This window comes from Lissotriton vulgaris, chromosome 5 (genome assembly GCF_964263255.1).
Source record: "Lissotriton vulgaris chromosome 5, aLisVul1.2, whole genome shotgun sequence".
NCBI lineage: Eukaryota > Metazoa > Chordata > Amphibia > Caudata > Salamandridae > Lissotriton > Lissotriton vulgaris.
In genome coordinates, this window is record NC_141693.1 from 1,167,571,321 (window position 1) to 1,167,844,725 (window position 273,405).

At 46.5% G+C, this 273,405-nt stretch overlaps 1 protein-coding gene across 2 annotated transcripts; it reads left to right on the top strand.

Moving 5' to 3' along the window:
- Positions 1-66,252: 66,252 nt before the first annotated feature.
- On the top strand, positions 66,253-201,927 carry DENND10 (DENN domain containing 10). Of its 2 annotated transcripts, none has more exons than XM_086922926.1 (9): positions 66,253-66,649; positions 121,942-122,138; positions 134,874-134,953; positions 135,106-135,254; positions 135,473-135,584; positions 136,064-136,164; positions 148,572-148,679; positions 185,990-186,084; positions 201,511-201,927. In XM_086922926.1, the coding sequence occupies exons 1-9, from the start codon at positions 66,601-66,603 to the stop codon at positions 201,685-201,687; spliced, it is 1,068 nt and encodes a 355-aa protein (XP_086779052.1). In that variant the 5' UTR covers positions 66,253-66,600; the 3' UTR covers positions 201,688-201,927. The 2 variants fall into 2 exon arrangements, with proteins under 2 accessions (XP_086779052.1, XP_086779053.1); XM_086922927.1 differs by having other exon boundaries at positions 66,308-66,493.
- The last annotated feature ends 71,478 nt before the right edge of the window (positions 201,928-273,405 follow it).

The following is a 273,405-nucleotide window of genomic DNA, read 5'->3' on the forward strand; positions in this document are numbered from 1 at the left end:
CCTGACCAGATCCTACCCAATGTACTTTGTCCAGTGCGGTCGGCAGACAACTCCGAAAGCCTGTGCCAGATGGCCCGCGTCCCCTTCAAGTGGGGAGGGGTGTCCGGCATGCTAAAAGTAACTGTCCGCGACGATGCCCCGGTGGACTGCCTTCTGGGGAACGACCTCGAGAGCTCCCCCTGGGCAGCCGTTGAGCGGAGGGAGCACCTGGGGATGCTTGGTCTCCCTGAATGGGTCTGTGTAACGACCCGATCCATGGCAGCCCGCGCCACCTCCAGCCCGGAGGAACAGGAGTGGCCCGAACCTCCTCCGCCGATCGTCACAGAAGAAGCCACCCCTGAGCCTGGTCCTCCGCGGGCCGGCCACGAAGAACCAGATCAACTCCAAGACCTCCCGGAGCTGGCCCAGTGGCACCAAGAAGGTGGCCCCACTCAGGAACAGTTCCGCCAGGAACAAAGAGCGTGTCCCTCCCTCGAGGGACTCCGACAACAAGCCATAGCCCAGAGCGCAGGGGATGCCTCGGGGGCCCACTGGATTTACTGGGACAACGAGCTGCTCTACAGTGAGCAAAAGATTGCCGAGCTGGGAGCCAGCCGGGTGCTGGTGGTCCCCCTCCGATTCAGAGACTTCCTATTGAACTTGGCCCACGCTGTGCCTCTTGCCGGGCACCTGGGGCAGGACAAGACGTACAGCCGCCTGGTGACCCACTTCTATTGGCCGAAGATGCGGAACGATGTAGCAAACCATTGCCGGGCCTGCCCCACCTGCCAGGCCAGCGGGAAAAGCGTCCAAAAACTGAAAGTCCCCCTGCAACCCTTTCCCATCATCACCACTCCCTTTGAGCGGGTGGGAATAGACATTGTGGGACCCCTGGAGCCCCGGACAGCACAGGGACACCGGTTCATCCTTGTCCTGGTGGACCATGCCACCCGCTATCCCAAGGCCATACCTCTCCGGACCGTGACGGCGCCCGTGGTGGGCCGAGCCTTGATGGGGATCTTCTCGCGGGTGGGCTTCCCCCGAGAAGTTGTCAGTGACAGGGGTACGAACTTTATCTCCAGGTACATGAAGTCCCTATGGCAACAGTGCGGGGTCACCTACAAATTCACGACCCCCTATCACCCGCAAGGGAACGGACTAGTGGAACGATTTAACCGCACCCTCAAGGGGATGATCATGGGCCTGGAAGAACCCCTACGTCGCCAATGGGACGTGCTGCTCCCGTGCCTCCTGTTCGCTTACCGGGAGGTCCCCCAGAAATCCCTGGGCTTCAGTCCGTTCGAACTCTTGTATGGACACCCCGTCCGGGGCCCCCTCAGCCTGGTCAAAGAAGGGTGGGAGGTGGCCCCTCAGAAGACTCCCCCTGATGTATACAAGTACCTCCTGACCCTCCGTAACCAGACCCGGCGGTTCAGGGAACTTGCCAAGGCCAACCTCGAAGCCAGCCAAGAAGACATGAAGCGCTGGTATGATCAAAATGCCTCATCCATCGAGTTCGAGCCGGGACAACAGGTCTGGGTGATGTCCCCGGTTCAACCTTGCGCCCTCCAGGACAAATGGACGGGACCCTTCAAAGTGGTGGAGCGCAAGGGCCCCGTCACCTACCTGGTAGACATGGAGTCACCCCGAAACCCCCTACGTGTCCTCCACGCCAACAGACTCAAGCCCCACTTTGTGCGCTCTGAACTTAGCCTCCTGATGGCTACCGACAGTGGGGAGGAAGAAGACTCCGAGCCCCTCCCCGATCTCCTGAAAACACTCGAGAAAGACGGCTCCGTGGAGGGAGTCCTCCTCTCCGATGCCCTGTCCCCAGCACAACGCCAAGACTGCCAAGAACTGCTAATACAATTTGCCGACATATTCTCCCTCATCCCTGGGGTCACCCCCTGGTGCCTCCACGACGTTGACACCGGGGATAGCCCCCCTATCCGACACAGGTCGTACAGGGTGCCTGATCGAGTACGCGCCTGCATCCAGTCGGAAGTCTCCAAGATGCTAGCTCTGGGAGTGATCGAGCCGTCCGACAGCCCCTGGGCCAGCCCGGTCGTGCTGGTCCCCAAGGCCGCCGCCCCGGGCGTCGCCCCCGAGCTCAGGTTCTGTATAGACTATCGGGGTCTGAACGCCGTCACCAGGACCGACGCTCATCCTATTCCACGGGCAGATGAACTGATTGACCGCATGGGGGCCGCCCGCTACCTGAGCATCTTCGATTTGACAGCGGGCTATTGGCAGATCGGCCTCACCCCAGGTGCCCAGGAACGATCCGCCTTCTCTACCACGGATGGCCACTACCACTTCAAGGTGATGCCATTCGGAATGAAAAACGCACCCGCCACCTTCCAGCGACTCGTGAACAAGGTGCTGGCGGGGCTCGAGGAGTTCAGCGCCGCCTATCTGGACGATATTGCTGTGTACAGCCGCCACTGGCCAGAACACCTCCGCCACCTCCGGGAGGTCCTGAACGCCCTCCGGCAGGCCGGGCTAACCATCAAGGCCAGCAAGTGCCAGATCGGCCAAGGGTCCGTGACCTACCTGGGACACCAAGTGGGAACTGGCCTGGTGGCCCCCCTCCAGCTCAAGATTGCCGCCATCCAGGCCTGGGAGCCCCCGGTCACCCAGACAGAGGTCCGAGCCTTCCTGGGGCTCACCGGGTACTACCGGCGCTTCGTAAAAGACTATGGCAGCATTGTGGGGCCCCTCACAGAACTCACATCCAAAAAGAACCCCAAGAAAGTCAACTGGACTCCTGAATGTCAGGCGGCCTTTGAGAACTTGAAGTCCGCCATGTGCACCGCCCCCGTGCTCCAGGCCCCCGACTACAGCCGGGAATTCATTGTACAGACGGACGCCTCAGATCATGGCGTGGGGGCCGTCCTCTCCCAACTCAATACCGAGGGAGTCGATCAGCCAGTGGCCTTCATCAGCCGACGCCTGCTGGCCCGAGAACAGCGCTGGAGCACCATCGAGCGGGAGGCCTTCGCCGTAGTGTGGGCCCTCAAGAAGCTCCGGCCCTATCTCTTCGGTGCCCACTTCCGGGTACAAACAGATCACCGACCCCTGCAGTGGCTGATGCAGATGCGGGGAGAAAACCCGAAGCTGTTGCGTTGGTCCATCTCCCTGCAGGGGATGTATTTCACTGTGGAGCATCGCCCCGGCCAAGACCACGCCAACGCAGACGGCCTGTCCCGCTTCTTCCGCCTCGGCGAGGAGAGTACCCAAGAGGATGGGTGACTCTCCCTGCCTTCAGCTGGGGGGGACGCATGTTGGACAGGCCTCGTGGCCGACCCGTCCCCTCCCCGCATGGCGGGTCATGGACCCCTGCTCCTCCTGTTCCCCGGACAAGAACCACCCCTGCAACCCGCCGGGGCAACCCCCAGCCCTTCCCCGACGGAACCCTGGCTCCTGAACACCACCGCATCGGCTGGCCCGGGTCCCTTCCAGAACCCCGGTCTCCGGCCCAGCCGCCATTTTGGACACTACACGACCAGGCCTCGTGGCCTCGGGTCGACCTCGGCCTCGGGCCCAGCCAGGCCCCGACATCGAGGTACCACCATCCACCCAGGGGGTGAAGAGACCACTTGGCAGGTCAATGGGAGAAGGAGTGTCGATGGCTCCCCTTCGCCAGGTGTCGATCGCCCCCAGCCTCCCCGGGCGCTGGCTCCACCCCCCTGCTGGGTGTCTGGACTCCCTCATCCCGGACCTCCCGACCTCCAAGTGCGAGGGTCCGGACATCAAAGGGCGCCAGACCTATAACTGGGGCAGCTCCAGAGCAGGAAGGCAGTTGTATCCTGGAGTCGAGAGACACCGAGACAAACTCATCCTTGGAGGCCTGCTGGCGCTGCCGCGGCCCACCCTCGTCGTGAATCATCTGCAAGGCCTGCTGGCGCTGCCGCGGCCCTCCTCGTTGTGAACCATCTTCAAGGCCTGCTGGCGCTGCCGCGGCCCTCCTCGTCGTGAACCATTCTTCAAGGCCTGCTGGCGCTGCCGCAGCCCTCCTCGTCGTGAATCATCTTCAAAGCCTACTGGCGCTGCCGCGGCCTTCCTCGTCGTGAACCATCTTCGAAGCTTGCTGGCGCTGCCGCAGCCCTCCTCATCGTGAACCTTCTGCAAGGCCTGCTGGCGCTGCCGCGGCCCGTCCTTGCGAACCCTCCAGCTCGAGGATTGTGAGCTCCACCTTCTGCTGCTTCGGTATCAGACCGGTATTCAGACTGTGCCGCTACCCTTTTCCCCAAAGAGACTAGAATTGACGGGATCCCCGTATCCTGGTCCTACTGTACCGCTCATCACCTTGCCTAAAGATATATATAAAAGTGTGCAGAACTTATCCTTGTGTGGTGTCTATCTGTGGGGGGGAAGTTTCTTGTCTGTATGATTACCGGAGAGGGCCCTCGCCGGAGGCCTCTCCCCCTGTACTCGCCCGACCCTCCGGGTCTCCTTCTAACAAGCCTCCACCAGATAACCAGGGGCCAAAATATGTCAATATCAAGGCAAATGATCAAGAACTATTAAGAAATTCCATCACTCAGGCCCCAGGAAATAGGGGGCAGTCACATAAGCCAAAGAGAGTGGTAAAGAGGACTTGTAAGAGGGATAGAGCTACCAATGATACTCCGGCAAAACAAGGCCTCGTTACGATTAAGTTGATGAAGGAAACAATGCGAGAAATGGTGGAGGATATTTTTACATCAAGATTGGAGAAAGCATTAACCAGTATAGCCAAAGGCATTATAGACACTATGAACATTTGTGTTGCAGGCTTACTGAAAAAATGTGAGCGGTTAAATTCCATCTTAGCTGCGTATGACAGTGCTCCAGATCTGAAGCATTCCCCTCAGTTGGTAAACCCTAAAAATTGTTTGGGTAACTTAGCTAAGGAGGACAATGGAAGTTTGCTCCCAGACTCTCCAATGGAAATTAAACGTGCACCTGAGCCCACTAGCCTTAAAGATCTACATAAGCATAGTGGGGTGAAGTTGGCTCAAGGGTGCTTTGATGGAAATAATGAGCCACAAAATCTCCCTGTTTATGTAGGGGTGATTAAGAACTCTAGGGAACCAACAAATGGGTCTAACACAGTTATCCAATCCTTTATGAATCTCCCTCCTGAGACGGCCCAATTGGTCGCGATACTCGTAGGGGTTTCCCATTTGAAGTCAAGAGAAGTAGAAACAACAGAATCCCTAATTGCAATCACTAAAAACTGGTGTGATAATAACTGTTCTGGAGATCAGGAAATATCCTCCAGTATTATCATGGCCAGACGGGTTGGTTGGCTAGGTAATACACGGAAAAATTTAAATGGGGACTGCATCATTGTTAATTTTAATAAACCCGATGTTGCAGACCGTTTGTTTTGGGATGCCTCAGGTATAAAAAGTGGGGATGACGACATCAGGGCTCTCCCGTTGGGGTATTTTTATCCACCCTTTAGAAACTCGATCATAGATAAAAGAGCCCCTCATTACAGATGGCTAGGAGTCTAACTCAGACCCCTTTTGGCCCCTCCAATTCCAATGCTCCAGATTGTCAAAATGGTTGGAGTAAACCTAGACCAGGGGCAGTAGCTAAAGCAACTAGTATTGAGACAATTGAAAGAAAGGAGGTATTACCGTTGTCCAATAGGTTCTCCTCCCTTTCACAGCTAGAGGAGATCGATTGACTGAAGTCTCCTGCTGCCAAGCTCCGACATGTGGTCAGGGATACCCCTAATGTTGTTTTTAAAGGGGGACAGGGTCTGCTAGGCTATTAAGATGGAACATTGCTGGGTTACGCACAAAAAGGGATGACCAGATATGGTTAAAAGTAATAAAGGAAAATGATATCATTGCCCTGCAAGAGACCTGAGATAGGGAGTGTAATTTTTGGGTTGACGGGTATGAATTGTTTTTTATGCCTGCACGTATATCTGTGTCAGGTAGAGACAGAGGAGGCCTTATGTTCCTCTTCTCAGTAAAAGTTAAAGGCTCAGTACAGTTGTTAGAGTCACCCTCGCCTAGCTGCTTAATAGCAGAACTCACTGCTCCAAATAGCCCTAAAATATTGTTAATCAATTTTTATAATTCTAGGGAATGTGAGTATAATAATGAGCACCTTTGCAAACTGATGAAATTTTTAGATCTATATAAGGAACAGCAATCCACTTATATTTATACCATCCTAATGGGAGATTTTAATATACATCTGTGTAAGTCAAATTGTTCTATTTCTAAAATTCATGGCCACGCCTATTCATCCCTCCAACACTTTGAACACACCGCCAGGGGGGAAGCCTTGGAAGAACTTCTTCTAAATGCTGACATTTATGAGCCGTTTTTTTTTTTACAATAATGAGAGGGTTGCTACGTTTAAGGCAAGGGAAAGAGAGACAATAATTGATTATGTCTTTATTTCTTCAGCACTTTTAGGCCATGTACTTTTTTATAATGCTTTGTGTTCAACCTTCAGTGATCATAACCCGGTTCTATTAGAACTGAATAAAGGTTTTGCCTTTTTAGATGCTCCAGACATTAAAGAAGGCCTCAATAGTGTGAAAATAAAGGAGCAAGGAAGGAGGCTAAAGTAATCCCCGAGCACTTTTATGAAAATTTATGTTTAGAGGTGGGTGATGACATAGAAAATTGTGTTAACCCCTCTACTACAGGGGATTCAGTTATTATAGCCTTTGAAACAATCTGCACACAGGTGGCTATAGACCTCACAATTACAGGCAGGCCTAAGCCAAGAGAAGGTACAAGATGGTTCGACTCCAAATGTGCTAGAGCTCACAAAGACCTATTAAAGGCACTAAAAAATAAACCCAGGGCTAGAGCTCTTATAGTTAGGCTTAGGAAAGAATATAAGTCAGCGGTGCAGACCCGCAAAAATGAAATAAAAAGAGAGGCATGGGAAGCTTTGATGACCATTGAAGTTCTAAGGGACAGCTCAAAGTTCTGGTCCATTGTTAATTCCCCACTGTTCTCGGGTGATGAGAACTGTGTATTAGAAGTAAATATCCCAGAAGATGATTGGCTGACTCACTTTGAAAAAACTTATGGGAGTAATGAGGTGTCTGAACCCTTCCTGGTCCCTCATAGTAGTATCTCCCTGCCCCCTCTGGTATTTACTGAGGAGGATGTGGAGTTGGCAATAGTTGATACGGCCAGTAATAAGGCTTCAGGCCCTGATGGGGTCCCTGCGGACCTATATAAAAGTAATCCTACATTGTGGGCAAAAATGTTGACAAATGTTTTTAATTCAACAGCGGTCGAGGGGTTTCCTGTCTCCTGGTCGCGTTCTATTATTATTCCTGTGTTCAAAAAAGGGCAAAGAGGGGACCCTAGGTGCTATAAGCACATATCGCTAATACATTCCTCTGTCAAAATCGTAGGTAAAGTAATCCTAGCTAAGATCTCGGATTGGGTTGCAGAAAAGGAGATATTGACGAATGTGCAATACGGATTTAGATCAGGAAGAAGCACTGTGGACCAGTGTCTTAATTTACAGCTGCTAATAAATAAATACACTGTAGCAACTAAAGGGTCAATCTACCTTGGTTTTATGGATCTATCCACAGCCTTTGACCTGGTGAACAGGTCAAGGCTGTGGAATATCTTGCTTGATTTGGGTATTGATCCTTGTTTGGTTTATTATCTGGCTGACCTGCACAGGGAGTTGTAAGCATCTATTAGGATGACGCAGGAGGGTAATTGTATGAGAAGGTTTAAATCTGGAAGAGGGGTCCGCCAAGGGTGTATCCTGGCCCCTCTGCTTTTTACCCTATATGTAAATTCTATAGACAAAACCCTGGCTATAGCTACCCCGGACATCCCGCGTATAGGAAATATCTCCATCCCAGTACTCCTATACGCGGAGGATGCAGTGTTACTGGCACGCACCCCCCTTAGGACTCCAAAAACTATTGAACTCGTTCGGGGAATTTATGAATTCTCTGGACTTGGTGGTGAACAACGATAAGTCATGTTATGTCCTTGGGTCTGCACAAGAATAATATGAGATCTTTTTACTGTAATGGGGAAGAGGTCACAAGAGTGAAGGTATTCACATATTTGGGGGTCCTGTTTGATGATAAAGGTTCCTGGGCTCCCCAATCCACGGCAAAAGTAAATGCCGTAAGGAGATCTTCGTCAGCCTTACTTAGTTTTGCTCAGCGTTTAGGTGGTAAACCATGTGAAGCTATTCTTTCTATCTATAAGGCTAAATGCCTGGCAATTGCGACATATGGTGCTGCAATCTGGGGTCATAAACAAATGGATTGTATTCAGAAGCCAGAAAACTAATTTTTTCATTCACTCCTATCCCTTCCCCAAATCCTCTGCAACTTTTGCAATTCATCAGGAGCTAGGGATAGGATATGTTTCTGATTTAATGAGTATGTCCCCCCTACTCTGTTGGATCAAAACATGGCTGAATCCAGAGCTATCACTTAATCATAAGATTTTGAAGGATTGTGTGAGTCTAGAGAGAGCTAATGAGATAGAGTGGCTGTCCTATATTAAAACAATGTTTACGATACTGGGATGACCTGAGATCTTTTTTGTACCGGGGGAATAGTAAAAGCAGATGTAAAATGGGTTAAAACCAACTTCCTGAATTTTAGAGAACAGGAACGTGAGGCAGTGGAATTTAAAAAGCCTCTGGTTAGGGCACACTATTTGTTAGTAACAACTTTAAATATTCAGCCCTACCTAAAGATTTTCCCAAAACAATTCCATCGTTGGTTATTAACAAAATTTCGTTTTAACCAGATCCATCTTATTTTGGGAGATTATGTAGAGTGGTGCAAACCAGAGAACGCTGCTCTCTGTACCTGTGATTGTTATTCAATTCAGGATAATGTGCATTTTACTTTTTTTGGTACATTGTATGCAGATATCAGAAAGAAGTACATAATCTCACTGTTAAAAGATAAAAGTTTTTTTCAGGCTAAACTGGCCTTACTGTATCTACAATTACTAGATAACCCTCGGAACATCTTTTTTATTGCAAATTTTTTAGTATCTGCCACTCAGATCAAAAAAACTAAGAAACACAGGAATGATATAATTAGGAATTTTATTGGTTTTGTATTAAATTAAAATGAATTTGTCTCCCTTTGAGAAATTTGTATTGTATATAGAAGTTTTAAAAAATTTGTATTCATGGATGTGTTTTAAAGTATACTTTTATGATTTTTATTAATCGAATAAAGCGGTATTGACTGACTGACTGAACTAGCTATCAATTAAGTAACTATCCCACCTGATGTGGGCCGTGCTTAGAGGTGGCAGAATTGTAGTACTCAGCACTGTACCAAAGCATTTTATTGTCAGACAAGGAACCTAATTAAAACTTGCATGTATGTGTGGAAGGTGATGTGCTCACTGCCAAACTGTAATATAATGTTGGCCTTGGAGTAATGTTTGTAATTTCAGGCATATTTTGTTTGCTATAGCATGCAGTAGGGGTACATGAGATGCACACAGAATCATTCCATGATCTGCAGCAGTACATTTGATTTGAGGAAAATGGCAAACTGATATGTAGACACAAAACAAGCATTTATTAAAATTGAAAAGCTGGTATTTCTGCACAAATTAAAAAAACATGCTCATCTATCAGGCCAATTAATTGTGCTGTTCTAAAATTAAAAGCTTGTGTTAAACAGCAGAATTCATGTATTCTTTTAGACAGCCGCGGTGCGTCCATTGGGGCGTAGGGGCGTAGCCCCACTAGCCCATGGTCCTGCGGCTGCCGCGGCTGCAAGGAAAATAATTTGTCACACACTGTCTTTAAAAATAATTATCGGATCATCCGAGTGCCTTCCCGGAATCCGGGCAGCACCCAACTTATCCGGGAGTCGGGGAGTGCGCTGCACGCAGGGGGGCTAGACTGCTGCGCAGCTTGAGTTGATGAGAGTCCACGCACTCACTCAGCTCAGCTGCAGCAGCAGAGACAGGTACCTAGTAGCGCGCAAGTGAAGCTTGGGGCTGAAAGTAGCCCGAGCATGCGCATTATTTGAGTTTCCCTGATAGCGATTGACCAGGGGGGTACTGGTTTAAGCGGCCGGTAGCCCCCGGCGTTAGAAAGGGTGACAGGGCGAGCACTCAGTGTGCCCCCCACCCCAATCCTGACCTGATTGGCCGGTCACCGCGCAGCAGGGCAGGACAATCCATTATTTGATGCCGCGCGTGGGTGGCTCAGCCGCACTGCATAATGGCCAATCACTGTGTCTGACTTCATGTAGTCATGCAGTGATTGGCCATTTCACGGCGTGCTGCGCTGCTGACGTTGTGGATCCGGTTCTATACTCTCTCTCTGGGGCCCTGAGACTGGGACTCGCATCGTGGTGTGTGCGCATCAGCCAGCCTGTGCTCTCGACCCGCCGTCATCACCAGACTACTTCAGTTCAGCACTAGTCTCTTTTTTTAGTGAGTATCAGTTAGTTCTTACATAGTGTACCACCTCAGTAGTTGATATAGTTATAAGTAATTTATTGTTGAGGCGGATTGTAAAGTGCAGAAAAGAGTCATAAAATAATGGATGGAATGACAGACATTATGTGAGGAAAATACAGTTATGGGCCTACATGCTTAGGAGACGGAAACTCTATTACGCGCGTATGACTCTTTGTACTCCATCAAAATAAATCCATTGAGGATTCCAAAGCCTGAATATGGTTTTCCCGACTTTACATAACCAATATAAATCCTCATTGATTACTTTTGCATACGTCGATCCTCTTCCAGAAATGTGGCCTCTATTCCCAGGCGCCGGCCCGGCGGCCAGGGAAATGTTCGCTCAACACATGACGCAAAGCAGTATTTTATAGTATGTAATGCATTATTTCTGTGTGCACTGGGGAATGTATCCGGACACATGACCGCTTTGAGCCTGTCTTCAGTCCACCTCTCGGCGCCCTCACACCTCGCTTTCTGCATCTTCCAGTGCCGGTCCCCCACAACCTCTCGTTTCATGCTCCTACCTTGTACAAACACTCTGTGGGGTCCACCTCACCACCACCCGACTCGTGTGGGGCTCTTGAACTGTTTTTACTTTCAGACACGGGTGCCTTGCAGGTTCTAAACGTGTGCACACACATCAAACACACAGGCACACACCACAAAAGTCAGTGCACATTTGCACACATGAACAGTGTTCAAGGATATAAATGCTGCCTGGGCACGCACACACAGGCTTCTTAACACAAAAAGTGCTTCACTTTCTTACTACCGACACCCTCACTGTAGATTCCACTTCTGACACTGTGTGAAGGCAGCTTTACGGATCTGCCCTGACAGAGTGCTCAAGCCAATCGAACAATAATTATAGCGTTCGCTATCCCTAGATATTGCATTCAGGAGATCTTATTTGTGCTCGGCTTTGATGCCTAGAGCCGCAGGTGAAGGGCGAAGGAGCGGTCAGAGCACCCGAGAAAAGGCAATTGATTCAAGGCGCCGATTGGGGAAAAGAGTGCAATCTAATCTAGAACGACGACGCTGGGCCTTGTGCAGCCAGAGGCCTAGGCTGTTTGAGGAGCCAGATGACGCTGCACCTCCTTGAAACCAAATCCCACACCCCTCCATCATGACACCTTCTAGTCCCTGCCGCCAGATGACCGCAGAGTATGCGAGAATCCACTGAAGTATTTCCAGAGGTTTTCATGATGTTTAACTAATTAACTCCCTGCTAAACTAATTACCAAAGTGTCATTTTTGTATGTGCTCACTTTCGTAAATGCACGTGCTTCATGGGTAACCAGCAGGGGGTGGCACACGTGGTACCGCATTGTGCTTAAACTGAGTCCCAGTCTTCTGAGGCCAGCCGGCCAGGTCTGCGCAGTGGATAAACCCCCAAAAACACTTTTGTGAAAAGGAAAGAGAACGCAGACCTCAGCGTGTCTGACTCATCCTTTCCCTTTGCATTCTGGGACCCGTAGTCATGTATGTATGAAGCTCAAACATGGTAACCAGCACCAGAAAGCAAATGTTAAACGGAAGGCTGGATAAACTGCGGTCTGTGTTTCTACATGGCGGTATAGGTGGGGGTGCAGATGTAGGGTGGCCGAGAGAGGCACAGTTATGTCCTGGCACAGTTATGATTATCGCTCCGTGTGCCTCTTGCATAGGACAATCTCTCAAAAGTCAGGCAGGTAAGTTAAGAGGCTGCCAGGAAAAGCAGCATCGTAAAATACAATTGTGTCTACCTTTGGGGTGAGGAGGGAGTTGTTCGGATTGGGCTAAGTGTCAGAGTGCCTAATAGTAGCCTAGATGGGTCGCTGTAAATTGGATTTTCCCAAGCTCAAACTGGGTGCCCTTTATTATCGCTCAGCAGAACTGCAGAACTGCTTTGCGATGCAGAGCTGTGAACGTCGAGAATGTTTTCACATGTGAACATGCAAGGCATGCAGATTGTTTATTCCCGGATAATAGTCCATTCAGATAGATGAAGTTTTGCGTGATGCCGGAAAACATATAATTACAGCGCAAATATTTATTCTGGCTGACGATGGTGAATGTTTTCATCAAGCATAGTGGTTTTCATAACTGTGCCATTGAATGTCTTGCCTGGTTTCATCGGATTTCTGTTTTTCACGTTCCTGACAATGTTGGGCCACATTACCCCGGCATGGATTTTAAGCTTTATTCTAATGTTTATTCTAATGTTTATTTAGGCAATAATGGTAAGGTAACGAAACTGGTGCTCATGTAAAGTGCTCTGATACCCGATGTCTTGGGTCTACTTTGCTATGTAAAACAAAAAATAGAAACATCAGTTGTTGGCCTATAGTAGATGTGTTGGCAGTCTGCCAGACTATGTTTGTGGTCCCAGTAGTGAAATAGCAGCAGGCGGCAGCGCAGAAGGTTAATGTGCCTGCTGCAAAGAACATATACCTGATGCAGATCACAAAATGCATATGATGTAATAGGTCAGTGAGTCACTGCTTTTGTCAGAGAGATCCTTTTGTTACTTGAAGTTTCTAAGTTAAAATCCTAACATACAACAGCGAGCTATTAACTGTCATCTAAGAGCTGCATGCAAACTGCAAGGAAAGAATTGGAGCGTTATGTTGTTTTCTAGTGTTTGTTCTATTTGGGAACTAAACAGATTTTACTGATCAAATGGCATATTAAGTACATTTAGTTTCACCTAAACACTATAAACTGTGTGGAAAGACATGCGTGATGAAGTCACATGCGTTCTAATGGAAACGTGGTAAAGGTAATGCGTGGTTCCCAGTGCTTTGTGAAGGCTGTTTCCCCACTGCTGTGCAACTTCTTCTACTCTTAGAGCTGAGATTTTCATGAAAGTCTTATAGTCTGAATTTAGCAGTTTAATTGGACGGAATGTATGAAGCTCTGTGGTTATACTGAATAAGCAGCTTCCTATGTTATGCATCTATTAATGTAATAACTGCACTTTCACAATTGCTTTATTAACCTTCCTGCTTTCTCAAATTTGCTTGGAAATGCACCATTTTTCTTCTCTTTTTTCAAAATTTTCTCGGGGGAGAACCTCCCCGAAACCCCCTTATGGGTTTCGGGCTAGCTCGCTGCGCTCCCTCGCTATGGTGCAGTATGCAAATTAATTTACGCCTCACCACTTTCAAATGTCACCAGCCGCCCCTGCTTTTAGATTGAAAAGCTGATGTTTGGGCAGAAACCTAATATGTTTACACAAATATAAATGAAATGAATAATTGTGTAATAATGACTACTTATGCCTGTAGTTCTTCCCTCTGGCCTTACAATGAGAGATTTGTGTCTTTTTTGTTTTTTTGTGCTCTGTACTTTCATAGCATTTTTTCAGTCAAAAGAAATGACTAAGAGTCTCTCTAAAAAGGGCAGGTTGGCAAAATGTCAAGTAATACAAATGGAGAAGCAATGAGAGATGCTAAGACAATGATGGGTTATGTGTAAGTCAACTTCCAGGCTGCCTTTAGTACATATAGCACCTTAGACTTTATTAGAGAGCTGCTCCGTGAAGAATTTTACTACTTTGCTACCATTTTGTGTAAATGCTTTGAGGCTAGTGAACACTGACCACCATTAGGTGAGTCAGTCTTGGTTTATTTATTTATAAAGTTTTATATAGCACGAACTAGAACCGAGAGGGTATCAAAGCGCTTTACATTTAGGATCGTTGTGTTAAGAGTTACATCAGATACAAGAGCATAGTAAGATACAGTACACATAAACAATGAATCACAAATTCGTAAGAGGGAGGGGAGGAAGGAGCAATAGCGGGGAGACTAGGAGGAACTGTGTCCAATGTCCGGCTGGGTAGGTGACGTCAAGGGGGAAACCAGGGCCAATCTCCTCATAAGCTGTCTAGCAGCTCCACCGGGTATCAGCCATGTTGCTCAGGTCTCAGCATTCAGGAAAACCAGATTTTAGTGTATTTGATTTGAGAAGGTTAGATAGCGCTGGCTAGACCCAGAGGTATCAGAGCGCAAACCCAGAGGATAGTTGCATTACAAGGTATATCTAAAAAGGTTTATATAGTGCTGGCTAGACCCGGAGGTATCCGAGCACTATACAAAAGGAACATTGCGATTACAAATTACATCAGTTACGTAGTAAGGTACAGTCAATAAACAACAAGGATGAGAGAATTTGTAGGAAAGTAGGGGAGGAAGGAGCCATAACAGGTAGACGAGGAAGAACTGTGTCCGATATCCGGCTGGGTAGGTGAAGGTCAAGGGGGAAACCAGGGCCAATCTCCTCATTAGCTGTCTAGCAGCTCCACCGGGCATCAGCCATGTTGCTCATATCACACCATATAAGTGTTGGAATATTTAAGTAATCCACTTTTAGAACCAATTGTATTTTTGGAAGTTTATGTTAGATTAGTTCTATAAAAAACCTATTTGGCCTAATATTTTCAAAATGTTCTAAAAGGGGGAACATCATTTTATCCTCTAGGGGAAGACAGGCTTACACGCTTTGTCAAATTTCCGGACAGTATTTACTTCCAAGTACTTTCAAAGATCACAAGCCCCCACTGTTTGTAGGTGACCTCTCAGATACCCTGGAAAAAATTGAATTCACTTGCTCAGCTGAATCTCATGAGAGGATGTTATTAAATTCATGTCCGCCAAGGTCACCCTTTAACCAGGAAAAGAAATGACAAGACAGAAGGTGGAGGCTAAACGGTAACGCAAGTGGCTGTCCAGGCATGGCCCTGTCTGTCTCTGCAACTGTGGATTATTTGATCATTCACGACCAGAAGAGCCACTCTTGCTCTCGCTGGCACAGCAATGTGGGGTACATGCATATATAGTTTACTGCTGTTTCCACCACGACATATGTCATACTGGGGCATCATGAGTTTCTGATCTGCCTTTGTTGCCTCCTGCAGAGTGTTCTACAGTGCAGGATAGTGGTGTAGCACCTAATGATATAAGCTGTCAGCTGCACAGTTGTAGCTAGTACCATTGCCTCTTGACCTGATCTAGAAGCTTGTTTGTGCTTGTGTCTTCCACACACAGAACCACTAGTTTCACCTGCACTTGGTACCTGGAGCTGCCAGCGACCAGCATCCTTGACCAGTATCTCTGCACTCTGCAACACTATTGCGGCAAATCTAGTCCACTAGTCACAGGCCTACTTGACCCGCCTGTCAGCTGTCCTTTCAAACAGCATGAAAGGAAATACCGAAGGGCCTGCAGTCAGGATGCTCATGGACCCTGACCTCCCTCCACAGCAGTGGGCTGCTCACTCCCAAGGCTTGCCATCCCTGCTTTCAGCAGAATGAGTGTATCTGAGACTGGAGCTGAAATGACCAGTACAACTGGACTGAAGTGTGGATCACCACGTAGTACATGATCCAGTAACTGCTGTCCACAGCCAGGCCAGTTGAAGCTGGAATTAAATGCCCATGAAGTAATGCCTGACTGTTTACTACCACTTTTGATATAATTGTGATTCTTTGAGTATGACTATGTTGGTTTTATCTCTTACCCCATACCTCTCCTGAAGCGTCATTTGATATACCGTAGTAGTAAGCATTGTAGATGAGCCCGTTAACATGTTTTGCCAAAATGATATATGTATATTTATAGTCTGGTTTGACAGTGCAGCTGTCGCCTGATAATAATCAGATAATCACGAAGAGAGGGGCTTTGGCTCTGACCACAAGTTGTGAGGGAAGAGTACATATTTTCATTGAGCAGCCCTTGTGGGCTTCCACAACAAAATACTTCCCCTCCACACAACTGTGATCATTTCGTTTATTTATCTAGCCAAATGAGCTTGAACTTTAAGGGTTCACACCAGTAGTGGCCGGCATGGCTTGAGGGCGGTGGGGGCGAAGGGGGGGGGGGCGCATGCGAAGGAGGGGTCATAATAAAAAAACAAAAATTAAACATACCTTTCAACCGGGTCACGCATTTTCACTGCTCCTGCTCTACTGCCTCCTTCAGAGACAGGAAGCTGGCAGCCAGGCTCCCTCTCCTAATCCAATTACAATGCTGGATGCAGCATTGCGATTGGTCTGGAGTGCTGTGACACAGCGCTCAGCCAGGGTCTAGAGGGGTGTGCATATTCTCCATCCAGGCTGCAATGCAGTCTGCATGAGAAGGGCCAAGTGTGCTTGACTGATTTGGGAGCCCGAGAGGGCTGGCCAAACAGTCTTTGCAAACTCAGGAGTGGGAAAACCACTCCTCGCCTGGCCTGCTCAGAGAGCAGAGCAGCCCGCATGCCCGCAGAGATTCTAGTACTGCAAGCAAGCAGTGGGGCAACGCTTCTACGCCGTAGCGGAGGAGCCGCTCCTGGTTCACACATGACATTGTAATGCTATCAGATAATTTGTAGTGCTTTTCTCTGACAGCAGCACAGATGGAAGCTGAACAGTTATTAACCTACATAGATTTTTATTTCTATCCATTTGAATGCCTCTGGTTTTCATTGGTACAAGATGGAGAAGACAGCTATCTTTACGAACCATGCTTCCTCCAGTTTCTATTGTCATGCACATGGACGTGTCATACTGGGTCAGTTTTTATCTGAATTTTGTTTCAATTTTTTCAGATTTGCTTGGCTTTATATTGCAAAGGGCAGACTCATTGTTATATTTGTCTACTGCCTGATAGCACTTCATGTTTTCCTGTTCACCTCTTTGCCTTACTCCACCATGCCAGATGGTGGCACAAATGGTTGCACACCTGGGGAACCTGGTACTGTTCCCGTTGTGGTCCTACTTTTTTTGTTTCAGAATCATGCTCTTTTCGAATCTTTGCTCGCACACACCAAAGATGCTTTACACTAATTTGGTTTTCTTACATTGCTGGGCAGTCTACATTGGATTTTTTCTTCTGACACCATATTCAGTCTTTTATATATGTGCCGCTTTTTCCATGAATCCATTTTTTGTTTGTCTTTATTAGCTTATCAAGGCTACAAACATGTAGCTTGCCCAACTGTGGGCTTGTTCGATTGGAGTGTTTGTATGTTGAGGAACAGCACTTGATTTGCTTTTACACTGCACAGTCTCTTGTATACCGGTTATACTTTAGGGGGAGTTTTCATTACTTTTTTTTAATTTCTCCCTTTTAGAGATGGACTTATATTGTTTATTTAAATTTTTGTCGACTTGGTTTCTTTTGTCCATTTTACTAGGGATAGGGAAGCACTATGGTTGATAGGACTATATCGTATTTCACTGTGACTGTGTGTCTTCGGTATTACTTTAGGTATCTTGTTTTTTTCTGATACAACTCACCATAAAATCATACTAAGATTTACATCTCTTTTCATCGCCCTTTGGTACTTGTAGCTCTGTCCAACAGCAATGCGCTCAAATGGCAAACAGACAAATGCATGTAATGGAGGTCAGTTACTTATTTTCTGTATTGTGTTTACGGATGTTCCTGTGGTGTTTCATGTTTCATACACACATATACTTTCCATTTATTTCACAATTCTTATTATTATGTTTGATCTTGAATCAGAGTCTTATCTATTTTTGAGTTTACTTTGGTTTTGTGGCATTGACAGGAGTAGAGTATATTGTGTTGAAGGACTGGGTTCTTTAGGACCCAGCGGTGCCAGGGCACAACACCTGAAACCTTCGTGGGTAACCTGCTCCGGCGTACGAATGACAGAGACACGGGACACTTCCTTCGGCGTCAAAGATTCAAGGTTTATTTGCTGCAGGGAACACAGATATCACAGGAAGTACATCGAGTGTAGTTCGGGGAGACTGCTTCAAATTGGTTCTGTGGATCACTCCTTTTATACAGTTTTTACCCATAAGACAACATGGCACACAAAAGTTTACAACCTGGTTCCCACCATTATCCCCCAAAGGGGTCGCTTTGGTCACTTTGATACACATGAGGTCCGGAACATAAGTGCGGAAACATTTGGCGGTTCCCAACTGTAAAAACCCATCTTCCCAACATTAGTACATTCCAATCGGCAGTAAAACAGATCGAAATAGGAACAAAGACAGGTGCAGAGGAAGACGGAGACAGTGGGGAGATCGGAAAGGGTGTAAAAGGGGAGGTATCAGGGAAACACGAGATACAGGCATCAAAGGGACGTGCCTAATGAGATGCACGGCTGAGACAATAAGTCCATGCAGCAAGATGAGCCTCGGGCGGCACCATCTGCTTTACAGTAGCATCCCCCTCATCATAAAGACACTTACAAAGGATATGTGTCGTCCGCAAATATCTTGGGAGTCCCAGGGTCGCGAAGCGGACATCGTCCGTTCGCTGGCTACTTGAGGGCAAGAGACAAAATGGATGCCGTATCTAAGATGGAACCCGTGGGTACAGATGAAAAACCCACATAACAAACGAACGGTTTAAGTTAGCACAGCGAAACTGCGCACACTTACTAAACTCATCATTTGCGATTCATAGATACCAGACTCGACCATATTCGTGCGAGTCGAAAACACCACTTACAATTGTCACGGAACCTCAGACGCTCCTTTTGCCCTCATGTAGGCAAGCACTAGTCGGAATCATATTCGATATTCATCAGACCATCGAGATGTTGCTGTAGCATAGCTCTGTCCAACCGAGTCCCCTTGGTAACAGGTGGCTGTCTCATACACGTTGTAGCACAGAGGCCACATAAGGCAGGACCGCACTGCACACAAAGGCAACACGTGAACAGGAACACCACAACGACTCCGATGATCATCAGAATCTTCCAACCCCAAGTCGACATCAGGCCCCAAAGCCATCCAAGTAACGTCCAATCCCCTACATCCACGTGTATGGATTCGGAGATCTTATGTAACCTCGAGATGGCTTGATAGACAGTCGGAGCGTTATCCGGAATGAAAATGCAGCAGCTCGAATGGATCACCTTACATACCCCACCTCGATCTGCTAGGATGACATCTAAAACCATACGGTTTTGTAACGTCATAAGTCTCTCCGCCTGAAGTTCAGTGGTGATATTACCAAGGGCACTGGCAGTAGGCGTGGGCGGAAAATCCGTTCCGCTCGCGGATTTTGCGGATTTTCGGGAAATCCGCAATCCGCGAGATTTGCGAATTTCCCGCAAAATCCGCAAATCCGCGAGCAGCGGATTTTGCTCGCACTGCTCGCACTGTTAGCGTGAGTTCGCGCCCCGCGAATAAGTGCGAAATTGCAGAAATACGATCTTGGCAAAACTGAAAGTAACTACTTACCAGGTTCAAAAGTTCAGGCACATCATTAGTAGCCATTTCCTGTAGGGCTTCCTGAGGGGCCCCTCCAGAGTTCAGTTGCCAGTTGAAACTATTATGTGACCCTGCTCTGAACCTCAGAATAGTTACACATATGCCACAAAGGTCCTGAATTACAGCTAAGGGAGACAAGCAGGAGCCAGGCTGGAAGTTAAAATCCATTAATCAGCCCCTAATTCATTATTGTCAGTTGGGGCAGGGCAGGTGTTGTAACTAATTTTGCAACAATGAAAGCACTTAGCAAGTGCAAAAGATCACTAATCAGGGCGCACTAAGGAAGCAGGTGCCAGCTAAAAAAATATTCTGTGACACATTAATCAGCCCCAAATTAATTCAGGTCACTTGAGGCAGGGAAGGTGTGCTTTGCTTTGCCGAAAATAATGTACACTGGACAACCAGAGGGTGTAGTGATGAAACAGAGGGTGGCATGGGTGGGCCAGAGGGTGGCATGAGTAGTCAGAGAGTGGCAGTGGTGACAGAGAGTGGCAGTGATGAAGAAGAGTGTCCCAAACAGGCTGGACACGTAGAAACAACAAGTTCGCAAAACTTGCGACCCGACAGGTAAGTTCGCAAATTGCGAAATTGTAAAAACCCTCGCGAACTGGCAGAAACACGGGCGAACACAAAAAAAAAAAAATCCGCAAATTCGCGGGAATTCGCGGATTTTGCGGATTGCGAATCCGCAAATCCGCAAAATTCGCGGATTGCCAATCCGCAAAATCCGCTCATGCTTAACTGGCAGTAATATTAGCTGTCGATTCTACCACTCGAGTCAACTGTCTCAGGTTCCTACTATTAACCATAGGTCCCCAAAACGGGAGGAAACCCTTGAAAAAGTCTCCTGCCTCTTGACCGGCAGTATCCTCTTCGCTAATTACGCCTCGCACAACTCTAGTCTTATGATAATCGGCATCTACAGTAAACGTCGGAGGCAACAGATTTGCAATGAAGCATGAGCCCATGAAGTCAGCGGGCAACCATGCGTATGCACGATCATAGCAGATAAAGTACGTACCCTTGGCAGCCAGAAACACAGGGGACGAGAACATTGGCAGAATGTAATTTTCAGTGCAAGCACTTGCTCCAAGTCGGGCTTGCGATCTTCGGCCACGACCCATAAGACAAAAATTACCAGTGTGGGGTACGACCCATATTGGAGGCGAGCTTTTAAGCTGCTTTTCGCTAGTGAACGCACTATATTCACCTCTACTTAGGACCCTATAGGCTTGTACCTCTTCTTCGGGAATAAGCGAGGGATCATAGATATCGCTATCTAAATCCTCTATTGCTATTGACAAAGGTTTTTGATACGAGGTAGGACCAGAGTAGGGAGAACGTGGTTCTCGAATGGGGTGGAAACCCAGTGCGCTTCGAAACATTGTCTGAAATGCTCGAGCGGACCCTTGGGAACTATACGGTAACACCAGATATGGAATTCCCTTATCCGTAGTATGTGGCATCAACCCACACACCCAGCAATTAGTAGTGTTAACCACTAACTGATGCTGATGAAGGAGCTGAATAAAGGAATTGTTGCGGAATTCTACACGTCTAGCCTGTTCATGTTCCGGTAACATATGAAAGGAATGAGGAGAAACAGTAGAGGTAAGGTTAGGGTCAGAAGTAGTAGTAGGTGTAGCGGAAGGTAAGAAGTAAGACATCATGTAATACACCCCACCCGCCAACAATGCAGAAGCAGTCAAAAACAAAACGAACAGTTGGAATATAAAACATTTGGTACGACTGAGTTGTTGCAGCTTAAATCTATGAGCTTGTGCTCCTTCCAAATCGTTCAGCTTCGAGAATGCCATTCCCTACGACCGTCCGCAACGTTTCTTGACGCACTTCGTTCTGTGTAGCAATAGTCAATCCCTAGGAGTTCCCAGGAACCGACGGCCTTTAACCTAGCGTCAAGACCTACTATCCAGAAGGAAGTACGCGCGCGGCCCTACGGCCTTCAATGCACAATATGTATATATATATATTTATTTTATTTTATTTTAAAAATTTATAAAGCGCGGCGTATACCCGTGGGTGTCTTGGCGCTATAAATTTGCTGAAAATCCCAGAAAAAGGTGGTATCTTCCTTCAAACGTATTGTTTCTGAGCGGATTATTGATCAAATAACCAAGTTTTTACCAGTTTTCTAAACTGAAGTAACGATGGTGCCAGTTTTATTTCCTTTGGGAGCATGTTCCAGATTTTAGCTGCAGCATTGGTAAAACTTCTGTCGCCCCATGTCACCGTCCTGGTGCGAGGCACTACCAGTAGGTGACTATGTTCGGAGCGTAAGGATCTTTTTGGTGAATAGTATTGAAGTTTTCGTTTGAGAAAGGCTGGTCCAAGACCCTTGAGAGCTTTGTAGGTGAGACACAGGGTCTTGAATCTGATGCGATTTCTCACTGTTAGCCAGTGGAGATTTCTAATCGCATGCCTGGTGGACTGAAACTTAGGAATGCCAGCTAGTAGCCTTGCAGCCGCATTTTGTATAAGCTGGAGTTTGGCCACCACCCTTGCCTGGGCGTTTACAAACAGTCCGTTACAGTAGTCGAGTGAAGAGAGTACTAAGGAGCTCACCACTGTTTTCCTAGCACTCTCCGGAAGATAGGGCAGGATTTTTTTAATTATCTTAAGCTTGTGGAAAGCAGACGACGCAACCTGGTTGGCATGGTTGGAAAAATTAAGATTGTCGTCAAATATAATGCCTAAGTTCCTGACCTTTTTTACTGGTTCTGGAGGGGCTCCGAGGGGTGTCGGCCACCAAAGAGTGGACCACTGTGGTGATAAATTTCCAAAGATCACTACCTCGGTTTTCTCCGAGTTGAGGCGCAGGCAGTTTTCCGACATCCATTCCTTGATGGCAAACATGCCTTCTTGGAATCTGGCGGCAACCTCCTCACCGTTGTTCTTAATAGCGATCACCAGTTGGGTGTCGTCGGCGTAGGAGGTAAGGCTCATCCGGTGGTTCTTAATCACCCTTGCTAAGTCCGACACATAGATGTTAAAAAGTGTCGGACTTAGGGATGAGCCTTGCGGGACGCCACATGGGAGGGCGAGCTGAGGGGATTGAAATGCGCCCAATGTTACTGCCTGTGTTCTATTGGACAGGAATGATGCCAGAAGCTCTTTGGCCTTTGAGCAAATGCCCATCTCCTCGACACGGTCAATCAGAACGGTATGATTGACCGTGTCGAAGGCCGCCGAGAGATCCAGTAGGACCAGTATAGCTGTCCCTCCTTGGTCCCTAATGGCTCTGATATCATCGGCGGCCTTAATGAGGGCAGTCTCCGTCCCATGAAGTTTCCGGAATCCAAACTGCGATTCGTCCAGGAGACTGTTTTGCTCAATATATTCGGCTAGTTGAACATTCATTGCTCTTTCCACAATTTTAGCCAAGTAGGGTAGGCTAGCAATGGGTCTGTAGTTTTTGAGAATTGTTTTATCAAGACCAGTTTTTTTCAGTAAGGGTTTCAGCAAAGTGTTTTTTAACTTATCCGGAAAGATCCCTGATTGGAACATGGCGTTACAGATGGGGGTTATGACTTTGCTCACCACATCAGTTACTGGAATAAAAATTTTTTATGCAAAAACAAAGTCTCTCAGCTGAGGAAACAAAAAGTATAAGGAATGAAGCTTAATATATATATACAGGAATAATTACAGTAATACAAATGTTCAAAACTGATCACGGAAAACGGGATAATGCAGTTGTCAAGTCTTTAGTGCGAGATCGGAAAAAGTATCGAGTTTTCCCAGGACGTGTCTGCTCGTCGAACAAAGGATCTGTTGAAGAGGCAGCGTCCTGTTGATCAGCTGAATGTTCTGGTCTTGAGTCTTTCGATGATAATTGTTCAACAGTGTCTTTCTGCTGCGCTGAGGTTTCTCCAACAGGCTGCGCGTCGCTAAAAGGCACAAACGCTGGCAATGCTTCGGTTTCAGTTGATGCAATGCCTTTCCTTACCCACGGGTCTGCCGGCAAAGGGATGGGGACTCGCTTGGTATGGGTGGCATGCACCCAATTCTTGCGTCCCTCGAGACGAACGGCAGTCCTCGTGGCCAGGAGCACCTGGTAGGGTCCAGTAAACCTCGGGTCCAGGTTATTTTTGCGTGAAAAATTTCTCGTCACCACCCAGTCTCTGGGCTGGAGCTGGTGGCCTGGACCCTCCGTCTGCGTCGGCAATGCTTCGTAAACCTGTTGGTGAATTAACCTCAGTTTAGCAGTCAAGTCATGTAGGTAATCGATCAACATTGGGTACTCAAGATCAGAGAACATTCCTGGCCTAGGAACCCCCCACACATTCGCCGGACGGCCGAACACTATCTCATAGGGACTAAGCCCTACTCGGGAGTGTACAGTCGCCCTAGTTGACAGTATTGCTAAAGGTAAAGCGTCAGGCCACGAAAGACCAGTCGTAGCCTGAATCTTCGCTAGCTTTAGTTTAAGGGTGCCGTTGTACCCTTCAACCAAACCAGCTGACTGGGGATGATTGGCGCTGTGGAATTTCTGATTAATTCCAAGGCCCTTACACACACTCCTCATCACACTACCCACAAACTCACTTCCGTTATCTGACCACACGACTCTAGGCATTCCATACCGAGGAAAATATTCCTTCAGTAGGATTTTTGCAGTAGACAAAGCAGTATTGTCCTTGAGAGGATAGGCCTCGATCCATCTGGAGAATGCGCAAACCACAACTAAAACGTATTTCAGGTTATTGCATCGCTCCATATGGATAAAGTCCAATTGAATCACCTCAAAGGGATATGAAGGAGGAGCAAAACTGCCAGGAGGAGTCGGGGTTCCTTTGCCAGGATTGTACATCATGCACACCATACAATTTTTCACCAGACGTTCAGCACATTTCGTGATACCATCATTCTTCCATACAGGAGACAATAATTTACAAATACCTTTCGCGCTAATATGTGCTAATCCATGCGCCATTGTCACAACGGCCAGCACATACGCATCCGGTAACATCCATCTTTTCTGATCAGACAAATCAATCCAACAACCATTCGCATCCAACTTTCCCGTGCTTTCTTTCCACTTCACCTTTTCAGTCTCGGTGGCCTCATTCTGAATTTCTTTCACACTCTCAATAGTGTCCTCACACATACTCGATTCTGTAGGCCACCTAACCGAACTCGTCACATACATTCGAGTGCTAAGGTTCCGGGCAGTCTCCTTAGCAATCTCGTCTGCAAACGCATTACCACGACCAACATCATCCGTCACCTTACGATGCGCACTACATTTAACAATCGCTACTTGCTTAGGCAACGTCAGTGCATCCAAAAGATCATTCACAAGCTGTCCATGCTGAATCTTCGTACCATGCGACGTTAAGAAACCTCTCTCTCTCCACAATCGTCCAAAACTGTGTGCGACGCCAAATGCAGCTTGGGCAGAATTCTGATTTAATCTTGCAGTCTCAACAACAGTATTCAACGTTACAACAGCATAAGCAGTAGTCACATCGCCATTCGGCAACTTAAAACATGACCCATCCACATACAATGTACCATCCGGATCTTCCAATGGGGTGCTTTTAAGGTCCACTCGACCTTTTGTTTCTTCTTCGGTCCTCAAGTAGCAATCATGTTCTGCTACTTCATCTGACTCTGTGCTAATTGGTAACAAAGTTGCCGGGTTCAGAACATTACAACGTTTTATCTGAATGTGGCTTGCCAACAGCGTCAACTCGTACCCAGACAACCTCGCACTCGTCAAGTGCTGAGTTTTCGTTCGATTCAAAAGAGTATCGACTGCATGCGGAACCATCACCGTAAGCATATTATCCATGACCAATCCTGCTGATTGTCGGATGGAGACCGCAGCTGCCGCAGTTGCTCTCAAACAACTCGGCAATGCTCTAGCTACTGGGTCCAAGGTCGAGGAAAAATATGCACATGGACGTTGCTTACCACCAAAAGGTTGCGTTAAGACACTCAAAGCACAACCTTCTCTCTCGTGAACATATAATGTAAACGGCTTGCTATAGTCAGGAGTACCTAACACAGGAGCCGAACACAATGAATCACGTAGTTCAGAAAAACTTTTCTGACATTCTTCCGTCCATGGCAAAGGAGTCGAAACATCCTTGCACGTAAGAGCCACTAATGGTTTCGCCAGCAACGAAAAATTCGGAATCCATTGCCTGCAGTACGATGTAATACCTAGAAAGGCACGTACATCTCTTTGGGTTGTTGGTACAGCCATTCGTGCAATCGCTGCAATTCTCTCTGGGGTCAACCTCCTTCCCTCCTTTGACAATAAGTGACCTAGATAGGTTACTTCTTGACAACAATATTGGAGTTTAGTAGGTGACACCTTGTGATTTAACTCACAGAGATGTTGCAGCAACGACACTGTAGCAATTTTGCAAATGTCCTGAGTATCAGCAGCCACCAATAAGTCGTCGACGTATTGGATTAAGGCCGCACCAGCCGGCAACCTAAACGCATCCAGTTGACCCTTCAAGGCTTGACTGTAAATTGATGGACTCTCACAGTAGCCCTGAGGAGCGCGTTTGAACCGGAAGCTGCGTCCACCTAGAGAGAAACCGAAAAGGTCCCTGCTCTCCTCGGCAATCGGGATGCTAAAGAACGCATTCTTTAAGTCAATCACCGAAAACCACGATGCAGAAGCTGGAATCAGAGTCAGTAGCGCCGTGATGTCAGGCACAACAGGGAATTGAGGAACCACAATTTTATTCACCTCCCGTAAATCGATAACAAAGCGATAAACAGGCGGTTTGGAAGGATCCGTACGTTTAAGAATGGGCAGCACAGGGCTGTTGCACACGTTTCCCCGAGTCTCTTCAATAACATCTTTCTCGATCAGATCATAAATGATCGCTAACAATGCTCGTTCACCATCAAGGGAGATACGATATTGGGGAATACGTGGCAAACGCACATTAGATTTCAACTGAACAACATAAGGGGAGATATCAAGTAAGCCCACATCATTCGGACCCGTTGCCCACAAAGACGCAGGAAGAGAACTCAATTCCGGTGGGAGCTTGTCGAGAGACAAGTACATGGGAGAGACAACCCTCTCTCCAAACGTAAGCTGTACTCCCGCAGGAGAACAATACAAAGTCGCATACAAACGTTTAAGCAAATCCAGGCCCAAAAGATTTTCGCCACAACCAGTAGTCAAAATTAACGGAGCCTGAAGCTCACGTGGCCCAATTGTAAGGGGCAAAGGGCGCAAAACCGGATTGCTAACGGGGGCGCCAGAGAATCCAACGGAAACATTTGTTAAGCCAGACAAAGGTGCGCCAGGGAGTTTCGAATGCTTGATGGAACTTTTCGCTGCACCAGTGTCCAACAGAAAAGGCTCAACGACGCCCGATGTAGCAACTGCGACGTAAGGCCCTCTCTGATCAACCGGAACTGATACCACTCCCTCTCCTTGTCTTTGGCTGTCCTAGTAATTACTGTCGTCAGTTCCCTGATCGACGTAATAATCATCTACATTGTACTGCGCAGATCGTCCTTGCGACGATCCACGTTGATCGAAACAATTATCGGAATTTGATGAGTTATCTGAGCGATCGTTCTGAGCACCACGACCTCTACCACGTGATGCCTGCTGCGAACCACCACGACCACCTCTCGATGAGTTACCACTGTTACGCTCATTTAGGACAGGACAATTGAATTTAATATGACCCTCTTGTCTGCAATAAGCACATTGATTGTACCCCAATGAAGATCTTTGGGAAGAGGAGTCATTACGATTTTGAGATCTATTCGATTGCGACTGCGATCTATTTTGTTGCGAATTACTCTGATTTGAACGCGGAGGATACGCTTGCTGGAGCAACACTTTAGTCTTAAGCTCTTTCGTCTTTTTATCAGCCCGGTCGTTCTCTTCTTTCTCTCTGTTCTCATAATATTGTGCTGTAGCCAATATCTGAGCTGAGGTAGAAACGGCCCATGCACTTTCGGAATTCTTTAATTTATTGCCCAAATCGGGCAATAAGTTCGAAACAAATTTATCCACAAACAACCGTTGACCACCCTCAGTACTCATATCCTGACCACTATGATCGATGAATGCCTCCTCGAACCTCGTAAAGAAGTCAGAAACACTCTCGTCCTTCTTTTGCTTACAAGCTGACAATTTGTCCCAATTTACCCTCATAGCTGGCATAAGAGTTTTCATTAGCGTTATAATTCTTTGAGGAAGGGCAGTAATCAACTGCTCGGGTTTAGCACCACCAACTTGTCGCGCATCTGCCGCTACAATGGCAGCCCAAGCACCACCTAATTCGTTTGCGTGATTTTCCTGACGAATCTTAGCCCATACCGGTTGCGGTACGACATTGCCGAACAACATATCGATATCGGCTAGATTCATTACCGTAGCATCTACGAGCTGCGATAATTCTTTGTAATATCCTGCAGGATTCTTGCGAGGGTCAGGCAAAGATTGCTTCACCTGTAACACTTCCGATCTTTTCCATGGGAGATGTATCCATACTCTCTGGAAAAACGGCGGGACCGGAGGGTTACCTCCAGGGTTACCTGGCATCCAAACTGGCGGAACTTCACGCATAGGAAATTGACCAGACTCATCTGTCTGCCTTTCGACATCCTCAACAAACAAGGCTTGAGGTATTGGAGTGGGACGAAAAGATAGCAACCGTTCAACAGCACGTCGAACATTGGTGTCCACTATCAGTCCAGTTGAGAACTGAAGCTGTAGATCAGACAACGCGGTCAGCACCTCGTCAGGCGCATCGGCCGATATCTGATCACGAAGAACCTTACACATTTCCTCGAACACGAATCTTTGGGTTGGTATATTGAACTGACAAAATGTGTCGAGTACAACACGCAGTGGGTTTCTAAGGGGGTGCGTCATCCAACCCATCGCCATATTATATAGCGAAGCACGTTCCCTATTACCAGGAAGCTGACTACGTCTCTGAGGACCATCTAAACCAGCGGACCCAAGAACAGGTCCGAGCGAATGAAAGAAGCTAGCCGCAAGAGGAGAATTACGACTGCGAGTAGAGGGAGAAGCATAGGACACAGGACTGACAAGTGAAGGAGTAGAAACAGTAGCAACAGCAGGAGTTAGTAAAACAGGAGCAGCAGCGTGAGCAGGAGTATGTGGAAGCGGAGGAGCAGTAGGAATAGAAACAGACGAAGGAGCAGGAATAGTCGGAAGAACGGGTGCAGGTTGAGGAACAGGCAAAGGAAGAATAGGTGCAGGAACAGGTACAGGGGGAATCACAGGGGCTGTGGTACCCTGTACGTATGGAGGTGGCGACTTCATAAGATAGGACATTAAAGGATCCTCAACTGACTCATCCTTCGTTTCCGACTCCGTAGGCAAAGTAGGATAACATTTATCTATCGTCATACGCTGTAATCTGTCAAACACTTCCTTTTCCCTAACTTCCTTATCATGCTGGAACTGCTCTGCTTTCCTTACAATGGTACCAGCGCTATCTCGCTGATTTCGTTTAGTCTGCCTGATTTCTTTCTGTCGGGCTTCTTTGCGCCACAACCGAAAGGCATCAAACATGGCCGGCCTTGACTTTTTCGCGAACAATTTAACCTCTAAATTATCTAAGATCGGGGCCTCGAAGCTACCATGTGGTGGCCAGCGAAGGTCACCATCCTTCTTTGTATATTTGATCCAGTATTCATTAAAAGTAATCGGGCCTAGCCCATGTTTTCTATACAGTTCATACGTGGGAGTTCCAACCGGAGGTATCGGACACGAGTCCTCCAGTCGGGAATCCGTACCACAAGGCCTGAAACAACTAAACAAAGTACTGCGACCAGGCATCTTGCACACTAGCCGAGTTTCACAAACTTCAAGGGTTACGGGATTTACCAAGTCCCAGCAAAGAACAAAACCCTCGGTTTTTGGCGGCTGCAGTCGTCAAACAACACAACAAAGTACGCTAGCAAAGTGTCACCGACAAAAACACTCACACAGCGTTAACAACAAAAACACTCGCTAAAGTGTCAACAACCAAGAATTCTGGGAGCGACCCACGAATACTTAACTCAAAGATCAATGGCGTCACCAGGAAGGCCCGTCAATCGTCTCGCTCTACCAAGGTCTACGCCAGGCGCCAAAACAGGTCTACAGTCAGGGCAGCAGTCCGTCGCAGCCGTCAGGAGGCGGGAATCTTCGCGGGAAAAGTCTTCGGGCCACTTATTTCGACAACAGGATCGATGAAGCGGAGTGCACCTTCCCTCGGAGATTTCACACGAAGTTCCTCACGATCGTCGGGCTTGGACCGGTACCACTGATGCAGCCCCACATTGGGCGCCAACTGAAGGACTGGGTTCTTTAGGACCCAGCGGTGCCAGGGCACAACACCTGAAACCTTCGTGGGTAACCTGCTCCGGCGTACGAATGACAGAGACACGGGACACTTCCTTCGGCGTCAAAGATTCAAGGTTTATTTGCTGCAGGGAACACAGATATCACAGGAAGTACATCGAGTGTAGTTCGGGGAGACTGCTTCAAATTGGTTCTGTGGATCACTCCTTTTATACAGTTTTTACCCATAAGACAACATGGCACACAAAAGTTTACAACCTGGTTCCCACCATTATCCCCCAAAGGGGTCGCTTTGGTCACTTTGATACACATGAGGTCCGGAACATAAGTGCGGAAACATTTGGCGGTTCCCAACTGTAAAAACCCATCTTCCCAACATTAGTACATTCCAATCGGCAGTAAAACAGATCGAAATAGGAACAAAGACAGGTGCAGAGGAAGACGGAGACAGTGGGGAGATCGGAAAGGGTGTAAAAGGGGAGGTATCAGGGAAACACGAGATACAGGCATCAAAGGGACGTGCCTAATGAGATGCACGGCTGAGACAATAAGTCCATGCAGCAAGATGAGCCTCGGGCGGCACCATCTGCTTTACAGTAGCATCCCCCTCATCATAAAGACACTTACAAAGGATATGTGTCGTCCGCAAATATCTTGGGAGTCCCAGGGTCGCGAAGCGGACATCGTCCGTTTGCTGGCTACTTGAGGGCAAGAGACAAAATGGATGCCGTATCTAAGATGGAACCCGTGGGTACAGATGAAAAACCCACATAACAAACGAACGGTTTAAGTTAGCACAGCGAAACTGCGCACACTTACTAAACTCATCATTTGCGGTTCATAGATACCAGACTCGACCATATTCGTGCGAGTCGAAAACACCACTTACAATTGTCACGGAACCTCAGTGTTGTTGTTTATTATTGGACAGATTCACCACAATTGTATATTTTACATATGTTGCAGCCTTGAAAAAGTCTTGATAGACAAAACATGTGTTGGGTGCCAGATGTGTTTTTCAGAGTGTCGGCAACAGCCACAGCAAAAAAGATAAAAGGAACAAAATGACAAATGGATGGACTGCCTCTTTGATAATGCTTTGTCAACAAATTACAGTACTTGAGTATGCTCCAGTGTTAAATATTATTTATGTGTCTGGATTGTATTTGTTCAATCTGATCTACAGCTTAATGGTGGCAGGGTGTGCCACACTGTTTAAGCACCTTTAAATAGTTTCATATGTTTGGACAATCCATTTGTTTGGGACAGAAATACCCATACTGGTAGTGGATGTGCGATCACCCGACACCACAGCTACTATTTAAAAAAAGTTATCCCTGTGGGGTTGAGCATTATTTACTGGGAAACTTTGCAAACTCTTGTTAGCTTCCTCCTACTCTGCCACTCTGTTGTTAAATGTACAGTACCCAGACTTGGCCTACTGTTTTCTTTTTGTGTTGTTTTTAAAGAATACATAAATGTGCCGGAGCAGAGCTGTACTTTGTGGATGCGCAAAAGGTATCCCTTAGTGAATTCCTTAATACATAACTTAACAAACTCAAAATAATAAAATCATTCGAATAGGCAAAAGGACTGGACTGGATACCTATTTTTCCCATGTGGACCACTATTCTTCGTTCTTTAAATCATTAGGATATTACTGGTGTTTGTATTACAGCAACCACAGAAGAATAAAATGTGCCTGTAGACTTTATGCATCAATATCTGACTTTTGAATTCCTCGGTTACAGATGTAAACCTAAAATACTGTATCTCAGTGTAAGTTTTATTATCTAAATATATATTTACAACTTATATTAGATTTATAATAATAACTTCTTTTTGAGACCGTCGCTTGTATGATTGGTGTAATATGTGTACTGGCCTCACATGTAAGGCTATGTAACCTAAGCAGTAGCTCTGTTGTATGGTAGTTTGGGGCTATAAATTATGTAGGTCTGCAAAATATACAGCTCTGCTTTACAAGGCTGTAACATGTGTAACTCTGCTTTCTATAGCTTGAGATTGTGAGCTTTGTGTAGTAGATTCGTGAGAGGCAGGTGGAAAAACAAAAGTAAGTTGAAAACAGAAAAAGGAAAATGCTATAACAATGAATATGCCCTTTGAATTTGCGGTTTCTAAAATGCATCTACCCCTTACAGGGCCCTGGACATTTGATATGTAAACTGGATATAGAAATGCATGATTTTCCCTCCATTTTCTCCTTGTTTTTGGTGGAGGTAAACTAGAAACACCGAGGTGGTAGGCCAGACTTGCTAGGCACACCATGAACTCGCATATTTCATGAGTGCTGCGTCAGAACCTATGACTTTGAAATCAATATACTTGTAAAACATTTATTAAATGTATTATTTCGTCATGTCAGGTATATTTACCCTCTGACCCCCTAAAGTACTTACTCCAAACATGACCTAGGAAGGTTTTTTTTTAATTGCTATCCAGTTTTCGTTTGTTAATGTTCTGATAATTCTACTTCGAAATGTGTAATTGGCACCAATTTCCTCAAACTGTCCTTTAGGAGAGAATTACCAAATCCTCTATAAAACTGTAAATAAATTGGGGCTTATTTTGGCTAACGTATTTCCACTTGTTCCATGAGCATAATTTCTATCTCTGTGGTATGGATGTTTTTGACCTATGTTCAGTTGTGGCTTTAAAACAGGGGTCTCCAAACCGGTCCTGGAGGGCCGGATCCATGCCAGATTTTTAAAATTACTACATGTATCTCAATGGGGATATCCCAAAAATCTGGCATGGATCCGGCCCTCCAGACCGGTTTGGAGATCCCTGCTTTAAAAGGACCCATTTGTCACCCTTTTTCACTTCTGAGAAGGAACAACAGCATGAAAACATTTTGTGATTTAAAATATCACTGTCAATACAGCACCAGTTTCAAATGCTAGCTCTTCCAGCCTGCCTCTCCTCTCCTCATACACTTCTTTATCTTTGCTGGGGGCCGTGCCCACCAAAATAAATATTGCTGGCTACGGCCCTGACAGTACTCAGGCTTGATAGCTCTGGATTAAATCTGGAGAGGGCCCCTCTGTGTACCTTGCGGGGGGCCCCTTCAACTTTCGCTACGCCTGACGTAACAGAGGGAGGGTGCTGCTTTGCCTTTGCTGCACTGCTATACAGATAAGTTGTGTTCTGTACTGTAGCGCTAGGGTGTTATTAGGCACTTTTTCTTGTTATTTTGATTTCGTGGTAGTTAGTTCAGGAATTTTACACACTTATCCTTGACTTTTGATGAGTTTGTTCCGTTTGCTCCTTCTAAACTTGACTCGAGCTCTTTCCATGGATTGCGATTAGTAGCTTGTATTGGTATTTTGCTCCTTTAAGATGGCTTTCTGAGATCTGGATGTGAATATCAAGTACGCCGAAATTGATAGGGACAGCATCTTAAAGGAGATTGATCAAATAATTGCCGTGTTGGAAGCAAGTGATCAGAAGGACTTGGTTTTTGAGGGCCATGCTGACATAGCAGTCAAACTAAAACAGCATGAAGATACTTTTAAACCCGTAAAGCCTTCAAATTTGCTCAGGACCGAGATGACTATGCATCGGGATGGGTATTCACCTTTTCCCGTAAATTCGACAATGTGAAAAGGAAAGCCCTAACCAGCCAAGTGCCACCAAAACAAACATCTAATATGGAAGGCCAAACCGTCATAAATGAAGATTCCGAAACCAATTCTTTAACTAGCCGTGATTTAGATGATTACAGAATTATGACCCCTGGCAATCAATCACGAGTGGAGATCAATTATACTCCGGGGGAGGAGTTACATTTTTGTAACAATGGACAGGCGCGCCACGTTACGCCCATGCAACCCTCAAAATGTGACAGCAGCAGGAGCCAACGCTGGAGGGAGAGGCGCCGGCAGCGGAGTAAACACATCAAAGAAGGGAAGAGGAGCAAGGAGGTGGAGATGATAAACTTACAGGATGACAACACCATTATCAATATAACTGACATTACACTAACCAAAGTGGAACTTCAATTGCTAACCCTAGGCCTGTCCTTTTGCCCAGAATCTAAGTTTTCATACAAACAATTGCAGATTGATATTTACAAATTCATCTGAAAAATAAAACTCAAGATATTCTTCCAACTAAACAAATCAATAAAAGTGCCTATGAATCAAGGCACCAGCATGGGCAATTTACAAGTCAGTGATTTAACGACCATACAGGTGTTACAATCTTTAGCAAATGAGGATTCGCAAAATGAGGGTGTTTGCACAGAAAATGTGCCTATTGAGGGGATCAATATAGGAGTAGCGGCTGCCAGTCCATTTCGTCCATCCTCATACTTTTACCCTCTAATACCTAAGGACTCTGTTGATGTGTTTAATGAAATGGTGATTGAAGATTTAAAACAACTTAATTCTTCTGTGAACTTCCAGCGTCAGCTGCAGAATTATCACTTGAAGAACTATTGGGCTTTGGTGAAAAAAATTGCGAGACAAAAACAATGAGGTTATTGTGAGTATTACTGATAGGGGTGGTAATATTGTGTTATGGCCGAAGACTGACTAGCTAGCTGAAGCCCAACACCACCTGCCTGACTCGAGTTGTTATTCTACAGTCAGTAGTCAACATTTGAACCAGGTTAACTGTTTTTAAACATCTCCATCAATGGAAGAGACAGGCTCACCTATCTAAGAATGAATTTCTCTTCTTGAAGAATGACTTTCCCATGACTCCAATCTTGTACTTTATTCCTAAAGTGCATAAGGGGACATGTCCTGTCCCTGGCAGACCCATTATATCTGCTAGGAACCGATAGTTAGAAGCAGTGTCCAAATGCGTTGACTTTTCCTTACAGCCACACATGACTAGCTTGCCCTCCTTCATCAAGGGCACAGGAGATTTCCTGAAAAAAATTGATGAGGTTGAGTCGTAGCCGAACCATTTGTTAATAGCTATGGATATAGTCTCGCTATATACAAGCATTCATCACATCCATGGTTTAGAAGCAGTCAAGTATTTTCTCAATAATCAAGATATTTTTCTTTATGATCACAATTGCATGCTGCTCAAAATGATTGACCTATGCCTCAATAATAATCTGTTCCTGTTCCTGTTTAACAAAACTCTATATAAACAGTTGAGAGGGGTTGCAATGGGGGCGTGCTTTTCTCCCACCTACGCCTGTTTATTGGTGGGGTGGTGGGAGGAGCATGTTCTTAAGATGACACACAAGGACATCTGGGACACCGATATAAAATACTATTGTAGATACATAGATGATGTATTTATTGTATGGGAAGGTACTGAGCAAGCAGTTTTACAATTTGTAACATCCATTAATGAGGATCTTTTGAATCTTCATTTCACAGCCACTATAAATGAACAGAGGGTTGACTTCCTAGATGTGGAGATATACATTTTTGACAACCATATTCAAACAAAATTGCATAGGAAAAGTACAGCGGGTAACTCCACGTTACATGCAACCAGCTCGCATCCCCCTCATCTCATTCGCAGTATACCCGATGGCGAATTTCTTAGCCTATGCCGCATCTATTATTGGCCTTTGATAAGGCCGATTCCCTATCACGTGAGTACTATTTCAAGACAAAAAGAGAACGTAACTCAGAATTGATGGTTCAGTCTTCACTTGCTGAATAGAACAGTGACATACAATCTGCTAGATTTATTACTACGTATAGTAAACAGGAATATCAAATTTGAATTAAATTTTTTTTTACAACTATTGGCCTATTGTGCTCACTGATCTAACATTAAAATTACTGTTGCCTACTCTCCCTGCTATTATTTTCAGGAGAGCGCCCTCAATGAGGGATGCCCTGGTGCAATCACGCCCCCAATTGACCTCTAAATCCACTTGGCTTTCCGAAACAGGCTTTATCAATTGTTCATCCTGCCGGTCATGTAAGTTTGGGGTCAATATGTCTGAATATCTAACAGCTCTCAGTGACATTCCAATACAGATAAAAGAACATTATACATGTCGCACTGAATATGCTGCATATTTGCTTAAATGTACATGTCATCTTAAGTACATAGGCAGTACCAAGCTACCAGTGTTCAACAGAATACTGCAGCACTTGCTAGCAATAATGAACTCTGACCCTAACTATCCGGTTGCTCAGCATTTCAAAGCCATTCATCAGAGACAAAGTCAGTGACCTGAAATATTCAGTGATTGGGGCTGTTCCCCCTTCAATACGAGGGGGCAACAGAGAAAGGAAGCTGTGACAGAGTCTGCATTTATTTTGACACAACACTAAGATGCCCAACGGGCTTAATACCAGTGAGGATTTACACAATTATTTATAGTAACATCTAACTACACTGTTCCTCCATGCACATTTGGCCATTCGAGCTGCCAATGTGCCCAGACTCACTGTCTCTTACGCTGTTCCTCATAGATGTTCCATCCTAAAATTTACATTCTTCGAATAGAAATTGTATTTATGAATTTGTACTGTATTTATACGTACTGTATCCAAAAGGCACCGTCACTTTATAATTATTAGGTATTAGCACTTTAATATTGACCTTTGTTTAGGTTTTTTAGGACTGCTAGCGCCTTTTTTCAGAGCCCCCACAGCTCAATATTTACTAGTGTTCACTAGGGTGTTTTTTTTTGCTTTATGTGCACTTTGCACATGCTTGTAGTATGAAGCATTTGCCTATTTGTACTTCATATTTATAATGTTTGATGTGATTTAGATTTGAGCCATTCTACGCCTGTGATGTAATTTGGGATGTATTTCTACATTAGAAAGACAACTTAATTTGATATTTACTTGTGTTATGAGACTGATATATTTTTTGCACATAAGCAATTTTGGGCACTTGCCGTAATTTTGAGCACACAGGTGTGCTTAGATTGTTGTTGTTTTCAGTGCAATCCAAATTTCATCAATTTTGTTATTTTGCACATGTGGTAGTTAGTGATTCGTTTTTTGTCTTAATATAATATTTATTGATATTTATCCATCCAAGATTTTATCCATGGTGGCTATTAATTTTGTATTGTTTTTAGATTATATATTGAAGTACTTTATGAACTGTGTTGCACTATTAGAACAGTTGGTTTCATTTGCACACGTTCTGTATGGGAGTATGTCTTGTATAGCTATTGCACTGACCTTTGACCAAGCCTACTCTGTTATTGGCTGCACTGAGTATTTGTCGAGTGAGTCGTCACCAGCGCGTCGGGTGATCAAGATCACTGTGGCAATCGAAATGTGTCTGGGGCGGACACTCGTCTGTTTCACATTGGAAGATCTGAATAAAGAATGGATTCTTGAACCTTCGCTTCAGTGAATTATTGGAATACTAAGTTGGTCCGTTCTCTGGCCATTTATCATGGTGCTTGCATATAAGGGGGGAGTTACGTTAACCACAATACAATCTCCGCGCTTGTCTTTACTTGTGGCTTTTCTCACCCAATGCACTCTTCTAGCCATGATAACATGGGGGGCAAAAGATCGACCATAATTTATTAGTGATTTGTCCAGCCAGTGTGTTACCTTGTGTATTAAATCTATTGTTGTCTCGTTGAAATTCTCCTGCAGAGAAGGAACACCTACTAGGACAGTCATTAGAGGGGCTGATTCGGGGGACAAATGTGGAACATCAGTTCTCTGTCCCAGCGGGCTAATAGGGTTAGAGGGTTTTGGGCCACTAGGCTCAATCCTGTGGGTCATCCGAGTTTCCTTTGACACAGCCCCTAGTGATTTGTGCAGGGCTACTTCTCGGGTAACTCCTTCAGCCCTATTGTTTTTAGAATGACCCTTCTTCCCTGTAGGACAGTCCTATCTAGGGTTTGTATACTAGGCCTGATAACTGACTGCTGGGTCGTCCCGTGTGCTGTATGCATGCTTTTAGTAGTTGACATTCCCATACTATGTGAGTGTCTTTTAGCGTCACGACCCTCCGACGCCAAAGGACCCTTTGACCCCACCAGTTCTGCCCCCATACTATCCATTGTATGGTTATTAAAGCACTCATTTGACTGACACAGTAAGAGTTCTAGCTTATCCAACCTTGTAATATTGGGAGATAAGTGTGTCTTTAAAATGTCTTCTATTTTTATTGAAAGACTGTTTATGATTTGGCTCAAGCCCTCATTAACTTTATCAGGGATGGTGGATTCTGCTTGTTTTTAGGTCTCGACTGGCGTACACCGCAGTATTGTCGCGCAGCTCGAGAAATTTTGTTTTCCAATACTGGGGTTGAACCCGCCTCTCTCTTCCATTGGCTAGCTCCATAAATGGAGGCTAGCCATTGGAAGAGAAATGTGGCAATCATTCTGGGAGCAGATTCGTGGGCGTTTCTGTGTTTTTTTTAAGCCCCGTAACCTTTGTTTTGTCATTCAGAGGTGGGCCATTGTGGGTGTTTCCTTTTTTTTTTTCCAGGGCTGTTTTTCCGTCAGTCTGTGCCAGCTCCGCTGCTTGCTCGCAGCCTCCTCCCTGTGCTCCCACGGGTGCTTCTTATTACGCAAAATGTTGTAATTTCTGATATTGATCCGTTTCCATGCACTTTATTTGCTCGGTTTTACTGGCGAGAAAGTATCATACATTTTGGTCCTTGAATGTCACTCCTCATAAGTAGACTGCCAGAATGGAAATGTCACACGCAAGCAATCTGAAAACTTGGCAACTAAGCAAAATAGACTAAAACGATGTTTCTTAATGTGTGGGTTGAGGGACTTGGTTGTAATGTACTTCTCATACGTAAAATAGTCACTCGTGACAAATAGTCCACTGTATGTAGAATTATTTTTTGGCCGATAACAATGACGTAGAACCAGGCAAAAAAAAAGTGTTATTCGAGTTTTAACTTGAGAGTAAGTCGGTGAGGTCAGCGCTGTATTTAAACTCATACTGCGATAAATTGGACCACTAGAACCGTTCGAAGATGGCGCTGCTTGCTCTGCTTCTCTACGAACGCCGGTAAAAAGACCCATTTCAAGAGGGACGTTTCTCAGACGAACGGACGCAAATCCCTGCTCAGGCATCGGCCCGCCCCCTTCAGCTAGTAGATCTGCTGATTGGTATATGGCCGGCTTTCCTGATGCATGGCGATCTATTATTCGTCACAATTCTTGGAGTTCAATGTGACGTTTCTTCCAATTGGTGGAATCGGCTTGTGAAACGAACACGGACGGTTTCGGTTGGCGGAGCTGCGCCCGAGTCGACTACAGCTAGTATCTGCTGCAGGGAAGCGTTCGTGGCAAATTGCCCGCCGTGGCGGCACAGAAACTGGAAGTTAGCAGGTCAAGACCGGAAGTATGGTTAACGATGGGCACCTGGGGTGCTAAAAGTGGCCAGTGAGGACGTAAAAAAGTTGGATTGGGGACCTTTTATGGTGCAAGTGCCTTTAGAGAATGATCTCTCAGCAGTTGGTACACGAGTCAGTCAGCGCAGGACGAGAATATCGGGTCCTTCATGGAAAAGGGAATAAGCTACCTTCCAAAGCGAGAGGGAGGGCTGGCTAACGGAGGCACCAGAAAGAGTTCACATGCACTGAGCGCAGTATGTGGCGTAGGTTGTAGTCCAATTGAGTAACTCCTGCACCTAAGGGTCGGGCGAGCGGTTAATACGGGCACGTACTGAAGGGACTCGAGCATATCTGGCAAGTAGACCCATGTCCTGTCTAACACGTTTCACAGTATTGGCTTTTCGCTCCTCTGCATACTGGCACACCAGACAGTGGTTTATAGTGCTACGAGTGAGTCCCAGAAAAAACAGTACGTGGGAAACGAACAGAGCTGCGAAATTCTCTAGGTTCATGCATGGGTTGCCTTCATTACACGAACTTTAACACTTTTATAACATTGCATGTTTAAAGCATGCCTTACGTGTAATACGAAGTACGTAAATATGTATGTCAAGTGCATGTCCCACTATACACTGTCACACACATGGCTACTACGCCTTGTATATAATGCTGCAACATTATTCCCGTATTTAAATTTCATTATTTGTGTATATACCTTTAGTCACGTTTGTAAAAACACACACTGAGAGTGGTTACTACACACAAACTCGCACACAAATATAGGCAGCTGTGGGTTACTCTAGGTATAACATGCAGCATGTCTTTACAAAAGTATCTGTTTGCGATATTTCATGAAAGTGCACATTATACATCTGATATATGTATGTGATATCAAGCTACTACCTGCACAAACTCATATCTATACTACTATTATAAAGAGAGAACAGAAACCTTTTGGCAAGGTAAACTCGGGAACCACAGCACCAATCCACACACCCAATACATTGTTGTAATCCTCAGGGTGTGTAGATGGACATAGGCTGCATAAAATTAAAAAAAACGTAAATTAAAAAATTAAACTTTAAAAACAAAGTAGTCCCCTAAAAGTAGCGCCGGCCGCGACGTAGCACTGGCCGCGACCTAGCGATGACCGCAACATGCGTGATGACGACAGGCGGGGAGGAGCGGTGACGAGCAGCGTGGAGTTGCGGTGAAGTCCGGAGGGAAGAGCGGCGGCTCAGGTAAGGCAAAGGCAGAGGCAGGAGGCGGGAGGCGGGAGGCGGCCGGGAGGCGTTCTGGGCAATGTCGGATGGTTGGGGTAAGGCAAAGGCAAAGGCGAGGCGGGAGGCAGGCGGGAGGCGGGCGGGAGGTGGGAGGCGGTCTGGGCAATGTTGGAGCGGGCGGGGTAAGGCAAAAGCATAGGCGAGGCGGGAGGCAGGTGGGGGGCGGGAGGCGGGAGGCGGTCTGGGCAATGTCGGGGCGGGCGACGCTGCCACAATCCGGAAATGCTGCCCCCAGCCCCCTTCTGCCCCAGGCAACGCTGGGGCGGGCTGCTAGTTGCTATATAAAATATAAAAAATATTGCAAGTACGAGTAAGCACATGAACACGTGCATGTTTCGAATGCATGTGTGTTGAGAGGTGGCAGTAGTAGGATAGATAGTGTGTCTGTGGCTGTGTGTGTGTATGTGACTGTGTGTGTGGCTCTGTGTGTGGCTCTGTAGGTATGTATGTGTGTGGGACTCTGTGTGGGTTTGTGTGTTTGTGTGTGGCATTTGCGAGAGATTAAGCTATTGGCATTGTAAATGACAATGGCATTTATTTATCTGTTTTCAAAACCAACACATAAATAAAAATGTTGTCATTTACAATGCCAATAGCTCTAACTTTTTCAAAGGCGAGACTGTTGCATTGTAAATGCTTGTTTTGACTGCTGTGCCGTTCTCTTGCCTCCACTTCAGCCTATTTTCTTCTTTACTGGGGGTTCTAGCATAGATACACCTTCTCCTTGGTTGCCCTTGTTTTCATCTAACAGATCGGAGACAACTAACAGAGAAGGCACCGACTCGCTTTGCACTGTATGGACTAGGGTAGATGGTACCGTGCTCGGGGTGGATTTTTCAATTCCAAAGAAAGTCTTTTTTCGGTCAGGGCGATTTCATTTGACAAGACATTTACTGCCCTAGCCAAAAAAGAGTCAAGGGTTGTCACCACCGCCCCCCCCTCCCCCTGGCCCTGGCATAGACTGCTTTCTCTTGCTCATGTCTTTGCGATCAGCCGGCAAGCAATGGCTCAATACAAATGTGCTACAAACAATGATTCCCTTGAAGTTTAAATGCTGAATTTGGAGCAAAGTTCCAGGCTGTCTGTGGAAGCCTTCTATAGGTGTCTGGTGCTATAGGCCCATAGGAATTGATGAGAATTGCATGCACAATTTGCGAGTAATCCATAGGTACTCGCAAATTGCGCAAGCAATTTCAAGGGTGCAAGGGTTCCAAGAGGATACCCTTTTGCACCCCTGAAATTTCCCATTTTCCACACGTTGCGCACACACATGCCCCAAGGGCATGTGTGTGTGTGTAAAATGTGACTTTGAAAAATGCACTTTAGTGCATTTTTCAAAGCAATCACAAATTACCATCAACTTTAGTTTGATGGTAATATGCGATTCCTAATAGCGAAATCGCAATAATTTTTTGCTTAAAGCATTGCATTTAAGAAATCGCAATTTGCGATCCCTTAAATGCAATCGCAATTTAAGTAATCGCAATTTGTGTGAATCCTTAAATTGTGATTTTTGCATTTGGGATGATGCATCCCAAATGCAAGACTACTAGTCGCAAAGGGGCAGATTTGCGACCAGTTTTTAATTTGATGCATGGGGCCCGTAGTTCCTTAAAATGATATTTATTGAACTTGTATCTTGGTGCTGTCTAGAGACATATTGCCACATACCTTGAGGTTTAACACCATCCCTGATCCTGCCTAGGTGCTTCATCATGCGAGATAGCATCAACAACAGCCAGGGCACAAGTCGAGGGTACACGCGGGTAGACGGCGTCCACCCACTATTTTCACATGGTGGACACGTCCACCATGCCAAGAAGTTGGACCCCACTGAAAAATATGCTGAATGCGTCCCGGTGTAGTTTGCAAACACCAGGTCACAATAAGCAGCGCCTGAACATTGTTGTCTGCTTTCGATCGCAACAACGTGCAGGCGGGGAGGGGGCTTTAATTAGTTCAGACTCCTGCTGGGACCATAACAAAGGTGGAACCTGAGGGGTCAACAGGCCTCCATTTGTTGGAGTTTCCTGGCTGAGAAAAGTCAGGAGCCTCACACCTTGAAGCAAAAGCAGCAGAGGGGAAACAAAGGCTCACATCTTGTTAGCACTTCACACGTACTTAGGAGAGTCAGCTTTTCACTTTGTTCAGGCTTTGTTTAGGAGATATGCATGCACTGTAAGAATGTCAGATGTGTTGGGCTTTCCCAGTATTTACGCAAAATAAATAGCATTTAAATAATGCTTACTACCCCTGAGGAGGCATTGTAATAATTTAAATATCACTATTTTTTCTTGTAAAACACTATGGGTAGAAGAAGTTTACACTGAAAAAAGGCAACGTTGTTTAATGTGTAGCTTAAAAAAGTGTGAATCTTCTGCCTAAATCAGGAGGGTTCCCTGTATACTCAATATTTTCTTTAATGTAGTCATGATAGACATGTTAAATATATATGTGAGGGCTTAAGATCTGATGTCACTTTTTATGATGCCATTTCCTGTGATGTCACATGCTGTAATGCCACGCGCTGAGATGTCACATACCGGAATGTCACATGCCGTGATGTCACAGGTAGTGATGTCACTTGCATACTGATTAACTAGATTGGTCCCCCCACTTTTGTTTTTTAGGTCTCACCTAGGCAGTGCTTGCGCTGTCTCTTCGAGACATCCTGTATTCAGCATAAGTGGATAAAGCTCCGCCTACGTCCCGCCCATCGTCTCGCCTAGGCAGCGATTGCGCTGTCTCTTCGAGATATGCTGTATTCAGGATATGTGCAAAAAGCTACGCCAACTACCCACCCATCTTTTTCATTGGCTCCTGTCCCTGTTCTTTGTAAATGGTGGCTTTTTATTGGTCAGTAGGCTTTGAAGTCCCTCCTTAGTACCTCCCTGTCTATTTTTGTATCCCCTCATGAGGACACTCCCTATTACATGTGTTGTTACGCACTATGTTTTAATTACAACCTCAAGGCACTATTTTCTTTTTCAAACAGTACACTCACTTAGTCCTAAACAAGGTTGGTAGTGGTTACTTTACTCACTAGCACATCTTTCATTTATATTAGACCTTCTATAAATTTCCCTTCATCAGCTCCACATGGAGTACAACCTAATCCAGAATTAATGTAATAATTATTTTGTCACATTTCAAAGCAACTAATTGTGTGTGTGTGTCTTGTAAAGCGCACTGCTACCTGGAGGCATCCTGGCGCTATAGACCGCTGGGGAACCCGTCCTGGCTTTCCCTGTGAGATGTTCCCTCCTGGGTATCTACAAGGTGAAACCAGGCATCTACAAGGTGAAACCAGGCAATTGTATATATTGAATGTACTGTGGTACTGTCTTGCATGCAATGCATTATGGGTAGGGTGGATTTACCATATCTTCAAAGTTTATGATGCTCACTAGGGACACCTAGGCACACCTTACGGTACTGCACATACACATTGCACATTTATATTAGACCTTCTATATATTTCCCTTCATCCGCTCCATATGTCCCTTATACGATCATTTGGGCTCCAGCTGACCTCCTATGCCGACGACACACAAATAGTGTTGTCAATACAGAAGGGCAAAGGGGCTGAGACAGGTCGGGTATGTCATGACAGCATGCAAGCCATCGCAAGCTGGATGTCAGAAAACTGCCTCAAGCTAAATGCAGGGAAAACTAAGGTGATCATCTTTGGCAATTCCTCAAATCTTTGATCATCCGCCTGAAATCATGGGCCCGGCCCCAGTGCCTAAGGTTAAGGTGAAGAACTTGGGGGTGATTGTGGATTCGATACTTTCCTTTGGGGATCAGATTAGCCGAGTCGCTTCCTCTTGTTTCCATCTTCTCAGGATTTTGAGGAAAATTACATTTCTCCGTCCTGAAGACTGCCTCAGAACAGTAGTCACAGCTCTCATTTTATCCCGACTTGATTACTGCAACGGCCTTTATCTTAACATCCCAAAAAGACACCTTAATCGACTTCAGGTCGTGCAAAACGCAGTAGCCAGGGTCATCTTATGGCACCCCAAGGTTTGTTTCGGTGAAGAAGGGACTTCGAAGCCTCCACTGGCTTCCGGTGAAACAACACGTGGAATTTAAGGCCCTAAAAGGAGCTAGTCCTGCTTACATGAGACAACATCTCCAGTGGTTTGTTCCCGGCAGAGCATTGCGCTCGGCCGATGCAAAACAAATAAAAATTCCATGGGTTAAAACAGCCAATTGAGGGGGCAGAAGTTTTTTCTAATGCGCCGCAAAGGTTTGGAACGGCCTTCCCCTCCACCTCAGAAGTGCAACCGAGCTCCTTCCTTTTAGAAGGGAGCTGAACACCTAGATTTTCTCCTGAAATAGTCCTTCCTGTCCAGTAACCAAGTAGGCATCTCCCAGTTCCAGGACACCTCAGGGTAGCAGTGCGCTTTACAAGCTTTATTAACATAACATAACATAACACATAGAGTACAACTTAATTGGAATTAATATAATAATTGTTTTGACACATTTCAAAGCTATTAATTATATATATGGCATAGCTATTCGAATGTACTCATGGTACTGACTTGCATGCATTGCATTATGAGAGTACCATATGTGACCAAACGTTTGATGCTCACTAGGGACCTCTAGGCGAAGCTTGCAGTACTGCACCTACACGTCAATCAGGTGGTATTAAGCGCAATACTCACCCGTGAGGTCCTCAAGGCGCTGGGGGAACGCAGTTCCGTTCGGTCGAAAAGCCAGGTCTTGAGGGTCTTCCTAAAGGTGTCCAGGGAGGGGGCGTGTCTGATGTCGATAGAGAGTTCATCCAGGTCTTGGCTGCGATGTGGGAGAAAGCTCTTCCCCCTGTTCTGGCTCTGCGGATGTGCGGGGTTTCGGCAAGGACGAGGTTGATGGAGCAGAGGTTTCTTTTGGGTACGTGGAAGGCAATTCTCTCGTTGAGGTATTGAGGTCCTGTGTTGTGATAGCATTTGTAGGTGTGGGTGAGTATCTTCAAAGTGACTCTCTTCTCAAGGGGGAGCCAGTGGAGGTTCTGTAGGTGTTGGGTGATGTGCTAGTGTCTTTGGATGCCGAGGACAAGCCTGGCTACGGTGTTCTGTATCGTCTGGACGCAGAGTAGGGACTTGTTGATGCTGGCCTAGAGGGCGTTTCCGTAGTCCAGTGTTCTGTTTATGAGTGCATGGGTGAGTGTCTTCCTTGACTCTGGGGGGATCCATTTAAAGGTCTTTCGGATGATGCAGGGGTGTTGAAGCAGCTGGATGCAACAGCATTAACCTGCTGGTTCATGGAGAGGGAGGAGTTGAGTACAATGTTAAGGTTTCTGGCGTGGTCCGTGAGGGTTGGAGGGCTTCCGAGTGCGCTGGGCCACCAGGTATTGTTCCATGTTGATGGGTGGTTCCGAGTATGAGGACTTTTGTTTTCTCAGAGTTGAGCTTCAGGTAGCTCTTGCTCATCCATGCTGTGACGTCCTACATTCCTTTCTGGAAGTTGATTCTGGTGGTGGTGGGGTCATTGGTGAGGGAGAGGATGAGCTGGGTGTCGTCGGCGTAGGATACTGTGCTGAGGCTGCGCTGTCTGACAATGGTGGCGAGGGGGTTATGTAGATGTTGAAGAGGGTTGGGCTGGGTGACGATTCCTGGGGTACTCCGCGTTTGGTTTCCATGGGTTCGGAGAGGAAGGGAGGCAGTCTGATTCTTTGGCTTCTGCTGGTAAGGAACAAGCGGAACCAGTCAAGGGCAGTTCCTTGTATGCCAGCGTTGTGTCGTCTGGAGCGAGTGTGCGGTGGTAGAGAGTGTTGAATGCGACTGACAGGTCGAGTAGTATCAGGGATGCGGTGTGGCCTTGGTCGAGGAGCGTGCAGATGTGATCTGTGCCGGCGAGTAGGGATGTCTCTGTGCTGTGGTTGCTGCAGAATCCAGATTGGGAGGGGTCGAGGATGGAGTTGTCTGCGATGAACTTTGTTAGCTGTGCGTTGACGGTCTTCTCAGTGACTTTTGCCGTGAAGGGGAGGAGAGAGATGGGCAGTAGTTCTCGAGGTATGTGGGGTCTGCTGAGGGTTTCTTCAGCACGGTGTGACTTCTGTGCATTTCCAGTCGTCAAGAAGGAGCCGGTCCTGAAGGTGGCTGTAGGCGGTCCGAGTGTCCAACGCAACAGAGAAGAGAAAACAAGAGAAAAAAGGAACGGGTCGTCTTTAGACTCTTTCCAAAGTACCTTTTATTTCAGGTCTTAGGTCTATTTTCTTTATAGAGAAGTTTCTATTAGTCAAGGTTATAGAAATGAAAACAAAAAAAAACAGCTGATGAGGAAGGTAGGGTGTCGGCGTCAGGGCAGAGCGTCTACTTCTTTTTTCTACTAGGTCTTTGGACTTGCTGCTCTGTTTTTTACTTCTCCTCGTCAGGCTCCAAGGAAGGCAGAGAGCAAAAAAATGAAAGGGACCGGGGTTAATCACACCTGTCTTTTTAGCAGCCACAGTGTGCTACCATCACCAAACGTGTGAAAGGGAAAAAGGCTAAAGAGTAAGGGGAAGGGTGTGCAAGGGAGGGAGGCCGGCAATATCAGTGCTACCCCTTACCACCCCACCAACCCAACCAGAATGCGCCCCTTAATGGCACTTGCCTTGGGCCACGACCCGTCAACAAGGCCGTGGCGTCCGGACCAAGGGCGTCCTCTCCCCTCCTTGAGCCGCCGGGTATGTGCGCCGTATACACTCTTGGGTGGGTCTCCTTCGCACTCTTCTCCCTCTGGGACGTCCGCTTGGCTCTTCCGGCAGCTTCTCTTCGGGAGTCGGTCCGTCCTGTGGCTTGCCTCCGCTGGCCTCCTTCGACAGCTGGTCTCTGCCTTCCTGATCGATGGGCTCCTTGTCTCCCGCTGAACTCCAGGTCACGGCGTTCTGACTGTGCCACCCCTCCTTCGTTGGTGGTGAGTTTTTATCGTCCCTCCTCTGTTTCTGGGCTCCAACGTCCCCACACAGAACTAGACCGCTGGCGGCTTCCGGTCTGGTCTGGGAGTCCTCGCCCGTTGTTCTCCACTTCCGGTTGTCGGCTTTGGTGGTTTCCCGATCCTCCTCACAGATCTCCCCCCATAGGAATGGGCGATGGGGCCATTCAGAGGATGGGTACTGAGACAAATAGTCCGCACTTTTCTGCTTCACACCAGGTACATGCAATGTCTGAAATGAGAAAGGTTGCAGGGCGAGGAACCACCTTAAAATGCAAGCATTGGTGTCTTTGTTTTTAGCAAGCCAGGTCAGAGGTGCATGGTCAGTAAGGACAAAGAACTGCCTACCCAACAGATAGTATTGCAGGGATTCTATGGCCCATTTGATTGCTGGGCATTCTTTTTCAACTATCGAGAAATTAGATTCCCTCAGGAGTAGCTTTCGGCTGATGAACAACAGAGGTTTGAGCTCATCAGAATGGTCAGATTGGAACAAGACGGCCCCTAACCCATGGCCCGATGCATCCGTCTGAAGCACAAAAGAACGTTGGAAATCAGGACACCTTACTACTGGAGCGGTACACATAGCATGTTTGAGGGATTGGAAACTGTTCTCTTGGACTGCATACCATGTACGTAAGCGTGTGGGACTGGCCTTGGACAGAAGATCAGTAAGGGGACTAGCGATGGCAGAGAAATTGGGTATAAATCGCCTATAGTACCCTATAAAGCCTAAAAAGGAGCGAACTTCTTTTTTTGTGGTCGGCCTAGGAATGGACTGTATGGCCTCTACTTTGTTTATTTGTGGTTTTAGGTGTCCTTCACTAATGGTGTAGCACAAATACTGTATTTCATTCGTGCCTAAAAGTGATTTCTTTGGGTTGATGGTAATGGAAGCGCCCTGTATTTCAGAAAAGATTGCTTTCAGGTGTTCTAACTGTTCCTCCCAGGTTTGACTAAAGACCACGATATCATCAAGATAAGCTGCCGCGTATGCTTGATGAGGTTTTAGGAGGTGGTCCATTAACCTTTGAAAGGTTGGTGGTGCCCCATGCAACCCAAAGGGAAGCACTCGGAATTGATACAGGCCTGAAGGGGTAGCAAATGCTGTCTTTTCCTTGAAATTGGGGGCTAGCGGGATCTGCCAATACCCTTTCGTTAAGTGAAGGGTTGACATGTAACGAGCTTTTCCAAGGTGTTCTACCATCTCATCAATTCTAGGCATTGGGTATGTGTCGAATTTAGTGATGGCATTTACTTGCCTGAAGTCAATGCAGAAGCGTATGCTGCCGTCCGGTTTAGGCACTAATACCACTGGAGAGCACCAGTTACTTTGGGATGGTTCTATAATTTCTGCTTGTAGCATTTCGGACACTTCTTTTTCTACAGCCTCTCGACGCGCCTCCGGGATCCTGTAGGGTTTTTGTTTTACAGTGTCAGGGACCAGGGATATTATCCTATGCTGGACTAAGGAGGTTAGTCCTGGGCGGGTAGAGAATAGACCAGGAAAGGTTGTTAGCAAGACCTCAATCTGGGTTTTCTGAGTACCCGTCAACACTTCTGCGGTAGGTACAGGCTGGTCAGAGGGCTCCTGAACTGGTGAGGGGGGTATGTCTATTGATGGGGAGGAACAGACCAATAAGGCTGTGCTTGTCACCCCTGGGGAGGGTGGGGTTTCTACCCATTTTTTTTAACAGGATGACCTGGTATATTTGTTTACCTGTAGCACGATGGGGTAAAAATACACTATAAGTGACTGGTGTTACCTTTTTCTCTATGGTATATGGTCCTTGCCACTTTATCAATAGTTTATCCTCTGTGGAGGGAAGCAATATAAGGACCTTATCTCCTGGTTGGAACTCCCTGAGTTTGCTGTTACGGTCATAGTACCTCTTTTGTGTTTCTTGTGCTTCCCGCATATTATCGTGTACCAATCCCCAGAGCTTTGTCAGAGAGGTCTTAAGGTCTGTGGCATATCTCAACAAGGGCTTCCCTTCCTCATCTTCCTGTTCCCACTGTTCAACCACCATGTCTAACAGGGTTCTTGGCTTCCTTCCAAACAGTAATTCGAAGGGAGAAAATCCTGTGGACCTTTGTTCATGGGTTCGTAAGGCAAAAAGGACCAGGGGTAGCTTTTGGTCCCAGTCCCTCCCGGTCTCTGAGACCGCCCTGCGGAGCAGATTTTTGATTGTTTTGTTATATCGGTTCACAAGACCGTCCGTCTGTGGATGATAGACTGATGTTCGGATTCTATGAATCCCTTGAATGCTACAGATTTGACCCATCATTCGAGAGACGAAAGGGGTCCCCTGGTCTGTTAGTATATCAGAGGGGAAGCCTACTCTAGAGAAGAGGGTGATCATTGCTTGAGCTACAGCCGAGGAGGTCATGCTTGACAACGGGAAGGCTTCTGGATACCAACTAGCGTAATCAATTATGACCAATATATAGCAATGACCTCTAGCTGAGGGTGTCAGGGGTCCTACGAGGTCCATTCCGATCCTTTTAAAAGGGACGTCAATTATGGGTAGGGTTTACAGGGGGGCTTTTTGGACTCCTCCTGGACATGTGTACTGGCACCTCACACAAGCTGCGCAATGTTTGGCTACGTCTTTATACACTCCGGGCCAGTAAAATCGTTCTAGCAGGTATTTGAGGGTATTCTCCTTCCCATAATGTCCCTCCCCTATGTTATTATGAGCTAGCAAAAGGACATGCTCATGAAAAAGGGATGGCACCACAAGCTGAGTTTTAATATGGGAGTCTTTCCTTTCTGCTCTATATAACAACCCCTTCTTCATAATGAAATAAGGTCCTACCTGCTCTGGTGGTTGCACGTGGACCTGTTCCCAGGCATGTGTAAGTGACTCATCCTCTTGTTGGGCGGTTCTGAAGCTTCAGTACCCTGTTCCGTCGGTGTCTGAAAGGGAAAAAGGAAGAGCGGTACGAGGTACCTGAGAATGGAGGAAGTCTTTCTTTTCTATACGTCTTTCTCTCCTACTTTTCGTGGCTATGGGGTCTGAGTGTGCTAGATCTATGGAAGAAAATGAGTTGTCCTGAAGCCATGACTGTGTGTTTCCTCTTTTTCCCTCCAGATAAGTCTCAAACTTCGGGTGGTCAGTCCCTATTATGACCGCCTCTGGTAGGGAGGGGATTACACCCACCTTCTTAAGGTGGGGGTCGTTATCTACTTCCAGTAGTACCAGTGCTACGGGATAGGATTTTGTATCCCCATGAACACATGTTACCCTTACTTGCTCCGTGCTCTGATGTTGAGGAACAACGAGGAGGGACCTGCCTACCACTGTAACATGTAAGCAAGAACAATTCCCAACAGGTTTTATTCGGAGACAGTTTTAGTAGTGTATGCAATATGCATTACTGGAAAGGAAAGAACCAAGGAGTCAATAAATTTTCAACAGAAGTGGTATTGTTTACCAAGAAGCAACAGGAAAGTCTCACATGACAATACAGTTAAGACAGCACTGTACAGAGTGGATCATGTGACAACCCAGTGACACTTGGTGCAAGGTGCTATATACAGTTGGTGATAGTGAATGTGCAAGTGCTAAAAAACAGCAGCGTGGACGGCGCAAGAAACAAATTATTAACATCAAGTAATGGCTTCTTAAAACAAGTTGTAATTATTTAGAATACAATTATTTGAGTAGAAGCACAAAACGTGGTTTGTGTCGTGTCATTCAAGCTGTACAGTCGACGGCGTTTCGATCCCCTTTAACTCGGGATCGTCATCAGGACAGGGTTGTCGATGGGAACAGTGCTGTGGGCAAGAAGGGGCAGATTGAGCGGGAGGACCTGGTTCGAAACGGGGGGAGGGAGGGAAAGGGCGGAGGGGGGGGAGTGAGGCAGGTGGGTTGGTGTTTGGGTTACCTGCAGGTTAGTGAGAGTCATGGTGTGTATGAGGTGCAATGGCAGTGGTGGCCGGACCGGGAGTAGTCAAGTGTAATTAGGGGGTGACTAAATTGTGGTACAGGTATTAGAAGGGCGGAGAAGGTTTTAAGGGCTATCTTACATGTGATCAAGTGCTATAGTGTGTAAATTGGGTAACTGCGGTGAAACAGGTGATAGAAGGTGACGGGTGTTAAGATAGGAAAACACTTACAATAATACCCAGGAAATTGTGTCTGGGTATAGGAAGTCCAGGTGGTCGCTCAAAGTCAAGGACTGTGGGGAGGCAAGAATATGCAATGGTCAATTACCCATAAGGAGGAATAGATACAGACCTAGTTATTTGGATCGGTCAAATTACCTGATCGAAGAATTATCGGATCAGCGGCGGGACTTGCTATGCCTGAGGGGAAAAGGAAGTGGGAATAAGTATGCGCCGATAGCGGCAGTAGACGAGAAAGAGTCTACAGTAGGACCGCTACGGTCGTTGGGTACAGGGTCTTACCTGATTTAAGCAGGGCGGCAGACGGCAGAAAGGGCTCATCTGGCGGTTCGGCTTCCAGGCAGTGAATGCTGCAGCTACCGGTGTCTGGGAGACGCCGGTAACTAAATCAGGAAGTGAAGGGCTGGGGGCGGTAACCCGGGAACGCGCGAGGCCGGGAGGGGGGCGTGTCACAACGTTGTCTAGGAAACGTAGTGAAGCGGGAAGCGGTCGGTTAGAGGAAAGCCCTGACTGGTCTAGAGCTAAGGGGGCGTGTCGCAGCATTACCAGGGTTGCACTGACAAGCCGGAAGGCGAGAGGAAAGTATAGCGGGACAGATCACATAGGGCTGACACATTTGAGGGGCGTGTCAGGTGGACGTAAGCTGGGATTACGGGGGAGGCGGGGTAGTTCATGCCATGATCGGCATTACAAACACAAAGTTAAATGTACATGGTTACATTACATTTTGGTATGACAAATCACGCCAAGGAAAACACAGTATCCTATTGGGGGTTACATGTGATCATTTGTGGTTTAAAACCGGATGATTAAGTACAAATCACTGGACTAGAGAAACGGGGCAGAACAGGTTCGCAGTGTAACAATTAATGGATTATAAGAGTATTTTATCCTAACATGGAGATCAGATACAATTCATAGATTATAAGAGTATTTCATTATAACATGGAGGTCAGATACAATTCATGGGGCTACAAGGTATAAAACCGGCCGGTTAAATACAAGGCAGTCCCATACACAATACACAGTTAGGGCGATGATGTGCTGAGAAAGAATTGGAGAGTACAAAGCAGGGGGCTGTTTAGAGTGGTGTTGTGCTTAGATTGAGATAGTGTTTGTCCACTCATCAAGAGTATTTAGCCCATGGTTGACAGAGTCAACTCGTGCAATCCATTTCCATTCTGCTCTATTGAGTAGAGTTGACATGTTCCCCCCTCTGATGGGTAATGTCGGTCTGGCCAATGTAGATAAGATCACATGGACAACGGATAGCGTAGATGACATTTTGGGTCTTGCAGTTAGAATGGTGGGATAGCTGGTGGGTATGGCCATTGTAGACGAACTCATTGGCCAGACCACCCAAATGGTCAAACAACGGATAATACAACATAAGAGCAGAATTAACTGCAAAGTACTCACTGCTCCACTTGTCACTCATTTTCTGGAAAAATCACACACGGACATGGATTTGAGATGGATGGTTATTGAAAAACCGACATTACCCATCAGAGGGGGGAACAATGAAATACTCTTATAATCTATGAATTGTATCTGATCTCCATGTTAGGATAAAATACTCTTATAATCCATTAATTGTTACACTGCGAACCTGTTCTGCCCCGTTTCTCTAGTCCAGTGATTTGTACTTAATCATCCGGTTTTAAACCACAAATGATCACATGTAACCCCCAATAGGATACTGTGTTTTCCTTGGCGTGATTTGTCATACCAAAATGTAATGTAACCATGTACATTTAACTTTGTGTTTGTAATGCCGATCATGGCATGAACTACCCCGCCTCCCCCGTAATCCCAGCTTACGTCCACCTGACACGCCCTTCAAATGTGTCAGCCCTATGTGATCTGTCCCGCTATACTTTCCTCTCGCCTTCCGGCTTGTCAGTGCAACCCTGGTAATGCTGCGACACGCCCCCTTAGCTCTAGACCAGTCAGGGCTTTCCTCTAACCGACCGCTTCCCGCTTCACTACGTTTCCTAGACAACGTTGTGACACGCCCCCCTCCCGGCCTCGCGCGTTCCCGGGTTACCGCCCCCAGCCCTTCACTTCCTGATTTAGTTACCGGCGTCTCCCAGACACCGGTAGCTGCAGCATTCACTGCCTGGAAGCCGAACCGCCAGATGAGCCCTTTCTGCCGTCTGCCGCCCTGCTTAAGTCAGGTAAGACCCTGTACCCAACGACCGTAGCGGTCCTACTGTAGACTCTTTCTCGTCTACTGCCGCTATCGGCGCATACTTTTTCCCACTTCCTTTTCCCCTCAGGCATAGCAAGTCCTGATCCGATAATTCTTCGATCAGGTAATTTGACCGATCCAAATAACTAGGTCTGTATCTATTCCTCCTTATGGGTAATTGACCATTGCATATTCTTGCCTCCCCACAGTCCTTGACTTTGAGCGACCACCTGGACTTCTTATACCCAGACACAATTTCCTGGGTATTATTGTAAGTGTTTTCCTATCTTAACACCTGTCACCTTCTATCACCTGTTTCACCGCAGTTACCCAATTTACACACTATAGCACTTGATCACATGTAAGATAGCCCTTAAAACCTTCTCCGCCCTTCTAATACCTGTACCACAATTTAGTCACCCCCTAATTACACTTGACTACTCCCGGTCCGGCCACCACTGCCATTGCACCTCATACACACCATGACTCTCACTAACCTGCAGGTAACCCAAACACCAACCCACCTGCCTCACTCCCCCCCCTCCGCCCTTTCCCTCCCTCCCCCCGTTTCGAACCAGGTCCTCCCGCTCAATCTGCCCCTTCTTGCCCACAGCACTGTTCCCATCGACAACCCTGTCCTGATGACGATCCCGAGTTAAAGGGGATCGAAACGCCGTCGACTGTACAGCTTGAATGACACGACGCAAACCACGTTTTGTGCTTCTACTCAAATAATTGTATTCTAAATAATTACAACTTGTTTTAAGAAGCCATTACTTGATGTTAATAATTTGTTTCTTGCGCCGTCCACGCTGCTGTTTTTTAGCACTTGCACATTCACTATCACCAACTGTATATAGCACCTTGCACCAAGTGTCACTGGGTTGTCACATGATCCACTCTGTACAGTGCTGTCTTAACTGTATTGTCATGTGAGACTTTCCTGTTGCTTCTTGGTAAACAATACCACTTCTGTTGAAAATTTATTGACTCCTTGGTTCTTTCCTTTCCAGTAATGCATATTGCATACACTACTAAAACTGTCTCCGAATAAAACCTGTTGGGAATTGTTCTTGCTTACACGATATCTCCCATCCCAACGAGGTCTATGGGTTTTCTCCTGTTGTTCTTACACATACCACTGTAACATGGCACCCAGTGTCGAGTAAGGCCTGTCTTTTTCTCCCATTCAGGAACACCTCTGTTTTATATCGCTGGAGGCCTTCTTTGGTTAAGAAAATCCTACCTCTGGAATATCCTACCTCCATGGGTTCTATGGGTGGGTGTTTAAGAGGACATTGTCTGGTTATGTGGCCCCACTCTGCACAATTAAAACATTGTGGAACCTGTCCGTTGGTGCTAGAGGGGGTCAGGGCGGGTTTTGGGACAGGTCGAGATGGAAACATAGGTTTTGCATCGGGTTTTGCAGGGAACCTGGGGTTGGAATAAGAAGGTGTTCTTGGTGGTGGAAGGGAGAGCTGGGGCCTTGGGTTGCCTGCTATAAAATCGGGGGACCTATGGAAGGCACATGCGATGTCTACTGCGGATGAGGAGTTCAGGTTTGGATGCTGCTTCACCCATGACCGGGTAGAGGGTGGTAATGCTTCTACAAATTGCTCCAAATAGACCTTTTCAACCACTTCTCCCATAGTAGATATGTGGGGAGTCAGCCATCTAGTTCCCATTTCCCGTATTCTATAATACAATGCACGAGGATTGTCCCCAGTAGACCATTTTTCCTTTCTAAACTTAACATGATAGTGTTCCTGGTCGAATCCTAGTCTCTCTAGTATTGCCTTTTTCAAATCGTCATAAGCGGTAGCTCCAGTCGGGTTAGCGGCTTGGTAGGCTGCTTGTAGTTCTCCTGAAAGAAGCGGGGTGATGTATTGGCCCCATCTCTCTCGGTGCCAGGCCGCTGTGGATGCCACTCGTCCAAAGTAAAAAAATAAATAATCAGGGTCTTCCCCTTCCTGATATTCCTGTAATACTGCTCCAGGAACATTCGGGTGAACTCGGGCATTAACTATTGCATCTGTGAGCCTCAAAATAGCTGTGTTCTGGACCTGCTGATTGGTTGTAGCTATGGTGGCCTGATCCTTCAGAGCGCCCTGCAAGGCTTCCCTTTCTACTCGGGCTTACTAAAATTGCTGCTCCAGCACCAACTGCAGATGCCTTTGTCCCTCGGCCAACTGCGTGACCATATCGGTCAGAGGTAAGGGTTGTGTCATGGTTAGACAAGTAAATAGGGAGAAAAAAAAGAGATCCCACTTCTGACACCACTTTTGTAGGCGGTCCGAGTGTCCAACGCAACAGAGAAGAGAAAACAAGAGAAAAAAGGAACTGGGTCGTCTTTAGACTCTTTCCAAAGTACTTTTTATTTCAGGTCTTAGGTCTATTTTCTTTATAGAGAAGTTTCTCTTAGTCAAGGTTATAGAAATGAAAACCCAAAAAAAACACAATAAAAAATAAAACAGTTGATGAGGAAGGTCGGGGGTCGGCGTCAGGGCAGAGCGTCTACTCCTTTTTCCTACTTGGTCTTTGGACTTGCTGCTCTTTTTTTAACTTCTCCTCGTCAGGCTCCAAGGAAGGCAGAGAGCAAAAAAATGAAAGGGACCGGGGTTAATCACACCTGTCTTTTTAGCGGCCACAGTGTGCTACCATCACCAAACGTGTGAAAGGGAAAAAGGCTAAAGAGTAAGGGGAAGGGTGTGAAGGGAAGGAGGCCGGCAATATCATTGCTACCCCTTATCACCCCACCAATCCCACCAGAATGCGCTCCTTAATGGCACTTGCCTTGGGCAACGACCCGTCAACAGGGCCGTGGCGTCCGGACCCAGGGCGTCCTCTCCCCTCCTTGGGCCGCCGGGTATGTGCGCCGTATACACTCTTGGGTGGGTCTCCTTCACCCTCCTCTTCCTCTGGGACTCGTCTCCGCTTGGCTCTTCCGGCAGCTTCTCTTCGGGGGTCGGTCCGTCCTGTGGCTTGCCTCCGCTGGGCTCCTTCGACAGCTGGTCTCCGCTTTCCTGATCAATGGGGTCCTTGTCTCCCGCTGAACTCCAGGTCACGACGTTCTGACTGTGCCGCCCCTCCTTCGTTGGTGGTGAGTTTTTATCGTCCCTTCTCTCTTTCTCGGCTTCAACATCCCCACACAGAACTAGAAAGCTGGCGGCTTCCGATCTGGTCTGGGAGTCCTCGCCCGTTGTTCTCCACTTCCGGTTGTCGGCTTCGGTGGTTTCCCAGTCCTCCTCACAGTGGCATTGATGGTGTGTCGTAATTCTGGTGCGAAGGCGGTGGAGGCTCTGTGGTAGATGTGAGGTGGACAGGGGTCCGTGGGGGCCCCCGAGTGGATGCTTTTCATGGTTGTGGCGATCTCTTTGGTCGTGACCGGTGTCCTGGAGGAGATAGTGGGCTGGCAGGTGTTGCTGGAGGGAGCGGTGGTTGTGGGTCAGGTTTTGATTGTTGACGTTGTCATAGAGGTTCTTGATTTTCAGATGGAAATACGTTCCGAGTTTGAAGCAGAGGTCCTGGGAGGGGGTGATGTCTATGGTTTCGCTGGTAGGTTTGGTTCATTACTGGATGACCCTGAAGAGCTCTTTGGAGTTGCTGGTGTTGGCAAGGATTTTGTTGTGAATTAAGCTTCTGTTGGTGGTTCCGATGTGTTGGTGGTATTCCGTCATGGCGTTTTTGTAGGTGGTGTGGTTTTCGTGCGTCTTGTTGTTTCGCCAGTTCTTCTCAAGGCGTCTGCAGGTGCGTCTGGCTTCTTGGAGGTCGGTGGTGAACCAGGTGGCTTTCCTGTGGCGTTGTCTGTCGGAGTTGCGTAGCGGGCGAGCTTGTCTGCGCAGCTGGAGATCCAAGTGTGAAGTCCCCTTGCTGCGAGGTTGGCGTTGGTTATGGCAGTGGGGGTATCGCGGTTGAGGGTGGAGTTAGCTGCTCCTTTGTGACTTTGCTCCAGTTTCTTTGCGGGCGTGGGGCTGGTCTGGGCTTCTTTGGTTTGTTAACAAAGAAGTGTACACAGTGGTGGTCAGTCCATGGGTGTTGCGTAGTGTGGCAGAAGTGGGTTCTGTTTCCCCCTGTGAAGATGGGGTTGTGGGTGTGTCCTGCCTTGTGGGTGGACGTGGTGACGAGTTGTTTCAGTCCGATGTTGGCGAAGTTGTCAAGAGGTGTGGTGGAGTTGTGGTCGCTGGGGTTCTCGAGGTGGAAGCTCACGTCTCCGATGAGTATGTAGTCCATGGAGGCAATAGCATGGGGTGCGATGAGATCGGTAATGGTGGAGGCGAAGGGGGAGTGGGAGCCAGGTGGTCTGTAGGCAAGGGTGCCACGGAGTGTGGCGCTGGGGCTGGTCTGGACCTGGAAGTGAAGGTGTTCGGCGGTGGAGAGGTGGAGGGAGTTTTTGTGTGCAATGTCTAGTCCTCCTCCCTTCTATAAATTTCCCTTCATCAGCTCCACATAGAGTACAACCTAATCGGAATTAAAATAATAATTGTTTTGCCACATTTCAAAGCTATTAATTGTATATATGGACATAGCTCTTTGAATGTACTTGTGGTACTGTCTTGCATGCAATGCATTATGGGAGTACCATAGGTGACCAAACGTTAGTGATGCTGACTTCATAAGATCCGTCCAGTGACGCGTAGTCACGCAGGAGGCTGTGGATCATCTTACGGCACACCAGGATCGATGTTTCCTTCTTCACTACTACCAGGTGGTTTCTGAAAAACAGGAGAACATCTTTTAAACAGCACAGGAGCCTCCAGCAGCCCTGGAGGTCACCTAGTGCATGTGTCCCAGGGAACTAACCATACATCACAGAGTCCACAGTGATGCATGAATTAGGTATCCATGCCCTAAGCTCCGTGCCTAGTGCCTTCAGCAGGTCCTGTGCGTATGCAGGGAAAGGCTTTAGGGCAGTGGGACTGGTGCGGGCGCACTGGGCGCCTGACCTGTGGAGGGGGCACTGACCTGGGGGTGTGGGAACTGTGTTAAGCAATGCTTTATGATTGGAGAGATGAAGGGCATTTTTGCCCGGTGGTAGTGAGAGAATCCAAGAAGGTGGTCGGGAGGTGCGCTAAAAGTGATTTTCGCACAGGGCGCCACCAGCGCTAAAGTCGGCCCTGTGCGTACGTTCACTTCCAGAAGAGATGGTATGTTGTCTCGTCCACAGTGCACCCTCTTGGGTAGGACCTCTATCGGTTGAGTCCTCTTGCATGCATGAAGGCCCTCATGGGTAGTCCTCCTTGGATGGCCAACCAGGCGAAGTCTTTGTGCTGGTTCGTGGATGCGACGTTTCCCCACACGTGGTCCGCTGTGGCAGAGGGGATGGTGCCGATCGGTTTGCTGATGTGCTTTGCTCGTTTCTGGTATTGGACAAGCTTCGGGGTCCATGTGGCCGAGGCAGCAGCCTCCAACCCGAATTTTTCTCCACTTCTTTGTAAAACCACTGGATCTCCAAGTTGTACGGGACGTCGCTCATCCACTCTGCCCATCCGAGGTACCTACACGTTGGCAACAGGAAGAAGCGTGCCATCAGAAAGCTGACATGGAACTTATCTTCTGTCCTCAGGGCATTCCTCACGCAGTGGCACACGAAGATTCCCCTCAGGATGGGGCGATGTCTGGCACTCCCTTGCCTCCCTTGGCGTGAGTCTTGAATATCACCGCCCTCTTCACTGTGTCCATCTTCGAGCTCCAGATAAGGTAGATAATTCTTGTGATGGCCTTGGCCGTTCGGGTCTGCACAGGCCACACTTGAGCGACGTACTGGAGCACTGGCAGGATCTCGTTCTGCAGGACCAAAGACTTCCCTTCGATCTTCAGCTTCGGGAGGGTCCAGAGCCTCAGCTTCCATCTTGTCTTCGCCAGTCTCTCTTCACATGTCTTCTCCGCTGAACCAGACTCCAAGGATCTTCAGGAAGTCCTGCTTTATGGAGAACGGCAGAGGGTCTTGGGTGGGGGTTGAGTGTCCGAAGTGTAGGGTTTCTGACTAGGAGCAGCTTGAGGTACTGGCAGTCCTTGTGGCTTGCTCACTAGGGACCTCTAGGAGCAGTTTGTGGTACTGCACCTACCACATCTCACATTTATATTAGACATTCTTCTATAAATTTCCCTTCATCAGCTCCACTTAGAGTACAACCTAACCTAATCCAGAATTAATATCATTCTTTTGTCACATTTCAAAGCTACTAATTGTATATATGGACATAGCTATTTGAATGTACTCGTGGTACTATCTTGCATGCAATTCATTATGAGTAGGGTGGATTTACCATATCTTCAAAGTTTATGATGCTCAAAAGGGACCTCTAGGAGTAGCTTGCGGTGCTGCACCTAGACATGCAATCCTGGTGCCTTACTCACTAGGGACCTCTAGGAACAGCTTGCGATACTGCACCTAGACATGCAGTGCTGGGGCCTTGCTCACTAGGGGCAGCTTGTGGTACTGCACTGAGACGTACAATGCTGGTTCCTGGCTCACTATGCAATCATGTCCAATGCACTAGGTCTCGCATTACTGAAAGTATGAGTGTGGAGTCTGCGAGAAGTAGACCAGGACTAGGTATAAATGAGCTATTGGCGTTGTATTATTATTTGCAACAGCAATACCTCAAACTATCAGTAATGCGATACTGCATTGCAAATGTTTGTTAGGACTTGTGCCCTGACAACAGCATTTTACCTGTGCTGAAAAGTACAGGTGCTCTCCCTTTAAACTAAAAGAAGTGCAGGTAACTTCGTACCTCACGATACCTACCCAGTTAAAGCACTAGCTGTATCCACGTATTTACACCATTAATACAGATCTAGACAAATGTTGCGATATAATATTTGATTGCGGTATTATCGTGAATGGTTTCTGCCTTCGAAGGATAGCGTGTAGTTACACAATCTTAGTTATGGCACAAATGTTACTGAGTTTCATAAAACTCTAAATAGGGGTAATGCAGTACAGTAAGATTATTATTGCACCAGTGTTACCATAAGTGAGTCTGTGTGTAGACATTGCCCACGTGTCCCGCAGCAATGATGAAAATGTGTCAGTAAACCATGTAAGATACCACGAAATGCTATATAAATGACCGCCTAGCTCCTGAATTATTTAATTAACCAAGGGGCTCGGTCACTCACTTTTCAATTAACTCTGTGGGAAAAAGGAAATCTCTCACTTTTCCTGTGTAAACACGATTTTAATTTAAATAGAGGGGTTTAGTGCAACCCGCCTCGAAATGAGTTTCTAAAACTTTTTGGCTATGTTGTTTCAATCTCGCGATTTTTTCGTAAAAACGCTGAGTTTCTCATTTTGAATTCCTAATAATAAGTATTGTGAAACAAAATGTGCATGTTTGTGTTTGTCTACTTGAATTGCTTAACTAAGCGCCACTTCGCAGTTAAGAGGAAAGCATGCATCGCGAAAATAACAGTTTTGTGCATGTTTGCATACATTCTATTAATAGTAGTTTTTTAGGTTTCGACCTGGCGAGGGCACGCAGTGCCCCTCCCAGATCGAAAACTTTTGTCAACAGTATGGATGTTCGGACCGCCTCTGTTTCCCATTGGCTAGCTCCATAAATGGAGGCTAGCCATTGGGAGACAGAGGCTGTCAATCACGCTTTCTCGGGAAAACGCGATTCGGGGGCGTTTCTGGGTCTTTTTTTAAGCCCCGCCCCTTTTGCCGTGTGTCCCGGGCCGCGCTGTGATTGGCTGCAGGCCCGGGACACCCCCGTGACGTCATTTCCCGGGCCGCGCTGTGATTGGCTGCCGGCCCGGGACACCCCCATGACGTCAGCCAATCACAGCTCGGCCCGGGACCTGACTTGTTTTTTGTTGCCTTATGTCCGTGTGTGTCTGTTCCCGCCCCCCCCCCCCCACTCCGCTGTCGAGTTCTGGCGGCAGCTCAGACACCCTGTGTTTCCGTGGGGGTTGCTTTTGGCTAGGCATAGCGCACTTGGTGTAGCGTTGTTGTAGAGGCGATTCCACACGTTCTCAGTCGTGTGGTAATTGTCCCAGGTTGGAAGGCCACAAATTGCGGCGAATGTTTTCCCCGAGGCAAACCGGCAGCACTCCCAGTGCAGTGGATTGAGATGGTGGGGAGCTTTGGTGTAGTGGGGGTGGGGGGGGTTCTATGCCCAGGAGTGCAGTTGTGGATCCGTGGGTGGTCACTTGCGTATTGCGGCGAATTTCCAGGCGTGTTGTCTGTGTGTCTTGCGGACACCTGCAGAGGGTGTGCGTGTGGAGGGTGGGCCATTGCATATGGAGCTGTGTGCAGGTGCGGGAGAGCTGGACTGTAGGGGTTGCTTTCTCACGTGTGTTGGTTCCGTGCACGTCGTCAAGTACAAAGTCGTACTTGGGTTGCACAGAGCGTGGGTGCACATTCGTGGTTGAAACACACGGGCTGTTGACGGTCCGGAATTGTGGAGGTACGCACGTTCTAGGTGTGTTCTATTTGTGTGTGCATAAGTGCGTTCTTGGTGCTTTACATCAGCATGCCACAGCGGCCTCCATGGTAAGGGCCTGCAGTCAACGATCTGCCGTGTCAGTCCGGGCGTGTCAGCACTTCTCTAGTTTTAAATTAGGATTACATTTTACATCAACCGATCACACAGAATGACGGCACTCATAAGAAGCGAAATAAACCCATCATGCCTGTTAAGCACATTGCTTTGCTGCATTACAATACTGCTGCCTCAAAAACCGGGTCATGAGCTAAATTTCCCGGAGTCAGCCAGGACAGCTGACGAAAACCGAGACTGCCCCGGGAAACCCGGTCACCCTAGCTTTAAAGGTATGTTTCCTCCGCAAGGTTATTGTTAGAAGCTGTAAAGAAAGAGGGCATGTGTTATTTATAATTCAGACTAACCCTTGCGCTGCATTCGTCCGATTCCCACTCGTCTACACAGCAAAGGAAATCTAAAAAATGTGCTCGAGAGAAAGAGTGGCAGAAAAAGGGACGTGTGGTAACCACACACACAAATTAAGCCAGGCACAGAATAAAAATCATGTCTCCAACGGTCGGTGCATCCAGTTCACATGACAGTAAAACGTGCACAGGTTTCTCGGTGAGAGATGAAAGCAAATAAGTGAAGCTAAACGCCAACACCATAACCTTCTCCCTATACAGGTTCTCGAGGTGAGTGGTAGGTCTGCTAGGAAAAATAGGAGTATTCGTAATCAGGCACAGAGTAAAATTCTTCAATAGAACTTTCTCTGGTGCTCCATTACAGTATTTTTCAGAGGGTCCGTTGGACATTACTACTTGTTTTACTTCATTATCAGTGGCATTGGACTACAAGTCCCAGTTTGCTCCGAGGCGGCAAAAACGTCACTATTGGTGACGTCCTGCGCAAGAGGTGGCGGGAGCGGTGGGGGAGGCTGGTGTTGGTGCTGTCTATAGATAGTCAGAAGCAGCGGAGGGAGACGGGCAGCGGCAGTGGAGAGAGCGCAAGCAGGGGTGGTCCTGGGCCTGTGACAGCAGCGGGGGCAGCGGGTCACGGGGTGGTTTCAAAGAACGCGGATGGCGCTGGGCATCTCTGTGGGTGCTGCTTTTAACTATTGTCGCTCCAGACACCGCCAGGGTTCTGTATATTACTAAGGACACAAGTCATCGCCGGGTGGCTCTAGCACCATTAGAGACCCGTGGCCCCTGACACTCTTAATAGCCCGGGTACTACAGGATCTTCTGTCACTACTGATGCATCAATATTTGGCACCAATGCTGTGACCCATGTAATTTTTCTAGGAGCATCTTGTTTAATTCCGGGTCCCTTTATTTTGTTGTAGGATTTTCCCAAAGGCATCTTGTTTAGCCCTATTTCGAATTGCATCCCTCATTGCTTCCATTCTAGTTTCTTTCCCCGGAGCCCTTATTAGAATTTTTGTAGTGGCTCTTGTTCATTTTTTTGGAGGTGGCACTTGTTCCAGTGCCAGATTTACGGGGCACCTACTTACGTTTAAGGGCCCCACTCGTATTTCTTCGGCCTAGAGGCCATTCCTCCTTGTAGAACACTTAGGGGGACCTGAGACGCCGGAGGAGGAGCCTCCTCTTCAGGGAACATGTGACCAGGAACAGCAGGAAGATGAAGGGTGCCATGTCTTTGCCAAGCCCAGGCAAGAGACGGATGGGCACTGATGTCGTCAAACTGTATCCTTCCACAACAGCAAAGCAGCTCAGCTGTTCCATTGGGGCCGGGTTACTCTCTGTTGCTCTTGTCAACCAAACCAGAAGGGATAAGTGGGGTAATGATGGGTCTTCTAGCCTCTTCCGCATGCATACACTACAAACTTACTACTCTGGTTCACCAGTACCCCCTGTGAACCATTAGAACTGCCCCTTAATGGAGTGGCTCTCTTTTCTTTATAAATGTACGAAAATGTAATCATTGATACTTCTTACATATATTTGTCAGTATATGGAGTAGAGGCTTCAGCTGGATATGTTGTCTTTGACTTTTGTTGGGGTGCCCTCTTTTTTTGCACTGGGAAATTGTGGTTCTCCATAGCTGTCAGTCTCTGCTGTTGCCACTCAGCGATGGCTTTAAAGTCAATTGATTGCGCCCCCCACTCACCCCCACCACACCTTTCCACAGTAACGTTATTGTTTTGGGACCCATACATCTACTTTCTGATGATACAAGACTATGTTTATGAGCTGTAGTAATCTGTTGACATATATTACAGTGTCTTATGTTGCCCACAAGTGTGTTGGAATTGAGGTCGTGGACATCCCTCTCTGTTCCAAGCACCATGCAAGTAGTATCCTAGAAAGGAAGAATGTTCCTTCCGTAACGAAAAGGGGCCATTTGTGTATCCTCAGCCTTCCTAGTGTTCAGCTTTGCATGTTTTGTCTGTTCTGATTCACCCTGAAAATCGAGAAGATTATCTTTTTCATTGTCATAGATCCAGTATAAATACACAATACAAATTTAGGTGAGCGGGTACTTTCAGCTATGCCCCTCCCCCAACGGCGTCATTGTGAAACGGCTCTGCGTCTAACGCTCCTGGTCCAAGTGGTTATTTACATTATGTAAAGACCGTACCTGCACAGAAGGGGGGGAGAGGAATGGGAGGGGGGTTAACGTGGGAAGATAAATATTGCAATATACGCAACTGGTTTGTGTCTTGATAAATCCTCTAGTTTATAATGTAAACAATTACATTTCATGTCTTGTCACTCAACATGAAGAAGAAATTGAGCGATTTGAAATTCAGTCGAAAGAGTTGAATGTATGCGATATTCCATTGCTTTGCAGCAAGGAAAATACACCGTTCCACCACCCCCACCCTTTTCAAAAACGTAAACCGTGACATCCCTCGGGATTGTTTGATTGATAGAATGGGAAAGGGGTGAAATGAATTGATTTTTCAATTAAAAATCAATACCTTCAAGAACAAACCTGGTTCATGCTTTCCTATCAGCAATTGCTTCCCTCTCGGTGCCCCTGAAGAGATCTGTGGGCATTGCATCCCCCCTTACATCCGCAAGGGTTGGACTCGGCAGCCGTGAGCGGACATATTATTCCGCTTTAATAATTAAAGGAGGAACTCTACTTCTTTCCACAAAATCAGACAACAGTGAGCAGGGAACCCAGCTGTCAGGCGAAGGAGACATGGGAAGGTGTTATTTACCAGTGAGCCAAGCCACACCCTATCCAAAGGAGCCGCAACACTCCCCAGTCTTTCTTTCTTTCTTTTTTCTTACACTCTCTACTACTCACTCTCTACTACACTCCACTCTCTACTACTCACTCTTTACTACTCTCTACTACTCACGCTCTACTACACTCTACTCACTCTCTACTACTCTACTTTCTACTACTCTCTACTACTCACTCTCTACTACTCACTCTACTACACTCTAGTACTCATTCTCTACTTTACTCTCTACTACACTCTCTACTACTCACTCTATTACTCTGCACTCTACTCTCTACCTCTCTACGCGCACACAGGCACATATATATATATATATATATGCATTTATATATATATATATATATGCATATATTTATATATATATATACACATCTGCATATCTATACAAGTACAAAAATAAATGCATGCATACATATATATGTGTGTGTATATATATATATACATGCATAAATGCATGCATACATATACATATATGCATACATATGCATGTTATGTACATGAAAGTTTGAAAAACACTAATAAAAGCAAAGCTAAAAAGCCACCTAATTACAAACAGAATTGCTTTAACTTAAACGAGGGCGAAACCTATTGCATTTTAAATGCTTGTTTTTAAAGGTATTTATTTATTCATTTATTTATTCAACGTTTTATATAGCGCGAACAAGATCTTTGCAGATATCAGAGCGCTTTACAGAAACAAGGTATGCCAATCACGATTACAAATTACACCGAATTGTGCACTCTAGCGTTAACTTTTAACGTAATCATTTACAAGATTTTACAGGGGTTGGCAGTGGCGCGCACCAGTCACGTTTTATCCAGTATTCTGTAGCTTGTGTCTTCGTAATTTCCTGTGCCTCATCAATTAGGCAAGTGCATCTTTGCAGAAGCTGGTGTGATCGGGGCCGAAGGGTAGACGCCTCCCCATGCACATGCAACTCGGTCATGTGCCTGTTCCGGGTCCAGCAGCCGCTCGCAGGGCAGAGAGGCAGCCTCGGCCGGTGCATCCAGCTCGGATCCAGGTCTTGAGAGCGCTGCTGTGAGCGGTAGGGAAGGGGCGGAGCGGTGTGCGTGTGGGAGGTGGCAGGGGAAGGCGGGAGCAGGAAACACCGAGGCTTCTCGAGGAGCAGCAGGCCTCGGGCTGTGCCGGACCATGGCTGCGGTCGCTGATACACAGCTGATGCGGACCGTTGGGCTTATCGGTAAGGACACTTTGCGGCCGCTCCCTGAGCAGATAGTTCCCTGGTGAACTTTGTGTCTCGGCATGTGTGCGTGTTCTTTGGAAACACTGTCTGCATTTTGATAGCATTGTTTATGGTGACACTCTTGTGTTCTCGTGAAATTGATGTTCTTACTGTCCAACTCACAGTGCCCCATTGGGTGTCGCCCCTCATTTTCTCTGAGCAGAATTGTCACAGTGGAGCATTTTGTCACTAGAGGTAGACGTTTAGTTTATCTGCCTTCACATTAGCATACATGGCAATATTTTGAAACGAGAAAGAGTGAGTTTTTGGAAGAAAAAATGAAGGAACTTACGTAAAAGCAAATGCAGTTTCGGGCGAGAGACTGGTAAAATACATCCATTTTTAGCTTAAAAATATCACGAGTCTCTCACCTCAATCGTATGCATTTGGGAATTCCTGGAGAGAGATGTGGGGACAAATGTTTTCCCTGTTAACTTGCATTGGAATGGAGGATGACTAAGCTGGCAGAAAGCTACAATAGCATACATGTTACCTTTAAAAAATCGGAAATCTCTCGCCTAAATAGCGACTGGTGGCATGTATGCATTTGCGACTAATCACATTTAGGTACCCAGCCTGTATTGTATTCCCATTAACATAGTGTTTCTTACCCCTGACGAGGTGATGAAACGTATTTGCAGATGAGTGCCACGCCACACTACTCTGTGCTTTGGTAGGTGAACGGTGGCCTTTCTTGAGGAATATGTGGTCGTTGTTTTGATCTTGTGAGGAGAACTTGAATTATACTCTTTTTGTGTTTTGTTGCTGCACTAATGCACGAATTTGAAGAGAAAAGGAGACTGGACACTTAATGCTAAATGATAGTGTATTGATACATAGAAAATGTGATACATCTAAAGAGTATTGACTGGTTTTGAAATGTTGACCCATCTTAAATATTCCTCTAGAAAATATTGGACAGTATGGCCATTTTGAATGGTCAGGGAAATTGGTCATGTTTTAATTAAAATTGAATGTGCATTTAGAGCCTGGAAGAGCTGCAACATTAGTAGAGTCATTGGCGGCATCTAGCATGATTAGGACATCTGTGTTCTTTATCTGTACTGTAGATCTCTTCATTGCTTCATAGTAGTCATTTTGACTCCTATGCTATTTGTGGCTCAACCCAGTAACCTTCAGGGATTTACATCTCGATTTAGAAATTAACAGGTAGAAAGGGAACAGCATAACTTGCTATGCAAACATGGCTACACTGTTTTGCTCATTTGTACCTGTTAGGATGGCCACCTCACTTAATGTCAACATTGACACTCTTTCAGTGTCTGAGCTTTCAAACTGCAATTCATTTTTATCAAGTGAGTTAGTTTAATTACTTCTTAGGTTAGGGAAGTAACACTTAAACATCCAAAATGCATTACTTTGTTATACAAAAGCCTAGCCACATTGTGATGAAATGCATGTACCACCAGCCTTTTGCACATTCAATGCAAGGAAGCCCAGTTTGTCGGTCCAACTGATGTCTGATCCCGGGCTGTTGTTTTCCCACTTTCCTTTCCTGAGCAGGACTCAGCTCAGTTTTCTATTCCTTGTCAGTCATTCTCTTTAACTTGAATGCTTGCCCTAAGAGCTACTCCTTGTACCCAGTATCTTGTCAGTGTGCTTCAGTACTGTGTTTTCGCTTTCCATGAGGGCATGATTACCATCAAAATTCCTATAGTTGCTCTACGGCTGATTCGGGTATATTGCCCTCCATCTTTTATCGAATCCCAAGGCTTTTATTCAACTCAGTAAGTCATTTGCAAAGCCCATGATGCTTACTTTGATAACCTGATGACAATAGGATTATGATATCTAAGGTCAGGGTGTCGGATATTCAATTATCACCCACAATAATTAATAAATGACTGCTGCACCGAAATGTCTTGTCATCCCCCCACACTCTAACCCCACTCTGTTTCACCACAGGGGACTAATTCTGATATTTGTTCAAGGATTAGCCCAGAGAAGTAGAAAAGGTTTAATAAAGTGATCTGTCGAACCTCAAGTAATTTCCAACACCTGTTATCATCTTTTGCTTTGTTGTTTGCTCAGCTTCATGAGGATATGGAATCCTAGTTGATTTATGAGGAAAACTTCCAGAGGGCCTTATGCTGCTGTGCCTGGCTCATTTAGAAGAGTCATATACGGAGTAGATGAGGCTGCGTGATGATGTTTGGAATGTGTAAAACGGGTTGATGGTCACTTTCACCATGAGGAATTAAATGAGGGCATGGGCTCCTCTACGTGTCCTACATCTGCAGCCATCATCACAGCTGGCAACAGAAAAGCCACAAATTCTCCCTCTGCCCCTATCTCAGCTGTCTCTGCCACAAATACTACTGCCACCACTGTTAGCGAGGTGTTATTGTAGCAGGACAGCATCCTACCCATTATCCAGCTGTTGGATAATGAGGATGTCCTGGAATCTTCTGGCAAATCAGAGCCTGAGAATCCTGCATCACCAGTGACCCAGGTGAACACAACCGCTGCTGCACCTGTTGTATTAAGTGCATCATAGTGTAGTGAAGGATCATGTTATCTGAGGTGACTCCGGAGCTGACGCAGCAGAAGATCTTCTTGGAGGCATGGCAGGTGTCTTTCGTTCAGATGTACCATGAGGCGATAAGCTTACTGTCTGTTCTGACTGGTGTGGGACATCCTGAGGGAGGAGTCCATATTGGCACAGCAGTACAGGGTTTTGGATTGGCCATCCACCAATCAATTTTTTTTGTCAAATCTGTTTATTGGCATTTGTACTTTTGAGCAGTACAAGAAGTGCAGCATTTTATACATCACATCTGATTAGTTATGTCAAGCATTTGTCCGTAGGCAGAATATCATGTCATTTAGGCGCTGCAACGGTTCATATAAGTGTCACAAGGTTTAGAATATGCGCCTGGATGTGTCCACAACCCAGGGGAGTCCATTTATTTATTTATTTATTTATTTATTTATTTATTGGTACTTGTAAAGCGCAACATATACCCTGAGGTGTCTTGGCGCTGAATAACTTGCCGGCTGGGTGAGACTGCCTTGCTCTAATGATAATTCTATACCTGGGATACCTGGGATATATCCCAGCCCTGTGTACAGAGATGATATTTATATACAACTGTAGAAGATCAAATCAAAACAAACAAACAGCGGCATGAGCACAGTTATACATTGCGTGCTGGCCCCCCACAACTCCCCCCGCGCGCACGCGCCTCCAATCTCAGCTGTTCCTGCATTATAGAACTGCGTCGCACCGAACAAAAGACGCAATATCAAGTCAGGCGTACTGCCCGCGGTGCACCCCAATCACCCAGTGTGCCTATCTAATCCGCTGCTACCTCTTCGCTCGCAGATCTTTCTACTGGTTGTAGGGCTTTAAGCATGTGCTCCCAGCGCTCTGCAGAAGGTTCCCTGCGGAGCCCCACCGTTTCCTCCCTTCGTCTGGCAGTCCATTTCGCCCGGGCCCATGCTTGGAGGGACAGGGTCCACGCCTGCACGTTGGGTGGGTCACACGCCTTCCACCTCTTCGTGAGGAGACGTGTTGCCACTACCATCCCCAGATCCAGGAAGCGGGACGACACCTTATCTTTGGGCTGTCTCCTGAAATGATGTAAAAGGAATTCAGGATTCAGGTCAGTTACAGGGGATGGTGCGCCCGGTACAGTGCCTAAGTAGCTCGCTAATGTCCCTCCAGTAAGTGCTTAGCCCTGGGCAGTTCCATAGGAGATGGAGAAGGTCTGTATCCGTCTCATCGCATCTGGGGCAGGACCCGTCGGATCTGAGGAAGTATTTGTTTATAAGGTCAGGAGTGAGATAGGCCCTCTGAACAATATAGAGTTGGATCAAGATCACCGCCGAGCAGCTCACCACCTCCCTCAGCCAGAACCCTCCCACCAGCACAACGGACCCCAACGAAGCTGCCAGAAACTTCACACAGTGGCTGACCGCCTGCGCCGACGACCTCGCACCACTAAAGAACCCTCCCAACAGGCCCGGCAGCAAGAAAGCCCCCTGGTTCACCGACGAACTCAAGGACTCCAAGAAGAACCGCCGCACCCTCAAGAAAGCCTGGCGCCACGACCAGACTTCAGACAACATGACCGCCCTCAAGCACGCCACCCGCAAGCACCACCAGCTGATCCGCACCACCAAGAAGACAGCATTCAAAGAACGACTGGACAACAACGCCCATGACAGCAAGGAACTCTTCAGCATCGTCAAAGAGCTCTCCAACCCCAGCGCCGGAAACAACGACATCACCCCCTCACAAGACCTCTGCGACTCTCTCGCCTCGTTCTTCCACCGCAAGATCACCGACATACACAACAGCTTCGGCGCACCAACCATGCACCCACCCGCCGAACCAACACCCCCTACCACCACCCTCTGCAACTGGACCCCGGTCAGCACCGAAGACACCACCCGCACGATGAACACCATCCACTCTGGATCACCAACCGACCCGTGCCCCCACCACGTCTTCAACAAGGCCGACTCCATCATCGCACCCCATCTGTGGGACATCATCAACACCGCCTTCCACGCCGCCACCTTCCCGGAGAGCTGGAAGCACGCCGAGCTCAGCGCACTCCTGAAGAAACCAACAGCGGACCCCACCGACCTCAAGAACTTCCGCCCCATCTCGCTCCTTCCTTTTCTTGCCAAAGTCATCGAGAAGACCGTCAACAGACAGCTCGCCGCCTTCCTCGAGACAAATGGATCCCTTGACCCCTCGCAGTCTGGTTTCCGAGCCAACCACAGCACCGAGACCGCCCTGATCGCAGCCACTGATGACATCAGATCCCTGCTCGACAAGAGACCTGCACTGGCTCCCCGTCAGCAAGAGGATCACGTTCAGGCTCCTCACCCACGCACACAAGGCTCTCCACGACCTGGGCCCCAATTACCTCAACAACCGCCTGACTTTCTACACGCCCACCCTCCATCTACAATCGACCAGCGTCGCCCTCGTCGCCGTACCACGCACCCGCAGAACCACCGCCGGAGGAAGATCCTTCTCCTACCTGGCAGCCAAGACATGGAACTCCCTCCCCATCCACTTTCGGCTGACCCAGGACCATCTTTCCTTCAGGAAGCACCTCAAGACCTGGCTATTTGTGCAGTATCGTTCCCCCCCTCCCCCAGCGCCTTGAGACCCTCCGGGTGAGTAGCGCGCTATACAAATGTCATGATTGAATGATTGATTGATTGATTTGGCGAAAGCGCATGTTTCTGGGGATGGGCACTGGGCTTTTAAGGATTTTCTCCCATTCTTTATCGGCGAGTACCCGCCCTAGGTCCCGCTCCCATTTGCCTCGTAGTGGGGCTAAATCCAGCTCCGTGTGGGTCCGCAAGGACGCGGCAAACCATCTAATCAGGTGCCTGCCCCTACCCATGACATGGAGGTATTGCATGGTCAGGTGTTGCTTAGGCTCCGCCGTGACATCCCCCCCCCCACCTAGCCGTCATGTTTGCTATAAGGGAGCGATGCAGTAGGAACCCCCCAGGAGGAAGCCCATCTTCAGTAACCAGTGACTCATATGGTATCCGTGTTCCATCCCTGTGTAAGTCACCCAGCGTCTGGATATCCGCCTCATGCCATTGCTCCAACATGTGGCGCATGAGAACCCCCTCACCTCCCGGCGAGCCCTCTATAGGCACCGCAGGTGCGTAGGGGAGTACTTTTCGCGTGAGAAACAGCGCTCTACGGAAGCATTTATATGCCACCGCCAGCAGCAACGGGGCGTGTCGCGCCATATCAGTTAGTGGATGCAAAAGCGTGATGACCTGCTCCAGAGTGTATGGCGGCTCACCCGTGGCAGTGTCCTCTCTTCCCCCTGTCTGCTAACCAGCGGGCAATCCATTGGAGCTGCGCAGATAGATAATGATTCTCAAAACAGGGAGCAGCTAGTCCACCTCTGTCTGCAGGAACAGTTTCCCAAGCACCAGCCGGTGCCGGGACGTGCCCCAAATGACGTCGCGCAGGACCCTGTTAAGCGTCGAGAAAAAGGAAGCCGGTATAAATAAGGGTAGATTAGCAAAGTAGTACAGAAGGCGGGCGAGCATGACCATTTTGGCAAGGGCCACCCTGCCTGTGGGTGTCAGCGGGAGTGTGGACCAGAAGCAGACCTGGGACCTGAGCGCTGCCACTGCTCGCCTTAGGTTCCCATCGAATAGGTCGGCTGGCGGACGATAAATCTGGATCCCCAGGTACTTAAAGGTGTCTGCTTTCCATTGGACTCTTGTGCCATGAAGGTGGTAGTCTGGATCGTCTACCTCGCTGCTAAATGCATAGAGGCAGGACTTGCCTGCGTTCACCTGCAGCCCCGAGACAGCAGCAAAGCCACTCAGTAAGCGGGCCTGCTGTTCCGATATGTGTCCCACATCCCTTATGAATACCAACAGATCATCAGCATATAGTGATACCTGATGGGTGGCATCGCCTAGAGGGATGCCATCTCCCAGGGTCTGTCTCATGCAGCAGCTAGGAATTCCATGGCCAATGCGAAGAGCAGTGGGGACAGAGGGCACCCCTGTCGAGTGCCCCTGCCCACCGCCACTGCCTCCGAGACATATGGCCCCAGTATCACGCGGACCACTGGGTTTCGATATAAAAGGTCAACCATCCGCAGGAAGTCCACGTCCAGCTCATATCTCTCCAGCACCGATGACAGGTAACCCCACTCCAGACAGTCAAAGGCCTTTTCCAAGTTTAACACCAGGCACCCTGCTCTAGGCCATTTCCTCGTCGCCTCAGCCGCCACCCTAAAATATCTCCTGAGGTTCAGGGATGTGGACCGCGCTAGCACAAAACCATTTTGATCTGAGTGAATTAAGTGGGGGACCACTGGCGCCAGGCGCTCTGCGAGTATTTTGGCAAAGACTTTGTAGTCAAAGTTAAGCATTGCCAGTGGGCGGTAGGAGCCCAGGGCCGTAGGGTCTCAATCTGGTTTGGGCAGTGATACCAGGAATGCCTCTCGCATAAACGGTGGGAACGAACCTGCGTCTATCGCTGCATTGTACAGCTGAAGGAGGCGGGCGCTAGAATTTCCCTGTTTGCTTTATAGTATTTAGCTGGCCGGCCATCAGGCCCAGGAGTTTTCCCGGTCACCAGTGCCTGAATCGCGTCTCCCACTTCCTCTAGGGCAAGAGGGGCATTAAGCGCATCTTTATGTTCTTCAGAGGCTGTGGGCAGTGTAACCGAGCCCAGGAACTCGATTAGCACATGTCTAGGGCCAGTGCCTCGGGCCGTGTACAGCTGCCGGTAGTGGTCAGTCAGCGCCCGATGTATTTCACGCTGTGTGTAGACCATCTCCCCTCCCCCTGCGCGAATGGCACCTTTCGGGGCGTCGCGGGCTGCCTTTTGTACCAACCAGGCCAGCAGTCGACCAGCTCTATCTGCCTTGGCATGGGTCCTGGCCGTGTGTGCTGCATAATTGAGGTATCTCAGCTTTTCCATAAGAACACATGCTCACCATGTAGGTCGCTTAACTTGGTCGAGTGTCTGCCAGACCCCTCGCCTTCCCTCTCATAGGTCAGGAGCTCAGACTCCAGTCGTGTCAGGGAAGCAGACACTGTTTAGCGGATGTTCCATGCGACCCCCCATGAAATGCCCACGAATAGCCGCTTTATGTGCATCCCATTCCACCATGGGATCACCCGCCGTCTCTGCATTTTCCTCTCTAAGATGGCTGTGCCCAGCAAAGAGCGGAACTCAGCGTCTTCAAGCGCGGCTGGCTGCAGCCGCCACGTGGGCACTGGAGGCCGGTCCGCCTCCCAGCTAATTTGGGGAAATCAGTGTGCCGCTTTTGGAACGTATAAACAATAACTAACTAACTAACAGAGTTGGCGAGTTCCCAATGGGGCATAAGTCCAAACCAAAAGTGGAACTACCACTTAGTAATGTGTTGTCTCAGCGCAATGGATATGCGGTGGAGCGGGCAGCCAACAATCAAGCTAAGGTACACCCCTACCTAAGGCCCTTAGACATCTGAGAGGTGCTTGAGGAATGCTAAGATGGAAAGCGCGCAGAGCCAGTGCATGCGCCGGGCACCCAATGCCGCTCAACTGCGAGTCTAGAAGAGCTCCTACATTTTCTAAGCGGTACATGCCCTGAAGGTAGCGCCAGCACAGGTGGCTAAAGACGAATTCTGGCAGCGCGCTTTGCAATAGTTTTATAAAGGATATAAGAAACAGAGCATTTAGAAAACAGGAACTTCAGTCTGGCCACCATAGTTCATTATCCAGTCACATAATGTGGTGAGCTGTCTGGGGTGTCACCACGGGCAGGCCCACGTCCTCCGACAGCACATTGGACGAGGAGGACGAATCACTCACGTCCAGGTCGCTCTGCGGTCGGGAGTCCGAGCAGGCAGCATTGTTCACCACTCCCAATGTCGCAAGTGCTTCCTGCCGCTCCTGTCGCATCTTCTCCGGGCTAGGCGCGACCTGACCCAGGCCTGCGCCTTTGTAGCCCCCCCCCCTCTTTCTCCGCCTCGAGCGCGGCTCTTGCCAACTGCCCTCTTCCGGACCTGTGGGTCTCGTTCCCGACCACTGCCCTGTCTCTTCCAGCCAGTCCCAGACGTCGACGGGGCCTCAAAGAAGTGTGTACCCTCCTTGGTGACTATCCGGAGGCGAGAGGGAATAGCAGGGAGTAAGGCAGCTCCAGTTCTCGCGACTGTCTCTTAACGGCCATGTATGTGCTTCTCCTTCTCTGCACCGTTGCCATGTAGTCTGGTAAAAACATCACTCGGCTATTTCCCACTTTGAGGTCACCCAGCTTCCTGGTTTCGCGGAGAACCACATTTCTGTCGCAGTAGTTGAGGAGTTTGAAAAGAAACGGGCGGGGCCGAGCCCCAGGTCGCTGAGCCTGCGCAGGCACTCTGTGTGCTCTTTCCACCACAAAGTACTGGGACAGCGTCCCAGGTGGCAAGAGTGTCTGCAACCAGGTCTCCGTGTACGTCCCCTCTTCTCCCTCCGGCAGCCCAACCACCCGGACGTTATTGCGCCGAGAGCGTCCTTCCGCGTCCTCTGCACAGGCCTCCAGTGCGTGAACCCTGTAGATTAGTCTTGTAGTGCTGATGCATGGCTTTGCACCACAGGTTGCAGTTCTTGGACCGACTGGCGCTGTGTGGCGACTGAGTCAGACAGTTTACGATGGTCCGCGTGTAGTAGCGTGAAGTCGGAGGTGACTTTGTCTATCCGGGCCTCTAAGGGCGTTTTGGTTTGCTCCAGAGTGGTTCCGATGGGCTCCACTGTCGCCAGAACTACTATGGGCTCCATGTCTTCCCGTCTGCTTTCATGTGTGGGGCCCAGGTCGCCCGCTGCCTGCTGCTTCGGTTGGGATTTGTCCCTGAGTCTGCCCATCGCCAACTGCTGTGCTGTTGGCATCAACACGCAGTGTCGGATTGCCAGTGCTTAGTGGAAGGGGCACCTCACCAAAACAATTACCGCTGCGGCAGTTCCAGGAGGGAGCCAACTGAGGAGGCGGATTGCCACTGCCAGGAGTCTTGCCAAGAGTCCCAGGGGTGGGTCGCCGCCCGGCTCCAAGTTCCTTATGCGCGTGCCCCCCGAGGGTGAGCAGCCCCCGTTGGTGACCCACAACTAAGGCTACAACAGCTTCAGTAGCGCAGAGGAATGGGTACAGTGCACCCAGCACAACCTCAAATTCCCGGCGTCTGGGCGCGGTGTCTGAGTTGCCCCGAGGGCAGGGCCCGCCCTTTATGGCAAAGTCCAAGATGGTGCCTGGTGTAAAATGGCGCCCAGGCCCAGGCGTGCCTGGCCCCCACCAGACCGCGTGCTCCAATAAGGCTTGCCGCTGTGCCCCGATGCCGCCGCCACTACGCCAATTTCAGCAGTCTCCTCCAGCGCCCTGTGTCCTCCGTTGACACTCCCGGCTTGATGCAGTGGCACGCCGTTCCAGTGTCCAGAAGCCCCGTCTGCTTTATCTAGATCTAGTGCATGACTGTCCCCAACCTCTTGCGCGGCCCTCCCTCAGGGATCCGTTTAGCGCTGGCAGCACCCTCGGGGCAGCCCCCACAGCCAAAGTCCAGCGCTCTGTGCCCGGCGCCCGGGCCGCCACCCAGTGAGCCCGGGCTGGGAGCAGGATGTTTCCGCTCAATGTTCAGTGTCTCTGTGATCAGCCTCCTGTAACGCGTCGCAGGAGGTCCCAGTGCGCCGCCGATTCCTGCCCGGGCATGCAGCAGGCCCCCCCCCCTCTCAGGTCAGCCCCCAACCTCGCTCCTCACCGCATTTAGATAGTGGCGCAAATCACTTCTCGTACTCCGGCCTTGCAGCGCCCTCAGCGAGTTAGTAGCCCGGGAGGTGCCGGAGGATTTAGCTACACAGCATCTCAAGGCCACGAGGTTCTCCGCGACAGGCCTCAGTGTCCCACGGCCGGGGTCCCAGGCGAGTTTTGCGCCTTTGCCTGTCGGGTGGCGTTGCCACAGTTCCGTCGCTGTTTCTTCGCCGCCGCTGCCTCAATTCGGGATTCACTGCATCACGATGGCTCCTCAGTGCTTCCCCTCACCGGCTCCCCTCAGCGTGGGCACAGGGAAGCACCTCAGTAGGATAAATTCAAGAGATTAAGGGCCCCGTGGACGGAGCTCTAACAAATCGCATCCGCCATGTTTGCTGACTGGCCACGCCCCCCTGGATTGGCCATCCGCCGATCCATAAAAAGCAATTGCTGTGCTATAGGTCTCCCTTTTGTGAAAGTTAGAGCTATTGGCGTTGTAAATGATAATTTTGGTTTTGAATTTCTTTTTTGTTTGCAGTGGTGGAGTAGAATTTCTCATTTGCCTGCTCAGGCAGAAGATTTTAAAAAAATTCAAACTGTGAACAGAGACTGCCGTATTACATTTTCTAAATGCCACCACAATGTCAAAAACCCATATGTGAGAGTCTAACCTAGAGAGACCCTGGAAGAAAGAAAAATCATCTCCATGGCTTTGTAAGGGGTGGGCATATGTCATGCATGGTAAAATCTGGTAACATTGCAATTAAGTATTTGACTTGATAAAATACTCCTTATAAAGAAGCTGTTGGATAAATTATAAGTGTGCACAGCTCAAGTCGTGAAAGCAGTCAAACGTACCTTAGTGACCAGAATCGGTCATGTGGGGTAACATCTTAGGAAGTCTTTCAGAGGCTAATAGAAGGGATTACTTCCAAAATCAAAAAATGTTAGAAAAGTTGAGTTGGGCGAGCCGTGCATTAGAAAACAAATGTGTGCAGCCGCCATGTTAAAGATGAAGCGTGGTGTGCCGCACTGCAAACATAAAATATACACACGGAATTTGGTCTGCACCCTTCAAGAGTTCTATACATTGTTTAAACAGTCTTGTAGAATACAAAGTATTTAATTGTTTTCCCAAAGAAACAGCAAACAGAGGCTCTTCGCTTCGATTCAATTCTTTATTCAGTTTTCTTTTTATAAAAGGCAGAAAGCCAGATAGCCAACACGTTTTGTCAGTTACCGGACTTCTTCAGAGCTGATTAAACAGCATCACAGTCATGGTTCTAGTACATATTCATGCCGATGATTATTTATTAATATGCATCGGGGTTGCTGATGTTTCGGTGGGTAGTTGGAAAAAGCAGCCAGGGAATGGTTAGTAGGTGTTAGTGAGTCAGTTTTGGTTTAGGATAGAACAACGAAGAGATGCGCTGTTTGGGGCTGGTATAGGTGGTTGAGCTGCTAATGGAACAGAGTTTGTTGGGTAAAAGAATCACCTCTAAAAATAACATTTTCAAACGACACACTTGTATGCTATGTGTTATTTATAAATAATTTTGTATTTTGCGTTAGAAGTAATTGTCAGTGATGTTTCTGATGCCTTTGGCCTCGGCATGCTGTCGATGTCGGACCAGTCTCACATCTGTTTTCTCATCATTATTACTTGTATTTTTTGTCTGTCCCCCTTGGGCATTGGCAGATGTCACCTCACCTAAGTGTTGTGCAGCATGAAACACATTAGCACAGTGACAAACAACTTATTAGGTATCCACATGTGTGCTCCACCCTTGCAGTGCAAACACCAGAATTGTGCAGAGAATAATTTAAAAGTATGCTTAGTTGGTGTCTGTACCTTACTGTATGCTTGCTCTTGTGAATCCTTTGGTTATAGCTGAGGAGCAATGAGCTATAACATGGGGAATATCCAGAGTTGCCTACAGTGAATGCGTGGATGCTGACAATACACATCAGCATGGCCATACCTCGATTACTTACCGGTAATTGCATTACTCTGAGTCCTTCTCTCGCCGTGATGAATCATTAAATGAGGCACTTGTGCCTTCCTTTCACAACCTCCTCAAGCTATAAAAGTCCCCTACCCCTCCTTACTTCCTTATCAAGCCCATTCTATCATACAACTGGACTGGCCGACAGGGGCTGATTCATCACAAGGAGAGAAGGACTTAGAGTAATGCAATTACCGGTAAGTAATCAAAGCATTACCTCCTTGTACCTCTTGCTGTGATGAATAACTAGATGTACCTAAGCCACAAACCTGACCAGAACAACTGTAATGCACATGTAGATAAAAAACTTTAATCGGACAGAAACTTAGATGCCAATACTTTAGAACACATATGCCAATACTTTAGAACCCAAAGATCAGGCATCTGTGGACACTGCACCACCCGATAGTGGGTAACAAAAGTAGACAGAACTGCCAAAGTTGCAGCCTGACAGATCTCTTACAAAGAGGCCGCCTGAACTTCAGCCAAAGAGTTGGGCATTGCCTCTAGTTGACCTCCCCTGGATCCCTAGAGGAGACGTCAAAACAAACTGCTTGAATGACAAAAGAATCACAGATCTGATTCACCTGCTCAAGGTCTGTGTAGAAGGGTTGTCACCCTTACAAGTGGGACCAAAATTGACAAACAAGGCGTATGAAACCGGGAACTCCTTCACCCTCTCCAGGTAGATCAAATCTGCCCTCCGAACATCAAGGGAATGAAGCGCCACCTTCTCAGGAGACTTAGGGTCCAGACAGAACTAGAAGAATCTCCTCCTGTTGAAGATGAAAACTAGATTTAAATTTTGGGACAAACCCAGGACCCAAACGTGGAACAATCCGCTCATCAATCACCCAAACAAATGGAGGGAGACAAGATGGGGAACCCAACTCCCCCAGGCGGCTAGCTTTTAAGAGTCGAAAGACACATTTCCACAGAGGACAGAAGTTCAAACTGGGGATATTTAAGGACCTGAAGAACCAACTGCAAGTCCCAAGAGGGACATGCTAGCAGCGGGATAGGATATGAATTTGAGAATCCCTTAACAATTCTGGAGACTAGCTCCTGATCATCGGCCAGACCACCAGGAGACGACTGAAAAGCCTTAATGGCTGCCCACTGAACCGTAAGAGTGACCGAACTGAGGCCCAAATAAAACCTAACCTGAAAAAACTTGAGGATGTGAGGAAGAGTCACAGAAAGGGATAGCAGTGGATTCCTAGAACACCACTGTTGAAAAGACTTCCAGTGCCTTGCATATGAGGATTTGGTGGAAAATCTCCTGCAAGCCTTTACAGAAGAAGAAATTGAGTTAGAAAGACCCAGAAAAATCAACCCCTCCCTCCCATTCAACCTCCAAGCAGTCAGCTTAATTTTTGCTAGAGACTTGACCTGGAGAACAGGAAAACTCGGAGGGGAAGGAACCAAGGAAAGTCTTCACTCCTGATTCTCCTTCACAAGAGGAAACCAGGTAGAGTGGGGCCACGCCAAAATCACAATAATGACCTGACCCCTCTCCCTTCAAACCAGAATCAGAAACTTCCAGATTAAAGGAAATAGAGGGAAAGCAAATATCAGGCCAGACGGACAAGGACATGTCGGGGCATCGACTTGGCTAACTCCTCCGACCCAGCAAAAAACTGGGGAAGATGGGCATTGCAAACACTTCTAAACACCTTTTAAATTTAGCCGTAATTGCCACCACAAGTACGCGCAGAAGGACCAGCACCCGGTTTGCAACCTCTGTCTGCCAATCGACCACGAAAGCAAGGATTGCAACGCCTGCTCTGCATTTACCCCGAAGACCCTCAGAGTAAGGGAAAGACAGAGGAGAGTCCACTACAACATGCAAGGCCAAGGTTAACCTCCGTCGCTCCGGGACTTGGGTCTCTCCAGTGGAGAAGAGGACAACATCCCCGAGGGACCAGAGGACTACATGGTCGCAGAGACCGATACGAAGTCGACAAAGGAGGTAAGAGAGACGTCAACCCCTAAAACCCCGACAGACTCTCAAAAATCAGTCTAAGTCCTCAAAAGGAGCACTGGCGCCGAAACATTCGATGGCCGCAGCTGCATCCAAGGACAAACAGCCCAGCGGATCCTTCGAAAAGGACTCCCAGTCGGCGAAAACCCTAAAAGAAACCTAGGTCGTCGAAGCACGTCCCCAAAAAGGAACGCTAAAGAAAAAAGACACGAAGACAACTTCGACATCGAAGAGACATGCCGAAACCCTTGAGGCCGAACAGGCCGCCGAAATGGAGAGGAAGAAGAGAAGGCTCGAGGCCGAAATGGACAGTATCCTCCAGAGAAAGAAGGATTTCGAAGAACGGATGAAAAGATGCACCATCCCTTTGAAGCCCACGACGATTGTCTAAGTCGAGGACGAAGAGGAGTTCGACGCCGAAGACCCGCTGAAAACTCCAGAGCCTGCAGATCAGCAGGGAGAAGAGGGCTTATATTATGATGAGGGAGAAGGCGAGGAAGACCAACAAACAACCTTGGGGTTGGCATCCTCGGTGGTGCAGGACCTGGATTGGCAGGACCTCAATGCCGAAAGCCCGGAAGAGGCCGTAGAAACATATCATTCGAGGACTTCGCCGCCAGATGACATTGGCATCTACAATATGGTCATCAAGAATGCAGCTGCAGCATATGGGGTGAAACTAGAGGAAGAGAAACCAACACCCTGCTTTCCCCTAGAGACCCTGCTCCCCACTCAAACTAGGAGCCAATTCCTGCCCATGCTCTCAAGTGTCCTGGACCAGGGCAGGCAAGCATTTAAGGAGCCATCAACCTGCAGATCTGTCACACCTTATACCGAGAAGAAATATAAACATTCCTCTAAGGACCCGCCCTACAGCCAGGGATCCATCATGGCTGACTCCATCATTGCCTATTAGATTCCCAACGTTAGACTAATGTTCTGATTTGTTACCGTTGCCTCAAATTGTAAAGCGCTCTGATATCCTTCGGGATCAAGTTTGCGCTATATAAAACTTTATAAATAAAAATAAATAAATAAACAGATGCACCCGTTGGCGTCCCCACATCTGACATACCCAGGCAAACACCTGGGTAGAAAGACACAATTACTGAGAGGATGGAATCTCCCTGCTCAGGCGATTGACCCGAGAATTCAGGACTCCCTAAATGTAAACAGCCTGGAGAGAATTCACATGAGACTGAGCCCATAAAAAAAGTGAATCCACAATTTTGACAATGACAGGGTTTTCGTCCCAACCCTGATAATTGACATTGGACTTGGCAGTGGTATTGTCTGTATAACTGACAATGTCCTTGTCCAGAATCAGGTGAGAAAATTGCAGGAAGACTAGATGCACCATCTCCAGTTCCTCCAATTGGAGAATCGCCAACTCTGACTGACATCTTATAAACCCTTGACCTGAAAGGCACATTCCCTCAACTACTTTGGTTGGCATCCGTTGTGATGACCTCCTGAGCCGGAGCAGTTAAAGCAACACCCCATAAGATGTTGAAGGGAATAAGCCACCACTCCAGTTCCTGCTGGATTACCATCATTACCGGAAGACCAGAAATATCCTACACATTGGGAACCCACTGAGCCAGAATGAATCTCGTGAGGATATTGAGGTGCCGTCTGGCACAAGGATCTAAAAACACAGTGGCAGCCAGATCACCCTCCTCATCCAGAGCCAAAATGCTTGAAAAGGAGCTGGGAACAGATCCTGTAAATGAGTGAATCTTGACCAATCTTGAGTCCGGCAGAGTGACTATGCCCAGATTCGTCCAGAACCAGGCCCCTATATGCAATATTGTGCTTGAGACAGCTAAGAATTCTTCGCATTCGCCAAAAACCAATTAAAAGACTGAAGATCCAGTACAGTTACCACATGAGAAGAGGCCAGGAGAAGAGATTCCCCCCTTGACCAGGCAGTTGTTGATGTAAAGAAAGATGGAAATCCCCTGCAGGTGGTAAACAGCCATCAAAGGAGCCAACACCTTTTGTAAAGACACGTAGGGATGACTTCAGCCTGAAGGGCAGCACCTGAAACTGAAAAGCGCTGTCCCCAAAGAAACCTTTGATAACTCTGGTTGATAGGGACATGCAGGTAGGCATCCGGTCGATGGTTGCCATAAAATCTCTTGGGGGAAATCAGATGAATGAGCTGCTGCAGTGACAACATCTTGAAAGGTATAGTAGCCACCAATTGACTGAGGCATTTCAGGTCCAACATTGGCCAAATGTGTCCCCCAACACCCTATGGACTAGGAACAGTATAGAATACACCCCCCTGACTGACTTGATCTAGAGGCACTGGGATGGTTGCGTCCTTTATCAGCAGAGCAGTGACTTTTGCCAAAAGGGCTTTCCTCTTTAAGGAATTCCTTGAACAGGCATAGGGATGCACCCTGTATCTGGAGGAAGAGAGACAACGTCTATACGATAAATGATCTTCAGAACCCAATTTTCTATTATGGAGAGAGCCATCACTGAAAGAAAACCTCCCATCTTTCAGCCCATAGGAACCTGGATCCGAAGAACCTCCATATTTAGGAAAATCACTCATCTACATGTAATCAAGTTAAGTAATTTTATGGTGGATTTTTACTCCGTCAGTGCGTTTAACGTTTTACAGCAGGAGTAGGAATGAGGGCTCTTGTATATTTTGTGTATGCTCTCTGCTGACATTAAAGCATTCCACATCAGAACCAATCCCATCTGAAATATTCCCATTCATACCACCTCTCAGTCCGTCTGCCCTTCTATAGGCCATTTCAAGATCAGACCAGTTTGCCCATATTAATCCCCAGACAGTTAACTTCATACCTTGATCATCCATCAGTTAGACAATTCACACCCTGACTACCAACAAACACTACATTCACAATATACCCCCTACCATGACTAGGTCTCCTTCAGATCTTTCCCTAGCTAGGTCATTGATATCCATTCCATTGCTGTAAAATGTGAGCCAGATATGAAGCGGACCACTACTTAAATGTACTCCTCTTTTAAATTTGCCTGTTGAACTCCACTTGTGTCCTTTATCGCAGAGCTGCAACGAAAACACTGTATTGAAATAGAATTGTAATGGATACTGCTCGCTGTAGACCTTTCTCGAGTCAGATAAACCAACCAAGATCTATCCCAGTCAGATAAATCGCCTCTTAGATTTCCCTCCAGACAGTCTAGTCCTCCAGGCCACCCCCACCGAATTTTTTCCCTATGTAGATCACTCTCCTCCCAAATCATGTTTAGCATTTTATACTGCTACCACCTCTCCCCTTCCAAATCATTAGAATCCACTAGTCTGTGAAATTCCACTCTCACCATCCCCCCCGGGTTTGGCCATTTAACCTATGCCATTGCCCACTCAATCGCCCCACTCAACTGACATTTCTACAATGAGATCACTTTCTAGTCAAACCAATCCCTTCTAGAATATGGATCTTGGGCCAACGTTGAGGGTTAGAAAGATAGCACCAGGTATCTATCTATTTGGCGGGGTATGCATTGGGGCAGTAGTCTTTCTGTGTGAGAGGCCTGGTTTTTTTTCTTGATTTCCAGAAATGTTTGGCCAGATGCTAAAATATGCGTGCTTTAAAAAGTTAATTTGGTAAGCCATGATGTGTAGATCATTGAGTTGGATGGCAAGGGATCCCTTGAATTGAGAAGGGCAGTGATCATTCAACTTAAGTGGACAATTGAGATGTAGAAAAGACACATGTCATTCATGTGCCATGGGAAAGCAAGATATACAGTTAGGCTAACACGAAAGGGATTTATTTCTTTCGAATTCAATGGACAAATATTATGACACGCTGTACCTAGATGCATAAGACTTGCAAGTCATTGCACCCAATGGATTAGAGAGGTGTATAGTTTAAACAAGAACAAAAGGAGTACATCATTCAAATGTGAGGACCAAGTAAGTCAAAAGTACTTGGAAATCAATCCATCACATTTAAAAGTCAGTATCTTGGGCCCTAAAACAGAGAAAATATCCCACAAATCACTAATGATAGGAAGCAAGACAACAACAATCAATTTAAAAAATCTTGGCTTGACTTTGTCCAACTAGCTTTAATGGAAAAACCATCTGGACGCAAATCTATCAAAGGCATATGGAAAAGCAAAAGGCATCATAAGGGTCACCAAAAGACAACATTGTGGAAGCAAAAACCCTGAAAGTCTTACAAGCCAAAGTAGGAGGCATCCTATGTTATGGTACTAAGATCTGGTGTTTCTTGGTCGACTTGTCAGTCCGATGATGATTTGAAAGAAGCAACCGCCTGCAGTCACATGAGAAACAGACCTACGATAGACATCCTTCGAAAACAGGGCTGTAAGCACTCCACTTCATTACTCCATCTTCAAAAGGAAGTTCAATACAGACAGCTACATAAGGCAGTGGTAGGCCTGGACATGGAACACTTGTTGAACCTATAAGGCAGTACTAACCTTGGGGGGGAAAAAGATTGTTGCTGAAACAACACTTCCCTAAAAGTAGAAGTCTGAGAAACCAAACTCCTGATTCAGCCAAACAATGCTTTTCTTTGATGTAAGTATTCAGGCTCTGCACACGGAGTGGGCCAGACACCTCCGTTTGAATTTCATCCTGTTGCAGAAAATACTGATTACGATTTTTCAATCGTCTCTGCTACTCAAGTATATTGTGGAGAGGAAATATCCAATCTGTCGCCAGCACATCCTTACCGTGGTTACCACCAGTAATCACTAACAACTGTGATCTTCTTTTTTCTTTAATACGAAATCAGCAGTGATCTACCTTCTGCCTGAGGGCATTGAAGAAGTCACCCTACTCACAAGCCCCTTCCTAAATGAAGCATGATGTTGCATGTGAAAAAGCTGAAACCAGCACAAAGCCTAAATAGACTCATTAGCACCAGCTTTGCTTCCTTTTGCAATTGTAACACGCCTCTTTATAAGTGGCGAACGTGCCAGAGGATCGTCGTCTAACTCACCAGCACAGTGTCTAACATACATACTACACAACACATAGGTATCCTAAACCTATGCCGTATAGGCCTGGTGTTGAGTGTTAATAGATGATATGGTCAGACTCATAATTTGTGAAATTAACCCTCACCCACTCTATAAGTGACACGCTTCACTATTGGGTCTCGTCATAGGAAAAAAGTTAACTAATCTCCCCAAACCTCATAAAATCATCACTGTATTACTCATCCTATTCTTCTTCTAAAATATCCTCTTCTTCCACTCTGACTTATCCCAAACCTTTATTACTACTATGAACTCCAAAACAACTTTTTCAAAACTCTTTCCTCCCCTATCAGTCCTTTATCCTATTCAACTAACTAACTACATCACATGTCTACTACTCCCACCACTTCATTACCAATTTATATTTCCCCCAACTATTCCACCGCAAATCCACCTCTGGGTTCCGGATTAGAGTGCTACTCACCGAGAAGCGCTTCACCGCCTCATCAGGGGTACTAAGCACTAAATAAATACAATTGCAATCCTGGTGTACTAAATACCAGGATGGGCTCGACTTCACTGGAGAGAGCACATAGATATTTCTTTTTGTAGTGGGATATGAATTAAAATACCTAATGGCTACCCTCATTAATGACCCCCATCAGTGTTTGGTATGTCATTTTCCTAACAGTCTGTCTCAATAGGATAAATGCAAATTCATAACATGCTGATCCGTAACAGTATATACAAGTTCTCATAGAAGTATGGGGGGAGGCGTAATTACAGCAGGCAGTGGCACTTCATAGGTTGGTTACAGCACAGCACCCTTGATTACTGATTGACTACAGGAGTATGCCCCCCAATCCTGTCCTGATGAAAGCTTTGGACCCTTAGTGGCCTTGAATTAGGCAGCTGAAACATGTTGACGCACAGGTTGCGTGGATAATTACGTCCGGAAGCATCCATTATATCTTAATTTTAACCTTACTAGTGGCACCCAAAATAAAGGTTTACTGGGGTAGCATCTAGGTTCTAGATCCCACTACAAATAAATATTTCAGTGCTCCCTCCATTGAGATCATGCACATCCTGGTAATTAATATGTTAGGATAAGATCCGATTATGAAGTATGGCACTAATACAGTGGGCCAGGGTCCTTTTTACACAAAGTGTGGGTTTAACCATGTCCTCTATCAACACTCCACACCAGGTCTCTAGAGCATAGGTCTGAGATACTTTTGGGTTGTGAAAGTTATCTGGGAGGCTATCTCAGTCCTCTCGCTCCCCACCCCTCCAGGTGATTTATATAACTTGTGTACTATCCAGCTAACCAAGCTCATCAACCTTACAAATGAACTAAAAATGACCAACTTTCTCTAGACCGAGAATGGCTCATATTTATGCTCTAGTCACCTCTCCTATGAATTACGTAGTTATTTTTTTAGCTGCCCCACTCCACCCCCCAATATCTGAAACGAATCCCCATTTCTTATCACTGACACATTAGCTAGAACCTCCCACTAAGGACTTCAGTTTTTAGACTCATTGCATTATGATACTTTATGGTCTATAATTACCCTTCCTTTTAATGATTGTCTGTTAAAGGCTGGAAGCCGATCTTCAACTTGATTGACCAAGCAAGATAAACACTTTCCCTAAATGTAGTGGACATGCAAGATGTGCTGTTGCATTTATCGACTAAACCGGAAACATAATCAATTCAAATAGGTCACATGTTATTCAAAAAGCATTTGTCACACTGGTCTGCCAAATGCAAGGGACTTACTAGGGTCAGGCAGTAGAGTGGAGTAGGCTGCAGGAAGTGTACATAGCACAGGCAGTGGATTTTGCATTGAACAATCATGCAGCGGTAGATCTGCCCTAGCTGTAGCTTGAGTGTGGTGTGCTGGAGATCTGATAGTAGAGGGAGAATAGTAGGCACCTTATCGTATAAGAGGGTTCATGAAAGACCTCTGCTCTTGTTTGAAGCTGGGGAATAAGGAATGGAATATGGATTGTGGCTCCTGGTCTTTCAAGATCTTGACAGAAGCAAATAGAAATTTGGATCACGCACTGCTATGGCCTCTCGGGTCAGTAGGTGTTCCAACAGGTTTCCCTATCTCTCCACAAGCAAGCTAGCCACATGTCAAAAGACTTATTTCTTCTTGATATTCCTTCACCCCTTTCTCTCCTGCCTTTCCTTTCTTTCACCCTTTTTTCTTGTTTTCAGCAAACTACGTCATGTGGGGTTAGCTAAATACATATGCCCAAGTACCTCAAATCGCTATTGTACAAACTTCGAGTGGCTAACCCTGTAACAGAAATGCAAATGTCTTTGCTTATAAAAATCTAATAAAATACTTTGAAGAAAAAAATATACAGTTGCCCCTTTGCTCCAAAGCCTGGGTGAGGATAACCTGAGTACAGGCCTCATAAAGGTTTAGCAGCACAAGAAAATGTCTTTCTAATGACAGCCACACACTTGAGCATTGGATAGTGGGCTTGGGCAAGAGAGGATCTGGAGGCACTTATTGCTTCCAGACCCATCACTGATCATTCCCACTGGTCACTCACCAATAGAGGATGTGGTAAGATGTCTTCACCATCTGGCTCTCCTGATATGGGGCGCCCACCTCTCCTTCCCCTATAGTAATTACACATCATTGGTAGGACACTAACAGTTACCACTTCCCAATTAATATGTATTGCATACAGTTCTCAATAGGCACAAAACATGTTTCCCACTTGGGTACCAGCCGTTTTTCTAGTCTGGATGGAAAGTTTCATGCTGGCTAGGCTCATTCATAAGTTGCTGGTGTCACTGGTGGTGAGAAACCTGCTCCTCATTGGTGTTCCATCGAAGTATGGAAGCTTTGTGCACCCTGCTCCTTCTCATGCTCTCCGATGCTCTGAATTCTTTCTTGTGTGAGGGAGGAGGTTTCTGTGTTGCACGACTCCTGGCACTTTACCTTGAATTTTCCATCGAGAACAGCAAATATTCTTAGGGCTGGCGTCTGGGGGGGGGGCTGTCCTTCCTGAGGGCTGGAACCGGTATCGGTTATTTAAATTCAGAGTCACACCTTCTAGCTCTCCATTGGGTGGCTAATCTGGGAACGAATTATTGGATGAAAAAATGTGCCAGATGCTGGCAGCCTCTCTTCTCACCCCCCCCCCCGCCCTTGCACCCCCCCCCCCCTTGCACCCAGCCACATACCTAAGGACGGACAGGCTGACTTTGGCAGGGGAGGAGCAAGATAAGTGAGTCCTATGTCTTGGGTTCCCTGATAAGGCCCACCTACTGTTCCTCAGTGAATTATCTGATAGGGGATGCATGGCTTTCAGATTTGCATTGCCATTGCCTTATAATCGCACATTATTTCTAAGGGCATTATCCCAGCTTACAGCTAGCATATACAGTTCCCAGTTTACAGTAAGTGCTCCTTTCCGCTTTGCAAAAACTGCCTTTTTCTAGTAGGAAAACAAGTACCTCTTTTCATTAAGCATGCAATTGTAGGTTCCCATTAAACATGCTCATCAAGGTACCGTAATTGCCAAGCAGGCAACGATGAGTATTCCCTGGTGTGCAGTGAGAGGAAGTGGCGGGAGGCCTAGTCCAGCATCCTGGCGTGAGCCCAGGGAGTGTAATGGTTGGAAGCACTTAAATTCTGTTCACCTGCTGCTCCCATCTGAACTTCATGGTTCATCCTACAGCTCTTCTCATTCCAGTCACACATCTGTGCATCAACAGGAGGACTTGCTGAGATACTACTGGCACCAACCACGTTCTGTATATTGCACTTTACTTGCAAGGCATCTCATGATGTCTGCCACAAGGTTCTCCAAGCTAATTGCTTTTCTTGGGACATTTGATGGGCTCTCGAGCTATTGGTTTGTGGATACTATTGTGTACCACTTTTACCTGAATGTCACCAATATTATTGTCCTTTATTTGAAGGATTACGTTATTACCTTGCGTAACTTGACTCTCAAGTGATAACTGAAGTAGAGCAACTTGTGTGTACTCTAGGAGGTGGTATGGCTTAGGAACAGAGATAAAGCATTTTATAGTGAATAACATGCATGAAACTCACTGAGTGTCCACCTGGGCTACCGGAGAAGAGTGCCTCGTTTTATCTATGTACAAGTCAAAAAGACAGTTAAAGTGACTACTCACATAAAAAACCAGAAGGTGCTTGCACATTGAGGCCCAGATACCACTCGGATGTTTACAGCATTTACGTCTTTAATATTGGCACTTTACTCCGTGTTAACCTCTGGGGCTGCAGTAGGACAGAGTTTGTAAGGCATCAGGTTCTCTATTTTATCAAAAATATCTGTCGAAGAGAGGTGGCAGACAAATACAATATAGCAAATTAGCATGTGGTACAACTGGTCCTGTGTGGATGGTTTCTAGCTGTCAGCACAACACTAGAAAGCTTAGTGGGCTGAATAGCAGCAGCTGAGCTTCTTGACAAATTGGAAATTCGATTCACCCAGCTGTGACATGGCTCTTGGGCATAGGGTCAGTGAGTTGGGTGAAGTAGGCTGCAAAAAGTGTACATAGCAAAGGTTGTTGGGTTATGTATTGGACAATGATTTAGAGGTAGATTTAATTAAGAATCAAAAGGCAAAAACTGTTTTGAAGACTCCTATCTGAAGACCCCTGCCTGACCCAGGGCTCATGTTAGTAAAGTAGCTGCAACCGACATGCATAAAACATGCTCTAAAGCAGTTATTTTTTCGGTTTGACAGAAGTTTAGTGCCCACCAGAAGCAGTAGTGTATTTTCACAGCCACTTCAGTAAACTCATCCCATCTAACCATCTACATAAAACAAACACAGACCTAGATTCCACAACATCCTCACTACATGCATCATATCATCTCAAGCACACCCACATGAATTTTATGAACCTCTCTTGTGCCTTTGACTTGGTAGATAGGGGAAACTATGGAAAGTGATGGAGAATGCAGGAGTGGAATCTCTTTTTTTTAAATCTTATAAGGCGCCTGCTCTGGGGTACGACAACTAATGTTCACTACTCACAGCGCGGAGAGCATACCTGTCCCACAATGGTGACAAGAGGCGTATGGTATGTTGCCTTTTAGCCCCATTTTTGTTTTTATTTAAAATGAATGCCTTGGTTACAGCCCTGGGCTCTTGTATTAATGAGAGTCCTAGAATCGTCTCTAATCCTGTCCCAGTTTTACTTTATGTGAATGGCGTGGTTTTAAAGCAGCAAATGATTTACCAAAGCTTTTAAATGGTTTAAATACTTTTAAAACTAATTTAAATCTTTAAGTGAGTCATCAAAAATATTTCATTTTAACTAGTGGTTCTAAAAATTCATAAATCAAAAAGCTTTTTCATAGAGGAAACTCCAATTGCCAAAATCCCCCACTTTAACTACTTAGATATATTATGTAAAGCTGATTTGACCTGGGTTAGACTAATAAATCAAAGAAATCAGATAATGGGGATAGTTTGCAACTCTATTTTTAAATTCACAATGAAACTAGGCCACAAACCTATAATGGAGAAGATTCAAATTTATAAGAGTAAAGGCTTTGCTGTAAGAACCTGTGGAGCAGGTGTGTGTGATTATAAATCTCAGGAGAGACTTCAGGAAACGGAGAAACATTTCTCTGTAGGCTCTTATCTATCCCCACATCTACCTCTAGCTCCATTTTGCACTTTGAACTAATTGTCCTAGTTCTTGGAAGATGTTATTAAAATGGCTCCCCTCTTATTGCGGGTTAAAATATGGAGCACCCCCTGAAGCTGGCTTTTGTAGGTGTGCGTTGAAAGAGTGTTTACATTGAAGTAACAGTAGCTCCATCCCTTGGCTGGCCTATGTTATGAATACTCTTTCAAACTCCTTATTAAGAACACCTTTTGATACTCCAGACCGTTTTGGACCAAAAACAAAAGCCTTAATAAATGGAAAATGAATCTGGTATAGAAAGTCAGCTTGAATGGTGAGAACTTTAGATATGGTTCAGTATTGAATTGAATATCAATCTCTACCAATTCTTGAATGGAGCCCTATTTAAAATGGGTAGTAAATCTAGAACCTAGATGTAACCTAACAAGGTTAAGATTAAACACAATCCATTTTCTAGTCACTTTTCCTTGCCCTGGATCTTGGGTTGCATCTTTACCCTGCTGTCCATGTAATGCTTCTTCCTTTTAGGGCTCGGGCCTACGTCACACTGCATCAGCAGTGTGGGCGGAGCCCAAAAGTCCTGTAGTTGGCGTTTCCGAACAGCTACCTAAAAATTCCTGGGTGCTCGTGATTTTTAGTCCTTTATTTTTGCCAGCTACATTTCATTTGGCTTTCTGGTGCGTGTCTTTTTGGAAGAGAGTACGCAATAGGCCATCGGCTGTAGAGTTGCTCTGCTTCCTGCATATTCCGTGCGGACACGAGCAGCAGAAGGCCATATTTCATCAATTACCAGCTGTCAGGGGCCGCGGTAAGGCAGATGCTCGGCGCGCATTCACCACTTTCCAGTTACTTTTTTTTTCAGCTGTGTGTGCGCGCATGCTGGCTCCCTGCCAAAGCTTGTTTACAATTTGATCGCTTTCGCGGTCGGTTGAAGTGCCGCTTGTTTAATGTGCGGCGATCCCGAGATCCCCCGAGAGGCTGCTGATTGGATTGAGGTTGGAACTGTAAAAGCAACTAGTAACAAATACTGAGCGTCATTTGTAAAGGGTGTTTTAAAGAGTTTTAAAACAAACACTTCTGTTCCGGCCCCGGCTTTCTGTGGCACTAGCTTAAAAGTGCATACCTTCCCACGGTTTACAAGCCAGGATCGGTTTTTTCTCTCCTTTTAGTTTTATGGAAGCCCCTTGTGAATGTTATATCTCAGAGAGTGTTCTTTGTGAGGTATGGGTCGGAGTCGCCTTTCACTGCCTGCCACTGACAGATCCAGCGCACGTCTCCTCAGCCAGCACTTGAACTTTATGGGTTTCCTAATCCCCGCTCCCGCCCTGCTTTCAAGGAGGGAGTTTGCTTCCAGGGAGATGGATGCGCACTGTCCGCACAACAGAGGCTTGTGTGAGCATCGGGCCGCTCCATGCCGCCACTTCACTTTTTCAGCATATCTGCGTTCACCGCTGCAAGGCTGCGCGCTTCTCCTAACAACAAAATAGGAAGGCCCTCATTTAATTTGGACTAAAAAGGGCGCGAAGCAGATAAAATATCTGGTGATTAGGAAACCGGGCATTCTGTTCTTTCAACACAACTGACAACATATTGGGTGTGTAATCGGGGCCACTGGAATTATGCGTTTTTGCAACAGCAACGTTTTCCGCATAATTATAGATTTGCACTGCAGCATTTTTCATATAATGCATTGTGTGATGGTGCATAATTTGCCCATTTTAACAAAAAATCGTTTAAAATTGAAACGGATCAAAAGTTAACAAAAACACGCAACCCGTGTTGCCTCGCAGTGAAAGGCCCTTTCCAATAGCTGACTGTTTCTGTTGCTTTTTATGTAGTTGTGTGTTAAACGGGTACTAGTGGGGTGAAACCTTTGCCCAGGCAGTCTTAACCTGTGTGGCAATATGACAAAATAAGGAAATAATACTATCAATTAATGTGATTGTTTATGCTGCATAATTGGTTTTTTCTTGTCACTTAATTTGGTCATCATCTGCAGCATAATTCTAATGCTCCTGGGTACATGTATTATTTGTGAGGCGTACCTGCTAATTTTGCAAATATTTTTACGTGTAAAAGGAAAAGTCAAGGCCTCGGGACAGAAGGTATTGTGCTTCAGGCTCATCACTTCCTGGCAAACCATTAAGCGGACAAGACCAAGAAGAGGAGGTCGGGCTTAGAGCCCAACTCTGTAAGAGTATACCCTCTTACAACAACAAAAAGCAGAGGCAACCTAGATTCTGAAGCTGCAGTCCATATCCTGGACTGGCTTTAAAACCCCAGAATCACGTTAGCAGTGTGAAGCCTCTCCACATGAACTGGGAACCCGCTTTCTATAGGGGTGATGCATGTTCTTCACTGGGAGACACCGTGTGAACAGAGCAGATATCATGTGACACCCGCGGGCACTGTGTGAGTTGGCAGGACTGCTAATGAATACTTCTAATCACAGATTCTTCACCTTCTTTATCTCCCCAAGCACCAGACTGGATCTGGAAACTCTTGCAATAGTTCCTATGTGCCAACACGTGACATCATCGATCTCCATTGTGATTTATCCCGTCTCAGGATATCATGACTGATGACTCGAAGATGCATAAAGTGTTACTCCTGCGCACTGATGTCAGTTCCTCTATTTTCATGTCCAAAGACGTGGATATGGAGCTTCGCTTCTACTTATTTCAGTTCTTCAACAAATTCTCAAATCCTTATCTTTGGCAATGTGCAAGACCGCCGCACCTGAAGATGACAAGTTTCAAGCCATGTGATGGGTTTCTGAAGCAGAGGTATAGATTGCATTGGTGCAGCAGCTGCTTTGGCACAGTGGCCTATTGAACCCTGGTGATTGCTGTATTATAGAATCCAAAGAGCAGCCATGTGCACCCATTTCCTTCTTTGTGCTAGTTTTTAGGTCGAGCCTGGAGAAAGCATGCAAAGCATGCTGGAGTCCAGCTCGACAACTATAGCCGCCTGTCTCCTGGGAATCTGAGACAGGGGTCGGGCACGAGCGCGACCTCACCTCATGGGCGCGCACGCCCAACCCGGCGCCATGGCCATCCCCCGCCTCAGATTCCCCGCAAAACAAAAAAATAACGCACACGCACACACACCACACACCACACCCCCCCGCCCCCCCCCCCCACCTGGCCTGAGGTTCTTATGGTGTGTGAGCCTACCCCTAACTTCACCGCCATGTGAGAGTGCATCAACATTGCCATTAGAAGCACCGCCAGCAGCCCGGGAACCTAGTTGTCTGCTCCACCTACGTCACCTCCGTGCCGCGCTGTGGTTGGCTCAAAGTTTCAGCCATTCCCGCCGCGTCATCAGAGGGCTGCGCCGGGATTGGCTGCAGCTCTCGCACTCAGCCTCCCTCATTCGTTCTACGTGCTCTCTTTTCTTCTCTTGTGTCCTGTAGTGAACATTTATTACCCCTTGCATTTTTATTTGCTCACAATTGTCCTTTTTGCCTCCTGTCTCTTAACCTTTCCTTTTATAGTTCGGTCACTTATAATTTCTTCCCATGTATCTTCCTGTTCCCCTTGTGACGCGCTCTGACGCCTTCGGGTGAAGTCTGCGCTGTTTAACGGTGCGAGGGACCACTGCACAATACTGCCGAAAGTCCCAAACAGGGCGCAAGTGTTGCAGGCACTGGGCAGACCACCATGCAGGGCACAAAACACTCCCCCTCCTCCCCTTGTATTGCCCCCTGCCGCCTCTCCTCCCACCGCCCCTATGCTGTCCCAACCCAAATTTCCGAGCCATCCCAGCTCCAAATGCCGCCCTCCTCCACATAAAGTGATGACACCAAACGTCGACCCAAACCATCCATGAAACCTGGGCACCCCCATTCTCAGGGTGAAGCAACCCCCCCAATTATCCAACCCGCACCCTCTAAGCAACTCTCCTTTGTTTCCCTGCAGCGCAATCCAGGACGATATACTTATTGTGCTTTGTATTGGCACTAGAGGCCTTCTTACTTAGTTTACCATTTCTGACTTTTCCCTGCCTTTCCTTCTCGTTGACTTCGCTGGCGCTCTCCGCACAGAAGGCCTTTCCTAAACAAAAAACAGCACGGGCCAGCCGGGATGGCCTGAGCGCGGACGAGGTAGGTAGCAGAGGACCTACCTCACTTTCGGCTAATTTAGCTGGAATACGCACCAAAGGCCTCCTATTAGCATGGCACACTCCGAGCTGTACAGAGGCCTTTGGAGTACTGTGTCGGGGAGGGCATATGACGAGCCCCCCCCGCCGTCACCCCCATCCCTCGGTGCCGTTGGCCTTAATTTCTGATGTGACGATGTGAAACTCGAGCAATTTACCCACCACCTCTTATTTCCTAGAATTGTTTTCTCGCTGCCTATTAAACCTCAATCTTTATGTAACGCATGTAATCCTTAGTCCTCATGTTCGGGTAAAGTTTGCGCTATATAAAGTCGCATCACATAAATACATTATGGCCCAGCAGTTCTGTCCATTGTCCAGTTAATTAACCTCCGCAAGCACAGGAAGGGGGGGGCGGGGGCAGCTCCCTGTTGGCGACCCACCATGCTCTCGTCCCAGCCCCTCCTCCTGTTGACCCTGCATTCCTCGCATCCCCCCACCTTGCACCTATACCGCCCCAAACACAAACCACCACAGGCCCCTGATTGATCCCACCATCCCGTGCCAGCAAACCAAGGACCCCCAGCAGTCCCCCCATCCTCAGGCCCCTTGTGCCGTTGCTGCTCCGCTAATCTGGCGGGAATTGACTAACACACTTCTTCTCCTTTCGCCACAGCCCTGCTCAGTCTTTGCTAGGCCCCCCATTCTTTTAACCTTTTGCCAGCAATACCCACTCAGCGCGCTTCCCGTTCTTCACCTGTTCCTTTGCCCCATCAGCGAGCAGGACCTATGCTAATGTCCCGAAGCTGATTCCCCCCATCTCCCTGCGCATCACTCTTCGCACACTCTGCCTCCGCAACCCCCTTCCCCTGCAAAACGAAGGTAAATTTGAAAGATGGAGCCACCAATAGCGTATTTCAAAAACAATAGTGTTAACCCTTGTGGAGCAAAAAGTTTCATTGTCTCGGCGTACCATAAGAGGACTTCTTATTCTATTTGCAATACCAGCCATCCCGGCAACCTCCTTCACCCGCTACCTGCCGCAGCTCCCTGCCTCCCCCAGATCCCACCCCTCCAACCAAATTGGTGCCCGCCTCATTCGGTCACTCTTTATTAGGAAACTTTTGTCACGCAGAGTGAGAGGGGCTGCAGAGTGAGAGGGGCTGCAGAGTGAGGGGGGCTGCGGAGTGAGGGGGGCTGCGGAGTGAGGGGGGCTGCGGAGTGAGGGGGGCTGCAGAGTGAGGGGGGCTGCAGAGTGAGGGGGGCTGCAGAGTGAGGGGGGCTGCAGAGTGAGGGGGGCTGCAGAGTGAGGGGGACAGTATGAGTAACGGCAGAGTGAGACGGACAGTATGAGTAACGGCAGAGTGAGACGGACTGCAGAGTGAGCGTGCAGGGTGAGCAGTGTGTGAGTTTGTAGGGGCAGTGTGTGTGTGTGTGTGTGTGTGTGTGTGTGTGTAGGGTACAAAAACTCGAACTAAGTCCAACACACACACACATAACACTACACACAAGACCACACCACACACACGCCACCACACACTCACCACCACACACTCACCACCGCACACTCACCACCGCACACTACCCACCGCACACTACCCACCGCACACTCACCACCACACATGCAACCACACACACACACCACCAGCCGTCAGTGCATGCTTTCACCGGGCACAAACACCACCAGCCGTCAGTGCACGCTGTCACCGGGCACAAACACCACCAGCTGTCAGTGCTGGCTTCCACCAGGCACACACCAACAGACATCGGTGCACGCTTTCACCAAACACACACACCACCAGCCATCCGTGCACGCTTTCACCAGGCACACACACCAGCAGCCGTCTGTGCACGCTTTTACCAGGCACACACACCACCAGCCGTCAGTGCACGCTTCCACCAGGCACCCACACCTCCAGCCGGCAGTGCACGCTTCCACCAGGCACACACACCACCAGACATCAGTGCACAATTTCTACAGGCACACACCAGCCATCAGTGCACACATCAATTGTTAACGCATCCACAATTAACTATTGTAACAATTGTACTATGGGGCACTTTACTTTCAAACATATTCATCTAAAGTGCAGCATGCCACCATTGCTACAATTCCAATCCAACCCACATAATTCCACTACACATCGCATGCATACACTCCATAACACATGGCTAAAAGACATTGCCATTTACAATGCCATCAGCTCGAACTCAAATAAATCCGAGACCTATTGCATTTCCAATGCTTGTTTCTTTTGTTTTAAGCAGTCCATAAAGAGGAAATGGTTTCCGAGTGGTCTGTGTTGTAATTTACTTCTGCTTGTTTGAGAATACTACAGTTGATGTCAGTGGCGTAACGAACCTTGAGGGGCCCCCCTGCAGGGTATGTCCAATCCAATCCAATCCAAAAATTCTTTATTTCGGCCATATAGACCATAAAAGATGCAGTGCAAGACATTACATACATTAAAAAACATTTTTTTTAAATACATTGATTAAAATTCACTCTCCCAGCGAGGAATTATAATAACACTAGAAAGTTCAGGGGGCTTCAGAGGATTTTTTCTTTCTAATCAACCATATAGCCATAAGAAATTTGGAAACAGCGAACACAATGCGGCCCAGGGTGCTGGTTTTCAGGATCCTGTATGCCTGTGCATACTCTCTGAACCCTAGGTTCTTACATAGCGGCGCTATCCAATGTTTCCTGGGCCTTTGATATACGGGGCACACAAACAAGATATGGAGGTCGTCTTCCAGATGGCTGTTACAGCAGGGACAAGTTTTATCGCCCCCATTGGTCCACTTGCAGGTGTATGAGTTAATGGGGAGTGTGCCAAGCCTCCATTGAACAAATAGTTTCCTCGCCAGGATGGGGAAAATAAAATCCATAAAAGGTTCGAAGACATATGAATTTTTGGATTCTAAAAATCGCAAAGTTAGGGTGCCGCTGTTTTGAGCGTCCATCAAGTGTGCAAGGGACCTGTCTTTGTAGATTTGTGACAGGGCTTTGCGCGAGATTGTTTGACAGCCTCGCGCAGGGTCCTCCCAGAGGTCGCGGAGATTCATGGCAGACAGTTCGTTTTTCACAAAGGCAAGCCAGGGGATTTTGCCACTACAGTTCAAGCTCATGACGTGGGTAAGATCCTCCCTATAGTGGTGAAGTTCATTCGTAGACCAGAGCCTGTGCCAGAACTTCACTGGCTTTGACACAAGCTCCTCTGCAATAGGGGGGAGACCCATGTCCATTCTCAGAGGCTGAAGTGGCGTAGCACGTGGGAGAGCTAATAGGCGCCTTAAAAAGCTATTTTCAACTGTTGATAAGTCCTTCACCGCTTTATGCCGCCATAACTCACTGCCATACATGGCCGCTGCCTTGGCCTGGGTCCTGTAAGTTTCAAGGGCCGGACTTATGGGCTTGAAGGAGGAAGTATTGGCCACCTTCAGGATTGCGCCCGACAGTTGGGACAGTTTGACCCTAGATCGTACTATCTGGCGGTCCCATGATAAATTTTCCTGCAATGTTACCCCCAGATATATGAAAGTAGACACCCTCTCAAGGCTGGCAGTCCCCAGGGTGGGATTGGGCCTAGTTTTAGTTGGAGGATTAAAGATCATAAACTTGGTCTTCTCTGTATTCACCTCCAACCCGTGGGTATGTGAAGGGGCCCCCTCCGGACTCAATCTAGAGCTCCCCGGCAGAAGTGCGGTGCTGACGGGGCCCCCTGGAGGGTGAGGGCTCCCCCGCACTGCGGGGGCTACAGGGGCCTGTGGTACGCCCCCGGTTGATGTTATGATATGATATAGAATGTTTGTATGTGAATGTAACTGGGGATTCAGATGGAGATTGCTGACCCAGATGGATGTTTCAACTGTTGATGCTGTGTTATTGATCCTGAATAAACTCCATTGAGTTTCTACATAATTTGGAGTATTCATCTTTATTACACTGGAGACTAGGAAAGAGGTGTGGCCCCGCGGCTAGGGCGACTGACTCCGGAATCTGGGGATCACGGTACGATCCCCGGCACCGGCGGCAGATCAGCCCAGCACCATGTGACTCTGGGCAATAGCTTGCTTAATCTTCCTGACGACCCCCAGCGCCTAGAGACCCTTACGGGTGAGTGTGCGCTTTACAAATGTGGATTATTAGGATGGGATGAGGTAGTTGGTCTTGATAGCGTGGTTTTGAGTCCACCTGATATCAACTCTGTTAGCTATGGTGGTGCAAAAATTCATATTTTTGGGTATATTGAAGGGTATATTAGATTCAAAGACAGGGAAACAGTTGGAAAGATATACGTGGCTGAGAGAGGTGATAATTTGTTACGATGGAGGCAGCAAAGGGATATGGGAATCATGTTGAATCCCAATGCCAAAGATCCCAAAGATCAGGTTATGTTGGTGAACGGTGAGAAAGATAAGAATATGTTGGGAGATCAAAGTCACAAGCATTTTAACAAATTCCCAGAAGTTTTCACCGACAACTTGGGTTGTCTCAGAGGATTTGAACACCGTATAATTTTAAAGAAAAATGCGGTACTATCAGTACACAAGGTGAGGAAGGTACCCAACATGATGATGGGACCACTCAAGATTGAGCTGGAAAGGTTGCTGAAGTTGGGAATCATTAGGGAAATAGAGGCGTCTGAGTGGTTGGCTCCGATTGTTTTGGCTCCGAAGGACGGTGGGGCCAACGTCAGGATGTGTGTGTATTCGAGAACTTTAAATGAATGGATTTGGGTTGATCGCCAACCTTTACCTAATATTTCAGAGTCACTTAGTACTCTCAAGGGTGCCCGTGTCTTTAGTGTACTGGACCTGTCGTCTGTGTACCACCACGTCCCTTTACACAAAGAGTCAAGACATCTTACCTCTTTCGTAACACCTATGAGGGCATACTGTTTTTTGGGAATGCCTTTTGGATTGACGTTAGCAGCAGCATGCTTCCAGAGGCTGATGAAGAAGGTCTTAGAAGGTGTGAATAATATAATGTTTTTTCAAGATGATATTCTGATTTATGGTGAGGACAATAAGAAACACAGAGAAACTTTAATTAAAGTTCTGGGAAGGTTGAAGAGTAATGGGATAACTGTAAAGAAAGAAAAATGTCCCATTGGGGTTGAAAATGTGTCATATCTAGGTCATGTGATCTCTGGAGAAGGGATACAACCGAAATTAGAACTTGCTCATAGTGTGTTGAATCCTCCCAAACCAATTGACAAGGACCAAGTGAGGTCATTCCTTGGCCTTGCTGAGTTTTATTCAAAGTTTGTGTGTGGTTTTGTAAGTGTGACTGAGCCAATTAGAGCTTTATTAAACAAGCATTTACAATGCAATGGTCTTGTCTTTGTTAAAGTTAGAGCTATCGGCATTGCTCATGACATTTTTGTTTTTAAAACATATAAATAAATGGCATTGTCATTTACAATGCCAATAGCTCAATCTCTCGCAAATGCGAGACCTACTGCATTTGCACCCACACACAGAGCCACACGCACCCCCACACAGACACACAGAGCTACACACACAGAGCCACACACACACACAGAGCCACACACACACACACACACAGAGCCACACACACACACACACACAGAGCCACACACACACACAGAGCCACACACACACACAGAGCCACACACACACAGAGCCACACACACACACAGAGCCACACACACACACACACACACACACACACAGAGCCACACACACATACAGAGCCACACACACACACACACAGAGCCACACACACACACACAGAGCCACACACACACACACACAGAGCCACACACACACACAGAGCCACACACACACAGACCCACACACACACACACACAGACCCACACACACACACACAGAGCCACACACACAGAGCCACACACACACACAGAGCCACACACACACACAGAGCCACACACACACACAGCCACACACACACAGAGCCACACACACACAGAGCCACACACACACACACACAGAGCCACACACACACACACACAGAGCCACACACACACACAGAGCCACACACACACAGAGCCACACACACACACAGAGCCACACACACAGAGCCACACACACACACACACACAGAGCCACACACACACACACACAGAGCCACACACACACACACACACACAGAGCCACACACACACACACACAGAGCCACACACACACACACACACAGAGCCACACACACACACACAGAGCCACACACACACAGAGCCACACACACACAGAGCCACACACACACAGAGCCACACACACAGACAGACCAATAAAAACACAGACAGAGCCACACACACACACAGAGCCACACACACACAGAGCCCCCCCACACACACATAGCCCCCTACACACACACACAGAGCCCCCTACACACACACAGAGCCCCCTACACACACACAGAGCTCCCTACACACACAGAGCCCCACACACACACAGAGCCCCACACACACACAGAGCCCCACACACACACAGAGCCCCACACACACACAGAGCCCCACACACACACAGAGCCCCACACACACACAGAGCCCCACACACACACAGAGCCCCACATACACAGAGCCCCACACACACAGAGCCCCCCCCCACACACACACACACAGAGCCCCCCCCACACACAGAGCCCTACACACACAGAGAGCCCCCCACACACAGAGAGCCCCCCACACACAGAGAGCCCCCCACACACACAGAGCCCCCCACACACACAGAGCCCCCCCACACACACAGAGCCCCCCCACACACACAGAGCCCCCCCACACACACAGAGCCCCCCCACACACACAGAACCCCCCACACACAGAGCCCCCCACACACACACACACACACACACAGAGCCCCACACACACACACAGACAGAGCCCCCCACACACAGAGCCCCCCACACACACACAGAGCCCCCCACACACAGACAGAGCCCCCCACACACACACAGAGCCCCCCACACACAGACAGAGCCCCCCACACACAGACAGAGCCCCCCACACACAGACAGAGCCCCCACACACAAAAGCCCCACACACACAGACAGAGCCCCCACACACAGACAGAGCCCCCCACACACAGACACACACACACACATCCAGACACACACACACACAGACACACACAGACACACACACACACAGACACACACAGACACACACATACACAGACACACACAGACACACACATACACAGACACACATACTCATACACAGACATACACAGACACACATACACAGACACACATACACAGACACACATACACAGACACACATACACAGACACACATACACAGACACACACATACACAGACACACACATACACAGACACACACATACACAGACACACACATACACAGACACAGACACACACATACACAGACACACACATACACAGACACAGACACACACATACACAGACACACACATACACAGACACACACATACACAGACACACCTACACAGACACACAGATACACAGACACACAGATACACAGACACACACATACACAGACACACACATACACAGACACACACATACACAGACACACACATACACAGACACACACATACACATACACAGACACACACACACACACACACACAGAGACACACACACACACACAGACACACACACACACACAGACACACACACACACACACACAGACACACACACACAGACACACACACCGCATACCAAGCACAACTCTATAGGAACTGTTGTGAAGTCCTTCACTAAATTAATCAACACAGAAACGCAACGTAACACACTCTTTCTCTCTATAACTTAAAGCCAGAGAACAATTCTTGACAGAACATTCTGAATCTTATTCAATATAAATTCAACACGTCATTAAGGCACGCCCACCTAAGCAACCGCTGTGGAGGCAAGTGACTCACAAACACGAACAGCTCATTAGGCACAACTCCACACACATCCATCTCAAAGACACAGAACCAACCAAACACACACAGACACACACACACACACACACACACGTGTAACACACACACACACACACACACGTGTAACACACCTCATCCATCGCACGCAGACACCGGCAGTGCATCTAGAGTACCACCACCTGCCAGGGACGGACATCTCACCGGTGTGGGGTGTGTCTACACAACCAGCAACGCCCAGGGCCACACCTTCCCAACACCAACATCACACACTGCAGCTCCGTGAACAAGCCACTGGTGCGAAACAGAGAGCCACACCAGAAGCACCACGCCTAACACCAGCCAGGCCTAGTGCAAGGGAACAGTAACCAGACGGATGCACAGCACAAAACCTTCCAGGGTAAAGCGCCTGGAGCCCCTACTCTCAGACTGCGCGCTGTAGGAATGCCAAAAACGAAACACAACATAGCAACACGTACTATGTAACATAAGTAAACAAGAGATAAAACATGACTGGGTGTAGCATACAACACAACTGAAGACAGCGCTTAAGAGAGTGATATTCAGAACAAGTCATAAGACACAGCTCCTGGTATTCAGCACACGTCATGAGACACAGCTCACCGACGGGGGGGGCGTTGTGGGGGGCTTGCACTCACCTCAAGCACCATCTCCATCAGCTGAAAGCGCTTGTGCGAAAGCCTGTCGGGCCCCACGGGCTGGTGGTAGTAGACGCACAGCACCTCATAGCGCTTCAAGCTGCGCAAGGTCAGCTCCATCACCCGGTCCCTGCCATCGTAGGTCGGAAAGTCCAGACCCTCGCCTGTCCGACAGAGCACGGGCAGGAGGAGCAGTGCCATCAGGAGGCGCCCCGGGCACAGCATGGCACCCACTGTAGGGACCCACACTCAAGGAGCGGGCACTCAAGGGGCAGAAACTCAGAGTAGGCACTCGGGGGGGACAGGCACTCGGGGGGGGGACAGGCACTCGGGGGGGACAGGCAGGCACTCGGGGAGTGGACAGACTGGCACTCGGGGAGTGGACAGACTGGCACTCGGGGAGTGGACAGACTGGCACTCGGGGAGTGGACAGACTGGCACTCGGGGAGTGGACAGACTGGCACTCGGGGAGTGGACAGACTGGCACTCGGGGAGTGGACAGACTGGCACTCGGGGAGTGGACAGACTGGCACTCAGGGAGTGGACAGACAGGGGACAGGCACCCAGGGAGTGGACAGACAGGGGACAGGCACCCAGGGAGTGGACAGACAGACGCTCAAGGTGTGGACAGACAGGCACTCAGGGAGTGGACACGCAGGGGACAGGCACCCAGGGAGTGGACAGACAGACGCTCAAGGTGTGGACACACAGGGGCAGACATTCAGAGAGTAGACACTCAAGGGACAGGCAGTCGGGGAGTGGGCACTCGGGGGACAGGCGCTCTGCTAACACTCAGTGGGCAGATACTCAAAGGAGTCGAAGGTGACAGCCTCGCCTGGCGTCCAGGGACTGACAGTCAAGGGCGGGCAGAGAGTGCCCTCTCTTATAGCATCACTGACGGGCATGTGAGTAACTGACACTCAGGAGCTCAGACACTGACAATCAAGAGACTGACCCTCAGGGTACAGGCACTCAGGGCAGATAATCAAGTGACCAACTCTCAGGGGTCTGATGGCTAGAGACTGACACTCGGGGAACAGGCACTCAGGGATTGGACACTTAGGGGGAAGACACTCGGGGCAGACACTCAGGGTGCTGGCACTCATGGGGCAGACACTCGACAGACACTCAGGGGGCTACTAATTCTCAGCACACAGACACTCAAGGGGAAGTAAAGGGTGCAGGAGACACACTCGGGTGGCTTCAGGAGACAGACACTCACTGTAGTAAAAGGCACACACTTAGCTACACGTGACAGGCACTCACTGAGCTGTAGTAACAGGTGCAAACTTAGCTACATGTTACAAACATTCAGTGATCTGTAGTAACAGGCACTCACTGAGGTGCAGGAAACACCCCCTTTTTGTCATGTGACATGCACTCACTGAGCTGTATGAGACACACTCACTGAGGTGCAGGAAACACACCCACACGAAGTCATGTGACAGGCGCTCAGTGCACTGCACGAACAGGTACAGAAGTGCATGTGACAGGCACTCAATGCTCTGCAGGAACATGCACACAGGTGCATGTGACAGGCACTCAATGCACTGCAGGAACAGGCACACAGGTGCATGTGACAGGCTCACTCCCTGCCTCCTGGGTACAGTCACTCACCAAGAACGTTATTCCTATAGGCCTACAGATAAAGATTGAACCAGCGATCTTTGTGGAAGTCCCCAAATTTAGGGAAGGGTTGAGTCATATATCCAATAACTGCTCTCGCCACTGGATGGTGCTTGGGATAGAGACAGCTGCCCAACAGATCCAGATACTGACCAGTGAAATTAAGTCACTTAGAGCTGAGATTGCTGCGGATGCCAACCTAGCAGGCGCTAAAGAAACCCTCAAAAACTTGGAAGCCACCCTCAAAGACTTCGACCTTACTACTCAAAATCGGAAACTAGAAAAACTTGCGAGAGATATCAGACTTTATGACAAAAAGAAAACTTATCCATATCTCCAAGAAGATTATTATAAACAAGATCAACAAGGCAGATTCACTAACAGAGGTAGAGGAAATTTTCGGGGCAGAAGAAACTATAGTACCTTCTCGGACTCCTCCTACAGCTCCGAAGGCGAACAGGAATTTGCCGGCCCAAGTCGCCCATACAACTACCCGGACTACGGTTATCAGTCACCCCAATACGTACCTTTTTTAGGACCACGACCCGCACCATGGCGCCCCCCGAGAGGGAACTACTCCAACAGAGGCCAAACACGGGGACAGAACCAGAACAACACCAACTGGGACACCGGACGTGGCCAAGCACCCAAACAGGTTCACTTCCAACAGGAACAACATGGGGAACGAACCACACGGAACAAGACCTACCGTTGGTAAGGGATACACCTACCACCAATCCTATTCTCAATATCTCGCTGTACACATTAAATGAACATGAAGTACGTGCACTAAGTAGAGGACTATCATATGTCCCGACCAGTACACCAGACCCCTTCACAGTCCGTACGGAACTGTTTAAATTCTTCAGAAAGGTCAGACTTAAATATTTCTTTAGGAATACGGGACCGTATAAGAATCCTTCACATACCGGCTTGAGGATCCCATCTACCTTTGTGCCCCCATCGTGCACAATGACTAGTAAAATCTTAGCATATGAGGCAGTTGTATGGAGAGACGTCAACTCAACTCTACTCAATCGTACCTACACCAAATATAACACCAGCAGAATTGAAAAAAAACGCCCTTCAATCACTGGCGAACAACACGGAGGTTGTGATCAAACCTGCCGATAAGGGTGGAGCAATTGTTATCCAAGACGTCAAGAAGTACGAGTCTGAAATCCAACGACAATTAACAGATGGGATCAGCTATCAGAAATTGCGTTCTGACCCCTCACACGCAATAGCCCGCGAGATCTTGGAAATAACCCAATTAGGATTTGACCAAGGTTTTCTCTCCAAAACCGAATTTGAATTTCTCAATCAGCAACATCCTCGTCTGGCAACTATTTACACACTGCCCAAAATCCATAAGGACATGACTGACCCACCTGGACGTCCAATTGTTTCAGGATGCGGTTCTATATTAGAACCACTCGGACGATATATTGACTTTTTTCTAAAACCTCTGGCAAAGTCCACACAAACATACTTGAGGGATACTCTCCAAACCATCAATCTGGTTGAAAATTCACCATTCAATCCATCAACTCAACTGCTGGCCACCTGTGATGTGGTATCCCTGTATACTTGCATCCCGCAAGAAGAAGCACTAGCAGTCATCACCAGGTACCTGGACTCAAGACCAGCACCCATGCAAGTCCCAACGGAATTTATTACAGCATTACTTCGAATTGCTATGACTAAAAATTTCTTCATATTTAACAATGAATTTTTCCTACAAACCAAAGGGGTGGCAATGGGGGCTCCTTTTGCCCCGGATGTAGCCATCCTGTACATAGCTGCCTTCGAAGACAACAACATACTGAATATTCGGAACCCCTTTCAAGATCATCTCAATATGTGGGTCCGCTACATAGATGACATCCTAATAATCTGGAACGGCGATCTGACCACATTCACAGAGTTTCATGGCTGGTTAAACCTACAATCGCCTCATCTAAAATTTACAATTCAATCGGATAATCATCATATTGACTTCCTTGATATTACCATCTATCACCAGCAAGGCCAACTCCTAACCACTCTCTACAGAAAACCGTCCGAGAGGAATTCCCTACTGCAGTACAGCAGTCACCATCCCCGGGCATTGAAGGATAATCTGCCCTTTGGACAGTTCCTGCGAATTCGTAGGAATTGTTCCACTAAGGAGCATTACTTTCAACAATCGGAAGGTCTATCGGACCGCCTGAAAGCACGTGGATATCCCAAGAGACTGGTCACTAAGGCCCGAAAAAGAGCCTGGTTTTACCCCAGAGAAGAACTTCTGAAAGGAAAGGATCCTACTAATAATTCAATGGATCGCATTGTATGCGTCACCACCTTCTCCACTAAGAGTAATCAAATCAAGAAAATTATTAATCGCCATTGGCAACTGGTCGCAGATGACATTGAACAACCTGACATACCTCTCCATGCTTTTAAAAAATCAAAAAGTGTCAAAGAATATGTTGTAAGGTCTCTCCTCCCTATCAAGACGGAACCTACTGTGAGGACGCTCTGGAATCTCCAACCAGTGATAGGCCACTTTAAATGCGGCCAATGCAAAGCATGCAGCAGCACAATGCAAACCAAAGAGTTCCAACACGAACAGAAAAAGATCCAACTAAAAGCTCTAACGAACTGCAACACCTCAATGGTGATATATGTCATTGTTTGCCCATGCAACCTTATCTATATCGGCCAAACTCAACAGAAGATTAAACAGCGTATCTTACAACATATGAGCAGAATAAGATGTGAAGTGGCAGGGGCCCCCCTTGTTGACCACTTTAGATCAACTGCACACTCACCGGAGAGCCTCAAATGGGTTGTGATTGAGAAAGCCAACTTGGGCCCCAGGGGTGGCAATATTTCAACCATATTGAATGTCAGAGAACTCAAGTGGATGTTCTTCTTTAACTCCATCCAGTCGGGTTTAAACGAACATGACAGCTCTTTTTCCCAGCTTGCTACCCTACCTTGAATGCTGTTGATCAATCTCTGAATCTCTACTTTACTGTATTCAAGGTTCGTTTGTTAGCTATATAGCCCTAGCTAGACTGATACTGCCTTTACCATCATGCGATAGGTACGCAGTTGTACTCAGCAATTCTCGTGTATATATATGCACGGTTGGATCTTTGATGTATATGACTGTAATTCACCTGCTTTATATACTACATTTTCTTGTTCATATAATTTTATTGCCAGTACTCCTGTGTGATATATCTCTTAATTTGTACACGTTGTTATAGTATGATGACTCTTGGTCAATTGATACTGCTTTAACCATCATGCGATAGGTTCGCAGTTAAATTGCTCCTATCTACGCCTAGCGTACTATTGCTTAGTACTCATTGGTGACTGAGTCAATCCGCTAAAACGTATGCCTTACTGACCCAATTCGTGAATTATGAATATTCACACTTATTATGTTAAGTACCTAGGTATGATCACACCTCAAGCCGTGAATTGTAATATGGCCGTAATTCCTCGTCACGAGGTTGTTCCACCTTTGATATTCTCCAAGCCCTATTTCAATAATGGTGTTGGTCCGTTTTCATAGTTTAAGTACTTCTGCATCACCGATCTCGGATCAACTAATCGGATGCACAGCATACGTTACCCAGACAACGAGTAATTTCCTGAGTCTTTTCTTACTTACCACTACCTCGTGACCTCCTGTTGCCATAACAACCGCGACAACAGGAAGTCCGGCGTTCTCCTCGAGGAAGCCGAGAGAGACGCCGAATCTACACTGAGCCGCAGTAAACCGGTAAGCCTGGCCGCCCCGCACTTCGGCTCCTGATACTATCAGTGCATTTTAACCCTACCACTAGTTAACAATGACGCCCTTCTCGTGTCCCCTTCCTACTAGGATACGGATCCCGATTAAAACAGACGTTTTCCTTTCCTGCACTGGGGACAAGACGCACCTTACTAAATAATCGGTAAGCCCTACCCACCATCGCTATCTCGTAATTCTACCTTAGGTATCTGTAATTTGGCCAAATCCACCCTAATAATGTTCCCTTTACTCGTATACGCAGAGTGGTCCCCCCCAGTCCAGCACCCGGATCGTTTCGCCATATCCCTTTGGGATATTGGACTTTACTTTTCAAGTAAGTCAAGAATTCTCTTGTCCCTTAATTCTTGATATGAGCAAGCATATAGTTTAACATAGTTTTGATAGGCATCATATTGATTTTTCTCCCAGGATTGAACATTCCATAGTCTCTGAAATGAGTACTTACCAACACTGATACAATCAGGTATGTTTTAATAAGTCGTGGTATACCCTTATACTATTTGTGATTTGGTCAGTCTTAAGAACGACACACTGACTGATTATATTTATTTAATTCAGGTTGTCCGCCCCCTACCCTTATCTCGTCCTGATGAAGACCCACTTGCAAGGACTTTACTAATTCCTGCTCTACCTGGGTCGAAACGTCGACTTCCTCACCTCGACACACAGCCCTCGTCTACCCATAATTCTTCCATTGTATGGACAATGGGGCATGTGTACTTTGAACTTTGAGTTGATTTATGTTCTTCCTACTGTCTTTTTTGACATTTGAATTCATATATATGTTTGAATAATACGTGTTTTTATTGTCACTATCCCTCCCTACACCACCCTCACGACTGCACGTCCCCCTTACCCCCAGGGGCACTGTTACAACTGTAATTTGTGTTATTGATTACTTTCCGCTATAATGTGAATTAAACATTATAGTTGCATTTTTCGTTTCATTTAGTATATTTAAATTGTTTTTACTAAAACGCCTCCCTCACTGGGACCCCTCTTTCTTAACACTCACCAAGCTGCAGCAGTCCCTCACTGTCTCTGACACTCATGGGACAAATCCGACAAAGGGAGTGACGGCTACCCTGCATGTCTCTGCGCTCCTGGCTGTGAGGGGGGCCAAGCACAAGAATAGGCCGAGCCCAGCCAGGCCCCCATACCGTACATAGCCCCCGGCCACACGCATGGCCCGCCCCGGTCCAAGGACTCTCCATTTTTAGGTAGCAGCAGTTGTTTACAGGCTAAAAATACCAGAAGGGGGAAAGAATGGGCAGATGTGCGTGGGCGCTAATGGGGGGGGGTGCGAGAGGAGAGGGGAGGTGGGCTGTAGGACCTCACACTTTGTAAACCCCGCCGGGAGACGTGTCACTGCGGAGGGTAATAGGGGCTCCGTCTCACTCAATACAGGCCTTGGTGAGACACCCCAGGACTGACAGACAGACAGTCGAATACAGCCAAGGAACCGGGCGCCAGCGGTGCCTGGGACCGCAGGCGAGCACCGGGCGCGAGACAGGCCTCAGCCCGCCCCCCACCCGCATGCGAGACCAGCAGAACGGGCCTCCCGGCCCAGTAAACAGGGCCCCGGCGCCTGGACCCGCAGTTGCGGTGGTGATTCCCTGCAGTCCCGGGCTGCGGTGGTGAAAACGGGGCAGATGAGGGGTAATCACCCTCCGAATTGAAAAAAAACAGGGTGGGCACCCGTTTAGGAATTAAAAATATAACGCGACCCGGGCAATAAATAAAAACAATCACATACGCGGTGGACCACGCCATGAACACCACCATGTTTCTCCGAGGTGAAGCAGAAATGGATCGGAGAACGCCCTGTTATTTTCAGACTGGGGGGGCGTGTTTTTCTTTCTCTCCTCTTCCCATTGGCTGGAATGTAAACAACGGACGTGTTTTGACTTGTTGTTTACATTCCAGCCAATGGGAAGAGGAGAGAGAGAAACTAAAAAACACACCCCTCAATCTGAAAAAGACGGGGCTGAAATGGAAAGACAAACCTCTTCTCCAATGGCTGGCCAGCATTTAGGAGGCTAGCCAATGGAGTAGAGGGGCGGGTTTAAACATCGCTACTAGAAAACATAAAATCTCGCCAGCGCAGCCTATGCTAGCCGAGACCTTTTTCTTGGTCGGAAAATTGTCAGGAAGCTTTTGATGTTATTAAAGGTGCAGTTGGTAATATGCCCACTTTAGGACATTTCGATTCTATCCTGAAGACAGTGTTAACCACTGATGCAAGTCTTACGGGACTGGGAGCTGGTCTTTCTCAGTTTGTAAATGGTGAAGAGAGAAAATTTGCTTTGCGAGCACTAAGAGAAGCAGAGAAGAATTATTCTTGAGTGGAAAGATAATCTTTAGCTGTGTTTTGGGCAATACGGCATTTTAGATTATATTTGTGGGGGATTCCTTTTCTTGTGAGGTCAGACCATCGCCCTTTGGTCCAGATTTTTTCTTGGAGACACAGTGATCTTATTACCCCCAGGATTAAGCGGTGGAGTGAAAGCTTATAGGAGTATAATTTCAGGGTGCAATACTTATCTGGTTCCAACAATAGGTCTGCGGACTGTCTTTCTTGTCTGCCTGTAGGTGAGGGACTGATTACGAATGAAGAGGAGGGTGTATACTGTGTTGGGGAGTCTAGGGTCTACTGGGTGACTGAATCATCTTTGTCAAAAGACGAATGGTTTGATGGTGTGAATAAAGATGATATTCTGATGATGATAAAATCCTCGATTAGCCAAGGTTGGCCTGAGTACAGGGAACTTGAAAACATATTAGACTGTAAGGAATGAATTGTCATTTACTTGTGGGAATCTATTGAGAGGTTACAGAGTGATTCCTCCTATTAAATTCAGGAATAGAATTATTAATACTGCCCATGAAGGTCATCTTGGGAGGAGTCTCACTAAGCGTCGTGTGAGAGAAAGATATTGGTGGCCTGGCATGGACCGCATGGTTGAAGAGAGTGAAAGATTGCTCAATTTGTGCTGAGAGTGATATATCTCATGCCATTAGCCATGCACCTTTGTCTCCAGTAGAAGTACCAGATCAGGTGTGGTCTAAATTGGGGCTTGATATTATGGGACCTTTTGAGTTGTTGCCTTCTTATGAGTGTTCTGTTCTTCTACTGGTTGATTATACTACAAAGTGGGTAGTTACTAAAGGTGTTCCTTCTGTTAACACGAGGATTGTTGTAGATTTTCTCAAAAATATGTTTGTTTCTGAAGTAGTGGCTACATTTCTAGTGACTGATAATGGGTTGCAATTTGCATCTCAAGAAATTAGTGATTTTCTCAAAGATAACAATATTATTCACCAGAAAACTGCTTTATACACACCACAGGCCTAACTGGTCTAACCGAGGGAATGAATAGACTTGCCAAAGATTGTGCACAACGTGCTCTTAACACAAGATCTTCTTTTACCAGTATGTTGAGAGATACGTGGTGGGCACACCATACTACTCCTAATGCCATTACACAAAGATCTCCTTTTGAAGCCTTAAGAGGTAGAAAAGCTGTTTCAAAATTGAATCCAAGTTGGTTGCATGGTCATGGGTTGTCTTTGAAGGAGCGGCGTTCCAGAATAGCGGATTATCAACATAAGTACAAAGTTGGGTATGATTCCAAAATGTATGTGAGAAGTAAGAAGTGGAATGTTGGAGACAAGGTTTTGGTAAAAAATCCAAGACCTACATTAAAAGGGATGATCACTTTTATTGGTCCTTTCACAATAGTGTCTATCAAGAAAAATGTGGTAAAAGTCAATAATGGGTGCACATGGAGCATGTCAAGGTTGGTGAAATGTATGAAGCAACATAAGGATGACTTGGAGGGTACGAGACAAGGTACATCACCAGTTGAGACTTATCCAACTGTGGATCCCTCCAGGATCCCTCTAAGACTTTCTCAAAGGTCTAGGAGTGTGCCATTGAGATTTAGAGATTATGATTTAAGTTAATGTTTTTTGTTTTGTTCTTTTAGTAAATTTTTATTTTATCCCTAGAAAGGGAGATGTGTTGCAATTTACTTTTGCTTTTTTGAGAATACTACAGTTGATGTTATGACATCAAAGAATGTTTGTATGTAAATGTAACTGGGGATTCAGAGGGAGATTGCTGACCCAGGTGGATATTTCAACTGTTGATGATGTGTTATTGATCCTAAATAAACTCCCTTGAGTTTCTACATCATTTTTAGTATTCATCTTTATTACAGTCTCCCTTGTGTACTTCTCTCCTCCTTCACTTCGTGGTGCTTTCTATCACTCCAGTGCTTCTCCCTGCCTCCCTCCATGTTGCCTTCACCTGTGAGCCTCTCCCTAATGCTTCTCTCCACACGGGCCGTCCTTCTATCTCCCTGTTTGTTGCTTCCCCTGACCTATGCACCCACCATTATTTTCCCTAACCCCTGTGTTGGGTCTGCATCCCCCTCCCTCCTGCTTTAGCATCCCCAGGCACCCAACCCCGTTTTGCTTCTGCTCTTTAACCCCTTCCATGCTGGTGACGAACCCCAGCCGTCACGCTCTGCGGCGCTCGTGTGCTGATGACGGCTGGGGTTCGTCACGGCCCCGCCCTGTTCTTTTGTTTACCGCACAGCGGCGGAAACGGCCCAGCATGGAAGGGGTTAAAAGAAAAACAACACTTAAGCACGTTTTTATTTGCCTTTTAGTTACCTATCCACCTCGAACCTGTAAGTAAAACGAAGAACAAAAACAGAGACTGCGTCATTACGCTAATAGCGGAGTCAAAAGTTGTATTTATTTATTTTGTTAACTTGAGCCTGCAGCACAGCACCAGGATGCTGTACAGCGTGGCTAAAAATCATTGGCAAGTTAATCTCAAAGGTCGAAACCTTTTGGATTTATCAATGCTTGTCATTCACAGTTTTAGTAGTATGTCACTTTTGTTTAATTTTGATATCCTGTCTCATTCTTTAGCGGTCATCTTTTTTGTAATTATGGTTCTTCTTTATTGTTTTCAACTGATATCTAGCTTTGACCATCATTGATATTGTTGACACTTTTTTCCTGTCATTTGACTTCTTTCACTATAGGTGAGAAATTGTGCTTATGCAACAAATTAATTCCTCATTGTTGCAAAGTCTGGACATTGTGCAAGCACAACCCCTGAAATACCACTATTGCTAAATCTGTGAACTGTGCTACACAGAGAAAAGATTGCACATATGCTCTATTTTTAAAAATGTTGTTTTATTACAAGATTCTGGCAGACAGCTAAGCTTTTCAGGCCAACCGAAGAAATTTTAGCAAGAATTATTACAGTGCATAACTTCTACACCAACACCAAATTCCTTGCCTACAAAGGTAATCTACACATAAAGGCATGTTAACTATAGCTGCTTCAACGCGCTGGAATTCCCAAACCGTGCGGGCGAATTCCACCTGTGCCCGGAACAGACGGCCCCCGGCCGTCCTCCGCACCCGCCCACCGTGACGTCTCTGACGCATGGAGGAGGTTAACATATGTGTTACATACTAAATAAATCAGGCCTACTGATTTTTACATAATTTTTCATAATAAACAGATCAGACCTATTGCATTTGAAATAAATACCTCTTCCTAGTGAACCTATTAGGCCTATAGGTGTTACCGTTGTCTTATTACCGTAACTAATTTAGGCCCTCCATATTGAGTTTAAGCTTTTCCACGAGGCAACCAGTCATAAATTACAGAAGTATCTAAAATTACAGTTGACAAAGCAAAATAATATCTCCCCAAAGAGGGTCTAACAAGGATTCTATACCTATGGTTTCTCGGAGTGGGTAACACCAAAACTGATGCCTACTTTGGTAATCTGTGAGATTTCATGCAACAAATTGCCTATCTGTAGGATTTAATGCAGAGTAATAACAATCGACTCTTGAATACCAATAAATAAATTACTTTAACCTTTTTTTTCTGAATACATATGTCTGGCCTACTGCCTCAATCATCACTTTTTAGGTCGAGCCTGGGCAGTGCATGCGCTGCTCTGTGCAGTATGCTGTATTCCGGTATGGACTTAAATCTCTGCCCACTCTCCGCCCATATTTTTCATTGGCTTGTGTCATTGTCCTTTGTAAACTGTGGCTTTTAATTGGTTAATAGGCTTTATAGTCCCTCCTTACTACCTCCTTGTCTCATCTTGTAACCTACCATAAGGACTGGCCCTCTTACATGTGTTGTTACTTGGTAGGCTTTAATTGCAGCCTCCAAGCACTATTGTTGCAGGCGGGACAAGCTCTCGCCTAATGCTTTATTTTTATTTTTTATAGCACTACACGCCATAGTGGCGGCCGCACCTTTGGTTTATTTGCGGCACTGAACGCGGCCGCTTGTGTTTTTATTTTTTTTACTATTCACTTTTTGTAGTTGTTTACAAGCACCCAGTGTTGCGCTTTCACGGTAATAAAGGCCACTCCCCTTTCATTTGATGCGGCTTGTCTAAAGAAAGGGGCATGGCCTCGTTTAACGTGAAAGCGGCAATGGCGCGCATGTAAACGAAAAATATTTCCAATGCAATTAGGTCTCGCATTTCCCAAAAATTTAAGCTATTGTCGTTTACAATGCCAATAGCTCAAACTCTCGTAAATGAGATACCTATTGCATTGCAAATGCTAGTTATAAAAACAATCATGCCTAGAAACATTATTATTGGCTTGTCCCTGTTAGAAAGTGGGTTATTAGTAGGAGCAAATGTATATCTACCCTTGGCAATAAGGCCACTACCACAATATAAGGCTAAGTACAGGTTTTAGAAAATGATTCTCATGCTCAACCCTTGGTAGCTTGGCTGTGAGCAAGCAGGCTTAACTTAAAAGACAGGTATGTAAAGCATTTAAAAATACATTCAGTAAATAATTAGGACACAACACACAATAAAAATCCAACACCAATTTATAAAAATAGGTAAGGTAAGGTAAAGATTTATTGCACAGTTAATAAAAACTCACTATTATTAAAACAAGCAAATTTATAAGACAATCTCTAACTAAAGTGTTTGTAATTAAAATAACGGGTGAGTTCTCCTTGATAGTTAATAAAACACATTTTGGTATGTTGCTGTCCATTGGGGCGACTGGATGCTAACAGTTTTTTGTTTTAAGCAGTGCTTCCAGTTGGCCCGGCAGCTGATTCTTTTAGTCTATTAGCCACAATGTCAAAGAATGTTGTTGTTCTACAGTTTAACTGGGTTTCACCAGGGTTAAAGCAGAGCATCACAGCCTGCCTGCAGCTAGTTATTCCCTTCTGAATCCATAGGGGCCGAAGCAGGTAGCGTCTTATGTCCAGAAGTTTTGTGCAGATGCAGATTATGTGCGTCAAGTCCTCTTTTCCAGTAGAGCAGAGTCTGCAGCAGTTTGCTGTGTTTTCTCTTTTCCAGGGTGCTAAGTGAGGCATTATCGGTATATTGCCAAGACGCATATTGAGGAACTTATTTTTTGTTGTCTGTGTAAGACCCGTTGTTAAATACGGTTGTGGCTTGAGAGCTGTGTAGCCTTCCAGTACCACCGATCCATGTGCTCTCTTAGCAAGAGTTGCTTTGTCCTCGATAGATGAGACCATCTTGGTGACCTTCGATACCATTTTTTTTAAAAGTCTTGGGATCAGTTGCTGACTCCCATAAGTTTGTTAGTCCTAGGGTCTCCAATGATTCCATTAGATATTTTCTTGCTGGTGAATTTTCTCTAAGGGATAGTTCAGTCCACAGGTGGGTGTTTAGGGATCCATACTCTGCGTCTCTGATTTTCCGCCAGCTTTTAATGTGTGCGCCTCTTCTCTCCACCGTTTGTTTCTGCAGCCCAAATTCAAGGCGGATTTGGGCAGGCGAGGTGTAAGTGGGCAGATGGAATATTGCCCTGTTGGCTCGACTGATGGTGTTGTCTAATGTCGTTGCGTCTTTACCACGCATGGGTTCGCTGCCGTAGGTGAGCATTGGCTGTAGACGAGCTCTTATTACCTGTAGGAGGGGACCCAGTGTCCGGTCAGGAAGAGCCTTCTGCAACGCTTTATCGACAGATGGAATGTCGTGCCCTTCCGCCGGATAGCCTCTAGTTGTTGTTTAAATGAGCCATTGCTATCTAGTATGACGCCTAAGTATTTGTAGGAGGTTACCGCTCTAACCTCTGTCCATTCAATAGCCATGTAAAGTTCAGTTTTCTGTGGTGGTTAATTATCATGATTTTTGTTTTGTTTAAGTTAATTGTCAGTGAGTTATTTTTGGAAAACGTATTAGTTTTGTCCAGCAGGTGTTGAAGGCCTATAGGGGACCGGCTAATGAGAACTAAATCGTCTGCATAAAGAAGATTGGACAATGTGGTGTTGCCCAGCCGTGGACCGTGAGATTTAACTGCATCTAGCTCTCCGGGGAGATCTGCAAGGAAGAGGTAGAACAACATTCGGGCTAGAACGCAGCCTTGTTTCAGTCCTTTGCTGGTCCCAATTTCTCTTGAAAGGTGCGTCCCAGGTCCCAGTTTTATCTTGACCAAGGTGTTACTATATAGCAGTATTAACTGCTGTAGGACTGGACCTGGGATACCCCAAACGCTCAGTTTCTACCAGAGTTTGTGACAATTTACGTGATCGAATGCAGCGCTATAATCGATGAAACACAGACACAGAGAAGTCTTGCTGACTTTTGCCGCGTCTGCCAGGAGGGTTAGCGCCATGATGTTCGTCGTAGTGCCCTGACCACTGCGAAATCCAGTTTGGGTTGCTGGGATGATGTTCTTTGCGGTTGCCCAAGCTGTCAGATCTTCTAGGATGAGGCCCTCGTAGTACTTTGCCTCTGTATCCATCAGAGCTATGAGGCGATAGCTGCTTGGGTCGTTCCTGGGACCCTTTTTGTAAATCGGACTTATTATCGAGCCTCTCCAGGATGTTGGTGTTGTTATTATTTCCCTTATTTTGAGAGAGACCGGTGCCAAGGTGCTGCTCCAGTACCCAGCGTCATTTTTGTACAGTATTGGCGGGATCCCATTTGGGCCAGGGGCCCCCTCGAGTTTGCCTTTTAGGATTTTTTTTCTTGATCCTATCTGCTATTTCTAGGTGTGGGTTAATCTCTGTGTCTGCCGTTAAGTTGGTGGTTGATTTTAAGTCTGTGCACGCGTTTGAGTTGTGGGGCGGAGAAGATTTCCTTTTGTTGGCTGAGGTCTCGTCCTTTCCGGGTGTACTGAGATGTTTGAGGTTCTGGTCAGCGTCGGCTGACCAGTCTCCCCCTCTGGGGCTATTTGTTTTTGAGTCAGCTGTGTTAAAGTGTGCAAATAGGTAATTAGCCCAGTCAGATTCAGATATGTTAGAGTCAATGCCCTTGTGGCCTGGCTGTTGAAGGGAGTGGATTATTTTCCAGAAGCTGGAGCTATTCTTCTGTTTTGAGCTATGGACGATTTTTATCCATTGATCTTCACGTTGTTGTCTTTTTTAATTCCCAGATCATCTTTTTTAGTTGTCTTTTTAGAGTCCGAAGCTCCTTTTGAGTACCTTCGTTGTTGGGCTCATTTCGGAGCTGTTTCAATGTCTTTTTTATTTCGCGTTTTATGCTTTTTATCTCAGGTGTTGTACTTTTTCCATGTGAAGACCAAATGGTGGTCCCTTTTGTGGGTTTTCAGCTCAGTAGCATGTTTGGCTCCCAGTTCTGTTGTAAAGCCTTCCCAGGCGTCTAGCGGATTTCTGTTTGAGCAGGATGCCCGTTGCATGATTGTTTTTATAAAAATAGGAAATATTTGTATCTTTAAAATGACACAGAAACGAAAAAAAACTATGTAGGGAACAGGAATTATGATTTTTTTAAAGATTCAGCTGTATATAGCACACAGAAACTTATATCGCTTATTGGTACATGTGTTCGCGCTAGACTGGGTCAAAGCAAAGTTCCAGGCCGGCCGCAATGAGCCTTGCGTGTCTACCCTTTGCGATAGGTATTGGTAAAAGTTTTTACTTTCTGCCTTAGAAACTTTCCTGTAGCTTTTCTTCCCGGGGTCCTTCGAAGCTCTGAGCCAGTCCGGTTTCGATGAGGGTTTGGGACGAGCTGCCGATCAAATATATGGAAGTCCGACCTCTGTAGCTTTCCATCAGGACCAGGGTCCAGGCCAGCTCCTAGTTGAAGGTGGGCAGCTTCGCTCTCCCGGATGGTCCCGGGCACTTTTTCTACATTTGGACTTAGAAACTTTTACGTAGCTTTTTCTTCAGGGGTCTCTTGCTGCTTTTTACCAGGCCTACTTCGGTGAAGGCTCGCCTGCTTGGGGTTCTGCCTACTCCCGGTCAAACTCTGGAAGCCGGACCTCTGGAGCTTTTCAGTGGGACGAACCTGGACGGCAGGCCGGCTCGCGGTTGAGAGTCGCCGGCTTGGCTGGCACGGTCAAATCGGTCTACTTATGGAGCTTTTTTCCAAAGTTGCTCCAAACCTTTTTTCCCGAAGCTTCCCCAAAGTGTCCTAAACTTACTCCAAGGGTCTGGAATATCCAAGATAGCTGTTGAAAATTTGGGACTTCAGTTCCCACAATTCACTTGGACAGAACCCTTACAAATTCACAGGTAGTTCTCCAGGCTGGGGATTTCTTGGTGGTGATGCTCCAGGTGAGCTCTGTATACCTGTAGTTTTCAGGGAGTACACTCTTTAGTCCTTTTGAAGCAAGGATGTCCACAGGGCTGTAGTTCCAGATTGTGCAACAGGTGCAATTTTGAGAGTAAAGGGCCTGGTTGGTGCAAATCAAGCTCCTCATCCTTCTCTCAAGTTTTCAAGCAGCAGATCTGAGAGGCTCTGTCCCTCTCAGATACTTATTCCAAGTTCTCTGGGTCAAGCAGGAGGTCACTCATGTCCAGTGAAGTGGTTCAACACCCCAGGGTATGACCACATCCTCCAAAGTGTGGCATTATTTTCTCCAAGAGAGCACTATTTTTCCAAAATTCATCATGGCTGATTTTCCAGCAGAGGGAGCAGAACTAACTAAACCAGCCTACAGGAAGGCTTCATCTGCATAGGGCCACTCCCCTTACATCTGGGAATTCACAGAGAGTGAAATCTGGAGGGACTGGAGGACAACAGGAGGTTGCAATAAGATCTAGGTTCTGCCTTGTCCAGTTACATGCAGTACTATGCCGAAGATGGGCAGGGCAACATGTGTCTCAGGAACTGGGGTCAAGAGGGCACGTTTTTCCACATGCTGTGGAGCTGCCCAATAAACCAACACTATAGTGAGTACGTTGTCGCTTGCCTCATCAATGTGTGTGGGAGGCAGCATGGAGGCCTCCGCAAAGTGGTGTCTCTTGAATGTCTGGGAAGTGACTGATCTTACTTGTATGGACCCGATCTGGATGACATTGGGGGTGATGGTGGCCAAACGCAATATTGCGCGTATGCGGAGGGCAGAACTAACACCACAACTGAGTGAGTGGAAGCGGGACATGGATTGGTGCATGCTGGTGGAAAGAGTGGTTAATGAAAGCAGAGGCTGTCACCAAAAAATGGGCCAAGATATGGGGGAAATTGAATGATCATCGAGGCCGGTTATGTGTCCCTATACACAGTTCTGGTTTTGATCCTGTAGCTATGGAGCGCCCAGACCCTAATGATGTCCTGTGAATTGATAGAGGGTGGGCAGGGGGAACAGGGGATTTGAGCGGCTTATGGGGGTTCGAATTTACCAGATTGTCTTGGTGCTGCATTGTATAATGCTTGCTGTCGCGGTTACATTGTTTGCTTTACTTGCAATAAATAGATCTTTTAAAAAGAAAATTGCATTTAGGGAATTCAGTTTCGGTAATTCCAGTCAAGAGACTCTGGAGAGCACCTATTTGGCTGTTTAATTATTTGCTATCATGAACTTGATGTGTATTTGTATTTTATCTCCGCCATATACTTACTTATACATACTTTTTTGCTGTGCGTTCATGTATGGTACACTTATTGTTTTCCTAAAATTATATGTAATCTTTGCTTTGTTAAGAAGTATTATTTGAATATCATTTTCTTAGTAGTTTCTTTTTTCCATTGAGTGTAATGTATTGTATCCAATTAGCCACCACATGGAAACAAACCATTGTGTCTGAGGGAAGTACTTCACAGCATCCCTCTTTAATACTAATGTTGCTCTCTCCAGTGCCTAGCAGGGGAATGTGTGGTAAAGGCTCGTGTCTGAACCCACTGGTGATAGCCAACAGATGTATTGCAATGCTTCGTGTACACGCACCCTGGTAGACTTAGAAAGAGTTGTTGAAATGTCTCATGTCTGTGTGTCCTGGTAGAGGTCAATAGAAGTGTTCTAAGGCTCACTGACTTACATCCCTCACTTTTCTATTCTAGAAAAAGACACAAACGGAGACATACTGTGGGTCTGGTGCTATCCCTCCATATCAGCCGAGATCCGGGGTCTCCTGCTACGGAAGTGCTGCCTAGCACACGAGAACAAAGGCCTGCACCCCTTCCTCTTCGGCCAGTTCAAGAGAACCTGGTTCTACATCGCTTGCATGCACGTGCCAGACCCTGCAGCACTGTCGAAGGCAAGAGGCAATCTATTGATATTTGCAGGATTTAGGAGGCTAAGTCTTTGGGGAACGTTGGAGTCGAGATCTAGCGGAAAAAAACAAAATGTTGCAATATTTGTTCAGTGTGTCAGTTGTGCTGGAGAATGGGAGTTGCACTTGCAGCCAGTAGCAATGTATTCTTTTTATTTTCTTGAAATGCATCCTAAGCGCAATTAAACACTTGGTGAACAACCAGTTTATAAATAATATTAACGAAACAAAAAAAGAAATAGCGAGATCAAAGAATTAAATGCAACATTTCCCAAGTTTGTTAAAGCCAATAGACCTGGCTTTAAAAAAAAAAAATCAAAATGCTTTCTCATGGGTTGGCATTTTTTGTGCGTGATTGTGTTGAGTGGATGAATACGAATGAGTCATGGGGGGTAAATAACTCGATGAATGAGTTTGAGTTAATATACAAATTGGTGAGTGGATGAATGGGTGAGTAAAAAGATGGCTGAATGTACTGATGACTGGATGGATGGATGAATGGATGGATGAATTGATAAGACAAGTAATTGCATTGAGGCTGCAATCATGTTACTGGAGAGAGGCTATACTTTACTTGAGAGACTATACTCTCCTCATAGTGATTAAGACTTGCATAGTCAGCCATCCCTTTCTAGAGGCATTCTTTTGTGATGTGTCTGTCTCTCGTTCATGCTGATTCACGCCTGGCATAAACCAGTGGCATTGAAAGCCCTCAGTTAATGAAGTCCTAAAACCTGAGACAAGAACCCCTGCATGGTCTTGGACACTGCATTTTTTTTTAAACCGGTTTTATTTGCCATGGTTCACATAAACTGCATAGCTCCGCATCCCGGATACTACTGCACACATCAATTATGCAAAAAGATTAACATTGACATTTCTGAAAATGAATGAACCATGTTAGAACACCCCCCCCCCTCCCCCTTGATTGCGCTCATGTCACCAGAGAAAAGTACAATACCTCAGGAGCAAAACAACAAGCCCATCAGCCACCCAACACAGTCCGGAATTCACACACCCATCAATCCGGAAAGCGAACATCCCACTCGTAGGCGGATCTAAATCTAGTCCCCGGTAGTCTACCCACCTTTTCCAAATTCTATAGTGCTTGCGGGGGCACCCCTGGCAATGAAGACCGGCTTCTGGAGCCCCATACAAAAATCCATCCTTTTTCTCCAGGCAGCCAGTGACTGGGCCCGGGGCGCCTTCCAAGCCCTGGCAATATCCTTTTTTGCCAACATGAGACCTAGTAACAAGAGGTGATGCTTATATCTATTGCCCCCAACTCCCTCCAGAACATGCAGCAGGGCTAGGCGCGGCGGATAGGGAAGCTCCAAGCCCAATACCTCAGACATGCAGGAGAACACCCCCCTCCAAAAGCAAGACAGTGAGAGCAACTCCAGACTGTGTGCAAAAGTGCACCCTCCTCCCGCCGACAGCGGAGACACACTCTGGTGATCCAATCATTCCTGCCCTCCACAACCGTAATCTAGTGAAATACACCCTGTCCAGATATTTGAATTGTATCAACCGCAGGCACGTGGCTATTGCCGCCCGCGGGCTCGCTGAAGCCTCTGCCAGTCCTCCTCCTCCAGTTCACCTACATCCTCCTCCCATGCTGTCTTTAGCCTCTGCAGATTCGTGGAGCAGTAAATTACCAAAGTCTGGTGTATGCGAGAGATCTTGCGGTCCGGTAGTTCCCCCATAAAGATCTTCGCTTCTATGGGGCTAAAATCAGGGAGAGAATCCAGACCCTCCAGATTCGTTGCCAGAGCATGTCGGAACTGCAAGTATCGGAAGAACTGGGAACGCGGCATCCCATATTCGTCCTGCAACTCCTGGAACGATTTAAGTTTCAGGTCTGTCATAACGTCCCCCAGGGGCGAAATACCTATAGAGTCCCATCCCCCGGAAGCCCTGCAAGGCTGCCAACTGAGGCAAACGCCCGTTGCCTCAAAGAGGCGTCTCCCGGGTCAAGACATGCCACCACCCCATCCTGCCCTGGACCTGCCTCCAGATATGGAACACCACTCCCGTGGCCGGGGGCAGAAGCTTCCGAAGCGGTGCCGAATATAATAGCATGTGCCAAGAGTTGGTAACCATAAGCTGCCGCTCAACCGCGTAGGCTGGGTCCCCCCTGTCCCCGTACCACCACTCATTGAGGACCAACAGATGTGCAGCTTGATAATAGGAGAGAACATCCGAGGTAGCAAGACCACTGGTGTAAGTAGATAAAAAACAGGTACGTAGGGCCACCCTAACCGCGCCCCCTTCCTACCAGAACCCTCCCAGTGCTGAGTTCACTTGCCAGAAATATCAAGGTGAAATCTGGTAGGGATGGTTCTGTAATTGATATAGGAGATGAGGTGTACACTGCATTTCTAGTACTGTTTCTGTTTATTGTGCCCTGCTAAAGACAGGAGTAAATAGACAAAGTATATGCAGCGGAAACAGTTTATTGCCACATGCTTAGAGAAGAGGTACCACATTTCGGCCTAAGTTCAAAATATGCTACCAAAGAAACTCTGCCCAAGCAGAAGAATCCTTATAATACAGGCATATGGGAGAAACTTCAATTAACAACGTATGGCTAGAGAGGACCTGCACTTTGATTGCGCCCCTCACATCATTGACTCCGCAAAAATCCCTGGGAGTCACCTTTGACAAACACTTAAATATGCAGGAACAAATCTACAATACTACCAAAGGAGCCAACTTTCAGCTGAGTATCTTAAGGAAACGTAAACCCTTCCTTCCACAGATTGATCTAAAAATGGCGGTCCAAGCCCTAGTACTATCAAGACTGGACTACGGAAGCACCAATCTTTGCGGTCAACCAAAATACAAACTTGCACCGCTCAGGGCATCGCTTAACGCCGCGGCCAGGCTGGTCTCCGGAATAAGAAGAAATAACCACATCACTCCAGCCCTGAAGGCTTTGAACTGGCTACCATACGAATCGAGAATACAACTAAAGATCGCCTGCATGACAAATAAAGCCTTACATAGCAACACCCCCAGCTACTTAGCACAAAAGCTAGAGCGGCCGGGAGGTGGTAGACATCTGCGAAGCGCAAGTTCACTATTACTAAAACCTCAATCCTTCCTCAAAAAGAGAACTGGGTGAAGAGCCTTCTCCGGTATCGCACCGAAGATCTGGAACAACCTTCCCCCAGACTTACGCAGAATCCCTTCTTTTACCACCTTTAAAAAGGAAACGAAAATCTTTCTCACGAAGAAATTATCATCTTAAACCTTTAACTCCTAGAAGCCTACTTACCACTGCTTTTAATCAAACAGCAATGTTTATCTCATTTGTATTATATGCGATTCCCGATCGTATGTATAACTTGTGATAATTATGTACTGTAAAGCGCTCTGATATCCCTGTGGGTCATGTCCGCGCTATATAAAACTTTATAAATAAATAAATAAACCCCTTAACATTTGCCTTTTTTTTTCTCGCTTGAAACTGCTTTTTCATGCACATCTTTTTATGATCTGTGTATGTCTATGGCAAGAAAATCATTTCAAAGGCGTGTGGACTTGTAAAACTTGAGACACTAATCAGTGCATGTTCACCGTGATCAGTGCCTTTGTCCTGTTCTTGGTCTTTAACTCCTGGCAAGAATCGATAACAGTGGTAACTTTTCACAGGTAAACTCCTACATCATATCCACCAATAAAAGACATTAGCACTAGAAAAGGCCTTATGCACTGGACATTTGCACTTGTGACCATTATCAGATCCTTTCAATCTATATTGTAGAATGTCCTTTTTCGAGTTATCCTTCTGTGATCATTCTCTGACTCCTGTTTGTTTATGCACTCCTGCAATCATCTTTTAGTGATCAGTGTGAGCCTCCTCTTTATAGTCATTTAATTCTGGCGTGAATCTATTATCACCAATGGATTCTCTAAGGAGACCTTGGGATTTGAAGAAACTCTGAGCATTCCCAGATTCTTTCAACAAAGATGCTGTTACATTGATAAACATTACTAATATGTCAAGCCCAGCAATGCAAGAACTCCATGAGAGGTGCAGTCATACACCAAAGAAACAACAGCATAAGGTGAGCGAGAATTAGTCTTCTGGGTTGGATCCAAGCCCACTCTGTTATTTTAAAGATTTGATAATATACCATTTGGTGGCCATATAAAGCTGTATGTAGCCAGTCGTAACCAAGAGCACAGAATCGGTGTGCCTTGATTAGATAGTTTTGTTGTCTGTATGTCGTGATTAAATATGCATGTTTATCTTTGCTACCCTCTGTATTCCCTCATCTCAGCACACCTAATAAGAGTTTCAAAATTTCAATAGATTCTGATCTGCAGGTTCTGAAACATTTCATCACAGCTCACCAGCAATATTGCTGAATGCAGTGGTTGTTCAATGCCAAGGGTTACCTAGTGTTGATTCCAGCGCGTTTCTCATGTTAGCAATGTATACATCCTGTCCCTTAAACCCACTCTTGTAGGTTCTTCATTATCCCTGTTTTCCATCTGCGCCACTGCTTCTGTATTTCTTTTATTCTCTGGTACAACTTTTCCTATTTAGAAAAGTAAGCCTAGGTTCCCTAAAACAAGTGCTGGTGCCCACCACCTGCAATCATCTCTACTAATATGTGGCTCCACCACCAACTTGTGTTTCTTCCCCAAAGATGCTGAAACTCGTTCTTCTGAACACCACCTTCAATTATCAAGTCACTGTTACGAACGCCTTAATTTTGTAATGTGTGGTTCATGAACATTTAATCAAAAGTAAATGCCTGGCACTGTACTGGCTTTAGCTGTCTGAGCTTCATCAAAGCTTTCCAAGTACGACCATATCACAGCTGCGTTTGCAATCACTACATTGAATATGTGTGAATAGATCGTGAAATCCAAGTTTTTAAAAGCCTCATGTCTACTATGCAACAAGACCTTCCTTTTTATTCAAAAGGTTTACTCCATACCAGCCACCAGACTATTTCTGTTTCCTTTATAGCACATTGTTTGTTATTCCTCCCTATTACAAATTGCACTTGGGTGGCATGAAGTTTTCTAGATGGCAGTCTATGCCTCGGACCTTTATGCTTTGACTCCTTCACAAGCATGGTTCCTTGCATTTTAGAAATGTCATAAATACCTGTATGTTCAATAAATAAGGCTGTTCATTTCTCCTAATTAGATTATGGATTCATTCAGAAAGTACAACAGATGGCTGATTATTTTAGAAGATTGTTCTGTTTTAATGTTTTGCAGAGCAATTTTTTTTATTTTTTGTGTGAAATATTTTTAGTTGTATTTTACCTCATAAACAAACGGAATCCCCATACAGTGCACAAGTCGTGCACCCATAAAGAGATAGAGACATTAAGAACCAAACTACCCTCCCCACCGGCCTCTCCGCCCCAGACATAGATCAGCCTGTACATAAAAAAAAGAAAATGAAATAGAAAAGTGAATAGCAGAGCTCCAGAGACATGTATGACATATAAACCCATTATGACACCTGTGATTGAACAATCAATGCATACTGGCTCGGTCTCACCCTATTTCCCATTAATTCCAGTGACTAATACCTAATCCATTCAGAAAAGGGGGTGGTGATGGACAGAGTATCTGAATTAAGCAGAACACTCCTACCCAGTCAACAGATCAGGGCTTGATCCATCACCGTTTTTTAGCTCACTGCACCATCCCAGCTCAGAACCTGGCTACATGCAAATTAGTCTGTCCCTGCAAGTAAGTGCCAGATTGGGCAGGGTTCTGTAGTGTACTTGGAGTGCCAGGTGGGGAGCAGCCATGTGGCGCCCCTACAGCCCAAGATTGAAACCATCCTGGCTTGGGAGCCCCCAAAGACCCAGACACAGGTGAGAGCCTTTTTAGGACTCACTGGGTTCTACAGGAGGTTTGTCAAAGGGTATGGCAACATTGTTGCAACCTTAACTGAGCTGACTTCTAAGAAGCAGCCAAAGATTGTGAACTGGACTGACACCTGTCAGAAAGCTATTGACGCCCTGAAGACTGCCATGTGCCCTGCACCTGTGATTCAGGCACCCAAGTTTTCAAAAGAGGTGCTTGTGGTGAAGGATGTGCCATGGCAGCAAGGTAGAAGAGAGAGCTGTCCTAATTGGGAACAGGGAAAATACTCAGCAACTTAGAGGTTGAAATACACTTCTCCTGACAGATGACAATCTGCTTGTTGGGCACAAGTGGTGGGATTTGGTATCCCTCCTTTGTCCCAAAGCTCCCATGCCCCTATGGACAATAAACTGAAGTGTGTGGAAGATAATGTCGATCGTGCCTCCACAAGGTTATAACCATCATGAAACACCCATGAAGAGTTGTATGTTCAGGCAAAGTCATTGTGGGGGCTCCCCGTGCTTTGGGTAAGCCTTGATCATTGAAATACTGCAGGATTTATAGAGATCTTCTCGGAGGATAGAGTGGAGACCAACATCCTCAAATGCTAGTTGTGAGAAAGTGGCTCTATATATACTGGACCAGAATAAGGTACAGTGTGTATAGAGTCCACAAACCCCAGAGGTATAACAGAGGTTAAAGCCAGGTCTGGTCTTACTCTCCAAAGTGGTAGCTTGGTCGAGCAGTAAGGCAGTACCAGAGGACAGTGTAAGGCATTTGTTGTACACTCAGTCAGCAAAAGGTTTCACACACTCAAGAACTGAACTCTAGGCCAATTGTTTTTATATCCAAAGATATAGTGGTTTTATTTTTAGAACCAACAGGTATCAAAAGATACTTTTCTCGATAAGATTATCAAAGCCATCTGCTTGACTTAATTTCATTATTGGAATCCCTTTCTTTATCCAAAGTCTCATAATCCTTAACCATGGCTGAAAACGTTTTCCGTAATGTTTCTTGAGCAGATTCATTCTCAAACTCCTTCAAAGCTACTTTTTTGACGTGCGAGTTTTGGAAGTCTATGTCCATGTTTACTTCATCAATCATTCCTTCTAGAGATCCCTTCAGGTCTGATGTAGCTTTTAGGATTTTCTCCTGGTGCAGCGTGACGTTCTAGTGCGGTCTCCACTTTACGCAGCGTATGTCCCTCATCACCTTCTCTAGATTTCTCCGGGAGAGACTTCTCTGTTCTTGGTTTCCAGTATGCTTCCTCTTCTGAATACCATGTCAGGTGGAGATCAACAAGTGGATAATTTCACTGACTTGCAATCCTATCACATGGAACACAGAATACCAGCCCCATGCGCCAGGCTAACACTCTTTACATCTGTCCAGAGCACCTCTTGAGTGTTCTTATATTATTATCCTGTATTCAAATACAGCAGGGAGAGAGAGAACTAGCAAGCACCCATAAAAGTAGGCCCTATATGTATGAGACTAAATCATACAGTGGTTTACCTCGAATCTCCTCTTATCAGGATTCCCTCGATCTGAGCTGCCATTGGGACAGCAAGTCTCTAGAACCAGATGTTCCCTTTCACTGATCGCCAAAATCACTGAATGAAGGAACTGCGGTGGCCCATTTAATAAAGGTTCATTGATACGTTTGGAGAACTCTGAGAACATGTGCATTCACATCACTGGCTGGTCACAGTGCTACCACTGTAATTCTGTCCACACCAGGATGCTTTAAGCAAAACACTCTCAACCTTTGGCACCACAAATACTAGGGAATGAATCCCCAGTTGAAGCCAAATTGACTAATCGCCAAAACGTTTTGATATCCTCTGAATTAATTGCTTCACACATTTGTTCCCAGTTCTGCAAATAAAGTTATTTCTTCCCTCTCAACAGACTTCGTATTCCGTTCAAAAAATCAAGAGATGAGCTTTATGAGCAGAGTTTCTACCTACCACCTTTAAATAACCGTTGCACTTTCTATATTCTAGATCAGTTAGAAGCATTTTTTTTCAAACTAGGCCTGAGGAAGTTTACTATGAAAAATCCATGGAGTTTTTTTCTTTTCTTTATCCCTGCAAGATAATCCTTCGTGGGATCTTTAGACATGTCGCCAAAATGAACCAGGTCCGGTCCCTAAGCAAAATGGACAGCCAGTATTATGTACGAACTTCAACCATTTTATTATGTTTGTATTCCAATACTAATCAAAGTTTAATCCAATGATAGTTACTCTGAGGAATGGAATGGTCCCGCAATGCATTGGGTATTTCCATTTTGAAAGACACTGTTGATGGAATCAGTCTAGTTTCCGTAGGTAGGGAGTTCCAGATTCTCGGGGCAATACCTGAGAAGGATCGATTGTATGTTTTCATTTTTTTTATTTCTTTGGTTTTAAGCAACAAGGTACTGGATTAAACCCTTAAACATAACAAGGCAGGAGAGTAAGACTTTCTAGCTAAGTCCTTCACGGTGCTCCTTTTATTATAACTAGACTCCTGAAGTGTCCAATATCTTTTTTTAATTTTTTTTTACCTAGAAGTGAGTTCTGTGAGGCTTCTAAAGTTGAATTGTACAGCTTGACACACATATTGGTAATCAGATATATTACTTTTGATTTTGAAGTTTAAGGGCCACTCTCTTTTTGTCTCACTTGGGGATCCCTATTGTCTTTTACATAAATCCTACAAAGACATTCCAGTAAAATCACCTGGCTAGGAACCAAGCTCATATGGTTACTTTAAACAGAACAAAACCTTGATACATTTGAATCTCAATGTCAGATATCAAGTCAGTCTTTCTGCCCCAGGCCCATCAACTATTAACTTTACCAACGAAGAGTAGCACGCCGCTTTGGCTTTCTTGCACAAAAACATTTTACAGGACCCATTAAAAGAGTTCAACGATAAACCTTTTATTTTACAAAAGAAATCTACCATTTTGGATCAAGTCATGGGACAAATTGTATTAGCTTTTCCCCCCAAATGAATAAACATTTTAGTATAGCGACTTGAGATTCTTCTTTAGAGGCTCCCACTTTTCATTCTGGTTGCTATGTAATGTTGGATTTATTTCAGCGCTAGCAGTTGTCTCATCATCTAAGATTTGTTTGTCGTTCATAGATTATTTATCTGTTTCATCAGGTTTGTCTCCATTATTACCCCTTGTGAACATATCTTTATAAGATGGTATGGAAGAACAATCATGGGCAATTGACTGAGGTCGATTTGTTAGTGAGGAATCTTGATCGTACAGCTATATTGACTTTAATCTTTTTGATACTTTTCTTTTTTTATCTTTAGGCTAAAGGCCCTGGTTTGCTTTACCCAGGTAGCTTTCAAACTATGGTTCTTAAGCCCAAATACTGGACATGCCTATAAATTAACACAGGTTGATATAGGATAAATACTGAAAGAACTGAACCTGCTGGAATGCCATCAACAGTGGCTTGCCCATTAGCCATATTAGTGTTATTAGGTGATTTGATTAACTCAGTACTCAACAATACCAGTTTTGTGTTTTCTAAAAGTTTACTTTGCAGTTGCTGATTTTCGACTTTTGCAGATGAGTCCAGTGTACCCTGTAATGTAGCTCATATGAAGAATAGGAAATCTAATGTAGAAGTGATTTCTGAAAATTATAATTGAATCAGTATTTATCACGAAGTATTACCATTGTTAAGGGAGAGAATGCGTGGCATGAGCCATTCCGGTCTTCACTTCTTACTGCAGCTGGTTATAACTTACACTAAAAGGTTAGGGGTGTATGTTGAAATGCGGTTGGGGCTTGTTTAATATTTTCCCTAATTTGTGTAACTATTGCTGAGCTGTATATAAAACACAGTCATCCTAATGCACATGGCTTGCAGACGAATAGTGTTCAATGAATAATCTTACAATGAGAGCTATCAACTATTGTGTGTCCTTACTAATTTCAGGTTACATGGTGTGGCTTCCTGACAGATTTGTCCGTCTTCTGTCACTCTGACGTTTTGGAGCATAACTCGGCGGGGGAGGGGTGGGAGACAACTGGCATTTATACTTTTCTCAAGGGCATTGTTATCCTTTGAGGTATAGGGCATAGGTGGGTCTACTGGATGTTTCCCCTAGCATTTGTGGGTGACAAAACATCAGATTAAGAACAACTTATTCTTTATCCTAAAATGTATTTGTACTTCCAACAACAGGTAGCAAACTACCCCTCTGCAAAGTTGTGTTTGGAGGTATTCCCTTAATTCTTTTGGAAGGTTCACTGCAAAGCTGTGTGCAATGCCTGCTTCTGTTTCTTTTCCACTGCTTCATTGTCTTAGTAAGTAGGGACATGTCTTTGAATGCTTTTGAAAATGCTTTACAGATGGCATTTTTCGAAAAGATTTTTTTTCCAATTATGTATTTATTCACTTTTAACCGGACTATATACCATCTCAAGATGTCTATTTTTATAACATGGATTGTTTTTATCGCATTGTATATTTTCAAGGTTTTAACTAACCATACACACTAAAGATTATATATAGTTTTGATGAAGAAAAAAATAAGATATGCTGTAGTGGCATACATGAAAGGAGACCTGTAACAGAAATATTAGACAGAAGAAGCACTGCTAAAGTTTTTGGTCTGTGTAATCATTAGTGGTGACAAATTGATTTCCTTGAGGTGGCTTTCCCACTACCAATGACTGTGTGTTTTGTCTGTCTTTTATCAGCACTTAAGATTATCATGCTAGCTCTCATTTGGTCTGTCCCGAGTTGCATAGTGTGATAAGATGATTCACTTACGGAATAATCTTGAAAATGCATACTTCACAGGCTTTTGCTAGCTCTATAGTCCTTTCTCCTGATCACTGCAGTGATGTTCCACAGTGAATCCTCCAAGCGCAAGGCTCTTGTTGTGAGGACCATTTTCTTGGAAGTGTAAGGCATGCTTATAAATGTATTGGGACAGCCACAATCTATGGAGTTTTTAAACCTTTTTAAACGTTTAGGATTTTGCAAAATTTGTACGGTTTGGAACTTTTCCACAGATTATCTTGTTAGTTTATTTTTCATATTTCGGTACCGAAAGAATTCATTGAGTAAAGCATGCATGTGTTTTATACCATTACTTGAATTCCATTTCCTATTTGTAAAGTTAATAAAATCTATGTAAAAAGTGTACAGTAGTCAGAGCACAAATAAAACCGTATATTAGCATTAAATATTTACTGCTTTTTAGTATAGTTATTCTGATCCCTGTAGTTTGTCAATATGAGCCACATCTATGCACACAAAAGAAGGAAAGGAGTGTGTCTTTAAACATGTATCTGAGTATAAATCTTTACATGCATAAATTACTATTAGCCCGTGAATAGGTCCAGTAAATCCATTTTGTTATTAAACACCAATTTTCCATCATTTCCTGTATTTCCAAATGAATGGTGTAGAAAAGGATCAAGGAGTGAGGAATGGCTGTGGTCAAGAGACGCGTCAGCAGAGTCTGCTTTCAACATGGGTTTGGCTGACACAGTTTGCAATTTATACTGCAGGTACACGTGCGCAAGAGCACACACTCTTAAGCTGTGACCGAGAAAAGGTGTATGAAGAGCAGAGAAGTTTGCATGACGACACAGGAACACTGTGAGAAATGTTTGCAAGGGAAATGAAGATGTTGATATGAAGTTGCACAAAGGAAGCAGAGGGAGATGTGTGCAGGTGGACAGGGACGTAAATATTCAGGAATATTGACAGAAATTGACATGAGTGTTTTTTATTATACTTTTTTTCATTAAATGTGGCATTAAATCCAGATAAGATAATTGCTTCTTGGGTTGAGATGAAGATTTGGTGCATTTCCAAAGATTTGATTCCAGACTAGGAGAATACTATTGCAAGATTTCCCTTTGAAGTATTGATATGCTCTGTGGCAAACTTATTCATCACATTAGTTCTGTGACATTCTGATTCCCTTACTGTCCAGTGAGCATTGAATTGCCCTTGAGAAATCAGTCAGAGGATATTGTTCTATACAAACCGGTATTAAGAAAAAAATAAGAATATTTAAATGTGTCATATTTAACAGTAATGGGAAAAAAACTGAATACTTATTGCAGCATCCTTAAAAAGAAAAGTTAACCATAGTCCAGTAAAAAATACATATCTAACAACAATCCTTAACTTAAGGACCAATTCCAAAATTCCATGGTGATTGCAGTTTACTGGATTTGAGGTTAACTGTAGAAATTCATTCCTAGAGGAAGAACTAGAAGAAGGGGTTAGCATCCCTGGAACGCACCAATTGAACGTAAACAAACAATATCCATTCTAGGATCGAGACAATGAAATAACCTTTGCATTGCATTTCTTATACTCCTTACTCGCACATATGAAATCTAGTCCAAGCCATTGCATGTTATGAGACAAAATTAATTGATTGGGTATCCGGAAGTTGGGGGATCTTGTTCCCATATGGTGTACATATGGCCTTGCAAGTTTAACGGACAGAATGGTCTATAGGAGTGAGTTCTTTAGAGAGTGGGCTTGGCTTGAGGATAAAGGTCCAATGACACACTTTGATATCACATCATCAGTTCTTACCATGCAGACAAAAAGCAGGCGGGTTGGTTGGGGCCAGGAAAATTACTTTGGAATTGCAAGATCCTGGAAAAAATATTTGCTATCTCTAATTAGGAGGATCTCCATTGAGGTGAAGTGACACTTCACTAACTTACCTCTGCATGGGGTTGACCACTAACTATCAGAAAGTGTACTATTTTGCATTTCTTTAGTTGGAAAGCTTTTTTTGTCTTCTATTATTTCTGAATTACTTACAGTATATTTTGAGATAATACATTGTAATATTGGATTTCTGTTTGGGGCAGGTGACTCATTTTTGGATTGTTCTGACAGCCAAAGATTTCAACCCTGAGAAATATGGAGCCTTCACCAGGATACTGTGCAGGTCTGTATTACACAAAATGTAGTAGTTTAAGTTAATCCATTGGATTCTTTCTTTGATTTTTGGCAGTCAGGGTAAAAACAAGTCTTCTTATAGTTGAACCTAATTGTGCCTTTACAATTCCGTTTGATATTTTAACACTTTTCCTCTTGTAGGATGTACTTGAAGCACGGAAGTCCGGTAAAGATGATGGAAAGCTATATATCTGTGCTCATAAAGGGAGCCTGTCAGAGCGAAGAAAATGGATCCTTTCTCAGTGCCGATTATAACGCTAAAAAGGCCTACCTTGCTGGCTCTATCAAAGGTAAATACGCTGACACTATTCTGTGCAATCTAGGGTTTCTGATTGTTGCAGTGCATCTGCTCAAGGGGGTGCAATCTGTATTGTTACGCCAACCATGCGGAATAGAGCAAAGGAAGTAATTTCAAATAGTCTAGAATTGTTAATTAGTATGTTGACTATTTATTGCATTGGTTGAAATAACATTTGAAGTGATAATGACTTAAAACGCTTTATTTCAGATGTTGTTTCCCAGTTTGGCATGGAGACGGTTATCCTGTATACAGCACTGATGCTAAAGAAGAGAGTGGTTGTTTACCACCCACGAATAGAAGCCCTCCAGGAGTTCACCAGGTACTTCATGCTGTTGTGTGGAGCATATTTGGGCTAGCAAGACCAATCACAGAGGCATTAGTGGTCCTTACATTTCATTAACCTGTCTTATGCTAAATCTAGGGTCATCAATCAGATTTGCAGACAAAGTACTAAGGGTTTTCTTTTTGGCTTGGTGGCCTTGCAGAGAACTCAAAAGAATCCCTGCTTTGTAGGAGCTGGGGACACGTGCACAATGGGAGGACAAGGCATGGTGAAGTAGGGAAATCTAGTGAGCAATTACTAATCAAGTAATTACAATACTGACATAAAACATGGTTTGTTAATACCAAAAATTACCTCTGCACTAAATTTGTATGCAGCGTCTGGTGCCTTTTCATTCTTACAAGTTAACTGATTGAACTTCCTCATCTCACCAACTTTTGTGTATGTACAAAACTAGCTCTGCCTTGAAGTGTGATGTGTGTAATAGGTTTGTTTTCCTATCTCTGTTTTTCAAGGGTCCTACCTGCATTGGCATGGCACCGACAGGACTGGTCCATTTTGCATCCATATGTACATCTGACAGAAGAGGAGACGGAAGCCTTGAAGGATTGTACAGGTGAAGGGGTAATGTCTGGGACTGCAAGCTGCATTAATTGAATAATGGAGGAGTATGGGGTGGGCTCTGTATATTTGTACTATATTTCAGAAATTAAGTGATTTGTCCAGAATCACAGGATGTCTAGCTTTGTTGCCGAGACTTGAACCCGGTTCCCCAACTTCGAAGTCGGCCACTCTAGCCGTAAGGCAACATCCTCTTCCTAGATGACCTTGTGTGTCCCCAACCTGGGAAAACAGTTGAAAATGAGACCTGTAAGATGATGAATACAAGCATAGAGCAGTTATTATTGGGTCAGAGAAGGATACCTGGCAAATCACCAAACTAGATTGTGAGGTGGAATACAAAAGGAAAACATGCTTATTACCTACAGCCAGCTACCTTGAACAATTAGAAATATCATGGAATAAGTGTTTAGTTTGTAGGCAGGAACTACTAGAAAGATACAAGGACTTTTCATAAAATGTGTACTATATATGTTTACTTACATAGGCTTTCAGTCCTCCCTCTTCATGTATTAGCCTGCTGTAGTGTCATTCATGTTTTGCTTCTGCCCACCTCATTACAGAGCTTGGGACACAGGTTCAGCACACTTCCACCATTAGATTACTTGACTGCGAGAGACAACATTTTTTATTTTATAATTCTTTTTATTGAGGTTTTGCATTGAGAAAGCAAAAATGTGTAGCATGCTACCGGAAAAGTGACTGCATTCTTTTCTTGCCCAATGTACACATTCACACTGTTAGACCTTGCACCAGCTTCGTTTTGCTGAGTCCCCATTTGATTAGTTCCAGTCCATGCTCCGCAGCCCTTGTGCAAGAATTACACACAGTTAAAAGTGTGCATGTGGCGCTTTAAAGCTACGGTAGAACGAGCCCATTGACATATAGAATCAACGAACTGGAGCGGCTGCTCCTACTCCAAGAATCAGAATATCCCGCTCATGTGTTTGAAGCCCTGACGAGAGTCCCAGTGCTGTCCAGCCTGGGTCTTGAAACGCGTTGGCATTTAGTTAAATCTAAATGCGTTTAGTGTTGTTATTAAAGATTAACTCTTTCTGAAAGAACAAGTTTAGTCCATAAAATTGGACACTTTTCACAAATACTTTTGTATTTTTCACAGATGATGCAAGCTTTAAATGTTTTCTGTATTTGTTTCATGTTTGTATTCATTTAGTGATTTTGTCGTTTGTTGTAACTTGTTGCAAATAATTCTTATTTTGACGTATGTTCAATTTGGTTTTTGACTGTGAATTATGTTATTTACATGTGATGGTTTCTGTGTCAATGTGAGAAATATGGGTTTCTTTTTCAGTCTTTTGAAAAAATAGTTTTTGATCAGTGTAAAGACTACTTAATACAAATTATATTCAGATAGATAAAAGAATAGTCTGCCTGTTACTCCATAAGTAGTAGGAGTGTAGGCTAGTACGGAGCCAGGTGTTCATGTTGTATTTTGTCTTTTAGAAAGTTGCTATTTTCTTACTTTAACCATTCTGTGCCTCTGCCTGTCCCTAGACTACACGTCTGGATTGGATGACAGTTGGGCATTGTGAGTTAACTCTAGACAGTCATACACAAAGAGAGCTGAAGTGTGCCCTGCGTATCCTGATGGCCCATCACCAGGCTGCTGAGCCTTCTCAAACTAGAGTGGTGGGAGATGACACTTGCATTTGAATAGGGATGTGCCCGTTACTAGAGAAGGAGCTGCATACCTACTTGTAGTGTCCAGAACCAGGGCAAGGAAGGGAAATGTCTTGTGCACTATAAAGACCTTTCTTTGAAGTCCCCCAACTTCAAAGGCTAAGATGGGTGTATACTGGACCTCTCGTATCATATACACAGAACAATTCTGTATTGAGGACATTCTGCCAGGAAGAAGAGCTGTTGTACTGGAAGGAGGTACAGTCCCTTTGCTGCTTGCTTTGCTGTGTTGGCTTGCTGTCTTCTGCTGCTTGACTGGGAGTGAGAGGACTGGGGTTTGCTCTCTGCTTCCTGCTTTCTAAGGTTCTCCAAGGGCTTGACTGAGCTTGCCTCCTGTTGCTGAAGTCTCAGGGCTATCGAAGACTTCACCCGCATCTTGCTACCAGCACCTGTGCTCCGGAAACCAACGCACTGACTCCAAAGCATCAGTTCAGAACCAGCACATCCCTGCAAAATCAACACATTGTCGCTTCCTGCACCAAAGCCAGGGTCCCGGTTTGCGGCTTACAACGCTGCCCTGACTATGCCGCAGCGCCTCATAAGAACCTTGGGTATCGAGCACTGCTTAATCAAAGTCCATGACACAACGCTCTGACAGCCCCAGCCCTTCCTGGCTTTTGATCAATGCATTGCCCTCAGCCCAGCGTTTCGAACTCCACGCCATAGAAGCGATGCATTGCGCTGTTGACACCGCATCATTGCCGCATTGCCTTCAGGAACAGAGACCTCGCACAGCAACCAACGCATCGCCTCCTCTGCGCAATGCATAATCCCGGAGCGACAAAGCCACAACGACACTGCACCCCCTTTAGGAACCAACGCATCACCTGCATCCGTGACCCCCTCACCTCCAAACATCTTCTTTGATTTCTGATGCCTCCAAGGTACTATAAGGAAATCTGAGTGATTCCTGTATTCCGTCTGCACTCCATCTCGGGTGGACTCAACATTTGGATCTGTCCTGGTCAAGCTTGACCGGCTACCCCAGTTGAAGCTATAGAATTCTAAGCACTGCGTTTTAGTTTAATCTTTAAAAATTAATTTCTTGACTTGTGTATGTTGGAAATTTGTTTTGGTCTTGTTTTATTCAGATAAATGTAGGCCATTTTTTTCTAAACTGGTGTGGAGTATTTTTGTGGTGTTTTCTGTGTTACTACGTGTCCAAATACTTTACACATTGCCTCTGGGGATAAACCTAACTACTCTGTGCCAAGCTACCAAGGGAGTGAGCACAGGTTATCTTTGGTGTGTAATTTACTTACCCTGACTAGGTTCCCTACTTGGACAGGGGCAGTTCTCTGCCAACTACAGACTCAATTTATAACACACACGATACGTTGTACCCCTCAGTGCTAGAAACTACTGGCACAATGTGTGTTTTTACCTTTAAAAAATAAAATATGTACATATATATATATATATATATATATATATATATATATATATATATATATATATATATATATTTTTGACTTTTACACAGTACTTGTTTTTTCTTAGGAAATAGATTGGCAGCTCTCCCATATTGCTGCCAGACCTTCCTGTGTTTTGTACTCAATACAAAAGCCATTAACACATTAATTAAACCTTGCCTTTTGGACGACCAGAGCACCGTGTGGAGGCTCTACCCTTCTGGACTTCGTCGCTGGATTTCATCGTGGAAAACTCAACACCTTGCAGGACCCGCTGCGCGGGTCCCACTGCGCCTGCAGCTACCGAGAGGCTCGTGTGGGGAGCTGGAAACTTCCTGGACCATCTGCACTCCGGCAGGGCTGCGAGCAGCCTAGCAGGGACTCCATTGCCCAGGAGTCCCTGCGTGTCACACCTGTGGCCGCTCTCCCTGCCGGCCACGCCCCCTGGCTGAATAAAAGTGCACAAGACCCATTTGCCTGTGGGAAACCTTGCCTTTTGGATGACCAGAGCACCGTGTGGAGGCTCTACCCTTCTGGACTTCGTCGCTGGATTTCATCGCGGAAAACTCTACACCTTGCAGGACCCGCTGCGCGGGTCCCGCTGCGCCTGCAGCTACCGAGAGGTTCGTGTGGGGAGCTGGAAACTTCCTGGACCATCTGCACTCCGGCAGGGCTGCGAGCAGCCTAGCAGGGACTCCATTGCCCAGGAGTCCCTGCGTGTCACACCTGTGGCTGCTCTCCCTGCCGGCCACGCCCCCTGCCCTACCCCAGCTCTATATCACAGTTAGGAGTTTCCGCTGCGCGGTAGCGAGCGGGAGCGACCGGGGCGAAGACCTGGCAAAGAGCGGGCCGTTTGAGGTCTAAGAGGACTGGACTGGGCCACCCTCTTTCGCCCTTTCCCCGACATCTCATCTATTGAGCCCAAATAGGTAAACCATTCTATCATCCTAACTCCACTGCTAGGCTAAGTGGTTGCCCTTGTTGTTCCTAAGTCATGTGTACCAGGTTAACACGGAGTAAGGCCGTCAAGGGTGGCCCACCAATTAATGGTCCCATGGATGATTTCATTACCCGTACCAATCTAGCCATAGATCAAGAAATTTCCAAACTCCAGACTCGTGTCTCCCTGGAACTGGTAGCCGCCAGAAGATTGTCCCAGGTCATTGCACTCTCTAAAAAATCCTCCCTGGGTCACATAGCCACTGTCGTTACCCCGGAGCGTCCAGCCATTCCCCATTGTGTAGTCACGCAGGTTGATGTTCACCAGATTCCGATTCCTCCCCCCCTTTCCCCGGCCTTAGAGCCACCAGCCCAGACAGGCGAAGCGAACCTACCCACAGTTTCGCCCAAGCAGGCTGCTAGTTCTAATTCCCCCACCCCGGTAATCTCTAACTCACCTAGGTGTAATCTCATTAATGGCAAACAACCTAAAAGAAAACGCAATTCTCAGTCTGCTTACTCTCGTAAGAAGGCAAAAATTGCGGTAGCACAACATTTGAAATTGACTAGTGTTCCGGAATCCAACGCAATAGGAGGGTGTATTCCCAGGGAACAGCCACAACGAGAGGGTGCCAAAGAGGGGACAGCCACTGCTTCCTCCACTATCACTGCAGAGGATGAGGGCTTACATGTAGAGGGTCTGGAAAGGAACGACGGGGAATTCATAGGTTTAGTTTGGGAAACTCTTAAGAAACTTCTTTCCCCCCTTGATCTCAGACTCTCACGCATTGAAAACAACTTGCTTGAGATGGAAAAGAGCATTATTGCTCTGGCCACTCTGAGCCTGAGAAGTCTAGAAAATCAGGGCCTACCTGTAGTTGACCCATCACCAAAAGTCCCAATACCACAAGCCCCGCAACCTCCCTCTCCAGTACCAGCTTTTGTACGCCCGGTTCCCAAACCGCGGACCGTGGGTGTGGATCAAATTACCATCGCCCCCAAACGTAAGGCTCCCAAGCGCCCCATTCCTCAACCATCAGTAAATCCTAATGCAGGCGTCCCTCTTAGACCCCCTCCAAGCGAAGTGGCTTACCAACCATCCCAGGGCCCTCCTGTTAAGAATAATTTTAGAGGGGGCTACATTGATCTTCCTCCAGAGGCCAATGATTATGTGGTTGTGTTGACGGGCGTCCCCCAGATTGGAACTGGTCAATACGAGAACCACTGGTCTCTGAAGAACAAGATAATGCATTGGCTTAATGTGAATAGACCAATTCCCAATGGCCGGAGAAGCAGAGTTCTGATGGTACGTAGAATTCCCTGGGTGGGCCCCACAAGGAAAACCAGTCCCGGGGACTGTATAGTGGTGACCTTTGAGGACCCACACACGGCACACCACATTTGCTCTTGGCCCACCGGCGAAGGTTCTCTTGTCATACCCAGGCCATTGTCCTTCTTTTATCCACCACGCCCCAGATATACCCGGGAAGATGACTGGTCACTGGTACACCACCGCACATGGAGGAGTCACCCTAATAACCACCAAGATCTCCCTTTACACTCGAATGGCCTCCCAACCTCGAATAGGTTTGGCGGTCTTGAGGAGGTAGATTGACTTCCAAGGCAACTTGCTTCCCAAGCAGCGAAAAAAGCACCTGCACCCCAGGCCCTAGGGATTACAGAATCTTTCCCCGTGCTGATTGCACCTACTGCTGCTAGCCCACTAGGTCAAGAAGGAATGCTATATGCTCTCCCTATAGAGGGGGGATTGAACACTTTATGCACTTTAGATTCTCAAGACATAGTGGAACTGCTGGACTCACCTCAGAGGATTCCCTTGTCACCCATTCAGCATGTCCCAGTAGATAGGAAGCTGACCGGTGTAGCAATGGCTCTTAACCATCAGCAAATTGAGCCACCGCAAAGGTTAAAAAGAGCGGCCGCAGGGGTGGCAGGCCCTGTGTCTAACTCGGTTATACCTGACAATACTTCAAGGCGGATTATCCCAGGTGATCCTCTGTTGAAGATTCTAAGCTGGAATGTGGCAGGGCTTGCCCGTAACCTTGAAATCCCTGAATGGAACGCTTTTCTGGACCCTTATAACATCTGCCTCTTGCAGGAAACCTGGTGCCTAGAACCCAGGCACAGAGTAGGCTTCACAACCTACTTCGTCCCAGCTTCCCAACCACATGGATGCAAAGGTCGCCCGTCTGGCGGCCTTCTTATATGGGTCAGCATCGCACTAGGTTTAAGTGTAAGCCAAAAGTCCACTCAATCTCCTGACCTTCAGAGGATAACTATACATTGCCAAGGAGGAAGGAGGTTGGAAGTCTTCAATCTTTACCTAAGGGGGGCCAGGGGTGGGGCATCATCGTTATCCTCTACAGGATTAAACCGTGATCTAGCCGCCTGCAGCATCGATTCTTACGTTCTCCTTGCAGGCGATTTCAACTGCTGCTTTGAACCACTGGCTAAGGAGAACATTCTGGACACTTGGGACGAGGATACAAGGAGAGGTATTCCCACCCTGACCCTAGATCCGATCCCCAAATGGACGCAGAGTGCGATAGACATCAATGCACTCTGCATGGAACACGACCTGAGACCAACTAATGGACGATCCAAATCGGACTTTATGGGTGCGCATACTTATAACAGGATGGGACACACCTCCAGAATAGATTACATCATGTTGAATTATAATCTTTGGTCATTCCATCAAGACATGGAGGTCATAGCTTCTTGTGATCGTGACCACAATCCTCTTTCCTTAACCCTCACTCCGCCTTGGCAGGTCGGGAACCTAGCCAAGTTTGCCCACAAGTGGAAAACCTCCCATGAACTTGTACCCTCAAACTGTGGCAGGCGCCTAAAGTGGGCTAAAGCAGCAGCGGACGAAGAAAGGATGGCTCAAGCAGGGACCATCATGTCAGCGGTGGGGCCGCGTCTCGATGCCTTAAGTGTCACTAGCCAAGTTGTTTTATCGATATTTACAGAAACTATTGTGGCATTAAGTGAACTGTTTACCATTCACCAATCCAGTGCGAGGGTTGCAGTGAAAGGTGCATCTAAGGCAAGAGACAAGTGGTATTCCTCCAAATGTCGGGTTGCTAAGGGGGAACTCATCTCTGCAGTGAATAACAAGGACCCAGGCAATATCAGACTTGCGAGGAAACTTTACAAATAAACTGTAGTTGAGGCTAAGGAGGCTCATGAATACAGTTTTTGGTGGGAGCTAATGGAGGCAAGTACTAGGAAAGATTCCAAGGGGTTCTGGGATCTGCTGAGAGCCAGGGACAAGCCTCTTGATCTTCAGCTTACTTGTAATATCCCTGGTGATGTCTGGTTTGCCCACTTTTCCAAGCTGTATTCTGTTCCATCGGGGGCACCTCAACCAAGCAAGGGCCTTCTGGCCAGTCCCCCAGCTGATACAACATCTAATGTCTTCCCCTTTAGCAGTGAGGAAGTTGAAAGGGCAATCAGGTGTATTGTAGCCAATAAGGCTGCTGGCCCTGACGGAATTCCGGGTGACCTGTTGAAGAAATATCCATCAATGTGGAGTAGATTGATTGCTTCACTCTTGAATGAGGCTTTGCTGGGAGGTTCTCTCCCTGACTCATGGAGGGGCGCTGAGGTCGTCCCTATTTTTAAGAAAGGCTGCCGGGACGACCCAGCCAACTATCGCCCTATCAGTCTGCTAGACTCAACACAAAAGGTTGCGGGCAAAGTGGTTCTAGGTAGGATCTTGCAGTGGGTTGAGGAAAACCAGGTTCTGTCAGATTTCCAAGCAGGTTTTAGAACAGGGACAGGCACCATCGAGCAGACATTTCGTCTCTTAATGATATATTGGAAAGTGGTTGTGCTGGGTGGGGGCAGCTTGTATTTAGTCTTTATAGACCTGCGAACTGCCTTCGACCTGGTCCCACGAGCCCAATTGTGGAATGTCCTCGACGGGTTGGGTATTCCCCCTTATTTGTTGGCTTTGCTTATAAAGTTCCATGAAGGCAACTTTGTCCAGATTAGATGGGGTGTCCAGGGGGAAAAACACCTCGTATCCCTGTAGATAGGGGCGTCCACCAGGGGTGTGTGCTTGCCCCCACTCTGTTCTCTCTTTACGTTAACGGAGTGGTGGAGCATCTTCTGCAACATCCATCAGATGCACCTTCCCTGGCTGGTAGGAAAGTTCCGACGCTCCTATTTGCGGACGACACCCTTCTAATCTCAAAATCACCAGCGGGCATCCAAAAGTTGCTTTCTAGCTTTAAGGCCTTTTGTGACATCAAGGGCCTGTCTATAAATATAAGCAAGACCAAATTTCTTGTCCTTACCCCCCCCAGGAAATCTGTTGTCCCTCCTGCTCTAGACTCTGTTCCACTTGAAAGAGTTAAAGAATTTGACTACCTGGGCATTCGACTCTGTGACACTATGAGTTGGAAGGCACACCACCAAAAGGTGTTTCTGACCCATAAGAGGGTTGGAGGGGTCCTGCTCAAAGAACAACGTGCCTCATCTCTAAACCCCATTGGGGCACTATTAGACATTTACAGGGCAAGGGTGGTGAGTGCAGCATTGTATGGTGCGGAACTAAGGGGCGTACAGAGAGTTGACACCCTAACCCACCTCGAAAACAACTTCCATAAAGATCTCATGAAGTTACCCCACAGTACCCCTACCATCCCCCTCTTGCTCGATGCAGGCACATGCCCAATATGCGAGCAAGCTAGGCTACGCCCCCTTTTATTATGGGCCAGGATATGGAACGTCCCAGAACTGTGTAGCTATGCAGATGCCCTAAGTGAACTCTTATCCCTATCGGGCTGGCATAAGGTAACCTGGCTCAGGGAGGTTAAGCGGCTTCTTTATGAGTTGGGTTTAGGAGACGCTTGGGTCAACAGAACAGCACCTTCTAAACAAATGCTAAAGAAGGTTTATTGGTTATGGGTGGATAACGAGAGATTGTGCAATCCTAAGCATTGTAAATCTGTTGCTCAATTTCTGCTAGTTAAGGAGCTTCCCTATAGAGAACCTTATCTGGACTTAATTCATAACTCGGGCGACAGATCATTGTACTTCAGATTTAGGGTGGGAGTACTTCCCTTAGGGTTGTTAACCTCCACCTGGAAACCACCATCCCAAACTATACCATATTGCCCTTTCTGTGACTCAAGGGTTGAGTCCATTGCTCATCTGTTGTTTGAGTGCTAGGCTTATGCGGTGCCCAGGTCGAGATGGTTGAAGCCTTTATGTAGGAGCTTGGGCACTAGATCACATCTGGAAGCCTTACGCATATTGCGCTCAGATGCCCGACCCTTCTTTGCCTGTTGTATGGCAAAATTCCTGGGCTGGGCTTGGCGGATAAGAACTGCAAGGAAACTGTTGATCCAGTAATGTGCCTTTTGCCTGTATCGGCTCTTATAATATGGCCAATAATTCTCTCTTTTAATGCTACTGTTGATTGTGTAGGTTTTTTTACTGTGTATTGTCAAATCGTTTTTATTATTGATGTAATGTACAGCTTTTATGATATGTTTTTATATCGAAATAAAGCTTTCAATCAATTATCCGCCCCTCTTAGATTGGTGACCCAGTTTAGCCTGCATTTAAAGGAAGCTTTCCGTGTGTCTTTCCAGTTGCTGAGAATAATCTTAACCGCTGCTGTTAGAAGTAGGTCTAGGAGTGCCCTATCATTTTCATTGAGTGACCCAGCTTTGAGGAAACTGAATACTAGTGTCGGGAGATCCCTACTAGGACAGTATGAGAAAAGTTTAGATATGAATTCGAAAACTTTGTCCCAGAAAGATATAACGCAATCGCATTGAATTAATAAGTGTTCTAGGTCTCCTATTTTGTCATTGCAATTCCAGCAGATGGAATCATCCCCGATTTTGTGTGAGTAGAGTCTGGCTGATGTCCAGAAGGCCCTGTGTAGCAACCAGAACTTTGTCTGGGAGAGTGTTGGGCTGATCTTCTATCTCATGGTAGATTTCCAAGTTTCGGTCCAATCCCACTCCGATATCGTAAAGGAGGCGTGTGATTCCCAAAAGGATGGGAGTTTCTTACTGAGAGTAGAATGTTGTGGGCGTAATAATTTATAGATCCAGGATACCTGGTGACCTAGCTTATGTAGTTTTGATAGATAGCTCGAGAGGAAAGGGGGTAATGTTGAAAGTTTTGCTTTGGTTACCGCTGATTTTATTTTTAAGAAGTTGTAGAAGTCTAGTGAGGGTAGGTTGTATTTGGATTTCTAATTCTTTGAAGGAAAGAGGGTAGGCCCAGTTAGAGACTTGATGGGGGAATTAGATCCCTTTATTAATCCATGATTTGTTGTGTAAGATTTTCCCCTTATAGAGTATTTTGTTGTTGTTCCAGAGAGATTCAAGATTAGATCGCTTAACGCTAATAAAAAAAAACAAAGAAAAAAAAAAAAAAAAAAAAGAATTAAACATTAGTAAAGAAAAATGATCACAAGCCCACGCCATACCTAGTGGCTTAGCCAATGCCTGTGTGCTCAGAGAAGTCAAGCTGGTGGGGATCGCTCCCAATATTGAAGTGCTGTTGCTGGGTATCGACTATAAGCCAGGATAAGAATGTAAGTAAACCACTGCAAAAAACACACATTTCCAATGAGGGAGTACAATGTAAATGGCAGCCCCTTGCCTGTGGAAGTAGCCACCAAGATCTGTTTGGTGCAACAAATCACAACATGAAAAGATGATGGCATCAACAAGATCACAAATAGCAGTACTGGTTTCAAAAGGAGTTTGGTTATAAAGCAATGAGCACCTGCTATTATTCTTTGTTTTATAATGACTAAACTCTGCCAAAAGAGTAGCCACCCAATGAGGGAAAAGCTAGGCTGAAGAAAGGGAAGACACCATTCTAATAGATATGCTATCTTGAAACATAAATATTTCGCAATGCCTATACTGATAATTCTGTGCTTGCGTGCACCAACATGCAAGTGTTTGTGTGGGAGTTGCAGAAAAAATGAACAGATCCCTATTAGTACCACACAATGGATTGTTATTTGTATACCACCATAACTCAAGAAACCCTTACAAAAGCAAACCACATTATAAATTCAATTTATGCAAAAATACAAAAGAATCTTATAAAATGTATACAATTTATTCCATACAGTATGAGATATTGGTTTACAAATTATAGTGGCACACTATCAAATTAAAAAATTTGTCATTACACATCAGTAAAAAAATACAGTTTATAAAGAGACAATAAAAAAAGTTATCCAGAGACAGTTAAAAACAAGTTGTCGACGCAGCGTTTCGGTTTTTGTAATAACACCTTCATCAGGACAAGGTTCTATTCAATAAAAAAAACATAACATTAGATACAGAAGTCGCATTGTTTTACAATTTTTTTTTCTATCTACATTGTTACAAAGCCATCAAGATGTACTGATAAGAGCGTCTCTTTAACTAAACAGTATTAGTCAGGGCACAATGTTTCACTGGTTACCGGGTTTTTGAGTTATGTCAGATCACAAATAAAAACTATACGAGCTAAAGGGTATAGCCACAGTGACATATTCCTGGATGTACTTATTAGTTGTACATACCTTATTAGTGAAAAGATATCATTCAATTAGAAGTATGTTTCCTCTGTTTTCAATTTGAGGGGCTTTTCATAAACCTTCAGGGCACCTCTATATGGGTGTGTCTTTTCCTTAAAAACAGTTTTGATAACATCTCTCGACTCAGATACCCTTTAAAAAAAAAAAAAAATAGACCATTACATCATCTCAATATTTATTCTTGTAATGGTTCAATCAACACCTTTTTTTATTTCAAATGGGTCTTTATTAGTTAAAATTTACCGCAGCTAGAGGCCAATGGATTACCTTAAGCTTTAGGTGTATTCTTTTGTTTGGAGGGCAAAGGAGCCACCGAGATATGGAGATTTCGAACTTATCTATAGAAATCAATTTGAAAGACACAGAATCCTTAGTCTTTTTTCTTTTAAGCGGAATTATACAACTAATTTTAAGATGCTAGAGCACACTTACCCTTAAAAGCAGGGATTCAGCCTAGGGGACCTCGCATGACTGGATTTTGTCAATGTTTGCGTTGTATCCCTCAATGATTTGTGGGAGCAGTCTATTTCAATTCACCAACTCTAGGAAAAAGCATTCTTGGTGTCAAGCGTTAGCTATGATATGGCACACTCTTATGAAGCTCACTTTTAATTAAGGGAAAAACGTATGTACGCAACTGTGTGGGAGTTGCACCTTCTGTACTTTTTACAAAGTGTGTCAGCTATCAAAATACAGGAATGTCTACATTTATACCCTACTTCACACATCACAGTACATGTTGTTCCTTCTATACAGGATACGTTGCAGGATTCACAGACTCAGATGTGAGTAATCGGCCGGATCTTTATGATGTGTACGTCAATCTTGTAGACAGTGAGATTACAGTTACGCAGACAGCAAAAGGTGAGTTTCTTGACACATTTTCCTATTTCAGCAGGTCTCATTTTGATGGTTTGCTAAGACACATCCAATTGCCTTCAGTAGGCACGGGGTTTTATGCATTGTTTGTTGTTTTAGACCAATTGACTTTGGGCTCTTCCAGAACATGTAATCGACCTAAACACTGCAGTGCCTTCCCATATTGTTGTGATTGAGATATTTTACAGATGTGTAGCTCCTGTTCACTGAATGAACATGAACTGTGCTTGCTTTTCGCCAAAGTACTTTTATTATACATGACTTGCAGAACATCTACTTGTTCTTTTTCCTGCCCATTTTCAGCACATCCTAAAACATGACTTTTAGGCTGACCTGATAAGGTTTCATTTTTGCAATGCATGAATAACTAGAAGTCCTAACTTCCATCTCTATCAAACCCCTTTCTCTCAGAAACATACATGGTCTAAAAATCCACTGGCGACCTAAGAAAGCCCTGATGGAATATTGTTAGAAGTCTGACTGCAAGTGCATGGCCTGTGTTAAACTCCAGGGTGAACGTGTCATGGAAGCTTCAAGTCAAAGCAAATAACAATCAAACTGAGCAAACCAAATATTTCATGAAAGCTCATATCGACTCTTGCAAGGAATTCCAGACCAGTTCAACAATTAAAGGCCTCTTGGTAAAAGTAAAAATTCAGTCTGTACTTTTTAAACTAGTACCCAGCCATTCGTGCCCCTCCAATTCATAGTCCCTTGTCCGGCATTTAAAATAATGATCAGAAGTCTTGCCACTGACACAATCCGGTCCTTCACAGAATAATTTCTAGCTAAGGTACTAAAACATGTAGTTATCACCCTCCTCTCAAAACAGGTAGGTCTTCCACCATACAAAACCCTCCACTATCTATTGTAAAGCAAAATAGTTTATGACCTTCTGTAGGAAGATGACTCTCTGTACTGTGCTGAAAGTCCAGGCGACACTTTCTGGTTTACAGAGGGTATAATAATAATCCCAAATGCTCTTTTTCGTAATGTGGGCGAGCAGTTAAGCCTTATCAGAGGATCGTGTTAAGCATTTATTGCACACGCACAGTCATTTAGTGAGACACACACTCAATAAAGAAATCCAACACCAATTCATAAAAATAACATCGATTTTTTTTTTATATGAATTTAAACACCAAGAGCACTTTTTGAGATACTGATAGTTCAAGATGTAGAAAATGCACTCTATTGAATCTTTTTTTTTTATAAACAACTTTATTGTTTTACAAAGTACAAGCACCAACTGCACGACCATGAAGAGCACCAACACTGACATAGTACAATGAAAAAAACATAAGTAACGCTTTTTTAGTCTCCAGCGGTAGATACACAAGTCTCGTATAAAGTGTATGTCACCCCATGGCTCCCAGCTACTTGCCCCAAACCCTCCGGTATTTCTTCGGACACTCTCGTGAAACGTACATACGTTTTTCTTGTGCCGCACCCCAATCCACCCCCTTTCGCCATTTCTCTGACCATGGCGGTGTGGGAAGTTTACAGGAGGTGGCAATGTCCCTCTTAGCCACAACCATGGCCGTATTGTAGACTTGCTTCTTATTCCTGGTCCCATCTAGTCGGTCTGTGATCCAGAGAAGGGAATGACGTGGGTCATAGGGAACCTCCCACCCCAGGACCTCTGATAATTTACTCTCGATCTCTCCCCAGAACTGAGTCAGACAGGGTAACGTCCACACCATATGGTAGAAATCGGCCGGGTCTTGACCACATCTCGTATATGCGGCAGATGGGGGAAAAACCGGCAGGGTGTAGGCGCTGCGGGGTTAGGTAAGCCATGTATATGTAGTATAATTGGATCAGGCAGAGCTTAACAGACGTGTTGACCAACTTAGGCGACATGAGGGCTTCACGCCAGTGCTCCTCGTCCATAGGACCCACCCACTCCTCTCATTGACCCCTGAGTCGGTCTAGTGAGATCGGGGTGTTGTTGACCAGCGTCTTGTAGATGCGAGAGATGCCCCCTTCCCCAAGTGGCCCAGCATGGTCTGAGCCTCGGGGGGGACTGTATTCGGGAATCCTGGTGCCGTCTTGTAATTGTACGTGAAGGGCGTGTCGTAGTTGTAAGTATTTGTAAAATTATGATGGGTGTAGGGAGTTATCTGGACTGAAGGTCTTTAAAGGAGCGCATTTGGCCACTCGCCCACACGTCGCCAAGTTGAGAGATCCCAATAATATCCCATGATCTGAACCCCTGTAGTCAACTGACCTACCCGAGCCACGCCCCGTGCCATAGAGGCGTGTGTTGAGTGAGCTTGTGTGTCCAATTGGTATGTCGGAGGGCCGCCCGCCAGGCTAGGAGTACCGAGTGCGAGACATCGGGCGTGGTGGACGGAAGAGACGCCCCGTACATTAGGGATTGGATCTTGGGTAGGCCAAGCACACTGAGCTCCAACCTATAGGCAGGGTCCGACCAGCCCCCGTTTAACCAGTCGTGTATACTCCGTAGACGGGTTGCCAGGTAGTAGAGGTATAAATGTGTCATCCCCATGCCCCCGTCAAATGATGGAATCTGACAGGTCCTGAGCGCCAACCGGGCCCTTCCTCCACGCCACAGGAATTTAGTAGCCATAGTGTCCAGCTCCCGAAACCACCCGTGGAAAGCAGAAGGGTGTAATTTGGAGGACGTAGAGGAATATGGGTAGGATCATCATTTTAAATAAAGCGACCCTCCCCAAGGGGTTGTCATATAGATACTTCTTTTCTACATACTGTGTTAAGTTAGCATGAGTTTATTAAATGTTTGCACGCCGTTTTCATTCCTGCTTCACTTTTGCACACGACACATAATTGTTGTTTTAGCTTTCAACCCAGAAGAGCTTCGTGATTTACTAGAGAAATAATATGTTATTGCTCTATCAGTTTTGTTATGCACTTTGTCTGCACAGTGAGTGCTGAAGGCTACACGGATAACTTAACCCAGTGTTGTTGTAAGGTCTGATCTTCGCACCCCTATAGACATAACACACATGCTGCTGCCAAAATCTGGCTCTAGGCGAGTTTTATATTGTTGTGCTGAACGCACAAAAACACACTTGATGTGCTTCGCATGCAGAGAGCTGGTGGAAGATGATGTGATCCTCCTGCCACTGAGATTGTGAGGTATGGGCCCGCCCTCTAAAACCCAAATGAGACCTTCATAGATAAAAAATACTATGCTAAATAGGGAGGGTGTGAATTAGACGTTATTAATTTCTATTCATTTCAGCATATTAGTATGCTGTCACCATTCGCCTTTTATGGACTGATAACTATGCTGATAACTTTGTTGCTTATAATATGTTTGCTAGTATTATACAAGATACTGCGTTTGAGAACCTTGCATTAGTAAATAAATATTTCAAACATGCACGTGTCCTCTTTTACTCCACGTTCTGGTTTGTGATGATTATATAACGAAAGAGTGTTCATGTTTCCACGATTCCTGAGGTATTCTAAGTTCATGCTCTGGTCTGTCTAAGCATTGGGAGTTTGTTATGACCAATGAGACACTGTAGCTAGCTCGGTAAGGGGATTTTGGGTACTGAGGTGAGTTTTGGGCCATCCTAATTCACCGAGGTTCCAGGTCTCTATGCACAGTTCTGTAGGAGAACGGAATTCCCGCTACATGGCGCCCATACGTTGTTGGCCTTATATCATAACACTCGAGTAGTATATCATTCAATCCTTAACCCCTTCACTGACGTTTCCGGTAAACGGTGGTGTCGGAAAAACCTACCTATTTTTGAAATAGGTCTTTTCAAGCTTGATTCTTTCTAAAACGGTTTCCTTGAATTACTACCCAGTTGTGCTACAAAGTTTACTTTGTTTTTCATCTTTCTTGTGCCGTCATGGCTGCCGTGGACATTCCGCTGCATAGTCGCATTGCGGTGCGAGATCATTTGCGGGTGTACAATGTACCTTTGGAAGGCTTGGCTGTGAATATGGTGGTGAGTGCGGAACATGCTTACCCTTACGAACTCTTTTATTCGTGGGTGACATTTCCGGCGGTGGACGCAAATTCAGGCGTATTCCACACATACACTCCCACAGCTGTACCTAATGAGTATACTCCGTACAGGGCACAGGAAGTTCCTATTGATGTTTGGCAGCATGGAGTTTGGTGGCGCCCTACCCCATTCTTTAACCGCTCCGAGGTTGGGTCCTTTTTCCATTCCAGGCGCTAGTTGGCCTGTTTTGGCTGGATTTACTCCTCATCCTCTACACGGCAATTGTAATGTGGCTGAACTCCGACGACTACATGTAGTCGCGATTGCCGTGATTAGAGCCTTAGTGCATTACATGGGCCGTAATCTTCCGGGTGTAGCCCCGGGGGTGCGGCGCTTCCGGCAGGGCAGGGTGGTTTGAAAATCAGTCCTGTCATGGTCAATGCCGTTATGGGCAAGAAGCCCCAGGAAAAGGATGATTTTCCATTCTGGCTTGCCGAGTAATTTGACCAGCTGGAAGCTGTATTTCCTAATACGACTCCTGGTGAAAAACACCGGATTCTTACTAGTTTGCCAAAGGGTTTGGCCCCTGAGCTCGTTGACTGTGAGACCTGGGGGAAGACTTTTGCGGCGGTCTATGCTCGGTGCTACGGCACCCCGTCTATGTCCGTGCTGTCTTCGGTCCTTAAACGTGTTGAAGATGATCACGGACCGGAATCTGCGGTCGAGTTGGGCATGCGCCTGTGTGGCACCTTTGACGTAGTTTGCCATCTGATCCTTGCTAATGTCAAGGGGGATGCAGTGAACTTTCAGGTTGCTAACGCGTTAGCGGCGCTTCCCGAGGCCGAGAAACCCCGACAGTTAGCGAAAATTATTGTGGCGGCTTATAAAACCGTGGGTCGCAATTGTAAGGGCGTCAAACCTTTTTCTGTTGAAGATAAAAAGCAGCCCCAGGGACAAACTTCGGAGACGGACGTTCAGCCCAAGTCCAAAACACAAAATTGGCCTATAAAACAGAAACAGGGAAAGCAACCCCAACAACAACAGACACCGGTTTCTCGTCCTGAGTCTCTGTTGCCTACGCAGTCGGAACGTGTTTATGACTTGCGCGACCGCGCGACGATTAAGACTCCTGATCGATTTCAGGCTTCTGACCAACGCTCTCCTCGTTCCTTTCAGGACTCATCGGCTCCGACGACAGGTGGTGGAGGGGGCGGCAGGGGTCGGGGTGGCCAGCAAGGACGTGACCAGCCCCGCCCGAGCAACGGTGCAGAAAAGCAGGAAGGCTCTACCCCTAGGAGACCACAGTTTGCCAAGAAGAAAGTCGAAGCCTTAACAGCACATCGATATGCCCCAGATAGTGAGAACGCGGCATCGGAATCTGACGTGGGCTCTGACCTTGCTGGACAGCGCGGCGGAGATTACCATAGTGAGAGAGGCGCTCCGTCCACTACTGAAGGTGACAGCGACTGATACTTATGTTGTCATTGAAACAGCTGACACCAGAGTTGCTCCCCCTGATAGACTTTTTGAAATTGTCCTGTTAATTGAAGGTGACATACAACGAACCATAAAAGGGGTATTTTGGGAAAATCTTTAGTCTACATATGACATTTTGCTTTCGGAGGCTGACTGGCCCCCACCTTTTGTGCTCGCAGCTCCTCGAGGGGAGGAGGTGATTCTCCCCAGTTTCGCGAACACAGTCTCGAAGGAGGATGCGCTGCATTTTGCAGAAGAGTGGGCTCTAGCTCTGGCGCCGGCTGTGTACCGCAATCAGTGTGGTTGGGATAAATTGTCCCCGAGCCACGAGATTCCTTTACGGTCTCAGCCAGCCTCAACCTCAATATCCCATACCACGTGAAGCGAAAGCTTCCGTCGCGGCAATCCTTGAACAATTGGAATATCAAGGTGTGATTGAAACGTGTGTGTCACCGATGAATAACTCTCTTTTTACTGTAAACAAGCCTGACGGTTCGTATCGTTTGGTTTTGGATTACCGGCATTTAAACTTGCATTGCCGTAACTGTGCAGTACAGAATACTCACGGCTCTGCTCTAGTGAATAGTCTTGTGCGTAAGAGGTTTAAGACCACGCTTGACATTTCTAATGGTTTCTATGCCCACCAATTGGATGCTATGAGTTTCCAACGGACCAGTTTTACATGCGGCGGTGTCCAAAAACACTTTCGGCGTTTGCCTATGGGCTATAAGAATAGTCCTGGGATTTTTTCTGCCCGCATAGTCTCTCTTTTGGAGAGAATCGAGCCGGATGCTTGTTCGTATGTGGATGACATATATCTCATAGACGACGAACTTTGGGAGCATCTGTGTCGTGTAAACGGGATAATTTGTAATTTGTACCTTTGCAAACTTAGGTTACAAATTCAACTTTGCGAAATCGCACATTGCAGAGTACACAGTGTTGTTTCTGGGCTACGAGCTTAACAATGAAGGAAAGGGATTGGCTCCTCACTTCCTGGAGAAATACGCACAATTGCGCGCTCCGACAACACTGAAAAAATTACAATCTTTACTGGGCTTTTTGAATTTCGGGAGAACTTACATTCCGGAATATGCCCAGCGTATCAAGCCTTTGTATGCTTTGATACAACCATCTTTTTCCAAATCATGCTGGCTGCCTGAGCATTCGGCTATTCTGCAGTCTTTGCAGGCTGATCTGCTCGCTTCTAAATTCTTACTGACTCGTGATAATCAGACCAACCTGGTGATAAGAATTATCCTGGGACGGTAGGTTTCACGTACCTGACTTTTAATGAAGGAGACACAGTACCTATTGCTTACAATTCACACTTGTACACTTCGGCTGAATTGCGCTTTTCCACTGTGGAGAAAGTTTTGACGGCTGTGCAGATGGCTATTCTTAAGGAACGTGCCCTGTCACAGGGAAAACGCATGTTGGTTGTTACCCCGTGTCCTGCCTTGGAGGCAGTCACAAAAGCCAGTGTACCTAATTCTAAAGCTTTGCACCCTCTGTGGATTCAATGGGCAGCGTCCTTGACATCTCAGGATGTCACGTTTATTTTTCACGCCACATTAAGGTCGCAGGAGTACTTACAGTATGAATTCGTTCATCCAGCTCCTTTAGCAATGCGACCCCTGGAGGATTTCCATTGCATCATTTACACCGATGGTTCGGCGCAGGTTGCGCATGGCTCTAAACATGCCTACGTTTCCGCATGCGCCATTGTGGTCGGTGCCATGGTGAACGATGAGTTCAAGTCCAGTGTCGTGCAGACACTTGGAGACTGCACTGCACAACTAGCAGAGCTTCGTGCTCTGATGCTTGCATTAGAGTATGCAGATCCTAGGGTGACTACTCTTATAGTAAGTGATTCTTACTACTGTGTCCGGTCTTACAATGAGAACTTAATCTTTTGGATTCAGAATGAATTTCGTGATTCCAAGGGTGGCACTATAAAACATAAAATGATCTGGGTCCGAGTGGCTGAGCTTAAAGAGCAGTTGCCACTTGTGTTTGTTATTCATACTCTCGGCCATCAGCGTGTGGGAGTCCACGCTGTCGGTAATTCGCTTGCTGATGAAGCGGCGAAATCAGCAGTATCTAAATATTTAGTTGCCAGAGTTACACGGTCCAAAGGTAAAATAGATGATGACATCTTGTCGGCTGTTGCTGCCACAGAGAAGGGAGGTAAATATCCTGCGGGGTTCCCTTCGAAGTACACATACCACTTAAGTCCCGATAAGGTTCCTTACGTGAAAATTCCTGATGTTGGCGAACGTTTGATTCCCAACTCGGATCGCAGAGCTACTTTGATTACAGCGGCTCATGAAGGTGTGGCGTCTGCGCATGCGGGCGTCTCAGCCACTGTAACTCAGCTACAACAGAGGTTCTGGTGGCGGGGACTGTACAAACAGACGTGTGATTATGTCCTTCAATGTGACATTTGCCAGCAGATCAAGCCTTCCACTGCTGTGCGTCCGCCATAGACACAGTTGTACATTGCTAATAAACCACTAGGATGCGTTTATTTAGATCACTGCGGTCCTTTTTCTTCTGATACTGCGTATAAGTACATCATAGTAGCAGTTGATTCATGCACGCGCTTTGTGTGGGTATGGTCCCATCGCAGCGCTGATTCACCGACTGTCATAAGAGATTTGCGTGTCTTTGTAGGGATTTTTGCCTGTGGTACCTTCCATTCGGATCAGGGTCCAGCTTTCGCCTCTAAGGCGTATAAGGATGCTATGGTTTCGTTGGCGGTCCAAGTCAAGTTTTCGTCTCCATACAGACCTGAGAGTAATAGTGTAGTGGAACGAATGAACCGTGACTTAAAGCAATCTTTGACAGCTCGAGTTATAGGCACTGGCAGAAACTGTCTGGCCCATCTCAATGGCGTGCAGCGTGCTCTTAATAATCTCCCTAGAAGGTCTCTGGGTGGGCGGACCCCGTACGAAATGCTCTTTGGTATCAAGATGTATGTCCCTGACCTCGACGGTCTAGACTGCGTGGCTCAAGCCACGGCCTTTGACGTAGATGAACATTGCAATATTTTACAGCATCTACAAAAGACCAGAGACAGTCTTGCAAAGGAACATTTGCCCTCCACGTCGGATGATGCGTTGCAGATCCCGGTAGTTGGCTGGCTACCCAAAGTTGGAGAACTGGTTCGAGAGAAGAGCGATAACAAGAAAGAATTTGGTCCTTCCTATCGAGCACCGGTCCCCGTTCTTGGAGTGAAGGGCACAAGAACAGTCATTTTACCACCACTTCCAGGTCGTAAGGAAAACAGGTTTATCTCAATTGACAATGTCAAGATACAAAGGGTGGCCGATTCTTCATAGCATGACACCGGCAGTCTCCTGTCCTTCGATTGTGAGAAATTCTGTTTTGGCTATTACTGCAGCTTCTGAGCCAGAAGTGGCCCTCGAGAGGCCTGTCATTTCCAATCCTTTACTGAACACTTTCCAAGTTGATAACATTGATGACCTCGATTATGCCTATCCTGCTGATTTATCGTTGCCTGACTTACAAACACGTTTGGCCACAGACTCTTGATTCTCATTTGACTCTGCTTCAGTGACTTCGACAAGACCCTCATGTTGTGCAATTTATGCCTCTTTATTCAAGAAAAAAATGTTGGTTCCCCCTTGGACATATATTTGGCTAATGCTTTTTTCAGTATACCTTTTTATGTCATTTGGTTTTGTGTTTTATTTTTTCCGTATCATGGATGGACACTATGTCAAGGAGAGAACATGCATTCGGCATCTTAATGGAACTTTGGCCCCCTTATCCTCTTCACATTCTGCACACAGACTAAAAAGAGACTTGAACTTTGTTAACATCACAGCTTGGCCGGTTCTTGATGGGATTGTGTGGGATGCAGTTAAATTTCAAATTCATGGCCCCACTGAAGTGGTTAATGTCCCAAATGTACTGAGAGTGAACATGGGGTATGTGGTAAAACAAAACATACGTTCTGATGATTGGAATGTTCAGGCCGTAGAATCATTATTCTCTGATTTAAAATATTATGCTGCCTTTGATGCTGAAGATTTATATTTAGAATCTGCTAATTATGGTGATTTATTTTGCTTTCAACATTTTGGTAATCATTTTTTGCATAAGACAAGTTCCAGAAAGGGGAACTGTAAATTACACACAGTGGAAACATTGCCCTGCACCATTACAAGGCAGCTCCAGTACATTTTTAAATAAGTACACTTACTTTACTGACTTTAATCAATCAAGTCCTGAGTCCTTTTATTTTAAGATGACACAGAAACCCATGTCCAAAGTTAGACTTACCGATACTAAATTATTGTATTCGAAGTCCTTTCTAGAAAAATTGGCTGTAGAAGGCTACGAGCTATGGAAGGAAACCATTGACCTTAAATCGGTTTGGGGTTTTTAAAAGTTGGCAGGTACAAGGCACTGAGGCTTTGCACCGTGCATGTCTCATCCCGAATCACATGTTGTTTTTGAATTCTACTATTTCTCAGACAACGTGCTTTGGATTGGCTACTTCAAAAAAGTTAAATACCCCTGCTGTCCCTGATTTGGAAGAATATTCTGGTTGGGATAATTACACAAAGTTTTCCATTAGAGAGTTGCAAACATTACTAAATAATGCATCCTTTAATGTGTCCAGTTTTGATCCAAAGGGTTGGCTGCTGTGGAACAGAAGCTCTGACTCTTGCCAGCGTCGCTTTATGGGTTTAACTGAAGTTTTTACACAAGTCAGGCCTGATCCACGTTTTGATCCTGACCACACTGTTACAACATACTCAGTTGGCAAATTATGTCAGAATTGGTTACAACATTCTACATTAGCTGCTGTTAAATTACATCTATCTAAGCTAACTGATGAGGTAGATATTAATGATTTTATAAAGGGCCCGTCAAGCGGTAGATCTAAACGTTGGATTTATGCTGCTTACAATGAAATTTGGAAGCTTTCACAAATTGAGGCTGCTAAGCGCCTGAGAGCTATTGATCAAGCAAATTTAGAAAAGGTGCTTGCAGTTGTCGATAACAGTATTAACATGCTTAATTCCCGCATATACACGTTGAATAACATTGTTTCTTCAGTGGTTGATATTGTAAATGATGAGGTGTCTGTTTTATACCATGGCCAAAATCAATTGCGTTCTGTAATGCAGTTTGCGTGGACTCTGCAGACTCTTAAGTCTGGCCGTGTGCCCTGGAATTACATGAACGTTTCCTCCCTCTTTTCCCCGTTTAATTTGACTGACAAACAGCGCATGCTTTCAATGCGAGATGCATCATTTTCCATGTTACACATTGAGAGGTTGGAATCTTTACCGTTCTCTGTTGCTGAGGCCACTGATGCAACGTGGCTTATCCACGGATTAATTACATTACCATTCGCCTTGTACAAATTCACTAGTTGTATGCGACATGTTGCAATAGGACGTTATGAACCGTTAGGTGGTGCCTTCCTCCATGAAGCATGGTCTCTTCCTTTCACATATAGGTGCCTGAAAGACGGCAAAGAAGTTTATCTTAATGGGGAGGAATGCACTGAGTCCCATGACCATTCATTAATATGCAGACACATCCAATTACATGGTTCCTGCAACCAGGAACGACCTAATCTGGCCTGTGTATTAAAAGGGACTCCTGTTCCCGCGTTTACACTTTTGGCAAATGGTAGTTATTTGCTGTTGAATAACGAGGAGTGTTGTGGTTTAATTGTTGGTATCGCTTATGTGGTAACTGTATCTGAACGTGTTGTGTGCTGCAAAAACGTTATGTATCCCCCTACGCATGGGAATTCAGATGTTGCCATCTGGCCGCGCATCCCAACCTTGAAGGCAGAGTTCAATGGTATGACTAGAATAAGAGCCCTTTTGTCTCAGAAAGAGGTGGCCCTGAGTTCGGCCCGAGAAACATTCGTCCTTCACATAGCTAACACACGCACAGAAGTGCAGGCGCTTTTAAATACTGATTTACCGTTACATTTCAGCGAGCTGGTTCATCAAATCTTTAATGCCTCCTCCACTTCCGGCCTTGCTCACTTTTTTTCAATTAGTTAGCAGCGGTCTCGTGACTTCATTTGAAAAAATATTTGGGGTCATCCCTGCTTTCTTTCATTCTATTTTTTCGAGTTTGTTTGGAGGCTTCCCTGTCTTGCTGGCTTTAGCTGCGAGCGTTTTGGTGATATTTTGTTTTATTACAAATGGATGCCCATCCTGCATTAGGAGCAGAAGAGCCCCTCCTGTCACTGTTGCGCAACCGAATGCTTGATTACTATGGCACACTGCCGCTTGCGACTTTAAGCACGGCGTTTGGATTATCGTTTTGATTTTCCTATTTCACATGTGTCCAGCCTGTGTTTCATTGCTTGAGCTGCGATTTCCACTGGGCCCTTGATTTGTAACTCTGCTTGACGGTGTCTCCTGACGTTGACTTTAATCATCTGATGAGCCCCGTAGTTGCTCACGAGTTGGTTTGTTCTGGCGAAAGGATTATGGCCTTGGCAGCAATGCATGGACTAATGGGTCGTTGGGATGTAATCGCAGCAGCGCATGAGTTCTTGGCAAGGAGCTTTCTTGAGAACCCATCGAGTTGTCCTCTGATGTTAATAGAGGATCCAGTGACGGAGCAGCACGTATGTTCCTTCCCACTACTTAATTGGATGGCTGAACTGTTTTCGGATGATGACAGTGATTTCATTCATATTGGAGGCTGTGGCTGCATATTTTGCATATTCAGTTCTATCGTGAGATGCCATGGAGTTTTTACTTATTTCGGCACGTGCATTTTTATATTTTTGGACAGTGGCCTTTTTTCATGTGTGAAACTTTTTTTGTACGTCCCAGACCTATTGACTTATATTTTCAAAGGTGGGAACAATTACGCTTGGCCCCTATAGACCTTAATATATACGTTTGGAAAATAGATTAACTCATTATTATTGAACTCTGTTTTCAGGTTAAACCCCTTCCAGGTTCTGACTTTACATGATTTTTGACAGTGCTCTGATCATTGGGGGGGGTGTCATATAGCTACTTCTTTTCTACATACTGTGTTAAGTTAGCATGAGTTAATTAAATGTTTTCACGCCGTTTTCATTCTTGCTTCACTTTTGCACACGACACATAATTGTTGTTTTAGCTTTCAACCCAGAAGAGCTTCGTGATTTACTAGAGAAATAATATGTTATTGCTCTATCAGTTTTGTTCTGCACTCTGTCTGCACAGTGAGTGCTGAAGGCTACACGGATAACTTAACCCAGTGTTGTTGTAAGGTCTGATCTTCGCACCCCTATAGACATAACACACATGCTGCTGCCAAAATCTGGCTCTAGGCGAGTTTTATATTGTTGTGCTGAACGCACAAAAACACACTTGATGTGCTTCGCATGCTGAGAGCTGGTGGAAGATGATGTGATCCTCCTGCCACTGAGATTTTGAGGTATGGGCCCGCCCTGCTAAAACCCAAATGAGACCTTCATAGATATAAAATACTATGCTAAATAGGGAGGGTGTGAATTAGACGTTATTAATTTCTATTCATTTCAGCATATTAGTATGCTGTCACCATTCGCCTTTTATGGACTGATAACTATGCTGATAACTTTGTTGCTTATAATATGTTTGCTAGTATTATACAAGATACTGCGTTTGAGAACCTTGCATTAGTAAATAAATATTTCAAACATGCACGTGTCCTCTTTTACTCCACGTTCTGGTTTGTGATGATTATATAACGAAAGAGTGTTCATGTGTTCCACGATTCCTGAGGTATTCTAAGTTCATGTTCTGGTCTGTCTAAGCATTGGGAGTTTGTTATGACCAATGAGACACTGTAGCTAGCTCGGTAAGGGGATTTTGGGTACTGAGGTGAGTTTTGGCCCATCCTAATTCACCGAGGTTCCAGGTCTCTATGCACAGTTCTGTAGGAGAACGGAATTCCCGCTACAGGGTTCAAGGGCAGTGTCTGCCATCTGTGGAAATCCTCCTTGGCTTTCTTTACGAGCGGGGCAAGGTTAAGGGACCAACCCAATTCCGAAGGGAGAGCCACCCAGATCCCAAGATACTTAAAGGACTGACGCCAAAGCGGTATCGTGGACTGCCAGTCGTAACATTCTCTGGATAGGTGGAGTGGGACCAAGACCGACTTGTTAGGGTTAATTCGGAGGCCAGAGGCCTGTCCGAAGGAACTCAGGATCTGGAGACAACTGGGACTTGACTGGGCGGGATCCGTTAGGACATTGTCCGCATAAAGAGCGATCTTGTTCACCTCAGAATTGGGCCATTCCCATCCCCGCACGAGGCTCGCGGACCGGATCAAAGGGGCATCCCTGTCTCATTCCCCTTTGAATGGGGAAGTATTCCGAAATAGCCCCATTAACCAAGACTCGCGATTGAGGCCGAGTGTAGAGAACACCAACTAGCAACGGAAATGGGGGGCGAAGCCCATTGCCACCAGTACATAATCTAAGTACGTCCAGTCCATGGAGTCGAACGCCTTCTCAAAGTCTATCAGAAGGAGCACCATGTAAGGGGAGAGCACCTGGTGGTGAGCCAGGGCCATATGAAGCCGCCGGAGACCGTGTCTGGGGCATGAAACCACACTGATCCGGATGGACCAATGTTGTAAGATGGAGCTTCAGCCATTGAGCTAGACATGCTGCAAAGAGCTTAACGTCCGTGTTAATAAGAGAGATGGGACGATAGTCTGCACAGTGAGGTGAGGGCGGTTGAGACTTCGGGAGGACCACAATGGTAGCCATATCCGTCTTGGGCGGAAAGGACTCTTTCTCCAAGGTCTCGGCATACTGCTCTGCCAAGCGAGGCACAAGGGCTTTGCAGTACGCTGCGCAATGTTCCTGGGGAAGGCCGTCTGGGCTAGGAGTCTTACCCGAGGAGGTGTAGGCAATAGCCTCATTGATCTTGTCGTGTGAGATTGGGCGGTCAAGGTCGGCCAGGGCAGTGGAGTCCATTTGAGGGAGGTGGGCACCCGCCGATCCCAGCAGCCCGTAGAGAGACCGCGTCGAGGTCCGCTTGGCTTAGACCTGACGGTAGAAGGTGGCGAATGTGCCGGCCATAGCCACCGGGGATCGTTGTGTCGACCTCTCTTGGCCAGTATCTCTGGAATAATACGGTTCATTCTGGGATACGTGGCGAGCCTATGCAGGATTGTGCCGTTCTTGCCCCCTAACCATAGACTCTGGCCACAGACGATCTCCACAAGAGTTTGGCGGCCTCCAGGGAGAGATGCTTGATTTCATTCAAAATATGCATAAGGCCCGGCTCGTGATCAGCATCGTCCTCCGCAGAGGGGGGAGTGTTCTAGACGTAGAGCCTGTGCCTCCAATGAGGTGATCTGTGATATCTGGGCCCGCCGTTGGCCGTGGCCTTTGCATATCCACGAATGATGGCCTTACCTGCCTCCCACAGCGTACCCTAAGAAGGGACTGAGCCCACATTGGTGTCAAAGTAGTACCGTAGCTCCTGTCGCACCGCCTTCTTGAAGTCTTTGTCTTGAAGAAACCAGGCGTTCAGCCACCACATTGGGCGTGAGTAGGGGGGAGCCCCATACTAAGGAACAGCGGGGAATGGTCGGAGATGCCTCTCAGGAGTATGCAGGCGTCTTGAATTGAGGAGCAGTCTGTGGACGGAAGAAAAACGGCATCTATACGTGCCTGCGTGTGGTGAGAGGCAGAGGTGTGTGTGAATTGTTTAGTGTGTGGGTGCCAGATTCGCCATGCATCGCAAAGGCCAAGGGATTCAGCCCAGTTTGACAACTGTTTAGCTTGCGCCAGCCTAGAGGTAGATGGGGTGCCTGTCGTGTCGACGAGTGGGGTGGAGACCACGTTAAAGTCGCCTCCAATAATGGTGGTTTCCAGAGAGAGGGCAGGCAACAGGGCAGTGGACTGTTTTAAGATCATGGCGAGCATCGAGGGGGTTGAGTACAGGGACACCAGGTTAAGAGGAGTTCCCCCATTTGTACCGCAATCGATTACGAATGGGCCTTGTGGGTCATGAATAACTTGGGAAGGGTGCGTTTCAGTAGTACAGCTACACCACGAGAGCCTCGGGCGAAGCCCGTGTGCCAAACTCTATCATAGCCGTAACGCGTAAAAAAGGGACTGCCGGGCAGGTGCGTCTTTTGAAGCAGAAGTATTTCTACATTGAGGGGTTGTGCGTAACGCAGTACAGCTGTTCGTTTGTGGCGATCTAATAGGCTATTTACGATCCAGGATAAAATATGGAGGGCGGCCTTTGGAGTTGGAGCGTCAATCATGGGGGCTGGAAGTCACTATTGCAGCCCATCGCATCCTGGAGGGTTGACGGCAAATGCGGGCCCAGAGCAAGTATGACAGCGCGCTGGTGGGAAGGGCCATGTATATTGGGCCCCCCAAATGGTTGGTCCGAGTGTCGTGTGTATGGTGGTGCAACAAAACCATAATGCATTGCAGTGTTCCTTCGGGCCCTGGAGAGCCAAAGTCAAATGCTGGGTCCGGAGCAGGTGCAAAAGCGTGCTAGTGGGAAGGACCATGGGTAGTGGACCCATATAGGAGTGGGTCTGAGTCATGTGGGTGATGGCGCAGCAAAATAACAATAAACAATAAGAAACCTTGGGAGCAAACCTTCCCAACCCCCTCCCCCTCCCTATACTTCGAGAACAGAAGCATCTGTCGACCCCCCCCCCCACACACACACACCCCTCCCCCCAAGCCAGTAAACCACACTAAAACGCTCGGGTTGAGAAGCATGGAAGGACCCCTCCATATGGGCGGATATACAATGTCTCGGCAGGCAAACAGTCTGCCACAACCCCGGATCATCCCAGAGACGGGGCACATCCCCAGGGCATCCACCGCTTCAGCGGTCGGCAATCTGCACTTCACAGGTTCGGGCTGCGAGGAAGGTCAGTGTCCGTTCCCGGGAGGCCCCGCCGGCCCGGAGACTGAGGGTCCACCAGTGAGCCATCAGAAGCTTGGATTTTGGGATGTGGAGGGGAGGCCGAGGAGCCGGAGGAACTTCGAGGACAATGAGCCGTTAGGCTGGAGGATCTGTGGGACGCCACCTGGGATTGGCGTCTCCTACTGGAGTGCGTGCACCGCCGACGCTGGCGCCCCGACGACCAGGGCCGTGCGGGATGTGAGCACGGTGGACTGGGGGGTGGGACGTGTTGCCGGAGGGGCTGCTCCTCAGTCAACCAACTCCAGGCCTCTTGAGGGGAGTCGAAGAAGTGGGTAGAGTTTTGGAAGATAACTCACAGGCGTGCCGGTAATTGTAATTGATATTGGAGGCCCAGAGATCTCAACTTCTTCTTGAACTCGGTGTAGGATCGACATTGGTCCTGCACTTCCTTGGTATAGTCCGGGAATAACATAATGGTGTGATTTTGAAACTTCAAAGGGACCTGAGAACGTGCTTCGCGTAAGATTGCTTTACGATCTTTGAAGTTGAGGATCTTCAGGTTAATGGGGAGGGGAGGGGGCCCTCAGCCAATGCCTTCGGAGCCAGGGATCGGTGGGCCCTCTCCACCACGAACCAAGCAGACATGAAGTAAACGAGGTCTCCACAAAGGCAGCCGCTTGATTCTTTTCAACCCCTTCCGGGAAGCCCACCAGTCGGAGGTTGTTACAGCGTGCACGATTTTTGGCGTCTTCGCTGCCGGTGAAGTTCACTGGTGCCGGAGCTCGAGCCGGCCACCTGGTCTTTAAGTTGGCAAACATCATCCTCTGCTGTCGAGATTCTGTACTCCGCTCCGGTGATCCGGGTGGTGGCGTTTGAAGATCCTGCCGAAGGAGAGAGACATCCACCCTGATCTCCCCTATCTTCCCTTCCACCGAGGCTTGCGACAAGCTGATGGTCTGCAGGATAGTCGCAAGGTCCGTGCCCGGAGTTGGGGGAGTGCCATCCGCTTGTCCAAGGCGGATCAGGCCCTTTGCTGGTGAAGCGGTCCATTTTAGTTTGTGTGGGGTCAGTCGCGGACCTGGGGGCCCTATCTCTTCCCATGATCCGCCTCTGGGCAGGCCGCAGGTCCCGCTCAGGCAGGAGTAAGATGAACTGCAAACCTGGCCAGCGATCCAGTCACAAGAGCAGCTTCAGGACGGTCAACACCGCAACAAGGCGGTCGCAGACTGACACGGGGGGACCAGTGTCGTTCCAGGCCTCCCCACACCACTGCAACTGTATGTGTTGACCGGGAGAGGAGGAGTATGGAGGCTGCAGGCGATTCCGGTTTGTCGTGCCCAGGGATGGGCAAGCCACTACCCACCGCCCTGAATAGTGGCCGACAGGGTTGAATATAGTGAAGGATTGGCTCTGGTCTCCCGGCTCCAACCGGCCAGGGGCGTCCCAGATCCAAGCACAGCACCCCGTCTCGCAGTCCCTCCCCACAGGGTAGTAGGTGCTAGACTGCAGCAGGACTGGTAGGTGTATGGCACCAGCAATGTTCTCCAATACTCCTCCAAGCAACGACCGGGCACGGTGCCACAGGCCGCCACAGCACCTCGGGGAAGGGGGGGGGGGGGGCAGGGGGGCACCCACAAGAAGGCCCAACTTCGACCTCCCAGCCTGCCGCCCGACCAGGCAGCCCATCCCCCGCTCTCCCACTCACCGGTACCTTCCTGAGTGTAGAGGCTGATCCTCCTTTATTGCGGAGCTGGGGCTCAGGAGAGGCCAAGGGCAGCCCAGTGTGCAGCGTCGGCAGCCAGGTGCAGGGGGCAGTCCGGTCCCAGGGGCGCCCGCTGCCCAGTCAGCGCGGCCAGGGCCCTCCGTCACAGCTGTAGGCAGCAACACAGCGGGGCGGCCACAGCCTTCTAGGCCAAGCTAACAGAGGTGAGGCCCGCTCACACCCGCACTCCGCCGCCCGACACGGCGGCCGTCACATCCAGCGCACCAGGGCTGGCCAACGCCCCAAGGATGAGAGAAAAGGGCTCCAGGAGTGCCTCCCCACAGGGTAGCAGGGGCTCGATTGCAGCAGGCCGGTTGGGCGTATGGCACTAGCAATGTTCTCCAATGCTCCTCCAGGCAATGACCGGGCACGGTGCCACAGGCCACCACAGCACCTCGAGGGAGAGGGGGGGCACCCATGGAAAGGCCCAACTTCGACCTCCCAGCCCGCCGCCCGGCAGCCGGTCCCCCGCTCACTCCCACTCACCGGTATATTCCTGTGTGTAGGGGCTGCTCTGCCTTTATCGCGGAGCTGGGGCCCAAGAATGGCCAGGGGCAGCCCAGTGTGCAGCGCCGGCAGCCAGGTGCAGGGGGGCAGTCCGGTCCGAGGGCCGCCCGCCTCCCAGCCAGCCCCTCAGTCACAGCTGTAGGCGGCAACACAAGCGGGCGGCAACAGCCTTCAAGGCCAGGATAACAGAAGCGGGGCCCGCTCACACCCGCACTCCGCCGCCCGACACGGCGGCTGCCACATCCAGCGCACCAGGGTTGGCCAGTGCCCCAAAGATGAGAGAAAAGGGCTCCAGGAGGGCCGGACACAGGCCCCGCTCACACTCTCCCTCCGCTACCCAGTATGGTAGCTGATAGAGGAAGCGCTGCACTGATTGCCCCCACAGGTCCCCAGCCGCTGCCCCGGCTACGCCACCCATATGGCGGCCGCTGCCCAAGGCTCCAGCCGGACCGCGGCTGCACGCACGCCAGTCCCCAAGTGTGCCCCAGGACCGGCGCCAGGCAAGGACACCAGCGACTGCCCTACCCCCAACAAGGAACTGAGGGATCCAGCGACGCCTCCGCGTGCTCCAAACTCGCCGAATTTACCGGGCGCCGCCTCTTTACCCCCACGGAGCGCATGGGGGCAGCAAGGCCGGTCTGCCGCAGGGCTGGCGCCAGAGCAAATTCGGACGGCTGGAATGGACTTAAGCCGGAGCACCAGGCCCGTCACCGGGGCACGATGCAGGCCGCCATATTGTCACCCAGGGGTCTCAGGGAAACAAGGCCAGAGGGCCAACACGGGGAACAGACAGCCTCAGGAACAGCCCCGTGCTTCAGGACCCAGGGCAGGCAGGTAGGAACGGCGGATTACTGCCAGAGAGCACAGGATGCGAGGCGGATGACGGAGGGGTCTGGGAACACTCTGTGTGCGACCGCCATCTTGACGCCTCAGCTTTATTGTATCTTTAAAGCGGTAATGTTATCCTATGGGGGCGGGCGGTGGGCATATACTGTATTTGGTCACTTGGCAACGACTTACAGGACTGTTCTCATGGACCTTGGGTAAGTATGGGTCAAAGTCCAAGGCCGCATCAGCAGGTCACATCAGTCTGCTCTTGGGTGTCCAGGTGCACAGCATTGTATGCCCCGTTCAAGTCAAAGGGAAAGGGTACTGTTTAAAAGAGGCTGCAAGTGGGGACTGGGAGGCCAGTCTCGGTGAACCCACAGGGGGCTCAGGCACACAGGGACAACGTCTATCCACTTGGGCTGGGGAGCTTAGTTAAGTAGGGCTTTGTCCGGCAGGATCACGCTGTTGAAGACTCTTGCTTAAATCAGCCCCTGTAGAAAGAAGCCTTGTTTGCTGCAGTTGCTCCCATACCTAGGGTATTGATGCTGAGCTGCTTCTGGAGGACCTGGCGTCTCTAAACTTGGCAAGGAGACCTCCTGGAGCACAAAGACATTTCTTTTGTTGTGCTGCTCATTCAGTGGACCCGATGACCAGCAACACCGTGGACCATCAAATGCTTTGTGGTGCCTGCAGACGCAGGGGAGCATCTCTTCTACTCCAGGGGAGATTTTTCCCGGTTGATGAGGGGCTGGGCAGACCTCCAAGGGTTTTGGGGAGGGTGTCCAGTGTCCAGTGTGTCCAGTGTTTGGCGAAGTCTGTCCCAGCTGTGAGTGAAGTGCAAGCAGCCTGGCAGGGTTTGGCGCCAGTCTTTGGTGCATGTCTTCAGTTCTCGCTCTCTTCATTCCTTCTTCTTTCTTCCTTGGTTTCCAATATTCAAATCCTATTTCCTCAGTGGGGCCATCTAAATGCTCAATTTAGGAGCATTAACAGGAGTGAAGTGAAGTAGCTAATGGGCTACTTAGCCCTGGGTTCACCGCACTCCCTAGATGACCACTTCCTGTGGGGAGTGGGCATTTCTCTGTCCCAGAATTCCAAATTCCACCACACACAAGATGGTGGAATTCTAATTTTAGTGTACACTTCAGGCTGCCCACCCTAGAGGTGTGTCCAGCCTGACAGTGCAACACGCCTCCAGCATAGCGAGTTTCCTGCCTGACTTGGTGCCAAATGGGTCTCAGGGCAGAGGGTGGCATCCTGGTCTGGAGGAAGCCAACCTTGCATATCAAAGGCAGTGTGCTATTTGAAGCACCCTGCTTTGATATGCTAATTTGCCGTCCTGCTGGAGCAGGTGTAAACATCCCATGTCGGAGCAGGTAGGTTCAGGGTAACTCTAAGGTATCCTCTGGGTGCATATATTAATGAATCCATCATTGGAATCTGTGTGGGTTTATTAATATGCAGTATTTAATTCCAAACACCATAGGTTTCAGTGAAGCCATTATGTGTGAGAAAGTGCCCTCTTTTTGCATGGTTGCCCCCACTTTTTGCTAAACTGCTGATGTACTTTGACTGAGTGTGCCCTTTGTTCCTGCCAAACAGGTACCCAGTGCCTATGTTCTTTCTCTAAAACTGCACTAAAAACAAAACCCAATTGGCACTCTTTGGCCACAGATCAGTCCCTTGTAAATAGTACCACACGTATCAAGGGCACTGTTGCCAGGGAAAGCCGCTAAGGGCTGCAGCACTTATTGTGCCACCCTTAGAGGCCATGTACCTTTACACACACACCGCCTGTGCAGGCTGTGTGTTTTGGTGCAGAACAAAGTGAAGAGTCAACATGGCACACATCCCTGTGTGCCATGCCTACAACCTACTGCTCTGGATTAGGTCAGCCACTCCTCTAGCTGGGTGCACTATACCAATGGTGAGGGTACCGTTGCATGAGCCCTGTACCCCTACAGTGTCGAAGTCAATTCTTAGGCATTGCAAGTGAAGTAATGCCATTAAGAGTATATGGTGCTGGGAGTTTGTCATTACAAACTCCACAGTACCATAATGGCTTTACTGAAAATTTAGAAGTTTGGTATCAAACTTCTCAGCCCATTAAACCCACACTGATGCCAGTGTGGTATTTAATGAAAAATACACTCGGAGAGCATCTTAGAGATGCCCCCCTGAAAAACGACCTAACATTAGCCAGTTACCACCATCTGACATATTTCTGGACCCCTGGGTCTAGAGCCTGCTGCTTTCGGGGTCTAAAACAATGCACATCCTGGGATGAGGTGCCAATCCTCCTTCCCCAGGATGGACAGGGTCCACGAAGGGGAGGCTTCAAAGGCTTGCCGCCTTAGTGAGCTATCCCAGCCCTCTGCTGCTTCCAGCAACTGGCTCCCACCGGTTCGTACCCTCACTTTGGGTGGGAGAATATGCATTGGTCCCAACCTTTACTTACCTGTAACACCCCTAAATTTTGTATTTAGGGGCAGCCCTGAACCTCACCTCCTCAGACAAGAACCAACCAAGAAGAAGAGAAGAAGTATAGAAGAGCCGTGCTGCAACAAAGAGGAAGAGGAGGACGCCCACCGACTTGGCTCCAGCCCTACCGGCTTGTCCCCACCTCGAACCTGCTACAGCGAAATCCCGGAGTGTCCTGCAGCCAGCAACCTCAAGAACCCTGAGGATCTGCCCTGCCTTCCACAAGAAATACTTTGACTCCTGTGACCACCGGATTTGCTCACCAACAGGCTCAGACTCTGCCAAAACCATGAGTCTGCACCACTCTTGACCTGTCGCCTATGGCCCGAATTCGAGTAGCCCAACACCACGAGGAGGTCTCCCTGGTGATCCTGAGCTGAGATCTGGTGATCTCTGACCTGCTTCGAATCTCCAAGCCAAGCCTAAAGCCTCTTTCAGGAGGATCCTGCCGACCGTGACCTGAGCTGGTAAGAAAACCCAACGCCTAAAGACGCCCCTGCACCTGACGCCCCATGGTCTTGGGTGGCCCAACCGACGGTGTCCCAGCATCCCCAGGCATCCCATCTTACCTCTCCTACCAGTGGTCACCTCCAGAAGATCTTCGTCCGGAGTCTGCAGTCTTTGTTGCAACCAGAGATTCCCCATTGAAAACAACAGGGCACCCGATGCCAAAACAGCACCCTGCACCCATTTGCCCCTGCATCGCTGTGGGTGTTTTTTGGGTGCTAAGTCAGATCCCTGTTTGCCCTGAGCCGAACACCAGGAGCTTTTCTCCAACAGCCCTGTGGCCTGCTCGTGAGCAGCCACCAACCGGATGTCCCCTAACCTCCATTGGATAACATTGGGCCTCAGCACTCTGCACCAGGCGGGTGTTGAGAGTGCATCCTTGACCCTGAGGGAAACCTGTTTCTAAACCCAGAATACCAACTCCCACAACCAAGCACTTACCTGTTAACTGGTAACCATATTTTTTCCATAGGAATACATTGACTGTTTTTCCTTGAAAATAGTTTTAAGTGTGGAGTTGGTTTTGAACTTGAAAAAACTGAAAATAGCTAAAAACTGCTTAACTTACCTTTTCTCTAGGAAACGTCCCAGTGTGATATCTAGGCATTTCACACTGAGTAGAAAAAGTAATCCATAAAGTAATTGGAAGTAATCTAACAGTCATTTCCACTGTTTTTCATTCTGCTTTCTTGTATTGGTCAACCAGCCTTGAAAAATACTAATTACACTTACCTGTACTTGGCTTGCTTGTTTCTAGAAAATAAATCAAATTGGTCTGATTTCAGTCTTTGAGTCTGTGACATCATTTGCTGATGTGTGTACAACAAATGCTTAACACTACCATCTGATAAAGCTTTTTCTGCTCGCCCACACTACCACAAATAGAGAGTAAGGTACTTTCTGTAGTAGGGGGATCTCTGTTATAGTCATAATCTAGTGAATAGTCCCGCCCATGTGCGTGGACCCCGGAGCAATCAAAAATAATCTCTTAAAAGTGTCGAAAAAATGCAGAACTGCACAGACCATTAAGAGAGAATTTAGAGTTATATAATGCAGCCTATAAACAGGCTACACTGTCCAGTACTTCAACTAGAAATTCCCCCAAAAATCCACAAAACAGCAAAGCCTGTCCAGATTTCCCTTGCCTTCAGCAAAAACCCTTCTGGAATGATAGAGAGGAAGACATGGACAGACAAGCCCCATAGGCTGCCATTATGTGGCTCAGAACAGGATACTGTGCCTTTAAGAGAACTTTCCAGAACTTCACAGTATCCCAGAATGCCCTGCAGGTCCCTCTTACTTTCAGTTCTTTTTTCCGGCTCCTGCTAGCAGGACCCTGGAGCATTGAGCTCTCCCTTTTTGGGACTTATTTGGGGTTTTTTCACTAATTTTCACAGATTTAGTACTTTATTGTACTGTGGGGCTTTTCTTCTTGGTTTTCTCACTCTGTTTTTTGTCGAATATGCCTTCATTATTCGACAAATGCCCGGAGTGCTCCAGGAAAAAGGCCAGGTCGGACCACCATGAGGTGTGTATCCTCTGCCTTCCAGCTTCTCATGTTCCAGAGGAGTGTGTTATCTGCCAAGGCTTCTCTGGAAGGACTCTGAGGGAAAGGAAGAAGATCAGACTTCAGGGTCTCGAGGAAAGAAGACTGAAGGTACAAGGTGGGTCTGAAGGGGCTTCTTCTGCCCATGCTGAGGCCCCTGGGGGGCTCCCCAGGGGCAGGAAGACCAGCAAACGTCACCATTCTCCGCCTGGGTCCATTGCGCCCACTACGGCGTCGAGAGGAATGTCTGCGATCTGTTCCCCATCGTCGGAGACAAAACGACGTCGACGCTCGGCGTCGAGGGATATCACTAGACCTTCGAATTCCCCGGTGACTGTTTCATCGTCATCCTCGTCGACGTCAAGCGATCGATGTCGACGAGCCAGGCGTCGGCGCTCGCCGTCGAGGCGATACCGCCGTTCACCGTCGGCGAAGAGGAGGCGGACGTCGTCGTTGAGGTCCTCGCCTTCAAGGTCACCGTCGAGGCACAGGGGGTCGCCGTCGAGGCACAGGGGGTCGCCGTCGAGGCACAGTAGGTCGCCGTCGAGGCGCAGGAGGTCGCCGTCGAGGCACCGAGGATCGCCGTTGAGGCACCGAGGATTGCCGTCGAGGCGCCGAGGTTCGCCGTCGAGGCACAAAAGGTCGCCGTCGAGGCACAAAAGGTCGCCGTCGAGGCACAGAAGGTCGCCGTCGAGGCGCAGAAGGCGTTCGACGCCGAGGAAGAGACGCTCGACGTCCAGGGGCCGACGCTCGCCGTATGGTCGCCGTTCTTCGACGCCGAAAAGAGGTGGAAGGAGACCTGACGCCGTGGGAGGTTCACCTACGTCCCAGGCTGGAAGAGAAGGGGGTTCGCCGCACTCGGTGTATACCCCGTCGGGGAAGGTGACTCCCCCTCCTCCGTTACCGAGGGGTCCCCCTCCGAGGACGCCTACTCCGCCTCCGTTGCCTCCACCGCAACCTGTGTCAGGGTTGCCTGAGAAGCCACCTCCGGTTCCACCGAGGTTGACTTTGTTACCTAAGCTTCCGACGCCTCCCAAGGGTACACCTAGACCGAAGGCTCTGTCCAAACCCAAGTCACCCGTTCCGGTGGACCCGGTTGATCGTCCTCGGCCGAGGAGGTCCCATTCACGCTCCGGACGAAGAGGAAGATCAAGGAGTCGTCATAGATCCTCCACCAGATCAAGGCGTCGCCATAGGAGGCGGGGGGTCTAGGTCCCGCACGGACTCTTACAGGACCCATTCCTACTCGCCGACCTTATCGGACTCTCCTGAGACCAGGATCTCTCCTGTGGACGACATTGCCACATTCCAGGAAGTTCTCCTGAGGGGAGCTGCGAAGTTAGGTATCACGGTGACGGCTCCAACACCTACGACGTCCGTGATATTCCAGACGCTTCACAAGAAGCACTTGTCTCGCCCTCTTCTGCCTCTGGTACCTGGATTGAAGGAACCTGCGGAGGAGCTGTTCCTCACGCCAGCGGTGGTGAAGGCCGCTCCGTCCCGGCTTCTAAAGAAGTACAGGGCCCCGGATTCGGACCCTGCCTTTCTGAGAGTGGATCCAGTACCGGATTCAGTGATAGTGACGGCGGCCAGGAAATTACATTCTACCTCCCCGTCATCCACAGTGCCGCCAGATAAAGAGAGTCGATGGATCGACTCAGCGGGCAGGAAAGCGTGTGGGACCGCTTCCGCAGCCATGAAGGCTGCCAGCGATACAGCTCTGCTGGGCCGTTACGACCGGACGCTGTGGGACTCCCTACAACAGTTCGTGGAACTGCTACTGAGAGACAAGAGGGAGGACTTCCAGGAGATCCTCAAGGAAGGGATGCTGGTATCAAACCAGGTGATCAGTGCAGCAGCAGACGCCTCCCTGTTGGCCGCACATGGTTACTGCCATGGAATCAATCAGCGGCGGCATGCCTGGCTACGGCTCACGTCACTCAAGCCGGAGGCCCAGCAGCGGGTGGCCAATCTGCCATTTTCCGGGGAGACCCTATTCGGAAAACACGCAGATGATGAGATGGCCCGCATGAAGGTGGAGGCGGAGATCCTTACGGCTGTGGGCTTGGAGAAGCCCAAAGAAAAGAAAGCCTACCGACCGTTCCAAAGGCGGTTCGGTGCACAAGGAAGAGGACGGGGACAGTCTTCGGGACAACAGCAGCAACAACAGCAGCAGTTCCGGAGACCCTTCCAGAAACGGCAAAAGGGTAGAGGAGGACAACAGTCCTCTACCGCGAACAAGGGCCCGGTCGGGTCTCGACCCTGAGTGGTTACTTCCCCTTCATCCGTTACCCGCTCCGGTGGGGGAGGAACCGTTCAATTTTTTCTGGCAGAGTGGAGAAAAATTACTCGGGACCAGTGGGTGCTGAATATGGTTTGCAATGGATACCGTCTTCAGTTCATCAGCCCTCCTCCAGCGATCCCTCCGGTCAGCTCGCAGTATCAATTGCGCGAGCTCCAGGCGGAGGCCGATATCCTGTTAAGGAAAAGGGCGATAGAAGACGTACCTCTGTCTCAAAGAGGAAGAGGTCTGTACTCCCGGTTCTTCCTGGTTCGCAAGAAGGACAAGAACGAGTTCAGGCCCATTCTGGACTTGCGGCAGGCAAACAAGTGGATTCGCAGAGAAAAGTTTTGCATGCTGTCGTTGCATCAGATTTTTCCTCAGTTGCAACAGGGGGACTGGCTTTGTGCCATAGACCTACAGGATGCTTACTTCCACGTGCCCATCGTGTACAAACACAGGAAGTTTCTGCGATTTCAAGTCGGCACCAACCATTATCGATACACAGTGCTGCCATTCGGGCTGAAATCTGCGCCCAGGACTTTCTCGAAGTGCATGGCAGTGGTAGCGGCACACCTCAGGAAGAACAAGGTGTTTGTTTACCCGTACCTGGACGATTGGTTGATCAAGGCCTCCTCCTTCTCGGAAGCTCAGGCAGTCTTCCAGAAGACGTGCGTTCTCTTGAACAAGTTGGGGTTGCACATCAACATGTCCAAGTCTGTCCCGATCTCGGTCCAGTGCATTCAATACTTGGGAGCCACCATCAATACGCTGTCAGCAAGTGTGTCTCCTTCGGAGGAGCGACGGCGATCGATCCTTCGGAATGCTCAGGCTCTTATGACCGCTCCATCTACAACAGTGAGGACGGTGTCTTCTCTACTGGGGTCGATGGCCTCTTGTATCTTCCTCACTCCTCATGCACGGCTACACATGAGACCTCTGCAGGAGTGCTTGGAGGACCAATGGGACCAGAGGAAAGGATCTTGGGACGACAAGATACGACTGTCTCTGCATGCTCTTCAGTCTCTGAGGTGGTGGTGTTCAGCGGAGAATCTCCTCAGAGGGGTTCCCTTCCATAAGGACATCCCTACTCAGACTATCGTGACGGATGCTTCTCTCCAAGGCTGGGGAGCACATTCAGGAGACTTACAGATTCAAGGAACGTGGTCTCAGATGGAGTCCACGTATCACATCAATTTCCTGGAACTCAGAGCTGTTCACTTGGCACTGAAGGCCTTTCTTCCGTCCTTCCAGACCAACTCTCTGCTTGTACAGACGGACAATACGACCACGATGTATTACCTCAACAAGCAGGGGGGGTCGAGATCGCGCACTCTGTCTCGGGAGGCGCAGACGATCTGGCGCTGGCTTCTGGCCAGAGGATTGACGATAACAGCTACCCATCTACCAGGGGTGCAGAATGTTCAGGCAGACGCACTGAGCAGATTGATTCAGGAAAACCACAAATGGGTCATAAAGGACGACGTACTAGGAGAAGTCTTCGAAAGGTGGGGGACTCCAGATCTGTTCGCCACCGCCGAAAACAGCAAATGCCGAGACTTCGCCTCCAGGTACTACCAGCAAGGGACGCTGGGGAATGCACTCTGGATCAACTGGTCGAACAGCTTTGTTTACGCTTTTCCGCCCATTCCCCTGATTCCAGCGGTGCTCATCAAGCTGTCCCGGTCCAGGGCATGGATGATCCTGAGTGCCCCAGAATGGCCCAGGCAGTGGTGGTTCACGGACCTTCTACACCGGTCAATCCTTCCGCACATACGGCTGCCGTGCAGGCCGGACCTTCTCACGAAGTTCGGGGGGCAGATGTTGCACCCCAACCTCTCGTCCTTGAGTGTGGCGGCATGGCTCCTGAGATAGTGCAATATGGCCATTTGAATCTGCCCGAAGATTGCATGGACATACTGAAGGAGTCTAAGAGATCTTCCACTCGGACTTCTTATGCTTACAAGTGGAAGAGGTTTTGTATCTGGTGTGTGTCCAGGAACTTTGACCCAACGACGTGCAAGGAAGATGTCATCCTTCCTTACCTTCTGCATTTGGCGCGGTCTGGCCTTAATGTTCATTCCATTAAGGTTCAGCTCGCTGCATTGACTGCCTACAGGAAAAGCCCTTCACAGACTTCCTTCTTCCAGATCCCTGTGATCAAGGACTTTTTGGAAGGCTTGAAGAAGGTGTTCCCTCCTGTCAGGCTTCCCTCGCCTTCATGGGAATTGAATGTGGTGCTGTCCAGTTTGATGAAGGAGCCTTTTGAACCCATTCATAAGGCTTCGTTGCAGCACCTGTCCTGGAAGGCGGCGTTCCTCGTGGCCATTACATCGGCCCGCAGGGTGAGTGAAATTCAGGTGTTGTGTTGTAATGAACCTTATACTGTATTTCATGCTGCTAAGGTTGTTATGCGTACTCACCCTAAATTTCTTCCCAAGGTTATTTCTGACTTTCATGTCAACCAGACTATAACTTTGCCTACGTTTTTTCAGAACCCTTCATCTCCAGCGGAAAGGTCTCTTACGTTCCCTGGATGTTAGGAGGGTGTTGAAATTTTATCTGGATTAGACCAAAGGTATTCGTAGGTCAGACCAATTGTTTATCAATTATGGATCGGTCAGGACGGGTCTTGCGACCTCTAAGCAGTCCATCTCTAGGTGGATTGTGTCCTGCATACAACTGTGTTACCAGAAAGTTAATAAGACCTTAGGAGGTAAGCCTAAGGCTCATTCCACCAGGGGCAAAGCTGCCACGACAGCCTTGCTCCGTAATGTGCCGATTGCAGAAATTTGCAAGGCCGCCACTTGGAAGTCGGTTCATACCTTTGCTAAGCATTGCTGTCTGGACACTGATGCCAGGGCGGATGCTCAGGTTGGACAGGCTTCGCTGCGGAATTTGTTCGCACAATAGTGGTGTTGGTTTCTTTTCTCCACCGCCGCTTTGGTGTGGGGATGGGCTTGCCATTCTATTCACTAGATTATGACTATACACAGAGATCCCCTACTACAGAAGGAGTAGTTTCTTTTCTGTAACTCCAGTTCTGTAGTGGGGGTATCTCTGTTATTGTCATAAGCGCCCGCCCTCCTCCCCGGTGGAGAAAGATATTCATGTAAGGAATGCTACAGGTCTGGCGTGTTACGCCTTCAAAAAGAACTGAAAGTATGAGGGACCTGCAGGGCATTCTGGAATACTGTGAAGTTCTGGAAAGTTCTCTTAAAGGCACAGTATCCTGTTCTGAGCCACATAATGGCAGCCTATGGGGCTTGTCTGTCCATGTCTTCCTCTCTATCATTCCAGAGGGGTTTTTGCTGAAGGCAAGGGAAATCTGGACAGGCTTTGCTGTTTTGTGGATTTTTGGTGGAATTTCTAGTTGGAGTACTGGACAGTGTAGCCTGTTTATAGGCTGCATTATATGTCTTTAAATTCTCTCTTAAGTGTCTGTGCAGTTCTGCATTTTTTCGACACTTTAAGAGATTATTTTTGATTGCTCCGGGGTCCACGCACATGGCGGGACTATTCACTAGATTATGACTATAATAGAGATACCCCTACTACAGAACTGGAGTTACAGAAAAGAAACTACCCCATCTTCTTTTAGCTCTGCGGACCTTTGGGGTTACACTGGACTCTGTGCACACTATACCTCATTTTGGTATAGTATATACCGAGCCAGCTTCCTACATTATGTAGCTGGGAAACTCGTTTTGACCATTGCCCAATATTTATCTTAAGATGGCTTCCCTGTTCACTTGTAAGATCTAGTCACGACCTGGGCGTTAGAGGCATATCTGCTCATGCAGATGTGTCCTCATGTACCACAGTGTACCCTGCCTTAGGTTTCCAATGCCTGCCGTAGGGGTGACTTAGATATAGCCCATTCAGTTTCTTTGGCATGGCACACAGGAGTGTGCCATGTCATGTTTTCAAACATGGTTTGCACCATGCCATGCAGCCTGCAGTGGCAGTCTGTATGACATTTGTAAGTGGGGCCCTTAGGGTGGCATACAATATGCTGCAGCCCTTAAGGACCCTCTTTAGTAGTAATACCCTAGGTACCAGGGGTACCAGTTTCTAGGAACATTATGGGGTGCTGAAGTCCTTAGCCAATTGTGAAACAATCAGACATCACTTTGTTTTAAGGAAGGAGCAACGTCACTGAGGTCTGGTTAGCAGTCCTCTGTGCACTGTTAGTCGCAATTAGTAGTTAAAAAGGGTCAGAAAGTGGGGGGACAGCTACAACAAAAACCCAGTTCCCTACATCTACAACCTTCAGAATCAAATTGAAGGTCACACTTTCTTGGATTCCAATTCAACTGTTTTACACCGGATTCATGGAACATATACTGACCGTTTGAGTGTTGGTCAGCTTCTCCTGGGATTTCTGAATTAGGGCTGCCCAGCAGGGGTCTCTTGGATCGTTCAGCAACATTTTACATCATTGCACACCTTGTTCGCCTACAGAGGTTTTTCTTGGGTCATTGGTAAAGGCTTTAACTGGCTCACCCCCTTCTAATCCAGGCTGACCCACCTAGCACCACAGTGAGAGCTGTTATGAAGCGTCCTCCAAGGATGCTGTGTCTCCTCTCACCTCTTCAGAATTTACTTCATCTTAGCGTCTGCATTTATCAATGACTTCTGACTACATCTCCTTGTGTGCTCATCAAACCCAATGGGTGTTTTAGGTAGTCCACATCTGAACTAAGCATGGCTGCTGCTCCTAAAAGGAGATAAGACTGAAATTCTTAGTGTGAAACCAGCCCATCATTTTAACTCTCATTCTTTGTCATTCACCATGTGCACTCCACTCCCTGTGATTCATCTACACCCCAACATGCATGCAAAGCAAATCTAATTACATACATGATTACACTTTCCAGAGATGTACCTTTATCTTTCTCTTGTTTCTGTTTCCCAACATTGAAAATAGCTTGTTGAGAGGCCACCATGTGGAATTTTCTTCCATTTGGACCCTATTCTTTTATCTTGTGCTCTTAGAAATGGTTTAAAGCTAGAAGCTGTGTGTCGGAATTCATTCATTCAGACTTGTTTGCCCACTCATGACTTCAGGAGTTGACCTCTGTACACTTCCCTAATTCTATGGCTCAGTACCTCAGTTGTAATGTTAGTAAAACCACCAGCAATCTAGTTACAGTACCATGTAGATAGTGGTTAGTTTTTTTTACTGTAATGTATGACATTACCCCATCCAGTGGTATTCTATTAGATAGTTCTGATATTCCTAGTTCATGTATTTAATCAATATTGACATTTAGATGGGATATTTTTTCTAATGCAGTTCACAATTGACTTTTTTGATTATTGGCAAGAACTAAGGTAACTTAAATTATTATTTTTAGCCAGCTCCAATCAAGAGACTGAGATATTAAAAAAAAAAAAATGTTCCTGCAAAACTATGAGTTCCCATTTCTATTAAAGTAATAATTTGTGCACTGAATATTGCAGCAATTTCAACAAACCCAATTACATTGATAAATGAACTAGAGGTGCCTGATGTATTTAAATAAGTTAGGAACCCAACCTAGTGAAATGGCAGCATTTCCCCTGCACCCCGTGCAGCTCAGAGTAACAATTGTGGAGCTCAATAATGCACATACTGGCATTTGAGTACATTTGGTCCTTATATGTTGAGAAGTGTCACAGGGATATGCCTGTATTCAGTTGATACCTGTTGTAGAATTTGTCCATAAAAACACTGAACATTTCGAAAAGGCCCATGGCTTTCGTATGGATTTAATTTGTGAAGTACTCCTTAGAACTTTTAGTAGAGTGACATTCCTATAGACAAATACATTCCTTTATCAACTATGCATTGCAAGTGAGACATACAGGTATATATTGAGCAAGACAAGACTATTTTAATCCCTGCCCTGAACCTCAAGTTGGAGATGGAGACCATTTAGCAATTATTCACATTCTCTGCCTTTTAAATACATTGAAGAGATAGGAGCTAGTTCTTAAGCAAATGTTTTCAAACCCTGTAAAGGTATTAGTGTTTGCTTTGCTGGACAGGATTCACACCTGGGTGGAACACTACTGCATAGTAGCCTCCTTGAATCAATGGTTGTTTCTGTGTGCTCTTTCTTGCAAGCCTAGGTTATTTTCCTTAGTCTTGCTTCTCGTTGATTCTTTGTTGACCAATTATTTAACCCCTTGCATGCTGATGATGGCCCCAAGCCGTCATGCACTACAGTGCTCGTGTGCTGATGATGGCTGGGGGCCGTCATGAACGCACCCGCGATCGGAAGGTGCCGCGCAGGCGCAGGATCGCGGCAGCATGCAAGGGATTAAAATGATCCTCCATGGTTATAGGCCAGGTTATAGGCCCTTTGCACCAATAATTTGTTTTGTCATATAGTGAATTGCATAAGGATCAGGCAAGGGTTCTTTGTATTATTAAAGTCCTTCTCCTGATGTTAATCCGATTAGGGTAACATCGAGATCTTGCGTGAATGTAGGCCAACTAAATAGTGTGTGAACATAGGTTGGTTGCACTGTGATGATTTTAAAACTGTATAGAGTATGCCAATACCTAAAGGTCTTCTAGCATTAAACACAGATGAATGCTCCAGAGAAGCCACTAACTTGCAATGTCTTCAGGAGGTTATTGAATGTCACTAAATGATCAGAAGTTCTTAGATAGAGACTTGGAGAGCTTACTCTACCTGCCAAACACGTAGGGACAGCTGACAGGAGTGAATTGCTGGATTTCAGCTGCTGCTGTGGAGAATAATGAATTCACTTGTGCCGTAAACTGAATGGGCCGAACTAGTGGTAAGTTTTAAATTTAATTCACATAGCCTTAAAGATGCTCTTGGAGAAGGGCAACCTGTGCAGCATTTTCAAAATGGCCAATGCAGCAGTAGGCGGGGCACAAGACTCCAACCTGGCAGTATAATTCTGAAGTTGTTGAAGTCTTTAGAGTAAATAAAGGGGAGAATCAGGAAGCAGTGCATTGTAATAATCCAGGCAATCCATAAGCAACATGACTCGGAGGGGTAGCAAAGGAAGAATCTTGCACCAGACCTATAGCTGAAAGAAGATGATAGCTTAAGATGCAGAGCTAAGGAGAGGTCACAATCAAAGGAACTGGCAGATTTCTTACCGCCGAAGCAGGCATGGGAGAGGGGGGCGAGATGAGGAGGCCAAAGACTAGCCGGAAGATTTTCAGGACTGTTTTTGCCTGAGAAGATGATAATTTTTGTTTTGTCTTTATTCTGATCCAGGCAGTTCTTCCTCATCCAGTGAACCTCAGCAACCATGCAATTAAGGAGGGCAATATTGTCATTCTGTATCTGGTTCTCAAAAGAGACAGCAATTTGTGTGTCTTCCGCATAACTCATGAATCTGCGAGAGGACAAACCAACATTAAAAAGGGTCGGGCTAATGTATTTCTGTCTTTTATGATGCAAATCGAATAAAGACTACCGTGACTGACTGGGTCGGGCTAAGGCAGGAACCATGAGAAATACCATGCATAGCCTTGAAATCAGTTTGATAAGGAGAGCAATGAACTGCTTGAGGAACAGTTGGACAGGTAGTTCTTAATCCAGTCCTAATTAGTATTATTAATGCCAACTTCTAAAAGACAGTTAATAAGAATACTACAGACAAAAATGACTAAACCAGAACAGAAGAATTGACTTGGTCTGCCAGCATGCGCAAGTCATCTAGTACTAAAACCAGTGCAGTCTCGGTTCTATGAGAAGCCTGAAACCAGATTGGGTAGCGCCCAAGATGGAATTCAATGAGAAGAAATAGGAAGCCTATTTGCTCAACGCTCTATCTCGAACCATGATGGGAAAGGTAACGGTGAGATCAGACTAAAATTTCTCAAAACCATAGCATCAGCAGTAGGTTTTTTAAGTAGTTTTAGTACAAAGCCTTTTTACCAGATTGATGAACAAAAGAAGTGGCTATGGATTTATTGGCCTGAAGCATGCTGACCAAATGAAATGTGGCCAGTCTTAGACTCGTAGGCAGACATGGATCAAAGAGGGATCCAGAGGAAAAAGTGGCCGGATAATCACCATAAAGTTGCGCGATAGAGGTTCAGTTACCTGCCACAGTACGGAGTGCATCCGGGGAGCTGTCATATGAGATGGAGCAGATGATTCTATGAATTTCAAATAAAGAATGATTGCAGCAAAGGGCTTGAGAGAGGATTGGGGTGGACATCAGACAATCGGGGGGAAAAAAGCAAACAAGCCACCCGTAAAATCTCTTTGGTCACATTATGAGTGTGGACAATTTTGTCTAGATAGTGTTCGGACCTCGCCATATATACAAGTTTTTTGTAACCGCATAGATATGTCCTTGAATCCATTTTCTTAAGTAAGGGATTAAGCCTTCTCTACAGCCTTCTAAAATTAGCTTGGCTTCCTTAACCCCTTCAGTGCTGCGCGAATTCCGCTGCGGTGCTGAAGGTTCTAAAGAACTAATAGAACCATGACGGAACGGTTCCGTCATAAGCACAGGCCAACCGACGCTCATGACGGAACCGTTCCGTCATGAGCATGGAAGGGGTTAAGTGTGTTAGACTATGGAGGCAAATGGTAGAAGTAGCAGTCTTTTTAAGGGCAAGTGTGATTTTGTTCTATTTTTTTTTTTTAACAAACCAAAAAAATCCTCAAGGTCTACTTTCAATGTAGAAGTGGGCGGGAAAGATATAGAGCACCCACCTTCTGAAGGAGCATTACAATAATTTTCAGTAGGAAGTCTAGCCTATGAGCAGCTTAGCAAGATTAACTCACATACATCTCTCGGGTAGGAAACATCTTAACTAGATCATTAAACAATTAGTCCGACTTAAGAATAGGTGCATCACCAAAAGGACTTTTGAAGCCTGGGTAAAAATAACAGCCAAGCGGTGCCCGGCATAATGTGTGGGGCAGAAACATATTGAGTGAAATAGCCTGCCATTCAATCTCCCAACAGCCAGAAATTTAAGTGTAATGTAAATGAGTTGGTTGTGTACCAGAAGTTAACTTAAGTCGCTTCGTGTTCCCAACAGGTCGCCCTCTGCTAGAGTCGGAATAATGGGGGCAAGCGTTAGAGAACATATAAGGATGTTGTGAATCTGATTCCATAGTAGCACTTGTAGTAGTACAAAGAAAGCACATGGCCTGTGCAGCAGGTTTCAAGAGAGCGAACATTGAGAGCTTACTATTTGGTGACAGGCTAAAGTCAACAATTGGAGCGTAAAATAGGCATCCTGGATGGCGTTGGTCAGGACACAGATATGCACAGATTAGCTTTCCTTTGGGCCCCTGCTGCGTGTGCCTGCTCCATGAATACAGCCTTGTGCCAAACATGTGACCAGACTGGCCGCCTCAGACTTCAATACCTCCCAAAGAGGATTAATGGCGGGTTGTTGTCGAGTACATCTCAGCAGACTGCAGTCAAAACATCTGATATCAAAGAACACTAAGCTCAATGTGCAAAGCCCCTGGAAAAGTTGAAATGTTGGAAACATTTGAAATAAAATGCTTAATTTATTTCATTTTTTAGCTAAAACTTGTTCCCTTTTTAATGTCTTTTGGTTTACCAGTTTAACTTGAAAGCCCCATTCTAACCCTAATTGAAAAAGCTATGCTTAAATCTGTGCTAAATATACCATAGAACCACTAGTTCCCTAAAGCTACCATTTGAGCATGTTATAATAATAATAATAAACACGTTTTTTAAAGTGTATGGCTACACTAGCTAGTATGTTCATCACTGTACACACACCCTTTCTCGGCTGGTTGCAATAGAGATCAACTGGATGGGGATTGTTTATGCTGGAATCTCATTTGGTTATGCAGCGATTACTTTATTGGGATATCACTTACTTGAATTCAGTTTGTGCACAGATGGGAGAGGGTTTACTAGAATCCACAGCAGATGAAAGTTGGATGTACTAAACTTGCTTTGTGTTTCTGGGTATAGCGGGGATGGGTGCAATAGTCTCAAACTTTCCTGGCTCAGGCCTATAAATATATGCATGTTTCAGTTGGGATATCACTTGGCTGTATATTGGTTGTATTGGGCTTTTGTTCTGTTCTGGGAAGAAAGACTATATATGCACCAGAGTTATGTGGTTATTACAAGGTTTGTATTGTAGTTATTGTTGTTCATACACAGTCTTTGGAGTGTATTAGGTCTTTGTGCTGAAAAGATGTGTTATTGTGTTGTAACTTAAGATTGTTGGTTTGTTGTATTACGCGGCTATTCAGACTAGAGTTCATTTGAATCCAAGCAGATGGAATTTAAATAAGTTGTTCTGGAATCCTACTTAGCAGTGTGGTAGTTCCATTGGTTTACACAAATAAAGCATGGGTTTAATATATTGGGATCAGATGGTGGCAAATTTGTTTAGAATAGAATATCACTCAGTTGTATGTTATTTCCCCCTGGAGTACAGACAAGGCTGGGTCTCATGTAGCTGTACATTGATTGCTTTGCAATATCTCGCAATTGTAGATTAGATACTTTAGCAACCACTCACAGCTGGGTTTGTGTTATATGTGGTTCCCATCCATAGGTATATTGATTGCATCAGCATATCACTCGGCTGTACAGTTGTTGCAAAGTTTTCCAGCTGGGGATTATGTTGAATAACTTGGGATATTGTGTAGATGCAGGTTGCGTAGGGATATCATTCACCTACAGATTACTTGGATTGGGTCGTAGCTCAGGCCTGGGTGGCATATATTGGGGCACCATGGTTGTTGGTTTTAGGATATATCTTTTCTCTAGAGTACTAGTCTTTGTGTGGGTGTTCTGGAACGGCATGCATGCCTAGGTTGTTTGTTTTGGGATATCACTTAGTTTTAGATTAGTCAAATTAATTTCACACTCAGTCCTGGCTTACATTTATTGAGATCGGAAGGAGATGTAGGTTGGGTAATTATGCTGTCAGACTATAGGTGAGCTGCATTGGGTGGCCTTGTTGCAACACTACCTGTTTTAGAACTATGGTGCTGGAACTGTATTGTTTCCTTATCTTGTTTGTGAATCTCATGATAATATGCGTGTTATTTTATCCTATCTTCAGAAGCCCTTACTCTTGGCAAACTGCACAAAGACATTGGCCAACTGATTGTACAATCTGCAGAAGATCCAGAGAAATCCGAAAACCAAGTCATCAAGGTGAGGGAGCAGTCTTATTTATGAAGTCCCACATAACAAAATGCAGGTCCTTTGAGGACTGTTATATTTTATGTTATGTTAAAATATACTTGTAAAGCACGCTTCTACCAAACGGTTTCTTGGTGCTAGGTACAGTAGGAAATACAAGCCAAGCCAAATACACATAAGGAGAGAGTAAAGTCTAGTAGACATGCCTGAACAGCAGCGTCTTAACCTCTTTGCTGCTGATGACGAGCTCAGCCTGTCTTTTCCACCAAATGAAAGTTGATTTGCCAGGACTAAGCCCTTAACATTCCTGTCCCTACCTCTGGATCATCCTCCTTCTACCAGAACGTACTCTTCAGCTCTCGCCTCTATTCTGGAAGCAGAGGTCATTGCCCTTCTGAGCAAAGAGGCCATAGAGGTGGTGCCTTTGGAAGAAAGGGGCATTAAACGTTTTTTAAATACACTTTATTGGGTTTTTCAAGTTTTATACATCATACAAGCAGTACATCTCACTCCACGATTAGTCCAAGATGCAGTTTGGAACACGTCTATCCAGAATGTATTTCGCGAGGCCTAGCATTCTTGTGATTTATTATACATTTAACAGATGTTCTTGTTATTATTGCAGCATATTGTCTAGATTCATATGCAAGTGTTTCAACATTATTCCAAAACTTAAGTAACTTTTCCCCCCTTCTCCTTACATCCCTCCCACCTCTACTGGTCTCACCCCTGTATATGTCATTTTCACTGAATTCTGCCATATCACACCCAGTCATACTTGTAAGGGTTGTCCGCGCATATGTAGTGCTTATACGCAGCATTACCATATTTAAAGTTGTCTTATTCATATTTGCAGAAACTGAGATGTAGTACACACCTATTCTTCTAAGGGGCATTCAACTTTACTCCCTTTACTTCTTGGTCCCCAGGAAAATCTGAGGTCTGAGACCCATCCTGGCTCTGTGCCTTCTATTGAGCAGAGCAAATTTGAGATGCTGTCTCTGAGCCTGGTTATGCTAGCCCTAAACAGGGGGGATTGGTTTGTGCCCCTGGACCTCTCAGATGCCAGCTTTCATCTTCCAATTCCCTCTTATCACAGGTGTTAGATGAGATTCATCAAGGGGTTCCCAGCTCCATCATTTTGTGGTCTAGCTGCTCTGGATGATTATTGTGCCTCATGTTTTTCACTCATTTTCTGGCAATTGTGATGGCTTCTCCAAGATGATCGTAAGTCCTTTTATTTCCATACTTGGACGACTGACTGGTGAAGGCAGAGACACCATTGCTAGTTGAGGAATATCATTTTCCCCCACAATTAGACCTCTCCACAACTTGGGCTTTCCCATAAACACCCACAAATCCAACCTCACTCTAAAGGAGAGGGTGGTCTTTGTAGCTGTATGCTTGACATCATCTGCATGAAGTCCTTTCTTCCTCTTCAGAGGATCATGTTTTTTTTGTAAATGATTCCAACATTTGTGACAGTTACGTCTCTCAGTCCTATAGGTACTATGTTTGCTCAGTCTTACACACCCCACTGGTTCTACACTCCAGATTGTGAGAGCTGGATGAGAGCTCTCCAGTGATGGCTTCAACAGCAAGGGATCCTCTTGGCTCAGTTGCAGATCTCCAGTCTGATCACGCAGACCTTCACTGGTGAATGGACCTCTCCAATCTCGAGGTGGATCATCCAGTCAGCCCTGTGTAAGTGCAGTCTCCAGGTCACAGACAAATCCTCACTGGGATGGTGCACCCATTTGCACGATATAAGGGTGTTGGACCTTGGTCATCACTGCAACATCTGCACATAAATGTGCTAGAGCTTTGGGCATTCTGCCTTGTCTTGACAGCATTACTTCATTCAGCGTCAGTGGGTGCCATTCATTGTCGAACAACACTACTACTGGCCATTATATCAACAGAAAGGGTAAGATCACATGTTGGGAATCAATTCTCTTGTGGCAGTGAATGCAGCACAGGGGAATTTTCCTGGTATCAGCCTATTTGGCAGCGTTTCTCTACATAGTAGCCTTTCTGCGGAGGACCACCACTGCACTCCGAAGTCACTTTGGTGATTTTTTTCCAGATGGTGGTGCCTATCCCTGGACAAAATCACCACAGTCCAAAAGCTACACGTGTCAGAGTGGTTCTCTGGGAGAAGCCTTGAGGTTTGGCTGGTCCCAGGGCCTGCTGTTACATTTCATAAATTCAGCTGAAAGTCTAGCGGAAGGTGTGGGAGGATTAGGCACAACTCATCCTAATTGTGCCGGATTTGCTAAGGTGGTTTTAGTATGACAATCTGTTGGCACTCCAAAAGACAAACAATTGATGGACGGAATGCAGAACAAATCAAAACATTCACCCCCAGTCTAGAGATCTGGGTTAAATCCATCATTCTTTTGCTCACCTTGCCACCCCAGTTTCGACCTGACCATATGCAAATCAATCTTTTTTTTTTATGGTTTCAGTCAAAACCATACATACATGATTGTATGACAAATTCAGCAATAAGCAACATAATAGTCGGTTATACATTAATTCTCATTGCATATTAAGCAGTTCCCACACGTCCCTCTCGGCTAGGCCTCTCCATTTCAGCAGTTGGCGACACACAGGGATCTCCTCGATATTTATTCCAATGCGACCACTTCCCATCCCATTTCTTGGGTCACCCCCTAGCCTTAAAAACCTCTGTCTCTGCTAACATGCATCTGTCCATTTCTTTGGCCCATTGGGTGACGAGTGGTGGGCTCAAACCCCCCTATCCTCTACCCAGCTCTCGTTTCACCAACGTATATCCCAGTGTTGTGAATTGTTGTTCCACTTCCGTGAGATCAGTTGCCTCCCATATGTTCAACATTCCCAGTTGTGGTGTCAATAGTATGTCTTTTCCCAAGGCTGTGTGCATGCTATCTGAGGCTCCCTCCCACAGGGCACGTATCTTTGTGCAACTCCACAAAGTATGGTAAAAAGTTGCCTGCTGTCCGCATCCCTTCATGCAAAGATCGAGCCTAGACCCTATGTTTGCCAAAACTGTCCCTGTGAGGTATGATCGGTGTAATATCTTAAGTTGAATCAGCCTGAATCGTTGTGTGATGGCCACTTCTCTGGGGGACATAAGAGCCGTTTGCCAGTCCTTGTCATCTATAGGACCCATGTCGTCCTGCCACCGTCCCCTGAGCCGCGGAAATGTGTTATTACTCAACTTCTTATAAGTTAGTGAAATTGCCTTTGAACTAGCAACCGGTCTTCCAGTGGTGACGATTCTGGTATATCTTTGAAAGATGGGAACGCCGCCTGTAGTGCATGTCTAATCTGTAAATATCTGTACAGTTCTCCTTGTGCCAGATGATATTGCCTCTGGAGGTCACCAAATTAGAGAATCACTCCCTTTTTAACCAGGTCTTTCACCACTGATACCCCGATGAGGTCCCATTTATCAAACCCGGGTAGATTGTACACCATGCCCAGCTTCTGGGCGAACCACAGCGGTGTAGCCTGCAAAATGATACCTGTCCACCCCAGCCGAGAGTTAACTACACCAAATTTCCAATGTATGTTGGGTAGGTCCGAAGAACCTCCCCCTATTTTCCCATCAGTGGTGTATAGAGCCCCCAGATAGCCAGAGCGATTACTTTGATATCGATCAAGGGCATAAGCCGGGTCATCCAGGGGGTGATATATCCAGTGGTTAACGGTCACCAATTGCGCCGCTCAGTAGTAACGCTGTAGATCAGGGAGTGCTATGCCTCCATCATACCAGCCCTTTGTCAATTTCTGCAGTGCAATCCTGGGGGCCCTCCCATCACCCAACAGCTTACAAACCTCCCCTTTAACTGCTCTAACATACGAGTCCGGGACCATGTGTGGACAGTTATGTAGTATATAGAGAAAACGAGGGAGGGCCAGCATTTTGAAGAGTGCCGCCTACCCCACCAGTGTCAAAGGCAGAGCAAAGGCAGAGACCTCCAATGTTTCACATCAGCTCGCAACCGAGCCAAAGGGGGGGCTAGATTGGAGCTGTAAAAACAGGCCAGGTCTGAAGTGACAAAGATTCCTAAATGGCGGAACCCCTCAGTCGCCACCGCTATAGTGCAGACTGCTGGAAGGCGGGGAGCCTGGCCCCGCAACATAAATAGTACGGACTTGTGCCAGTTAATAGCATATCCCGAATACTTACCAAAATTTGTGAATATGTCGAGCACTGCTCTAATCAATTTGAACGGGGATGCTAAATATAATAATATATCGTCCTCGTATAAGGATATACGATCCTCCACTTCAGCTGCCCAGCGCATCCCTCGCACCATCACGTCCCTTCGCACCCAGGCGCAAGGGGTTCCAGCATAAGAGAGAATATCAGCGGGGAGAGCGGGCATCCCTGCCTAGTACCTCTCTGCAACTCGAATGTCCGGGATTTATAACTGTTGATTCTCACCTGTCCCAACACACCAATATATAGAAGCTTTACCCAGGCTATGAATTTAGGGCCCAATCCCATCTTTTCTAGGACCTCCAACAGATAGGGCCATTCAATGAAATCAAACGCCATTGAGGCATCGAGAGAGAGTATCGCAGCATCTTCTTCAATATATTTCCTACGGGCCACATTGTGAAGACGTCGTATGTTAAGGGCCGACTTCCTACCTGGCATTAATCCAGTTTGTTCCGGGTGGACCAATGACGTAATAACTGTCACCAAACTATTTGTCAGGACTTTGGCCAATACTTTTGCCTCCACGTTAATCAGCGACATTGGCCTATAGGAGCCACAATTATCTGCTTGTGGATGACCACTATGGTGGATAGTCGCTGATCTACAGGTAGCCTACCTATTTCCAGGCTCTTTTCATACATGGCTCTCAAGTGAGGCACAGTCAGAGATGCAGTGGCCTTCAGAAACTCAACTGGAATGCCGTTAGGCCTGTCGCCTTTTCGGACCTAATCTGCCCCAACGCCTTACTTATTTCTTCGTTTGAAAGGTCTGCCTCCAGGGTCTCCCGTTCCACCTCTGAGAGGCCCGGCACATCACTGTCCCGGAGGAGCTGACGAGAGTCCTCAGCCATGTAGTGTGTAGAAGGGGAATACACCTTTTCGAAATGAGCAGCGAACACCTCCGCTATTTCTTGTGGATGTGTCACTGTACCCCCGTAATGTCGTCAGTTTGTGTACCCACCTGGATCCCTGCTCTCGTCTTTCTAACTAGGCCATTGTTCTGCCAGCCCTATCTCCTAGTTCTTATAGCCTGTGTTGGGTGGCACGGTGTTTAGCGACCATATGTTCCCTGGTCTTTATCCTGTATTCATCCTGCTTTAGCAGGAGTCTATGGCTTGTGTCTGGTGAGGGAGCCTGTGAATTTTCCTGCTCCAATTCGAGCAGGTCTGCCTCTACCTGGGCCAAGAGCTCACGCCGTTTTCAGATATATCCCACCTTCAATGACGAAGCCTGCCCCTTAAGGACCACCTGGTACGCTTCCCAGATTGTTTGTGCGGAATCAATCGAGCCCACGTTTTCAGTAAAAAAGTTCTCTGTTTGTGTGCGGAGTTCTTCCCTAATATCCGGTATATGTAGGAGCCATGGGTTGAGAACGATAGTGGTGCGTGGTTGTTGTTCCCAGTGCGTGTATTCCATCCAGACCGGGGAATGGTCCGATAGGCCTCTGGGTAGAACTTTATACTGGGCAAAGTTACTTATTGAGGACAGGTGTGTGAGAAAGTAGTCAATACTTGATAAACTATGGTGGACATTGGAGAAATATGTGAACAGTTTATCAGTTGGGTGGAGTATTCGGCCCACATCAGTCAAACCCAGTGCCTTCGTGAAATTAGCCATAAGGTCATTAGATTTCTCCCTGGACTTCGGTGGGTAGCAATCTAATATCATATTGTAGTCTCCCCCCATGATTAGTGTGCCCTCTCGAAGTTCTGTCAGTTTACTTCCCAGGTCCTCCAGTGCTGCCTTACCCAAAGCGGGCGGTAAATATACTGAGAGTATGTTAATGTCTCTCCCATCCCACTGGGTCTCTGCCCCTACGAAGCGACCCCCATGTCTTATGGACAATGAGGGGCATATTTTTCTTCACCAATATGGCCGTACCCCTCGAGCCCGTTGTGTAGTCTACGTGCACTAGAAGTTTGTATCCCCACCTAGTGAGGACCTTAAATTTCAGGCCTACGAGATGTGTTTCTTGAAGCAATACCACATCGGGTGAGTGTCGTTTTAGGTATTGTTGCACTATCCCTCGTTTAGTCTCATCTTCGACACCATTGACATTCCAGGTCATTATAGAAAGCGAACGGTCTCTATCCCTCCCCATGTCTATGCATCACACAATTACCTAATACTCGGATCAATGCAAATTGTGAAAAAACTTGAAACTGTCCAGTCAGCTGTTGCCGTCCAATGTTCAATATGGCTACTTTACAATTTCGAATCACAGTTTCACAGAGCCTACCTATAAAACATTCAAGAAAGAAACTTCCCCAAATTCCCGACCTGTTGATTCCCCCCGACCCTCCCTCCCTGTCCTTAGACCAATGCCCCATCAACCACCCCTCTACTCCCAACCCCTTAACATCTGGCCCCATCCCTGCCCTTGGATTTAGAACATGCAAATCAGTCTTGACCCTGTGCCTCATGGAAACAGTCCATTCCGAACTGCTAAGCCAGGTCCTCCCTGGACAGGTAACAAGCATCCTATGACCAGATTCTGGGTTTCACCCCTCTTCAGCCAGGATAGCTTGAATCCTGTGGCACCGTGAGCCCGGGACCCACGTCTGGGCGTACCCGACGCACTTAAAGCGAAAAAGCAAAAGACACACAATTGATGGACGGAATGCAGAACAAACTTAGTAGTTCGGGCTGGACTGTTCCCATGAGGCACAGGGTCAAAACTGAGGGGGCAAAATGAGCTAAAGAATGATGTTGGATTCAACCCATATCTGTGACTGGGGGTGAGTGTCTGAAAGGTTTCAGCACTCCGTCCATCATCTCCTTGTGTTTGCTTTGTACGCACTAAGTTGGCAGGGTATGCCCAGACGTGGGTCCTTTGCTCACTTTGCCACTGGAATCAAGCAAGCCTGGCTAATGAAGGGTGTTACCCAGAAACCGGTCCCAGAATGCTTGTTTCCGGTTCAGGGAAGACCTGGCTTGGCAGTTCGGGCTGGACTGTTCCCATGAGGCACAGGGCCAAGACTGTTTTCCATATAGCTGGGTCTGAACTGAGGTGGCACAGTGAGCTAAGGAATGATGATGGATTCAACCCAGATCTGTGACTGTTAATTGTAATAACCTCTGCCTGAATGGGGAGAATTCAGGCTCTCTAAGTTTGTCCACCTTTCTTAATTTATTACTCAACTTTACATTTTTCAAATTCAAAATGGTTTCTTGTTAGCCATTGTTTCACCATAAAGGGTGGTCGAAATATAGACACTGACTCAGACCAGCCACATCTACAGTTAAGAGAATGGGGTGTTAATTTAAACTTTTTTACATGTATTCATGGTGTATTGTCTCTAATTTTCAGAGAAATTAAGAAATTCAGTTAAGTTTCTTCTTTACCCATGGACCACAACAGAAAGTGGATTGCCTGTTTTAGATTCATGAAATAGATGCACCAAATCTTTGTATCGCGTCATCCTAAAATGCTTGGGAAGCTAGTCACAAAAGGAACAATTGCCTGATGGATTGTTCAGTTTATTTAGCTATGTTACTCTTGCCTGACAAAAGCATAGCCTCTAGACCTAGAGTGGCTTAGTTACATATTATTGCAAATGTTCTTTTGTCAGAGATGTGCAGAGTGGCAACTTGATTGTCTGTGTACATGCCAGTACTGTGTAGATGTTTAAGCAGTACAAGAGGTTATAGTAGGCACCAAATTATGAAAATGTGTACTACTCCCAGCTGCCCCATCAATATTGATCATAGTATAGGATCATACGGCAAGTTACAAGTTTATTTAAAAAAAAAACATATATATATATTAATTATACTTACTGATCGATACTTCTAACCGCAGGTTAATCATCTTTTGGATATGTCTAGATCCAAAAACTTTAAAGCAGTACTCCTGTGTGCTGGCAGGTGGAATCATGTGGCTCCGTGCTGACCTAGTTAACCTACGGAGGTGACAATCCGAGCTGCATTAAGCGCCACCCATGCATGCTGACATCAGTTATTTCTTTCTGCACCTTCAAACGTGGATTGTCTTTTCTAGACCCTTTTCTGCAAAATATTGCCGTTGTGCAAGGGAAATTGTCTCCCCCTAAGACAATATGGTTTAAGCTGTGCAGTGACTGGTGCAAACGGATGTCTGCAACAGACCCTAATGAAGTCTGCTTCAGGTGCCTGGGGTGGGGCATGATTCCAGGGCCTGTAATAACTACACCTGTAGGAAGCTGGCTCTCTACATGTAGTGGACCAAAACGAGATACACTTTGCAGAGAGACCAGGCAACTCTTATTGGTTTACTAAGACAAAAATGATATTATATGCTCTCATTTGTGGTAATGTGGGCAAGCAGTTTAGGCTAATTAGAAGGTAGTGCTAAGCATTTTATGTACTCGCAAAGGCAATAAATGAGACACACACTCAAGAATAAATCCAAGACCAATATGGAAACATTATTTGTATTTTTATATAAGTTTTGACACTGAGAACTTCGTTATCAAGTAAGTACTTATTTTAATATCGATTTCTACAAGTGAGTAAAAGGTTCACTTAAATCTGTCTTTACGCAGCAGTGGTTTCCTATGGGGAAAAAAAATATATATGTTGCATATAGTTATTTACGGTGTGTTTCCAGTGAATCTCCATTAGGAATTAATGTCGTAGTGGGCAAAGGTCCAAAGTACCACCAGCAGTTACTCGTTACCTGCCCTGGGGCGTCAGGCTGCAGAAGTGCTGGTCGGGTTGGTAGCTTTGCACACTAAGCCGCTGGAAAGAAGGGGGTCACCTAAACACAGGCTGCTGAGGGGGACTAGGAGAAAAGTCTGGGAGCTCCCAACATGGAGCTCAAGTCACAAGGGTCCTGGGAGCAAACATTCAATTCGCGGGTACCGAAGCTGGGACGCTCCGTGTGGAGTAGATAGATCAGCTTGTCATGGTGCTTTAAAGGCCCTTGCGTTTGTCGCTGTCGCTGGGTGAGGGTGCAACACTCAGGAAAGCTGGGGCATACTGGAAGTGTAAGCAGGGTTTGGCACCAAAATGTGGCCTAACGGCTAGAGCGGTCGACCTCTGAGCTGAGGAACCGGGTTCAAATCTCAGCAGGGACGCTCAACATCCTGTGATTCTGGGCAAGTCACTTAATTTCCCTGTGCCTAACAAAAAGCAATGTGTCCATCTGTAACACAACTGGTGCACATGTAAAACGCTCCGATACCTTCAGGTCTAGTTTGTGCTAAATAAAACTCCCCCCCCCCCCCCCCCCTAGTCTTCAGTTCTCATTTTCTCGCGGCTCTTCTTTGTCTGCTTCTTCTGGGTCCGTTTAATTTGAGTTTCTGGCATCAGGGGTGCCACCTAAATACTCAATTTAGGGTTGTTAAGGGGAGTGACGGGTAGTAGCCAATGGGCTAATTGCCTTTAGGGTGACTACACCCCCAGTGAGCTTAATTCCTGCAAAAACGAAGATGGTGGAATTCTAGGTTTCATGTTCACATCAGGTAGCACACCTTAGCGGTTGAACTAGCCTGATAGGGAACACTCGTACTGATTAGCTAATTTTCCCGCCTGTCCTGGTGCCAAATGGGCCCAGTGCAGAGGGTGGCTTTTCACTTGTGTAGGGGAAGCCTGGGTCGCATATCAACAGCTGCAAAGGCCTTTGAAGCCTCCTGCCTTGATATGCTGATTACTTAGCCATCCTGCTTGGAGGAGGTGACAGCACCTCTGGCCGGTGCAGGCATTGTTTCTGCCCTCGGAGGGCATGAACCTCGCACTTGCTGGGGGTCAGAAACCTGTCTGTGATGGCAGGCTGGTCTACTCCAGTCAGCCAGCACACTCGGGGTTGGTAGGTTTTCATGGTTAACTCGAAGGTACCCTCTGGGTGCATGTATTAATAAATCCATCGGTTGAATACGTGTGGGGTTGTTAATACGTGATGTTTGATACCAAACATCTTTAGTTTCAGTGAAGCCTTCATGTAGCTGGGAAACTCGTAATCACCAGTGCCCATTACATATACTCAAGATGGCTTCTCTGCTCACAGGCAATGTCCAACAATCACCATGGACATCACAGGGGTATATCTGCTCATGTAATATAATGCACCCTGCCTTAGGGCTGTAACGCCTGCTGTAGGGGTGACTTGCTTATGACATGCAGTGTCTGCAGGCATGGCACAAATCTTGTGTCTTCACTTTTCTCTGCACCAAGACATGCAGCCTGCAGTGGCAGTTTGCATAAGTGTGGTTAGGGACCCCTTAGGGTGGCACAATGCATGCTGCAGCCCTTAGCCTCTTTAGTCTCCCTGCTCTAGGTACCAGGAGTACCGTTTACTAGGGACTTATGGGGAGTGCTAAAGATATTGCCAATTGGTGGGACAATGGTATTTTTTGTCGGGAAAGAGACTTGGTACTGGGGACCTGGATAGCAGGAACCCAGTGCAATTCTGTCAAAATAGCATCAAATACCAGGCAAAAAGTGGGGGTGACCATGTCAAAAGGGGGACATTCCTACAGCACTGTAATATGTGGTAATGTATTTATGTAGAATTATATTTAGGTGTTTTACTTCAAGGAATGTTGAATGTAGAATTCTCATTATTAGATTGTTGGTAGAGGGTTGATTGTATACCTGCATTGAAGCTGTAAGCAGGAGGTTGTGGGTCCTGTTCATCAAATAAACTTATTCTTACATTTGGATTATTTTGTCGTGGATTCCTTAGTTAAAACCATACTACAAGCACCCAGACACATGAATCCTAAGGCCATATGGGACAGCAAAACTTTCGCCAAACAGAAGGCTCAATGCAGTGACCTCCAAAGTCGAAGAGAACTCCCCTGTTCCCAAAGTACATCATGGTCTCAGTCAAAGTCTTTGGATAGCTCCAAGAAGAAGCATACAACTGTAAGCGGGAATTGAATAATTCAGCCACCCTCTAACTCTAAAGAGGGTGCAATGTTATCAGTGTGCCACCTGGTCTGGCTCCTGATCTCCATCAGATCTGATCAGATGTCTAGTCCTTATGTACCCCAAGTTTCCAGGTCCATCTGCTATGTTGCAGCAAGAGTAGGCATTTAGTAAGTCAATGCTGTGCATTTTTGGCACTTTACAGGTTCCTACTGACATGCTGTTGGGCTCAAAGTAATCAGGGGGTGCTCAAGATGGACTTTTGCTGGCGGGTTTGCCCTCTGTGCCCCTCTAACCAGCCTTGAGGTCAGCACCAGCTCTGGTGCAGATTTAGTTTTCGGTGCCACCCTCTGCACTGGTACCTTTCGCATCCAGGGCACTCCAAACACCTGAGGAGGATTCACAACCTATTGTGCTGTCCAACTTCCCATGATCCCACCAGTGAGCAGCTAGTCTGCAGCCCTTCTGATTTCGATACTTTGCTCTTTCCACGCACTAGGGCCTAGAAGTTGCACAACCTTTTTAGCACTGACTCGAATATTGGCAGTTGTGATGAGGGGGTGATAGTATGCCCCAGTATGATGAGGAAAAGTGGTATAAACAACTGCAGGCTACCAGCAACCTAGATACTTCTGCAGACACTGGTCTTGTTATGTTCTGTTACTGTCCATTTATAAAGCGCATGTACACCAGACAATCTCTTTGCGCTAGGTAACTAATCGAGCTTCATCCCCACTTAATGTTAAGCCTGTCTGAAAAGCCATGTTTTCAGAAGTTTCCAAAATGTAACAAGATCAGAAGTGGATCTGAGGTGTCCAAAGGCAGGCAATTCCGTACTTGAGGGACGATAACAGCAAACCTTCGCCCTCCGATTCTTCGTTTTTTCCAAGGGGGAATCGTCAAAAAGTGAAGGTGGCTAGATCTTAGTGCTCTAGTAGGACAGTATTTTGTGATCCAGGACTTCGCAAATGCGGGGTAATTCAGATAAAGGGACTTAAAAACCGTACAACAAGCTTTAAACATTGATCTCTGTATATCTGTCAGCCAATGAATGTCCATATTTGCCGGGGCGATGTAGCTCTATTTGAGCAGAGTCTATATCAGTCGAGCAGCCTGGTTTTGAATTAGTTGGAGCCTGCGCAGGAGGATTTTGAGAAGACCCAGGTAAATCAAATTGGCGTAATCTATTCTTGACATAACTAGAGCTATGATTACTTGGATCCAAGCCTCCCTAGTAAGGAATTGTTTTATCTTTTTTATGCGTCAAAGCTGGTAGAAGCTACTTGAATTCAATGCTCCTACCTTCTGCTTGAAGGGAGGGTTCCTCATCGATTATAACAGCCAAGCTTTTTACCGCCTGTGAGAAAGTGGCTCTATATATACTGGACAATAATGAAGTACAGTGTGTATAGAGTCCACAAACCCCAAAGGTATAACAGAGGTTTAAGTCAAGACTGACCTTACTCTCAAAAGTGGTAGCTTGGTCGAGCAGTAAGGAAGTACCAGAGGGCAGTGCAAAGCATTTGTTGTACACATTCAATCAGCAAAGGATTTCACACACACAGACTGAAGTCCAGGCCAATGGTTGTTATATCTATAGATATAGTTGTTTTATTTTTAGAACCAATAGTCCTAAAAGTATACTTTGCTAGATATGAGAACTCTCATGTAATTACTTTGCAAGGAAGCAATACAATTGATGAGCACAATAGGTACAGGAGGTGCTGAAGGCAACTCAAGTCTAGACACACTTTAGCATTGAGCTCAATGGATCTTTACCTTAAAAGTACAGTTGATTACAGTACAGATTACTTTAGTAGTTCCAGAACTAGATCCTAGATTCAGTGCTTGAGGTTTAAGCTGAAACCAGATTAGCAAAAACTTTTAGTTACTGTGGGGAATTTTCATGAATATAAAGCTGTTTTAAAAGTTCACACTTAGAAACTTTTCAATGACAATCTGGCAATGTTATTCAATGGGAGAAAATTCAGGTTGCAGGTAAAGTATGACCGCGTTACTTTTGTAATGCAGTACTGGGCTTCCAGGGCCAGCACTGGGGTCTGAACTTAAAACAGGTAGGTACTTGCGTTTCAGTATTTCGTATGATTTTTAAAGAATATTTCAAGTTTTCAAAAGTAGGCACTTAAAAGACATTTCATAGAAAAGCAGACAATGGGTTCCTATGGAGAAAATACAGATTACTAGTAAACCCGGTAAGGATTACTTTTGCGGTTCAGTACTGGGCTGCAAGGTCCAGTACTGGCTTCTCGCCTGCTTTCAGGTGAGTACTTCGGAATTCGGACTTCGGCTGATTTTATAGGAATATTTGCAGTTTTCAAAACTTCACACTTAGAAAATGTTTGAATCAAAATGGGTCAATGTTATCCTTCAAAAAATGTTATCATTCAAAAAGACGCCCTCTAATAGCAGTTAATCCTAGCTATTAGAGGGCGTCTTTTTGAATGATAGAATGATCTTTTCTAAAATGTGTATGTAAAAAAGTTGTTTTCTCATAATGATATTGTAATGTACCTTTGCACAAATGTCCATAAATGTTGAAAAATGTTGAAAATGAAAAAATAAGTTAAATAAATATACCATGTTTGAATAATAATTTACAGTTTCTCGCTGGCATCTTTCTAAAAATTGTCTGGATATATTCCGTGTTAAAAGTAATATAGGTCCGCACAGAGGTACTGTCTTCTTTTTTGCTTGGTTTATCTCCCTCCTCTGGGCCTTAAAGTATTGGGGAGAACTCTCTTTCTATATATCCGGGACGGAGACTCTCCAGGGGCGACCAGCACTTCGAGAGGTAAGTTGGGATCTTGGAGCACAGGTAGGTACCCCAAGGGGAGGCACAGGGGGCTGTAGGGTGCCCGGTGCAGGGGTGTCTTTGGGTGTCGGAAAAGCTTACCCCTCGGCTGGTCGCGATTGGGCTGGCCCCTGGTTCTGAGTCTGTAGGCGTCGGTTGGTTCGTCGAGGAGGGTCTTTGGGCACTTGACTTCTGGTCCCAGTCGCCGGGGGGACGTCCTCGTGGTCTTGGTCAGTTGGGCCCGAACTCTCCTTACCCCACCCAGACTTGACAGTTATGACTGATGCATCGCTTCTGTGTTGGAGGCTATCTGGGAAAGGTGAAGATCAGAGGTCTTGGGCATATTATCACCTTTCTGGCGTTCTTTGCTCCACTTCTTCCCTCTATAGAGACAGAGAGACACTTCTGGAGCCAAATCTGCTACCAATTCCCTAGTATTCGGAGTGCCTGCCAAGGATATTTGCCAAGCTCTTACTTGGGCGTCGGTGCATATGTTCACGAAGCACTACTGCATTGAGTCAGGCCTATTGAGAGGGGCGTTTTGCCTACTCTGTTCTATAGGTCTTTTTAGTCTGAGCCAGTTCTCCTACCCACCACCTGGAGTGTACTGATATGGTACCTATTCCAAGGTGAAGACTCTGCAATTCGAAGTATCCATCAGAAGAAAGTTAATTTCCTTTGGTAACAATCTTTCTATTGGGTATGCTAACCGCAGATTCTTCACCAACCCTCTCACCTCCCCGTTATACAAACTGGACTCTTTTCTATTTTAAAAGGTCCCAAATTAGAGATCTGCACACAAGTCCTGCTAATCTGCTGATAGGTTCTGAAGGTGCAGACCGGCTAAGAAAGCAACTGATATCAGTGCACATCGGTGGTGCTTGTACAATGCTCCACTTGTCACTTCTGTATCGAAATAACATCGGCGCAAAGCAGCACAATGGCATTTGCCGGCACATAGGAGACCTCCTTTAGAGTTTCTGGATCCAGTCTGAGGCCTGAGGAATATTGACAAGGGGAGGACTCTGTGGGTAGATAGGCTATCCACCTGAAAGATCAATAAGTAACTTGTTCTTTGGAGTTTCAAACTATTTTAAATTCTCTTTTTCTTCATTCATACTATGTCAAGAACAACATAACCTTAAGATGGTGGATATTTTGTGGCGCACTGTGGTCTTCCGGACAACATCTTCCTGAGTCGTGTGGACTGTGATTATTGGCAGCAGCCAAAAAGTCTAAATTCTTTCGACAGTATGCTTTTCCAAGTCCAACCACTACATTGTGAGATATTGCACAGAATCTAGTTCATGAATAGCCTTTAATTTTGGAATTTCTCTTTTGACAATTTGGCATTATAACACAAAGGTAGCACAGCTACAATTTTAATCATTAAAGTTCAAGAATAGGCTTAAGAAGCAAAATTGTTACAGTTAAGTAACTTTTCCTTTTCTACTACCCTGACTAATTTAAAGAATCCTATTAATTGCTCATGTGACTGCGCCTTTGAATGTGGAATACTGAGTTAATAGATGGGTAACTTTTCCTCTTTACTCTTTCCCCAGGATATTTCCTCAAAAACTAGAGAGATTCTGACCACTCTGGCATCGTTTGCCAATGCTTCTGCTGAGAGGGAAAAGCCAACCGTCAACTTTGAGGCACTAAAGCAAAAGAGGTTAGCTCCAGCAACTGAAAACTTCCTCTATCACCTGGCAGCGGCTGAGCAAATGCTGGAGACATGACGATGCTTTTATAAAGCAAAGCATTGGACCAATAGCAAATGTGACACATTCTCAAAAGCAATACCATGTTGTGATTTGTGCCCGGAAAGCGCAACACATCACAGCAAAGTGTTCTCAAATGACTACCTTCCAGGCATTAGGACATTGATCAAGAAAATTATTTCTTTTTTTGGCCTTTGTTTCAACAGGACACTTGTGTGCCTTTTCTTGTTAATAAATACTTTAGATTCTTTCCTCTCATCTATTTATCTTTTTTCCCTTCAAAATTATGAACATAGTCCAGATGACTTGTAACTCAATATTGTGTGCTATACCACTCTTCAAAAGACAGGTGGGATAGGATATGCTACTGAGGCTGCTTGCGCTCGAACCCCTTAGTTACGCCAACTTAGCAGTCATCAGCATGGCATTTACCACTTATAAATTACCATCTCTTACACCCATACACTGAAATGTGTGAACATTTCACAGAACAGCACTTGTTGGTAGACTTTTTTCTATTTAGTGTTCTACCCTGGGAAAAGTTTTGTTCCCTGTTGTCTAAACAAAATGAAACTCTCCTTTAAACCTACAAACATTTAAATACCTGCCTCCTCCCTAAAAATCACCTATGGGACTACGATCAGGTATTTTATTCTTCATTTACATTTTATATGAATCATTAGTGGTGTGTGTGTATGTGACCGTATGTAACACATTATAAGAAAAGAAATCACTAGTAATCAACAATACATATACATAACATAATAAGAAAGAGGAATTATTTGGATAGAGAAGGATGTTGGAGAAACGAGCAGTTTCATGCTAACGAGGATAGTTGGAGTACAAAGGGAATTGGGAGAGAATGAATTAACAATGCCACAACGGGCTGGTAGGTGTTAGGTGTTAAGTGTTGGCGCGGAGGAGAGAACACTACTGTTGCTTGAGGGATGTTAAAATAGGAAAGAATAGCAAACGTTAAGTTTGGGAGTATGCGCTCCAATTGAAATAGCTTTCTTTATTTTTCTGAAGTTGTGTCTGTATATAAAAATGTTGGGCCCGAGGATACTTACAAAGGAGAAAATAAATTAAGAGCTCATCAAATGTTCACCCGCTATGGGTGAGCCAGGTTTATTTTCTGTGTCTTGAATGCACCCACGTTTTCAGGGCCCCCTAATAGCATGCCTCAAATCACAACACTGGTACAGAACAAATCTAATCAGTAGATCTTGAACCTCCCTAACGACATCGCACCATAAATTGAGGGGGGAGGGTTTTCTTTGTTATCAGGTAATGAAAAATGCCTAACATTTGTGTTCCCTTTTTTCTTCTGTTAATCTATGTTAAATGCTAAATCAATCAGCCGTTCAATATCATCAGAAGAGTGGAAATGCTAGGAATGTGTCCATCTACTCCTTTAATGTTTTCTCGATAACCTGCCTCTGTAAGGCATCCCTTTTGGATCTAAGAAGCAGGTGGACCAGTCGGTATTCAACAATCAAGGTTTGCACTCCTTTACTTGATTCAGTAGTCTTTTTAAACTTCAGGCCCATAAAAGCTGGGGAATTTGTGTTGGGTCTTTTCAACATTACAAATTAGCCCCCATACATGCATGAAAAGCAGCCCTGTAAGCCAGAAAGCTTGCCAAAATGTGCTGAGAAATGAGAGTACTACCAAAATGTGAACCCCAAGTGCCCTGCAAGGAAATTCGGCAAGTTCCTACAACGCACAGAACTAGCACCCCACCCATGAAGAGACACTATAAACTCACAACATACTGGCTTACCAGGAGGCCAATATTTGGTTAGTGCTTAATTTGAGCTGGTGACAACACACATTTTTGAGTGTCCACATTTAGTTCTGTTCAACAGACTTTGATCCAGAGAGAGAGAGACAGAAAAACACAACAGAAAAAAGGAGGAGAAAGAGAAAGCATGAATGGAAAATAACATACTAGAGCGAGATAAGAGGCATGAGGTGTAATCTAGACTAAGCAGCCTTGTTACTCGGCAGCTGACATTCGTCAGCTGCGGGTTTTTGAGCAAACCTTTGGATCTTGGCAGTTAATCTTTTACAAAGTAAGCACTGCATTGGTCATTCAAAGTAAGCATCATCAATGGAATGTGAACTGGAACATACTGGAGCATGAAGCCTAATAACAGCAATTCACCAAGTCATTGAGTGCTGTCTCTGTTGCCATTTTCTTGTATGTCATGGCTGACCCGACATCTTACTGTGCCCTCATCTTGTACTGATAACTCTAACCGTACATGGACAAGCTAACTTAGAATGGAGTTTGTCAGACGTGGTGCCATTATTCATACCAGTCGGGGCGAGGCCAAGATGGCGATTGAGTAGGACGTGCCTGCTCATCGCTCCATCCTGCAGACGGGGCTCACCGCCCAAGCCTTGTATCACCGGATCAGAAGACCTGCTAAAGGGCCCACTGATCACCCTGGGGACATGGCAGTGGCCTGAGGCGCCCGCCAAGAAGTGTTTACAATGCCTGTAGAGTGCCAGAGGCTGGGCACGGCCCGACACTGGGCAAGTCCAGGAGAGACTGAGGTGGAGGCTGGTTGGGACTCTGGATGATCCCTAAAAGGGTTGGGCGAGCTGGGAGACGGGTTCTGCCCGACGGCCAGATACAAGAGGCATGGATCCATGGACGGACTGCAAACTCCTGGGAGGCTGGAACTGTCCAAACTCCAGCCAGCATCCCCATCGACCGTTTGACTGATCCTGATTGCCTGGCATACGTCGTCTCTCGCAGCAACTGGAGTTCCGTGGATGCGGTCAATGAGGAAGGAAGACGCCGCTCAGCTGATGCCTGAAAGAACTCTTCTGGAATGCCTTCTTTCCGCGACACATGAGGGTAGCTGCATCAACTGCGAAGGTGATGGGAGTTTGCGAGGCAGCGCAGGAACAGGGCGGGCCCGAGAGATGGAGACTTGGCTGAGTTCAGAGCTGGCGCTGGCAGTCAGGCAAGTGCCGGGAAGTAAGACCACAGCCCTGCCACAAAGGAAGAGGGACAGAGAGCCCTCCCCTGCCACAGCAAAAATCCATATGCTCCGACGTTCGCGGGTGGTCCGGATCTAGTGGATGATGTCCTAGGGGGTGCCCTGAAGGGGGAGCTTACTCCCCCATAGTGTCCGAGGAGCAGCCCGTACGGCACAGATTCCCAGTTCTCCTACAGCTGCACAAGTCACAAGAATGAAGATCCAAGCATCAGAACCGGGGGTTTCCTCCCCACCCCCATGAGCACAACACCAGACCAGTCCAGCCGCCCAGTTGCATAGCCATCACCCAATTAGTTCTGGTGCAGGTGAGGAGCATCTGTAGTAGCCCTGATGGGAGACCGCTCTGCTGACCACTGGGGGTGAACACAACGGAGGGGGACCGGAGTGGGAGCCTGCGCAGCTGTCCCCCGCCCCCACCCCCTGAGAGCCTACAACAGGGGCCTCGGCTGTCTGGGACCTCCGACACTACATCCTAGAGGGAGGAGTTCCAGGCCTATCTGGGATTTCCTCTGATACCTGGAGGTGCACCCGGCTGGCTGAGTGATCCTGCTAAGAAGAAGCTACAGGCCTACTTGCATACATGCAAGGACTTACCCCATAGACATCCTCTTCTCTCTCATCAAGAGACTCCCATGTGATCTTGCTCCCCGAGTACATCAAGACCGCTCCTGGGGGGAGACAGGCTTGGAATCAGACAGTAGACCTAGCCCTTCGGGGAGCTACCAAGCTACACACTCCCTCCCACCCGAGCACTGAGACCTTCAGGGAGCGAAAAGTAGCAGTCTCACTGGTAGAGCTCCTTTCTCACTCTTTCAACATGACAACCAGTAAGGGGAAAAAGGACCACTTGGTCAAGGACCTCCTTAAAGCATCCAGCCCTAGTACTGACAATCCGGTGCTCCCTCCGAGTTGCAAGAAATCAATGAAGCCGTCGACAATAGAGGCCCTGCTCACCCGTTCCTTCATAGAAATGCTTTGTGAATCTCTAAGAGATGACTTACAAACCATAAAGAAGGAACTCTCAGGAAATCAGAGAGGTGAGAAAAGATGTGGATGAACTGGGAGACAGGATAGACACACTGGAGTCGCAGAGCACTACTAGGGATGAGTAGATTGAACAATTCCAGCAAGAGGTGGTCCGTCTTTGAGATCAACACCTAAATCTCCAGGCACATGCCGAAGACTTAGAAAACCGCTTGTGATGGAATGAAATACGGGTTTGGGGGATCCCAAGTGGAGCGGAGAGTCAAAGCATCGCATCATTCATGTTAGATCTCTTTAGATTGATTTTGGGGGGCCCTCAGGATCTGGTGATCAAATTAGACCGCACGCATCATGTCGGCCAGAAGAGACGCTCCCCAACACCCCCTGACTGACATCCTCACTTGCGTTAATGACTTCCAGCTAATGGAACGCATACTCCAAGAAGCTCGAGACAGTCATCCAGTCCGGTTTCAGGGACATCAACCCACTCTTTTCCAAGATCTTGCTCCCTCCAAGCTGCTAAAAAAGATGTCATTTCGACCGATCACGGCTCATCTCCGCTCCATTGAGGTCCCTTAATCTTGGGATCACCCTTTTCGATTAATCTTCCCCCTGGATGGGAGGATTCACCAGATCCGCTCGGTGAAGGAGGCCAGTCAACTGTTGAACATCGCCGAAATCTCCCAGAAAACCTTCCTCTGGCTTGGGTAGAGACCCAGGGACTCGTAGATGGAAGACTATGGGCCGCATCTCGGCCCAGCTACTCTCAGATACAATAGCCAGAGAACGTAGGGTGGTCTTAGCCTCCCTGGGAGACGACACTGTCGGTCCGACATTATTGGACCTTGCTCCTGCGCCAGTCACCAGCGCTAAAGTGAACTGAGACTACTACGGTCCTTCACCAGCCTCTTCAGAATGGGGTGGGCCCAGGCGGGATGGGAGACTAGACTGGGTGATGCTGACCTCTTACCACCCAGGACATTAATAATGTTCTACTTACAATGTTATTTGTTTGTTGTATTGAATTGGGTTTGTTGGGCCTCCTCTTATTCTTGAGTTCCCTCAGATGGGACTCTGCAATCGCCTCACCACCGATCACTTGGCTTCGAGCGGGCTAACCCTTAACCCTTGATTACCGCACTTCCCCATCCCTTACACAACAAGCCCCAATAGATTTACTTAGTGACCCTCGAAATGACCCAGACTCTTAAAATAATTATACTAAATTTGAAAGGGCTCCACCCCCCCCCCCCCCCCCCCCCCCCCTCCCCAAGCTTACTACACGGCATGCAGCGTGACATCGAATGTTGTATATGGGCTGACGAGACCTCGCCTACAACAAGACCTGTGCTATAGATTCCAGAGGGAGGGATGTCTGGGAGTGCCAAACCTACGGGAGTATTACTGGGCTGTACAGCTGAATACATTTGTGGAGTGGTCACGCCCTGAATCTGAAAAGCACTGGCTTTTCATGGTTAGAGCAGTAGCGATACAATCCCTATGGAAGATCCCCTTCCTACCAAGGTTGTTGCGCCTCAAAAGTCTCTATGTCTCACCAGTCATGAGGGCCTCTCTAGTGGCCTGGGATAGAGTGGCTGAGAAAAGAGCCTTAACGACATTTCCTTCGCCATTAACACCTATAGTGGGTAAACCAGAATTCACCCTGGGCTTGACTCTGGGACTTTTACCCAGTTTACCCGGGATGAGACCGGCCCCTTGACTTTCAAGGACTTCCACCTACAGCAGAAGCTCCCTGAAAATGAACGTTATCGATGCCATCAAATTAGACGCTGGTTGATGCACCCCAGCGTTCGAGCACAGGCGCAGCACCTTCTCACTCCATTTGAAAGGTGGTTATCTAAATCCTCTGATAACCGCCTTACATCTGAATTATACAGCCTTCTTCAACTGCCCTTAGCGATTAACAAATCCACGGGCCAGAAGAGATGGGAGACAGAACTGGGTGGCACACACTCGCAACGGGAATGGGAGGACTTTTACTACAGAGCCGACAAACTGCGTGCAATGTGGCAAGCATAGAGACAGCTACTAAAATAGCCACTTATTGGTACCTCACACCCCCTAGACTACACAGAAGGAACTCCAAACGAGACCTCCTATGCTGACGCACCTGCATCTCCACTGGTACATTTGACACACTTACTATGGGAATGCCCCAAAATTTGCTAACTACTGGTCAGATGTGCTCAGTATCAATGCCCATTTTGATACACAGCTTCCCTGCTTCCCAGCCTACATTCTCCTAGATCTACCCAACACCCTTACCTTCCCACTTAAATTGTGTAGCGGCCACCAGACAGCCCTGGCACAGGAAGCGGCCCTTCAAAGTATTCTGGCTCACTGGAAGTCGGGATGCCTTCCTACCCATCTGGGGTGGCTATGTCACATATGGTATATCCTGGGGATGGAACACACCTCTCTCTCTTTCTCTCATCAAGAAGCCTTATTCCCAGACTTCTGGAAAACATTTTTATCATTGCTTACCTCTGAATTCCAAAACTCACTTGTAACAAGTACTTACGGCTTCTAAGACTCACTGAGGCCCCTCCGTCAGCACTGTGAGCTCCAGCTGCGGTTTACACAAACGTATCTGGTACATAATGAGTGGGGTGGGGGATGGGGATTGAGAGGCGGGGCTTATTGGGGTGAGGGGAGTGTTTTGGGGTTGTCCTGTTCTTTCTACTTTTATATGCTTCCCTACACAAATAGGGCTATAGATTTGTAATTGATTTCCCTCTGGCCTTGTTTCCCTTAAAATCAAAATCAATAAGGAATTTTCAACATTATTCATACAAGTGGAAGTAGAGACTACGGCAGTGACTCAATGGCACAGTATGTCTTCAGGGTGAGGGCCCGAATCCTGTACTGCCTGAATACCAACTCCTTCTCAGTACAAACACGACTTTGTGCTGATCAATTCTTTTTGCTCATTCCTTCTTGGACCTTGTAGTATTGAGAAAGCACATGAAAACAGATTTGAGGAGTGTAACAATTACTGAACAATGATGGAATTTACTGAATGCGTTCAATGGGGGCAAGCTGCTGCATTACTGCCTGCTCTGTGATTTCTCGTTTTGCTCCGCTTTTAAACTCTACCTGTATTTTGGCGTCCTTAATTTTTGTGGTGCCCGGTACTCGCCTCCTTCCACCGCGGCTTCTGCCATTTGTTGGGGAGGGCATATACCTGGCTCCCTTCACCCTGCCAACTCTGACTTACTTCGGGGGCGGTTGGGGGTGGGTTTAATTTACCGTTCTCCCTCATTTAAGCAGGATGCCACAGCGGACATGCACAGAGGATGCGCGCAGCGGGCACGTCGAAGGCAAACCCGTCTGCGCCTGTCTGCACCTGGATGTCGCCAGACACCAGAAATGCTGCTGGTTTTTTAGGGGGTAGACTACGCTACTCTTGTGGAGACCTTCTGGCTATCAGGAATAGGGTTAGCCTTTGCAACCATCCTTGTTCTTTGCTGGAGGGTCCATTCTGCTGTATTATATGTGGCTTTAATTCCTGTTCCACTGCAGCTCCTTTCATCTCCCCCCCCCCCCCCCCCCCCCCCCCCCTCTTGGCATACTATCAAACTTGAGTCTCAATTGCCGGTCTTTAGTAAAGCATCATGCTAAGGTGCATGACCTGGTGCAGGATGAGTCTCTTGATGTCTTCTTTTTAACCGAGACCTGGCTTTCAGCTGACACAGTGGCAGAACAAGGTTTAGCACTCTCCAAAAGCTATAGCATAGCCACTCTCAACAGAGAGACGAGAAGTGGCAGTGTTGCAGTTATCTTTTAATATTGCTACACTTGTACCTTTTCTAAAGAGGTCCTGACGGGGTGTGAGAGCGCGCGTTTTGGGATTTCCTTTAACGCCAATTATGCCTTGTCTGGGCTATTGGTTTATCGTCCACCAGGGCTATCTAAAGAGTTCAGGGAAGCTCTCATCGATGTAGTCAGCTTCTTGGCTATGAGATCTGCCAATTTTAGCATTATTGGTGACCTGAACCTGCATCTGGAGAGTCCACATGAAACAGACATGGGCAATTTTCTAGCGGATCTTGTTGCTTGTCAGCTGGTTCAGCTGGTTTATGGCCATACCCAATCTGCAGGTCACCTGCTAGATCCAATCTTTTCTAATGTCTCTGCCCTTACAGTTAACACCCCGATTCAGATTACTTAGTCTGATCAATATTTGATATCTATGACTCTCTTGGGGATAGATCCCTCACAGAGGGTGGAACAGGAGCAATCTCTCAAACGTCTGTGGCACAATTTGGACATTGACCGTTTCCATGCCTTTCTTGCTATGTATACTCTCAGCTTACCCAGTGATCTTGATGCTGCCGATAAGGCTTTATCCTACTGGATTCTACGACCTCTGGACGCTGTTATCCCAGCTAAGGGGTCTAAGAGTCGCAACAGCAAGTCCAGTCCTTGGTACAACAGCACGCTTACTACTATGCGGAAAGCCGGTAAAAGGTTGGAACGAGAGTGGAGACGGGACTACGACCCAGTTCTAAAGGGGCACTATCTGGCAGCCATCAAGGACTACCATAGGGCTATTCAAAGGACGGGGCCGCCTTTTATTCGGATGAAATTAGGAATAGCAGCAACCCCTCTCAAAGTATTTTTTCTATACTTAAAGTTCTTAAAGCGGCTGGGACATCTACAGCATCTCTGATCTCTTCTGACCAGCAGTTTGAGGCCCTTGCCACCTTCTTTATTAAGAAAGTAGAAAACATCTACAGGACCTTCCCGCTCACTGGGAGAATTTCAGGACCTGTCCAGAGACCCCCTACCACTGGTACTGTCACTGTTTTCCCTTCAATTACCCAGGGAAAGTTGTGTAGGTTGTGTAGTAGGATTAAATCTGGCTCTCCTACAGATCCGCTCAAGCCTGAACAATTTCTTAAATCCTTGCCTCTGCTCCATACACCTTTGTGTCAGTTGATCAATCTGTCCCTGTCGAGTGCAGTTGTCCCTAAGACCTGATAAACAAACCAGTTTGGTCCCTCTGCTAAAAAAACACTTTGGATACCACCAAACCAGAGAATTTCCGTCCCATCTCTTTCCTGCCGTGGTTAGCTAAGATAAGATCACAGAGACCTATTTCTCGGTGATCTTATAGGTGAGGAACAGCGTCTAGATAACTCTCAGAATGGTTTTCACCCTGGTCTCAGCACAGAGTCTGCTCTCCTTGCTGTGACCTAACATCTGAGGGCAGCCTTAGATGCCGGACGCACTTCGACACTGATTTTATTAGATCTCAGCGCTGCGTTCGAAACGGTATCACACCAGATCCTGCTACAACGGCTCGAGGAGGCTTGTATTGTGGGTTTAGCCCTGGGATGGTTTGCTACTTTTCTTGCAGAGCACACCTTCCAGGAGGAGGCCCCCCTTTTTCCTCTTTGATACTCATTGAAAGACATGGGGTCCCTCAGGGCTCAGCTCTGAGCCCTACTCTATTCAATCTGTATGTCCAACCATTGGCAGCTGTAGCTAGGAGTCGAGGACTAACGGCAGTATCGTATGCTGACTATACTCATCTGGTAGTTGCTCTCCCCAATGACTCCACGCAGGATGCTCTCAAGTTTCGAAGCGATCTTGCAGCTGTTGTGGAGTGGATGTCGGCTGTCTACAGCTTAACGCCAGCAAATCAGAGGTTTTGCTGGTGGGAAGAGACTCTGAGCTGCGGAGCAAGAGCAGGTGGCCGGCGTCCCTGGGAGCTGCACCCGTCCCCAAGCCAGTGGTAAAAAATCTGGGTGTATGGATTGACTCTGCCCTCAGTCTCCAGGTCCAAACTAAAAAAGTGGCAGGCACCTGTTTTGGCCTCTTGCGGGGTCTCAAGCCGCTGTTGGGTTTCTCTGCTCCATACACCTTTGTGTCAGTTGATCAATCTGTCCCTGTCGAGTGCAGTTGTCCCTAAGACCTGATAAACAAACCAGTTTGGTCCCTCTGCTAAAAAAACACTTTGGATACCACCAAACCAGAGAATTTCCGTCCCATCTCTTTCCTGCCGTGGTTAGCTAAGATAAGATCACAGAGACCTATTTCTCGGTGATCTTATAGGTGAGGAACAGCGTCTAGATAACTCTCAGAATGGTTTTCACCCTGGTCTCAGCACAGAGTCTGCTCTCCTTGCTGTGACCTAACATCTGAGGGCAGCCTTAGATGCCGGACGCACTTCGACACTGATTTTATTAGATCTCAGCGCTGCGTTCGAAACGGTATCACACCAGATCCTGCTACAACGGCTCGAGGAGGCTTGTATTGTGGGTTTAGCCCTGGGATGGTTTGCTACTTTTCTTGCAGAGCACACCTTCCAGGAGGAGGCCCCCCTTTTTCCTCTTTGATACTCATTGAAAGACATGGGGTCCCTCAGGGCTCAGCTCTGAGCCCTACTCTATTCAATCTGTATGTCCAACCATTGGCAGCTGTAGCTAGGAGTCGAGGACTAACGGCAGTATCGTATGCTGACTATACTCATCTGGTAGTTGCTCTCCCCAATGACTCCACGCAGGATGCTCTCAAGTTTCGAAGCGATCTTGCAGCTGTTGTGGAGTGGATGTCGGCTGTCTACAGCTTAACGCCAGCAAATCAGAGGTTTTGCTGGTGGGAAGAGACTCTGAGCTGCGGAGCAAGAGCAGGTGGCCGGCGTCCCTGGGAGCTGCACCCGTCCCCAAGCCAGTGGTAAAAAATCTGGGTGTATGGATTGACTCTGCCCTCAGTCTCCAGGTCCAAACTAAAAAAGTGGCAGGCACCTGTTTTGGCCTCTTGCGGGGTCTCAAGCCGCTGTTGGGTTTCTTTGATCCTGCCACACATCAGGTCATTATCCAAGCTACCGTCATGTCTATGTTGGAATATGCCAGCTCTCAGTACCTGGGGGTCAACAAGGCAGAAACTCGACGTTTGCAGCCGTTCCAGAATGCGGCTGGCAGAACTCTCTTGGGCCTCCCTTGAACCTGCCCCACGACCAATGCCATCCGCCGACTCCAGGGAATACTGGTGGCTAGGCGCGTCGAGTTCAAGTCCCTTTGCATTGCCTTTAAAATCATGAATCTGTCTTCACCTAGCATTCTGTCAAACCTGCTCCTACCCTACTTACCCACTCGCCACCTTCGATCCTCGAGCCAGCATCTGGCGGCTGTTCCCGGGTGAGGAAGGTGCGCGCAGGAGGACATTCTTACTGCATTTTGGCGGCCAAACTCTGGAATGCCAGCCTGCTGCACATCGTAGTATGCACAACTACTTGGCCTTCCGTAAGGCCATTAAAACTCACCTTTTCCCTCTGAGCTAGCATCTGCCTCTTCTGCAGCCTCCCATCTTTTTCTTTTGCCGGTCAGAGCTGGAACGCCCCTTTGCTGGGGCAACTATGCGATTTATGCAGATATGCCCTCATCTGTGGTATTGTGAACCCTTTCTTAAGGCTGTGAGGCATGTTAGAGAGGAGACTTACCTATACCTTCAGGCAGTGCTGGCTGGCATGACACCCAAACAGACTGCTATGTCGACTTTTTCGTTTTGTCCCCTCACAGAGGCATTCAAGCTGCAAGTGCAGTGGCATGGTCCCAGTGAGGGGGTCCCAGGTGATCCTCTTCAGCTCCCAGACCCTAGGCACCCAGGGTACCACTTACTAGGGACTTACAGGGCGCAGAATTACCAATTGTGGATACATTTATAGGGAAGAAGCACTGGCACAGGGGACCTGGTTAGCAGAGATCCTATGCACTACAATTAAAACAGCATCAAAACCAGACAAAATAAATTAAGCACTTTCTCACAGTACTTCTTTATTCCTCCGCATACAATGACACTCAGCGCTCTTAACACCTCCCAACAAGTTACTTATTTCCTTTATTGAATCCGCGAGGGTCCTGGCACAGTCTCAAGAAACTACATCTCCTCCTTTGTTAAATAAAAAGTACAAAACAACAATAACATTTTTCTTTGAGTCGTTGAGACGCTCGCACAAGTCTGCTAGATCTAGTGGCATGAAAAGGTTAAGATGCACTCTGTTCAGGTACCTGTGGTACAGGTTCTGATCTTGAGCTGGACTGTCGGGTGAGACCGCCTCATCTGTAAGTGTAGGAGCTGACAAGTGTACGGGTAAGTGCTTAAAATGTAACTTGCCTTCTTTGATGGACTGCCCGGGACAATGTGCAGTCCCCATGTGTCCTTTGCACATCACAGCCCTCAAGGGATCGACAGCAAACAAAGTGTCTGTTTTCTGCTTTCGCTTTTGCCTGACCAGGACTAGGTCTACTTCACTGAAAACTGTTTGTCCGGCATACAACTTAATCTTGCACTTTTCGAGATGTTGGTTTCATGAACCTCATCAGCAGTTGCATGTCACTCTACAGTCCATACAGTAGTTTTATTCCGATGGCTCTCCCAAATAGTAAGGTGGCGGGATTCTCACCCGTTGTGGAGTGAGGAGTTGATCGGTGAGCGCAAAGGTCTTGATACAGCTTGCTTTAATTCAACCCCCTCCACGAAGGCTCGCTGAATCGCCCTTTTAAGTGCACCCATAAATCATTCCACAACACCATTTGCTTGGGGCCACAGAGGGGTGCTCTTTTGATGCTTGACATTGATTCTCACTAGGAATTCTCTGAACTCCTTGCTGTTGAACGGCAGGCTCTTGTCAGATTTGAGAATGGTCGGGATACCCCAGGCTGAAAATATGATGTCCTGTCGCTCAATAACCACAATGAGATGATGTCTATTTCCTAGGGACCCAAAGAATCTACTGCAATACTTTCCCAAGCCTTTGTAGGAAGGCCAGACATGGTCAATGAATGTTGAGTCATTTTGGGAGAAAGGCAGTTGCACAGATGACACTGTTAGTTCCCTCTCAACTCAAGCGCAGGAACCACGCTTGATCTCGCAGGGCTCTTTTAGTAGCTACAATGGCAAGATATCCTTCATGGGATAATTTGATAACTTGCTTTCTTAGGCTCCCAGCTACGACAATTTGTGAGCAGCAAGAGGCTAAACACTCCTTTTCCAGGATTGAATCAGAATTATGTCCTTGATCATATGCATGTTCTGGTCTGCAGAAGTGGCCTCAATAATCTGTTTGATTGACGGGGCCGCTGGCGTACTGGACTTCACAATGAAGTTGATGTACTTCTCAGCCGTCTTGGATGTCGAACTGTGACGATGTAATGATACTCTTGAAAAATATTTAGCAGGGTTCTGGTGTTTACCCTACTTGTGTACATTTGCATATTCGTACTCTTGCAGTCTCAGACCCCACCTCTCAGTGCCAGGGGGCATCTTGGCTTTTGGATTTCTGAAGATGGTGAGCAGCACTTGATGATCTGTTATGACACTTTTTCTGTACAGAAACACAGAAAATTTTTGCAGGCCGACACTACAGCCAGACTCTCCTTCTCTGGCTGCAAATACGCATGTTCTGTGTCAGGCTCCAACTGACATAGGCCACAATGTGTATCTGAGCATTCAGAGACCATTGTGTTGCGCAAGGATTGCTCCCTGCCCTGCTGTGTTCGCATCCAATGTGATCTCAGTTTGTAGTTCGGGTCAAAGTATGCCATCTCTGTTTTATTCTCTTGAAACTTTGATAACATTCAACGGACCATTGAAATGGGACATTTAGTTTTGTCCGGTCTCTCAATGGGACACTTACACTAGCATAATCTCAAATGTATCTTGAGCAATAACTGGCCATGCCTAAAAAGGATCACAGTATGGTGACATCTTGCGGGAGGCAAGTAGCTGAAAGTGCTTTTACTTTATCAGGGTCAGGAGTCATTCAACCCCCCATTAGAAAAGATGCGTCAAAAGAATTTGAGTTTGGTCTTATGAAACTCACATTTTGCAGCGTTCAAAGTGAGTCCTGCATCAGCAAATAATTGGCACACTTGTTCAAGAGCCTTGTCATGTTCCTTTTATGTTGCTCTGGATATCCGTATGTCATCACTGTTATTAAAAGCATTTGTGACAGGTTGAATTGTTCAATGTATAATATCCTGGACTGTTTCTGCAGCTGACGACACCCCAAACCTCCAACTTTTATATCTGAACAAACCATCATCAGTCAAACAAGTAGTAGTGTACCTACAGTTCTCTTCCAAATCAATCTGATGATATTCCTTGTTCAGGTTAAGACGAGAGAAAACTTCTGCTGTACCACTGAGCAACAAGGCAAGTGCCCTCATTGATGTGAAGTCACACTTTCATTGTCTTGAGTCTGCACAGGCTGTGAAATAACTTCGGGAAGTGACTCAACTTCAGACTGAGTGTGGAGGTTGTTATTGAAAGATATCAGTCCCATGTCAGCAGCGGTGACCAAGCTGAGCTGGCAAGCACTGGGCAAAGCTCAGTGAAGAACATGAATTGGCGCTTGCACTGATACTGCTTTATGTTTCAATTACGCTGTGAATGACCGTAGACTATGCAACAGTTTAGAAGCGGCCCACATCTATACTTTCATGTTTGACATGTTGAGACATGGCACAGGAGAGGGACTGTTACATTTTTTCGCTAGCATGATATTAATCGACGCATCACTGTCTATAATAAAAGTTATGGGGCAACCGTTGACCTTTATCGTAATCTTGGGACAGCGTCCAAATGAGTTATGTTGTTTTGTTTGATGGTTTGCTTGTCTCATAGAGTCCTCTGTGCAAGCAGCCAGACCTACATGTGCATGTCATTCATTGGTCAATGCCATCAACACACATCCATCTTCCTCACTGGCACTCGATAAAGACTTTTTCTGTTTTCTGCTTGTCGTAAGTGGTGCCGCCTTTTTGTTTTGTAGGCAAGGCGAGAAGGCTTCTGGAACTTTCTAGTGTCCATTTTCTCTTCTCGCTGTGACGTAGTTACTCTTTCGCTTTGCAAACCATTATGAAGAGTTTCTCCTTACCGCAACCATTGCACATTTGTCCTTTGGCTGGACATCTGTCTTCTTGTGGATATGAAAATCCACATCGGAAGCACAACCTTTTCTTCTTTGTAGATGACTACTTACATGTGTTCACTCTGTGTTTGTTCTTGCTCTTCATTGCCAACGCTGATACACTTTTCGCCAATCCAGCTTTCATGTCAGTGGCTTGTTGATCCGCTCTTTCTTTGGCCTTGGTGGCCATTAATACTTTCTCTAAGCTGAGCGTCTTTCTCAATATGCATTTTCCAAAAGACCACCATCAATACCTCAGACGTATGCCTCCTTCTTCATTAAGGGCCAGATTTTGAGAATCTGGCCCTTTGCGAGTGCAATTTTTGCATTTGGGATTCATCATCCCAAATCCAAAATTCGCTATTTAGAAAATCGCATTTTTGCGAGGAATAGCATTTAAGGAATCTCTATTAGAGATTCCTTAAATGCTATTCTTGAAGCATTTTAAAATTGCGAATTCGCAATTTTCGGCCGCTATTTACCGCGAGGTCAAACCTCATGGTAAATAGCGAAAACTTAGAAAAATGCTTTTAAAAGCATTTTTCTAAGTTGCATGTTACACACACACATGTCCTTTGGACATATGTGTGCGCAACACCTGTTGAAATGTGAATTTAAGGGGTGCTACAGGGTGTCCTTTGGACACCCCTGGCACCCTTCAAATCGCTATCTTATTTGCGATTAGCAAATTGCTAATCGCAAATAAGGAATACTCCTCATTCATTCCTATGGGCCTTTTGGCCCATAGGAATGAATGGGGAATTATTCCTTATTTGCGATTAGCAATTTGCTAATCGCAAATAAGGAATCTGTAGGAATCTCATTTAATTTTGCGATTCCTACATGAATCCCGTTTTGCGAGTCTGTAATAGCGATTCCTTATGAATCGCTATTTCAGACTTGCAAAACGGGTCTTTCATGAATCTGGCCGTAAGATCACTAAACTTTTATGTGTTTGATAAGCCCCTCAAGTCTTTCAACAAACTCAGTCTGAATGTTAAGGGTCTGAGTCTTGGCATTTCCATGATCATATGCCTGTTGCATTAGAGTGTCAAGGTTCAATGAAACAAGTAAAAAGTATTTTTTATGTGACCCAAAGAATGATAGAAAGAGGGCCTGGGTCTCCTGCCAGGACAACCTTTCAGATGTGGCTGATTCACTCACTAAGATTTTAGAACTCAGAACAAAACAAGACGTCTAGGCATTTAGTAGATTGTCTTTTCTAACTGGGGGAAGTAACCTCATCTTTCCAACCCTGACGAAAGCCCAGGACTTATTTAGGCCAGGTAAGAAGGGCTGAAACATGTTGGTGCTGATTTTAGCGTCATAGGACCATCACATCCTAATAACCATTTGTATATATTTTAACCTTCCCTCCCACTCCATTATTAAAGAATTCTTTAGAAGTGAGTGAGGAATTTTATCTTTAATGATACACTCCCATAAGTGCTCCCTGAAATATGGTTGAGCCCAACCCGACCTTTGGAGTTGGGGTGAGCCCCACGATGAAGCATGTCACTATCAGAGTGAGTGAGGGCTAAAAAAAGGGTCTTTTTCAATTCCCACCCGTAACAACGGGTTGGCTATACATATAATCCTCTCAGGAATGTTGCTTTTGAGAGAATTACCATCACCCACTTAGGAACCCCTACTCACCGTTAATTGTCTTTTTGTTTTCCTCCGCCTCTGAAGGTTATAAAAATTAAGCTGCGGAAAGGACATTCTTTTAGTTAATAATAGATCCTTTCCCCATCAATGAGAGATCAAGGTGTCAACAAATTTGCACGTTTGAGGTTCTGCTAGAACACTTGTTAGGAGACTCATTCTGGCTAGAATGGAATGAGGGGTGTCAGTATGCCTTCCACCTCCCTCACCTATTATGACCCTAGTTCTGAAGATCAAGGACTACCGTGCCCAAGTGATCCTAGTGACTTTCGATTGGACTGAAAGTGTCCTACTCAAAATGAGGGTATCCAGGCACTGGCAGGGTCCAGCTGATTAGCTGAATAGCCAGGTCTTCAGGGACTTTCGGAACTCTGGAAGAGAAGGTGAGGCCTGTAGATGAAAGGGTAGCTTGTTCCATGTCTTCGCTGGTAGGTAGAAGGAGCGACCACTGCATCTGCCATGTCTGATGCAGAGTGAGGGTTATAGAAAGGGACGAAGAGGTGTCTGTTGGAAGTTCAAGCATTGGTTCGAGTAGGCAGGTCCAGAGTTGGTTAGGATCTTCTATGCATTGGTGAGGAGCTTGAACTGGCTTCTTTTCTGTACGGGGAACTAGTGGAGTTCGCCAAGGTAGGGAGATGTTCGCCTAGGGAGATCCAGGATAAGTCTGGATGCGGCGTTCTGTATGGTCCGTAGTCATTGGAGGTGAGCTGCGATCCCTGCTTAGAGAGCACTGCCCTAGTCCAGTCCACTGGAGAGGAGGGACTGGATGATGGTCCGTCTTGAACTTTGGGGTAGCCTTTTGAATATCTTAAAAAGCATGCAGAGGATAAATATGCAGTAGGAGGAGTCCGGGTTCACCTGAGTTGTCATGCTTTGCTTGTTGTAGGAAAGTGGGTTTCTGTTGCAGTAACACCCCAACTTTCTGCCAGACTACTGATGCCTTTTGACTTGATGTGCCCTGGGCCCCTGCCAATAAGGTTCCCAGGGCCTGTGTTCTTTCCCCAAAACTAACCAAATTGGCATCTCTGGCTACAGGTCAGCCCCTGGTAAATGGTACCACCGGTACCCAGGGCACTGTGACCAGAGAAGGCCTCTAAGGGCTGAGGCACTTATTGTGCCACCCTTAGAGGTCTTGTGCCATCACACCGCCTTTGCAGGCTGCGTGTTTTGGTGCAGAACAAAGAGAACAGTCGACATGGCACACATCCCTGTGTGCCATGCCTACAACTCACTGCCCTGGCATAGGTCAGTCACTCCTCTAGCTGGGTGCACTATACCAGTGGTGAGGGTACAGGTGCATATGGCCTGTACCCCTACCGTTTTTAAGTCCATTCTTAGACATTGTAAGTGCAGTGCTGCCATTAAGAGTATATGGTACTTTGTGTTTGTCATTACGAACTCCACAGCACCATAATGGCTACACTGAACACTGATAAGTTTGGTATCAAACTTCTCAGCACAATAAACCCACACTGATGCTACTGTGGAATTTAATGAAAATTGCACACAGAGGGCACCCGCTGTCCACGGCCCGAGCGAGCAAACACCACAAGGAGGTCACCCCGGCGATCCTGACCCGAAATCTAGCAACCCCTGCCCTGCCTCAATCCTCCAGCCGACGCCTGCAGTCTAAATCCAGAAGGCCCCCCTAACCGTGACCAGGAGCTGGTAAGAAGATCCAACTCCAAAAGGCACCCCTGCACCTGACGCCCCCACGGCCTTGTGTGCCCAAACCAACGGTGCCGAACCAACCCCTAACTTCCCAACTTACCTCTCGAAGTGGTGGTCACACCCAGAGGTCCTTCGTCTCCCTGCCTGCAGTGCTTTTGCACTTTTCCATTGGAAACAACAGGGCATCCAATATCGAAACAGCACCCTGCCTCCCTAGTGCAGCTGAGGGTGCTTCATTGGTGCTAATTTGTTTCCCCATTTGCACTGAGCTAAAGTTCAGGAGCTTTGCTCCCACAACTCAGTCGCCTGTTTGTCAGAAGCCACCAACCAGAGGCCCCCTATCCCCCTTTGGATAACATTGAGCCTCAGCACTCTACACCCGGCCACCCTAGTACAGCTGAAAGTGTAACAAGAGTGCATCCTTGACCCTGGGGGAACCCTTGTTCTAACCCCAGAACTTCTACTCCAAAGACTGATTACTTACCTAAAAAGCAATAACCATATTTTCCTCCGTAGGATAACATTGACTGTTTTTCCTGAAAAAGTTTCAGAGTGGAGTTTTGAATCCTTTCTTTAAAATTGCACGATTTAACACAAACGCTTTTACTTACCTGTTTACAGGAAATGTCACAGTGCTGCATCCAGGCATACAGCACTGAGTAAGAAAAGTAATCCAAAAGTAACTTACCTGCTATTTTACTGAAAATCCCATTGAAGTCTATGTACTGTATTTGCAAATGATTGCATTTCTCTGAAACAATACGGTAAGTCAAACCAAAGTACATTTACAGTTGCAATACAACTGTATAACATTCAGCATTTATTACTGTAAAGTATGTATTGCTTACCTGTGCCAGGCTTGCTTGGATCGGGAAATAAAATACCTAATAGAATATTTTTATACAAAAACAATTGGTCTCAAGTTCAGTCTTTGAGTGTGTGAATTAATTTGCTGACTGTGTACAACAAATGCTTAACACTGTCCTCTGATAATGCCATACTGCTCGACCACACTACCACAAATAGAGAGTAAGGTTCTATCTAACTTTACCTCTGCCTACCTTTGGGGTTCCACTGGACTCTGTGCACACCATACCTCACTTTGGTATAGTATATACAGACCCAGCCCCCTACATTGGTGGATCAGCGGTGGGATACAAAACTTGTCATTTGTTTGACTTCTTGGTTATCACCTGATTACACGACAGAACTCCTAAATTGTCTTTAGAATTCTGATTTTTCAAATTGGCATTTTTTGCAAAATTACTAAAAGTTTTGTTAGGGCCTTGGTTAAGTCCCTTTAGAATTTTAGATAATAAAAAGTCACTGTAGCTAGGGTTAGAGGGGTTAGACGTGTTTTTTCTTATCAATGTCTCAAAATAAGAACCCAGCTATTAGTGAAAATAACCACAATGACAAAGAGGACAGGGTTGAGGAGCTTGACCTCGCCCCTTACCTTCACTTGTCTTTCAAGGAGGTAAGGTCCCTATGGAAACTTAAAAACATAACCATGGTTCCCCATCCCACAAAACAAAAGCTCCTGGAGCTGTTGGCTGGGTATGCTAAGGACCACCCATCTGAAAATGGTGAAGCCCAATCAGATGAGGAAGTAGAGGACGGGAAAGGCCTGGTACATCAACACCCTCCACTTCCTAGGGAGAAAAGGGTTCAAGTACCCTTGACACCAAGAATCAACCTCTCAGTGTCTAGATCCCACACAGGTGGGTTAGGTATCAATGAGGACAGCCTCAATGAGTACTGCCTTTTAGTAAGGCTGACCAAAAGACTGGATCTAGAGATCAGGTTGCTGGCTCTAGAAAGAGGAAGAACAGAGATGGGCATAGTGCCCATCAATGGTAGCAGCAATTTACTTAATAAGCATAAAGAGTAATCTTATGATACTAAAATCCCCAAAGGGATTGTCCCTAAATATGAAGAGAGTGATGATATCACAAAATGGTTCACAGCGTTTGAGAGGGCTTGAGAAATGAGAAAAGGGAAGAAGTCACACTGGGGGGCACTCCTTTTGGAACTGTTCTCTGGAAACTGCAGAGACAGACTCTTGATGCTTTCTGGGGCAGAAGCTGGGTCTTATGACCTCATGATGAGAACTCTGAGGGATTTGCACTCACAACTGAGGAGTATAGAATTAGATTCAGGGTGGCTCCTAAAACCCAGAGTCAGCCCTGGTTGGAATTTGAAGACTACTCAGTTAAGACACTAGATGGCTGTTTGACTAGAAGCAAAGTGCAAAATGATGATGGTAGTAATTGCATTGATGAAAGTTGCATCAGATCTGGTAGACCTAGGTCCAATTTCTCCCCAAGAATTGGCGTACCATTGGGTCAAGACAAGGGTAACTAGGACGTCCACTGGGGGTGACCAAAAGAAAGGGGTTACAAAACCTCCAGAGGAAAGACAGTGAGCCTCTAAAAGATAAAAGTAAGGAGCCCCCCAAAACCCTGACCAGGAGGGAGGGCCCAAAGACACCTCCCAAACTAAAACTGGGTACCAAGATAAGAATTGATATCCTAACAGGGTATGGTGTCACAACTGTCAAAAGGCAGGACACCCCACCAAGGACCCTAACTGTCCTAAACTCAAAGCCTCTAGTGTAGCTCAAGGAGTTGCCGGTGTAGCTGTGGATGGTAGTTCCTCAGATGAGGCAATCCTCCTAGCCTTCAATTGGAAAATGGGCCCAAAAGTTGAGCTGGAAATTCCAGAGGGGAGTAGACCCTTCCACCACCTACTGGTGAATGGAATCCCAGCTATTGCCCTAAGAGATACCTGTGCCAGTCATATTGTAGTGCATGACAGGTTGGTTCTCTCAAACCATTATGTCCCAGGGGAAACAAAAAGAGTAAGAACTGTCCCAGGTGATGTCACTGTTAGGCCTGTGGCTGTGGTGCTCCTAGAAATAGTTGGGTCCCTTAGATGGTACAAGGTGGTAGTCAGTAAAGACCTCCCCCTTGATTGTCTCCTTAGGAATGACCACCCAGTGGTTGGTCTCAGCCAAAGAGCGGTACTGGTCCAATGCCAGACCTCGCCCAAGAAACCTGTGGGGGGCTCAACCTGCAGTTAGTGTAGTGTTAACAGTGTAGGAAAGGTGGGCAACTGTTAGCCAGAGTTCCAGTGGGCCAGGGAGATTCTATCCCAGTAAGGTAGAGCTCCAAAATTGGCACTGGTGAAGTCTCCTCTAGCTAACAAAAAGCCCCAACTAATCAGGCAACTGTCCAGCCTGTGTTGGTGGCTCCTCAGCTGGCAGAACAGAGGGTGGAAGAAGGGTGTTCACCCAGTGTAGTGAACCCCGCCATAAAACAGCAGACAGGCAACCAGAACCCAAAGAAGCCTATAAGGTAGTTCCTTCCCTTACCAGTGAGGAGCTAAAGGTGTGGTTCTGGGCACTGACAGCTGTCAGTAGCCTCTGCCGGGTGTTAGCCTTCATGTCAGCACTGTCCTTGGCATGGTGGCCTAGCCCCTTGCCAAACAGCAAATTAGGCCCCATGACCTTATTGGTCATGGTGGGGTTGCTCAAGCTGTGGGTATGCTGGGCTTTGCCCTAGCTAAGTTAGAATTTGCAGAGGTAGACGCCTCTGAATCCAACCTAAAAAGATGGTCTAAAGAGCTAGGAAAAGAGCGTTGGGAATTAGTTCCTGAAACTGTTGAGGTAGGCCAGCTTCCCAAAGGGACTGACCTGGACAGAAGGATGTAAGGCAGACTAGGTCCTGCAACTTTCAAACCACTTCCTCTACTCTTCCTTCCCTGAAAGACTAGGAAGACTCTCCCAGCTTTGGTGGAGTGGTGGAGTCTCCTGGCCTTTGGGCTGGGTGGGGGGTGGGGGGGGGCGTTGTGTAGGAAAGTGGGTTTCTGTTGCAGTGACCCTCCCCCCACTTTTTGCCAGACTACTGATGCCTTTTGACTTGATGTGCCCTGGGCCCTTGCCAATCAGGTTCATAGGGCCTGTGTTCTTTCCCCAAAACTAACCCAATTGGCATCTATTGCCACAAGTCAGCCCCTGGTAAATGGTACCATAGGTACAAAGGGCACTGTGACCAGAGAAGTCCTCTAAGGGCTGCAGCGCTTATTGTGCCACCCTTAGAGGTCCTGTACCATCACACTCACACACTGCGTTTGCAGGCTGCGTGTTGTGGTGCAGAACAAAGTGAATAGTCAACATGGCACACATTCCATGTCTACAACCCACTGTCCTGGCATAGGTCAGTCACCCCTCTAGCTGGGTGCACTATACCAGTGGTGAGGGTACAGGTGTGTGAGCTCTGTACCCCTACAGTGTTTAAGTCCATTCTAAGACAAGTGCGGTGCTGCCATTAAGAGTATATGGTGCTGAGAGTTTTTCATTACAAGCTCCACATCACCGTAATGGCTACCCTGAAAACTGAGAAGTTAGGTATCAAACTTCTTGGCACAATAAACTCACACTGATGCCAGTGTGGAATCTAATGAAAATTGCACACAGAGGGCTTCTCAGAGATGCCCCCTAAAAACTAATCTAGCATTAGTGTCCAGGCTGAGTGGCTGCTTTCAGCTGCCACCACCAGAAATGTATCTGGACCCCTGGGTCGAGAGCCTGCTGCTCTCTGGGGCCTCAAACAATGCACATCCTGTAATCGGGTGCCAAGCCTCCACCCCCAGAATGGGCAAAGTACACGAAGGGGAAGCTTCAAAGGCTTGCCGCCTTTGCGAGCTTCCCTGGCCACTTGCTGCTTTTAGCAACTGGTCCCCACTAGTTCTGACCCCCTCTTTGGGTGGGAGAACCAGCGGGAAAAACAAGTGAGAAAGAGAGGTGTGCCCACCTCTGCCAACACCACCCCTTAGGTGGGGGAGGCGAGGTGAAGCACAACTCTCAGTCCATGCCATCCTGAAGATGGGGGGACTCAGCCAACCAGGGACAGGCACATGCCCCCTCCCACTGGAGGGTGGCATAATAGGAGGTGTACCCACCCCAGGGAAGGGACCCATTGGTCCGAGCCTTAACCTACCGGTAACACCCCTAAATCTAGTATTTAGGGGCACCCCTGAACCTTGCTTCCTCAGATCCATCCAAGAAACAAGAAGAGATGGACTGAACAGCCGTGCAGCAGCTAACGAGGAAGACGCCCACTAATTTGGCCCCAGCCCTACCAGCCTGTCTCCCCCTCGAACCTGCTCCTGCGAAATCCCGGTGTGTCCTGCAGGGAGCAACCTCAAAACCTCCAGAGGACCTGCCTGCCTTCACTTCCAAAGACTGCTTTTTATGTGAACACCGGATTTGTTCAACTGCAACCTCTGGCGGCAGCCGGAAACCGCCCCACTCAGCACCCGCCGTCCACGGCTTGAGCTTGAGTGGGCAAACACCACGAGGAGGTCACCCCGGCGATCCTGATCCGAGATCCGGTGACCCCTGACCTGCCTCACGCCTCCAGCTGACGCCTGCCGTCTAAATCCAGAAGGCCCCTCTAACCGCTACCAGGAGCTGGTAAGAAGATCCGACCCCAAAAAGCAACCCGACGCCCTACGGCCTTGTGTGCCCATACCAACGGTGCCTAACCAACTCCTAACTTCCCAACTTACCTCTCAAAGAGGTGGTTGCACCGAGAAGTCGTTCGTCTCCCTGCCTGCAGGGCTTTTGCAAACCGGAGGTTTTCCATTGGAAACAACATGGCATCCAACGTCGAAACAACACCCTGCACCCGGCTGCCCTAGTGCTACAGAGGGTGCTCCATTAGTGCTAATTTGTTTCCCCATTTGCCCTGAGCTAAAGTCCAGGAGCTTTGCTCCCACAACCCAGTGGCCTGCTTGCCAGCAGCCACCAACTGGAAGCCCCCTATCCCTGTAGGATAACATTGGGCCTGAGCACTCTTCACCCGGCCGCCCTAGTGCCGCTGAGGGTGTAACGAGAGTGCATCCTTTACGAACCCTTGTTCTAACCTCAGAACATCAACGCCAAAGACGATTACTTACTTAAAAACCTATAACCGTATTTTCCTCCATAGGATAACATTGACTGTTTTTCCTGAAAATGTTTTTAAGTGAGTGTGGAGTTTTGAAACCTAAAGAAATGCTTTAAAATTGTATGATTTAACAAAAATGCTTTTACTCACCTGTTTACAGGAAATGTCCCAGTGATGCATCCAGGCATACAGCACTGAGTAAGAAAAGTAATCCAAAAATAACTTACCTGCTAATTTACTGAAAATCCTATTGAAGTCCATGTACTGTATTTAAAAGTGATGGCATTTCTCTGAAACAATACTGTAAATCAAACCAAAGTACATTTACAAATGTAATACAACTGTATAACATTCAGCAGTTATCACTGTAAATTATGTATTGCTTACCTGTGCAAGGCTTGCTTGGTTCTAGAAATAAAATACCTAAAAGAATATTTTTATACAAAAACAATTGGTCTCAAGTTCAGTCTTTGAGTGTGTGAATTCATTTGCTGGCTGAGTGTGTACAACAAATGCTTAACACTGTCCTCTGATACTGCCATACTGCTCGACCACACTACCACAAATAGAGAGTAAGGTTCTATCTAACTTTACCTCTGCCTACCTAATAATAATAATAATAATAATAAATCATTTATAGAGCGCCTGGCTACACAAAAAACAGTGTGTCCCCGCGCTAACTACTGATAGGTTTCGAGAGGCAGCTATGGAAAAGCTCTAAGGGGTTTACATGATGGGGAACAAAAGCGTTTTAAGTTTTCCCCGGAATCTTAATTCAGATGGTTCCATCCGCAAATGAAGCGGGAGTGCATTCCAATGTTTGGAGGCTAGGTACCTAAAGGAGCGGCCGCCCATTCTGGCCCTGAGAATACGAGGAAGTTTAAACAACATCTTACCGGATGATCTTAAATTCCGAGTGGGGTGATGTATAGTGAGTAGGTTCTTTAAATAATCAGGGCCTTTGCCCTGGGCGATGCGATGCGCATAGCAGAGGGTTTTAAATTTAATCCTCTCCCTGACCGGGAGCCAGTGGAGTTTGGCCAAGGCGGTCTTTCCAGAGGCTCTGCGTGAAAGTCCAAGCTCGAGGCGTGCCTTTGAGGTTCCACTGGACTCTGTGCACACTATACCTCACTTTGGTATAGTATATATGGAGCCAGCTTCCTACACTTGTCCAGAATACCTTGGTTCCTAGCATGGTCAGTGGGGGTAGGAGTAGGGCTGAGTTCTGAGGGTCACCAGGATGCATCCCATAGGGAGCTTTTGTTTCCGAAAATCAGTACCTCTGTCTAGTCCTTTTTTGAGCTTCAGGCAGTTGTCCTTCATCTGGTGGGTGATGTCTGTCATACAGTTTTGAAAGTTGGTGGTGATAGCGTTTTAGGAGAGGAAGAGGATGAGTTGTGTGTCATCAGCATAGGATATGGTGTTGAATCCATGGGTTTTGGAGATGCGGGCCAGAGGTGCCATATAAGTATTGAAGAGGGTAGGGCTGAGCGAGGATCCTTGGGGTACTCCACAGATTATTTCCTTGAGTTCGGAGGTGAAGCGGGGCTGGAGGGGAGGCTGACATTTTGCGTCCTTCCGGTGAGAAAATTGGTGATCCATCTGAGAGCAGCTCCTTGGATGCCTAGGTTGTGCAGGCTTCTGATAAGTGGTTGGTGGGAGACCGTTTCAAAGGCTGCTGACCGGTCTAGGAGGGTTAGAGCTGCACTCTCTCTTTAGTTGAGTAGGGCTTGCATGTTGTCAGTAGCAGAGTTAAGGGCTGTCTCTGTGCTGTGGTTGCTGCGGAATCTGGATTGGAAGGAGGCGAGTAGGATGTTCCAGTCAAGCTGTGAGGAGAGTTGTTGGTTGATGGGTTTTCTAATACTTTGCGGGGAATGGGAGAAGGGAAATCGGTTGGTAGTTGTGGAGTACGCTGGGGTAAGCTGATGGTTTCTTTAATAGGGCGTTTACTTCTGCATGATTCTAGTCCTCGGGGAAGGTGGCCGTGGCAATTGAGGTGTTGAAGAAGGTGGTGAGTGCATGGCTAATTCTGGCTTCACCTAGGTTGAAAGTGAGGTGAGGGCATGGGTCAGTTGGGGCCCTTGGTGAATCAAGTTCATAATGGAGGCAGTGTACTGTGGGATGAGCTGGCTCCATTCTGTTAGTCGTATGTCTGTGTTGTTAGTGGGGTTGTTGTGTTGCTTGAAGAAGTCTATGGCCTTGGGCTAGGGTTTGAAGTTTCTGTAGATGTTGGTGATCTTGTCTTACAAGAAATTTGCGAGATTTTTGCAGAGTTCCTGTGAGGGGTAATGTTTGTTGCAGCTGAGGGGTTGGAGAATTCTTTCACGATGTTGAAGAGTTGGTTCTTCTTGGAGCTGGATTGCATGAAGCTATGGCATTTTTCTTTGATTCTCTCAATTGTCTGTGGTAGAGGGTGAGGGCTGTCTTGAAGGTGGTCTTGTCGATTGTGTCCTTGCAGGGGCTTCATCTCCATGTTCTATGGTCTTCAGTGCACCAGCTGGCCTGCTTGGTGGACCTTCTGTGGATGTTGTTGCTGATGGGGAGCAACGCTGTCAGCGCAGTTGGTGATCCTATCGTTGAGAGTTCTGACGTTCTGGTCTAGGTTGTTGGAGGAGATGGGGTGGGTGGTGTTGGAGGAGTTGATCCATGTGTCCTTTGGGACTGTGCTTCAGCTGCAGTTGGGTGTGTTGGGCATACTGGGGTGGTAGTCCGTGAGCTGGTGATGTTGAAGTGGAAGATGGAGTGGTTGGTCCCGTGAGTTCTGTTGTGTGGCTGTACCTAATGCAGTCACTGGAGGTGCAGATGGGGTCTACCTTGTGGGCTATGGTGTGAGTGGAAAAGTGGATGAGTTGGGTGCGTGTGATGTTGAAGCTGATGAGGACGCTCATAGTGTTGATTTTGTGGTTGAGATGGAAGGTGAGGTTACCGAAGAAAATGTAGTTTTTGGAGTCTATGGCAAAGGGGGCAATGAAGTTGCAGAAAGCTGGACGTGGTCCTGCAGGATTGTAGGCGAGGGTGCCCCTGATGGTGGTTTTTCTCTCTGTTTGGAGTTGGAAGTTGAGATATTCCATAACTGGGGTGAAGTCATTTGTGGTGGTGCATTGGATAGATTCCTTGTGTATGATGGTGATCCCTCCACCAGGCTTCTTGAGGCGGTCACCGTGGATGATCTTGTATTCCTTCGTGTATTGTGGTGGCAATGTCGGGTGCAGAAGTGGGCTTGAGACAGGTTTAAGTAAGGAGGAGGATGTTGGGTGTGAGGGTGGAGATGAGATACCAATTCAAGGTGGTTTGCACAGTGAGCATGTGTTGAGAAGAGCATGTGAGAGTTGGTGTTTTTGTTCAGTGGGTGTCTGGTGTGTTTGGGGTGGGGCTGGTCAGTGGGCTGGTGTGTGCAGAGTGACAGGTGAAGTGGCAGTGGGTACAAGTGAAAGGTCCTATTGTGGAGCTCGGGTCTGCTTGGTGGCACTGTTTGTTGTACCGTCGAGGGTGTAGAGCTTAGTGATGGGGTATCTGCAGGAGGCCCGATAGCCTCTGGTCATGGCGCTGCTCAGGCATGGATAGGCTTGCCTTTGGCACATCTGCTGGGTGGTTGCGCTGGCGCCTGCATTAAGTAGGTCCTAGGGTGGGAGGAGGTTCTGTTGGCGGGAAGATCGGTGAGCAGGAAACCAGGGCAGCGGCGGGGTGACTGGAACAAGCAGGAACCATAGGTCACAGGTAAGTAGCAGTCTAGGTGTCCAGGCTTTCACTTGACGAGGATCCCAGGTTTAAGCAACAAAGCAAGGTCCTCCACCTGAATCTACACCACCTAGACTGTCATCCTCGGAGCTTGAGCAGCTGCAATTGACTGTGGTTTTTTTGCCACATGAAATGGTGGATATCATGGTTGCCACCAGTCATCTTCCACAAAATCCATTTATGTTTAGCACTCGCACAAATTTGAAAACTGGTGTAATGTTCTCAATGCCGACCCCTTTCAGGTTAAGCTGTTGAATGTCCATTTGTTTTATTTGTCTTTAGCCCAGCAAGAACTTTAAGTGGGAACTATAAAGGTCGTCAGCCCTTCCCAAGTTTGCCAGACCAACCGTCCTTGTTCAAATCACCTGCTGTGATTAGATTTATTAAAGGTTTAACACGCGTTTCCTCCCATGCTGTTTGTAATGCCATAGTGGGACCCTAACTTGGTCTTGACATTTCTTATATGTACGCTCTATGAGCTGATGTGAAGCTGCTTGTTGTGTCACTTGAGCTTGATGACAATCTTCCTCATTCCCTTTCGACTAGTTCATCAATTGATTGTACTACAGCCACTTTCAGTGTGACCACCATACACCACTTTTTCCCTGACAAATTAGTTCTAAGGACTCAGGCAGCCTTCTTTACAAATGTTGTTACTCACTTCCACGTTGGGTAATCCATCACTCTCCAAGGCCTCTTAACTACCCCACAACTCTCAGAAGAGGAGAGGATCCATCGGGTTGTCCCCAAAAGGACTGTATGCTTTTACACTGATCATACCAAGGACCATCAAGTGAACGATCAGCTTTTTGTGGGGTTCTCTGTGGCCAGGTAAAGGGAAGACAGTGCAAATAGTGGAGTTGTCACAACTCGCTCCCTGCATTCTCAGTGTCCACCACCAGGGGGCTGAATTGTAGGGCTCTCAAGTGTTATAATAAGCTTCCATACCATCCCCTTCATGCATATACTGACTTCCAGTCATTTGGATTCTACTTGCAAATTGACATCCATCTCCAATCCATGCCAGGTTTTGTGAAAGCCAGCCTGCTCATGTTTGACACTCCATTACCACATTCAAAGTAAACAATCCATTTATCGAAAGAGAGAAAAGACCTTTTAGAACACAGGCGGCTAATAGACAGTTTGAAGAGTGTAGCTCAGTTGCTTGTTGTGAAGTTGCCAAGTCTACCACTGCCCTCGTAGAGAAAGATCTTCAGTCTTCACAGGATATAATTACATCTAAGGTTCTTGAATTACAAGAGAATAAAATGTTTCAGACTCTGTCAAAAAACTATAACCCAGAGTTCAAGTGGGAATGTAAAACCCCTGCACAAGACAACTTTTCCACCTTTATGTTAGTCTCCATAGAAATGGAGAATGAAACCAAGCACTCTCTTTTGCGTTCCCCTCCGAGCTGGTTCAGCGATTGTCTGAATAACACTGTGGCTGATCACTCAGATTCCACTCAGAAAAGCCATAGTATCTTGTCTCACAGTGCAGTTAATGAAAGTATTTGTTTAAAGTCTAAATTTTTTAACTCCTCTTTTTTTAGGTCGAGCCTAGAGCAGCGCATGCGCTGCGAAATTTTGTATGGGGTTTTTCAAAGTGCTACGAGAGGCTTTTGCTGGCCTCAAGCTTGCGGCCACGAGCTCGTGCACGCGCGCTGCCGCCATTTGGGTTTCTGTCCAGGCTCATTAAGTCTTGCGTGCCTCTCTCCGCCTTGTGAAAACTGTGACTTGAAGAAACAGTTCACAACCTCTCTTTCATTTTTTCATTTAGTTGCTTCCCTGTGAAATGGATCCAAAAAAGAAAAACATTCTTGCGGGAAATGCCCTTTTTCTGACTTTTTTCTGTTCCAACACCACCATTGAAGACAAAGATATGAAAGGTACTGTGACAGCAATGGGGCTCGCCCTCCCTTCTTTCCTAAATTTTGCTTCTAAATTGCTACTGAGCCTTGATATCAAGCCAGGGCTTGTTATTGTTGTGCTACCCTTCTGCCAGCATGCCTCCGGTTCAAGAAACGTCTGTGTAACGTGCTTCAGCTTTGTGGTTTCTGCCTTTAAGTATGAAGAAAATACACATCTCCTTTGAAATTTTGTGAGTTTGGTACTAATCTTATCACTCTCAGTGGCTTTATCACTTTCTAGTTGGTAACAGTTCAATTTGTAAACGCATGAATGACACAAGTGTCACCATATAAAAGTAAATACACTTAAACTCCCCGAAGCCCCAGCACCAAAGCCTAAAATCAGATCTCTGTGTAAACACACCAGAGGTAGAGAACTTCTTTAACATCAAATGCGTCCCCAGCAAAGGAGAATTCAGCGCGTGCACAGTAGAGAGGCTCGGATGAGCTTCCCTATCCCTACATACAAGCGAGCACAAGGGCTTAATGCAGTGCACGCACACACCTCAGAGGAATGGGAGGTTCTTTCCAACACCCCCCGCACCAGAACCTAATGCAGTGAGTTCACACCTCGGAGGCTAAGAGCTTCCGTATCACTAACCAATCATCTCACCATAGCCTGTTGCAGCACATGCAGACCTCAGCGGAAGTTGGCCTCTGTAAATTAACACTTAATCTTAGTACCAGCTTAATGGAATGCTTGCCTACATCAATGGCAAATAGTTTCTCTTCCAGTAGCTAACACACGACCCCATGAACAAGAGCTTAATGCATTGTCTCAACGCCTCAAAGACAGGGGCCTACTGATCAGTAACAATCAACAGCACAAGAGCCTAATGCGATTTCTGCACATCAAAAGGCATTGCGCTTATTCATCACTGCCAAAGCATCCCCAGCGTATGATCCTAATGGTGTGTTTGCAGACCAGAGAAGCAGGGAGTTGATCTATGATTAATAACGAACAACTTATCCCATGACTTGGGCCTGCTACTCTTCATGCCCACCACAAAGGCGGTGGGGGGGATTTATCTATCACTAACTGATCATTTCAAGTGCATGAGCCTAATGTTGCCCCAGCCCACCTCAGAGGCAGGGAGCGTACCTGTCAATAACAGGCCATCTCCAGAGCGGTAGGAAACATACTTGTCACTAACTGGCCATGTAAAGCAGTGTTTGCACAACCCAGGGCAGCCGCCGCCATGTGTATTTCTGTCAAGGCTCATTAAGCCTTGCGTGCCTCTCTCCAATGCTTGTTTGTCTTAGCTGCCAGTGCAGGCAGCTGCTCACTGCCACAACTGCACTTCCTCGACATGTTCTTGTAATTTTGGGTGTGTTTTTTTATGGTTTGGTTGCATTAGCGTGCAATGTAACATTTTATTTTTGTTTATTTTTTTCGCAGTGCTGCATGTAGCTCTTGATATTTAACAATGGCACCTGTGCATCTTATCTTTTGTTGAGCGCTGGTCTGCCCACTCAACGTATTTTTTTTTGCACTGCATGCTGCGATTCATCTTTAACAAAGGCACCAGCAAAGGAAACGCATTAAGGCAACTGCCCCTCTTGCATCTCCTGGCAATTGCGATTGTGCATTAGCCCCCTAGCGCAGGTGCACTGTTAAGATTCAAATGAGCAGTCAAGCATAGTTATATTGGAGCATGCTTTATCCGAATGGCGGCACGGTCACCATTCCCCTCAGAACTTCTCGGTCACAGCTGCACTGTTACCTTGGTAATTGTATCATAACGTTGATTAATTATTTTGTGAAAGTTTGGGTATACAACATTTGATTTCAAACTCACTGTACTCTTGGCGTGTTTTATAATTGAATCCTCAGACAGTTACTAAAACTCCCACGGAGCACTCCGCTAATTCCGCTCCGATTAGATTTGGGCCTCATGGCAATCGCAGAAGTATTAAATCTGAAACCTTTATTGTACTGGGGTCGCCTGTGGGTTACCCCTGAACTTTCTCCATACAGGGAGGAACTATCAGAAATAATGAATGTGCAAGGGGGCTGCCAAACTGCCGTGGCTTGCCTTTATCAAACATTGGCTAGTTAGTATGGGGCTGGGTGAACTTTGGGTTGATCCTGAGTCCACCTGTTCCTCTCTAGTTAGGAAATTACTCAAGTCCCACTATAAGGAGTATAAATTGGCACAGCTTTATAGCTGCCCTCGAATTGGCAGACTAACTACAGCCTTTTTAGAAATCAAAGACAGGTTTAGCTTCGAGCTGGCCTTAGATGAAATTAAACCGGCAGTTGCTAAAAAGCTTTACCTCCAGTGCAGATATGGGGTTCTGCCCCTTCGATGTTTCACACACAAGTGGGGGGATATGCAAGATTTAAACTGTCCGGCATGTGATTGCCCTGAAGAGTCAGCACTTCACGTGTTTTTTAGCTGTTCCGGCTATCTCAAGGCAAGAACACGATGGTTGGTGCAGATTTGTAGGAACCTTGGAACTAGACGTTGCTCTGAGACATTCTGGATACTGAAGTATGATTCTAGTATCCCGATTGTTTACTCAGTTGCAGGTTTCCTATTTTCCATGTGGTGATGAAAAGAACTAAAAGGTTTCCCCGGTGGAAATGTAAAAACTTCACTTATTAAATAATATCCGGGAATATATCTACTGTGGCTATCCCAGCTAGTTCTAAACTCAGGCCTTGTTTTTATTAGGAGAAAAAAAATAAGCTTGTTTGTTGGCCCCTAAAAAATGTTAATACTTTCCGTAGAAGCAGCCTGTAGCACAGGGAGGCTTCAGTCTAGGTATTACCGTTGCAGAATGGTAGAATATAGGTCATCCTTTTTAAAAATCCTTTTAGGTAAATGTTTTTTATGTAAGTTATTTATTCAAATGTATTTATTTGCACTATGCACTTTCCGAGTATGGAGTATTATAGCCTGCCATGAATTACCCCCTGCGAGTTCTGTTCCTTTTTCTACGGTAACATTAACCTGATGTGTAGGTTTTTTTAAATGTCGTGTAGAGCCCATTCACCATCATATGTGTGCTAATTGCGTCCATTATTGTTTTATTTTTATTTTATTTTTTTAAATGTAACTGACTTTTGTTGCAATTTTAAAAGTATTTGTTTGCATTGTGAATATACTTTTGAGGTCATGTTGACCGGAATAAAGTTGTTTTGAAATGAAATAATTGAATATAAGTTGACATCTTTGGAATGTCCTGTCAAAAACGTGCAACGTGCCTTGTGTGCACTCATAAATGAATGAATGGAAAGCATGCGTTATCAAAGCCTCATGGGCTGTGCGCTCATTCATAATTCTCGTACCAACTACTTCCTCCCCATTCCCATTTGTCTGAAACTATAATAACACCTTCAAAGATTAGATAACTATCATAACTGACAAATTACCCCATGGCAGGCGAGTCCTTTTGACATTATTTTTTGTATTATAGTGCTTGAACTCGACCCAAAGGTATTTGAGCCGTTTCTGGATCTCCGAACTGCAGCCATATTTCGGCCTGTGACTGCTTTACTAAGCAGGATGCGGTTTTGGAAAGGGTCTCTTTCACTGCAGATGTTATGCCACTGGCTCTGCATGTAAGGCGTACCTTCCTTGCTGTGTTAGGTGGCAATAAAAACACAACAGCTTGAAAACACGTTACCACATCTAAAGGATGGGCAATGCCTACAAAAGTAATCATTCACCTGAACACCAGATTTGGAAAATATTGCCCTCACTTGTTTCCTCGTTTATCTCCCTCCTTCTGTTTTATGTTCCCTCCTTCATGCATACTTCCATTATGTTTCCTATTCCCTCCCATCTGCCATGCCCATACTGATCCTCTTCGCTCCTACCCTCTTTCCTGATCTCTCCTCCTTCTCCCCGGTTCCCCAGCTGCCTCATCTGTTCCATTAATCCAATTCCTGTTCCCTTCTACCCTCCCACCATCTTTCCCACTCCAGTTAATTCCTTCCCTGTCATCATTCCCTGACTATCCTATTTCCTCCTCCTTTATTTCCTCTACTGGTCATTCCTTTTGTTCTCTCTTTTCTCTGTTCCGCCACTCTTCTTTCTTTCCATTCTGTTCCCTCCTTGCCTGTCCATTGCTCTATCTTCTGTTCCTCCCTAGTCTCTCTTGATCCCTCATGCCTTCTGACCTCCCTCCTTGGCTCTAACATTCCCTCATTTCCACTCTCTTGTGCCTCCCATTCCCTTTATGCATGTCCTGGTCTCTCTTTTTGTCTCACATTCTCCCATTTTCACTCTCACGTACCCCTTTCCCCATCAACAGTTTCTTCCTTCTCTTTCTTCTAGCTCTTCTTTCTCCTGGTCCCTGTCATGTTCCCTCCTTCAACACATGCTGCCTCTTGGTGCTTTGAAGTGTCATTTTGTCAGTATAAGCACTATTCTTCCCATGAGGGGAGAGGATGTGGTGCAACGGCCAGAGCTGCCGACTTTTTAGGTGGAGAAGCAGGTTCGAGTCTCGGCACCCGCTCAACATACTGTGATTCTGGGCAAATTACTTCATGTCCCGTGCCTATCAATAATGAATATGCCCTTGTGTAATATAATTGGTGCTAATGTAAAGTGCTTCAATACATTAGGGTTGAGTTCGCGCTATCTAAAACTACAGAAAACAAGCATTGGCATAGCCAATAGGTCTCACCTTTAGGACCTTATAAGTGTTTAGCCATGGAATAGTTAATGTTGCTGCACCAAGGATATTGTGCTGCATAACTAAATATTTATAAGGTCCCAAAGTTGAGACCTATTGGCTATGCCAATGCTTGTTTGTCTTATAGTGCTAAATTACATCTAGGCACTACATCTGAGATGTGTCCCTCCTGTTTTCAGGAACCCCGAATACTATTCAAAACATCTTTGCTTTCTTTTCCTGGTAGTGTGAGGTCAGGTCTATCTCAGAGATAACCCATAGACAGGCCATTGACATACTGACAAAACTTGAACCCGTGACCCACATAATCCCTGATGTGGCCATCTCCTGTCATTCAGACCACACTTGATTTAACGGCTGCGACTTAAGCCAACCTCCTCATCGAGAAGGAACAAAATCCTGACCCCTTGTTTGCTCTCTCGCCTTCAAGTACACAACATATTGAGAAGTCAGGAAATATTACTCTATGCTCTGATGCATTTGTAACACCTTGTAATATAGAGGAAATTGAAATAAATTCCAAAGACCAAGTAATCTCTGACCTTTTTTCCTCTGATTAAGACATGTGAACTGCAAAATGGTAAAGGGAGTCTGGTCATCAGAGATTCTAAGATAAGCAGTATTCTTAGCCAACCCGAAGAAAGCACTTCAGTGTGTTTTAATGAGCCAAGGAACTGTGAAGATTTCACTATCGACAACAGGGACTCAACTGTTCACGGGCTATCGCCATACCCAGAATTTAAAGTCTGTCATCCTTGTGCCTCTCTGCCATTAGCTTGTCTTCTTTCAGAGTCTCCGGAGTCCTCAGCCAGCTCGCTGCCTTCTGAACTTCAGCCTGCCATCGGAGCTCGAGCCTGCCTGCCATCAAAGCACGAGCCTGCCTGCCATCGGAGCACGAGCCTGCAGCCTGCCATCTGAGCCAGAGCCTGCAGTCCGCCTACCATCGCAGCCTGCCTGCCATCTGAGCCCAAGCCTGCAGCCTGCCTGCCATCTGAGCCCAAGCCTGCAGCCTGCCTGCCATCTGAGCCCAAGCCTGCATCCCATCTGCCATCTGAGACCGAGCCTGCAGCCCATCTGCCATCTGAGTTCAAGCCTGCAGCCAGCCTGCCTGCCATCTGAGCCAGAGCCTGCAGCCTGCATGCCTTCTGAGCCCGAGCCTGCGTGCAATCTGAGCCCGAGCCTGAAGCCTGCCTGCAATTAGTTCTGGAGCCTCCAGACTGCCTGCATTCAGAGCCTAAGCCTTCAGCTCACCTGCCTCCAGCCTGTCTGACTTCATAGCCATAGCTTCCAGCCTGTCTGACTGCAGAGCCAGAGCTTCCAGGCTGTCTGCCTTTTGACCCTATACTTCGTTTGCCAGCCTTCAGAGGTCTCAGGACATATATGTTCAGTCCCTGAATCTCCAGCACCAGAGACAAAACTCTCAACATGTAAGCCTCCAGGGCCTGGGTCTCCTGTATACCTGCTTCCAAAGTCTCCTGCATGTGAGTCTTCTGTATGTTTTCCTCCAGGGCTAGAACTTCAGATCTCTTTCCTGTCACCGCCTTCATCTTCAGCCAGTTTGCCTTTGACCTCTGTGCCTCCTGCCAATCCGTTATCTGCGTTTGACCCTGAAGTCAATCTGCCTTTGTTTTCAGAGTGCTACTCTGGTCTGCCATAATCAGGAATTTAAACACCTTGATTTCAGGCTTCTAATGCCCTGTTACTGGATTTGGACTCTTCAGGTTCTACCTTCAATACTGCTATTAATTTACAGCCTATTATCCTTCCCTCCAAAATATCACAGTGTTCCTGTAGTCCTCTGGTATCTTGCACTACATCTCTGATGGAAATGGACGTCCGTCTTAGGAGCAAAGGCTTTGAATCCAGTTCCAGATTCTGGGAGCCGGTCTATGGAGGGGGTGTACTGTCACGACTCGCTCCCTGCATTCTCATGCCCACCACCTGGGGGCTGCATTGTGGGTCTCTCCAGTGTTCTAATAAGCTTCCAGACCCTCCCCTTCAAGCATATACTGACTTCCAGTCATGTGGATTCTACTTGCAAATTGTCATCCATTCCCAATCCATGCCGGGTTTGTGAAAGCCAACCTGCTCATCTTTGATGGAGGAATTCAGCTCGGCTGACGCTGGCTGCTGCTAGGCTGCTCACTCCTGGTGCTTGAGATTACTGTGAGCTTTTTTAAGCCCCGGCTCCTTTCAATCCAGTTTTGGTCATTGTAGCTGTGTACCAGTGAGAACGACCCTTGTTTACAGTGTTTCCTGAGCTTTTGATATCCTTGTTTCTAGTGTTGCCTGAGCTTTAGTTATTCCTTGTTCTTGAGCTGAAGCAATTTCCCTTGTTGCTGAATTAGCACTGTCTGCAGTGCTACCTCGACTCCTGAGCCTTAGCATTCCTTGTTACTGAGTTGCAGCAGTTTCCCTTGTTCCTGAACTAGCACTGCCTGCAGTGCTACCTTGACTCTTGAGCTTTTGCTCAATTCTTGTTCTTGCTCCAGCACAGCCTTCAGTGCTACTTTGTTTTCATGACTCGATTCAATACTACCCTTGTATACCCTTGTAGCCTCCCAGTCTGTATATCCTTTTCCAGTTCCTGCTTTTCTTCCAATTTCCTTGGTTCCAGTTAATAGTTTACTGACTTTCTATTCCTGCTGTCTTGCTTCTATTACCTTGTATGTTACTTGCTTTCTTCCATGTGTGCCCTGTGATTTCCTTCCTTTCCTGTTAAGCACTCCTCCTTGCTAGCTCCTTGTCTATTGTGCTTGTTTTTAGTTTTACCCCCTGTGCTGTTACTGCCTTGCATGTTCCTGTTTGATCACCAAGATCATTGGGCACAGCTGACTACCTGGGTGGTGTTTCTTGTTCACTGTCAGTATTGTCTTTGAGTTACATTTATAACATCGCCATTGGTATCAGCTGCACAGACCCTGCCTTTGCATGCATATCTTATATGTGGGAATTTGCAGTCAGTTTCTATAACAGCAATTGTGAGTGAGGAATTTACTAAGCTTCAGTCTTACCTTGAGGAGCTCCCGAGTGCTTTACCCCACATTCCCTTTATTGTTAATGTTGTTTTATATTGAAGTGTATTGCACATCTGTCCTGGGTCTAGAAATTCTAAATGCTGAACCGCCTCATGAGTGCCTGTCCTTGCTGAGTCTTTCAATTATGGATAATGGCCGTGCACTGCACTTAATATAAAGAGGTTTAGGGCGTAAGTCGTGCTCCTTTGGATTATTCCCCGCTCGGGAATATAGATAATGAGGAAGGATTGCGCTGGCACTGGTTGTGCAAGTGTCTCCTAGGGCACTGACGAAGTATGCGCTGGACTGACCAGCAAAACTATAGTCAATAAAGTTTTCAACGAAGTCTTTTTGTTTTTAACTTTTCATAAGTATTTTATTCATACTCATAGAGATTATGTTGGAGATTTGTTCAACCATAATCAAGTATATCCAACTTGGTTATCAACAAACATTTTTTCCATCCGACTTATTTTTCAAATATATTCCAAATACATTCCAATGCATTTCGGCCATGAGGCCTTCATCAGGGAAATCTGTGAAACAAAGGTTGCATCTATCACTATCTTGCATGTTCAAATATTATTCAATAAACAGTGTGTTAAGAACAATAAAGTTATGTTAGTGAAAAAAATATCATACATGTTTCTAAATTAAACATAAACGGGAACAAAAGTGTGAATAACAGCAAAACAGTCACTGAAGTATTAACTAACTTCCCCTCGATCTCCTATCATGACACGTTGTTGTAATCTATTGTGAAATGTGGCCCAGAGCTTGTACATATCACGCTCTGAAATGTTGCATTCGACTATCCCTACGGGTTGTTCATCTAGTTCAGCAGACTGATAGCCTTCTGTTACGTGGAGCCGGCTACCTGGTTGCCGGAATCGGCATGTTTACGATGTCAGCGTTTACTTATAAAAACGCCCAGGTTGAATGTTTATTACGCTCGCGCTTTAAGTAACATAACGGTAAAGGTTTTAACTCTCAGGGGAGATGCTTACCGGAGTTAAAATGTTCTTGAAGTTCAATCGCGCTGCCTGAATAGTACTCTCACCGCGACGATGTCGGCGTGTGACGCGTTTGGGGTGTGTTTACACAAGACTTACGCGCGCCTATATTAAAGGGCCAGGCTGCTAAGATTTAAAGGGGCTATACAAGATACTATGTTAAACCGTTGTAGGGGGGCGTTTCTGGATGACACATTATTAAACGTAATGTGAGGATGACACATTATTAAACATAAAGTGAGGGTACCTAGAACGGATTTCAAATAATCATGAACTTTGTAAACATATATGCAATATCGGTATGACGCACAGCACAAAACATGAATTGATGTATAGTAAGAAAATAGATCATAAGTAACAACTAAATTCTGTCCGTTCATTAATCCCGTGAGGGCTTAAAGTCTGTAAGTGGTATATCCAATGGTTCTCACGTTTTAACAGTGCTTTTCTGTTGTCTGTTTCTTCATTTTTTTCCACTACTTCCAATATGCAAGCTTTAATTTGATTGATTTGATGATTGTGCTCAACGAAGTGGGTAGCTACTACTGATTTTAACGCTTTGGTTCTTATGTTACTTTTATGTTCGGTTAATCTTGTTTTGAATTTGCGTTCTGTCTGTACAACATAGGCTTTACCGCACGGGCAATTTATCATGTAAACAATGTTTTTGGTGTCACAGGTACCATTGACTTGTAACTTGATTTTATTCCCTCTCATAGGGTGGGTGATGGTGTTACCTTCCATGATATTATTGCAATTGCTACAGTTTTTACATGGGATTGTACCGCTGAACTTCATGTTGAGTTTCGCTACTGTAGCTTTCTTGATGATTTCTCCCACATTTTTTGCTCTGGAGAATGCAAATAATGGTTCATCAATGAAAATGTTGTTAAAATCTGGTTCAGTCTGTAGTATTCGCCAATGTTTTGATTTTCATGAACTGTGGCCTAACTGTGGAAAATTTGCTTACACATGTTATTTTATTTACCTTTTTGGTTTTTGGCATCGATAGTAGTGTTTTTCTGTCTTTTGATTGAGCTCTTTCTAGAGCTGCGTTTAACAACTCATTAGGATATCCTCTTTTTTTTAATTTGTTTAACATGATTTGAGATTGCGCCTTTGATTCTTCAGGGTCTGAGACAATTCTTTTCACACGGAGGAGTTCTGAATATGGTAAGTGTTGTTTGAGAGGAGTGGGGTGGAAGCTCTGATAAGTTAGTAGATTATTACGATCTGTAGTTTTAGTGTAAAGTGTGGTTTCAATCTTGTCTCCTGTTTTTTTGATAGTTACATCTAGGTAATTAATTTGACTCTCATTGATTTCATAGGTAAACTGTATCCGTTGATCTATGAGGTTTAGTTGTTGAATATTGGAGATTAAGCTTTCTCTCGTATCTTTCCACAATATGAAAATATTGTCGATATATCGTAGATATAGACGTAACCCTTGTTGCCAATGTACTTTTTGTAAGATGTGGTTGTTCTCATATTGGTGCATGAAAATGTTAGCGTACGAAGGGGCTGCCGAATTTCCCATAGCAGTTCCCGACTTCTGTAAGCACCATTTATCTTCCCATCTGAAGTAACTGTGCATCAAGGTGAAGTTGAGTAATTCTAACAAGAATACTTTCATGTTTTCTTCATATTCCATGTGAAGCAATGCTTCTTCTGCTGCTTCTAACCCCATCATGTGGGGTATATAGGTGTATAGAGCTTGGACGTCGATAGTACACATGATTATATCTTCGTCAGGTTCAAGATTTATTTCTGTGTACGTTTTCTACCCAGTTCCAAATTCTTGCCCAAAGTCCCTGACTGTGTTCCCGACATAGCCCCGGACAGTCCCTGACAAGTTATTGCAGTAAGATCTTCTACGCACTGGCAAAAAAACAGCCTCTAGAAGGTTTGAGGATCCATTTCCCTTGGACTAAGGCTGCCACCACAGCATTGGCAGGCGAAGTGCCTCTTCTTGACATCTGGCAGTCTATGACCCATGTTTTGGTGCATTAATTCAGAAAGCACTATTGCCTTCAACACCAATTCAGATGTGAAGAACATTTTACCTGCAACAGTCCTGCAAACATTTTGGTCTGAGCACACTCCACAGACCCTCCACTTGGGAAAGTTCTTCTTGGTATCTATTCTAAAAAGGGAAATCTGCAGTTAGAACTATCCATCAGAAGAATAACATTGTTCCTGGAGGATGCTCTATCTAACCCATATTCCTTACCACTCTCCCGCCTCTCTGGAGTAGTATTCAGTTTTTTTGATCATCTAAAAAGGTCCCAGTTAGTATTCAGTACACTGTTACCAACACTTATGGCTCTGCGCCCGGAAGCGATGAAAACATGTAGATAAGAAAATGAGGTCAGCCGACATGGTCAGCACTTACATGCGGCTCTCCACAGTCACTTCTGGGGCAGTGTGCAGCCAATGCGTAGTCACGCAAAAACACCTGGCAGCGCTTGGGTGTGCTCCTATGATAAATTCAGATTTAGTCAAACGCCTGGGATATATTTTAAAGTGAATAATCTGCAGTAGATAGAGTATCCACCAGAAAGGCCATTACCGAAGGTAAGTAACTTGTTCTTCTGTGGTAAAGAAAAAGGTCAATAAGGAGTGGGAGCTAACTGAGTAAGAAATTGATTTTTAGGGATCACAATCATCTGCCATATGAGCGGTCACTTGGCAAAACCTGTTGTTGGATTTACTAGATACCAAACATAAAGAATTTGCGCCATTTAAAGGGCATTTTGCTCCTAGAGCATATAGGAGACTTTATTATGCAACGAGTTGAAATGCCTCCCATTACAATTTGGGGTCCTGGGAGAGGCGCTAGAGGGCGCATCGCGTAATGGCCGTTCGTTAGTGCTGCTCTGCTGGCTGAGCTCAGGATCCGGCAATTATCCTCTGAAATCCTGGCTGCTATCTGCTTTAAATTGCTGTACTAGCCGCCCAGACAACAGCAGACTGCATTAGCTGTGCTTGAAGAAGAACCGCAGTGTCTTCCCTGGGCTACAGGCGTGTGAGGCAACGGACTTGGCGCGGACAGCATAGCGGCTCTGAGCGGGTTCGGTCTGGGCGCTTAAGGTAGGCCGCGGCTGGCGCTGGGGGGGGCCGTTGGGTGCCGGGGCTAAGTGCAGATACCTGGCCTGACTCACGGTGTGCTGTGTGGCAGCTTCGGAGGGGCCGGGGGCGCTCAGCTGCCTGAATATTGTGCACTGGGGTCCCGTGCTGCCTCGGTGGCCTTGCCTGTGAGGCCTGCTGGTGGCAGGACTAGATTTTGTTTGTGCTGGGACTCTCGGCCTGCCGACTTGGGGTTGCAGGCCTGCTGCGAGCTTTTGGTGAGCCGAGCTGCGCTCTGGTCTGCTGATGCTTAGTGAGCGAGCTCACCCTGCACACTGCCCTGTAATTTGCTGCTGAGCCTCCCTGCTGCCATTGGCCCTTAACAATTTGCACCTGAGGAGAAAATTGGGCTGTTTGGTGTGGGCGGCCACTCTGCATCGGCTCCGGTTGCGGCGCGCCCAGGGTGATCACTATAGTGCTACGTGATCCTTGATGTCTACCTGTGGATGGTAATCTACTGCTTCTCCCCCAGCGGCTTTGTACATACAGCGCTAGATCAGTGGGAATCCGCCCCTCTGTATCTGGGCCCACTTTCCCTGCCAACAGTTCAGCTCAGAGACTCAAACTGGCGTCTATTGACCCCTAGTGCTTTGTCATTTCACCGGTCATAAAGTAAACCTGTGGGATTGGCTGTTTGCTCTATACTACTGTCATCACTGGTACGTATTTTTTTTATGCCTGGGTCCTGCTGCGGTGTGGCTGATTTACTGGGTGAGCCTTTTAGACTGTTTGTGGCTTTTGGGGCTTTGCATTGGTGAGGACCAGGCAATTCATCCATGCTACTCTCCACAGACTATCCAGAGTTTCTTGCAGTGCTTTTGGCAGTGCGATTACTCTCAAATGGCTGTGTACTGAGATATCTATCCGTCTTTTTGGACACTGTAACAGCCATCGCGGAGGAGTCTGCCAGCTACGGAGTGTGCCGCGCCGGGTGTGCTACATGGAAAAAAGCCAACCGCGCCTCACATTTGAGCCCCACAAGGCCGAGAGCAACACAACACGTCCTCTGATTCAGAAACAGACGCTCCCATGGATCATTTGACAAGCATAGACAAGACCCTCATTGCGGTACAGGCCAGCTTACAATCCATCGATGGCAAGATTGACCACCTTAACCTTCGAATGGATCACATGTCGTCCAAGCTGGACAAACATGCGCAGCGTCTGGGGGAGGCTGAAACACACATCTCAGATGCAGAAAATGGGCTGCAACAGGTCACTCAGTAGACGACTTCTATGGAGAAGGTCCTTGCGGTCATCCAAGCCCATAATAAGAATTTGGAAGCCTGATCGCGCCTCAAAATTGTGCTCATTATGGGCCTGCCAGAATCCACAAATACAGGGCAGCTAGAGACCTACATGGATATGCTCATCAGTGATATTTTTGGACGAGAACATCTATCGCAGGGCTTCATTGTGGAGCGTGCCCACCGCTCACTAGCTGCAAGAGCCCCACCAGGTGCTCCGCCTCGCCCCATTATTGCCCGCCTATTGAACTATAGAGATCGGGATCTGATTCTTCGCCTTTCCAGGGAGAGAGGTACCATCACACATGATGGAAACACCCTGGCTTTTTACCCTGATTTTACAGTGGCAGTACAGGAGGCACCTCGAGAGTACCAGCCTGCAAAAAATTACTCCTAGCTGCACAGATTCTATATGCTATGCTTTACCCTGCCAGATTACGTGTGGAGGACGGCGGGAAATATAAGATCTTCACCGGCCCGAAATCAGCTCTAGACTTTGCAAAGACTGACCCGTCGAAATCGGTCCCCAAGGGCCATTGGTGATGCAGACACTGGGGATCCCGAAGATGAGGCTGCAACACGAGGAGGACACTGACATGACTGATTTGCAAGAGTGCATTGTCTCTGTTCTTTTATCTATGATGTTCCATTATGTGCGGGGTTGCTGGGCGGATGGAGGGGGGTGGTGAATCCGGGATTGGTGGCAGCGAATCCTTTTTTTGATGTCCAATGGCCAGTTAGTTTTATGGGATTCAGATGGTTCTTCTACAGGTGCCGGGTGGTTATATACTTGATGCACCTAAGGCCGGCTACATGCGATAGCTTGGCCACCTCCTGTTTCGGGAGGGAGTTTGCGCTCGGCGCCCCTCTATATGGGTGTACCCGCCACTGGTTGCCTGCTTGGCACTTTGCTGAGGATCTGTTTGTGGGTGTTCGGGATGGCTGGGGAGGTGGGTTGTCTGGGGGGAGGGGAGGGGAGGGGTTAGGGGTTGTTCATAAGACCGGAAGACTGTTCGTTACATTGATGGTTGCATGTGTTTTTCTATATGCATCCAGGGCACATGGTAGATTCTGTCACTATATGCTTCATTTTTACTATGCATGGTAGCAATGTGACTGTTCGCTGTTTAACATGGAATGTGAGGGGGTTAAACTCACAGAAGAAGATCCGTCAAGTGCTGGCTCATCTAGACCGGCATGATATTAGCATTGCCCTCCTATAAGAAACTCATTTGCGAGACACACAGATCAGCAAATTGTGGCCCCTCGGGCTGGCTTCCGTCTAGCCTCCTCTTACTCCTCTTACAGTCGAGGGGTCCTTACATTGATACGGAAGGGTCTCTCTTTTACAGTCCACCGCACACACACACTGACTCCGAGGGGTGGTATGCTATTATACATGCTACATTGGCAGGTAAACTGATCACCATAATCAACTGCTATGGTCCGAATATTGACGACCCAGGGCTATATGAGACTCTTTTAGCACTACTCTGAAGCTGGCCTGATGCGGCAATTGTATGGGGGGACTTCAACATGCACTTAGACCCCAGGAAGGATACGTCTTGTGGTAGGGATCGGCACTCGCCACAAGCAGCACTGGTGTTAAATGCTGGACTAGAAGAGTTCAGCCTATTAGACATTTGGAGGCATAGACATGTGGATACTCTTGCTGGCACACATATCTCTTCTGTAAATGGCAGCTGGTCGCATCTCGACTACTGACTGGTGGGAGACGGGGTGGCGGGCTGGGTGCTGGAGGTAGAGAATCTGCCGCGCACGCTCTCTGATCACTCTTCTGTCCAACTCACTTTATGCATCCCTACGATGGCGTTTCCTCTCCGAGTACCTGCTCGATCCTCTCTATTTCGAAACCATTCGTGAGGCCATCATGCACTACTGTGCTGAGAACACAGGGACGGTAGATAGTGCTGAAATATTATTGGAGAGTTTTAAAGCCACTATTTGGGGCACGTGCATCAGTACGACCGCTAAACATGATTATGAATGTGATCCCACCGCATCGACTCTGGCATCTCTTAAAGAAGCCACACTTGAACACGCGAAGTTGCCAGATGAAGAAATGTGATATATATCCAAACGCTATGTAGCTCGAGCTTACGGGGAGGGGGGATGTCCTGGCCACCACTTAGCCCAAAAGATCAAACACAGCCTCAGCCACGACAGCATCACTAAGATAACAGATGCATCGGGGCAAGATCATTATAGCATTCCGGACACTGTGGAGCAGGTTCGGCAGACCTAACAGACACTGTATACATCTCACGGCAAGACCGACCGGGTGGAATTAGATGCATATTTGCCACAGGTGGCTATTGCTTGGCTGTCGGAAGGGCAAAGGGAGTTTTTGGGTCTCCCTATCGCAGTGGAGAATATCCGTATGGCCATTGCTTCTCTTCCCAACACGAAGGCCCCGGGCGGCTTTACCTCTGAATTTTACAAAGCCTACGCTGAAGAGCTCGCCACATTTTTATTGAAGATGTGTGCGTAGGCTTATGAGTCGGGTATCCTCTATCCGTCTCTTCGCAAGGCCTTAATTATCACACTCTTGAAAAAAGACAAATCTACTGAGCACTGCAACTCTTATAGGCCGCTCTCACTAATCAATACTGATGTAAAAATTCTAGCAAAAGTTCTGGCAGCACGCCTTCAATTGCTGATGCAGAATCTGGTCCTCCCTGACCAATCAGGATTTATACCCATGCGTTCTGCATCTTACAACCTCCGTACTTTATTTGTGCTGTTTCACACTCTCTCTCCTGACTTGCCGGCTGTGGCTCTTATGCTAAACGCCGCCAAGGCGTTTGATTCAATTGAATGGGGCTATTTATTTTTTATCATGCAACGCATGGGCTTCTCCCCTTTCTTTATCAATTGGGTTAAGCTGCTCTATACGCGTCCGACTGCGCGGGTTTAGGGTGGTTTTAGGCCACACCTCAAGGTTGATTACCATCACTAGGGGCCCTCAGCAGGGGTGCCTGCTGTCGCCGCTACTGTTTGCTCTGACATTAGAGCCTCTGGCCTGTCTTATTTGACAATGCCACAAACATGCGGCTATAAACCTCCATCATCGGCCTCTCATCATTTCGCTTTATGCGGACGACATGCTTCTTTTCAACCGCGAGCCGCAAAATCATCTGGTACCGGTTCTGCGCGAATATATTTGATTTGCACGTTTGTCCGGGCTATCTATAAACTGGGCAAAATCGGTGATACTACCTTTGACTGCACGGAGCCGCATGAATTGGACTTCCCTCTAGTATGGGGGTCGGAGTTGGTCAAATATCTGGGTACACCATGATCCAGATATAGTCTTTCACTTTCTCTCGCGGACCGCCTCACGCTTATAAAAATGGTGATGTATCCAAATTTTTATATTTATTTAATAATGTGCCTGTCCCCCTTACTCAACATTTTTTTTAAAACATTATGATCGTTGTTACTTTGCTTGGTATGGGGTGGGAAGCAGGCGCGAGTGAGCTGGTAGACTCTTCTTCTTGATTATAAGCATGGGGGCTTTATTGCACCTGATTTCTATTTGTACTATTTATGTGCTCAAGCACACTATGCACATTTTTGGTTCATGCAGCATGACTTCATTCCTCATGTGATGGTGGAACACTGGGATGCGCATCACATTCTGCTACCCTCTATCCTTACTCATAGCCGTCGCCTCACCCCCGGGACAAAATAAATACTGTTAACTCGACTATCGCGGCATGGCAAGCACTAGGTCGTCTGGCCGATAAATTGCCCTTATATTCCCTATTGCTCCCTTCGCTAATCATGCGGACCTCTCGGTGACGCATGAGGAAGGTCTCATGCGTACTTTGGCACAAGAGGGTATTGACAAGATGCAAGATCTTTTCCCCAATGGCACATTCCTGACTTCTGCGGATACGGAATATGTCCAACATCAAACCATGTTGTTTACTTTTATATTACATAGATTGAGAGGAGCATCACGGGTCCATTTTCCTACCTTTCCTACAGAGCCTCCCTCATTACTGGACTTGCATATCTTGCTAATTAGCCCCACTAGGCGCAAGCTTGTCACTAAGCCAGGGCGGATAGGGTACTTCCTGAAGATAAGAGTTTGAATAAATGGAATGAGAACATGAATCTGCCACTCTCTAGCGAAGATTGGGAACACTGCTGTGCTTTAACTGGAACCCTCATATCTAACAGAAATCTTCGCATTATACATTTTTAGTTTCTTCACCAAATGTATCACACACCACATTGGCTTTTTAGATTCGGTCTCCGAGAATCAGATAGATGTACCCAATGCTGCACTTTCGGGCGGATTTCTGGCATCTGGCTTGGTCCTGTGACAAGATACGGATGTAATGGATCGTAGTGACCACAACATTGTCAAAAATCATTGGTTGTACCTTGTGTTGTTCACCTCAGGTGTGCCTGTTAGGTCTCCTTCCCTTTTTAAAAGGCGCTGTGAGTAAACCAGCCAGAGTCGCACTGCTGATTGCGAAGAGACAAGTGGCGATGGTATGGGACAGTAAACGCACACCCACAGTGGCGCAATGGCTTAAGGACCTGGCATACTGCAGGGAGAATCTGGTGTCAAATGCAGAGGAGCTCTCTGTAACCTCCCGTCCAAATGACATCTGGGAACCCTGTTGATTTATTTCCGCTCCAGTGTTACACACGATGCCTCAGATACGGAATCTGTATAACTACTGTAATTGTCTATGGCTAGGATGTACTGTCATGGTGGCTATGTTGCACCTAACGGAATCTACACTGCTATGCGTATTTAATACGGCATCCTGCTTTTTTTGTTGTGAATGTATTGATGATATTATTCCTTTTTGTTAGCCCTTTTTTGTCCGCACAGTCCTTATATTGCAATATTGTCTATGTATTGTGATACATTGTGAAAATCATAAATAAAACAATTAAAAAAACATTTGGGGTCCTGTTCCTCCACTCATCATGTTTAGGTCAGTCACTTTGCAAGATATGTAATACTTACATATAGGTACTTTCAGCTAGCCCCTCTTAACCATTGAGCTTCTTTAGTGTCACTCACATTTTACTTATCCCCTTCCCCACGTCCACCATAACATGGAGAATACCAGATACGAATATGACTCATTATTTTGCATACCATTACTTCGCAGCTTATTACTGCAATGTTTTTACTTAGCAAATACCGTTCTACACACGTTTTTAGTTTGCATACCTTTACATTGCAATGTATGCAAACTAAAAACTTGCCTAGTAATAAAAACAAAAACACTACACTAAATACTAATACACTACCCTACACATCACAAACTCTAAAACACTACCCAAACCCTCTAACACTTCACTACCCAAACACCACGACACTACCCTAAACCCCTACCACCTGGACGACACTCCTCCTTCCCCCATCCATCCACCTACTCTCAAACACCACCCTGCACGCACCCCGACACTACCCTAAACCACTACCCTAAACCCTAGATCACTACCCCAGCACGACTCTGCCCCTACCCCATTCCTGTCCCTACTCCGAAACACCCTGCATGCACCCCCCACACAACACTACCCTAAACCACTACCTTACACAAACGTTACAACACTACCCTAAACCCTAAAACACTACCCCCTGCACATACCTCCCCGACCCCTAGTCCTGGCCCTACTCTCCAACACTACCCTTCAAGATGCCCGGCACTATCCTAAACTCAAATACACTACGCTACACCTACACAACCCTAAAACCTAAAAGACTACCCCCTGCACAACCCAAAAAACTACACTTACCTCTCTCTCCTCCGTGGTTCCTCTCTTCTCCGGCTTCCTGTGACATCAAATCTGCACGACTTCCCCATGCTAGGAGGACGGAAGCAGTATGCATCTCATGATGCTCTCCTCTGGCACAGACTTTGATCAGGATGTGACATCAACACACATGTAGAAGATTGAAAGCAGGTGAAATCCTTCCCACAATTCTTTTCAGGATGTAGGACGTGTCTTTCCAAACAACGTCATAACGATGTGGATAGCGCATACCGTTCGAACGCATGCGATGTTGCAACTTGCATACTAATGGTTCGCGTTGTAACATCGATTGCGTAGTAATGGTATGCGCACTAGCACCCGCGAAGTATAGGTTAATTACCACCAGAGAAAGGAGTAACTAGGTGAAAAGGTAGGGTCTGCTTCTTGACAAATGTCATTTTTGCCCTGATGAAGGCCCTAGACCCCTTTTGGGCTTATGTAATGGACTGAAACATGTTGTCACGACGACATTAGAAAGGATGGTTGAGACTTAATCTCTCACTGGCCATCCAAAAGATGTTTTAACCCTGTGCCATTTAAATAAAGGAAACTCTTTTGGGTAATGTAGAGGCAGTTTTAATGATAAAAACCTGGATCCCACACATATCCAGCATCATTTATTTTGAAATCCCTCATTTAGAGGTTAAGACCGCGATGATTAAACTATTTTACCATGCTGGGATGAAGAATGCCATGATAATGTGGGTGAGAATTTTCTGTCCAATATCTTTGATATTGCTCCCATAGGACACAGGCACTTTACTAATTGATTAAGTGGAGGTACTGCCATCATATATTTTGTGCGGATGATGCATCAGAGTAGCCCACTTCAGCAACTGGTTCCAGTCTCTGTGAGCACAATGTCATCCACTCACACAGAAAGTAGTTACCTTCAGTGTCATGGACTTGTGGGTCATTGCGTGCTTTAAAAAAATATATTATTATTATTTCTAACTTTGCAAACACTCTTGCAACTGCTTGCAGTGTGCACCCTGCTAGTGGCATGCATTTTTGAATGGGTTTTAATCCACCAGTCAAAACGTTTTTTCAGAAGCATTCAGAAATTTTCATGTGCACACAGCGTTTCTATGTTTTTGTAATAAAGTTTTACAAAACCAGAGAAAAGGAAGTCTTTGTAAAGATAATAGGCTGGCAGCACAAAAGCATACATATTGACTCGTTTAAATGACCTACAGCAGTGATCCTTCTCTTTTAGCTTGGTAAGTCAAGTTTTTTTTATCAACAATGGCAGATTTATTTTTCACTCATTCCACCAACTGAGAAAATTAAAGGCTGTTACAATGGTGGGAAACCTCAGCAAGAAGACAAATGGACTATGTATCAGTCACCCACTGCTACAGATGCTTGCATAGGATACTATAATTCAGCTGTTTAGGAGGGGAGATTGGTCTAAATGCTCTGTAAGTGACCTGGCATACCTCAACTGCCGCCTCAATTTCTACCACCCATCCGCCAGCTCAGCTCCGCAGACCTTGCCCTCGTCCCCCGCATCCGAAGAGCAACCACCAGCGGTATATCCTTCTCCCACCTCCCTGCCAAGGCATGGAACACCCTCCCCCTCCATCTACGGCAGACACAGGACATACTGACCTTCAGGAGACTCCTCAAGACCTGCTATTCGAACAGTAGCAGCTCTCTCCCCTCCCCTCCCCTCTGCGCCTTGAAACCCTCACGGGTAAGTAGCGCGCTTTACAAATAATATGATTGATTGATTGATTGACTGACTTGGATGGGCTGGTGCATCAGTTACCACACCCCCAAAAAGACATCTGTGAGGAAATGGGTTGTATTATATGGTGTGGTTGCGTGATCTCACACTTACTAACCCGTTTATGTCCAATAAGTTTCGACTGTAAAATAGTTTGACATAAATTTTTATATATCTTTAATATACCTATACTTCTAACCAAAGCATTTTTTAAATCCCTGTGCTCTATTGTAATCACTTTAATGTGGGCTGGAAAGCAAACCCACGTAAGCTGGTGTCATATGGTTACTACGTTTCTATATATTGTGTTAAGTTAGCATGTGCTTATTAAATGTTTAAACGCCATATTTTCTTTCTGCTTCGGTTTGCACACAACACCTAATTGTTATTGTAGCTTTCAACCTAGACGAAAGATGTGATTTATTTGAGAATAATGTTATTGCCCTGGTATCAGTCGTGCTTGGTACACTTGGTACAACTGTCTGCACACTGAGAACTGCACACTCTCAGAATAACCTAACACAAGGTTGCTGAAGGCCTGATCCTCGCACAACGTTAGTCATAACACAAATAATGTTTCTGCCAACATTTGGCTCTACGTGGGTTTAAGATACAGTTACAGGGAATGAATCAACACACTTGATGCTGAGCATGCTGAGAGCTGGTAGCTGTTGATGTGATCTCCTCCTACTGAGAATTAGAGGTATGGGTCCACCCTGCTAAGAACCCCGATCAGACCTTCTTAGATATAATATAATATGCTAATTAGGGTGCGCGAAATATAGGTGATACAGAATTCTATAGATTTTGCATCAAAACATGCTATCACCTTTTGCTTACTATGGATTAGTGACTATGCTGCTGACTCTGATTTTTATAATATGTATGTTGATATTATACAAGATACTGCGTTTGAGAATGCTGCATTGAAAAATAAACATTTCAAACTTGCACGTGTATTCTTTGCCTCCCAGTTTCGGTTTGGAATGATAATATAACAAAAGAGTGTTCATGTGTTCCACGATACCTGAGGTACTCTAAGTTCATGTTCTGGATTGTCTAAGTCATTGGTAAGTTATTACTACCGATGAGACACTGTAGCTAGCTTGGTAAGGGGATTTCTGAAACAAAGGTGAGTTGTGGGTCACCCTAACTCACCCAGGTTCTAGATCTCTGTGCACAGTTCTGTGGGAGAACGGAAACCCTGCTACATGGCGCCCATACGTTGATTGGCCTTATATCATGACACTCGAGTAGTATATCATTCAAACCTTAACGCCTACATTCCCGTTTCCGGAAAACGGCGGTGTCGGAAAAACCTACCTATTTTTGAAATAGGTCTTTTTCAAGCTTGAATCTATCTAAAACAGTTTCTTTGAATTACTGCCCAGTTGTGCTACAAAGTATTCTTTGTATTTTCACTTTCCTGTGCTGTCATGGCTCAAGCCGTGGACATCCCGCAGCATAGTCGCATTGCGGTGCGTGACCATTTGCGGATATATGATGTTCCTCTGGAAGGCTTGGCTGTGGTTCTGGTGGTGAGTGCGGAACATGCTTACCCGTACAAACTGTTTTATTCGTGGGTGACATTTCCGGCAGTGGACGCTAATTCTGGTGTGTTCCACTCATACACTGCTTCGGATGTACCGGTTGCGTACGCTCCGTACAGGGCACTGGAAGTTCCTATTGATGCTTGGCAGCATGGAGTTTGGTTTGGTGGCGCCCTACCGCACGCTTTAACCGCTCCGAGGTTAGGTCCATTGTCCATTCCGGGCACTCCTTGGCCCGCTTTGGCTGGATTTACTCCTCACCCCCGACGTGCCACTTGTAACGTGGCTGATCTGAGGCGGCTTCATGAAGTCGCGGTGGAAGTGATTAGAGCGCTTGTTCATTACACTAGCCGTAATGTTCAGGACGCGGCCCCAAGGGGCGCACAGCTTCGTGCAGAACATGCTGGTCTGAAAATCAATCCGGTCATGGTTAATTCCGTGATGGGTAAAAAGCCCCAGGACAAGGATGATTTTCCGTTCTGGCTTGCTGAGAAATTCGGCCAGCTGGAAGCTGTGTTTCCCAACACGAGTCCGGGTGATAAGCACCGGATTCTTACACTAAGTTTGCCGAAAGATTTAGCTCCTGAACTTGTTGACTGTGAGACCTGGGGCAAGACTTTTGCAGTGGTCTATGCGAGGTGCTATGGCTCCCCGTCTGTGACCAATCTAGGTGGGGTCCTTAAACGTGTTCAAGACGAACACGGACCGGAGTCGGCTGTTGAATTGGGTATGCGCCTGTGTGGCTCCTTTGATGTGGTTTGCGATCTGATCCTTGCGAATGTCAAGGGGGATGCAGTGAACTTTCAAGTTGCTAACGCATTAGCGTTGGTTCCCGAGGCCGAACGACCCCGACGGTTAGCAAGGATAATTGTAGCTGCGTACAAAATGGTTGGCCGCAATGCAATGGGGGTTAAAGCTTTTCCTGATAAGGAGAAGAAGCAACCCCAGGGTCAGACATCGGAAACTAGTGGTCAACAAAAGTCCAAGAAACAAAATTGGCCTAAAAAGCAGAATCCGGGTAAGCAACAACAACAACAAACACAGGTTTCTGCTCCTGCGTCTCCGTTGCCTGCGCAGTCGGATCGTGTTTATGATTTGCGCGACCGCGCGATGATTAAATCGCCTGAGAGGTTTCAGGCTTCTGACCAACGCTCTCCTCGTTCCTTTCAGGACTCATCGGCTCCGTCAACCGGTGGTGGAGGGGGCGGCAGGGGCCGGGGTGGCCAGCAAGGACGTGGTCAGCCCCGCCCGCGTGCCGGTGGAGATCAGCAGGAAGGCTCTACGCCCAAGAGACCACAGTTTGCCACGAAGAAAGTCGCTGCCCTGACCGCGCATCGTTATGCCCCAGATAGTGAGAACGCGGCTTCGGAATCTGACGTGGGCTCTGACCTTGCTGGACAGCGCAGCAGAGATTACCATAGTGAGAGAGGCCCTCCGTCCACTGTTGAAGGTGACAGCGACTGATTCTTATGTTGTGATTGAAACTGCTGATACGCATGTTGCTCCCCCTGAACGTCTTTTTGAAATTGTCCTGCTAATTGAAGGTGACATGCAGCGAACTGTAAAAGGGGTATTTTGGGAAAATCTCTCGTCTACGTATGACATTTTGCTTTCGGAGGCTGACTGGCCCCCACCTTTTGTTCTCGCAGCTCCGCGAGTGGAGGAGGTAATCCTACCCAGCTTCGCGCACACTGTGCCGAGAGTGGAGGCGCTGCATTTTGCAGAAGAGTGGGCTCTGGCGCTTGCGCCGGCTGTGTACAGCAATCAGTGTGGCTGGGATAAATTGTCACCAAGCCACGAGATTCCTTTACGGTCTCAGCCACAGCCTCAACCTCAATATCCCATACGGCGTGAAGCCAAAGCTTCAGTCGCGGCTATCCTTGAGCAATTGGAATATCAAGGTGTAATTGAAACGTGTGTCACCGATGAATAACCCCCTTTTTACTGTGAACAAGCCGAACGGCTCATATCGTTTGGTTTTGGATTATAGGCATTTGAACTCGCATTGCCGTAACTGCGCAGTACAGAATACTCATGGCTCTGCTTTAGTGAATAGTCTTGAGCGTAATCGGTTCAAAACCACGCTTGACATTTCCAATGGTTTTTATGCCCATAGATTAGACGGTCTAAGTTCCCAATGGACCAGTTTTACATGCGGCGGTGTGCAAAAAATGTTTAGGCGACTCCCAATGGGCTACAAGAACAGTCCTGGAGTATTTTCCGCATGCATTGTCTCTCTTCTGGAGAGCTTCGACCCAGTTGCTTGTTCGTATGTGGATGACATTTATCTCACAGACGACGATCTTTGGGAGCATCTGTGTCGGGTAAATAGCATAATTTGTAACTTTGCTGACATAGGTTACAAGTTTAACTTTGCAAAATCGCACATTGCAGAGTACACAGTGTTGTTTCTAGGTTACGAACTTAACAACGAAGGGAAGGGTTTAGCACCCCACTTCCTGGAGAAATGCGCACAGTTGCGCTCTCCGACAACACTGAAAAAATTACAATCTCTACTGGGCTTTCTGAATTTCGGGAGGACATACATTCCGGAATATGCCCAGCGTATCAAGCCTTTGTATGCTTTGATACAACCATCTTTTTCCAAATCATGCTGGCTGCCTGAGCATTCGGCCATTCTGCAGTCTTTGCAGGCTGATTTGCTCGCTTCTGAATACTTACAGACTCGTGATAACCAAACCAACCTGGTGATAAGAATTATCCCTGGGGCGGTGGGTTTCACGTACCTGACTTTTAATGAAGGAGACACAGTACCTATTGCTTACAAGTCACACTTGTACACTTCGGCTGAATTGCGGTTTTCCACTGTAGAGAAAGTTTTAACGGCTGTGCAGATGGCAATTCTTAAGGAACGTGCCCTGTCACAAGGAAAGCACATGTTGGTTGTTACCCCGTGTCCTGCCTTAGAGGCGGTTACGAAAGCCAGTGTACCTAATTCCAAAGCTTTGCACCCTCGGTGGATTCAATGGGCTGCATCCTTGACGTCCCAGGATGTCACGTTTATTTTTGACGCCACTTTACGGTCGCAGGAGTATTTACAGTATGAATTTGTTCATCCTGCTCCATTAGCAATGCGGCCGTTGGAGGATTTCCATTGCATCATTTACACTGATGGTTCGGCGCAGGTTGCGCATGGCTCTAAACATGCCTACGTTTCCGCTTGCGCCATTGTGGTCGGGGCCATGGTGAACGATGAGTTCAAGTCCAGTGACGTGCATACGCAGACGCTTGGGGACTGCACCGCACAATAAGCAGAGCTTCGTGCACTGATGCTTGCATTGGAGTACGCTGATCCTAGTGTGACGACTTTGATCGTAAGTGATTCTTACTACTGTGTCCAGTCTTACAATGAGAACTTGTTCTTTTGGATTCAAAATGAATTTCGCGATTCCAAAGGTAGCACAATAAAACATAAAATGATCTGGGTCCGAGTGGCGGAAATGAAAGAGAAGCTGCCACTCGTGTTTGTGATTCATACTCTCGGTCATCAGCGCGTGGGGGTCCACGCTGTTGGCAACTCGCTTGCTGATGAAGCAGCGAAGTCAGCGGTATCAAAATACTTAGTTGTAGCGGTCACGAGGTCCAAAAGCAAAATAGATGATGACATCTTGGCAGCAGTTGCTGCAACGGAGAAGGGAAGTAAATATCCTGCGGGGTTCCCTTCTAAATACACATACCACTTAAGTCCCGATAAGGTTCCTTATGTGAAAATCCCTGAAGTTGGCGAACGTCTAGTTCCCAACTCGGATCGCAGAGCTGATTTGATTACAGCGGCGCATGAAGGTGTGGCGTCTGCGCATGCGGGCGTCTCAGCCACTGTAACTCAGCTACAACAGAGGTTCTGGTGGCGGGGACTGTATAAACAGACGCACGATTATGTCCTTCAATGTGACATTTGCCAGCAGATTAAGCCTTCAACTGCTGCGCGTCCGCCTCAGACACAGTTGTACATCTCGAATAAACCACTTGGATGCGTTTATTTGGATCACTGCGGTCCATTTTCTTCTGATACTGCGTATAAGTACATCTTAGTAGCAGTTGATTCATGCACACGCTTTGTGTGGGTATGGCCACATCGAAGCGCTGATTCACGTACTGTCATTAAGGATTTGCGAGTCTTTGTGGGAATTTTTGCCTGTGGTACCTTCCATTCGGATCAGGGTCCGGCTTTTGCCTCTAAGGCGTATAAGGATGCTATGGTTTCGATGGGGGTCCAAGTCAAATTTTCGAGTCCCTACAGACCTGAGGGTAATAGTGTAGTTGAACGAATGAACCGCGACTTAAAGCAATCTTTGACAGCTCGAGTTATAGGCACTGGCAGAAACTGGTTAGCCCACCTCATAGGCGTGCAGCATGCGCTTAATAATCTCCCTAGAAGGTCTCTGGGTGGGCGGACCCCATACGAAATGCTCTTTGGTATCAATATGTATGTACCTGACCTCGATGGGCTAGACAGCAAGGCCCAGGCCACGGCCTTTGACGTAGATGAACATTGCAATGTTTTACAGAATCTACAAAAGACCAGAGACAGTCTTGCAAAGGGACATTTGCCCTCCACATCGGATGATGCGCTGCAGATCCCGGTAGTTGGCTGGCTACCCCAAGTTGGAGAACTGGTTCGAGAGAAGATCGATAACAAGAAAGAGTTTGGTCCCTCATATCGAGCACCGGTTTGAGTTCTTGGAGTGAAGGGCACAAGAACAGTCATTTTACCACCACTTCCAGGTCGTAAGGAAAACAGATTAATTTCTATTGACAATGTCAAGACACACAGGGTGGCCGATTCTTCATAGCATGACACCGGCTGTATCCTGTCCTTCCATGGTGAGGCACTCTGTGCTGGCTATTACATCTGGTGCAGAACAGGAGGTGTCCCTCGAGATGCCTGCCATATCCAGTCCTTTATTAAATACTATTCCTGATACTAACATTGATGAGCTAAACTACACTTATCCTGCTGATTTATCGATGCCTGATTTACAGACCCGTTTGGCAGGCCAGTCCAGATTCTCTTTTGACTCTGTTTCGGAACCTTCAAAGAAACCCACAAACATTGCAAGATATGCCACGTTGTTTAAAAAACATTTTTTAATTCCGCCTTGGACATACATTTGGTTGATCCTATTTTCATTCTATCTTTTTATGTCAATTGGTTTTGTGTTTTATTTTTTCCGCCTGATTGATGGTCACTACGTTAAAGAAAGAACAGGAATTCGGTACCTTAATGGAACATTGGCCCCTCTTTCCTCTTCACATTCGGCGCACAGACTGAAACGAAACTTAAATACAGTTAACATTACTGCTTGGCCTGTCCTTGATGGGATTGTGTGGGATGCGGTTAGGTTTCAGATACATGGGCCCACTGAAGTGATTAATGTTCCAAATGTGCTTAGAGTAAACATGGGAGATGTAATTAAACAGAATATACGTTCTGATGATTGGGATATTCAGGCCATAGATGCATTATTCTCTGATTTAAAGTATTATGCTGCCTTCGATGCTGAGGATCTGTACACAGATTCTATTAATTATGGTGATTTGTTTTGTTTTCAACACTATGGTAATCATTTTTTACATAAGACAAATTCCAGGAGGGTTGCTGTAAATTATACACAATGGGAACATTGCCCTACTCCATTTGGGGGCAGTTCCAATACGTTTCTGAAAAAATACACCTATTTTACAGACTTTAATCAATCTAATCCCGAGTCATTTTATTTTAAAATGACACAAAAGTCCATATCCAAAGTTAGACTTACCGATACAAAATTGCTGTATTCGAAGTCCTTTCTAGACAGGTTGGCTGTAGATGGCTACGAGTTTTGGAAAGGAACAATTGACCTTAAATCGGTTTGGGGTACCAAAGATTGGCAGGTACAAGGCACTGAGGCTTTGCACCGTGCATGTCTCATCCCGAATCACATGTTGTTTTTAAATTCATCCATTTTCCAAACAACATGCTTTGGATTGGCTACTTCTAAAAAATTGAATACACCGACCATCCCAGATTTAGAGGAATATACAGGTTGGGGTAATTTTACTGATTTGTCCATTCAGGAGTTGCAAACTCTTTTACACAATTCGTCCTTTAACATTTCCAGTTTGGATTCCAAGGGTTGGCTGGTGTGGCATAGGAGTGCTGATTCTTGCCAACGCCGTTTTCTGGGTTTGGCTAAGGGGTTCACAAAAGTCAGACTCGATCCACGTTTTGAAGAAGACTATACTGTCACGACTTATTCTGTGGGGAAGCTGTGTCAGAATTGGTTACAACATTCCACATTAGCTGCAGTTAAACTACATCTGTCTCTATTAAATGATAATGTGGATCTGAACGATTTTATAAAAGGCCCAGCTAAAGGTAGATCTAAACGATGGCTGTATGCGATTTACAATGAAATTTGGAAAGTTACCCAGGTTGAGGCTGCTAAACGCCTGAGAGCTATTGATCAAGCAAATTTAGAGAAGGTGCTTGCAGTTGTTGATAACAGCATTAACACGCTTTCTTCCCGAATTTACACGTTAAACAATATTGTGTCTTCTGTTGTTGACATTGTACATGATGAAGTGTCCGTGTTATATCATGGTCAAAATCAATTGCGTTCTGTGATGCAGTTTGCTTGGACACTACAGACTCTTAAGTCTGGTCGAGTGCCATGGAATTTTATGAACGTCTCATCATTATTTGCCCCATTTAATCTAACTGAGAAACAGCCCATGCTACCAATGAGAGATGCAACGTTTTCTATGTTACATATTGAAAAATTAGAATCCCTGCCATTTTCTGTGGCTGAGGTGACTGCTGCGACATGGCTTATCCATGGTGTTATAACATTACCTTTTGCTTTGTATAAATTTACAAATTGTATGAAATATATAGCCATTGGGCGATATGAACCATTAGGCAGCGCTTTCCTCCATGAGACATGGCCTTTACCATACACATACAGATGCCTAAAGGAGGGAAATGAAGTGAATCTGAATGGTGAAGAATGTACACAGTCGCCTGACCGCTCACTAATATGCAGACACATCCAGTTGCATGGTTCTTGTAATCAGGACAAACCTAATTTGGCCTGTGTTTTGAAAGGGACACCAGTTCCGGCAATAGTTCCCACGTTCACTTTGTTGTCCAATGGAAGTTATTTACTTTTGAATAACGAGTTTTGTTGTGGGTTAGAGGCTGGTATCGCTTATTTGGTTACCGTGTCAGAAAGGGTGGTTTGCTGCAAGAATGTGTTGTATCCAGCCACGCATGGGAATTCAGAAGTTTTAATTTGGCCAAGAATACCAACCTTGAGAGCTGAGTTCAATGGTTTAGGCCGTATAAGAGCCCTATTGTCTCAAAAGCAGGTGGCCCTGAGCTCTGCCCGCGAAACTTATGTCCTTCACATAACAAACACACGCACAGAAGTACAAGCACTTTTAAGTACTGATTTGCCGTTTCATTTCTGCAAGCTAGTTAATCAAATCTTCAATGCCTCCTCCACAACGAGCCTGGCTAATTTTTTTAAAATGGTTAGCAGTGGTCTCGTGACTACATTTGAAAAAGTATTTGGTATTATCCCTGCATTCTTTCATTCTATATTCGCTAGCCTGTTTGGCGGATTTCCTGTTTTGCTGGCTTTGGCTGCAGGCGTTCTGGTGATATTTTATTTTATAAAACATGGATGCCCATCCTGCGCAAGGAAACGCTCAGCCCCTACTGATGCAGTTTCGCAACCGGATGCTTGATTATTATGGCGCCTTGCCGCTTGCGACCTTAAGCACGGCTTTTGGATTATCCTTCAGATTTTCCTATTTCACATGTGTCCAGCCTGTGTTTCATTGCCTGAGCTGTGATTTCGACTGGGCCATTGATTTGTGTCTCTGTTTACCGACTTCTCCTGACGTCAACTTTGATCAGCTGATGAACCCTGTAGTGGCTCACGAGTTGGTCTGTTCTGGCGAAAGGGTTATGGCTGTGGCAGCGATGCATGGACTAATGGGTCAGTGGGACATATTCGCAGCGGCGCATGACTTTCTGGCACAGAGCGTTCTCGAGAACCCACTGAGTTGTCCTCTGATGTTGCTAGAGGAATCGGTGTTGGAGGAGCGCGTATGTTCTTTCCCATTGCTTAATTGGATGGCTGAACTGTTTTCGGATGATGGCAGTGATTTCATGTTGGAAGCTGTAGCTACCTATTTTGCATATTCATTCAACGATGAGTGACTCTGAAGACTTCCATCGTTTTGGCACGTGACTTTTTAGTAATTCTGAATGGTGCCTTTTTCAATATGAACATTCGATTTTTTCATATGTTCTAGGCCTATTAACTGAAAGTAGGCCTCAAGTTCGACTTTTTATATTTTGTGTGGCCACTATAGGCATTCATACATACATTTTTGAGTTTTTAAATTTTACATACATTTAGCTTGGCTCAATATCATTGAACTCTGCTTTCATGTCTTGCCTCTCATAGAGTATTGGCTTATATTTTTCTCTTTTAACCGTCCTCGGATCATTGGGGGGGTGTCATATGGTTACTACGTTTCTATATATTGTGTTAAGTTAGCATGTGCTTATTAAATGTTTAAACGCCATATTTTCTTTCTGCTTCGGTTTGCACACGACACCTAATTGTTATTGTAGCTTTCAACCTAGACGAAAGATGTGATTTATTTGAGAATAATATGTTATTGCCCTGGTATCAGTCGTGCTTGGTACACTTGGTACAACTGTCTGCACACTGAGAACTGCACACTCTCAGAATAACCTAACACAAGGTTGCTGAAGGCCTGATCCTCGCACAACGTTAGTCATAACACAAATAATGTTTCTGCCAACATTTGGCTCTATGTGGGTTTAAGATACACTTACAGGGAATGAATCAACACACTTGATGCTGAGCATGCTGAGAGCTGGTAGCTGTTGATGTGATCTCCTCCTACTGAGAATTAGAGGTATGGGTCCGCCCTGCTAAGAACCCGGATGAGACCTTCTTAGATATAATATAATATGCTAATTAGAATTCTAAAGATTTTGCATCATAACATGCTATCACCTTTTGCTTACTATGGATTAGTGACTATGCTGCTGACTCTGATTTTTATAATATGTATGTTGATATTATACAAGATACTGCGTTTGAGAATGCTGCATTGAAAAATAAACATTTCAAACTTGCACGTGTATTCTTTGCCTCCCAGTTTCGGTTTGGAATGATAATATAACGAAAGAGTTTTCATGTGTTCCACGATAACTGAGGTACTCTAAGTTCATGTTCTGGATTGTCTAAGTCATTGGTAAGTTATTACTACCGATGAGACACTGTAGCTAGCTTGGTAAGGGGATTCCTGAAACAAAGGTGAGTTGTGGGTCACCCTAACTCACCCAGGTTCTAGATCTCTGTGCACAGTTCTGTGGGAGAACGGAAACCCTGCTACACTGGGAACTGCTAACTCGCCCACTGTCAGGTGGTGGACTGGGAGCGCCGGACTTCAAACTCCAAGCGCTCTGTGCGCAGGCCCAATTTCTCCATTTCTGGATATACCCCATCCCATTCCAGCCGCATGTGGCCATTGAAACGGATATAGCCGACCCCACCCCCTGCACGTGGCTATCTATAAGCCATATCAAAGGTCAGCAAACGAGATGATGGAGCAAGGTGAAGAATAAAATGTTGTTCAAACTTGTGAAGTTAATCTCTCAATAACAAAGTAACCAAATTAAAAGCTTGTGGTGAAATTATTAATCAACTTAGTTTAAGAATGCATTTATCATTACATGCGGGATAAACTAATGTGCTTTATGTTGCAAATGCAAAAGAAAATAATAAACAAATCTTGTCTATTGTCTTTGTCAGTATTAAACACGGCAGTAAAACTAATGGTATGTGCTTATTTTATGTGCTTATGTTATGTCTTTTGTGATAAAAGCCCATGGAGTTCCTGCTGTACGAAAAGGAGAAGTAATTATGATGCTGACTGTGTGCTTCTGTTAGGTAACATAATTAACAGGATTATTTAGTTAAGGAGGGTAACAGAATGGGTCTCAATTCTTTAATTAATTGATGTCTTGTGTTTGTTTAATAATAGTTTCCAAAGTGAGGCCTAAAAGTTGGTTCAGAAAAAATGGCTGACAGAGCTGCAGACGCAAAAGCTTGACCAGAGTGAACTTTTCACACATGCGCAGCTGAAGATTTTTGCTGCATTGTCATCGTGAATTAAAAAGCAGCCTCTTGGTTGTGTTGAATGTGCTCATGGAAAGATGTCCCAAGGATAGAAACTTGATATGCTTGCCAAGGTTAGGAAGTGAAATGTACAAAACTCGAGGAAAAGTTACTTACTTGAGGAAGCTGAATTGAAAGACAATAGGGCTTATGTAAAGCCTGGACTTGGTCAAGCGTCGGATATGACCTAATACTTTATCGTGGACTGACACAGGACAGCCAATGAGAAGCACGGATTTTCATGAAGGAATGTAAAATGTAGAAAGTTTAGTTAGAAAAAAAGGTATAGGGGAGGAGCCTAGCTCGCAACCGCGATGGCCGCCTGACTCCTCGGCTCCGCTGACCCTGTTGCCTTCCTCCCGGTTTCCGCGCTATCCTGACTTCTACCAGAGCACAGCGCTACGACAGCGGAACCGGGAGGCGAACCCGGTCACGCCGATGTGTTCCTTTTCCCGATCCCGGCAGTGGAAGCCCTGGGACGCCTCCACCCTCCCAGACGCCGATCGGCGCAGCCCGGGTCTTTGTCTCGCGGAGACGGCCGGCCCCGTACACAGAGACGGCGGCCATTACAGTTCGGACGGAGCCGGCTGTGGAGTCCCGTCGGCAGCGCCTGCATCTCTGCACATGGCTCTACTACTCCTGATCCAGGACACCACCGCTACTGGAGTTACAAGGTAGCTGCTCCCCAGTCCCGAGACGGCTCCTCCGAAACATTGTTTCTCCTGCAGTCGCTGCGAGCGCCATCTTGCTCCCTGCTCTCGGCTTCTGCAGTTGCAAGCCCAGGGCTGCTGGTGGGACGCGGGCGTCGGCCCGAACCACTCCACAACTGTGACGGGATGGATTTTGCTGCCCCTGTGCTGTTAAATCGCTTCCATCGGGCTTTGCCCCGGCAGGATGCAGGAAGACTCGCCGAGAGTGAGGATGAACGACCAGTGGGTCTACCTCTCGTCTGCCATACTCGAGTCTTGGAGGGGGTTGCGTCCCTGCCCTTTGAGGCGCCCTTGCATCTTAGCGACATTCTGAGCGCCCTAGAAGACCTCAGGTCCGCCATGCGTACTGTTGCCTGTGAATTCGGGGCCCGGGTGGATGTCATTCTGCTCGATGCCCCCCAGTCTGAATGTGTGCGGGACGCTGCGCCACACTCTACAGCTGCTATTCATGGCTCCCTCACTACCGTCGCCATCAAACCGCTACAGTCTCGAGACCTAGTCATTGCTGGACTGCTGGTGGGGACACCCCCGAAGGAACGCACACTCTCTGGTGAGACGGCCTGGCTTGGGTGGCGCTGCGAGACGCCACGCCTGCGGACTCCCTCGAGGACTACTGGCGGACCTCCGTTTCCCACCCCGAAGCGACCATTGCCGTGTGGACTAGCTGCCTCTGGTGAACTGCTGTCTTGCTATGGATCATCTGCCACGATTGTGGACCACACTACGACGTTCGAGATGACCTTAGGTGATCGTTCCCTCACTCAGCTGCGGTCCCTTTGTTTGTTCCCACCTTCTAAGAGGGCTGTCGTGCAGCTGGATTGCACCGTAGCACCGCACCGTAGGGGACAGGGTTGAAGATGCATCCTCCTGGATCAGGACTGTCTCTCTTCTGCTGCTGGGAAGCTGATGGACTGCCGGGGATTTGAATATTGGTATTGTACTGGTCTTGGGGTCGGGGTAAGGGCGGCCAGGGAATCGTATGTTAATCGGATTGGACATACTTAATTGGCCTCCCCCGGTCTTATGTGCATTGTATTTCTTTTTCTCTTTCCTTTTTCCTTTTCTTTCTTCTTCTCAATTTCTCTTTTCTTACTACATTTCGGGTTTTTTGGGGAGATGAAACACTCTGCTAGGGGGGGGGGTAGGCCGTAGCCTCTGCATGTGTGTAGGGTGGGGGGGTACATTTTAGTTGGTGTTTTTTTTCTATGGTGCCTTTTGTTATTATATAACTATTTCTTTCCTAGGCCCGTGTTAGGCAGACTGGGGAATGGGTGGTGGCGCGGTGTTAGTTGGGATGTTGCGTCCTCTCTAGGGGTGTGCATACTGTGTGGTCATCCTCTGGCTGGAACTTGCATGTTGCGAGCCGCACTGATTGATATGGGTGTCCATTGTCGAGTTCCACCTACACGGACCTAGTTTCTTTTTCTTTCTTGTATTAGTGCGGAGTAATTCGACCTGACCTTAATTGTTGCGATGAAAACCTTAAAATTAACCTTCACCGATCCTGAGACATGGTAATATGGTAATTACAGTGTAACCCATTTAATGCTTGCCTATAACGGAAGATATTACTGTGTCGCCGTAAAGTTGCTTTGATGCTCAACTGTTATCGTGGCCGGCCGGAAGGTTTTAGGCCCGTATTTGTTCTGATTTGATGCACAATAAAGGTTTTCAAAAAAAAAAAAAAAAAAAAAAAAAGGTATAAAGTCTGACACAATGAGCAAGGAAAAAACTCTTACTTTCCGATTCCTGAGTGTCGAGACATGCTGATGGACGTACAGCAGGAACTCCATGGGCTTTTATCACCAAAGACATAACATAAGCACATAAAATAAGCACATGCCATTAGTTTTACTGCAGCATTTAATACTGACCAAGACAATAGACAAGATTAGTTTATTTTCTTCTTTTGCGTTTGCAACATAAAGCACATTAGTTTATCCCGCGTGTAATGATAAATGCATTCTTAAACTAAGTTGATTAATAATTTCACCACAAGCTTTTAATTTGGTCACTTTGTTATTGAGAGATTAACTTCACAAGTTTGAACAAAATTTTATTCTTCACCTTGCTCCATCAACTCCCTAAACACTGTTGAAACCTTGGGGTGGGATTGGGAGGGTTTACGGAAACGTGTGGGAACCCCACTGCTTTACGCCCCTGCCACATCTATAGCATAGCACCCACACTTCCCCTCTCTTCATGACAAGGGAGCCATAGAACGGGCACGAAACATGGGCAGTACCACACTAGGAGACCTATACCCACACGCGCGGGAGTCTGGGGTTACACTGATATCAGTCCCATCCAGAAAGCTGAAAACGCCTTTTTAAGATTTTTGCTAGCCACCCCCAAAGGCACCTCCACCTATGCAATGCATCTAGAATTAGCTATACCTTACATAGAGGACCTAATTAAAATAGAACCGCTGATGCTGTGGCGCCGTATTTGGAAGTCAGACAAAAATGCCCTGACACAAGCCATCATTTTAGATTCAATGAACTTGGACAATTCCACAAAAATAAAATGGCTTCTTTATGTTAGAAACTTTTTTAACGATCTAGGCGTTGAGAACTACTATTTGGACCCGGTGTCAATAACAGACATCTCGAAAAAAGATCTTAAAAAGAAAGCATTAAGACACCTGGAAACTCTAAGACTTGCATCCATTTCCTCAAAAACGGCAGTTATCCATGCAAATATGATTCAAGTAGCCTTTGACATTCACCCGTATTTGGCACTTCAAATATCAACCTACGAGAGAATGCTAATCACAAGATTCAGGCTAAATACCTTCTTTAGAATGGTCACCTTTCCGTCACAAAATTGTTGGAGTGCCATACTCCCCCCCTGCCCATGTGATGGTCTCTCAACGCAGTCTAATTTGCATGTGATCCTGCTTTGCAAATACCATCAAGCCCACAGAAAGATCTGGCTTTTACCGATATTAAGAACGTGGGGGCTGAGACAATGCAGACCCGCTCTCTTAAGATTGCAAATGCTGGAAACGGAAAATGTCTGTTATTTTGTTAGTAGTTTTCTAAAATGTATCATGAAACATAGAAAGAATCTTTAAAACCCTCGTCAGTCTTAATTTGAGCGGCTCCTTGCACATCTTGATTAACTTTTTTACTGTGAAATGAATTTTATATGAAATTTTATGTAACATATGTATTTTTGCATTTGTATGATATTTTCTGCTCTTTTATGGTTTTTCCATTGTGAACAAGCCGAATAAAGAATTTTATATATATATACCCACAGGATACCTTTTTAGAGCAACCACAACAACAAGGAGCTACTCAGGTACCAATCCTGAACTTATTCCTGTACTTCCAGCTCTGTGCCACCTGCAAGAAAATTCACTCCACTTTCCGAATCCCTCCAGATATAATGAAACCACTCGAGAACTTGATAGCTACCCATCACCTTGTAGATTATTCACTATATTATACAATCTCACGCAGACAAACACTCCCTGGATTGCCCCAGTGCAGTGGAGAACCTTCCTGAAGGACTAACCCACAGATGAGCAATGGTTATTTTGCTGCTCACAGTTGAGCTACTTATCCCCGAACTATAAACTAAGACTCATCCTTTTTAAATCTTTACACAGGATGTATTGCACCCCCATGCAATTGCACAAATTAGGGCTACGCCCAGACTCGCGCTGTTGGAAATGCAAACGTGAAAAGCTGCCTTTCTACATGCGGTGTGGGGCTGCCCACTTATTGCTGAGTTCTGGGTGGGAGTCTACGACATTATCCAAGCTGTTACGGGAGTAGCACTGGAATATACCCCTATGGTGGCACTTCTGGGCTGTGTGGGGGCTCCCACTTGTGAAACACTGCCTGGTGGCCATGATGCTACTACTTGCGAAGCGCAGACAGGCTATTTGCTGGGGTGACCCCAGAGTTCCCCGGATCGCTGATTGGGTGAAGGATATTGCTTATTGTCAGGAGCAACTTGCAAGCATTCTGGGACCTTATGCCTACGGCATCTCACCCGGGGGACATCTGGGAATTTTTCAATGTTTGGCTTCGCGGGCGGGAGGGGGCCTCCCCTGGCTGCTCCAGCCAAGTGCCAGTTGTTTCTGCATCAGGGTTGCCCCAATAGTAGCTTAAACACTCGCCACCTTGGTATACTACACCCAACATATATGGGTCCACTTACTACACACATGAGAGACTGGCAGTCAGACATTCGCACACCCCCCACTTACAGAATCTAACTTGATATGTTTGCTTAGCCTACAGCAGACACTGCTATGTACAGTCTTATTAATACGGGAAATGTGTTGCTGTCAGATAATGATGTTAAATACTTTTGTTTACTCTGGTTTTTCCCTTTTCTTCACAGAATATGCGACATGATAGAACAATGTGTCTGTTATTTGTTAAGATATGGGTATCTATCACCTACCATTATGATGTAATCTGGAACAATACTGTGCAGTGCTTGACATTTATATGTGCTTAGGTAATATATATATATATATATGCCTGAACAAAATTTCAATAAAAAAAACCAAAGAGGTTTCGACTGTAAAGCCCTCAGCTCAACCCTGGGTAGCTGTGGCACTGAGCAGCAAGGCTTACACAAAGTAACAATTACTCCTGATTGTAACAAGCATTTGCAATGCAGTAGGTCTCGCATTTACGCGAGTTTAAGCTATTGGCATAGTAAATGACAATGCCTTTTATTTATGTTTTAAAAACAAAAATAAAAGGCATTGGTATTTGCAATGTCAATAGCTCAAACTCGCGTAAATGCGAGACCTATTACATTGCAAATGCTTGTTTCAAGACCTTTTTGTTTTTGCACAGTGAGCTCATTTGCTTCCTTTGTGTTGGCCAACCACTGTTAGGCTTCCTTCTTCCTCTTTGTGTTTGTCTCTTGCCTGGACCATGGACGCATAACTTGTCGTCCACTGCTTATTTTTTAGGTACTACTTTTTTCTTTGTGTTGGGAGGGAGGGGTAGAGAGAGAGAGAGAGAGGGAGGGAGGGGGAGAGAGACAGAGAGAGTTCTTCTGCTCCTTCTTCCCTTGTCCGTGATGATTGCTCACACCTGCTAGTCAATGATGCCCCACTCCTGCCCCCGAGATGCTTGCACCCACGCGCCCTCCCGTCTTCTGTTGCCTGTGATGCCCCTCCATCCGCCCTCCTTGTGTTGTCCTCGATGGACTCAAGCGCCTTCAGTTGTTTGTGGTGCCCCACACACCATCCCGTTCTCCTTTGTGTCCGTGATGGCCCCAAAGCTGCCATTCCACCCTCCTCTCGTTATCCACAATGCCCCCTCACCTGTCCTCCTTCGCTGTCTGTTATTCCCCCACAACAACAAAAAAGTGCTATGACCTGGTCATCGCTGGCCGCAAAATCCTGTTTTGTTATTGCCTCACACCGGCACACCTGCCAATGTCCACGTAGACTACTGCACCCCGCAAAAAAATAATAAGTGATCTGACTTGCCCAGCTCTGGCTGTTTTTTTCAGCCCACACAGCTGTCTATTGTCCAGTTGCCCCTTTCACAATAGCCCTTGCGGTGCAGGTGTCACCAAGCTCCAGGGCCCCCCTCGGCCACTGCATGGGTGTCGTTTTGAGAGCTCCTGACAGGGCCTGGAGCGTGAGGGTGGGGTGGGCACTATATACGTTGCGGGGAAGGGGGCTCAAGTTTCCTTATGCAACTGCTCACACTCCCTACCCATTTCCTCTCGCCGTCCCTCCCATCGCCAGTCATAAAACACACGACTTTTCAAACAGAAAACATTGTACTCATACGTTTTGTTGAAAAGGAACAATTAGAGGCTGCTTAAAAGTAGCGCTGTCCTCACGTGCAGATCCGTCAGTACCTGGAAATGTCCAAGCGTGCCCATGCGTGTTGATAAAATTAAGGTTCTTGCATGGAAATAATTATTCAAAATGGTACTACCAGAAACATTTCTCAAAATCATGACAATAAATTAAAACCACTGACGCACACTGCTGCTGTGGAACAGGCTGGTATTAATTTCCGTGATATATTTATTTTTTATAACTTTCTTAATGTGGCTGCTCCCATATTTAGATTATCTACGTTATGTACAAACGTGCCTTTTTGGCGAACGTGGTCCTGTTCCTCACTGGTTGCATGGAAGATTGAAGTAACCAGAGGGAAACAAGCCAGCGAGTGGTGTTTTCAATTATCGCGCCCGTGTCTGGGCACGATAATTGAAAACAGATGTGGCCTGTGCGGGTAACCAACACCAATAGGCCGTGGGCGGAGCAAAGGTGGGACATGCACCCGCCTTTGCCCAATTGCGTGCTGTCTTTATTTGAAAGACGCACACATAGCCCAATAACCTGTGAGGAAGAAAAAAACACATACACGAGCATGTGGAGAGCTTGGGGCGATTTCTGAAGCCCCTTACTAAAAGTCGAGCAAGCAGAGCATGCGCTGCTCTAGGCTCGACCTAAAAATGGCCTGTATTTTATAAGATTTTAGAAACTATAATGAAAGAGATCCACCAGAGGGTTCCAGAGATACAGATTTTACAAACAATAAAACAATGTAATTTCACTCAACCGTGAACAACCCTTGGCAAAGTCCACAAATTTGAAACTTACCTATGTGGTTGGTTAGAAGTACTTGGGGTGACCAACCTCCACAGGGAGCTAGTCAGGGGGGCCGGCAAGGTCCTCAAGAACAGTTACCCTCACAGAAGATGCAGCCTTTCTGCAGTTCCAGTTACTTTATCCATGTTGCAATGGATTCCTATGGATTGGTCCTGATGCAAGCAATGAAGGATGCTGAAGATGCTCCAAGGATATTGTGGAGGTGATGCGGTCGTCAGGGTCTTCCTGCAGGGATTTGTTAGTTGACTAAGCTGGTGAGGGGGGTCTTGGTTGCAGGGTCAATATCTCACAAAGCCCTCTACGGTCTGACCGAAGCCCAGTCGCTGCTAGATTAGACTACCAGTCGCCCGCTATTGCTATCATTGGCCAAGTCGATAACATTCCTTCTGAGGGTCCCAGCAACTCTCAAATAGCATTTGCGGGCTCAGAGAATTCTGGTGCAATTATCTGAGTTGGGTCTTGGTCCTCGGCACTGCACAATGGCGGTGGTAGAGGCTTGAAGGCTTTGGGCTACCAACTTGCCCTAGCAGGCTTCTTCAGCTGTTGTGTCGCGGACAGGATGACACTCAGCTTGGCTTGACTGGGCTCTGTAGATGGCTTCTCCCTAAGCAGGACACGGCAGGCACAGTTCCTCTCTTTCGTAGCCATCAGGTGCAGTCTTGCTCAATGCAGCCTCTCTTTTTGCTGGTCTTTCGGTGCATTAGGGTAATCCTTCTTCAAGTTGGTCGAGATCTGAGGTTGGGTGCCAGGGGTGGCCTTTTATGCTCGGAGAAAGTAGCCTCAGGGCCGGATGCAGCTGGTAGCCAATGGGCTACCAGAATTCTTCCCACCTCATGACCACTACCCTTCAAAGCAAGCTTCACCTTTGAAGCCTGCCTTTTGGGGCTAACATCCAAGTGGCTTCATGCAGGAGGGAGGCAACACCTCCATGGACTGCAATCCCTTATTGATATCAATCCTGAGTCGTTAGGGTGTCTCTCGAAGAGGGCAGAAAACTGTCTTGTAAAGCAAGCACTATGTGTGCCCAGGATGGCACTGGAGCAAACAGTAGGTATGGAAGGAGAGTCCCATCTCCTCCTACGTTTTTCAGGCAAAACCACAATCATGCCTTCTATGGTATTGTTGAACGTCTCAACTAAACCATTACTTTGGTGGTGGACTTGTAAGTCACACCACATTCTTCCCACACAGCCAGGGGCGGCTCCTGCACTAAGGCAGAGGAGCGTTGATAACATCGCTATTTTCACTATTATCACTTTTTTTCGTAGCAACGGGCTGGGTGGGTTAGGGTAGAGTGGGGCTGGTGTCACAGGGAGAAGGAGTGGTTTGTGCACAATAAGTGTGCAGGACTGTTTGGCCGGCCAGTCAGGTGCACTTAGCATGTTCCCCACCAAGCTGTAATGCACAACCCGGTGGGCAACAAGCACAGGCTCCCACTCCCCTTCTGAGCACCGAACGTTGTGACCGGCTTAGGGGAGTCTGTGTGCTTCCTCCTTCTGGGTCAAAGCTATGATTGAGGAGAGACGGTGACTGTGAGGAGGTAAGTGAATTAATTTTCTATATTTTGTCACTCACCACTCCTGTTCTTTGCCAGCCGCCACTGCACATAGCCTCAGATAGGTGGACATGAAATGTTTTCCTCTATCTGAAATAAACTCCTTAGGGAACCCAACCCTGATGAAGATTCAAAGGAAGGCTCTAACCACTGCAGGAGCAGTGACTGTCCAAAGGGGAATGGCCTCAGGATATCTAGTGGCATGGTCCATTACCACTATGATGAACCTGTTCCCTGAAACTGTGGGTGAGTCTAGGGGACCAACAATATCTATCTCCCCCCTCTCACAGTGTGTCCCCACCACTGGTAGCTGTATAACGGGCGCCTTTGGCTTGCCTTGCCACTGTCTTGGCTGGTCTCACAGGAGCGACAAAACCTATTGACCGTCTCGGACATCTGGGAGCTAGTAGAAGGGGTTGACTAGTCGTTCCCAGGTCTTGGTCAGACCGAGGTGCTCAGCCGAGGGGATATGTTGTGCCAGGTTAAGGAGAAACTCCCTGTGCTCTTGAGGGACTACCAGTCCCTGGATGCCGCTGGTTTGGTGGCCCTTGGCTCACTGTACAGAAGTACCTCCTCTTAGTATAACTTATGTGTACCACTGGTAACCTCTTGTGTCCG

Coding starts and splice junctions, on each gene's coding strand:
- DENND10 (XM_086922926.1), top strand. CDS start 66,601: ATGGCTGCGGTCGCTGATACACAGCTGATGCGGACCGTTGGGCTTATC. Junction 122,139..134,873: donor ACCCTGCAGCACTGTCGAAG/GCAAGAGGCAAT, acceptor TGTTTGGGGCAG/GTGACTCATTTTTGGATTGT. Junction 135,585..136,063: donor GCCCTCCAGGAGTTCACCAG/GTACTTCATGCT, acceptor CTGTTTTTCAAG/GGTCCTACCTGCATTGGCAT.